The sequence below is a fragment of the Cupressus sempervirens genome, chromosome 3 (genome assembly GCF_028749045.1).
Source record: "Cupressus sempervirens isolate cs-2001-9-10 chromosome 3, ASM2874904v1, whole genome shotgun sequence".
NCBI classification, from domain to species: domain Eukaryota; kingdom Viridiplantae; phylum Streptophyta; class Pinopsida; order Cupressales; family Cupressaceae; genus Cupressus; species Cupressus sempervirens.
In genome coordinates this window covers 197773565-198061922 of record NC_143120.1, presented here as the reverse complement: position 1 = coordinate 198061922, position 288358 = coordinate 197773565, and the positions used below count along the sequence as shown (strand labels likewise).

Genomic DNA, 288358 nt, shown 5'->3' with positions numbered 1-288358 from the left:
CATAATGGAGGACTATATTGATGACATTCTAGGAAAATCTAAGACATTTGATTCCCACATTGATGTACTCACCACCATTTTTGAAAGGTTGGAGAAATATAAAGTGTGCCTTAATCCAAAGAAGTGTGTATTTGGGGTCAAAGCAAGCAATTGTTACGCTACATTGTGTTAAGAAGAGGTATTGAGGTAGATCTTACCAAAGCAAAAGCCATCATGGAAATGCCTCCACCTATCACATTGAAACAACTCTGCAGTTTTCAGGGAAAGTTACAATCCATTAGACAATTTGTGCCCCAATTGGTAGATAAGGTCCATCCACTTCAACATTTTCTTCACAAAGACACTAAGTTTCAATGAGATTACCTATGTCAGAAAGCATTTGAACAAGTTAAGGTATACTTGGCTAATCCTCCAGTTCTAGTCCCTCCAATTGTAGGATGACCATTGATTCTATAAATTTCAGCCACTTCAATTGCCTTAGGTGCCCTTTTGGAACAACTAAATGACAATGGTAATGAGCAAGCTATATACTATCTCAATGAGACATTATTTTGCTATGAGTTGAATTAAACTGCTATTGAGAAAGCTTGTTTGGAAGTAGTCTTTTGCACGCAGAAACTACGCCATTATATGTTGAATCACACTACACATCTCATTGCCAAGATAGATCCACTCAAATATTTTCTATCAAAAGCCTCCCTCACTAGTCAAGCTACAAAATGGGTCTTGATTTTAAGTGAATTTGACATTGTCTATAAGGATCGCAAGGCCATTAAGGGACAAGTAATTATAGACCAGCTTGCTGAAGCTCCTCTTCAAGGAGACCATCCCATTATAGTAGAATATCTAGATGATACAATTATGAATATTACCCCTAGTACACAATGGAAGCTTATTTTGATGGTTTCTTCACACAAAAGGGATTGGGGGTAGGAATTTTGTTTGTTACACCGCAAGGAGACCTCATTCCTAGGTCTTATAAAATTTCATTCCCTTTCACAAATAATATAGCTGAGTATGAAGGATTAGTCACAGGGATGTGTCAAACTATCAAATGGAATATCAAAAGCCTTCTTGTCTTTGGAGACTCGCAATCGGTTATTAAACAAGTCACAAATGAATACCACACAAAGGATGAAAAGTTGTTCCATATTGTTGGATAGTTGAAGATCTTAAACAACACTTCATAGAGATAATCTTTTAGCAAATACCAAGGACTAATAACAAAGCAACAGATGCTATAGCTACCATTGCCTCCATGATTTCTATTCTTTAATATAGTCCTAAGTGTGAGTTTCTTGTTGAGAATCTTTTCCTTCTTGCTAATGAGCAACTCGATTTAGAGCTGGTGTGTGAGATTGTCAGTCTTGAGTCTCCATGGTACACTGACATTTTTTCCTATCTTCATCACAAAATGATTCCCATCACCCTTTCCCCGAATCAAAGAAAAACATTCATCTATTGCACTACCCAATATACTATCCTAGGTGATACACTTTTTTAAAAACACTTTGATGGAACCCTCCTCTGATGTCTCAAGTTAGACAAAGCCAAAATGGCATTAGAAGAGGTCCACTAAGGAATTTTTGGTGCCCATTCTAGTGGCCTTATGTTAGCAAAAAAACCCCTTAGAATGGGTTACTATTGGCCTACTATGGAAGTGTATGCTTACCATTTTATGAAAACATGTGTCCCTTGTCAATAGCATGGCAATTTGATACACGCTCCCACTGAAGACCTTCAACCCACCATCACACCATGGCCCTTTTCCTAATGAGGATTCAACCTTGTTGGTCAAGTATACCCAAATTCTACAAATGGCCACAAGTATATTATTGCCGCCACTGAGTACTTCATAAAGTGGGTCAAAGCTATCCCATTAACCTACACCATCAAAAAATAGGTTTCAAAGTTCATCTTTAACTACATTATCTATCATTTCAATATACCTCAAGACACATTGACTAATAATGGAACACCTTCCAAAAATTAGGAAGTTGCCACATTGTGTAGGAAATTCAGAATCACCTAGCATTTTTCCACCAAATATTACCCCCAAGGAAATGGCCATTCTGAAGCTACCAATAAAACCATTTTGAAAATCCTAAAGAAAACTATTGACATAGTTCATTGTGACTAGTACCTCCAAATTGCTCCCACCCTTTGGGCCTACCACACCTCCATCTGTACCCCCACAAGAGCCACTTCATTTTCCCTTGTTTATGGTTCTAAAGTGGTCTTACCATCGAAATCGAGTTCCCTTCCCTCAGAATCTCTCTCAAGAATTTAATGTCTGAAGAAGAATACAGAGCTACTCACTTGCAAGAGTGGCAACTCCTAGATGAAAGATGTCTCAATGCCCTAAACCACCTCCACTTTATCAAAATTTCCTTCAACTTCAATTTCACAAAAAAGTTAGGCCTCAGGAATTTGAGGTGGGTGACTTAGTTTTGCAACATAACATGAAGAACCTCTAGAACCATGAGAGGAAAGGAAATTTTGAACCTAATTGGCTTGGTCCATTTACCATTACAACTAAATATGGTTCTGAGGCATATTAGATTGCCACTTCAGAGGGAGATCCACTCCCTGAACCTATAAATATCCAACACCTCAAGCGGTTCTATGCTTGAGTCTTGCAATTCCTGTACAGTGTTGTTATAGTTCCACAAAATACAAAAAAGCTAGAAAATTAGAAAACTCCAAAAACATTCATAAAATGTTCTTGAAGAAAAGACTAGACAGAAGAAATGTTCCTATATATATATATATATATATATATATATATATATATATATATATTTGTCCATTATCTATAAGGCTCATCTCACTTCACCCCTTTTCCACCATTTCATCCCACCTTTGTGCAGAAGTCCTATCTGACTTGTGCTTTTCATGCATCTAATAAAAGACCTCTTGTCTATGAGGCATTCATTCACTTCCATCTTTCAAAAGACCTCTAGTTTGTGAGGCATTTTTTTGTTGAGTGTTGACCCTACAAACCCATTACACTGAGCTTTTTTCCACGACAATGATTGCAACAGAACCTAAAAAAAATCATCGTTTGAGACTTAATGATTTGGTGTTCTTTTCACAGCCCTTGCCCAACTTTTGTAATGACATTATGAAAACATATAGGATGAATCCTTCCTATGCATGGTATAACAATTTTCACATTCTAAGACTTAACGTTCTTAGCACGAACTGTGGACTAATTGACTACTTGGTCATGAGGTCTCCTTTGGTTGATTTAATTTTGTGTGTTAGTGGTGGCTTTTTAGGGTGTACCTTGATTTTCCATACTCTAGTATCACCTGAATGGCTTCAACTGACTACACATGTCATTTGTGGCACTAGTACATTTGGACCTAATTTTCAACCAAGGTTCGTTGCTATTTTTCTTGTCAAAATTTTGACCAAATTGCAGGTTAGTGAAAATTTTGATGAATAAATTCATTGAAATTTTGACCAACCTACAATTTATTTGTCAAAATGTTGACCAACCTACAATTTGGTCAAAATTTTAACAAGAAAAATAGCGACAAACCTTGGTCGAAATCCAACCAAAATTGGTCAAAATTTGGGTTCAAATTTACTAGTGTGGTATGATCTATTTTTGATGCTTTAGTACATGTATGTCAATTTTGAGTTATGATTATGCATTATTCACTAGGGGCAATGGGTTAGCACACTTCTCACCAAAGACCCCTAAAAAGGATTTGGGTGTGCCTAAACCTCTCTAAATATGTATATGTCATTTTTTCCATCATAGTTATGTAGACTACATCTATCGTCCTAAAGTATCTATTGTGTTGAGAGTCTAGTTCACACAAAGGAAATTTTTCATCCATGCTTCTATAGCATTTGGTGCATCACTCCTTTGCAAAATCAAACTAGGGTGTGCTCTCCCCTATAAACACAACTGAATCCCTTGGTATCATGTAGTTAGGATTCAAGTAGTATAGGGTTTCATTGTGCCCTACTTGAGAGAAGGGTTCTATTTATTTCCCCCCTCCTATGTTATGCTACTTGGTTCCTACAAGTGAGGAGTTTTAACACATGTCCATTCATTAGGTTCATTCATATTACATTTTTACGTTTTGAGTTCAGTCATTTCACTTTGCATTCATTAGTGTCTTTTTCTGTTACTAACATTTTAGGATACATTCATTGTCACATTAGTTAGGCATTTTTAGATTTCATCATTAGTTCATTACATTAATTCATAGGTGCACACATTATAATCATCATATTTAGTGGCATATACATCATAATACATCTCACAAATCATATAGTACATCCATACATGTAATATAACAGAATGTATATGTCTCATATTTTCCGTAGAACCTGCATCATTCACACATTAGGCATCATATATAAATCATAGGCAACATAGCATCACACACATCTTGCATCACAATGTCAGTATCCACATCATAGAAATCACATGCATAAGCAATAATCATCCATATACACCTGGGCCCATCGAATCATGTCATATATATATATATATATATAGATATATCAAAAGAATAATCAATGTCTATGTACAGTCTATATACAAAATAATCATTTAGTATCATCATGCATAAATGCATCATCAAAAACTCACTGCATCTACACCTCTATGTCAAAATTGCTCACTATAAGAGTCATGTTGTTGGCTGTGAGAGCCTTGTCCCTCCTATATCCCATCCTTATGGAGGCCTATGCTATCCAACTAACTTCTCTAACCTCTCTCAGCCCCTTTTGGTCCATGAATTGGACACCTCGTGATAATTTGGCTGTCGTTGATCGTCAAGCATGACATCATGATATAGGGACCTATAGTAGGCCACCTCTCACACAACCTATTTCTCCACTCAAAAGGCTTCCATAGCCTCCTACATCATAGCCATGGCTACCCCAAGTTGTACTACCTATCAGGCTACATCACACTATTGGTAGTACTCATCCAACTATGCCTAGTGCATCTCCTACTCTACTTGTAGTGTGGCCACCTCCTACCATAGAGTCTTTATCTCATCCAACTCGTCCACCTCCTCTTACATCCCAAAATTGTTGAACTCTCCAACATCTATCCTCACTTGTGGGGCTACCAAGGCCTCCTAGGCACTATCTATCCTAGCTCACTAGGCCTGTACCTCTACCTTTAATGCTACCAAGGCCTGCTGGGCACTATCTGCCCACACCCACTCCACCTGTATCTCACCCTGGAGATGGAAAACCTCTATCTAGAGACTATCTCACTCTAGCCTAACCATATCTACATCCTATGCCCCTAGTGGTCTTTGTACCTATGGCCCATGTGGCCCCGATGACCCTAGTGGTGCCTATACCTATGGCCCCTATACTTGTGGATCTTACGGTGGCTCCACTAGTGCTAGTACCCTCTTTTACTAGGATATGCACCCCTGCAAACCTTGTTCTGCCACCTATACTGGTAGTGGCACCACTGCTACCTGTCCACCATCCCTTTCTCCATCCCCCTCACCCTATGCCTTCTTTGTTGGTGGTGGTTGATGAGCCACCCACTGCTGTGTATAGGCCGATGTCATCCCTGCATCCCCTCGGTCTTTTTTGTGCACCTAAGGCACTGGCTGCATCCCCTACCATGATATCCTAGCCAACCTTAGAGTGGTCCCATAACCCCATAGTCTGTTGTACTCCTAGGATACCACTGGGTATACACAATTATCTAGAACTGCATCCTATGTCCTCCCAAACTACTACTGCACCCTAGAGGGCATATATCTTATCATGACGTACATGGTCCACCTGATCAACCAATAGTATGTCTGTGTATATTAGAGCTATCTCTAATCCTCACTATCATTCTCTCCTCTAGCTACTAATACACTACCCCATCACTCCACACCATCATATCGTGTCCAATCGAACATAATGATATCATCTAGGCATCTCCTCCAAAATTTGACTGACTCAGTGGAGCTATATTGGATCAGCAGCCTATAATGACATGCAAATGGCTTGCTAGGTTGTCAAGTCTCTCATCTTATAATGGGGCATGTGACACCTATATGCTCCCATGACTACACCATAAGTAGTGTCAATCCTAGACCTATAGTCCACTGTGTCTTGTAGGCACACATGTGTAGGTCATGGTATAGCTCAGCTAAGATGGTCTGACCCCAACAAAAGACCGCGCCATCATCCTATAATAATGTACTCAGCACCTGTGTCCACCCAATCAAAAATCCATGCCCAACGTGGTCTAGTATCATCCTCCATATAAGTGAAGTGAGGTACAAGGCAAGTCATGGTTGTCTCTACTCCAATGCCTCCCTCCATGTTAACCATGACTTCTATATAGGCAACCTCTATTGTCGTCACCTAAAGCATTCTCAAAGATAGGGATCAATGCCCTCTAGCACATACTTAGGGTACATCCCACAAATTAGAACTTGTAGAATTTTCCACACATCAAGCAAGGTAACTTTCGCCTCTTTAGTAGGTAGATGGAAACTAGACATCGATGTATGCCACCACTCTATCAATGCTAACAACTGTGTTAAATGTGCTCTCACATCTAACCACTCATGGACATCCTCCAACCCACACAATCTCACATGTCCCCACTCTACCTCTGTCAATCTATCCCTTAGTGCCATAGTCACCAGATAGTGCTCTCACGATAGAAATATCACTATCTCCATCTGCAGCATAGACATGCACATGGTTAGTATATCTCTTATCTTATACTTACCTTAGAATGGAGCATCCTACTTTATTTCCCCCTAGTCATGCCTTCCCCCCTCTTTCTACTAATTTTTCCCCCTTGGTGAAAATGCGAATCAACATAGATTCCAATCAACAAGACCCTGATCTATGGGGATGTTGATCCATGTAGACGTGGATCAGTGTAGATGACAAACTATGGAGATGCCAATTTGGCCTCTGTGGTGGTTGTGAGACACCGAATTTCCCATTAGTGCCTACTCAACTATCATCTATGGAGATGACAACCCAGAGATTATTGTCTCTACTTCAACTTTGTTCTCTTTTCCCCCTTTTTTTCATCTATGAAGATGACAAGATGCATCATGTCATCTATGCAGAGGTCTCGATCCTCATTTTGTCATTTGCATAGATGACAGGGTAGAGATTGCCATCTCTGCCCTGATCAAGTTTTTTCCCCTTATAAATGCATCATTAATGCTAAATGTAAAGGTTTAATTAAATTTAACAAAAGCCAGATAGTTGACTTACCAGTGATCCCATCTTGGTTTGTCTTTGGTGCTTTTGAATGCACTCTCCAAGCTGTAATCTCTCGAATGGATCCATTTTTCACTATGGTTCTCTGCTCTCTAGGTGTGCAAATGACTCTTCCTTGAGCCCCTTGGAGGCTTATATAGGCCCTCCAAGAACCCTTTCTGAGCTTGTACCCTTTCCTAGGCCATGTTGACCCCTATTTATCCCCAAGTCATGCAAAATGTTCATCTATTCCTTTTTCCTACCCTTTCTTTTCTTCTAAAGACCTTTTCACGAAAATTGCCCAAAATTCATTTTTTATGCTATTTTCACGAGGGGGCACCTCCTCCCCTATTGTCACTTCGACACCACTCCTAGGACTCCTATCCTTTCTGGGGAAACCTATATTTTCTTTTCTTTGATATAATGTCACCCAGACATCACATCAAAGAGGGGCAAAATATAGACACTTAAAATTGTCCTAAACACTATATTAATTTATTTAATATCTCCTGTGATATTATAATTAATTATTCATTAATTAATTATATTTTTCATATTCTTCTACTTATTTAATTAAATTTATTTAATTAAATAACTTCATTTCCCTAATGTATTTAAACGTAATTTAAATACTTCCCCCTAATGTATTAAATTCATTTAATGCATAAGTACTCCATAAATCCCCTTTTAAATAAATTCTATTTATTTAATTCCCTCCATTTCATTAAATTCTATAATCCTATGATTAATTTAAATCTTATTTAATTTAATCCTAATCCTATCCTAAAACCTAGTATACACCCATCACTCTCATCCTTCTAAGCCTACCCACTACTTAATCCCACTTATTTACCTTAAAAACCTTTTTAAACACCTTTTAGTCCTTAAGTGTTTGCTCACATAGGTGTAAGAAGCTCTTGATCCAATAAACCTTCCACTTCATTTATGCCTCTTACATCTCTTACACATTTGTCCCCCACTCCTTCCCCCAAGGTTGCTTACACATGTGTGAGCACACCTTGAGCCTGTCAAACATTAAAGGCTCTTTTTTACTTTTGCATGGCTTTTCCTTTAGCCCATGTGTCTCCCTTGTGGCACCTATGTGGATGCCACATAAATGCCACCTCCCAAAGCCTCTCTCAAACCTATAAATAGAGCCCTTGTCTCAAGCATTTTTCATCTCCCTCATTTGCATTGTCATCATGCTAGTTTAGTGTTAGAGCTCTTTAGTGATTTTTGTGATTTACATATTTGCTACTAACCCTTTTGGTAAATTTTATATTTATTGCATTTATGCTTGCATCTCATTCTAGATTATCATTGCTAAGTTTGGTTCTTTACATTTTCCATCTTACATCTTAGAATCCTTTGAGGATTGGCTCACTCATAGCTATTTCTTGAAGACATTCTCCATTCATTTAGTCTTGGATTCACTCATCTCATTTTGCATATCATTTATCATTCAAGGGATTCAATAGTTGTGTTTTGGGAGAACACATCTACATCCCTCACACTTAAGAACACCAACAAGGCCTCTTATGGGCTCCCGTGTTGAGCTACTTTGAGGTTGTGTGAGGACTCTAATTTGTTGGTTTCATAGTTTGTTTTAAAACTCAAGTAGACTTAGTGGTTTTTCAATCTTATTTGAATCTTAAATGCACATGCTACTAATGTTTGCTTGTTTACACATGCTCCCGACAGGTTAGGTTTTTGCATGCATAGTCTCTATATCCCCTTCCTAAATTTTATCAGAAATATATACTAATTGGTCCAAAATTGAAAGCTAACCATCTACGTCATTTATTCCAAATGCATCCACAAAAATTGTCTCTAACAGTTTGTAGTAGCTATTTCTTATTTTTCTCTCTCTTCATTAGTTCTTGTTTTTCCTTATGTCTCAACAAGGTTTAAAGTTCCTACAACTATTCAAGTATTAAATTATTTAAGTCATACATAGATAAATTTATTACCTCATAAAGACTTACTAACTCATCACACATTTCATTTATCTGAGTCAAAACTTGAGATCTAGGAGTTGTATCACTAGGTAGTGATAGTTGCAATTATTTTCCCTTCTCACTTGATCTCATTTTTTGTTGCTTCCTCTCCTAAGTAGGTATCACCTATTATTCAGGTGTTCTCTCCAATGATATTGTAAGCTTTACACTTGGTAACTGTACAAGATTTAATGAAGTCTCTTTCTCCTTTGATGTTACCTATTTTGTTGTCATCCCTATGCTTTTATACTCTTCTTTCCTCTCTTGTTTCTTAGGAATATGCATACAAGTTAATTGTGTAAACACAATTATTACCTTGCCCTATTTCTTGGTACTTGTATTCTCTATTAGTGATTGAACTTCTACTTTTCCAACCTATGCAATCTCAATCTTTGAATTATTTACCACTTGTAAAAAAATTGGATTTGAACAAGGTAGAGTTGTGTCTAACATGAGTTTCTCCATATCTTCCTTGGTAACCACATTGAGGTTCTATGGAGGGGTGTTAGATATATCTTTGACAATAAAAACCTCATGTTGTTTACGTTGAGCCTTCTATGGGCTCTACTATTGGAGTAATCACTCCAAATAATTCTTTCCATACTTGATGTTGTCATTCTCAACATCATGAGCATTATTGTTCAAAAAAAATTATGCCCTATCTCTTGGCATAAACTTCTTCACTGAAGCTTTAAGGGCTATAGAAGTATGTGTTGTTGAAATACTTGTAGAATAACTGAGACGGGGGGGGGGATGAATCACTTATCTAAGGTCTAGATGTATAAAGAAAACTTTTCATAGGTTAGTGAACCCATAAAAGATTTATCTTCATGCATGCATCCATAAGATTATGCAATCCTTTAAAACTTGTAAGTTACTATCAAATCAACTTGCAAAAATATAAACATGAAACATAATAGATTCATCAATACACTTGACACAATGATTTATGTAGAAACCCAATTTGGGAAAAAATACCAGTAACATGCTACTCTTTTTCACTCTTCTAAAGTGATGCCCTGTGAAAGGCCAACCCTATTAAAGGTTACAATACACACTATTAAATGTGACCCTATAAAAGTATTTTAGTCACCCTGTTAGGAGTGAGCCTTATTAAAGGATTGTAGACCATTCACTTGGAATGTCACCTGATTAAAGGATTTACAAATGATTGTGAGGTCAACCTTAATCCAAAGGATTTATCCTAAACTGATACAATTGTTAGAGATTAATAGTAAGACTTGATCTATTAACAACTTACAACTTTATTTGCAAATTAAAGATCACTATTTTAGTCCTCCATTCTACTTAGCCTTCATACTTTTAAGCTCTAATAGCTTGTTCATCCTTCAAGCATTAATATCCTTAAGCCTTCTTACTGTTGAGATAATGGGTGTTGCACACATTGCATAATATTGTTATATTTTATTATTTTATTTTATCATGTGATGTTCCACCTAGATGGATGTGCAACATGTAAAGATTCCCATGAAATATTCTTGATGAGTTGTATTGTAGCATTGTGAAAATATTACATGTAATTATTTAATATTGGGGAAAAGAATTAAATGCCCAATATTAAATGTGGGGTCAGTGTGTTAGGTAGCACATGATTTATGTAATAGCACTTAGTGGTTTTGTGGGACTTGCTATTATATAAGCAACCACAAGGGTAGTTGTTGTAGAGAAAGAGTAAGAAAGGCAAGAGTTGAGCAGGACAAGGCTTGACAGGTTAGCCAAGGGAGCATTTGTGAAGGTTGGAAGCATGGCATGGGATGTGTGGATTCATGCTTGTTCACATAGTTTTCTCAGTTGTGGCTATGGCCATGAAGACTTCCATGGTTGTATGGCAATGGTATTTTTTGTTGAATAATACATGGTGATGGATGCTTTTGGAGGCTAGGTTTTTCCCTCAATAAGGGTTTCCCAAGGTATATCTTGTGTCACAATTTTGTGGGTATTTTGTCTATTCTCTTGTATGTGGATTTTAATTCCGTATTTATTTCAGAACTATTATGGGTTATGTGGAAACGGTTATATTCTTTATTACCAAGTTTCCTTACACTTACTTAACATGCCAATGCAGTATCTTCTATTAGGTTACTTGATGAAGCAAAACCCTTGACTATTTGTCATCCTTAGGTTCTCACACATGACAACCTTTTCTTCTAACCAACCATTCCTATAAATAGGAAATTAAGATCTTTTACTACTCATCCTCCATCATCCAATTTAGGGTTAGGAAAGATTAGGTAGGACACATTGAATCTATCCCACATTCCATATCTCTTCTAGAAACTTCTCCTTGAATCCTCTTTGAATTCACCTCAAAATGGTTTACCTTGAATTTTGTACCACTAGCTCATTAATCTTATCTTCCACCTAGTTCACACAATCCAAGAAACCAAACTTGTGAGCTCAAATTCATTGATTTCATGATCTTTTAAATAATGCAACTACTCAGCATTATTTGGCTTTTGATGCTTCACACACACAATATTGCTCCACATCCTCTGTGAATTTACTTGGCACAAACTAAAGTTTACTAGTGCTCAACATCAACTAAACTTTACTTGGCATCCACTATTCTACTCACCATACACTAGAATAAACTTTTACTCAGCTCCAACTAATTTTCAACTTAGCTTGCATTGAATTTTCTCAATACCTACTCTCCACTTAGTTAAGCTTAGAAGACAACCTTTTTATAACTTGTTCTTCTAAACTTTTTTAGTGTACCCAACCTTTGTAACCTTAATTAGATTATTAATACATCATTTTATCACTATCTTAACTAATTCTTGTACTTCATTACATAATCATAACTCAATCTTTCCTCTTGGTGCCATTGTTACATCTATTGATCAAATCCTCTTCATCAATCAACTAAGTGATAGTACTTAAGTCATATAAGCAGTTGTCTTACTAGAAAATAGTAGATTTGACATTAGTGACAAAAAAAATTATTAGAATATGCAATCTTCTTCAATAATCTCCTTCTTGTAATCTAATTAGAACAATCTCCCTCAACAATGATCTTTTTCAATCTGATCTCAACATGTGTCTTTCCCAAATTTGGTATATCTTTTACCAATGTAGTTTCTCTTATTTTCTTCTCTGTGGATAGTGCCCACTTCCATTTGGAATCTATCCATTTGTACAAACCCACTGGGAATCCATCTCCCAATTCTAAGGGTGTATACCTAAATTTTTTCATCATATCTATCATTGATTCTTCAAGCTTAACTTGATCGTCATTATTCAAAGAATCATAGTTAATATCTTTAAATCCTACAAAGATTCTTGATTCTCCAACCTTTTCACATACCTAATCTATAGTCAATGGAGGGAGTCTCTTTACAATTATCAATTTTCTAGGTTCATCTGATTCAGTCTCTTCATCATCTTCCTTCTCTTATTCAACGATCAATTTTCTCCTCAATGTCTCTTGTATACTCTTTTGTGTTGAGCTGGCCAATTTCTTCTTTGATGGACTGCCTTTTTCTTTCATAGCTAGGGGCTAAGCTATCTTTGATGTTGTTATGATTTTTAGTTTTAGCTTCTAAGGTATGAAAGACTTCTTCACCTCTCTACTAAGATCAGCTTTAACTTTAAGATCAACAATTATTACCTTTCTCTTCTTTGTTGCCTTAAGCTCGACAGTAGCCAATTCTTTTCCTTTTCTTTCTTTGACTTTAGTATGTTTCTCTAATCCTTCCCCTTCTTAATTATTATTTTCCTCTCCATTCTTTCTCTTTCTTTTCTTCTCGGCCTTGGGAGTGCTAGATTATGCATTTAACTCTACCATTATTGTTTCATATGCGTCGAATTACTCAGCATTCACATCAACATCTTCTATCAAAAGTGTAGTCACTTCTATTGTGACCCCATCAACATTCACTTCATACGGCATAGGTGTTAGCCATGAAATTCCTAGTATTATTGTTTCAGCATGTACAAAATCTATGTCTACTACAAAATATACTTCATTGTGATACTTATCAACAACTAAATTAGGTATTCTCATTCTATTTTTCATTTTGTTTTTGAACTCTCAAAATTAATTATATATTATAGCTTCAAAATTTTCTCCTAAGCTATTAATCAAGTTATTCAACTACTCTATCGTAGGTCAATTTCTATCCCATTCTATTGTTCCAATTGTAGGAAATAAATTTTGTACATAGAGGAATATGCATACTAGCAAAGATATGAACTTACATGATGAATTCTTTTCTTTTCTAATTGCCTCTAGGTTCTCTGATAATTGATGTGGTTGTAGTTCGACAAGGTCATAAGTATGATCCCTTTTGACAATTTTATACCCCAAATCTACTGCAATGCATGACATGATGTTCAAACTACTATACTAGTAGAACTTGTGTGCAATCACATAAATTGGAGATTCAATTACAAGATCTTATATCCCATAAATTGGCATCCCTCTACCACTCCACTTTTCTTTGGTAAACTTCCCAATTTCATTTTTTGCTTTACTCCTTATGCTCTTGGGTTAAACCAAGGTAGGGTAACTAATTACTTGGTGTATTATATCATTTTTGATCTTGATAGGTCCACCTTCTAATCATACCTTTATTTTGTGGATGCGAATGAGCACAAACTTTATCCATTCTACCTTGAAAACCTTAGGGAACCGTAGGGCATGGGTAAGCCTTTTCTCAACAACTATTTGGTTCTTGTATTTCAGGGTTCTATTGCTACATAGCTTCTCATAAGCTACTCTTATTTCAAAGTCTCCAATTTCTCCTACTTTTCATAGGTAACAGGATCTTACATCGTAAATAGCCAAAAATTTGGATGCAATTGATGATAGAGCACCAATATCATCTTCAATATTCTCAATAATTATACTACCCCTAAATTTTGGTGGACATTGGTCATTCCTTACAATCTAAGTATTGCCATCCTTCAACATTTCTCTTGTTGATGCCATTATAACCAAGGTTTTAAAAAATAAATTCTTCTATAATATCTTCTAAAAATAATTTACTCAACACTAAAAGTAACACTTACTAATGTGAATAAATTTGTCAATGCTTCTCTATAATTTTCTTGCTTCATCACAAAAATTTCCTTAATTAACTTTAAATCACTTGAGAGATCTAAAATCATTTGGTAAATGAAAATGTAAACACAAATTTGATATATACCTTCAAATTTCCATTCTAGGTTTGCAATAAATGTTCCTCGTACTTGGTTGGTGTATGAAAACTAGTTCAATCCTCATACTTGCTCAACCAAGGTTGCCTTACTCGGCCAACACTAATTCATTCGATCAATACATCAACTTTCTTGATCACACTGTCTATACTGAAAAATCTTGGTCAATATAGACTATACCACTGATGCTCAGTACTCTATGTAGAAAATTATTTTCTTTTTCTAGCCCTCTTATGGATCTATTCTAAATACACTTTTACTTAAGTAGATATAAAATTTTCATGAATTTATGTTAGGAACTGATGTGAAATATATAATTCAATATAGAGAACCTACATACCTCCTTTATTTAGATGGATGTGGTGTGATCATCTAATCAATTAGATTGAGTGATTTCTTCTTTGTCTCCTCCACTACTTCCAGCTCTCACTATCTCTATCCATGTTTTCTTTCCTTCAAGTTTGTAATTTCAATTATTTGGTTTTGGTACTCTAGTTCTACAATATCTACTGATATGTCCAAACTTAAGACAAATGAAACATATTATTTCTCCATTCAATCACTTCTTGTAATTTCCTCTAAAATGTGTCTTGATGCAATTCTCTGGATTGTGTCTATACTCTTCACAATAGGGACAATTATACCATGCCTTTCTTTGATGCATGTGTTTGTTTCTTAGGTGTCCATTTGAATGTTGACTTGAATCTACTCTCATGAGATCTATTTCCATATTTTTGATAGTTATAGTAGTGTCCTTTGAATGTAATGAATCAGTCATTTTTCTTTCATCTACACTCATGTGCTTGATGTGCTACCTTCTTACATTTAAAACAATTAGGTTTAGAAGTTTGCATACCAGTCTTGCTTCTACAAATGTTTGCAATGTGTCCAAGTTTATCACAATGAGGACATGTAGGTTTTCCCTTGGATTTAGCATTCCTTTTTTCTCCACTCTTTTATGATTCTCCTTCTTTAGTAGATGAAGAGTGCTTGTTGTATCCCAATCCAAAGGTGTCTTTTGTTCTAGGTGATCTCATCAATTCTTCAAAGTGTTTGACAACTTCATTTGGTCTATTCATTCTTTCCATAAGTTCCTTTTCATGCCTCAACTCACTTCTCAGATGCTCATTTTGTGACCTTAGGCTTGTGATATCCAAGTCCTTTCTATTTGCTTCTTGATTAGAAACTATCAATATATTTATCATATCTAGCTAATTATTTGTAAGCTTATGTACTTCAAATGATCTCTCTTCAAGTCTTATTATCATCTTTATTTTGTCTTCTTTGTCTTTATTTCTTTTTTCTATTACTTCACATAGTAATACTGATTGGGTTCCTATTCTATCTTGAGATTTTTAATTTTTTTGGTTATGACATCGTTCTTTTCTAGTAGCTCTGTTACTACTTCACTATGAAAAAAGTCTTTCCATTTTCAAGTAGTCCTTCTGTGTCAACTTCCTTCCATTCAGTATCATTTTGCTAAATTACCATCTCTTTCCCTTTTGTCAATGATTTCTTTAACACTTCTCTTTCACCTTCAAGTTGTTTCAATATGATATGGATTTCAATCATATGGTTCTCAATGATTTTTTCCAACATGTATTCCTTCATTTTCATGATTTAATCCTCTTAAGTTGTTAGGTTTATTTCAAGATAATTGCACTCTAATACAAATTATTTGGAAATAATATGCAAAAGTTTAACAACCTTTTGGATAATCAGAAAACCTAGGAATTAACTAGAGACCATGATGGGTATTCTAAAATATAAACCTAAAGGACCAACTAACAAAACTTTGATGTCTTCTCCACTTTGAATTCTATAAGATTCAGACAATTATACTTAGGAATTCACTCATTAGTTCTTTTAAACTCTAAAAGCAGCATGAATTCCAAAATAACGAATGATATAGCCCTAATTCCACTAATTCTATGATAGCAAAAAAATGATAAATGCCTATCTTATCAAACCCTAGAAATCCATGAATCAACTATAGGTTGATGCTTTATAACTTCAATAAAAGAAAAATAAAATATTAATTTATATGAATATCTACATAGTATAAGATATTCCAACAAGATCAACTTCAAAGGATGACTAGTGCCTTGTCTATTGGGCTATAAACTCACAAGAATTAGACATTTACTTCAAGATCTTATCTTAACACTTTGTGCAAAGATAACCAGTATTCATTTCCAAATCTTATAAAAATCTTCAATGAAAACCATAAAGTTCTTTCAATTTACATTAAGCATTTGCATCACCCATTAGATTATTAGCAAAAGAAAATTGAAATATAATTCAAAATTAATTGCAATTGAAATTTAATAAAATTTTCCATTAAATCTAAGAGCACAGAATAGAAATAAAGAAAGAGACAAGGTTTATGATAAATAGTTATCTTTCTACATTTGTACTAACTTATTTGAAATTGTATACAATTCAATGACCATCCCTATCAGGAAAACAACTCAAATAGACTAGCAACTATTAACTTTCTATTCAATTTTTGAAACAAAATTACGATATGCACATTGCATGGACTGACACAAAAATGAACAAAAATCTATTAAGATTATAAATTTTGGACCCTCATCCACATCTTGGAAATCCTTTTATAGAATAAGGATTACAACAAGATTTAGATGGGAGGACACATGTTCAAAATCCAGTTACAAAATTATTTTCATATGAGACAAAATTATTACAAAAAGAATATTGGAGATAGTCAAACTTTGAGCAATTTTCAATTATGATGTTCAAGATCAACTCTATAATTTGTAATAAAAGCACAACCACAATAGGTAAACCGCAAAGATAAAGTGTCTCTATTAGATAGTTGTCCTCCCTCTTGGTGTTCATTGAATTTTCTTTGCATGTTTAGTCGCTATCTCTAGATGGAATTGTTGACATTACGGTCAAGTTTATTTATTAGTGACACACGCACTTAATCAAATGGTTAGCAACTACCAAACTTATCTTGTAGTCTATAGTATTAACCAAGTAATTCATGTTGAGATCTGATTGAAAATATCATTACTAAAAGAGATTATTGAAAGAGGGAGATTGTTGAAGCAAAAAATGTGTTTCAGTCATTGTTTTGTCACTGATGTCAAACCTGGTATTTTATAGGTAAGACAATTGCTTATAAGATTCAAGTGCTTTCACTTAGTTAATTGATTAAGATGACTTGATCAATAAGATGTAATAATAGAACCTAAAGGAAAGGTCGAGTTATGATTATATAATGAAGTACAAGTATTAGTTAAGACAATGATGACGTGATGTATTGTGTTGGCATTATGATTATTTTGTCATTAGTGACAACACTTAGTCAATTTTGTATGCTTATCGAGCATCAAGTGGTTACCTTGTAAGCATTCACAGTTCAATAGTTTACACTAAGTAGACAGTGGCTACCAAGCAAATACAAACAATGTGAAGTCTAGCAATGTCTACCAAGCTTCTCAATATCTACTGTGCTTCACAGTGTCTACCAAATAGATAATTTGTGCCATGAAAGATTTAGTGCAAACTGAGTGATGAAAGATTCAGTGTTTATCGAGTGAAGCAAGGTAAACTCAGTGTATAGTATCTACCGAGTGACACTACATCTACTAAGTCACCAGTGGTTACCGAGTTCAGAACTACATTGAGTGATTAGTATGGACTGAGCCTTCACTTCTACCAAGTGCATGATGATGTCGAGTAATGCAATGGACACTAAATATCAAAAGGTCACCGAGTCAGTTTAGTGAACCCAAGTTATTTACTGTTGGACCGACTTTGAAATGTATTTGTTTACTTATATTTTGGCCAACCTTGTAATTTTGTAAATTTGAAAGGTATATATGTAAGATTTATTGTAAGATATCAAGTATGTATGTGTGAATGTATGTATGATGCATGGAATGAGAAGGAATTGTGAAGTAATGTGAAGTATATGTGAAAGATCATCAGTAACAGTTCAAGGTACACAACAAGGTCAATTAAGAGACTAAAAAGATATATCCATCACATGAGGTGATCAGTGCATAAGGGATCTTATCAACAATCAGTTGCAAATAGATCCACTACTTCATCCTAACAAGGGAATCAAATTTTTCAAATCCTCTAACAAGGTAGACTTAACAGTCTTTGTACAAATCTCCTAACAGAGTGCATACTTTATTGTATGTTTGCAAATCCTCTAACAAGGTGGACCTAGCAGTTCTTTGTGCTCCTAATAGGGAAGATCACTAGAAGTGGTCAATGTAAGCCTTAACCAACCAACTTTATACTATAGTATTGAAGTTTTGTGGGTATCATCCCCACCCCAATTTTACTTTCTATTTGGAAGGTTTCTAGGTAACCAAATATTGTGTTCACTTGTGTAATGATTTTTTTATGTTTCAGAATTATGCATGTAGTAGTATAGATGGATGTGTGGTAAATTAATAAAAAAATTTAAGGTTACTAATTCACCCCTCCCCTCTTAGTAACTTGACATATCCTGAATATTTCCAATAGTATTGATAATCTACTTGAGGTTACAAAGGTTGGTTAGACTTAGAAACTTTAGAAGAACAAGTTGCACAAAGACTGTCTACCAAGCTTGACCGAGTTGATAGTAGGTGTCGAGCAATGTAGTATGTGTTGAGCATTAGTAAACTTTAGTTGATGTCAAGTGAATTCATAGTTGATGTCAAACAACATAGTATGTGCTAAGCATCAGAAGATTAATAATGCCAAGTTATTGAATTATTAAAAAGATCTAAGATTTGCCAAATCTGAGCTGACAAGTTTGTTTTATTGAAGTCTGTGAACCAAGTGGAAGATAAGGTTGATGAGTTGGTGACACAGAATTTGAGGTAAACCATTTCTAGATGAATTCAAATGGATTCTAGGAGAAGTCTATAGAAGAAAGATGGAATATGAGGTGGATACATTGTATCCTACCTAAACCATCCAAACGATAAAATGGATGATGGAAAATAAAAAAGTATCTTAATTTTCTATTTATAAGAATGTCTGGTCATGAAGTAGAGAAGAGGAGAAGGTTAGAGAAGACAAGGAAAAGAATAGAGAAAAGAAGGACAATAGGAAGTCAAGGACTTTACATCATCAAGTGACCTAAAAGGTGACTGCATTGGCGTGCTAAGCAAGAAGGCTCAAGGAGATATATATGCTTGAAGGATGAATAAGCTGTCAGAACTACAAAGTATGAAAGCCAAACAAAATTGAGGACTAGATAGTGATTTATAATCTACAAAAAAAGTTGTAAGTTGTATCAGATCAAAACTCTATTGTGTTAGTCTTAGACTGGTTTTGACAATTGAGTGTCAACACACTTAAACAATTTTCAAGATGATGCTAAGTATAATACAAAAGCCAAGCTATAGTATGTGTTGAGCTAGAGAATTCAATAGGTGTCAAGTGAACTTCAGGTGCCGAGTGAAGTTCAAGTGTCGAGTCACTATAGATGTCAAGTCACTATAGGTGTTGAGCAGGGTATAGATGCTGAGTGAAATAGAAATGCTATAAGAGCTGAGTGAGATAGAATTCCCATATGTGTTGAGCATCAAAAACTAGTAACTACCAAGTAACACAAAATCAACATATGAATTTGTGCCTTTACAAACTAAGATGTAAACCATTTTTGGAACTGAGATAGGATGAATCTCGAAGGATCCTAAAGATAAGAATGAATCTTTTCCATTACCTATGTAATCAACATGCAACCAATAAGAAAAATGGAGAAGGCATGTAACCAATAGGAAAAGTGCAAGAAATGAGTGGGAAATGAAGATTAAATATTGATCATAGATTCATACCTAACCCTAATTCTTTGAAATCTTTAAAAGGAGGATGAAACCCCATTATATATGTGTGTGAGAAGTGTGTGGGTGAATTATAGTGAAGTGTAGAAGGGTGAAAAGACTTAGAGAAGAGAAAAGTAGTATTGTAGAATCTAGTCGATCAAGAACAGAGTATCAACATTACAAAGAGTGATATATCAGATCATATCAAGTAAGAATCAGAGTAGATAGAGTTGAATAAGGATTTGGAATCAACAATTGAGGATTGCAAGTTATCAGGTCAAGGTATTCTACCATACTTTCTAACCATTGTATTGTAAGAATGGAAATCCTATGTTGATAGGTTGGCTTAGCAGCCATATTGTAGGTCCTTAATAAGATTGTAAATCCTTTAACAGGGTAGCATTCCAAGTGAATGTTTGTAGATCCTTTTACCAAGTCACTTTTAACATGGTGTAAAGTCTTTAATAGGATAGGCCTTTCAAAGGGTAGAACATTGAAAGTGGTCAAACTTTGTAAGCTTGAACAATTACATATTGCTGTAGTGATACTTTGTGGGTGTCATCCCCACCCCAGTTTTACCTTCTCATTTTTGAGGGTTTTTGGGTTACCAAATCTTGTGTGTTAACTATTTTCATGCATGGTTTTACTTTTATGTTTATTAGATGAATTAGATGCATCTGAATGATTTCAGCTAAAAGGTTTCAAAATGGTTGAAGTTAGTTACTTCTGATTCACCTCCCCCCCCCCCCTCTCAGAAGTAAATCTTCCCACTTGTAAATTCCACCAATTGGTATCAGAGCTAAGTTCTCACAAGAAGGAACCTTACAACTTGGAGAAAAGATCTGGAAATGGAAGTCTACAAACTTGGGAAGATTATAGAGAACCAGGCAATTGATATACAACTTGCTTTACATGCTTTGGAAGAAGCTAGAGAAGAACTAAGAAAATACTTAAAGAGAAGAAGAGAGATTTTCATAGCTGAGAATGATACAAAATATAAGGATATTGACACCTCAAATATATTTTCAAATGGAAATTACAAAGAATTTGATGCAGCAATAGCAGACCTAATGGAGAAGAATAGAGCTCAAGCAGAAGAAATCAAAACACTCAAGCTTGAACAAGAATCACAAGCCATGATGCTTTGTGAAGTGACTGAATAGAAGAAAAGATCCATTGAAGACAAGGATGTGCTAGAAGAAGACAAGAGGAACCTTGCCAATATAATAGAAGAAAAATCAATTGAGCTTGCAAGAATTTCAAACATGCAACTAGACACCCTAAGTCAAATGATGAATGCACATCATAAACTAAATGTCAAGGATATTGAGATCTCTACATTGAAGATGAAAAATGAACAACTGCAAAATGACCTAAAAAGAGAGAAGGAGATTGTAGAGAACTTCAAAAAACCTAATGAGGCCATAAGTACTTTGATTTGCTACTAAAATCACCAAGGGATAGCAATGATACTTCAAGACTAGGATACATCAGCACTAAATAAGGAAAGCCATCCAAGATTGTAGAAGAAAGGAGTAACAAAGGTAAGAACACTAAACCTACTTGTCATTTCTATGGTAAAAAGGGACATACCTCTAATGTATGCAGGAGCAAGAATGCCCATCAACATGACAAGCCTAAGAATGCAAGTCATTGTCATAAGTGCAAAATGCAAGGACATCAAGCACATAATTGTAGGACTAGGACTATCAAAACACCAAAATTTGAAGGTCACTACAACAATTGCAAGAAGTATGGACATAGAACTTTTGAGTGTAGATCAAAGCCTATGTGAACACCAAATCAAGCAGCAAGGGAAGGTAACCATGGACATCACTATAATAGGGACTACAACACCAGGTATAGTTGTCATTACTATTAGGAATATGGACACATTCCTAAAAATTGCATAAGGACACATTTCAAAGGGAACTATAGCAAATGGTTGAGCCAAACCACATGTTTCAGTTGCTTGAAGACTAGTCATATCAAAAGGAATTGCCCAGCAAGGTCAAAGGCACCTAACTCAAAGAACAACAAAGGTAAAGAGAAGGTAGATGTTGAATACATCAAAGGAGAAATGAATAAGACATGGAAGAGGAAAAATTGGTGTAGCACATCAAATGAAGGGATCACTTCACCTAATAGGTCAAGTGGTCACACTTCATCAAACTAAACAAAAGAGGAGGCATAAGGGACTGATTTACAAACCTTTATCATACATCAGTTCCTAAACAAGTAAGTATTGAAAAGAAGAAATTGGCATGAACAGAGATGCAAAATTAAAATTTCAAGATTTTATAAGAGTTGTCGAGTTGCCCTCAGAAGTCAAGTAAAATTCTAGTACATGCTGAGTTGATTGTCAAAATAGTAGGAGCTGAATGATTAGTTGCAGTCGAGTTGGTAGTGGAAGCCGAGTAAAGAAGAAATCTTAGTTGCGGTCGAGTAAAGGAATACTCTCATGGAAGCCAAGTGATGTAAAGGTAATGGAAGCTGAGTAATGTAGAATCCTTTAGAAGCTAAGTGGACAACTATAAATGCACTAAGCATTAAATGCAATATCACATTTTCAATCATTTTTCTTCATCCCAAACAAAGAGAAAAGACAAAGAAGAGTGTAGAATAATTTCATAGCAGAGAATCCAACATATAAGCACATTTCAATAACATTTCAGCATGATTTCATCAATTTCAAGGAATTTATGTTTGTGCTAAGCTATGCAGTCTCATATTTTCTTTGCGTACAAACCCTAGATTGCAAAAATGGCTTCTAGTTCTAGGAAAACTCAGGAAAAGGAATCATTTGAAGTCTAGCTAGTGTCAAATGAGGTAAAACAACCTAATTTTTTCCCAATACTAGAAGTAGCATATAAAAATGACCTAGCTGGAGCCCTATCTATCATACATCATAAGGTAGTCATGGTTCAAGATGTTACAAGATGCTATAATTGTAAGATTGGAGCCATAGGAGACATGGAGATGAGGGAAGCTTATAAAAAACTATGTGAGAATGTAGTGTTGAAGGAAGAATACCAAATTGTTGAGAAGAAGGGTTTGACGCATGCCCTAGAATTCCCTATAGTGTTCAAGATTGAATGGATAAGAATAGTGCTTAGCCGAATACATGATGGAAACTCATGGTTGGAGAATGGCCCAGTGAAAATCACAAAAAGAATTATACATAGAGTGATAGGGTACCCAACCCTAGATCAGCCAAAAACCCTTAGGAGTGATTCTAAGGAGGCAATTGAGAAGAATATTAGTGCCAAGTAGAAGAAGAGAGGGATGACAATTGACACCATTCAAGACCCTCTTGTTAATTTTGCTATTAGGGTTATTGCACACAAATTCTACCAATTCAGTAGACTTAACAGTGTGCCTTGCATTGTAGTGGATGTAAGCTACAAATTGGTGAAAAAGGATCATACCTATGATCTTGCAAAACTACAACTACAAAAGATTAATGAGAATCTAGCAGCTATAAGAAGAACAAAGGGAGCCCAATGCAAATTTGGTGCTATTTTGATTTGTATATTCTTTTATGTTCAAAATGAATTTCCTTCTTTTGAAAAATTTTCATGAAAAACAAAAAGGTCTATCATAGCTTAGGTTAATGAATATATAGAGCAAATGGGAGCTAATTTTGAGACCTTAATGACTAGCTATTTTGAAGATTTCAAAAAGTCAATGAAGAAAAGGCTAAGAATACCAGTTTCCTTAGTAGAGAAACATGTAAATGATGTATGCTTTGTTGTAGACATTGACTATACATACATTCAAGCTACCATACCAAGAGTGAGATGGTTAATACCTCTTGGTTATGAAATAAATATAGATGAAGCATCAACATCAATAACTGCATTACTACCAGAGGAAATAGAAGGATGCACCATATTTTGGAACCTATGATGTGGTGAGATCAAAAGTGGATATGGAGTTGAAGACTACCTCCACATTGAAAAAGAAGGATAAACTTTTTAAGAAGCTATAGGCCAAATTTGGTGAGGGCATTGTAGAAGCAGCAGAGGAAGAAGGTGAAGAAGCTAAGGATGATGAAGAGGAACAAGGTTAGGGACCACTTACCTTAACCCAAGGTATGGGAGAGGATGCTGAAGAGGATGAAGGTGTTGAGCAAGAAACACCCAAGGCTAATCCAAAGAAAAGGAAAGCTCAAAAATAGCCATCTACACAACCCAGGGTAAAGAAGAAAGCTACAAAGCTAAGCCCAACCAAGCCAACTACAAGGGCAAATAATAGGGCTACAACTCAGGTGGAATAAGAATAGGAGAAGTAGAAGGCTATAGAGAAAGGAGGGCCTACAAAGTAGAAGAAAAGAAGAAAGTACGTTGCACCTCCTGAATCAAACAAAGAAAGGACAGAGTCTGATGAACATCAATTCAAATTGGTAAGATGTTCTACCAAATCTAAATTGGAAAGTGTTTGCAATAATATTAGAGATAATGTAGATCTAACTAGTCTAAAGACCATTGGTTTCAATAAGTTGTCAAAGGAACAACAAAACATAGTGGAAGAGTCTATCTACACTATGTTGGCTAAGTTCAAGACCACCCCACTTGAACTAAACAATTCAATGCCTAAGGAGCTAAGCTCCATTGTTGAAAATAAATGGCATTACTGTCTCAAGATGGAGAAAGAAATAAGGGAGTCAACATTGGCTTGTGTAATGCCAGACCTTACAAAAGGTCAAATAACTAAGGCTAGTAAGAAACATGGGAGCAAATTTGCACCCAAATATAAAGCCTTTAGAATTTTGCAAAATTAGATTGAAGATGTTGTGCAAAAGTCCACACAAATGTGGATACTAATTTATGGATTGACAACTGTAAAGGAAGGGCAGGAAGACCAATTTAAGGGGAGAAATGATGAAGAAGAAGAGGAAAATCAGAAAGATGAAGAAGGAGAGAAAGAGAAAGAAGAATAAATAGTGGAGAAAACTCAAGGTGAAGAGGCAATAGCTGAAGAGCAGCAACTAGAATAGAGTGTCCAAGACACCCAACTGTCACCACCAAGTCTTCCACATACAACACTTGCAAAAATAGTAATTGTAAAGGATGTTCTTGACACCTTAGGTTAGAACATTAATCCATTAACTGCAGAGGATCTCAAAAAGATCCTTCACCAAACCACAATTCAATCACAACTATGTACATATCCAGTTTTGGTGAGTGTGGAAGAATTACAAAAGTCTATAGCAAAAATCACAAGGAAGAAGGAAAACACATAAGAGCCACCTTCACAACCTCCCACAACTATAGAAAATCAACACAAAGAGCAAGAAGCACAAGGTCAAACTGCTAAGGTTGATAATACAGTCATAGAAACAACAACTGCGAAGGAGCCAACAAAGGAACAAACATGACAAGATGTTCCTACAACACAAATCCAAGGTGTATCTCCTCAAATCATCATTATTGATCAAGGCAGTAGAGAAGAGGAGAAGGAAGAGGAGAAAACCCCCAAGGAGTAGGAGGCAATATAGACATTGGCAAACTTGCCTACCTTAGGGACTCCTACCAAAACGTTGTGCACTAATGTACAACCATTGCAGATTTTAGCACCAGGTTCAAGGTTGCAAGTGTACTTCACTATGGAGACCCTGTACTTGATGAGGAAATAGTCATACCCAATTATGACTCAAGGATAGTAAATTTAGCATAGATAAGTGAACTGCAAGAGGCATTGGAGAGAAGGAAGAAACAAGAGATACTCAGAAATAAGTATAGATAGAAGCAAGCACTTGTGGAAATCAAAGACATATTTCTTGATGTATTCAGCTTGCAAGCACCTGATGAAACCCAGCCCATCATGGAGCTATTGTCCAACATTTTGGACCAGGTATAGAATGAAGACCTTGATACTAATGTTAAATTATTAGAATGGTTAGAAAAGAAATTTCAAATGAAAGTCAATAAAAAGATATCTAGTGAAATAGCACTTTCACAAGTAGAATTGGCTAAGAAGGTTGAAAAAGTGAAGACAATACTTGAGAATATCTTCTCATTGTACTCAAAATTGTGTGATTCATCACTTTTCACACAAGAAACTAGCCAAAGGATACTGAGCTTGGAATGAAATCTCAAGATTTCTAACACACAGCTACCCAAAGATGTAGTTCAGAGTGAGAAGCATTTTATAGCTATGCTTTGCACACAGAAAGAGTTAGCTGTATTGACAAAAGAAGAGGCCAATGTCAAGGCTAGATTGATACAAATTTAAACTTCCATTACCCCACATTTAGAAGTACTCCATAAAGAAATGGCCTATGCAGAAAATTTTCTAAAGAAAGATCCTAATCTTTCTACTCTAGAAGGCCTTGTACATCTTGCAGTAGAGACAACCATCTAGCACAAATCATTGGAAATTGCTTTAGAAAATTGGGATGCTTCTCTAAAGATGATTATGGAGGTAAATAAAACATTTTTGGCTAAATATTCTATTCATTCTTAGGACCCTTTGACATAAGTGTCAAAAAGGGGGAGATATAATATTTTGGGGAAGATATTATGTGAAATAAGGGGGAGATGTAAATAAGAGTTGTTACATAATACATTCTTTGATGGAAGTAATAAAGAATATCCAAAGGGGGAGATATTTAGATTCAAATTTTGAGGAAGTAATAAGGAAATAAAGCAAAAAGAATAGATACAAAATATAAGCATAAGCAGATACAGGGTACGCAAAAATAGAGGCAAAAGAATGATAAGGTAGACAAGGAAAAGAGTATCAGATACGTCAACATGAGACAAATGCAGCACATGAGTTTTGGTTACAAAATTGGCACATAAGCTCAAGGGGAGTTACAAAACTTTTGAGGTATACAGTCTTCTACAAAATTTTGAACAAGTTTTTGAAGTCTTGTACATATGCCAAATAGAATATGTAGTATACGCATAGAGATAATATTCACAATGTTTAAATTAAGTGTTTTTGCCACTCATGTCAAAGGGGGAGATTGTTAGTCTCAGATTGGTTTTGACAATTAAGTGTCAACACACTTAACCAATTCTTAAGATGATGTCGAGTATAACATAGAAGCCAAGCTACAGAATGTGTCAAGCCAGAGAATTCAATAGGTTTCGAGTGAACTTCAGGTGCCAAGCAAAGTTCACCCTAAAATTTATCATGGTATCCAATTTTTTCGTGAAAAGAGTAATGATAGATAATGGATCAGCCTTGAACATTTTCACCCTAAAATTCATAAAACAAGCTGGGTATACTGAGGCAGATATGATCAGTGAGGTTATCACCATCAAAGCTTATGACAACTTGGAAAAGACCACAGAAGGGACTATTTTGCTACCAATCAAGGTTGGGCCAGTCATTCAAGAGATAGTTTTCCATGTTGTTGATCTAAACCTACCATTTAACATCCTCCTCGGTCGCCCATGGATTCATGCTATGAAGGCCGTTCCATCCACCTACCATCAGTGCATCAAATTTCTGCATCAAGGCACTGAGGTAACCATCCATGCCGATCCAGAACCCTTTGCTTACTGCAATGCGATTGAAGCTTCATATACAAACCATTGCCCTAGAATAGACATTGGCACAGCCATCGCCAGCTCATCCCACACTTGTAATGACGCAGAAACCATCCTTGCCTCCACCCTATCTACTGTAAAGATCAACAACAAAGGATGTGGAGAATATAGTCTATCAGATGCATTTGCTGTCAGAGCAATCCCACTTGATCCACATACCCATGGACGGCCAACATATCATAAAGCTAAGGAGATTCCACCTCCTCGATACAAACAGTTTGGCCCAACCACCTTTGTGTCCTCAAAAACCCCTCTTCATGAGGAGCTCACTCCAGATATCAACAATTGGCTACATAAGGATGCACCTCCAAGAAATCAAACACGCCTTGATCACTTCAGCCAGAAGTATCCCCAACAACATAAGCTCGTCACTGAAAAATGGAACTATCAAGGAGGTGGACTAGGACCAGAAGAAAGGGGCATGCAATGTCCCATCGAAGCACATGATTGGGAAATAAAGTCAGGTCTTGGCTTTGGCATACCCACAACTGGGGGCACCAACGAGAACGGTCATGCTTTTTCGAACATCCACCATGACCTTGTCGAAATTGAAGACATTCTTGAGGAAGTTGAAAAGAGAGCCTACGACGATATCCCAGACCAAATCTTCCTAGGAGACTCTGTTCTCTGAGAACTATCCATCCATCTCATTGACCTACCACTTGCTCATCCACAACTCATAGATTGGGACCAACCAAGTGTCATACATATTGATGAGTTCGCATCAGAGGAAGCGCTTCTAAGATTCATGGGAGCCGAAACTCCTCATAAGAAGACAAAGCCAAATTCTGCCTACATCTACAAGCTAGATCCCAAGGGGTATTTTGGAGAAAATCCCCAACCTAGTTTCGATACACCCAAAACTGGAACTAAGGTAAAATCGGGACTAGCTAAGGCAGCAAAGCGAACCCCTCAGCAAGAAAATCCAGAGCCACAAGCAGAACATGAGGATTTAGTATTGCCTCCTCAAGATAATCGACCAGAGGTGTCTTCTATTCTAATAGAGGATACTAGAGAAGTCAACATTGGTTCTTCAGAGATCCCTAGAATTGTTCACATTGCTACATCCCTATCACAAGACCAAGATGACCTCCTCTTTGAGGTTTTACGAGAGAACATTGGCCGATTTGCATGGTCATATCAGGACATGCCAGGACTTGATCCAAAGCTTGTAGTTCATCATCTTGCAGTTGATCCAAAGATCAAGCCTGTCAGACAAAAGCTTAGAAAAATGCACCCCAAGGTGGCATTACTAGTCAAAGCTGAACTAGAAAGAATGTTAGCTGCTAAGGTTATCCGACCTATTGACTACTCAGAATGGATCTCCAACATGGTCCCTGTCACTAAGCCTTCCGGTGACATCAGAATCTGCACTGATTTTAGAGATCTTAACAAAGCTTGTCCAAAGGATGATTTTCCCTTGCCCAACATAGATATGATTGTAGATCTCACAGCTGGACATGAAATTCTGTCCCTTATGGATGGATTTTCTGGGTATAATCAGATCAAGATTGCAGAAGAGGACTAGCATAAGACAGCATTCACTACCCCTTGGGGAACCTTTTGCTACACCATGATGCCTTTTGGCCTAAAGAATGCTGGGGCTACCTATCAAAGAGCTATGACAGCCATTTTCCATGATCTTATCCATAGCATTTTGGAAGATTATGTGGACGATATCCTAGTCAAATCTCACACCTTCATGGATCATCTTGCTGACCTGGAAAAAGTCTTTGATAGGTTGGCCCAATATCATCTCATGCTAAATCCCAAGAAGTGTGTCTTTGGGGTCACATCTGGCAAGCTTCTAGGCTTCATAGTTTCTAAACGAGGTATAGAGATCGACCCCAAAAAGGTCAAGGCTATCTTAGACATGCCTCCTCCCCAGACACTGCGACAGCTTCGCTCTCTTCAGGGGAAACTTCAATCTGTTCGGTGCTTCATCTCCCAACTTGCAGATAAGTGTACACCATTTTCACACTTGCTAAAGAAGAATGAGAACTTCAAGTGGGATCTTTTATGTCAGCACAGCTTCGATCAGCTCAAGCAGTATCTCACCAATCCCCCTATCTTGGTTCCACCAGTTCCTGGTCGTCCCTTGATCTTGTATTTATCAGCAACACCTACTGCTCTAGGGGCACTTCTAGCACAACATGATGATTATAGCAGAGAGAGACCCATCTACTATATCAGTAGAACCCTAGTTGGTTATGAAATCAATTACACTCCTATGGAAAAAGCTTGTTTGGCAGTTGTTTTCTCAACTCAAGAGCTTCGCCACTACATGCTAAGTCATACCATCCAACTAGTCTCCAAGATTGACCCTCTCAAGTATATGCTCTCCAGAACAGCACTTACAGGCCGTTTGGCCAAATGGGTTATGCTACTAAGTGAGTTTGACATCCAGTATGTGGACAAAAAGGCAATCAAAGGGCAAGCTATAGTAGATCACCTAGCTGATGCACCTCTATTAGATGCATATCCTTTGCTCACAGAATTTCCAGATGAGCATATCTGCCTAATTGAAGAACAGCCCCCATGGAAGCTTTATTTTGATGGCTCATACACCTCTCATGGATCAGGGGCAGGAATATTATTAGTTACACCTCAAGGAGATTACATTCCAAAAGCCTTCAAGCTACAATTCCCTAGCACCAACAATATAGCAGAATATGAAGCTCTTGTAGCAGGATTAAAGATAGCTGCAGAATGGAATATCACTGAGTTAGAAATCTTTGGTGATTCCCAGCTCATCATCAAACAAGTCTTAAATGAATATCAAACCAAAGATGAAAAGCTATTACCCTACAAAGAGCTAGTTGATCAGCTGACCCAGCATTTTACAAAGCTTCAGTTTACACAAGTACCTCGAATGCAGAATAAGGCAGCAGATGCCATGGCCACTATCGGCTCGCCCTTGGAAATTCCCCAAGATGCTACGCAATATGAATTTTTAGTTGAGCAGCTCCTCACACCCGCTTATGCGAATGAGGATTCAAACCGTGTTTGTATCTTGGTTGGTCCCCAATCCCCTTGGTACCATGAAATTCACACTTACCTTAATGATGGTATCATATCCCCTCACCTCACACGCACCCAACGCCAGAACCTCATCCGAAAATCATCCCGCTATGTTATCATAGCCAATACCCTATATCGTCGAGGTTATCACGATACTCTCTCTCGATGTTTAGATGAAAATGAGGCTGTGATGGCATTAAAAGAAGTACATTCCAGACTTTGCGGTGCCCACACGAGTGGTATTGTCCTAGCACGAAAAATCCTTAGAGCAGGCTACTATTGGCCTACCATTGAAGAAGACTCTTGTGAATTTGTCAGAAAGTGTCTCCCATGTCAGCAGCATGCAAATCTTGTGCACGCTCCAGCACAGGATCTACAGCCTATTGCACCACCTTGGCCTTTCGCTTGTTGGGGCCTTGATCTAGTTGGAACTATCACCCCTCTCTCATCTGATGGACATAAATGGATAATAATAGCTACAGACTATTTCACTAAGTGGGTGGAAGCAGTCCCCCTAGTCTCAGCTACAGGAGTTCAAGTCTCCAAGTTCATCTTGTACCACATTGTTTTCCACTTCGGCATCCCATCCACCATCTTCACTGACCACGGAGGTAACTTTGAAAATCTCAACATGGAAGAATTATGCACTTCCCTCCACATCCATCACCGCTTTTCTAGCCCATATTTCCCACAAGGTAACGGCCAGGCAGAGGCAACTAATAAAACCCTCCTCAAAATCCTAAGAAAGTTGTCAATGATTCCGGCCGTGATTGGCACCTTCAAATAAATCCGGCTCTATGGGCCTATCGAACTTCCTTCCATACATCCACAGGCACAACTCCATACTCCCTAGTCTATGGTGCCAAAGCGGTATTACCTATAGAAGTTGAACTTCCCTCACTATGCATATCTTTGCGAGGGCAAATCTCAGATGAAGAATATAGAGTAGCTCGACTCACCCAGCTAGATCTCTTAGACGAGAAGAGACAACAAGCCTATGACCATCTCACAGTCTATCAAACTCGTCTCAAAAGGAATTTCAACAAGAAGGTGCTCCCACGACACTTTCAGCCAGGTGACATGGTCCTCAAAGAAAATATGAAAGTCTAAGCAGATCGAGAAAAGAAAGGCAAGTTTGAACCTACATGGCTTGGTCCCTATGTGGTTACTGCCTCCTTTGGCTTCGGAGCCTATCAATTATCTACACCAGAAGGAGAAATCTTGAATGATCCCACTAACATCATTCATCTCAAGAAGTTCTATGCTTGAAGATCCTTGGTATACCCAGCTTTTGAAAAATACAAAAAAAAAAAAATAGTAAAGAGAAATAAGCGTCCAATGGTGAAAACTTGGCAATTCAAGCGCCTTGGATAGGTACCTTGGTGAAAACCTGGTAATTCAGGCGCCTTGTGTGCTAAAGACTAATCCATTATCTATCACTATCCTATCCCTCATCCATCCACCCACCATCCCATAAAACACCTGCTTGTTCCCTTGGTGTTCCAATCAAATATCCAAAATCTGATGGAGCTTGTCAATACCTCCTATACAGCTTGTAAATCTTGTACCAAAGCTTGTATTATACCTTGTAAATCTTGTACCAAAGCTTGTATTATACCTTGTAAATCTTGTACCATACCTTGTATATATTCGAATCTTGTCCAAAGCTTGTACCATATTCCATCTTGTAAATGATCTTGTATCCTAGCCTGTATCCTATCACATGCACACACAGAATCCCATTTTCCTTAAGCTTTTCACAAACCATCTACCTATCCACCTATCAACTATTATAGACATCCCATCCTTCACAAAAATTTCCATCTCACAAAGAAACCAAAACATGAACAAACTTGTACATTTGTAACATATCTTGGTCTGTCAACTTATACATCCTCTTTAGCTTAGTATCATTGTATCTATCCAGCTTTCATGTTAGTTCATCCTTGGTCAACATCTTGCACACATCGCACACCTTGGTTAGATATTCCAATGCATCCTTTAGCTAGATCTCCTATCACCAAAGTGGTATCCTTCTTAGTACAACTTGCCAGACGCATCACTCATCCAGATCCATCAGCTTAGGTGCTCTCTGATAGATCCTTGCAGGATATAGCTTTCCTCATGTCTGATCTTGGTCCATTAGTACCTCGTCCTACCCATCTCGTTGGCAAACAGTTCTCTTTTGGATTTTCTCTTTCTTTTGATTTGGGATCTTCCCTTTTGGGTCTTGAAATATCTTTTCCAAGCAATCTCCTTGTTCCCTCCTCAAGGTTGCCATGATCTCCCATATCATGGTATGCTGTGAATGGGGCAATTAGAGCATAAGGTCTTGATTAGGTCTTTTGCTTGTTTTCTTTTTCTGCTTGTGGGTTACCTAGTGTCATTTCCGTGCTGCTTCCTCTGGGATTCATGTGTGATACTGGGGCAATCCTTGTGTGTTTTTTTTGAGTCAGTTCGTCAGTCCTTTGGACGGTTGGTGAAAAGGCCTTGATGTTCTTGGTAACCTTGGCAATTAACCAATAGTCCTATAGAAAATCTAGTGCTCAACTACATGGTGGTACTTCTCTTTGAAGTATCCCCCCGCTCAAAAAGCTTCAATGGTTTTCCTTCATCTCCATTATCCCTCATCCATATCCTACATCTGTCGCTCCTACCCCAGCTTATGCATCAGTATCTCTTTGAATCACAACTCATGCTTAGCTTTAGGGATCCACCAATAAAATCAATCCACCAAGCCTCATCTTTCGAGATCCACAATCCTAGTCCTAGGGATCTCTGAAACCCATCTTCCGCTAGTTTGACTCTTTGAAATCTTGTTGCATCAGCTTTATCATTCTATCATCCATCTCCCTACCATGGATTTCTTTTTATAGCGCTCCGCTCCTCCATCTCCCCCCCCCAATCCTGGAAAGTCTTAAGCTTGCTTTACTATTATGCCTCTAATAGCCCTTTATCATTCTCCCATAGTGAGAGTTTGAGCTAATTTAGCCTCTTCTCTTTGCCAACCTGCGTCTCAACTCATTTCAATTTCTTGTACTTTTCAAGAAGTCATCGAGCCTCATTTCTCTCCCCGCCGCCTTCTTGAGGGGGCATCATCTAAGTCTAGTCTCTCCTCTTCTTATCCGAGACTAGGGAAACCTTGTTGCTAAAACATATTCCTCGTGTCATCTTCATTCGAACTTCTTTGAAATAGTGTTGTCTCAACACTATGTCAAAGAGGGGCAAAATGTAGACACCTAAATTTGATTACACTGCTTTGGTAATCTAATTTAGCCATCTCTAAAGGCATCATTAATTAAATTCTTATTTAATTAATCCTTTGCCATCCCTAGTTGATTAATTTAATTAATCATCTATAGTCCTAATTGATAAATCAAATAATCTATTATTTATCAATTAAATCCTTTTCTCCTATCTAATTCCAAAAATCCCCATTTATTAAATAAATCTATTTGATAAATGAAATCCTCAAATTCAAAAACCCCTAAACTATCTCTAATCCTCCATTTAGCCTAATCCACCCCATCCACCCATACTAACCAAGCTTAGCCACTAAGTCACCCACCCTCATTAATTCCATCCACTTGCACATCTCTAACATCCCTAATCTAATCCTAAACCCAAGCCTAATCCACCCCATAATATTGTCACATTCATTAAACAAGTTTAAGACTTTCCTAATCCAAACCAAAGTCTCTCCTCAAAAAACCCAACCACTAAGTCATGAGTGCTCTTACAAAACATAAAAGACTCTTACAAGCCCACTCATGACTCTTACACCCATCTTCCACACTCTTCCCTCTTCCACACTCATTCCTCTTACATCCCTCTTACATACTCAACCCCACTCATCATGCCTTTAACCAACCCTTTACCCTACCCTCTCACACTCATCCTCCTTGTGACAAGTGTCACCTTCCCATTGGTGCTAAACAAGCACAATCCATGTGCTCTCCTTTGATTGCATCCTAGCCCTCCTTAAGCCTTCATCCATCCTTGCATCTAAGCCCTCCATCCCTCTACCCCTTAGCCTATAAATTGAATCCCATCCCAAGCCATTTCATCAACAATCTTTGAGCTAAAGTTACCATGCCCTTTTGAGAGCCAAAAGACATACCCATACCCTTATAATGCCAAATTGAGAGCTCACAAAGCTACCAATTTGCCATTACCCATCTCCATTGAAGCAGATTTTGAGCATCTTGAGCATACATCCACAGCAAAAGGACACATCGACAGAATCAAGAAAGCATAGAGTGCTTTTTCTTGTGAGGTTTGCACTTCTTATTTTCTTTCTTTGTCTAAGCATATATGTGAATTTAGTTTCTGGTTTGTGAATGTTTACTTTATTTGTTAATGTTCTTTGCACACTGATTCTGGTTCTACACCTTAAGCTATTTAGAATTTGATGATATCAAAGGATGCAACACTGCAAAGAAAATGTGTATGCCTTGCACACCATCTATGGAGGAGACAAAAATGTTCAAAGAACCAAATTTGAGAGCCTCAGAGGTCAATTTGATGACATGAGAATGGAAGAAGGTGAGAATATTCCTCAATATGTTGCTAGGATAAAAGAAGTTGTTAGTGCAATAAGAGGAGCTATTGGTCATATAGATGATGATATTGTTTTAAGCAAAGTCTTGATAACACTATTGCTTGTCTATGCTATTAGAGTTTCCATAATCTGAGAATTGAGATGTATTCTAGGAAATAATCTAACTGTTAAAGATCTGGTAGGTAGACTCACTACTTTTGAGCTAACTTTGACAATTACAAACTAGAGAGTCTTGAATCTGCTTTCAAGGCTAAGTTGTTATTGAAAGATTTTAATGAGAAGAAGCAGAAGAAGAAAAGAAAGATAAAACATGTACCTAGTGATAGTGATACAAATGAAAAAGATGTTTAACAAATGGAAGCACTATTGGCAAGAAGATTCCATAGAAGAAAAGGCAAGTTCAAATGTAAGTTACCTATCATTTTTTATAATTGCAATGAAATTGGTCATATTGCTACTACAAGTCTAGAGTAGAAAAACTATAGAGGAAGTGATAAAAACAAAGGTAGAAGAAATAAAGACAACAAGGATTGCAAAGACAAAGGAAAGAAGTGCTACATTGCTAAAGAGGATGATTTTGATGAACATGATGATGAAGTAGTTTATGTTGCAATGAAAGACAAATTTGATGAAGATGAGGCAACTACACTTGTGACTTGTGTAAAAAAAAATGATAGATGGATCATTGATAGTGGATGCTCACATCAAATGATAGGAGATAAAAGTAAGTTTGTTACCTTAAACTATTATGATAGAAATAGTGTAAGATTTGGTAATGATGCTCCATGTTTAATAAAAGGAAAAGTTTCCATCAAACTAAAAGGAAAAGTTTCCATCAAACTAATAGATAAAATCTCATGTGACAATGCTTACTATGTTGAAGGACTAAATTATAATCTATTGAGTGTGTTACAATTAAATAATTTAGGTTGTAAGGTTGAATTCAGAAACAATACTGATAAGATATATGACACAAATGGGAAATTGATTGGAAAAGGTGATCAAACTAGAAGTAATCCATTTTACCTTGATATAGAGGATGCTACTTGTCTTGTTGTGAAATTTGATATGTATGGCTATGGCACAAAAGGTTATGTAATGCTAACTTTGATAACTTGATTAGTATTAGTAACATGAAGAAAGTTAGAGGTTTTCCCAAGTTGAAAAATCCTGATAATGTGATATGAAAACAATATCAGCTAGGCAAAATGACAAAGTCAAGTTTCAAAAGAAAAACTTATACCTCTAAAGAGATACTAGAGATTGTTCATACTGACTTGTGTGGACCAATTGAAGTGCAAAGCTATAAGAGAGAAAACTACATAATGTTATTTGTAGATTATTATTCTAGAATGATGACATTCATGTTTCTAAAACAAAAATTTGATGCTTTTCAAATGTTTAAGTGGTTCTTGGAAAGAGTTGAGAAAGAAATAGGTAAAAGTCTGAAATGTTTGAGATCAGACAGAGGAGAAGAATTCACATCAAACAAGTTTGAAATGTTTTGTAATGATGAGGAATCAAAAGATAGACATCTGCACCTAGAAACCCTCCACAAAATGGAATTGCTAAAAGAAGAAACAGATCAATAATGGACTATGCCAGGACACTTATGATGGAAAAGAATGTTGCTCTGAAATATTGGAGAGAAGTTATAAGCACAACTATCTATACCCTAAACCGTGTATAAATCAAGAAAGGTACTCATTCAATAGCTTTCAAACTATGGTATGGATACTCACCCAATGTAAAATACTTTAAGGTATTTGGGAGAAATGTTACATTCTTAAAGATGTTAGAAATGATAAACTTGATGCAAAAAGTGAAGAAGGTATTTCCTTGGCTACTCCACAAGAAGTAAAGAGTACAAGTGTTTGAATACTAACACTAACAAAATTGTGGAAAGTGCAAATGTGAATTTTGATGAATATACAAAAGTACATGATGCTAAACCTATGAAAAAGCTAGAAGAATACAAATCATTTATATACTTTTATGAAGGAATGCCTATTGAAGAAGAAGCTGCAAATCAAGTTGGAAACCAACAACAAGTTTCACTAATTGTCGAGTCACATCCTATGAATGCCAAATTAAATTCAAAAACTAAGTTGTATTTAGAAGCTGAGTTACAGAATGGAGGAGTTGTACATTCTTTTTCTAAGGTTAGTATACATGAAAGAGATGTTGAGATACCTAATAGAAATACACATAGTGACTCTGAAGCTGAAAGACAAAATGAAGAAACAAGAATTGAACCAAGATTGTCCAAATATGTCATAAGACATCATCCTACTTATCAAATCATTGGAAATAAAGATGCTAGACCAATGACAAGAAATAGATTGAGAAGTGAATCATGTTTGTTGAGCATGAAAGAACCCAAGATAGTAAAAGATGCATTAGAAGATGTAGACTGGTGCAAAGCCATGGAAGAAGGGATTGAGCAAATAGAGAAGAACAAAACATGGAGTCTAGTTCCTAGACTAGAAGACAAAAATGTGATTGGCACCAAGTGGGTATTTAGAAATAAGCTAGATGAAAATGGTAAAATCACAAGGAACAAAGCAAGACTGGTTTGCAAAGGATATGCATAAGAGGAAGGAAGTGACTATGGAGAGACATTTTTCCCTGTTGCAAGATTGGAAGGAGTAAGAACTCTACTTTCTTGTGTTGTATACAAAGGATTCAAAGTCCATTAGATGGATGTTAAATCTACATTATTGATGATAACAATAAGAATATGGTATGTAAACTGCACAAAGCTCTTTATGGTTTGAAACAAACACCAAGAGCATGGTATGAAAGACTTCATAAGTATCTTGTGAAGATTGGATTTGAAAGAATTGATGATAACAACAATCTATGCATAAAGACAGAAAAAGGTAAAGGTATTATGTATCTAAAATTTTTGTTGATGATATAATATTTGGAGGACAAGATTCTTTATGTAAGGATTTTGCAAATCAAATGAAAGATGAATTTGAAATGTCAATGTTTGGAGAGATCAAATTCTTTGTGGGATTACAAGTATATTAGTTGAAGTATGGTATATTTATCACTTAGTCAAAGTGCATTAAGAAAATATTGAAAATTTTTGGACTAGAAGATTCAAAACTAGTAAGTACACCTATGGTGACAGGACACAAACTATCAAAGAATGATAATTTTGCTAAACTGAATCAAACACTGTATAGGTCTATGATTGGCAAGCTAGAACATGTTTTACATAGTAGACCTGATATTGCATTATCTGTAGGGATAGTTGCAATATTCTTTGCAAACCCTAGGGAGAATCATTTAATGGCTGTGAAAAGAATAATGAGATACTTGAAAGGAACAAAAGAGTTTGGCCTATACTACAAGAAGAATGAGAAGTTTGATTTTAGATCCTACATTGATGCTGACTGGGATGGCAACATAGATGACAATAAGATCACTAGTGAAGGAGAACTTTTTTTAGGCAAGAGACTAGTTACATGGACTAGGAAGAAACAAAGTTATACCTCACAATCTACCATTGAAGCTGAATATGTTGTTGGTGCTATAAACTACACAAACATTGTATGGATCAAGAAGCTAATCAAAGGAATGAAGGAAGAAATAACAAAACTAGTGATACTTTATTGTGATAACACAAGTGCTATTAATATATCAAAGAATCTAGTGATGCATACTAAGAAAAAGCACATTGCAATCAAGTATCGTTACTTGAGAGAGCTAGTTCAAGATAAAGAGGTGAAGATGGAGTATGTTAACACAAAGGAACAAATTGTTGATATCTTCACAAAACCATTACCTAAGGATGCACATGCATATCTAAGAGGTAAATTAGGGATGATACCCCTATCAAAGGCTACCTAAATAACATGAGGAATGCCCTGCATCAAACAAGTTGATTTCCAAATGTCACAAATTGATGCAAAGGATCTTAATTTAGGTGCTACCTAAAGTAATCAAACTACTGAAACTCCAAAGTAGTCACAAGCAAGGTGGTAGAGGGAGAAACTAATGATACTACAAAATTCTATATCTACATGTTAAGATGAAAAGATGATATGTCTTTGGCATTATTTTCAAAGAGGGAGAAAGAGCATTAAACTAATCATCATTAGAGGGAGTTATAGAGTTATTCCACTAGTCAGAAGGGAGAAAGTATATCAGAGGAAGATATCAAGAGATTTCTATCTTGGAGTTAATTTCTAATGTTGCTAAAGAAGGAGAACTCTTATCTACCTAGTAGGAGGGAGTTGCAAGAAGAAACTCAAAGGGAGTCATAAGAAAGAATTTTGTAACCTAATCAAAAGATGGAAGTTGCTAATAGAGGGATAAATTTTGATACAAGTTTTCTTTTTGGTATTTCGTTGCTATTTTAACTTAGTTAGTTTGGTTGAACAAAATTTTTTACCACTCAAGTGACTTGGTTATTCAGTTTAGTTTGCCATCAATGCCAAAGAGGGAGATTGTTGAGATCTAATTGAAAAGATCATTGCTGAAAGAGATTATTGAAAGAGGGAGATTGTTGAAGTATAAAATACGTTTCAATCATTTTTTTTTCATTGATGTCCAACCTTCTATTTTACAAGTAAGACAATTGCTTATATGATTCAAGTACTATCACTTAGTTGATTGATGAAGAGGATTTGATCAATAATATGTAACAATAGAACCTAGAGGAAAGGTCGAGTTATGATTATGTAATGAAGTACAAGGATTGGTTAACACAATGATGAGATGATGTATTGATAATCTACTTGCAATTACAATGGTTGGTTACACTTAGAAACTTTAGAAGAACAAGTTGCACAAAGACTGTCTGCCAAGCTCGATCGAGTCCATAGTAGGTGTTGAGCAACACAATATTTGTTGAGCATTAGTAAACTTTAGTTGATGCCAAGTGAATTCACAATTGATGCCAAGAAACATAGTATGTGTTGAGCATCAGAAGATTAATAATGCCGAGTTGTTGCATTATTAAAAAGATCTAAGATTATTCAAATCTGAGCTAATAAGTTTGTTTTCTTGAAGTTTGTGAACTAGGTGGAAGATAAGGTTGATGAGTTGGTGGCACATAATTTGAGGCAAACTATTTCTAGGTGAATTCAAATGGATTCTAGGAGAAGTCTCTAGAAGAAAGGTGGAATATGAGGTAGATACATTGTATCCTACCTAATTTGTCCAAACCCTAAAATAGACAATGGAAAATGTCAAAGTATCTTAATTTCTTATTTATAAGAATGTTTAGTCATGAAGTAGAGAAGAGGAGAAGTTCAGAGAAGACAAGGAAAACAATAGCGAAAGAAGGATGACAGGAAGTCAAGGACTCTACTTCATCAAGTAACCTAAAAGGTGATTGCAGTGGCATGCTAAGTAAGAAGGCTCAAGAAGATATATATGCTTGAAGGGTGAACAAGCTATCAAAACTACAAAGTATGAAAGCCAAGAAAAATTGAGGACTGAATAGTGATCTATAATCTACAAGAGAAGTTGTAAGTTGTATTAGATCAAATCTCTATTGTTACTCTCTAACAACTGTATCAATTTAGGGTAAATCCTCTGGATTAAGGTTGACCTAATAGTCATTTGAAAATCTTTTAACTGGGTGGCATTCCAAGTGAATGGCCTAAAGTCCTCTAACAAGACTCACTTATGACAAGGTGATTGAAATCCCTTAATCGGATCACATTTAATAGTGTGTTTTGTAACCTTTAACAGGGTTGGCCTTTTACAAGGCATCACTTCAAAAGAGTGAAAAGGAGTAGCATGTTACTGGAGGTTTTCCCCAAATTGGGTTTCCACATTAAATCATTGTCTCAAGTGTGTTAATGAATCTTTTTTGTTTCATGATTTAATAGTAACCTACAAGTTTTAGTGATAAGCTTGGATGCATGCATAGATATGAATGTTTTATGAGTTTGCTAAGCCAAGTGAAAAGTTTTATTTATACATCTATACCTTGAATAACTGATTCACCCCCCATCTAAGTTATTCTAAAATAATTCTAACAATTCAAAGCTATATTGAGTTTCATAGTGTTTACCAAGTTTATCATTGCTAAACAAGTTTTCTAGTGATTACCGAGTTTGTAGCTTCAGCAATGTGAATCTATTGTTGACTAAGTTGTATAGTGTCAACCAAGTGATTTAGCTTATACTAAGCTCATAGTGATAGCGTTGACCAAGCTATATAGTGTCAACCAAGTGATTTGGTTTAAATGTCAAGTTTTGTAATGTTCACCAAGTCATTAGTGTAGATTGATTTTAAACTACTTGGATATGATTAATATGAGCTAAGATTCTACGTCTATTCAGTGCATGACGATGCCAAGCATTGACAATGGTTGTTGAGTTTCAAAACCTCACCGAGATTGTCTTTAGAACCCAATTACCTACAAATGGGTTGACTTTGTGTATTTTGGTGAAACTTGTATTACAGTCAACTTTGATGAATTGTAAAATGGATTGGTATATATGTAATATATTGTATCACATCTACTAAATGTAAGACATGAATATAGAAATATATATAAGAGAAAAAGTGTGAAGCAAGAAGGCTACAAGTAGTATAATGAGCATAAAAGATTTATCTATCATAGCAAGGTGATCATTAAACTCCAAAGGAATCTCATTTAGCAAATCAAATTGTAGATCAAAGATCAACCATTGGTTCATCCTAATAGGTGGAACAGTTAAATCATTTCATAAGGTAGACTTAACAGTCTTTTGTAAATCTCTTTACCAAGTGCATACTTCAATGTATGCTTGTAAATCCTTGCAAGGTGGACCTAGCAGTCCTTATTGCTCCTAATAGGGTAGATCATCAAAAGTGATCATTGTAAGCCTTAACAAGCCAACTTTATACTCCAGTACTAAAGCTTGTGGGTATCATCCCCACCCCAGTTTTACTTTCTATTTGGAAGGTTTTTGGGTTACCATATTGTGTGTCAAAGTGTTATGAATGTTTTAATGTTTTTAGTTTTTCATGCATGCAATTAGATGAGATTACATATGAAGGATTAATTGGTGAATTAAGGTTGAGTTTTATTGGTTATTGATTCACCCCTCCCCTCTCAGTAACCTAGCCTATCTTATATTTTCAGCAATTAGTATCAAAGCTTCGTGGTTCTCAAATATGGATTTTAACAACTTGAACAAAGATTAGAGGAAATGGAGGTATTGAAACTTGATAAGGATATTGACAATGAAAAGCTAGATTTTAAATTGGCTATTGGGTAACTTAAGAAAGCAAAAGAGAAACTCTCTTAATCCCTAAAATGAAGAAAAGATCTTGTAGTATAGATGAATGACAAACTCTACACTAAAGAAGAATCGAAGATATCTATTTAGAAAGTAATCTAGATGAAGCTAATGAAGCAATCAAAGAACTATTAGAAAATAATGATATACTTTAAGAAGAAGTAAGGAAGTTGAAAAGAGAACAATAAATTTAGTCAATAAGATTATGTGAAGTCATGGAAGAGAAAAACAAGATAAAAGAAGAGTTAGAAGGAAAGAACAATGAAATTTAGCATCTATCCCTTCAACAGGAAAACTTCATTGATAAGCTTACTAATGCCAATGAAGAAATCATGAAAGGAAACCCAATGAGAGGATGATGAAATCTTAAGTAGGCATGGATCAATTATATGAGCGAATCCAATATAGATAGAAATTCAAAGCAGGAATTGGATATATAGAAGAAGGTGAATCATCCAAGAAAGGAGCTTAAAAGAATCAAAGACCTACTTGCAATCACTATGGTAAACTAGGTCATATATCAAACAAATATTGGAGTAATAGTAAAGCTAAATTCAATGGAAAATGCTATAATTGCAATAAGCATGGGCAAAAATCTTCTAAATGCAAAACTAAGATATTGAATCCAATAGAATAGATTTAAATACTATATCTGGTTGGGATTAAAATATATGGTGCATGTTATTACTATGTAGAATTTGGACACATTGGAATAAAATATGTAAAACATCACATGAGGATAAGAGAATCCACTAGAAGATGTTTCATTTGTATAGAATTTGGCCATCTTTCCAAGAACTATATGAACACTGGAAGAATTAGAGATGAAAATAAAGCCAAAGCTCATAACATTAGAAAGAAGATGAGATAGACGTGGATTCCAAAATGTTCTCAGAATGAAGTCCAAGAAATGAAGCACATGTCACTCAAGAATTGGGTGACTCAAAAATTTCTACTTGATCTCCCACAAGGATAACTAGAACCAATTTTCTAAATAAGACATCTCACATCAATTCCAGTCAATAAAAAGGAAGATCCATATTAGTATTCAAGATGAAAAAGAATCACTGAGTGTCTAAGGAAATTCTAGACCTTATCGAGCTAGGTTAGGTAGCAATACCCTACTGAGAAAGGTCAAGAGTAACTAAGTTATTGTGTGGACACTAAGTCATAAATGGCTCTATCAAAAAATTAATTCAAATTGAGTGGAAGATAGCCTATCATCAAACAATTAAATGTACCAAGCATTTGTAGCAATTGGAAAGAAGAATTTGTTAAAAAGGGTGAAATTGAATTCATTTGTCACCATGAATTTTCAAGAGCTATATGCGAAGAGCGATTTCTGTGCATCCAAGCAATCTATGCAAGTTTTTGTTAAAGTTTTTTTTGTTTTCGTAAACCCTACTGAGAAGTGGCATCCTCTAGTAGCAAAACTAGGAAGGGGTCTGAAATGTTGGTTCAAGGAGTTAAGTGGAAAGCACCAGACTTCAAGTTGAGTCTGGCAATTGTGGAAACTCTTGATCCTACCGAAGCTCAACCATAGATTCCACCAAAGGTACTACTGGTTAATGACATTTGCTCACATTTTTGTTGTTTAATTTAAGACATAGGAACCCTAGAAATGGATCAAGCTTTGGAAAAGTTGTGTGTGAATGTTTCATTAAAACCCAAGCATCCACACTTGGAAGCCAAGGGTTTAACCCACATTCCAAAAATGCCCCAAGAATTTCAGATAAAATTGATAAGGTTTATCCTTATCCATGTGCACAATGGGTAGTTATGGTTGGAGCAACCTATCTTGATAATAAAGAAAATGATTTATCAAATCACAGGGCTCCTGATATTGACCAAGGTAAAGACTACCAAAACCTTAAGTTGGGTAGAAGGAAAAGAAAACTCTTTTTGAATGGGATGGAAGAGGTATGAATATCAGTTGTGTAGCTGACATGGAGCTGAAGTTTGGAATTCATGTAATTGCACACAAAATATATAGCTCTAGTCATCTCAATAGTGTATCATGTGAGGTAGTGGATCTTGCTTTCAAAGTTGCGAAGAACAACATGTCCTTCAACCTTATCGAGATGATGTTGAACCAATTCAACAAAAACATGGAAAGCATCAAAACTTTGAAGAACCCATGTAAGTTTGGTTCACTTTTAACCTTTATTCTTCTTTGTACAAAAAATTTTCCCTTCAAAAGGTATAGTTGTATGGAGAAAAGATGTAATATACTATATCAAATCAATGATTATATAGTAGAGATGGGTAAAAATTATGTCAGTGTCATGGACAATTATTTTGATTTATTCAAGCATAAGATGAATAAAAGATTCATAATTCCAAAGAAACTTGTAGAAGATTACAAGGATCATGTTTTTTTTATAGTAGATTGTGACAAAGTGTACATATAAGCAGTCAAACCTAGAGTGGTATGGGTCAAGCCTCTAGGCTATGAGGTTAATATTGATGATACCAGGGACATTATTAAGGCATTGTTGAATGAACCTGTGGATCCCAAGGCCACATATTTTGGTACATATGATGAAGCCAAAGCTAGAATTGAACTAGAGATAAACATTCCTCAAGCTATCAGCAAAGGAAAGAAAAGGATAGCAAAACTAAGACAAACTAGTTCTACTCTCCTATTGATAGAAGGTAAAGGAGATGATGTGATTGATGATGATGTAGAAGATGAGACAGATGAAGCAAAATTAGAAGAAGAACTAATCAAGAGGAAAGGTAAGGTTATCATAACCAACCTACCAAGTTATCTACTATAGTATTCACAAGAAGAACATCTAGAAAGAAATTGAAATTGGGTGAAGAAGTAGAGGATATTAGTTTCAAACAACCCCCACCTACATTTCAAGAGAAATTGAAAGAGATTGAATATGGAGTTGGCATGGAAAATTTTAAATCATTGAGGTATGAGACCAAAAATGCAGAGGAAAAGAAGCAAGTTGAAGACATGATTATGTCTAAGCTAGGAAAATAGAAATATTCACCTGACCAACTTGCACAATAGATTCCCAATAAACTGATGGAAATAATCAAGCCAAGATGGGAACATGCCAAGAAAACTATAAAGGACATACATGAGTAGACTCTGGGAAAACTCATGTTGAGCTTCAATGGAAAATAAGTGACATCAAACATGTGGTGAGGAATGTCATTAAAACATGGAATAATATCTTCAATCTTCATCAAAAGAGTGATTTTGTTGTTCATGTTAGTGATAAAGATGATGATGAAGATGAAAAGGAAGAAGAGGACAATGATAAGGATGGAGAAACAATTGATGAAAATAAAGATGATGAGGAGCAAGAACAAGAGGCCACCGAGGAGAATCTCCCTAAGATTTAGAGCATTGAGGAAACTGACCCTGAAAAGATTGTAGCAGTAATTATAGCTTCACTTCCTCACTCTGCTAGCAAAGCTTTACAACCATCAAGCTTAGAGAAATATCTTGCCAAGTTGGTTGTGAAAAACATTTAAAATCTAAGCACTCAACCAATCCCTACACCTATTTAGCTCAATACTTCATTGACTGAAGTAACTAGCACTTCATCTACCAAGTAGTCAGTGCTTCCTCATTCATCAATTTTGACTACTTAGAAATATATATTTATACAATTAGCGAAATATCTACTTTTCTTTCCAATTCTTCCATTTCCACTATTGCTACTATTCCAAGTATGCAAATAGTTAGTACAAAGATAGTTGAGAGCAAGCCTCAACTGAGTACTAAATTTTCTAGCAAAGGCATAGACAAGGATGAAGACATTTATCTTGATGAGTATCTAATTATTCCAAATTGGGATATCTCTACTCTGAATCCTAATTAAATGCATATAGTAGGAGAGATTTTGTAGAAGAAAGCTAAGCAACAAAGGCTTAGAGAGGAGAGAAATAGAGAACATCAAGTGCTAGAAGATGCAAAGAACATTCTTGTAGATGCACTCAGCACTAAGGTTGATATTTCTCAACCTATTTGGGCTCAATTAGCAGAAGTGGTTTAGAAATTTAATGAAGATCTAAATGGGAAAGAGAAATTGTTGCAAAGAGTAGAGAAGAAATTTGAAAATAAAGCATTGGAGGTAGTTGCACATAAGATTGCAATATACCAAGTAGACTTGTCCACTATTCTTAGCTCATTGGAAACCTCTACCAAAAATTTCACTTCTCTATTCGATAAACTATGTGATACATCCATATATACATAGGAAATCAAAGATAAACTCTCTAAGATAGATGAAAATTTGAATGCAAGTGCACACCAACTGTCACTTGATCTGAGCTACAGTTGTACTCATTACACAAAGATTAGATTCCTAACTAATATACAAGCAAAATTACAGAGGGAAGAAGCTAGGATAAGGGCCACACTTGTAGATATACAAGGCATGATTCTTCCTAACATGGATAGATTGAAGAAACACATTGCACATGAAAAACCTTTCATCCATGATAAGAACTTCTCCATAGCTGATCACATGATGGAATTATCAGCAAAAGTTCAAATTGCATTGCATGCAAGCAAGGTGTTGCAATAAAATTGGGACAAGACAATGTCATTGATTTTAAAGGTACACTCTAATTTCTTGTCACATTTTGGATTAACCATATAGCATACACCTTTGGCATTTATGTCAAAAAGGGGAAGAATATGTAAAAAGAGGAGAATGCGTGATGATGCAAAAAAAGGGAGGAAGATGAGATGTATAATATGTAAAGTATGTTGACTATATATTTATGGGGGAGCATCGTAATATTATGCATATGCATGTATAGATATTTAGATAAACATCTCTTACAAAAGAAATTTTGAAAAATCTCAAAATAGAGTATATTGCTAAGTTGAAGACACGAGATGGAGACTAAAGATTATTTTGAACTTTTTGAATTTAGTTTTGATTAATAAGTGTTTTTGTCACTAATGCCAAAGGGGGAGATTGTTGACATTACAGTCAAGTTTTTTTATTAGTGATACACACACTTAATCAGATGGTTAGTAGCTACCGAGTTTATCTTGCAGTCTACAGTATTAACCAACTAATTCAAAGCTATACTGAGTTTCATATTGTTTATTGAGTTTCTTAGTACAAACTAAGTTTTCTAGTGCTTACTGAGTTCATAGCTTCAACAACATAAATCTAGTGTTGACCAAGCTATACAGTGTCAAACAAGTGATTCATTTATATCAATCTCACAGTGGTAGTGTTGACTAAGCTATATAGTGTCAACCAAGTCATTCAGTTTATATGTCAAGTTTCACAGTGTTCACCAAGTCACCAGTGCAGATAGAGTTTAGACCAATTGGAAGTGATTAGTATGAGCCAAGCTTCTATGTCTACTAAGTGCATTATCATGCTAAGCATTGACAATGGTTTTCAAGTGTCACAACCTCACCGAGCTTGTCTTCAAAACTTGAGTACCTGCAAATGGGTTGACTTTGTGTATTTTGGTGAAACTTGTATTGTAGCCAAATTTGATGAATTATAAAATGGATTGGTATATATGTAATATATTGTATCACATCCAATGAGTGTAAGGCATGAATATAGAAATATATATATATAAGAGAAAAAGTGTGAAGTAAGGAGGCTACAAGTAGTATAAGGAGAAGAAGAGATTTATCTATCATAGCAAGGTGATCATTACACTCCAAAGGAAACTCATTCAACAAATCAAGTTGCAAATCGAAGATCAGTCACTGGTTCATCCTAATAGGTGGAACAGTTAAATCCTTTCACAAGGTAGAGTTAATAGTCTTTTGTAAATCTCTTTACCGAGTGCATACTTCATTATATGTTTGTAAATCCTTTTGCAAGGTGGATCGAGTAGTCCTTGTTGATCCTAACAGGGCAGATCATCAAAAGTGATCATTGTAAGACTTAATAGGCCAACTTTATACTACAATACTAAAGCTTGTGGGTATCATCCACACCCTAGTTTTACTTTCTATTTGGAAGGTTTATGGGTTACCATATTGTGTGTCAAAGTGTTACGAACATTTTAATTCTTTCAGTCTTTCATGCATACAATTAGATCATATTATATATGAAGGATTAATTGGTGAATTAAGGTTGAGTTTTATTGGTTACTGATTCGCCCCTTCCTTCTGAGTAACCTATCCTATCTTATATTTCCAACAAGAATAGCCTTTATGCTAGTAATCACCTCCCAAGTGATAATATTTGATTCTTCATCTAGCCAAGTCACTTCCATAACGATATTCAATTCATTAAGGAACTTATTCCACTTTGCATCAATTAAAGCACTAACATCTACAACTATCTTGTTCATGTATGTCTCCAGCTTATATAAAAGATCAACAATGTCAAAAATTGTTGTAATATTTGTTTCTCCATTGTTGTAGGCAATAAATCTCTCATGCTTCAATATGCTTTGTCTCTTATTTCAGCAAGCACTTGGGATATTATGGCATCAAAATTGTCTAGGCATTTATTGTATCTATCCAAGTATCTCTCCTCATGGTAAAAAACCCTTAAATGAGGGATCAGTTATTTTCATTTCACCTTCCACCCTCATGATCTCTTTCCATCTCGGAGTCTTGTTTCTACAATCCTCTATCTCTAGGTAGTTCATAATTGCATCTTCCTCATAATAGGCTTTTCTTCTTGCACTACTACATTTGAGCCTGAATTCTAATGACAAGTCATCACAATTATGACTTCCACTCATTTCCTAAGTGACAATACCACAAATTGGCTCTCGTTGGATGGGCATCAAACTTTTTTTATTGTAAATTGTGAGAGAAAGGGTGTCTGTCATAATTGTGATTGATAAAGCTATCATAAGTTGGAAGAAGGAAAGGGAAAGAGTTCATCTTCAGTTCGTCACAATTGTCATAGTAAACCATCGCAAAGATGATTTCTTAGGCCTTTAATCTATCATCCTAATTGTGACGATTGTGCAATGGCGATGCTATGGGAGTGATGGTTATCCATCGAAATAGTCTATCGTAATTGTGGTAGGTATGTGATAGCAATGTTGTAGGAGCAATGGATATCCATTGGAATAAGTCATCACAATTGCAACGATATGCTAAATTATAAAAATAAAATTGGTGGCAAGCATTGAATAAGTATTCCCAGATTCCCCATGAGGACATCACAAAGAGGCTCAAAGTTAGCTATGATGCTCTAGGGAAGCAAGAGAAGAAGATGTTCTTGGATTTTTTAGTGAAATTATTTAAAGTTTTTATTTGTTTAAAGAAAACAACTTTAAAAGTATATAGTAAATGTGTCAACTACTACTTGCATGGCTACGTAAGCTCATTCTTGGTCAAATATTAAAATATTTTTAAATTAGGTGTATACTTTTGCCAAATAAAATACATATAATGTGTTTCCAATTAATAGAATTCATGTTTCTTTGAAAACAACTCAAAATCCAAGGGAATTAGGTATTGACTTTTTAAAATTACTAGCCTACATATTACACAAATTACAACCAATTCATAAAACTATGTGTTAATTATTAAAACCATATTTAAGATTGAAAAGGTAGATTAGAAAAGTACATATATTCCTATAGTTTAGATGGTAAAACCAAAACACCTTTAGAAAAATCATTAATTGTCAACAATACAAAATAACAACATAAAAGGATTGGAATATTGTTCATAAATCCAATGTACATATGGGATACATTTCTCAATAAGATATTTTAATTTGCTTAATCCACTAGAGAATATTATTAATCTTCCAAAAGAGGATGTGCCAAAAAGGGAAGTGATTAATAGGCAACAATCAAAGCTGGTATTAGAGGAAAATGACCACAAGACTCTAAACCAAGCGAGTGAGAAAAATTGTTGCATCGAAAAATAATGTTGTGACTAGTCATGTAAGTATTTAACTTGAAGTATTACATAGATTAGGAGGATATTGGTTTTCCTACAAATCCAAGTCGAACCTCAGCATTTATCAAGATGACAACAAACTTAAAATATCTTTAAAATATACTAAAGAGGTCTTTGATTTCCATCTCCACCAAAAAAATCAATGCATCTAGAATGTTGCACATCTAAATGAAGTATGGAAGCTAGCAAGAGGGAGAGAATATCAAAACCTTGAGAGGTAATTATGATTTTGGGTCAAATGTTAGCAGCTTGGGATAGATAACATTTGTGTAAATTCTAACCAACCATTTAAAATCCAAAGAAATTACAAAATTAACAATTTTCCTAAATTATATATTCATGTAGTAAAGGAAACCTAAAAGAATTAACTTGACAATTTAACTTAAGAAAGTTAAATAGAAATTGAGTTAAAATGGGGAAAGTAAAAAAAATTGAGAGAGGCAATAAGGAATACTTAAAAAGGGAGGAATACAATTCAATAGAGAAAAAATACCAAACAGATAAATTAAAAAATTAGAAAAGGAGAAGAAACAAAAAAATGAATGAAAAAATGATATAATAAGAACATAATTAACAAAAAGAGAGATTGAAATGGAAAAATGAGTTTGAGAGGCACATACATCTAAGAAACATATTGAGCCATTTTCTTAAATAAAACATGTTTTCTAAAGAGACATTAATTGTGTTCAACAACTAAGAAGAATTATTTACTTGAACTCAAGTAGAAATCCAATTTTCCCTACAACAACAAAGGAAGATCTTATAAGTGTAAAAGCTACACAAAGAACCAAAACAACACCAAACTCCATGACATCATGAGGATTCTCATTTCTCTATGGGTTTTAGAAAAATAGGTAATTAGCTATGTTTAAGAATAAACTAATAGTACTATTTTTTCTAGTTGGTTATTTGTTAAAGCCCATAGAAAAGTATGTATATTTATATCTTTTTTATGTGTTTCATTTCCTTTAGTGAGTTAGAAATTTGATTTTCATTTGATAATATTATGTTTTAGTTTGAATGATAAGATAGAAAGTCATCTTTCATATTATCTATTGGCAGACATGTTTCCCATCTTCTTCAATCAAAAAATTATTAACTATATTTTCCTTTAATATAGTTTTAAAAATTCAATATATATTCTCTAAAGGTGGAATAACCTATACAAGGAAAAAAGAATTTAAAAGAAAAAAGGAAAAGGAAAAAAAATTCTTTGACTCAAAAGAATCTACTAAAAAAATAAGCATTACAAAAATTTAAAAACTCTCAAAACTATGAAATAAAGATGTTTGAATCAAATGCTAGAGAATTAGCATATTCAGTATTAATTGCATAATGTAATCTACATTGTTGAACATCATAGTGTTACTACAACTGATATTGATACCCAAACTAGTGTTGATGATGAACAAGGTTAGTTAACCAAGCACTAAAACAAATGTAGGGGAATTGGATCAGTTGTTATATTGGCATTGATGTCAAGCCTATTGACTTACTAATTTATGTAACTTGTCAAATCATCTAAAGAATGTGGTGTTGAGAAAGAAATGATTGATAGAAGATAGAAGATGAAATCAAGAAGTGATGTTGATTTTTTGAGCTTTAATGGACAATTAATGACAATATTTAAAAAGGTAATATTGATTTGATTGTTTTAAATAATTTGATGAAGCATTAGAATGTTGCACAAGTTAGTTATATTGGTTGGTAAGAAGTTGAGAAGCAAAGCGGTAAGGAATAAGCATGTGCTACTAAGATAGAAATGGTGTTTGGCAAGAAAAGGAATAGTTTGGTGAAGCTTATCAAATATATGATAAAGAACCAAGTTTGTGGTAGTGTAATTAAGAAAGCAAGTGTTACTGAGAAAATAGTGTCAACCGAGTGAACAATGTTAACCAAGAAGATAAGGTTATTTGGTGAAATAATAATACAAATTAATGAAGGAGAATAATTTTGATAAAATCAATTGACAAAAGACATTGAGTAACAATATGGATTAATCTAGAATATTCTAAGGAAGATAATAAATTTTCTAGTGAAATCTATAGATAAAATTGGTTAGGTAAGATTAAATGAAGAAGATTCAAGGAAAGGTTCATGATCTAATAAAAGTTCAAGTTCCAAGGTAAATTACAGTTGGCACGATGCATAAAATGTTTATTTGAGAAATAGATACATTGAATGTAAGCTCATATGTGATCAAACAGATGAGAGGAAATTAGGAAAAACTAATGAATATGATTAAGTGGCAAAACAATGCCTATATAAAGGATGATAAAAAAGTTAAAGTTGTTGATAACCAAACAAATATAGAAGGGTGCACTGAGTAGAAGGAAAGTGAAAATCAAGTAAAGGAAAGTGAATTGGATGGAGTGTGTGCATTTATCAGCCAATGAGAAAAATTCTAAATAAGTCAAGAGGCAAAAAGGAGAGCTAAATAGGCAAAGGTAGTTTCTATTCCTACATATCATTTTACTATTACTTTCTAACCATTGTAGCATAAAATTACTTAATCAAGTGGATTCAATAGTCCTATTTGTAAATCCTTTGTAAAGTGACATTCTAAAAAATGTACTAAATCCTTTAATAAGGCCAATCATTGAGGAATGATAGATCTAATTGATCTTTGGTGAAAATTCCTTAACTAGGTTGGCTCTTAACCGAGCTTACTTCAAAAGAATGAATTTCTTTGTGGATGAAACTTTTTATGGTATTTTTAACCAAATTGGGCTTCCACGTTAAATAATGGTGCTAATGTGTGATTGGTTGTGTTGCATGCTATTTCATGTTTTTATGTGCATAATATTATAAATTATTGTCGGTTAATTGAATGTTGAATCTAATTAGGAAGGATAATTTGTTGATAATCTTAAGAGGTGAATATTATTATAAATGGTCCTAGATAATGAACTCACCCACACCTTGGTTATCCAATAATTGGTATTAGGGCATTTCATTCTTAAGGATAAAAGTTTAAAATAATTGAGCTAAAGATTTGAATATGTATAAGAAAGAGATATGCAAGATAAACAAGGATCACTTTCCTATTAAATAACTGAGGGCCCATTTGGTTACTAGTATAGGAATTGGGAATTTAGAATTGGGAATGGAGATTGAGAATGGGAATGGAAAATTGTAATTCCAGAACCATTTGATTCACCTGGAATTTGATTGAAAATATGTTATCTCTTGTTTGGTTGTTCTGGAATTAGAATAGAGAATAAGAGATTTGTGGCTCTAATACTTAAGCCAATCTGAAGATGAGCACCTCAAGAGTTTTGAGAAGGCTGGGAATTCTCCTCTTTCCATCTTATGATTTATTGGAAAGATTCAATGAGCCCCATAGCCGACTCTTCTCTTAGCCAAGGTTTGAGTTTGTATTGGTGCAATGACAAATGAAATTGTATGGGACATTACTTCTCATAATTTTTTGTCTATAGGGTGAATTGATTTCTTTTTAATCTTTTCCCTATGTTGGGGGATAAGATGCAAATTTTTCATAAATTTAGGCACAAAGTTTGTGCGATTGCTACACCTTTACTTCAATCGTATTTCTCAATTTCTTCTCACCATCCTTTCTTCTCGCTTTGTAAAAGTACAATCTGGATGCCTATGATCAAATCAACCCACACAATCATTATGGTTTATAAGTGAGTAATTTATAAGGGAGAAAGTTTATGGGAAGTTAAAATAGGAAAGATCATCATTTCCTTGGTGTTCATATGTATGGTGGCATTGTCCACAATAGCTTGGCTCCTAGTTTCCCACTAGAGGAAGAATGACATGCAACAATAATATCATTTGTGAGTCTCACTATAATTTATCTTGTAACTTGTCTAAGCACAAATCTAAAAAGATTATGCAATTTGGAAAAATGAGACTAGGAATAGGAATAGCTATTCCAATAACATGTTTTTTTTGGAATGGACATATGCTCATTTTAGGGGCAAAATGGGAATATGTATTCCTATTCCCTATTTTAATTTGATGCACCAAATGGAAAATATAAAACATATTCCTAATTTTCTATCCCTGTTCTAGCAACCAAATGGGTCTTGAGAGTTGGGGGGGGGGGGGGGGTGTGTTGAATCAATTATAACCAATTATCCTATAGGTCTTAAAATAAATATGTCAACTTAAACACTTTGAAATTTCAAGTTAATCACTCAATAACAACAACAAACATCATACTTCAAACTGATTTTTATCTTTTCATCAAACTAACAACTTAACAAACTTCATTGTTCCTTAATATACCAACTTTTAAAGTTATTCCATTTTATAGACTGAGTTGCAACAATAAACATAAAACTTGAAACTCAATTTGCAACACAAAAGGATTCACACATTTTGACACAAGTATTTAATATGGAAACCTTGTAAAGAGAAGAACCACCTAAAACAAGAAATCCAAATAGTTTCACTCTTCTAAAGTGAGCTCTACTAGGAGCCAATCTTGTAAATAGTTATATATACATCATTACATGTGACCTTGTTAATGGGTTTTCACCAAAGATCATCTAGACCTTATCACCCCTTGACATTTGTAAAGAGTGGCCTTCAATAAAGGATAAATTATAAAATATTACTATTGAATGCTACCATACAAGATTGCACAAGACTGTTAGGTCTAACTCAGTTAAGATATTTAGCTATTACAATGATTAGAATACAACAATGAATTGATCTATTAGGTTTAGTACTACTTTGCTTGTTCAAATCTTTATTTTTCTCTTCCTTGATTATTCCACATACTCACACAATCACTTAGCACTTCCTCTTACTTGATCTTCATAATGTAGCTCGCTTTGTTATCCTTCTACATTCTTCTTTCCTTCTTTTGGATTCCAACTCAATCAATGATGATCAACAAGAATGAACATCTTATTCTTCCTTTAAATAGAAAAATTTTGGCCTTGAAAAAAATCTCATCCTTTGATTTTGTTGTTTAATTACAACCATCATATTTTAGTTTAGATTCATTGAATCTAGACACTCAGTTAATATCTCTTTACATTGAACTTTGTGGTTTCTTTGAAAATAGTGAATCTCACCCATTAGATCTTCTATGAATTTCTCCATCCATTGATCTTGTAACTAAATTTGTCTTTGACTTCAAAACATCTTGCATATTCTTCATTTCCATCAAGAGTCGGCCTCATATCTCATCTTCTTAAAATAATTCTTTCTCTCATACTTGGTTAACACTAGATCCTTTCTTAGTCAATACTACACTTGGTTAACATTAGAATTTCTCGATTAACGCTAGACTTCATCACTTCTTTATCAGGTGTTCGGTGACAATTGTAGTAGCTTGGTTAATATTGTGTTGCTTCATTAACCATGTAAAATATCTTACTTATACATGATCTCATAACTTCATTTAAAACAATCAAACCAACATTATACTGTCATAGTCCAACTCATTTAAGTTCCTACTCAATACCATACTCTTATCAACACTTTCTTCATCATACTTTCTTCAAATCTTCTTCATCAATCAAATGATATGCCACCCAACAGAACTAGCATAATGTCTTATCAAGTAAGGCTTGACATCAATGACAATATAACAACTTATATGACTCTTTCGCATACAATTAATAACATTATCAATTGGGGATAACAATCTCCCCCTTTGTCATTGATGGAAAAACATAAACATAAAATTTTACATTACATAACATTACAAAATAAGATAATCAAATGTACGCATTAACAATAACACAAAACTTTAGCTTTCTAACTTCATTCAAGTTCTCTGTTATCTTCAAGATCTTTGTATCAGATTCCTTGATCTATAGCAATATACTCCCCCTTGGGATATGCTTCATTGTTTAGCAACATCTTCAACAACTTCTACTATTGATAATTATACTTCTTCATTTATTTTGTGTCTACATTGATAGTTCCCTCTCCTTTATTAGGTCATCTCCCCCTTATAGATTCTCTCCCCATTTCATAATATTACCAAAGGTAACTATAATTTCTAATAAGAAACTCATAAAACCTTGGATTTATACCTTGTATCTTGCATGTACTATTACATTTGTTTCATTCCAATCACTTTCACAACTTCAATACTTCTCCTAAAGTGTGAGCTTTTGCATCAACTCCACCAAGATATCAACTTTAATCCATGAATTAATGCAATATGCTTCCTTGATTTGTGAGTATTGGATATGGGAGGCAGCCCTAGTTTATCTCTTAGATACTCAAAAGAATCCTTAGGCAATGAATTTGTAAATATGTCCACAATTTTCTCCTTAGAGTTCTCATACTCTAGTCTCACTTGTTTTTCTTTTACTTGCTTCATCAATTAGTGATACTTGATAGATATATGTTTGGTTTTTTCTTGCATCATAGGATTCTTTGATATATTGATGACACTTGTATTATCACATTAGAGAGTAACAGGCTTGGTAACTTATTATTGGATTCCTTCCAATAATTACTTAATCCAAATAATATTTAAACAGTTAATTGTAGTAGCAACATACTCAACTTCAGCTATAGGTTGTGATATGCAATTCTATTTCTTATGCAACCATGTAATCATTCTTTCTCCTTAAAAAAAGCTCCACCACTAGTTCTTTTTCTGTCATCAACATTTCTAGCCTAGTTAGCATCAATATAAACTCTAATCTCAAAATCACCTTCTTGTGTGTACCACAATCCATAGTCTTTTGTCCCTTTCAGGTATCTAAATATTCTCTTAACTATAGTCATATGTGTTTCCTTAGGGTTAAAGGAAAACCTTCTAATTATCCCAACTGCATTTGCAATATCAAGTCTACCAAGCACAACATATTGTAACTTTCCAATAATTGATCTGTATAGTGTCTCATTCACTTCAGTGGTACAATCCTCTTTAGATAATTTTCAACAAGTGACCATACTTGTACCAACTATTTTTGGTTCATCCATGCAAAATTTCTTCAAGATCTACTTAATATATTTAGATTGAGTCACGTATATGCCACCTTTTGTTTGATAAACTTGTAAGCCAATGGTAAATTTGATCTCACCAAACATAAACATTTCAAATTCTTTTCTCATCTGATTAGAAAATGATTTGCATAGAAGGTCATTCCCACCAAATATAATGTCATCAACTTCACTTTCAGATGCAAGTTAGTGTTTTCACTTGTTCTAACAAAACCTATCTTGATCAACTATGAATGAAACCTTTCATACCATGTTCTCGGTGCATGCTTCAATCCATATAATGCTTTATACAATTTATATACCAAATGCCTTTGAGTTGGTTCTACAAATCTGTTAGGTTGTTCAATGTATACCTCTTCTTTAGGTATTCCACTCAGAAATGTAGACTTCACATCCATTTGATATAATTTGAATTTCTTGTAAGATGCTTAAGCCAAAAATGTTCTAACTCTTTCCAATCTAGCTACAAGTGCAAAAATCCCACCATAATCAATTCTTTCTTCTTGGGAATAACCTTTTTAGGAGAATCTAGCTTTTTTCCTCACAACTTCACATTTCTCATTCATTTTGTTCCTGAAAAATCCACTTGGGTTCAATTACATTCTTTACTTTGGGACAAAGAAAAAGTGTCCATGTATTGTTTTTCTCAATTAGATGTATTTCTTCATTCATTACATTGATCTAGTCATCATTATCAAGCTCATCCTTTATAGCTCTAGGCTCAAATTCAACAATCAAACATGTATTATCCTTCAATTTACTATTGAAATTCTTTAAAATAACTAAGAGGGGGGGTAAATTAGGTATCTAAGGTCCAGATGTACAAATAAAAAATTTCACAACTTATTGAATCCATATCCATAAAATATTATTATGCATGCATCCATTAGATCATACAACTCTTAAACTCTATAGGTTACTATCAAAATAACTTTGCAGAAACATAAACATGAAACATAACAAATTCAATAACACATTTGACAGATGGATTTTACATTGAAACCCAATTTCATAAAAATCATGAGTAACATGCTACTAATTCTCACTCTTTTGAAGTAATGCCTTTTGAAAGGCCAACCTTGTTAAAGGCTACAATACACACTATTAAATGTGACCTAGTTAGAGTATTTCAATCACCCTATTAGGATTTTGCCTTGTTAGAGGACTTTAGAACATTCACTTGGAATGTCACCTGGTTAAAGGATTTATAAATATTAGGTCAACCTTAATCCAAAGGATTTACCTTAGACTAATACAATGGTTAGAAAGTAATAGTAAGGCTTGATTTGATAACAAATTACAATTCACTTGCAGATTATAGATCTATATTTTAGTCCTCCATTCTACTTGACTTTCACACACTTTAACTCTAATAGCTTGTTTACCCTTCAATCATTCATACTCTTAAGCCTTCTTGCTTTGCATGCCAATTGCACTCTCTTCTATTCGACCATTGAATGAAGCAAATACCCTATACTCCTTGTCTTCCTTAGGTTCTCGCATGGGACAACCTTTTCTTCTAACCATCTCTCTCTATAAATAAAGATTTAAGATCTTTTTTTGCTTCACCACATTCATCCATTTTAGGGTTAGGTAGGATTAGGTAGGATACAATGAATCTGCCCACTTTTTCATTTGGTACCTCTAGAAACTTCTTCCTCAATCTTCCTTGAATTTTCCTCAAAATGATTTACCTTGAATAATGTGCCACCAATTTATCATAGTTATCTTCTACGTGCTTCCCACAATTCAAGAAAATAAAATAGTCAACTTAGATTTGTCAAATCTATGATTTAACATGAATACTTGCACTCGACATCAATATGTTGTCACTCAACTTCTATTGTATTATTTTACTCAGCAAACACTAAAGTTTACTAGTGCTCAACATCAACTAAAATTTACTCGACTTCCACTATTTTACTTAGCATACACTAAATCTCTACTTTTCTCGGCTCCAATTGATTTTCTACTTGACTTGCAATAACTTGTCTCAGCACCTACTATGCAATCAGTAGGGTTTGGCAGATTCAACTCTTCTTACTTGTTCTTCTAGACTTAACTGTCATCAATATGTCATCACTGTCTTAACTAATCTTTGTAATCCTTTTTCAATACAATCTACCATCACTATCTTATTTCTCCTTCTTTAGTAAACACCAAGTACACTATCTCCCTCTGAGTAGATATTTCATATTTCTTTCTCCTTCTAAAGTATTTCTCCTTCTTTCTCACTTTGTTTGGTATTCTATTATATCTACATCTTTGACAACAATGCCAAGTACTTGTCATCTCATCATGTAGATGTTAGTAATTTCAGGTTCTCCCTCTATCACCTTACTTGTGACTATCAGTCTTTTATTTAGTTCCTTCATTACTTTAGGTAGCTCCTAAAGTAAGATCCACTACATCAAGTTGTAAGATACAACATTCAGGTCCAGTTGATGCAGGGCACTACTTAAGCTTCTCAAGCAATTTTGGAAAGAGGTATCACCCCTAGTTTACCTCATAGATACTCAAGGGGATCCTTAGATAAATATTTTGTGAAGATATCAGCTATTTGCGATTTTCTATTCACATATTCCATCCTCGCTTCTTTGTCTTGAACTAACTCTTTCAAGTAATGATACTTGGTTGCAATGTTCTTAGTCTTTGTGTGCATCATAGGGTTCTTTGATATATGTATAGCACTTGTATTATCACAATAAAGTACCATAGGTTCAGTGATTTCCTCCTCCATACCTTTGAGTAGTTGCTTGATCCATACAATGTTTGTACAATTTATTGCAACAACCACATATTTAGCCTCAGTAATAGATTGAGATATACAATTTTATTTCTTGCTAGTCTAGATTACCAACCTCTTTCCTAAGAAAAATGCTCCTCCATTAATGCTCTTTCTGTCATCAATGTTTCCAACCCAATCAGCATTAGTGTAGGCTCTCAAGTCAATTTTTTTCATTTTTCTTATAGTATAGACCATAGTCTTCTATTCCTTTTAGATATCTCATAATTCTCTTAAAAACCATCAAATTGTTCTCCTTAGGATTAGCAGAGAATATTGTAACTATTCCAACAGATAATGCAATGTCAGGTCCTCTATGTACTAAATATTATAGTTTTCCAATTATAGACCTGTACAATTTTTGATTCACATCACCTGAATCATCATTCTTTGACAACTTGTGTCCTATCATCATAGGTGTACTAACTAGTTTGGAATCTTCCAATCCAAAAGTTTTCAATATTTCCTTCACATACTTAGACTAAGTGGTGTATATACCATATTGTATCTAATATGCTTGCAAACCAAAAGAGAACTTGATCTCTCCAAATCTAGACATCTCAAATTCTTTCTTCATTTGATCTACAAATGCTTTACATAATCCTTCTAAGCTCCAAATATGATATCATTAAAAAAAAAAAGCTAGTAAAATACCTTTTCCTTTTTCTATCTTCAAGTATAGACTGATGTTATCATCAGTCCTCTCAAATCTAATCTTCACAAGATAAGTATGAAGTCTTTCATACCATTCTTTTGGGGCTTGCTTTAAATCATATAAAGCTTTGTGTAGTCTACATACCATGTTATTTTTGTTAGCATCAAGAAATCCTTGTGGTTGTTCTATATAAACCTCTTCTTCTAATATACCATTTAGAAATGCAAATTTAACATCCATTTGATAAACTTTGAAACCATTGTATGCAGAGTAAGCAAGAAGAGTTCTTACTCCTTCCAATCTTGCAACAGGGGAAAATGTTTCTCCATAGTATATCCCTTCTTCTTGTGCATACCCCTTTCAAAGTAATCATTCCTTATTCATTGTGACTTCACCATTTTCATCTAACTTGTTTCTAAACACCCACTTGGTTCCAATCACATTCTTATCTTTTGGTTTGGGAACTAGAGTCCATGTCTTATTCTTTTCAATCTATTCAATCTCTTCTTTCATGGCTTTACTCTAGTCCTCATTTACTAAGGCATCTTTCACTATCTTAGGTTCATGCATGCTTAGCAAACATGTATCACTTCTCAGCCTATTCCTTGTCATTGGTCTAGCATCTTTGTCTCCAATAAATTTTTCAATAGGGTGATGTCTTTTGACATACTTTGACAATCTTGGTCCTTCTCTACTTTCCTCATTAGGTTTGTCAACTTCTAAATCATTATGTACTTCTCTATTAGGTAATTCAAAATCTCTTTTATGTACACTAATCTCAGAATCAGAATGTATCCTAGCTTCAATCTACAATGTGACTCCTAATTGAAACTTAGTTCCTGAATACAACTCGACATTCATTGTATGTGACCACATTGCAATTATAATATAGGATAGATAACTTACCTTTGAATTTTCCTTTACCTCTGTGAAATCTCTTTTCTAATAGTCCTTCAAGTTGTTCTACATCCTCCTCATCTATGTCACTATCACTAGAAATATATTTGACCTTTTTCTTCTTCTCTTTAGGTTTCTTTAATGACATCCTAGCTTTGAAAGTAGATTCAACATTGTCAGATTTGAAGCTATCAAAAATTAGAGAGCTCAAAGGTAGTAAGTCTACCTACCAAACCTTCAAGAGTCAGATTAGAACTTGCTATAAATCTCAGTTCTTGTATGGAAGAAACTCTAATAGCATAGATGGGTGGCAGTGTTCTCAGAACTTTGCTTGATAAAATATCATCATCTATCTTACCAGTAGCCCCTCTTATAGCATTAACAACATCTTTTATTTTAGACTCACCTTCTTGCATTCTCATATCATTGAACTTACCTCTAAGACTTTCAATTTTGGCTCTCAAAACATTTGCATTTCCTCCATAAATGGTGTGAAGAGCATCCCACATCTTCTTAGCACTATCACAACCCTTAATATCATCAAACTCAGCATAACTTAGGGTAGAGACAATCTCCAACCTTTCCTGATTGTGTTCTTTCTTCTTCTTTAGATCATCAACAATTAGGGCTCTAGTAGGATCAACATTCTCATTGGAGATAGTAGACTATGCATGGTCTCCAAGACCTCCTAGGTGTAGCTTCATTAGACTTTTCTATGCAAAAAATGTTCTCCTTGTTAAGCTTGGATACCTCTCTTTTTGACATCTTGATCTTTTGCTTCTAGTACCTTCAAACTAGTCCTCTTAAGCAGATAACTCTAATACCAATTATTAGAATTCTTTAGAATAACTAAGATGTGGGGTGAATCAGTTATCCAAGGTCCAAATATACAAATAAATAAAAAATCACATCTTAGTGAATCCATATCCATAAAATATTATTATGCATGCATCCATTAGATTATACAATTCTTAAACTTTGTAGGTAACTGTCAAAAAACTTTGCAAAAATGTAAATATGAAACATAAAAGATTCAATAACACATTCAACACATAGATTTTACATGGAAACCCAATTTGGGAAAAACCACCAATAACATGCTACTAATTCTCACTCTTCTAAAGTGATGCCCTGTAAAAGGCCAACCCTATTAAAGGTTACAATACACACTATAAAATGTGACCTAGTTAGAGGATTTTAATCACCTTGTTAGGAGTGAACCTTATTAGAGGACTTTAGACCATTCACTTGGAATGTCACCTAGTTAAAGGATTTACAAATGACTATTAGGTCAACCTTAATCCAAAGGATTTATCCTAGACTAATACAATGATTAGAAAGTAACAGTAATGCTTGATTTGATAACAAATTACAATTCACTTGCAAATTGCAAATCTTTGTTTCAGTCCTCCATTTTGCTTGAGTTTCACATACTTCGGCTCTAATAGCTAGTTTTCTCTTCAAGCATTCATACTCTTAAGCCTTCTTTCTTTGGATACCAATTGCAATCTCTTCTATTCGGCCACTAAATGAAGCAAATACCTTAGATTCCTCATCTTTCTTAAGTTCTCACACATGACAACCTTTTTTTTAAACCAACTCTCTCTATAAATAGAGATTTAAGATCTTTTCCTTCTTGACCATAATCACCCATTTTAGGGTTAGGTAGGATTAGGTAGGATACAATGAATCTACCTACTTTTCCATTTGGTTCCTCTAGAAACTCCTTCCTCAATTTTCTTTGAATTTGCCTCAAAATGATTTACCTTGAATTTTGTGCAACCAACTCATCATAGTTATCTTCCACACACTTCACACAATTTAAGAAAATAAAATAGTCAGCTTAGATTCGTCAAATCCATAATTTAGCATGAATATTGGCACTCAACATCAATATATTGTCACTTGGCTTCAACTAATTAACATGGAAAACACTAAAGTTTACTAGTGCTCGACATCAACTAAACTTTACTCAGCTTCCATTATTTCACTCAACATACACTGAATCTTTACTTTTCTTGGCTCCAACTAATTTTGTGCTTGGCTTGCACTAACTTTTCTCGGCATCTATTGTGCACTAGGTCAAGCTTAGCAGATTCAATTCTTCTTGTGTGTTCTTATGGACTTAATCAATGTATCCATTTTTTGTAGCCTTAAGTAGATAATCAATACACTATGTCAACACTGTCTTAACTAATCTTTGTACTCATTTTTCATACCATAACTGAATATTTCCTCTAAGTTCTCTTGTTATCATATTTGATCAAATCCTCTTCATCAATCAAAAAAATAATAGTACTCAAATCAACTAATAGTTGTCTTACCAACAAGTATTAGGTTTGACATCAGTGAAAAAATAATGATTGAAACACATTCTCATACTTGTATCAATCTTTACTCAACATTTACTTCTTATCATGATTCAAGCACTCTTGTCTCCAATGATTTGATCTGGTGAATGATTACTTCTCACATATTTTTCTATGATAGGTTCAACTCTATGATCTCTAACATTATCTTCACTTAGTTGGGGCTCAACATTGTACTTGGGTTGTTCTATTTGTGGCTTGGGTAATGTAAGTTATTTCTCAATAGCTTTTTATTGTTTCTCGGTGTACCATTGTAATGACTTGGTTTCATGCTTAGGTATAGTAAGAGGACCATATTCATACACATTTACAATTTTTTTGTAATCACTAAGTTCCTTCATTCTCTCCTCGTCATTCTTTTTTTGCAAATTAATCAATTCTCACATTTGCACTTTGAATCATAGTGTTAGTCACCTTATTCAAACATTTGTAAGCCATGTTCCTAGTGGAGAAACCTAGGAATATACCTTTATCTCCTTTAGAATCAAAATTTCTATTCCTTATATCTTTATGAATATAACACCTACTTCCAAATATTTTTAAATAACTTACATTCAGTGTACCAAAGTTCATATGGTGTTGTGTTTTTTCCTTTCTTCAACTAAACTTGGTTGAGGGTATAAACATAAGTCCTTATGGTTTCTCTCTAGAACATTTATGAAACTCCTTTTCCAATTAATAGTGTTCTAGCACAATTAATAGTTGATATATTTAGATTCTCTCTACAATCCTAATCTATTGTGGTGTCCTTGGTGCAAATAGTTGTCTCTTAATTCTATGGTCAACACAAAAGTTAGTGAATTCATTAGACATAGACTCTCCACCTCTATCAGATCTCAAGAATTTTAGTTACTTACCTATTTCCTTTTCAACTCTAGCCTTATACCACTTGAACATTTGAAAAGAATCATATTTTTCCTTCATAAACATTTCAATCATCATTCTTGGATAGTCATCAATAAACAATATGAAATATATATCTCCATAATAGCTCTAAACTTTCATTGGACCACATAAATAAGTATGAACTAGCTCTAGAATATCATTAGATGAATGTGTCTTACTTGAAAAACTAGGTTTAGTCATTTTACCAAGTTGACATTGTTTGCACATAGCATTATTAGGTTTATGCAAACTCAGTAAGCCTCTCACTTTATTCCTTCTACTCACTTTGACAATATGCTCAAAATTTGCATGACATGGTCTCTTATGCCATAGCCACACATATTCAATCCTAGAAAATAAACATGTACTGATAGTAGGATCTAGGTAAAATAAGTTAGCTCTTCTTTGTTCTCCAATATCATCATATATCATTATTTTTATTTTCTAGAATTACAATCCATGACCTATGTTATTTAGTTGTGCAACACTCAATAGATTATATTTTCCAGTCCTTGAACCCAATATGCATCATCAAATCTAATTCTTTCATTTATCATGAATGGACCTATATCTTTCACAAGACATGGAGCATCATTTCCAAACTTAAGGGTAAAAGCACAAATTTGTGTCAACTTTTATAAGGAAAAAGGAATATCTGAGAACATAAACTATTCAACTTTAATGACATGAAAATGGTATTTGTGTTTAGAATTTTAAGATGATGTAAACTGATGAAATGTGTGAAATTAGATGAATTTTATGCCTTTAATTTTTCTAATTTTTTTTACTAAGAATTTATTCATCTTTTTAAATTTTGGAGTCATTTTTTTAACTATAAAAAATATAGTGTGTAGTTCTCGTCAAACAAGTTTATGCAAATATATTTATTTTTCTCTAATTTGAAAATATGTTATAGATGACATGTATACCTGGGGAACAAAAAAAAATTATTGGTTTGTGATGTATATTTTATTTGTTATAAGTACTCGAGATTGACCTTATCAAAAACCAATAGTTTTTTCCTCCCATCAAAACTTCCTTATCAAATCTACACCTTTTTGAAACAACCATTACATATTCTTAAAGATGACTCTCTCCTCTAAGGCTCAATATAATTTTTAAATTTTTTAGATATGATTTACTAATTTTTTTCCTTTTTTGAGGGAGCATCTTCTCAAATGTTAAAATACCTAATTATAATATTTTGAAATTACAACATATTATAACTAATCAAAACACTATGAAATTTATATAATGATGATATTGACTCCGAAATATATAAAATGATATTTTTAGTTTTTGGAAAAAGTTGAGTTTTTTTAGAGAAATGAGATTTGGCTAGAACAAGTACAGAGGTCCTAAGAGGTGACATTGATTTGTGCTTTAACCCTTAATAGTTCCACCCTCATGTTTCTCAAAGTTATTAAACCTAATTAATATCACCATTCATATGATGTGAACATCCACAATCAATAATCCATGTTCCATTCTTACTAACATGAGAAATAAGGGATTTTCTTGTCTCATACCTTTCCTCATTAGGATCTTCTTTAAAAATAACATGTACAACTTCCTCACCCTGGTTATCATCTTTTGTATATGACTCAGTGAGCTCCTCTTAAAAAATGTAGCATGACTTCTTTCCTTTTTCCTTGTAGTCCTTGTGATCCTTATTCTTTCTATATTTTTTCGCCTTCTTGTCTTTCTTATCATTCATGTACTTGTTAGGACATCTAACAGAAAAGTGACCAACTTCACTACATTTAAAACATATCAAAGGTAGTTTATCTTTGAATCTTCCTTTACCTCTTAGTAGCCTCATTGTAAGAAATGCTTCAATCTCTTTCATCTCCTTTTCATCTGAATCTGTATCACTCTCATTTCCCACTTCTCTTTTTTTCTTTGAACTTTCAATGGTTAGTGAAGACATAAATGCATTCTCAACCTTGGTTATATTTTTATCATAGTTATTTAACTCAAATTCAATCAATCTACCAACTAAACCATCAAGAGTGATTATTATTAGGAAGAGCTCTTACTTCTTGAATAGAAGATACTCTTATAGTATAGATAGGAAATAATGTTCTAAAAATTTACTCACAACTAATGAATCACTGATGAATCCTCCAGCAGATTTGATAGCACTCACAACTTCTTTGATTTGGTTAACATTATAAACAAACTTTTCTCCATCTTTTATTCTCGTATCATCATATTTACCTCTAAAACTTTTTCTTGATCTCTTAACACATTTTGTTCTCCTCCATGTACAAGTATCATCTTTTCCCTCATTTCTTTAGCATTTGCATAGTCTTTGACATCATGAAATTCAACATCATTTAGTTCAGAAGCAATCTCAATCATCACAATTTTATGTTATTTCTTCTAGTTCATCTCATCAACTATCATTGGTCCATTGGAAGGGGTTTACTCATTCTCTATAAATTTTAACTCATCATCTCCAATTCTAGATATATGAAACTTCATGCTTCTCTGCCATGATGAAAAGTTCTTCTTGTTTCTTTTTGGTACCTCTCTCATAAGTATTTGGATCTCTAGATTAAGTCCCTTTAAAATTTTCCTTCAATAAATTAGTTTTGATACTAGTTTCTAGATAAGGGGGGGTGGAATGAATTGCTTATAGCTAGTTATCCTTCATGCCTTAAAACACTTTTGTACACACTTCAAGATTTTAAACTTTCAGTTTAATCACTCATTAACAACATCAAACAACATACTTCAAACTAATTTTATCTTTGCATCAAACTAACAACTTAACATACTTCATTGTTCCTTAGTTTATAAAGTATCAAAGTTATCTTCTAGATTTTTTACCAAGTTGCATCAATAAATATAAAACTTGAAAATCAACTAGCAACACAAAAGAATTCACACATTTTTCACAAGTATTTAACATGAGAACCCTGTAAAGTTAAAACCACCTAGGACTAGCAACCCAAATATTTTCTTTCTTCTAATGTGATCTCTGCTAGGAGCCAACCCTTGTATATATGCATCATTACATGTGACCTTATTAGAGGGTTTTCACCAAATATCATCTACACCTTAATTATGGCTCCTTGACATTTCTAAAGAGTGGTCTTCTTTAAAGGACTTACAAAATATTGCTTTTTAGTGTTTCCAAATTGGGTTTTACAAGACTTTTAGGTTCACTTGCTTAAGACATTTAATTTTTACAATGATTAGAACGTGACAATGAATTGATTTGTTAGGTATAGCACTACCTTTCTTGTTCATATCTATGTTTTTCTCTTCCCCGGCTGGTCTACACACTCACACAATCACTTAGCACTCCCTCTTGCCTGATCTTCACAATACGATTGACTCAGTTATTCTTCAACCTTCTTTTGGCTTTCAATCAATCAATAATTATCATAAGTAATAAACATCATGTTCATCCTTTAAATAGAAATATTTTGGCCTTGACAATCAATCTCATCCTTTGATTTTATCTCTTAATTACAACCCTAAGATCTTAGTTCATATTCAACAAATCTAGATGCTCAATTAATACTGCTTTACCTTGAACTTTGTATTTACTTAGAAATTAGAAAACCTCATTCATTAGATCTTCTATGAATTTCTTCAATCATTGATCTTGTAACCAACTTCATCTTTGAATTTGGAACTTCTCAAACATTCTTCATTTCCATCGAGAGTTGGCCTCATATCTCATTTTCTTGAAATAATTCTTTCTTCCATGCTTAGTTGACACTAAATCCTTTCTCAATCAATACTACACTTGGTTAACATTAGAATTGCTTGGTTAACACTAGACTTCATCACTTCTTCATCAGATGCTCGGTGACAACTGTAGAAGCTTGATTAATATTGTTTTCCTTTATTCACTGTGTAAATTTACTTTCTTATACATGATCTCATAACTTTATGTAAAACAATCAAATCAATATTATGTTGTCATATTCTAACTCATTTAAGTGTCCATTAAATACTATTATCAATGCTTGCTTCATCATACTTTCCTCAAATACTCTTCATCAATCAAATGATATGGAACTCAATTGAATTAGCATAATGTCTTACCAACTAGGATTTGACATCAATGAAAACATAACAACTGCTATGACTCTTTTACATACTATTAACAAAATTGTCAATTGGGGGCTAACATTCCCTACATGGCAAAGCAAGATGAGCATGTATCTATTTGAAATATGAGGCCTTGAATTATAATACTTGTATAATTACTATACTTCACCACCACTTTGACCTATGAAAGTTGAGAAGATGAAGGAAAAGCTATAACACAACACCTTAATGTTTTAGTGGAATCTTCTATGACTGATGCTAAATATGATGGTATCAAGAAATGTGCTACAACAAAGGAGATTTGGGACAAACATTCACTTTTATATAGAGGTGATTAGAATGTACTGAGCATGAAGGCTAAGAGTCTCAGAGGAAAATTTGATGAGATGAGAATGCAAGAAGGTGAGAATATTGTAAAATACAGTAACATAATCAAGGAGATAGTTAGTGCTATCAAAGGAGTTAGTCCAATCATAAGTGAAGAAGATGTGGTAAGAAAAATTATGAGAACTCTCCTACCTATATATGTTATTAGATTCTCTACTATTCAAGAATCAACATCCATACCTGGTAACTTTGTTACCCTTGATGCTTTAACCAGTAGGTCGACTGCATTTGAGCTCAATAATTTTGATAATAGTGTATCAAAGATAGAAACTTCTTTCAAGAAATCTCCAACCATTGGTAGTTCAAAGGAAGAAAGATGAAGAGTTTACCATAGTTTAGGTGGAAGTGGCTATGATAGCATAGTATCAAAGGAGAAAGAACAAGAAAAACTAGAAGCATTGTTGCAAAGAGGTTATCGAGGGGAAAAGGAAAGTATAAAGGTAAAGTTCCTTTCAAATGTTTCAATTGCAACAAAATTGGTCATATTGCATAAAATATCCTAATAATGATAGGAATGATAAGAAGGATAAGGAGTACCAATTCAAAAAGTTCAAAAATAACACAGGTAAAGTAAAGAAATTATGTTACCTAACTGAGGAAAGCCAAACCAACTAGGAATCTGGTGGCTTAGAAGAAGGTGAGAAAGTTTTTTATGTTTCTATGAAGGATGATTTAGAAGAAATGTGTGAAGATGGAAAATTCCTTATTTCTCAAGTTGATAAGACTAATACATGGATTATCGATAGTGTTTGTTCACATCATACGACTGGTGTTGTTGAAAAGTTTGAAAACATGGGAGCATATGATAAAGGATGTGTTAGACTTAGTAATGATGTTCCATATTTTGTCAAAGGAAAAGGATCTATTATGCTGAATGAAAAGGTTCAGTGTAATAATTCTTATTGGGTTCAAGGACTAAAATATTATTTGTTGAGTGTGACAAAATTGAACAACAGATGTCATTGATTAGAATTTCAAGACCGAAAGGTGATAATCTATTATGTTGCAAGAGAATTGATTAGTACTAGTGAATAACATAAATATAGCTTATTCTATCTAAAATATACAAAAAAATACATTTCTTATTGCAAGAACTGAAGCAAGAAGTGGAGATCTTGGTTATGGCATAATAGGTTATGTCATGTAAACTTTTATGACTTGATCAAGATTAGCAAGAGGGAAAGAGTGAGAAGTTTACCAAGAGTAAGCAAGCCAGAAAAATTTATGTGTAAGGAATATAAGATCGATTAAAAAAAAATTCAATTTTCTCAAGAAAAAATTACTCATTTAATGATATACTAGAGTTGGTTCATTTTGATCTAAATGGTCCTATGAGAGTGCAAAGCTATTATGGTGATCGGTTTTTCATTTCTTTTGTTGATGAATACTCTAGGATGGTGTATGTAATGTTTTTGAAAGAAAAATTTGATCTATTTATAATGTTTAAATGGTACAAGGATAGATTTGAGAAGGAAACATGTAAGCAGATGAAGTGTTCAAGATCCAATAGAAGAGGTAAATTTATTTCTAATGAATTTACTATTTTCTATAATAAAAATGGAACCAAAAGAAAACTCTATGCTCTGAGAACTACACAACAGAATGGCATAACTGAACATTGCTAATGAAGAAGGATGTTGCACAAACATTTTGGACAAAAGCCATTAGTATTGTTGTTTACATGCTCAACTAAGTACAGCTCAAGAAATGTACAAACAAGACACCTTATTAACTTTGGTATGGGAATAAACCTAATGTTAGCTACTTTAAAATCTTTGGAAGTAGATGTTACATATTGAAAGATGCTAGGAATGGAAAGTTTGATTCAAACAGATATGAGGAAATATTTCTAGGATAATCCACATAGAGAAAAGCTTATAAATATTTGAAATATAAAGATTGTGGAAATTGTAAATGTAAGGGTTGATGAGTTTGAATATAATAATGAAGAGGATTGAAAAAAGGAACCAAAATATTATCAACAATTTGTGTATGTTCAAGAAGGAGTTCTTGACACTTTACCCAAGCTACAACAAGTAGAAACTGAGGAGCCAATTTAACCCCCACTGAGTGAAGAAAATGTTGAACAACAAAGAACAAATCCTATCATAGCAAAGTACGTTAGAAAAACTCATTCATCAAATCAAATAGTTAGAAATAAAGATGTAGGAGTCATGACAAGAAGTAAGTTAAGAGACAATGCATGTTTGATTTCTAAATTTAAGCCTAGATCAAACAAAGATGCACTAGATAATGAAAATTGAATTAATGCAATAACGAAAGAGATTGATCATATTGAAAATAAAAAAACTTGGTCATTGGTACCAAGACCTAAGGATAGAAATATTATTAGAACAGGTCAATTTTTAGGAATAAGGTGAATGAGAATGGAGATGTGACAAGGAACAAAGAAAGACTATTATGTAAAGGATATGATTAGGAAGAAGATATTGATTATGTTGAGAGATTTGCTCCCATGCTAGACTAGAAGGTGTGAGAATTATACTTGCATATGCATCTTATAAAGGATTCAAAGAATATCAAATGGATGTAAAGTCTGCATTCTTGAATGGCAGACTGGACGTACACATTGAACAACTAGAAGGATTTGTTGACAAAGATAGGAGAAATATGGTATGTAAACTAGGCAAGGAATTGTATGGTTTGAAACAGGCATCTTGAGCATGGTATGAAAGACTCCACTCATATCTAATGAGAATAGGATTCATTATAACTAGTGAGAATAGTAACTTGTACTTGAAAAGTAAATCAAAGGATAAGATATTTATCACTGAAATATGTGTTGATATCATATTTGGAGGAGATGAGCTAATGTGTAAATCATTTTTTGATGAAATGTGAAAGGAATTTAGAATGTTAATGATAGGTGAGATAAAATTATGAGTTAGATTATGAGTTAAAAAAACCAAAAATGGGATATACATAACACAACCAAAGTATATTAAAGAGATCTTGAAACTTTTTGTGATGGAAGACTCAAGACCAATTGGTACACCAATGATAACTGGATGCAAATTATGAAAGGAAGATGTCTCTACTGAGGTGAAAGAGACCCTATATAGATCGATGACCAATTAGCTACTAGCTAGTACATAGTAGACCTGATATTGCTCATGTTGAAGGTATTGTGGCAAGATGTTCTTCTAATCCTAAAGAGACACATTTGACTATTGTGAAGGAAATCTTTAAATAACTGAAAGGAACCAAGTACTATGGCTTATGGTATAAAAATAATGGATATTTTGATTTTAAAGTGTATACTAATGTTGATTAGGAAGTAATGTAGATGAAAAAAAAAAAAGCACAAGTGGTTGAGCTTTCATCTTAGGAGAAAGATTGATGTCATGGGTAAGCAAAAAGAAGAGTTGCATTTCACAATCTATAGTTCAGGATGAATATGTAACTATTGCAATCAATTATTCAAACATTGTGTGAATCAAATAGTTACTTGAAGAGAATACAAGAGGAATTAAATGGTCTTGTGATAATCTATTATGACAATTTGAGTGCTATAAACATTTCAAAGAACCTTTTGATCAATTCCAAGACAAAGCATATATCAATCAAGTATCACTATTTGAGAGAAAAAGTATAGGAGAAACAAGTAAAGATGAAATATGTGAAATCAAAAGAGAATATTATTGATATATTTACAAATTCATTACCTAAGGATAATTTTGAGTACTTGAGAGGTAAACTAGGGGTCATTCCCCTATCTAATGTTTATTAAAGATAGATGCATGGTGTATCAATTTGTGCTTTATCATATTATCTCTCTATGAGTTGATGTCGATGTTCACTCTTTAGGAGAATCCCGAAGTTGTGAAAGAAGATGAAAGGTATGAGGAAATAGAAATTATTAATATAAGAAAGGTACAAAGGATAACTCCAAAGAAAATCAAAAAATTTGTAGATACCTTTGACATTGTTGTCAAAGGGGGAGAATGAATTTGGGAGAGACATAAATAAGGGAGAGAAATAGAAATATCAAAGGGGGAGAAAAGCATAGAAAGGAGAAAGAGAAAAATGTAAAGGAAAAGATACTATAGATGACTAAGGGGGAGAGAATTGACAAAAAGGAGAGAATGAAGAAAAGAAGAAAGGGAGAAGTAATAGTAAAGAAGTATCAAACAAAGATTGCATTAGATTAAGACTAGTAAACTTCATGGCATTGGATCATATATTTTATATGTGTTTCCATCAATGCCAAAAGGGGAGATTGTAATTACACCTGATATTGATACCCAAAATTGATGTTGATGATGGACAAGGTTAGTTAATCAAGCACTGAATGGAATATAGGAGAATTGGATCAGTTTTTATATTGTCATTGGTATCAAGCCTATTGACATATTCATTTATGTCCAAATTGTCTTAACAATGTAGTATTGAGAAAAGAAATTGTGTAAAAGATGGAAGATGAAATGAAGAACTGATGTTAAGTGTTTGAGCTTAAATGGGCAATTGATGAATCAATATTTGACAAGGTAATATTGTTTTAATTATTTTGCATAGTTTGATGAATTTTTATAATGTTACACAAGTTAGTTATATTGGTTGGTAATAAAGGATTGAAGTTGAGAAGTTAAAAGACAAGGAATAAGTGTGTTCTACCAAGATAGAAATGACATTTGGTAACAAAAGGAACAAATTGGTGAAGATTGTTGAATATATGATAAAGAATCAAGTTTGTGACAGTTTTACCAAACAAGAGAGTGCTACCAAGAAAATAGTGTTAGTATATAAGGTTGTCAGGTGAAACAAGGACACAGGTCAGTGAATAAGAAATTTTTTGATAAAATTGATTGAGGGACGTCATCAAGTAAGAATCTTGAATAATCTAGATGATTATAAGGAATATAGGAAGTTTGATAGTGAAATATATGGATAAATTAGTTAGGTAAGATCAAATGGAAAAGATTTAAGGAAAGATTCGTGATCTAAAAAATGTTCAAGTTCCAAGGTAAATTATAGCTGGCATGATGCATAAAATATTTTATCAAGAAATAGATACAATGAATGTAAGCTGAGATGTGATTGAATGGATGAGAGGAAAGGAAAACCCTAATCAATATGATTAAGTGACAAAACAACACCTATATAAAGGATGATAAAGAATGTTAAAGTTGATCATAACCAAACAAATACAAAAGGTTATACCGAGAAGAATAGAGGAAAAGGAAAGTGTGAAGAAAGTGAAGGAAAGTGAATTGGAAGAAGTGTGTGCATTGATCAGCCAACAAGGAAGAGTGTGAAGAATTCAAGGAGCAAAAAGAAGATCTAAATAGGAAAAGGTAGTTTTTATTTCTAAATATCATTCCACTTTTATTTTTGTCATGTCCCCTTTTCAAATAATAAAAAAAAAAAATCTTTGCTAAGGCAGGCAGGCCCAAGAAAGTGAAGTTTCGGAAAAAGGGGGTTAATCTTTGGAAACCGTTGGACTAATAAATGAAAATTATTATTAAAATATGTTTCATTAACCTCTCTTGGACGTGAGTTACAGTTATGCCCTCTTTTAAGGGGTTTTGGAGGCATTTTGGGCACATTCCAGAACTTGATTTTGCTCATTCTTTGTTATTCTTCAGAGGCTGCCAAACCTGTGGAGAAGGAGACCCAAGAACGGGAGTTTGCAGGTTTCCAAGAAGGCTAAGGACGGGAGTTTGAAGCCATTCCATGTGCCTGCTCATGCAGAGTTTGCCTTTGTGCTAAACAGTGCAGATTTGTGAGTTTCCAGGTGTATTTTTGTAAGAGTTTGGTGTTTCCGGTTGAGTATTTCATATCAGTTTGGGTTGCTGTTGTATATCAGACTTTTAAATGTTAAAATAGAGCTGAAAATATGTATTTGGATATGATTATACTTCTATGATAGATTATTAAGTTTTTGTGGTGATTTCGGACTATTTTGTGCTATTTTCGGGAGCTCGATGAGCATTGTTTTTGTCCTCCATTTGGGAGCTATGGTGCGCATGTTATACAGATCTGGAAATTAAATTTTATAGGTTGTTATGCTGCTCAAATTTCTGTCAAAATATCTACTTTCAGATTTATTAATAACAGGTGAAGCTGTGAAGTTTTTTGGCACTATTTTCGGCATACCCGATTTGGGGTTTCTTGAGAAATTTGGTGGATCTTCATGATATTAGCTGTTTGATCTTGAAAATCTGATTAGAGGTTGGAAATATAATGTAAAATCAGAAAAGGGGACATTTCAGTGGTATCAGAGCCATGATCTTGCCAGCCTGAGGGTTTGTAGAAGTTGCAGGTCAGTTTTGACAACTACCCAGATCTTGCATGTCAGTTTTGACAACTACCCAGATTTTGCATGTCATAATTTATGGTTGCATGTTTCTTCTAATCAGCTGCATGTTAAAATTTATGGTTACATTCTACTTCTAATCATTTTCATGTTAGTTCTTGGTGAATTTGGTGGTTGTAGAAGTTTGCATGTCAGTTTTGACAACTACCCAGATCTTGCATATCAGTTCTGACAACTACCCAAATCTTGCATGTTAGTTTTGACAACTACCCAGATCTTGCATGTCAGTTTTGATAACTACCCAAATCTTGCATGTCAAAATTTATGGTTGCATTCTACTTCTAATCATATGCATGTTAGTTCTTGGTGAATTTGGTGGTTGCATGTTGCTTCCAATCAACTGCATGTCAAAATTTATGGTTGCATGCAACTAAGTGAAAGAGAAAAAAGATATTTGCAGCGAGAAAAGAATAAAGAAATTTTGATCAAACCTCCAGTTGAAAGTAAAAGTACAAAATCCAAGGAAGGGAAAAGTATGGCTGATCCAGATGAGATGGCAAAGAAATTCTTCCAAGACATCCAAAATCCTCAGAAGCAAACAGTGGATAGTTTGGCAGAAACTAGAGAGGCTTTGCGAATATTGACAAAAAAACTACAAGGAGTTGCATCTATTAATGAGAAAGGGAGCACTTCAGAGGAGCCAAGAAATCTGAAATCCACACCATCTAAATCAACCAAAACTATTTTCTTGCCTGCAGATGAGCCACCAGTACCAAATCCAGCCATTAATCCTATGGAAGAGGTTACAGGTAACTTGATTACATTAAGAGCTACTTATAATGGCTTAGATGATGACTTTCGTAGTTCAATTCTTTTTAGAGAATATGTGGATATGATGAACACTTTGATGCCCAAGAAAGAGTACAGAAGGGAGCATGACATAAGTGGAAGAGAGCTCAAAAATAAAATAAGCAAGTTTATAGCACCTACTTTTGATGGAACAAATAAAATTTCAGCTAGAGCATGGCTACAAAAATTACAGACCTTCTTCACACTTAACCCCATGAAGGAGAGTGATGTTGTTCAAATTGCAAGTCTACACTTGGAAGATGCAACTTATGATTGGTGGTATCATGGAATGACTACTCAAGGTCATGATCAGGTAACTACATTTGATGATTTTAGTCAAAGAGTGATAGATAGATTTGACCTCAAGGATGATGATTATGAGGATGTTGTTGTGCATGATGGTGAGATACCTGGTGTAGATGAGCAGACATTGAGCATTCATGACTTTTCTGAGAGAGAGTACCAGGCACAGTTAGATGCTTCGTCACATGAGGTTGAGGCTAGTAGTACTTCACATGATTTATCCCGCCAACTGAAATTGTGTGAAGACAGTATTGTCACTACATTATCTCATCATGACATGTATGTGGAGTTAGTTGGTATTGGTCATATTACTCAAGTCAGGATTTTGCTTGAGTTACCAGCTAATTCTAGTTTACAGATATGGACTCGAGATTCTTATATTGGCATTTGGGGTTCAGTTGACTGTAAATCATTAACACTTTTTGGTAGCAGTGATTGTTTGGGTGCTACCATGGATTAGATTAGCAGATTGCACGGTGTTGTCTTTTCTTGTGCCAAGAGCTTATCTGATGTTTGTATTAACTTTTATACACCGGTGTTGGGCTTTGTTCATATATCTAGTCGACCATACTTGCTGGAATGTGTTGATGATATTTCATATTTGGCAGTGTGTACAGATGAGTCCCAGGATCATATTGGCATTGATGACATCCAGGAGGATGTAGTGGGCAGTTTTGAAGACTTAGTTTCCTTGGGTACAGAGGAGTTGGACAGCAATTCTAATGTTTTTGATACTCTGTATGTTTATATGAGATTTAGATTTAATTCACAGGGTATGGATTGTAATACTCTAGAGACTAGTGACTTTGAGGATACTCCTTTAGACAGTGCATCAGAGGAGGTTTGTAGGAGACAGTCAAGCCAGTGCCATCATGTCCCTAATCAGTTAAGAGTTAGTGACCGAGACATTGCTATCGCTTGCCAGCATTTTGATGCTGCTCGTCAGTTGTTAGCAGTTTATGGATGGGGTTCTCCTACTAGTGATGAGCAGGAAGGCAATTATCTTTCCTTGACAGAGATCCACTCTTTATGGGAGGCTATTCAGATTTTGAGACAGAATTATATGCAGTTGGTAGCTGACAGAGATTATCTTATGGAGTGGGGCAGTACAGCATATGATGCATTGTTGGCCAAGGAAGATGAGGTGAGTGATCTTACTGAGAAACTTGAGGTGACTTCTGAGATTCTTGAGAGTACACAGTTGGCTTTCAAGGAGTCACAGTTTCATTTGGCTAAGGCGACGATGGAGTTAGAGTGGCTATAGTCTTTACCTGATTCTATACAGTCACAAGCTATGGTGTTTGGTGATCCGAGGATGTCCATGGCCGAGATTTTCAGAGACAGTGGAGATGGGGATGCATCCATCCTTGATACTAACATTGGCATATCAGGTTCATTCCCACTAGAGGCAGGTTCAGTTGAGTTGGGTTTTGTAGCAGATTGTTGTATGCCTGACATGGTGGTGGCCTCTAGTACTGATGACAGAGACTAGAGATGTATCAAAGAGCATGTGTGATGTTGGTGAGTCGATAGTTGGCATGGTTCCTACTAGTAATACTACTCCCTTGGTGATATCTTCAGAGATAGTAGTCAATTCCAACATGGTTAATGATCAATTGCAGTTAGTTTCATCTCGATTACAGTTTGAGCCACTGACTGAGATTGGCACATTCTATCGGCATTACACTGTGAGGTACGCTCATCAATTTACCTTTGATGACCATGTTAATGAGATTATGATTCAGAGATGTACTTTGGTTCCTAGTGCTTATCATCAGTTATGGAATAGTTTGATGCCTCGAGATGAGAGTTGTGATGGGCACGACATGGTGATAGGTCCTACAGTTGATAGCTTGATAATACATGACTTAGAGCAGGAGTTTTGGAGTGATGCTTCAACAGGGTATGTACACCAGTTAGCAATTGATCCTTGTGTTGAGGAGTTGATGGTAGGAAAATTTGGTTTGGGTTCCATTTCTTGTTGTTCATCTTGTGATGGCTTTTCACCATCAGGGGTGCATGGGAGTTATGGTTATGAGACAGTGGCCGATGATCTACAGAGTTGTGTTGATTGCAGGAGTTGTATAGAGTGTGGATTCTCCATACTTGGTATAGTTTCATATGAAAGCATTCATCATTGTTGCAGAGTTGGATTGTACATTTCGTATAGGCCAGTGGGATGCGTTGATGGTATTTATTGTGTTGGCAGTTTGATTTGTCCACTTTACTTGGGTTCTGATGTTCTAAGAGTTTGTGTCTCATGGGTTTTTGACTATGGTGGTGGTGATTTTGGAGTTTGGTTGAGCTATAATTGTCAGTTTGATTATGGATTCCTCTTGGTCATATTGCAGAGGATATTGCAGGAGCCTGTGTTAATTGGTAGTAGTATAGTTCATGACTACATTTGGGATCCAGGTGGATTGATTGGTTTATCGTTCAGCCATTGCTTGAGGAAAAGCAATGTTTGGGGAGGGGAGGACTTGTCATGTCCCCTTTTCAAATAATAAAAAAATAATAATCTTTGCTAAGGCAGGCAGGCCCAAGAAAGTGAAGTTTCGAAAAAAGGAGGTTAATCTTTGGAAACCGTTGGACTAATAAATGAAAATTATTATTAAAATATGTTTCATTAACCTCTCTTGGACGTGAGTTACAGTTATGCCCTCTTTTAAGGGGTTTTGGAGGCATTTTGGGCACATTCCAAAACTTGATTTTGCTCATTCTTTGTTATTCTTCAGAGGCTGCCAAACCTGTGGAGAAGGAGACCCAAGAATGGGAGTTTGCAAGTTTCCAAGAAGGCTAAGGACGGGAGTTTGAAGCCATTCCATGTGCATGCTCATGCAGAGTTTGCCTTTGTGCTAAACAGTGCAGATTTGTGAGTTTCCAGGTGTATTTTTGTAAGAGTTTGGTGTTTCCGGTTGAGTATTTCATATCAGTTTGGGTTGCTGCTGTATATCAGACTTTTAAATGTTAAAATAAAGCTGAAAATATGTATTTGGATATGATTATACTTCTATGATAGATTATTAAGTTTTTGTGGTGATTTCGGGCTATTTTGTGCTATTTTCGGGAGCTCGATGAGCATTGTTTTTGTCCTCCATTTGGGAGCTATGGTGCGCATGTTATACAGATCTGGAAATTAAATTTTATAGGCTATTATGCTGCTCAAATTTCCGTAAAAATATCTACTTTCAGATTTATTAATAACAGGTGAAGCTGTGAAGTTTCTTGGCACTATTTTCGGCATACCCGATTTGGGGTTTCTTGAGAAATTTGGTGGATCTTCGTGATATTAGCTGTTTGATCTTGAAAATCTGATTAGAGGTTGGAAATATAATGTAAAATCAGAAAAGGGGACATTTCAATTTTCTAACCATTGTAGTAGAAAATCTCTTAACCAAGTGGATTTAACAGTTTTATTTGTAAATCCTTTATAAGGTGACATTCTAATGAATTTACTAAGTCCTTTAATAAGGCCACTCATTAAGGAGTGTCAGATCTAAATTGATCTTTGGTAAAAATCCCTTAATAGGGTCATATTTAGTAAATGTGTTTGCAACCTTTAACAAGGTTGGCTCTTAACCGAGCTCACTTCTGAAGAGTGTATTTCTTTGTGGGTGACAATTCCCTGTGTACATCATGAGGAAATGATGACTTCCAAATGATTATCACTTGTATTTGGTGTAGTTATTAAAAGATGACAACTTTACAATAACTTGTACCATGATATACATTTTTTGTAAATGTTGAAATAAATCATGAAAAGGCTTTATCTTATAAATCAACAACTAGGTGTTAGATGTCATTAATTTGACTATCTACAAGTTGTTTGTATAGATATATTTTAGGTACTTGTTGATTATCCTGCCTTGATATTCTGATAAGTCATTGCCACATTGAGTATTTGGTGAATATCATTTGATTGGTGTTCTAATAGGCCAATATTCATGTGATCTAATATGATATCAAATACTCATGTTATCTAATAAGATATTAAAAGTGTATTTGGTGAATGTCATGTGTTAACATTCTGATAGGCTAGTTACCATATGATATCATCTAATGGAAGTCTTGTGATCAAAGACTTCCTTGTTGTGTGACTTCCTTATATTACCAATGGTGTAATATATGTCTTGTGTCTTTCCTCCCTAGCTAAGAGGGGGTGTTGATGTCTGGGAGCTTCAAGTGACTAAATTTTGTGCTATACATTTTGACTAAGTGTTGAACTTTAATCACATGAATATGTATTTTGTGAGACCTACAACTATGTGCTTAGATGTTATTAAATTGACTATCTTTGAGTTGTTTGTATAACAACATATTAGAGAGTTTGGTAAGTATGCATTTTGTGAGACTTATGACTAAGAGCTTAGACATTATTTATAATGTCTTTGAGTTATTTGTATAAATGCATACTAGTGTTTTACCAAGAGCTTAGATATCATTAAATTGAATGTCTATGGGTTGAGTAAAATAGTGATAGATCATTATCCTTTATCAAATTCTATTTATCCTTCTTGATTAAGAGGGAGCGTTAAAGTTTAAATAGTCAGTTTGGATGTTCTTATATTCTTGTGTGTGTGTGTGCACGCGTGCGCTTGTGTGCATGTGTGTGTGTGTGTGTGTGTGTGTGTGTGTGTGTGTGTGTGTTTATAAGATAATTTAATATAATAAATAATACATATAAGTATGGTTATATTTATTATAATTATTAATTATCAAATAGACATGTCCCATATATTCATGGCTTATGCTTATTTATATGAGGAGAGATGTCTTTGGATTTATATACAAACTATATGAAAGTGCTTAGCACATTTGCAGCGATCCCCAAAAAATTAATAAAAAATGTAATACAACAATTCATTTTGTATATTTAAATAGACTAATGCATAATTGATTTCATATGTGTGCATATATTTTGATATATTGTTTTTTATAACCCTTGACGACTTCTTGGGTGCCCAAGTTTTTTGTGGGTTTTCTAAGCTTCACATAGAAGCCTTCATTGAAATGCCAAGTTAATTGGTGGACTTGCATGCTAAGCAATTCTACCTATCAACAAGGGCCCTACAAAACACAACCACATTCTTACCATCTAGTTGAATATTGAGTTTTTTTTTTAAATGTTCCCTATATTTTTTCTTTTGGAGGATATCACTTGTAAAAAGATAAAGAATCCTCTTAAAACTAGGGATCTAGACATTTTTTAATACCTAAGATCAAGTTTGAGTACGGATATAGATAGGGGTACACATGTATGGAAAGAAAAATAGGACTAGATTGATTGTTTAATGCCTAAGTTGTCAATTAAAGTACAAGCACGAGTATGGAGTTGTATCACATGTACAAGAAAAAAAAGTCTTATGTATGAGTACAAGTACATCCTTGCATTATAAATTAATATATATGTGCAAAAATTGAAATAATAAACATTAAAAAAAATGATAAAAAAAAGTACAAAGAAATACCTCATTATATTCATAATTTGCAAAACTAAAAATACTCTCATTTAAGTCTCACCTTGTCATATTACATAATAAAAATAACAATTACAATGGGTATTTAATATTTATATTTTGTTCATCAAATATATCATATAAAATCTTGGATACATGTTGTATTTGCTTCTAAATATTTAAAAGAGATCCATTTGGTATAATTATATAGAGTTTAAGGAAAATTTAAAAATAATACATATTTTATATTAGATGCATGCACATATTATGATATACTTTCTTGGGTATGACACTTGAGAACTTCTTAGTTTTTCATGTGTCTCAATTTTGTTATGGGTCCTCTAGGATTCTCGTGGAAGATTTCATTGAAATGTCAATTAAATGTTTTTTTGGTGAATTGAGTTAAACGTGTGTGTGTGTGCACACACACACACACGCACGCACATGCACACACATGATCTCTTTAAGGACATATAGTATCAAAATAAGTAACCTACTTAAATTGGGATTTAGATTCATTTTTTAATACCTAAGTTGACAATTTAAGTAGAGTATGAATATATCCATAGATGTGTGAAAAAAATTAATTGGATATAGATACGCCCTTACATACACTATATTATAAATGTATATATGCGTATAAGCATCAAAGTAAGAAGTGAAAAAAGAGTAATACAAATTAATAATTGTCAAAACAATTATAAATAAAATATCTCATCTATCATATTCATAATTTGCAAAAATGAAAATGCTTAGGTCTCAAAATGTCATTTACATAAAGATCAGATAAATTTATTAATGTCCAACAAGAGACCAACGAGGGTCTAAGGGACTGGAAACAATACAAAGGGAAAATGCCAATAGTGGGAGGGCAAATGCCAATAGCGGGAGCACCAAATGGTGTCCACAAAAAGAACGTGAAAGCAAAACAAAAAAAGAACCAAGAAAAAGGAATAACAATAGCTAAGAACTCCTCACAGGCGAGAAGTAGTCTAGAATGAAAAGATGGACATTAGGGCAATCAGGTACTCTAGAAGGTCACCTCTAAGGTCTACTAGAGGGACGTTGTCGAGTGTAATCTCTCTGAAGTCTCACAGATCTGGTGTGAATCGAGATAGTGTAGAGAGGTCGCTTCAATACTCAGCTAGGAATTATAGGACTAAAGACAGAGGTGATGAGCTATGCAGGGGTCGATATCGAGCAAGGTTGGAGCTGTATAGTGTGACCACAAAGTTGCATGATCTTCTAAAGATAGAGTGTAGGACAGTGCTGGTCAATATATCTGAAGAATGAGGGAAGAGACTGACACTCTCTGTGTTAGAATCTGAAAAGATTAATAACTCAGAAAACTAGTGCAAAGAATAAATATCTAAACTATGAATGCAAATGATACAAAATCAAAATAGCAACATAGAGTTAGTCTCCAAGAGAGTAATGCAAATGCTAGAAGCAAAATAGCATTAAGAGGATGCAAAAAACAAGAGATGCAAATACAAGCCAGGTAGCATGCTTATATAGGCTAGGAAGAGGGAGGAGGTGGCAACACCAACCAATGAGGAGCAACCATCTATCAGACTAAAGATAGCAAAGTATCTTCCCAAGATAGCTAATGGATGCTCACATGTAGGAAGGTGACACCTCACAACCATTCACCTAATAAGACATGCTTTATTAACCTAAGTGAGATTATTAAAAGTGTAGGAAAAACCTAGTAATATAGGAAAAATAAAAAACCTACACTAACACTCTGAACAGATAGTAGAATCTCCCTTGGATCTCACAGTAAATGGGACAACAAAAAATAAAGTGAGACTAGATCTCAACCTCCCTGAGGTGACAAAGCCGACAGATCCTGTCCTCCCTACCAATCCAATGATCAGTCTAAATACGTAGTCGATGAGAACCCACCCTAAAAGATCCCAAGGAGATGCGAAGAGTGTGAGTCCAATGACAAGTGAGGTACCAAGGATGTAAGATGATCCCCTCCTAGATGTCAACAAAGAAGGCCATGTGTGGATGGAGCCCACCTGGGGGATTCCTTCAGGTCGTGATAACATACTATTTGTAGATGTCAAGCCTAACATGTTCATTCAACTCCAGCTAAGGTGGAAGAAAATGGGCTGGAGTGTTTAGAAAAAACTGGAAGGGGAGAAGACAATCCAACCTAACACCAATCAGGCCCAAGAGAGAAGAGACCTAAGTGTACCAACAACGAGAGCTATGACAAGAGCCTAAACCCACAACCTCCATAGAGGAACAATAAGCCAAGTAGGAATATATGTAACGATCATTGAAGGAATCAACAAAGCTCCAAAGCCAATGAAAGAGCCAAACTAAATCAAAGATGGCAATCTAAAAGGGTGAGCAGCAAACTCAGCCAAAACGATGCTATGTGGTGTGAAAATTCAAAATGGACAATAAAAATTCATATTTACTTCATAAAAAACATCATGCAATCTTGGGTACTTCATATTTTACTTTTAAATGTTTAAAAGCTTAATACTTAATTTTAAGTTCTATATAGATATTTGGTGAGAATTTAAAAGCAATACATATCTAATAACATATGCATTCAAATATTTAAGTATATTTGCTTCGATAGAATCCTCAAGTACTCCCTAGTGCCCTAGTTTGCTTTAGTCCACTGCAACAAAGAGAGATTGTACCAATGCCAAGAACTAAGCTCTACCAACAATACATAATTTACCATACTACCTAGCCCTTACACCTAAAAACACACATAATTGTTGCATATTAGAAATGAAACCTATTCAATGATCATTCATCAGGTCTAAAAGTTCACTTGGCTAGATATGTACAATAAAAGTAATTGGTGTGCCTATATTTAATGCCATGCTAATAGTTAAAGGACTATCATAATTCATAAATTTTCATGAGTAATAAATTCCACTAAAATATAAAATCGAGTCTTGCTATTAAAAAAATACTAATTGATTGGAAAAGATTTTAAAAAGGTGAAAAATCATGAGTTCATGAAGTTCAACTCATCTAGACACGTTAGAAATATTATACTAGTCAAGGTCAAGCATTACTTAGCTCTAATAAATGATTACTATGATTAGCTAGGGCAATAACAAGAGTAGAATACACAACAAATGCCCACAACTTTTAGTAGCAAAACACACCGATCATGTTAGAATGATGTCGTTGAACCAAAACCTAGACTGTTATGGACTCCATGAACGAAAGAACCCAACCCAATGCTAAACTACTTCTAATTTCCATAAAATTAAAGGTGTTTCAAAACGATTATGATTAGGAAAATGATGGAAAATTACCACTTATTATGCCCAACTTTTATCTTTTTTGTATGTTAATAAAAGATTGAGTCAACAATGAATATAAGAGGAAGCTCGCAACTATCAATTTTGATGAAATATTTCTCTGTGTGAATTGAATAGAAATAGGCACTTCATATTATCAAATTATCAACTAGTCATTGGTAACATAGTATATAAGAAGTAAAAAGAAAATATTTACACTTCATTTAAGTGTATTCTACAAATTTAAATATGCACAACCTTATATTATTATATAATTAATAGATTTAAATGTATTCTACCATGTTACATAGAAATGTCCGTTGGATATTCTATTTTTGTCCCCAAAATGGGGGCAAGGGGGATGAGAAGGAAACATCCTTCAACCATCCCTGATTACAAAAGATAGCAAGAACATGTAAGAAACGAATCGGGGACAATTACCATCCTCAAAGCATCTCCATAATTTGTGTATAATCTAACAATAAAATTAAAGAAACACTTTTTAAACTATTAAAAAAGTTCAAACAAATCCATAATGTAGAGAGCCCACAAGACTTGAATCTTCCCACGTACAATAAAATGTTGATAGTTAAATTTGCAATGAAATATGTTTCAAATTATAAATCTAATATTTGATTTGAAGTTTTTAACAAGTGCCACGTAGTGGCATGTACTTGTTGTAATAGTAAATTGTAAAATAAATAGTAAGATAAAATTGATAATAGAAGCATATTATGTAAAATAAATAGAAAAATAAGACTAATAATAGAAGCAAATTATTTACTATTAATAGTAGCTAGAAGCAAATTCTGTAATACAAATAGATTACTAATATAAGCTAATTATTTACCATTAATAGTAACAACCTTTGTACTCAGACATTGCACATTAACGAGACATAACTAAGGTTAAATTAATTGTATAAATAGAATTATAGTGTAACATAATTTCTTAAATTTGAAGAATTTTAATTTTTTTTTAAATAAATAAATTTATGCTCCAACCTATAATAATAATATTGAAATTGAATATACTTCTAATTCTGATAACATTAGCTTACAAAAATATCTAAATAAATATATTTTAAAGTCTTAATGTTGAAAGTTATAATTAGTTATGCATATTTATATTTATATTATAAACTCTAATACTTTTAATATTAACCAATGTTAAAAATTAAAAATATAATTATGTTAGTATTTAAATACATTATAATATCTTGTCATTAAAAATGACTATCATAACATAACATGAAATATTCTACAATAATTTTCTATTGAAATAGTACATACTAAGCTTTTACTAATTACACATTGATTATAAATAGTTCACAAACTCAAAAATTATTAAGTAAACCTTATTTCCACATTAAAAAAATGACTTGTTCGAAGAACAATAAACATTGGCATGTGTAAATGTTTTGAAAATTTAAGTTGTCCTAAAATATAGCCAAAAATGGTGCAATGTGGGGAGAAAGCAACTAGTGTTTCTGAAAAAATCGTCCTTATAACACCAATTTCTTTGAGCCAATCATATTTTAAATAAGTTAAAAATATATATATACATATAAATTCAAACTTTATAAAAAACTATAATAAATTTAATAATAAAAATAATAAAGTATTTTGATTGGTCCAAACTAATACTATAATTGCGTCAACTGAATGCAATAGTATTGCCTACAGCAAGTACAATAATTATAATAAACATATGTTAGATAAATTATATTAAATAAAATATTTATAATTATAAATTTAACTTGATAATTTTTAAATATTTAATTACTGGAATAAAAACAATTCAAAATATTGCTTAAATTTATATATGTATAAACTTTAAAGCAATTGAATTTAAAATTTAAATATGTCTATTTCTACCATATGTTTTGACTTGAATAATTTTGAACTTTCGGATATACGATAGCTAGAATGAAGCTTCGTTTCACATGTTGTACCTTTAAACTGTTACATTTTGATGTTTGAAACTTCTCAATGTATGTTTGAAACATTCCATTTTAGATATTTATATTAATAGATCACAATTTTGATATTTGAAACTACCGTAATAACTCCTATTATCATTTATGTTTTATGTTGTTATACTACTATTGATAATTTATTTGCATGCTGTCTTGTTAATATTCAGTTATTTGTATACTGCTATCCCCTATTTCCCTATTTTTAGAACTTTAAGGCCCCGTTTGGTTGGGGAAGATGATTTTTGGACATAACCAGGTTATCTTATAACCAGATTTTCGAAAATCTGGTTTTGTGGTTTGGAAAGCCAATGGTCCGTTTGGTTGACACGGAAGATGAATATACTGTGGACCCCACAATATTATTAAAAAAACTGTCATAAAATTCAAAACCTGGTTTTAATTTCGAATTCCACCTTTTTGTTGGAAGAAACTTCTTCCAATTTTTGTCCAAAATTGGAAGATGAAATTGAAAACCAGGTTATAATTTTAACCAACCAAACACCAAAATTTTTTTGCAAAACCTGGTTTTGCCTCTGATAACCTGGTTTTGGCCCTCATCTTCCAGCAACCAAACGGGGCCTAAAAGAAATATCCTGAATACACGTCCCCTCGAGACCCCCATCCCCATCCCTGAAACACAGTGGAACATAGGTATTTTGCTGTCAGGACATGGTATCAACGAAAGGCTCTTTAGCTGCCACCCCTCAAACCCATTGGTTAAACAGATGAGCCTGACAAAAGAGGGCAATGGTCAGAGCCCCAAAGGATCCATGCTATTCCGGACAGAAGTATGAGTGGCATGAGTGTGAGGGTCTGAATAACTGCCATGATATCCTGGCAGTCGTAAATTCCAAAGCCAGAAAAAACAGAAGTATCTTTCATAACATAAACTAAATTGTACAGCTAGCATGCATAATGCCGTAGCTTCAAAATTATGTTGAAACAGCAATTTCCAGAAACAACAATCAACTTCTGACTGTTAGAATCATCCCACATTGAAATTTAAAACCAAACACGGGAGAAAATTTCACTACTGCTTGTACTTTCTGAAATTTAAGCACAATGCGAAGTGCAGCACCTCTCAGGTTATGAAGTCTAAATCCGATAAAGACGAACAGTAAACTGCATTTCTTATTGCATTTAAGCTAATAGAAAATACTTCCAGACATTTCAAATTAAGCATTATACCGCGCAGTTTCCAAAATGTTACTTCTGGTATACAAAATGTTAACTTTCTGGCAAACAAAAGCACGTGTCCGCTGCAATGGTATCGTGAGTCACGACGACAACATAGAGCTTGAATAGAGTCGAAAGAATAATTCAAACGACAAAACTATAAAGATAATCTATCTGCAAATACGAATATTTTAAATCACGGCATTTAGAAAACCCCTCTCATTAGCCGTGATATATAGCACCTATCGGAAATTGAACAAAAGCACATCAATATGCAGTTCTTGAAAAACATAGAAAATGCACCCCGTGCCATTTATGCAACTCTGATAGTTTACTTTAAATAGCAATTAATGAATCAGTCAAAATGAGCCTGTAACAAAGACAACATGGCGATACCATGAAATATACCCCAACGCAAACACAGTGAAGGATTTAAGCTTCAGCAGTCTATCTAATATCGCATGATATGCTGCAGAACTTTAGGTTTGAATTCATGACCATCTACAGGTGTGGAAAATCTCTGCTCTCATTGCATCAATGGGTCCGTGATTATGAGTGTAACGCTCTGGACCATAATAAACTCCTGACCTCTCCAGAAGTGCAAGGGCTTCAGACCTCCCATATCGTGATGCATATAATCTTAGATATTCAAAGTCCTACATAAAGTTTGAAAATCAGTCCAATAACATATTTGAAATTTAAGAACCAACAAAATCTTAATGTGCAGCCCTGCTCACTTCCCCACACAATAGCATCGAACGAGTAATTTGTTCATGAAGAAAATCTTCAGATAAACAAACATTGTAATATAGTAAAATATAGCATCCTTTTAAGGAATCTAGAGGATGATTGCACTATGCACGAGTCACAATTGCTGATATGGGTAGATTGGAAAGTCAAATTGAAAACATTTTTAATTCTCACAGAGGTGCAGACTTGAAAAGAGAAATTTCCCCAACACATTCACAGTTCTAAGACACAGTGACGGGAAGGGTGAATAAAGAGATGAGCCTATACCTGCAAACCACTCAGAATGCGTTCCAATCTAGCAGAAGCCACAGGCTCACTAGAGGAAGAAAACACCTCACCAGGATAGAACAGTACACCATCACCTGGAGGCAACCCTCGACGAAACTTTATCTGCAGTGAAGTCAAATCATGAGTAGCTAGCACTTGCAAGGTAGACATAAGCTCATTATCTTACAAATCTGTACTGGAATTCTCACATATTTAGAAATTTTAATTTCTAAACTTTTACCAAAATGAATAATTACCTCTGCGCTAGAGACAATCGCTTTCTCATAGCAGTTTGCTCCCCAGTATAAAAAACCTGTGCCCCCTTCCTTCCAGACACGCCACATCACCGCACGGTGCTGTGTACCTCTTAGCCCTAAGTGCCAATTTGGATGAGGATCGGAAGGCCCCATGCACACGTAAGTCCACCACTCCTGCGAAAATAATCACAAATGGTTCACAATAGCAATAGCTTTGGCATATTAGTCATAATACAGCTAGCACTTGATAAAAAAATTTTAAAAATCTTGTACTGACAAAAACCACAATTCCATCCAGACACGGTGTTTACGAATTGTTCAAAGACAAAAGGCACTATCGCAAATTGGCTATTTTTTATGCCGGACTGACATCATAAATGCTTTCAAATTTTTGAGCACCCAAAGCAGCCATACTTTTTGTGATACCCCTTCGATGAATTAGCAAGATTAAATAATGAATAATACTTAATAAAATTGAATATAAATAATAATAATAATAAAATATAGAGGTTAATGAAGTTTAATGAAAGATCAAGAAACACAGTAATGAAGAGTTGCGACTCCCTCAAAATTCAACATTGAATGTAAAGGAAGAGTTCATATGAAAGGAAAAAAGAGTGATTTTGATGCTTAAAATACCTAAGTTGCCGGATTCGTCCCCTGCTGCTCGGATTCGGGTCCGGGTCGCATGGGTCCAGATTTGCCCACGGGTCTGCTGCAGGCCCGGGCAGGGTCCTTAGTTTGGACTGTGGGTTCGCCCAGGTCCTTGTTGGAGTGAACCCATAGCGAACCCAACAGGACCCGGGGCTAAAACAACTTTAAAGAGTGTGTTTTTTCATTTTTTCTTCTGATGTACCTCTAAAAGAAACTTAATAAAATATATTTCACTCATCTAATCTCTTATATTGAGGAGGAGGATAATATAGCAGCATATGGGACTAGTGGAACCGGTTTGGGTTCCAATGATGAGGCTCTAGATATAGTTGCAGTTGGGGATGAAGCCATTGACCCCTCATTTTATGATGATCCATTTGACCCTTGAAGGGCATTTGATACGATGATTATTGATAAACTACTAAACACTTGTCATCTATCATGATGTTTCAAACTTTATTATTTGATGAACTAGTCAATGTTTTGCAATTTAGTAATTCAATGTATAATTTTCTTTACAATCATGAAGATCAATTAATGAGCAAGTATTTAATGTTTATCGTTGACATTTGGCATTGATCAACGATCAAGCAACAATTATTCATACTGCGAAATGACTTTGTTTTGCAACTATGCATGTTTCTCATGTGTGTTTATACACACACACACACACAGACACACTCACGAACCCACCCACGAACCCAAATGGGAAAAAAAAAATTCGCCCGAACCCACAAACCTGAACCTCGAACCCAAATCCGTCCCCAAACCCGAATCGGCAACTTCGTAAAATACTTTACATAATCAGAACCAGAAGCTGATAGGTCGAATTCTAATGGATTGTGAACATCTGATTACATTAAAAGGGAGAAGGTTTTATTTGAAATGGGACATATACAAGTAAGGAAAATTGGAAAATGAAATATGGAATAATAAGGTTGGATTTGGAGAAGAATCAAAAAAGTAAACCTGAATTAGAAATAAAAAACAGCAGTCAAGATTAGTTGAGCAATTAAGAAAGTGGAAGAGACACCAATCTTGTAAAGATATATTAAGAAGTTGCCAAGTTCATTTGAGGGAAGCAAGAGCTTATATCACACCGCAAATGAGAAGATAAAGGAAAGATCAGCAAAGAAAGGTTGGCATAACTGTAAGAAAAGTAAATAGCAAAATTGTAAGAAGAATATATGCAGATGTAAAAGAGGAATATATGCAGATATAAAAGACTATGCTGATGCAAATTGAGAAGTATATGCAGACATAAAGGAGAAGTATTAAGAAAAGACAGTTTGAAAACATGAATCAAAAAAGAATTAAAAGACTGCTGATGCAAATTGAGAAGTATATGCAGACATAAAAGAGAAGTATTAAGAAAAGACAGTTTGAAAACGTGAATCAAAAAAGAATTAATGGATGAAGAAACAATTAAAGAAAGGAGCATGTGAATCCTTCTGTTGAATTCTAATGGATTGTGAACATCTGATTACATTAAACGGGAGAAGGGTTTATTTGAAATGGGACATATATAAGTAAGGAAAATTGGAAAATGAACTACGGAATAATAAGGTTGGATTTGGTAATAATTAGGTTGGATTTGGAGAAGAATCAAAAAGTAAACCTGAATTAGAAATAAAAAACAGCAGTCAAGATTAGTTGAGCAATTAATGAAAGTGGAACAGACACCACTCTTATAAAGATAAATTAAGAAGTTGCCAAGTTCATTTGAGGGAAGCAAGAGCTTATATCACACCACAAATGAGAAGATAAAGAAAAGATCAGCAAAGAAAGGTTGGCATAACTGTAAGAAAAGTAAATAGCCAAATTGTAAGAAGAATATATGCAGATGTAAGAGAGGATTATATGCAGATATAAAAGACTGCTGATGCAAATTGATAAGTATATGCAGACATAAAGAAGAAGTATTAAGAAAAGACAGTTTGAAAATGTGAATCAACAAAGAATTAAAAGACTCTGCTGATGCAAATTGAGAAGTATATGCAGACATAGAAGATAAGTATTACGAAAAGACAGTTTGAAAACGTGAATGAAAAAAGAATTAATGGATGAAGAAACAAATAAAGAAAGGAGTATGTGAATCAAGGAAGGATTAATAAAGGAATGGGAAGTAAACAAGGGAGCGACTATTTCAAAGGGCAGAAATTAATAAGATAGCACAGTTATATCCTGATAGCAATATCACAATTTGACTTGCTGTGGAAATTATCTCCTACTTATCAATTGATGAGCTTAAGGGGCTTTCCAATGAATGGTTCATAAGGCACAACACTTGGTGAAAGTTTTGCAAATGGGGTTGCAAGCTTTGGGTTTAACCATGGAGGAAACTCCATAGTTAAGCGCGCCCAAGCTGGAGTAGTACTGGGATGGGTGACCTCCCGGGAAGTCCCAATGCTTCACCCCTGTGAGCATCACCTAGATCCAATGAGTGCTAAGTGTTCCATTTATTCTCATGAGAGATGGATTCATGTTGAATCACTACTCATGAAACATGGGTCAATGAGTTTGACTCAAAATCACACAGTTAAATCCTGATAGCAATATCACAATTAATAAGATGTTTGGGTTTTCACCTGAGTGTCCAACATTGAGGTTAGTAAATGGTAGAAAGGTCAATCGGAGTGACCTTGCATTTTTTTGGTGATGGTTCAAGATGAAAACAAACACCCAATTGCATTTGAGAGAAGGTAGTTGAGGGGAGGTGAGAGGAGCTATTCCATCTATGATAGGGAAATGTTAGCCATTATGCATACAGTATCAAAATTTAGAGACTACCAAAACTGATCATAATAGCCTCTAGTACTTCATAAATCAGAAGGATCTCAATGATAAGGACCAAGAATCAGTTTGAAAGCTCCACGCCTATGATTTTCACTATGAATATTAAAAACGGAAAAAGAATATAGTGGCTGATGCGTTGTCAAGAAGGCCACATTTGAGGTCACTTACAAAGATCAAAGCAAATTGGAAAGAGCAAATACATCTTGAATATGCCAAGAACACTTTTGTCATTGTGGATGGTTCCTTTCATGATGACAAGGTAAGGGATAATCTCATATTTTACAAGCAGAGATTGTTGCTAATTCCTGAATCTAAGCTTATACTGAAGGATCTTAAAGTGTTTCATGTCTCCTACGGCTGGCCACCAAGATTTTATAAGATATACAGGCAGATACATGAGAGATTATCAAGAAAGGAGATCAAAGATTGAATTCTTAAGTATGTTCACGAGTGCCAAGTTTGCCAACAAAATCAAAGATGTGCTTATTCAGCTGGTCTCTTGCAGCCCCTACTCAGAGATGGGAAAGCATCTCAATGGATTTTATTAAGAGATTTCCAAAGGTGCAAGGGAAAGATTGGATATGTGTGGTAGTGGACAAATTGATTAAGTTTGCTCATTTTTAATGTCATTTCAGCAAGATTTACAACAGTATAGGTGGCGGGTTTTCTTTTCAGAGAGCTGTTTAAACTTAATGGTTAACCTAACAACATTATCAGTGAAATTGACAGAAAATTGGTGAGCTTCTTTTGCTAGGTTTTGTTTGAGCTATGCAGAACAAAGTTGACTATTAGCATTATCTACACCAACAAACTAATGCACTGAGATTGCCAACAAATGGATGAAAAGGTTACATGCATGACTATGTTTTAGATCATCAGAAGGTATTGGTTAAGTGGTTGCATTTGGGGGAGGATTACTATAACTCCACCTACCAAATGACTATGCGGATGCCTCCTTTCATGGCATTGTATGTTTGTGAAATTCGCAAATTCATTGATTTACATTTTGGAGACTGCAAAGCACCGAGAGCCATTATTACAAAAGAATTAGGATATCATGAGGAATAACATCCAATATACTCAAAATCAGCAGAAGATATGTGCTGATCAGCATCATACTAAGCATGTATTTGAGGTAGGACACATGGTTTAGTTGATATTGCAGCCCTACAAACAGCCCCCTCTCAAGAAGTGTGGGTCAGAGAAACTGAAGTCTTGTTTCTATGGACTGTTTCAAGTCACCAAAAGGATTGGGGAGATGGTTTATGAACTTGAGCTACCTGAGAGTAGCAAGATGCATAAAAGTTTCCACATACCATGCCTTAAAAAAGTACCTGGGCACAATTTGATCCTTCTATAGAGTCGCCATCCTTTGGATGACAACAGCAAATTCATGTCAATGGTAAAGTCAGAAATTGATTTCAGTGAGTGTAGTCTTCAAAAGAGAGTTATCAAATATTACTTGGAATTAGGATATCATGAGGAATAACATCCAATATGCTCAAAATCAGCAGAAGATATGTGCTGATCAGCATCATACTAAGCGTGTATTTGAGGTAGGACACATGGTTTAGTTAATATTGCAGCCCTACAAACAGCCCCCTCTCAAGAAGCATGGATCAGAGAAACTGAAGTCTCGTTTCTATGGACTGTTTCAAACTTTCAAGTCACCAAAAGGATTGGGGAGGTGGTTTATGAACTTGAGCTACCTGAGAGTAGCAAGATGCATAAAAGTTTCCACATACCACGCCTTAAAAAGGTACTTGGTCACAATTTGATCCTTATATAGAGTTGCCCTCCTTTGGATGACAACAGAAAATTCATGTCGATGGTAAAGTCAGAAATTGATTTCAATGAATGTAGTCTTCGAAAGAGAGTTATCAAATATTACTTGGTGAAGTGAATAAACTTACCAGTGCAAGATGCAACTTAAGAGAATGAACAAATTTTGCATCATCCAGACTTGCAATTGTAATTTGGCTTCCTGTTAGCCTATTCTCAGGGGTCATGTAGGCTGAGGAGAGTTGATCAGGGGACTCGGTGTATTGTGGAAAGCTCAAGAGTCAATGATCTCAGGGTGTTTCTATTTCTGGCATATGCTATTTTAAGTTAGTGTTATTTTGGGCACTTGGTCTCAGGTTCAAAGTGAAGTGTGTATATTTTGATTACTTGGTTTCATAAGGGGAAAAGAACAATATTTTATTATTATCACTTACTTATTTTAAAATATTTTAAGCACTTGGTCTCAGCTTCAAAGTGAAGTGTGTATAATTTGATTACTTGGTTTCATAAGGGGAAAAGAACAATATTTTATTATTATCACTTAATTATTTTAAAAGGAAGCTTTACAAACCTAAGTGATAAATGTTTCTTAGTGATGCCTAGGAAAGGGAAGAATACTATGTTGATAAAGGGGCCCCAGAAGTGGACGCTAAGGTGAGGGGAAGATTTAAATGGTTTTATAATGAAAAGTGAGGGAACTATAATAATTTGAATCTGCGGTGCCCTAACTTTCTCCCTCCAACTCTATAAATATGAGTTGCAGTTCTCATTCTTGTATTCAGACATTGGCAACAAAAGGAAATGTTGCTGGAATGAACTTGGAAAGTTCTCATGCTACTGCTGAGGGAAAAAAACCCTCTTTGATGTTGCTGGATTCAGCTGTGAAGAATCCACCCAAGCTGGTTGTGGCATATAGATTGAGATTCAGTTGTTTTGCCTTGCAGTTTGATGATTTGGGTTTGAAGATAATAATTTATGAAGCACCTTGATGTATTTTTAAGCTTTTGTTGAATGGTATATTTTCACTATGTTGGGGGACTCAAAAATTGCAAGCACATTTTGAGTACCCATTTTGTAAAACTTTGCTAAATGAGCCCCTATAAATGATTTTTGTGCCTATGTGTTGGGTTGTCATTTTGAATCAGGATATGCTTCAAGTTCTTATTGCCTTTCATTTAGTATATCCATCCACCTCAGGTCATTAGTTTGAAGTTTTGAATCATTTTGTGAGGTGTTGTTCAGAGCATTTTGAGAAATTTGAATTTTTGCCTCGAGTGTATAACTGAATGAACAGGCCTACTTTGCATAAGTATATCTCAGACCCTATTGAGTTTCATGACTTATCTCTTTGGAGATGTTTACCTTGGATATCAAATATCCAACATTTCAAATTTTAAGTCTCCATGATGAGTTCTGATAGGGTTTTCAATTGCTCAAAGTCTAGTGTTTCATGTTGGTCTGTTGTTTGCACTATGTCACAAATCTGAATAAACCACTTTGAAGGTTAATATCTTGTGCCCAGTTGGATCTATTGTTGAAATTCCTTCAATGGTGTGTTGTAGACATGAGACACATTCTTGGTATCCATTTTGAGCCCCTCATGAGTCCATTTGATAGGTTTCCTATGGCCTTTTAAAATGAAATTTATCCTGATATAGTGCTGCCATATTTTGCAGAATTTTAACACTCTTCATAAATTTTTATCTCACATGCTATTGACCTGCAACTAAAACCAATGATAATCCATGATTTTCTACCATTTGTCCAAATTTGAGCCCCTCAGCTCTCCATTTGATAACCTTTTGAAGCTCATACATTATGCATTCTTTTTAAGGTTTCCAAAACCAATGCTTTTAATTGTGCAGAAATGGCTAAATGGGCAACTTTGAAAGTGAATAATTTTTCCCCCAAATATCCAAAATAACATCCATTTGTAGTTGTGGATTCTCCATTTAAAAGACAATCACCATGCAATGCATCAACTTCAGAGAATGCAGTTTGGTCACTTTTTGAAGTCATTTCCAGAGGCTACTTAACTGTTTTCAGCATTATAAAAGTATTGTTCAAGGCATAGATGGAAGACTCGCCGGTTACTCGGCGAGTTTTTAAAACTCGCCGAGTATTTTGGGACGGCGAGTAAATCGCCCAAAAACTCGCCTGCCAAAAAACTCGGCGTGAGTCCAAAAACTCGCCGAGTAATCGGCGAGTTTTAGTCAAAAACTCGGCGAGTTATGTAAAAAAACTCGCGGTTCAGGGAACCCGCGGCCAATGACGCCTAAATAGGTCAAAATGCATTGTTTTTTGCATTGTTTCTTTCATTTGTGTGGAGCAAAGAAGGTTTTAGCTGATTGCAAGTGATTAAAGGCAAATTGGAGTGGATTTTGGAGGATTCTAACCAAATTTAGAAGAGAACTTTCTTTCCAGGTATGTTCATCTTATCATTGTTTGAAAACATTTTATAGTTTTAAGCAAAGCTTTTATTGTTTTTGTTGTTGTTTGTAAATGATTTCAAATCATTTGAAAATTGAAACCCTAGTTGTTCTAAACTTCTAGCTTCTAAGTTCTAACTCTAAGTTCTAACTTTGTTTATTCGTTTTTCTATAAATTTAATTATTTATGTGTAGGGCAGCGGACAAGCATTAAGAAAACATGACAAACCTGCAAGAAGAGTGGCCACAAACACCATGCCCATCTGGATATATAGGCACTCGGCCTAAAAATGCAAGAGATAAGGCATGGCGATATGCCTATGAAGCTCCAAGTCCAAATGATATTGGGAAGGTGATATGCATTTCCTGTGAGAAATTTATTTCTGGAGGCATAAACCGCCTCAAATACCACCTTGCAGGCATAAAGAAACATGACTCAAATCCTTGTCTCAAGGTAACTGATGAAGAAAAAAGATTCATCCATGCCCTACTTGTAGCTGCTGAAGAGGAAAAATTGAATAGGGAGAGGGCAAAATTATCTATGAGGGAAGCCATAGCTAAATCTGAAGGAGCTCCTTTTGATATGCAAGAGGAAGAAGCAGCACTTGAGAACATACCAAGATCTCTTCGTGGCCCACGGATCCGCAAACAAAATTTCTCTTTTACCGGTTCCACTTCTTCTACATCTCCTACTTCATCATCACCATCCGGATCCCCATCAGGGATAGGTGGTTATTTTGTGCCCAGGAACACACCTGGAGCACAGCCATCATTAGAGGGCACTGCATGGTTTAAGGAGGTGCATGAGCAAACTGATATTGCAGCAGCTGATTTTTGGTTTTTCAACAATATCTCAATGAATGTCGCTGATAGCCCCTATTGGGTCAATATGGTGAATGCAATGACAATATCAGGCAAAGGGTACAAGCCGCCTAATCGCAAGGATGAGTGGAAGGTTAGTCTTTTACTATTTAGTAATTGTAAATAATTGAGATTCACTTTAGTTCATTGTTATATTTTAAATCTTAATTGTTATAACTTATTTCCTAATTTTTTACTAACACTTACACTTTATTTAATATTACACTTAAATTTTGTAGGTTGCTTGACAAAGCGGTTGGTAGGGCAAGATTGTTGATAGAAGACCAAAAGAAAGAGTGGAAGAAGTATGGCTGCACCATTTTATCTGATGGGTGGACAGATGGAAGAAGAACCATTATTAACTTCTTGATTGCTTGCAAAGATAATGTGGTGCTTTGGAAATCTGTCGATGCCTCCAACAAAGTGAAAAATGCAGCCACATTGGCTTTAATGTTGGAGAATGTTGTCATGGAGGTGGGAATAGAGAATGTGGTGCAAATAATCACAGATAATGCAGCAGCATATGTGGCAGCAGGTAGATTTAATTTTTTATATTTGAATCAATATGAATCATGAATGTAATGCTATGGTATTATTCAATTTAGATTTGATGTAATTTGTAAATACTAAATATGGAAAGTTTGTTACTGATTATTGATTTTTTGCTAATCTTTTAGGTAGAATCCTCCAAGAGAGGCATCCCACACTTTTTTGGTCACCTTGTGCAGCACATGTCCTTGACCTTCTTTTGGAGGACATAGGAAAACTTGATTGGGTGAGTCCAGTTGTGGAAGATGCTAGGCGAGTCACGAAATATATCTATAATCACCCATGGGTTCTCAGTTTGATGAGAAAAGCCACTAAAGGCAAAGATTTGATGAGACCTGCTATGACAAGGTTTGCAACGGTCTTCTTGACGTTGCAAAGTATTCTTGACCACATATTGGCTTTGAAGCAAATGTTTGTGTGTGCTGATTGGGTTGCTTCACCTTACTCAAAGAAGCCCAAAGGAGAAGCTATGGCACGAATAGTCTTTGATGATAGCTTTTTTGCAAAGGCTAAGGAGATTGTGGAGGTAACTTCATTATATTTTTAGTTTATTCAAGTTTCATTTTCAATTCATAACTTACTATGTTATTAACTAATTTGTATTTTTCGAATTTCAAATGTAGATGTCTCTGCCCTTGGTTGTAGTCTTGCGCACATGTGATGGGCAGCAATCCCCAATGGGAGGTCTTTATGAGGCCATGGATAGGGCGAAAGAGGCTGTTAGAAGTTACTATCACGGGGACAGTCTCAGATTTGACCCCATTTGGGAAATAATTGATAGGAGGTGGAACAATATGCTCCACCAACCTATTCATGCAGCAGGCTACTTCCTCAATCCCAAATTCAGGTACTGTGATAATTGATTGTCCTTGAAGTTGGGATTTTAATAAGTCTTTATTTTACTTTACTTCTTAAGGTTGTGTAGTAAGACTTGATATCATTTTCTATTTGTTTTAGGGCTGATGATTCCTACTCAGATCCTAATGGAGAGGTCATGGAAGGTCTCTCTAAATGCATTGAGAGAATGATATCAAGTGAAGAGGAGAGAGACCTTATTGTGACCGAACAACAAATCTATGTGGAATCAAGGGGTCCTTTGTTCTCTTCTATGCTAGCAAAGAGAGCAAGATCTACTCAAGCACCAGGTAAAGCGTCAAACTTTAAAACTTTTGCTAATTGATAAGTTGTGCTTCTGATTTTGTTTTTTATTGCTTTATAACTTTTTAAATTTTGTTTTGCAGATGCTTGGTGGGCAAGTTGGGGTGGCAATACCCCCAATTTAAGGAAATTTGCTCTCAGGTTCCTATCCCAACCTTGTAGCTCATCCCATTGTGAGCGCAATTGGAGCTTATTTGAGTCCATCCATACAAAGAAAAGAAACAGAATGACTCAAAAACGGCTTAATGACCTTGTTTATGTGCACTATAATCTTAAGTTGCGCATAAAAAAGTCACAGCTCTTAGAACTACCTGGTCCGCTTGATCTAGATGAGATAGATCCTTATTCCGATTGGACAGCACAGGAGCCAAGTCCATTTTTTACACCAGATGAGATCGCTGATTTGGAGAGGCAGGCCATGGAGGGGGAGGTTGACACTGATTTTCAGTTCACTATGGATGACATTGAGGATGAGGACGAGGATGATGATGATTCAGGTGAGGATCAGACATTACCATTAGGTGGAGATGCATCCTCTTCTAGGACGCCGAGCCAGTCAGTAGGACGTCGAGCGAGGGGGCACAGCCACAGAGTTCACAGTCACGCAGCGCACGCCCTATCCCAGTGCGTGGCACTTCTTCTAGGACTAGACCCCCTCGCTTTCCTGCTAGTGCAATTGGAAAGAGGAAGATGTGATTGGCATTGTCACATTGTATTGATGTATTTAGACTTTTAGTATTTACTTCTGATTTGATAGATTGAAACTATTTAGTAATTTACTATTTTGCTTCCTACCATGAGCATTCTGCATGAGAATGCAATTTTGTACGCATTATGCATTTATATATATCTAAACTTTGTTTCTTTCTTTTGTATTGTCTTTAATTAACTTATTAGATGCATCTTCTCATTAAATTTTGCAAAATAAATGTATTTTTAATTAAATTTCAGCGGTTTTTTAGGTTCCCGAGTTTTTCCCGAGTTTTTTTTTTAAATCGCCGAGTTTTTCCCGATTAAACTTTTGGGGGGCTTGGCGAGTTTTTGCATTTGGCGAGTTTTCCAACTATGGTTCAAGGGATTTATCCCACATTCATCAAGTTGAGTGTTTTATTAGTGTTTATAAGTGCAAGTGAAAACATACCAAATGTCATATCTTAAGGGCTTTTGACAGTGAAGACGTGCACATGGAGCCCAATTGACTGGGGGGTTATGTAAAGAAATTTTGACCAACCACAACTTGACACTTGGCAGATGACTGGAGATGACTTGGCATGATGTGGACAAATCCCAATGTGACACATGGTGCTATCTAATGATGACATGGAACACCAAGTGCTCATTCTTGAGTGGAGAAGTCACGTCAACGGGGGACATAGCAGGTTACCAAGGTGGAGATGTCGTGACAGCAGAATGTTGTAATAGTGAAGTCATGTCAAAGGGGGACATTGCAGGTTACCAAGGTGGGGATAACGTGATGGCGGGTAAGTCGTGTCAAAGCGGGACATCGCAGGTTACCAAGGTGGAGATGGCACGATGGCGGAGATGTCGCGATGGTGGAGAAGTCGTGTCAAAACAGGACATCATAGGTTACCAAGGCGGAGATGTCGCGATGGCAGAGAAGTCGCGTCAAAGCGGGACATCGCAGGTTACCAAGGCGGAGATGTTGCGACAATGAGGATGTCGCGTCAAAGCAGGCCATCGCAAGTTACCAAGGCAAAGATGTCACAACAGCGAAGATGTAGCAACTGCAGAGATGTCACGATGGCTGAGAAGTCATGTCAAAGCAGGACATCACACATTAGCAATGTGGAGATCTCACGACTGTGGAGAAGTCACACAGGTGGAGAAGTTGCACAAATGGAATTTACTGGTTTGACCAGATGAATAATATAAAGAGAAATTGAATTTCAAAGATAAATAAATAATTGATTTCCTCTCATTTAAATAAACTTGCAATCTATTTTAAAGTTTCAACTATATGATAAGTTGAAATATTTTAAAATATTTCAAACCCTGCTCATTGTCAATAGCTTGAAACTTTCAATCGAATGTAAAGGGCACCATTTTTGAAGGGGCAGGTATCATATACCGTTGGAAAGGGGACAGAATGAGGAATCCATTTTTGCAAGTTAAATGTATGCAGGTTTTATCATGCACAAGTTATTCACAAATTTGTAAAACTGAGGCTTTCTCAAAGATACTATCCTTTTCTTCCATGGTGGCTTCAAATTCAGTCTTAGAGCTAACAGTTAAGTGGATTTTCCCCAAATTTGGCAGAGATGTCCCTAGTGGTGTTATTTTTCTATTAGAACCATTTAGTGATGATTTTGGCACATGTTTTAGTGGCAGATCTTGCAATATTTAGCAGTTTGTTTTCCTTCATCATTGAGCAATTTCAAGCTTGTTTTTTCAACAGCAATGATGAAGATTTGATATGCAGTTGGAAGAGGAGAGACGAGAGATGATTTGCAACAGCAGTTAGAAGAATGTCAGGTGGACATTTAGCACTTTCAGATCAGATCTGAGATTCTTCTCCTTCCTATATCTTTCTTTCATGGAAGGATCTGATGAGTATGAAAGTTAGTTTGAACATCAATGTCTGATTCACAAAGTGAATGGATAGATTACCAATATCTTGATGTATGTTGTGATTTATGGAGTACCCAATGGATAAGGCATTCATCAGTCATAGGATCTGCATGTTTCTTGTTGTTTCATAAGTGGGTTATGCTGATATCAATTTATAATCAATATTCTTTTTCAAATATTCCCTTTTGTGTTGAAGAGCTGAAATGATAACCCTCACATAGCTTTTGATTCTCATAGGTCCTGTTATTAGCTATTTCACACCTTTCTTAGTGCATCAGTAAAGAAGATTAAAGGGTTTTATCTGCTTTGTCTAGATTCAGATCTATATTTTGCACTAGGCATATAGGCGAATCTAAGGTATACCCACCTATGTTTTGCAAAGCTTGAAGTGAAGAAGGAATTTAGCCTTATGGTTGGCCCCGATGTCTGAATAGGCGTGTCGAATATGGGAAGTAGCTACACCCTAGATGGATTTGTTCTTATCATTGGGATGTTCAAAACCTATTAAATTAGGAGCCAACACACTACATTTAAACAGGTTCCTACCATACGAATCTTTAGGTTTACATTCAGCCCAAAATTGGCCCTTAGACTATGGAATAGATGTTTAAGAAGAAAATATATTAATTTCATCTATGTAAAGAATCAACTCAATCAAACCATAAGCAAGCCCTCCATAATAACTTGAAATGTATCTACAAAGAAACAAGAATGCATCTTAACTAAAAAACAAACCATTGAAATTGTACCTCATGTTTCTCAGGTTGTAATTCTGCTGTGATATCCTTCACCAAATCCTCACGATTTCCTAGAACCCACTCACTGCAAACATGGATAAAAATAAGACAATCAGCACAGCTAAGAAAGAAAACATAATTGATGATTGCAAAGACTTCAATCATTAAGAATCTCCATTGCAAATGTGATGGAATATCTATTCCACGATTATATAAATAGAAAAAATGTGGTTCCCGACTGAACAAACATAAAATCAGCACATTTCTACTCTAAAGTTCTAAACAGAACAAATTAATTTTACATCATGTCACAAATAAGATACAATGCATTCTGCCTTTGATATCTCCATAATGTGAGAAAGAAAGAGGGGTAAACATGCAAATTGGCACAGGCAAATAAATAGTAAGAGCATCTTCAAGAATTTCAAGCCAACTTACACAGTGACACATGCACTGATGTGATGTAAGCAAAACTTCCACCACCTATAACTATCTTTGTTAAAGTGGCCAGTATTGGAACTATAGCTTTCTTGCTTCCTATTAGCAATATTATTATTCTACAGGGATTCTCCCTTGAAAAAATCAAGCAATTGATATAAAATAGCTTGAGATCGGAGCTTAAACACATATTTTCCAACTTCTCCAAATCAAGAAATTTCCAAAAAGGATAAATTCTGAGACCACCATCTGAAACATACATGAAATAAAAAAATGGATGATGCTAACATTGCAATTATGCATTACTTTGAGTAAATTACTAACTTCCCTTCTAGTCAAGGAACTATGTCCCACACAACATTCCCCATTATGGAAGCATACTCCGTCACGACATCATGGCATCTTAGTAAACCTACTAACATGATGCTTCCTTAAAGCTCAAAAGCTTTGCATTGATGATCGAAGACACTAGTCCACATAATTTGAAATTTTTATGGGAGGATGACCAACTCAAATTGAGCCCTTGGGAGTTCCAACTTGCTCCAATGCCTCCTGTAGAGTCTAGGTGAAGCACAGGATTTCTTGATGAACTAAATGGAAGAGAGACAACCTTCAAAAGCTTGGTGATCTTTGCAAATCAATTTTTAAGACAACAAATTCTTATACCTCATTAGTCACTACTAGAGGTTCCTTAGATTAAGAGAATTATGCATCCTTGTCAAACATGACATCTCTTCTCAAAACTACCTTTTGCTAAAACAGAAAGTATAATATTTAAGCTTGTTTAAGCTTTTGGGCTCTCACTATAATCCTCATAGCCAATATGAATGTAAACAACACAACCAAATACACACAAATATGTTACTTGAGCCTCCATGCTAGTGAATGCCTCCTTTAGTGCTTTTACACTTAGTTACCGGATTCGCCTGGAAAAGGCCGGATCCGGGCTCGGGTCCGATTCGGATCCGGATCCACGTATGGATCCGTGAGGATCCGGGCAGGATTCGTAATCCTGCCTGTGGATCCGTAAGGATCCGCGGGCCGCGGATCCTTACGGATCCACAGGCAGGATTACGAATCCTGCCCGGATCCTCGAGGATCCACGCACGGATCTGCGTGAATCCGCGGCAATGAAGGAGGAGAATGCAAAAACGTGGGCCCATTATCATTTTTTAATTTATTTTTTTGCCCTAAAGGCCCTAAACCCTAAAAACGACCCTCTAAATCACAATGCAAGTTCATTTGCTCTCTATTTTGCTCTCTCATACTTGCTAGTTTGAAGTGAAGAGCTTGGATTCGAAGGAGATCGGTTGTGGAGCTTCAAATACCTTGCAAGAAGTGTGTAAGGTATGCATTTCAACCATATTCTTGAATTCTTTCATAGATTATTGATTTATTTTTAGTTTTCCAAATTTTCAAGTTTTTGTGCAAGTGTGAAGTATGGTTTTCTTTCACTTTTTCTAGATTGCAAGAATAGAACAATGAGTAGTCAAGGCTCAGTGGGTGGGGGTGGGGCTGCATCACCAAGCTCCAAAATTGATAAGGGGTCTCCTTTATGGAGACACACAACAAGAGTTGCACAATGTCCTCGGGGTGGGGCATACATATGGAAATGTAATTTTTGCAACATACAACATAGAAGCTCCTATTCCCGAGTGAAACTACATTTTTTGGGCCCTGCGGGTGAAGGAATTCACATGTGTCAAAGTAGTGATAAGAAGGGATTACCAGCTGCACAAATAACAGCATTAGCAAAAGAGCAAGATGATGCTGATAGAGCAGTTGCAAAAGCAAAACGTGGTGCTTCCCAAAAAACAAATATACCAACACCATCATTTGATCAAACAAACACAAGAACACATCCTTTTTTGCCTATGCCAACTACAAATGATGAAGATGAAGACCCATCTCCACTCACCCGCAAGAGAGGCCCACTAGATAGGGCATTCCAAATTGAAAAGAGAGACATTGCAGATCACAAAATTGGACGTTGTTTAATTGCAAATGGTGTTTCATTTAATTTTGCTAGATCACCTTATTTTAGAGAGATGGTGGAAGCAATAAATGATGCACCCCATGGTTACAAACCGCCTGGTTATGAGAAGTTGCGCACTGCCATATTACATGATGAGAGGAAAAATGTAGAGGCTCAACTTCAACCAATAAGAGATTTTTGGGTTCAATCGGGTGTGTCTATTATTTCGGATGGTTGGAAAGATTGTAGAAACCGTCCATTGATCAATGTTATTGCTGTATGCCCTAAGGGGGCAATGTTCTTGAAGGCAGTTGATTGTGAAGGGCAAGTGAAAGATGCAGAATTTATTTCACGCATTCTCATTGATGCCATAGAGTCAGTGGGTCCTGATAATGTTGTTCAAGTGGTCACGGACAATGCAAAAGTTTGCAAGGTTGCAGGGATAATTGTAGAGTCTAGATATGATCATATCTTTTGGACACCATGCACCGTCCACTCTCTCAATTTAGTGATGAAAGCAATTGGCATCGAAATAGATTGGGTGAAAAGGATATATGAGGAAGCTGAAGAGATTCAAATGTTTGTGACAAATCACCACATGTCACAAGCAATTTTTAGGAGTTTCTCGGACTTGGAGTTATTGAAGGTAAATTTTTATATTTAATATATAATTGAATATTATTGGATTCCACAATTATTAATTTTTGTTGTTGTTTACATTAACATGTTTTAATTTTTAAATGTTTTACTAACTTGAGTTTAACATGTTCTTAGGTTGCTGAAACCCGCTTTGCCTCTCACACAATCGTCTTGAGACGACTTGTGAAGGTAAAAGAAGCATTGAAGCATATGGTCATTAGCCCCCAATGGGGCATTTGGAAGAATTCCAATCCAGCAAGGGCTTTAAATGTGAGAAGAATGATACTAGATGAGGATTGGTGGGGTCTTGTGAGTTATGTGTTGGAAATCACCGATCCAATAATGGCAATGCTTCGCTTCGCAGATAGTGATGAGCCATGCCTTGGGGATATTTATGATTCCATGGATAGTATGCTGGAAAAAATTAAAATGGTAAGTTTTACGCTCTTTTACAACAATTTTTTATTTGAGAGATATCTAGATTCTAAAGTTTAAATTGACATATTCGCTAATTATAATTATTATTCATATTTCATATCTTAGGTCATACAGAGGAGGGAGAATGATCCTGAGGACACCCTTTACAAGAAGGTGGAAAAAATTGTTCATCATCGATGGAACAAGATGACCACACCTTTGCACCTCCTTGCATATGCTTTATCCCCGAGGTACTGTAGTTCTTATCAAATGTTTGTGCTTATTTTATCCAATGTTTGTGCTATTGATATTTGATAGTGTTCAATTGTCTTTTGTTATCCCCAGGTACTATAGTGCAGATGTACTTCGCCTTCCAGGTAGAGTGCCACCATTTAGAGATGCAGAGGTTGCAGATGGGTATAAGAGGGCACTAGCTAAGATATTCCAAGATCCAGAGATTGGGGCAATTGTGAGGAGTGAATTTGCTGCTTTCAACTCAGGTGAGGATTTCGACCCTATTGCCATAACAGACCAAAGCAGGATGGGTGCCATCAAATGGTGGTACCTTCATGGGCAAGCCTTCACGTACCTCCAACCTCTTGCCATAAAGGTCCTATCCCAAGTAAGTTTGTAAAATTAAGCTTAAGGTTAACATTCTCAATTCCTTGAATTTATTATTTAATTTATTTATCTTGATTGTTGTATTGATAATTTTTAATTTCTCTTTAGGTTGCCAGCTCTTCTGCCGCTGAGCGGAATTGGAGTACTTACTCCTTTATCCACTCAATCAAACGCAACCGGTTGGCTCCAAAAAAATCAGAAGACCTTGTGTTCATTCACAACAATTTGCGCTTGTTGTCACGGAAGGATCCTAAGTACAAGAAGGGGCCCGAAAAGCTTTGGGATGTAGCACCCGAGACTCCTGATTTAGATATGACCATCCGAGATCTTGCTAGATCCACTTTGATTGATGTGGATGATGAGGAGGAGGATTATGAGTTAACAATCCCCTCTACTACTAGTGGTTTGGGTTCCTCTACTAATACAGATGCAGCACTTGCAGCTCACCAGTACCCCTCTGATGCGGATTTTCTTGAAAATCCATTTGATGATTAAATAAAAAACTTTAGTGTTGACTCTTGACTCTTTTATGAGTAAATCATGTTATAAACTTTAAGTTTAATGATCTATATTTTGAATGTTACAAGCTTTCACTTTCAGTAATTCAATGTGAATGTGTTGATTTTCTTTATAATCGTGAAAATAGATTAATTATCAATGTCATTGATCAAGTATACTAGATTCATACTATGAAATGATTTAGTTTTAGAATTATGTATATTTCTCTTTTTTTTAGTATATATAATGCATATATATAATTATATATATATGCACGAATCCTCCACGAATCATAATTGGGAAAAAAAAAAAATCCCGAATCCACGGATCCGATTCACGTGCCCGAATCGGATTCGTGTCACAAATCGGCAACTAAGCTTTTACACTTTGTGAGGGCTTCTATTAAGAATACAAATTGTTATAAAATATTTTTCTGCCTAAAGCAACATGGGCAGACCTGAATTATGTATTGTAGATTTGGTTGTCTCTATGATGGACTTGTTCTTCCTCTCGACAACCCCATTTTGCTTAGGGATGTAAGGCATTGATCAAAAAAATTCAAACGCCTTTATACCTCCTTAGTCACTACTAGAGGTTCCTCGGATTCAAAGAACCATGTATCCTTGTCAAACATGACATCTCTGCTCACAACTACCTTTTGCCAAGATGGTGAGGACACCTATTTAGAATATACATAGTTGTTAGACATTCTTTTGTCTAGAACAACATGGGTAGACTCGGATCATGTATTTTAGATTTGGTTGTCTCTATGATGGACTTGTTCTTCCTCTTGGTAATCCCATTTTTCTTAGGGTTGTAAGTCATTGTTCACTCTTGTTTGATTCATATCTCCCTTCAAAAAAAATTCCAATGCCTTTGAGGTATACTTCCCTCCAATCAAACCTAATACATTAATTTTCTTTTTTGCCTAATTTTGTACAAAAGCTTTGGATTCTTGAAACTTTCCAAAAACCTCATCCTTAATCTTTGTGAAGTAAAACCAAGAGTTTTTTGAGTAATCATCAATAAAAGATACTTAGTCGATGTTGCCCAATAAGGAAGTTGAAATGGATCCAAATACATTTGAGAGACCTAAAGAAGCTCTCTCAACCATGCTTTTTGTTAGAAAAAATTACTTCACATGCTTGTCGACTGCACAACCCTTACATATTCTTCTTTTCATTTTTGAAGTCATGCAATCCCTACACCATAAAATCCATGATTGGCAACACTTTGTAGTGCAACTGGCCTATAGTATTGTGCCAGAGCTTTAAAACATTGACAATATTATGATTAGAGCTCTCAAAAGATCTCTTGCAACCTATATCAACCAACAATTGATCAAGATTTGACCATCTCTTCTAGATGATAACCATCTTATCATTAAACTTAGACATATATCTATCAAGGCTATTACCAAAATAAGACTTTAGTTTATCCTAATATGAACAAAATGCCAATAAACTAGGATATTGAATGATGACATACATAATTAGATAGTCCACCCTTACAACTAGATACATGGAATCATCACCAAATTCTACTTATTTGATTTCCACCTAATCCAGATGTTTGTTTAAGGTCCTCTTATTAGACATATATTTGGTGGCTCCAAACATACTAGGCAATCAAATACATGATCTTAGATGACAAGGATGAGACCTATTGATGTGAGTTTTTTTCACTACAACATGCACGATTGAATACACACCAAATCTCCAACTCTTTCTTGAATAAGGATGCTCATATGCTAAACATATATACAAATTGTGTGATCAAATAAGAGAATTTATTATGCTCTTTGACTCAGTTATAATGATGTGATGTTGTAGCTTCAGTCGAATTGAATTAATTTAGAGATAACCCTTCTATGGTTATTGGCTATACATTAGTGCAATAGGTTAATCATCAATTAGACCAACTCACGTATAGCTTCTTATATATATATATAATATATATATATATATATGTGTGTGTGTGTGTGTGTATGTGTGTGTGTGTGTGTGTGTGTGTGTGTGTGTGTGTATGTATATATATATATATATATATATATATATATATATAATTGGTGATTAACCTATTGCACTAATGTATAGCCAATAACCATATATATATATATATAAGAAGCTAATATATTGCCTAATGGTTATTAACTCACTAATTACCATAGAGACATGACTCTTCCTGAGACATGTCTCCTCTACTCATATTTATATCATTAAAATCGACACTTGGAACACAGAAATAATGCAGTGTTATTACATTTGCAGTGATCCTTTCCCTTACTAATATGTCGGGTATCACACAAGGTCTTACATTGTCCAATCAATGGATATCAACTTGACTTTAACTTCTCACCAAACAAAAGGCTTGCAAAGGTAAAGGATTTAAAGAATCTAATCTAACTCTATGAATGTAAGATAATGTTGATGATGAAGTGATCCTCTAACAATTCCTTGTTTTACCATGTCAGCTAGGCATAGGAGGGTGTTACATTTTAAGACTGTGAGAATGGTTTTCACATTGTCGATACTCATCCAAATACCCTATGTGTAATGTCCCCTCCAAGATTGTTTAAGAATTTGGAGATGATTTCTTTAGATTCAATTGGGAGATGAATGTAAATGAGATCAAATTTCTTATACAAATCTTAAGTATGATAAATGATCTATTTAATAATTGCTATTAAATATTTGGGGAAACTGTCGTTATCATATTTTCTCTCCCTTTTGAGAGTGAAGCCTTTTTCATCATATAGTAGCCAATTGTGTAGAGGTGTTCTCTGGCTGAAGAGACATGTCTCTCAGCTATTTACATAGTTCAAATAAGTCAGTTGCACCTTTTCATAACTATTACTCATTATCACATCTCTTAATTTTATGATTATCTAGTTGTTTTTTCCTTTAATATTATGCCAATCACATGTAACACAATTGAATTAATGTAATGCACGCAGCCTTAACATTTTCTAACATTGATGCTTCAAAGTCCTTTACATGGTGATCCATATCACTCATTCTAGCATCTACTACTATGCCACAACATTTCTAATAAAGATCACTAACCTCTAGTTGATAAGTTGGTCACATCACTGCTTGACAATATGATGTATCTATCAACAAGGTTTACATTATATAAGCTTAACCACCAATATGTAAAGATGGTGTACCACTGATATTCCAGATAAATGGTACTCAATTTAGTTGCCTTCCAAAATATTACTGCCCAGATGTAAGAAACAGCACAGGACAGTAACTTTTCCACAAATATCAAGCATTATTAATATTCAAAGTGAGATCCTTGTTCTCGAATTTTCTCTAACCCTACACTGATTCACGACATTGGAATAACAAGTAACCCCCAATGGTAGTCTTTTGGGGTATGCCTGTAATATCCCCCTTCCCCACCTTCTTGATGATTGAAATAGGAACATTTTCTCATAGGGTCTCCCTTAAATGAAAGATCACTTGGTGAATGTTCATGTCTCCCCACTCGAAATATTATCACTTTCTGATAATTGTAATCAATCTTTACTCCTATACAACAGTGATAATCAATTATGATTAATTTCTTTACTTAGATGGTGCCACATCTCCATATAGATATTATAATTATTTCTGAATTTACTTTTTTACTTCAATATTATTTATAATTTAAATATATATATATATATATATATTGATGGGTAATAGGCCAAAGCCAAGATTAATTATTGTTATTTATTGTGATTAATTATTATTTGTTATGTTCAAATAGACTTGAACTCAAGACCTCCTAGATAAGAGGCTCACAATTTAACCATTGTGTTTTAGGCTCTTGCCTATTTATTTATTTATATATTATAATACCATTATTGATTAATTAATTGATAAAGTTATTTATTTATTATGTTAAATAAATTATATACATCAACATATTATATGATTGCATTAATAATAGATTATATTATATTATCAATAATAATAATAAATATCTTATCAATAGAAGGCCTAAGCCCTGTACATATTTTATTAATCATAAAATGTTTTTACATTTTTCTCCATTCAAAACAGGCACTAGTAGGAAAGAACGGAGACAATAAAACCTCCAATCTTGCTTAAGGCCTTTCGTCTACATATAATTTACAATAGATTATACTACTTTTATTTATTTAATTATTTATTTTAATTTTATCATTTTTATATTAGATTTAATTTTTATAGCATAATCATAATTTTATTATTTAATTATTAAATCCTTATGCAAAAAGGGGGCATTACACTATGAAGGCACAATCTAAATGAACATTTCCAATAGAAGTTAAAACACTTGCAATTTAGACCGAAACTAATCTTTCACTGTTACGTACAAATAACCAGTACCAAAAGGTATGGATACTTGCTCCACCATTAACCACCCTTCAACAATATCTTCCATTCACCTACTACTTAACATGAAATGAAGAAACTGTGCAATACTAAAAAGAAACACAAGTAATCCTCTGTAAAGAGCAATAAGAATTAGCAATTACTTTGATAGCATTATGGCAACAATTTCAACAAGTCTCTCTCTACTCTCCCCTATCTCTAATGGGTTACAAATGAGAAGGCCTTGGCCTTTTATAGTAGTTCCTAGTACAATGAGTGGCCAAGATTAATCAACCACAACCCCAATCAAGGTTTCATAATCTCCACAAACAATTATTAAATGCCCACACAATTACACAAGAGAACCATTTCGTGGGCCAATAAGAAAATTACATTGCTTTTCAAAAGCCAATGAGAAAATAGGTCAGGTAGAATCTTGTCGTAAAAGACAACTTGTAGAAGCATTCTACTAATGAACCAATAAGAGGATGCCATTTGTATTTATATTCTTCTCTCTTGGCATATTCAATGAATCCAGACATCATATGATGAAGCTCCACCGTTAGGACACTTGGCGTGTTCTAACTAGTTGAAGATGCACAAGCACCACCTCAACATTTTTCTCTCATAAATACCCCTTGATGATGAGGCTGCCCAAGTTATTTCCTCTTCATAAATATAGTCTACTCTTTGAAATCTTCTCATTGCCTTGGCTTGTTCTCAAGTTCTTGATGCCTTGATCTTGCACTTGTCATTATTGTCATGCTTTCAACCTATACTTGAGTTTGCACTTTGTTTTGGAACACCTTTGCTTATGTTTGAACGCATAGCCTGCTAGTGCATGAAGTCTTCATATCGTACTTAGCTTCAAATTCTTGTTAGTCTTTCCATCCTTAAATCTTGAACCATCTTGTCTATCTTGAATCCTTGCAGTGGAAGCCACCCTTCATCCATGATCTCGCCATTATCCTTTTGCCTTCGAGCATCTTCAACCTATATGCATCATCCTCCATTAAATATTAAATTTGAAATTTCTTCTCTAGATTGGAAATTTATTGCCAAGAAATAAAATTCAAAACCATCATATTTCTACCTTCCTTATGAGCAACTTTCTAAACAAATACAGGCTTTCTCCTTTCATCTTAAAATCTGATATATATTAACAATTTACCAATTTAAAAACTTTTATCCAAACAATTAACTTCAAATGTTGAAATGAACAATTATGCACATGAACACAATAACACAGATTTTACGTGAAAACACAATGTGGGAGAAAACCACAACAATAAATGCTTTTATATGAACTTCATTCTTTTACAATGTATTGTAGACTCCAACCTACTAGAGGCTATGACCTCTTAAGTTTAAGAGCACCAACTCACTAGAAGTCCCAACTCCCACACTTTGGCTCCAACATACTAGAAGCACCAACTCCCGCTTCTGTCTTCGCCAACACCAGTGCACTGCACACAAAATTCTTTGCCACTTTATCAATGTTGCTTTCTCAACTTATGATAGATACTTCTTGTAATGTTCCCATCATAAAATAAATAATTAATCAAACCATTGTTTATGGGCCAATTGATTTAGTATCTCTCGGACCCATTTTTATTTAATTGTTTAATAGGTGTGCCCGTCGGCTATTTGTTTGTAAATCCTCGGGAGCTCCTTCGAAGAGTATTTAAGCACGGCATGCAGGTAGTAGTTGGTATGCGTCTTGGCTTATTTCTTTATACTATGAATTCCTGTTGGGATTCACTACTTTCGCCATTTCGGAAATGAAAGATCTTCCCTACTTAGCTATTCCGGTTTCAATGAGAATCAATCCTCACCCTATTCTATCTTCGTATTACTTGCTTGGATACCATCTTTGTTGCAAATTCATCTATATATCCCTAGAATTGGATTGAAACATTTGTACTGGCATTAATTGAAGTATTTGGCACATGTATGGTTATGGCATCTAGTTCATAACTCAATCTACACACATTGTACAACCCCTGCAAATCTCGTGGCCTAAACAACACATAATGTACAGCCGGGTCATCTCCACCTACCATACGGCCGCCCCTTCCACATATCGTACGACATTCTACTCCACCCTCCACACCATATGACTTCCATATCACCCGTACCGACATACATAGTGCATTTATTCTTCGTACTTGCCCCTATCGTATGGTCAAACATTACAAGCTATTTGTACTTCATACACAGTAGTTGCTCCTCCAAAGCACCGTAATGAAATGTCCCTTTTCTGATTTTATATGATATTCAAGCCTCTAATCAAATCTTTAAGATCAAACAACCAATCTTTCAAAGATCCACCAATTTCTCAATAAACCTCAAATTGGGTATGCCGGAAATAGTGCACAAAACTTCACAGCTTCACATATTATTAGTAAATCTGAAAGTGGACATTTTTATAGAAATTTCAGGAGCATAACAGCTTACAAAATGACATTTTCAGATCTGTATAACATTTACATAACAGCTCCCAAACAGAGAATAAAAACAATGCTCATTGGGCTCCCGAAAACAACATAGAATAGCTCGAAAACACCACAAAAACACTAATAATCTATCACAGAAGTATAATCACAACCAAATACATATATTCAGCTCTATTTTACCATCTAAAAGTCTGAAATACAGCAGCAACCCAAACTGATATGAAATACTCAACTGGAAACACCAAACTCTTACAAAAAACACACCCGAAAAACCACAAATCTGCACTGTTCAGCACAAAGGCAAACTCTGCATGAGCATGCACATGGAATGGCTTCAAACTCCTGTCCTCAGCCTTCCTGGAAACCTGCAAACTCCCGTTCTTGGGTCTCCTTCTCCACAGGTTTGGCAGCCTCTGAAGAATAACAAAGCAATGCGCAAAAATCAAGTTCTAGAATGAGCCCAAAATGCCTCCAAACTCCTCAAAAGAGGTCATAACCCTAACTCATGTCCAAGAGGGGTTAATAAAACATATTTGAATAATAATTTTCATTTATTAGTCCATTAGCTTCCAAAGATTATCCCCTTTTTCGGAAACTTCACCTTTTTGGGCCTGCCTGCCTTAGACAAGATTATTATTTTTAATTATTTGAAAAGGGGACATGACACGTAATCTTCCCGTAGACAGTACACTACACTTCTTAGGCCACTGTACGACAATTGACACATAGATGGAACATTACGGTATCAAAGCCAAAGATCTTGTCAGCTTGTGGACAGTGAATGAAAGTTTATAGCCAGAAGAGGAGAACTCATTCAGTTGATAGAATGGCAGATCAAGAACCCACTCCTGCTGAACTCATGGCGCTGCTAAGGGATCTTTTGAGGAATCAGGCTCAAATCAATGATACTCAGTGACTTATGGAAGAAACTCTCAGGAAATTGGCAGACAACAACATATCTGGTGAACAAAATGGTCACAATGTGAACTCGGTGTTGGGTAACGCAAACCCTCATCCGGCACGCTCTCGACCTTCCATGACAACTTTCCCTCCACAGAGGGAGGTACCATACAGAGGAAAGCAGCCAACCTCTGAGGAAGTTCAAGAATAGTTGAAAGAAGGTTGGAAGAATGCAAATTTAGAAGAGGATATATCCTACAAAGATTACGCATAATTAAGAATGAGATATTTAGGAGGCAGAAACTGACGATTTTTTAACAACAATCTCAGAAGGAAGTTGAGTGAAGTCAATTTGTCACCATTTGACAGACCGGGATCCATATCTGCTCAAGCATGGGTAACGAAAGCTTACTTCCAGCTTAATCCAATGCACAAAAGAAAAAGCAATTAAATTTGCACCACTCCACTTAGAGGGAGTGGTGCATGAATGGTGGCATCATGGCACTATCACACTTGGGCATGACCAAGTAAATACGTATGCAAAATTCACTGAAAGATTGATAGATCGATTCAATGGTAAAGATCCGAAACTTAACTCTAAAGAGTTGGCACAATTGAGGCAAACTGGATCGGTCGACTAGTACATCACAAAATTTTAGACTCTATTGTGGTTACGGGCATTTTCGAAAGGAGACAGATGGTTATTTTCATGGACGGACTGACAGAACCACTGAGGGGTTGGGTAAAAGGTTTCAATTCTGCCACCCTTTCGGGGGCTATTAAAAAGGACCGAAGCATGGCATCATTATTGACATCATCCTCTTGAGGTTACTCCCACTCCAAACTGCCAATATTCCCACAGGACAAAGATATAAAATCTCTGCTAAAGAAGCCTTCATTGGACAAAGCTACCAGACAGGAGCTCTGAAGGAATAACTTATGTTTCAATTGTAAGGAGCCATGGGAACCTAGGCATAGATGTCTCAGCAAAAGGAAAATACACTACATCGAAGTTGTGTCTGATGATGAGTACGATCAGGATAATCTATCCACAGAGGACAATCACCTCCAAGAGGACTCCAAAATGGTTAATTTGAACCGTACGGAGAGGATCACCACATTGGTATGACATGGAGGAACCATCGCCTTAGCCAGAAGCCTGAGATGTATTGTATTTCGTGTACAAGGGACCCTTCAAGGACAGAGGGTCATTTTGATGCTCGATAGCAGAGGCACTCTAAACTTCAAAACTCATCTTTGGTGAAAAGAAGAGATCTACCTACTCAGACACACACAAGATTCCAAGTCAAGGTCGCCAAAGGAACACTTTTTCGTTGTACGTACCTTGTTCCCCAACAGAGTATCACCATAGCTAACCACACTGTGACAGAAGATTTCTCCATAGACGACCTAGATCATATGGAGGTTATTTTGGGCATATAGTGGATGGAGACACTCGATGAATACAAACAGAGTTTCAAGCAGATGGACTTCACTTTTGTTGTCAATGGGAAGAAGGTTGTTCTCTGTGGGATGGCCATTGAGGGACCGAAGGAAGTTTCGGCATGGCGGATGGAGGTCTGATGACATTGCATGGATAGCACATTGTTTCATTTTGGAAAAACCAATAAAAGGACAACAGACCCCCACCAGAATGATGGTCTTTAAAATATCTTGATTATTTTTCAACATGATGACATTGCATGGACTGCACATTGTTTCGTTTCGGCAAAACCAATAAAAGGACAACAAACCCCCACCGGAATGGTCTTTAAAATATCTTGAGTACCCATGATGAAGGTTTTATAGACATTCCTCCTAGCATACTCCCCCATTGCAGGTTCGAGCATATCATCGAGCTAAAAGCTGGCCAAACCAGTCATCACTACGCCATACTGCCACCCCCAAAAAATTCAAAGATGAAATCGAGAAGACGATTCAGGAGCTGCTCAAGAAAGGATGGATCCATCCTAGCTCTAGCCCTTTTGCATCATCATTAGTATTGGTAAAAAAGAAGGATGGGACGATGCACACGTGTGTAGACTACTGTGCATTGAATAAGAAGACAATAAAAAAACAGATACCCTATTCCCAGGATCGATGAATTGTTGGATGAGTTATGTCCCCTCTTAAGTCTGCCTAACAGAGTTATGTGAGTTAGCATATCATGGGGGTCTCATAGGCTAGCATATGGATAGAGACTCATACAGGATATTCAGCGACTAGGCTTGACTTTACAGGTAGTTGGGAGCCAGTTAGGTGCAGTTCCTTGATTTTAGGGGGTATCCCTACATTTTAGGAGGATGTTGCAATTTCCAGATGTGAGGTTCCACGAGAGCATTCCATGGTTTCAATTTCATGACAAGGTGTGTTCCCTAGTTTCTAGGAGCATCCCTAGATTATAGGGAAGGGACTGCCAGTTGACCCATCTCGTCCGATATCGGTCATAGACAGGTGATATGGTCAGTTTCATGTTTATTTGGTTGGTTTGGGCTTTTAGAGGCAAAATGGGGAATATTTTAATATATTTAAATATTTCCTAAGTTAGCATTTAAATAATTTATAATAAGGCTATTTATATAGTCATTTCGGAGTAATAAGGGGAATATGGCTTCGTTTGGTCAAATGTGCCCTTGTGTTATAGCTCATTTGAAAGGTCTTGAATTATTCTAAACTATTTTCACTATCCGGAGACTTCTTGGCATTTTGAGTTATGACATTTTTAGAAAGTAATGTTTTTCCTATAGCCCAAATGCCTTTATTTAGGAAAATGTTATTTTATTATAAATTGCAAGTAATGCTCATTTAGGGTTCGATTTGCACTTGGGAAGAGTTATAAGGAGATGAAGACCTAATTGTGGAGTATCTTTTTGACATTGAAGCTTATGATATTTGGAATTGCTCTGAGAGAGCGATTTTGTGGCCTAGTACAAAACTCTCTAGATTGTAGGGACCATAGTTTTAAAAATCTATGATAAATCGCTAATATCGCAAGACATTGCGAACAAAACTACCAGCCAATATAATCGCCAAATAAATTGCTGACGAGATTTTGAAAAAATCGCACTGCATTTGGGATGAAAAGATCACGGTTTTTACAATTTTTGGGTCAAAAAACCGTTGATTAAGTCAACTTGAAAAACAATAAAGTTTTCTAAAAAATGTTTACAGTTTTTTCATTTTCCCGTAGGCTGCGATGGCTTCTGACGAAAGGTGCTATTACTAAGGACTATTAAGGCACACAAATTCAAAATGCTAAGAAAATGTAGAAGCATAGATTCAGATAAGAACTATTTCAATGATACGCTTCAAAGATGCCATCACATGGAGTGTTGATTGTAAGATACACAAATAATGGTTTTGCTCTTCAATAGGTTATAGAAAACATTTTTGGAAATTTAATGTAAATTTGTCTAAGAATGTCAAATCTCATCCCCAATGAATGACTTGGAAAGTCAACGCATAGTAATCAGAACTCCTCATATACACATCACTATTATGCTCCTGTATACACATCAACATCACTATATTTTTTTTTATAGAGTTATAAGTTGTAAATTTATATAAGTTATAAATTGATGATGTGAGTTTATAAAGAAGTTTATAATATACAAATTTAATTTATTTGAATTGGTTTTATAAATTTATAAGTATAATACAAATTTATAATACTATATATCAATACTAAAGTAGTATAATATTGTATATTAATAACTCACTGTATATTTATTCTTAATGCTAATATGCATATGCATTGTTTGTTGACAACATTTATAAGTTTATAGTGTTTATATATTATAAACTCATTATAGAGAACAAATATATTTATTTAGTCTTCATAATTATTTATTAATATATATCTATAAAAATTGTATATTTTCAAATGTTTGATAAAAGTGTCGATTTATTACCGATCTTTTTGCCGAGTTTTTGACGATTCTAAGTTTTTCAAAAAAATTTAGCTAGCCGAGATATGGCCGAAACCGAGTTTTTCAACTATGGTTGGGATGCAAGCCTCAACAAGTCCTTGGGTGATTGAATTCCAAGAATATTGGGAACAATGAGATTAGAGGAGCAATCGATTTCTTCCTAGACAGATTTGCATTTGTGGAAGACCCACTTTCAGCTGGGCAGCCATTATTTGCAGCAGAGGCGTCTATAGTTGAGGCACGTTGGTTTGTGTTTGGGCATCATTCTACATTATCAGGCCCCGTCATTGATTGGAAAGTGCATACAAGGGTTTGAGAATTGCAAAGTATCATCATTTTCAATTGTAAAATCCTTTCTCAAATGGCGTCAACTCCATTTGTGGACAACAACAATCAACATTGGCAATCTTTCTATTTGAATGCAAAAATTTGACTATTATGCTTGGTAAGGTTTGAGGCATTTCTAGATTGTCAAGTATTTTCAATAATGAATGTTGTTTATTATATGTAGTTCAGATTTGTTTGTTAGTTATCTTTTATTTTTGCATATATCTTCAAAACTCCAAAAACAATTGAAACACAAGCAAGAAAACAAAAAAAATCAGAATTGAGCAAAGTCTTCCAGAGATGCCAAATGCTAGCCAAAGACTCAAATTATGAAACAAACAGCAAATTCCAACACCTTTGGTATCGGGGATCTTTCAGTGACACATCCAGAGAGGGCATTGGTGCGGTATTAATGCAAGACAGACACCCTATAGCCTATGAGAGTCGGAATCTTACACAAGCAAAGCGTCTATATTCCATTTATGACAAAGATGTTGGCCATCATGCATGCACAAACTAAGTTTCGACAGTATTTGGTAGGTGCCAAGTTTGTCCTCTGTACGATCATAATAGCTTGAGATATTTTCAAAGCAACAAGATCTGAACGAGAGGCAACAAAAATGGGTAAATAAGATTCAGGCTTTTGATTTCGACATTGAATATGTGAAGGGAAAGAACAATGTGGTTGCAGATGCCTCATCAAGAAAACCCACCATCTGCTGGTTGTCTCAAATTTTAGCTGACTAGAAAGCACACTTATTAGTCGAATATTCCAAAAACACATTTGCATGCAAGCTAATGGACGGCGACACTCAAGATCACCGATACAAAGTGGTGGATGACATCATTTACTATAAGGATCGGATATACTTAGTGTCCAAATCCAAACTGAAGCAGAGAATTTTGAAGGAAATACATGCCTCGCCCTTGGCCGGACACCCAAGTTTTCCCAAAACCTACAGACAACTTAGGGAGATGTTTTCATGGAAAGGACTTAAAGGAGATGTGTTGTAGAACGTACAGGAATGTGCAGTCTATCAGTAACACAAATCCAAACACACTTTACCTGTTGGGTTACTGCAACCCTTGCCTATACCATAACAAAAGTCGTATAGTATCTCTATGGACTTCATCACCGGACTTCCTAAAGAAAACAAGAAGGATTGTATCTTTGTGGTGGTTGACAGAGTCACGAAGTATGCACACTTCTTCACCATCTCCTCAAATTTCCAGGCCCGGCAAGTAGCCGACTTATTTTTAAGAGAAGTTTTTCATCTGCACGATTATGTTGAAACATTGTTAGTAACAGGGATGGTTGGTTTCTCAGTATTTTCTAGACATAATTGTTTCGGTTGGCAGGAACAAAATTGTGGCCAAGTACTAGCTACCATCCTTAGATAGACAAACAGACGAAGATTGTGAACAAGTGGCTAGAAGGGTACCTCCAAAACTACATTTCAGAAAAACAACGGGCATGGGTCAAATGGATGCATTTGGGGAAATACTATTACAATACCACTTATCACATGTCCATTGGGATGGCACCCTTTAAAGGACTATACGGGTATGAACCCCTTTCATTTATCGACATGGTACTAGGTGACAATCGTGCACCAAGGGCGAGAGACTAGCTTCAAGAAGGGCAAGACATCCTGAGATTCTTTAAGGAGAACTTACAAAGGGTGCAAAATCAACAAAAGATCTACACCGACAGACACCGAATCAAAAGAAGTGGGAGACTTGGTCTATCTCAAGCTCCAGCCATATAGGCAATCTTCATTGAAGGCAAAAGAGACAAAAATTGAAACCATATGTTCCTTATAATGTAGCTCGCCGCATTGATGAAGTTGCCTATGAACAGGAAATTCCAAAAGGGAACCGCAATCATAACGTGTTTCTTGTCTCCTACCTGAAGAAAGTTGTGGGACAAAACATCGCAGTAACCACAGAACTTTCACCACTCAATGAAGAAGGGAAGTTTGTTTTACAACCGGCCAAGATCACTAATGTATGGGAGAAGACTCTGCGGAACCATACCTTGAGGGAATACTTGGTACGCTGGAAACACTTGCTGTTGGACGAGGTGACTTTGGAAGGTGAACACATTTTGTAGCATCTGACATTACATTTGCTCGAGGAAAAGAAAATTTTGGGACACGAGGACTGTAATGTTCCCATCAATAAAATGAATAATTAATCAAACCATTGTTTATGGGCCGCTAATTGATTTAGTATATCTCGGACCCATTTTTATTTAATTGTTCTGTAGGTGTGGTCGTCAACTATTTTTTGTAAACCCTCGGGGGTTCCTCTGAAGGGTATTTAAGCACAACATGTAGGTAGTAGTCGGTATGCATCTTTGGTTTATTTCTTTATATTGGAATTCCCGTTGGGATCATTATTTTCGCCATTTCGGAAGTGAAAGATCTTCCCTACTTGGCTATTCAGGTTTCGGTGGGATTTAACCCTCACCCTATTCTATCTCTATATTACTTGCTCAGATACCATCTTTGTTGCAGATTCATCTATATATCCCTGGAATTGGATTGAAAAATTTGTACTGGCATTAATTGAAGTATTTGGTGAATGTATGGTTCTGGCATCTAGTTCATAATTCAATCTGCACACACCACACGGCTAAGACAAATCTTGTGGCCCAAACAGCACATACCGTACGGCTGGGTCATCTCCACCTACCATGGGCTGCCCCTTCCACATACCGTACTTCATTCTACTCCACCTTCCACACCGTACGGCTTCCATATCACCCGTACGGACATCCAAAGTGCATTTATTTCTTCGTACTTGCCCCTACCGTACGATCAAACATTACAAGCTATCTGTACTCTTCTCCCAAACCATACACCATGCTTCTTAGGCCACCATACAACAACTAAGACATATACGGAACATTACACTTCTATTTGCACAACTTCTCTTCTTTAATCTAACATTTATGAATTCTATTAATTTCCATTCTTTATAAACATTCTTCTCTAATTGTAACTCACACTATGATTCACATTTCCGAAAATCAGATTCTAAAATATTTTCTTTGATTCACATACTCTCAAATATATATATAACTCAAACTTTTGCATCTTATTATATATCTTCCCTTTTACTTCTCATAATCTCATCGCACTTTTTATTTCAAAACATATTTCACATTTATATTTCACTCATTTGTGGGTATGACTGTTCAATGAAGAGTTGTATCTCCTTTTTAAAATAAATTACACCTTGTCCTCTAAATAGTAACGCACCTCTTCCATTTATCTTTCTTTAACTTTGATTATCTATCACTGTCGACACATAGTGAACATTAAAGAAGTTTATGGATATGCCTTATTCCATTTTGTCGTGCCACATATTAAGTCTTCATGTGTGTCAACATCCAAATGTTCATTGGCTTCATTGTTGACATTTATTTGTGCTTTCTTCCATCATTTAATATTATCGAGCTCTTCTTCAATACGATATCCAAGACCGACACCATACAATACCTTTGATGCTTCTAAGACCCCATTGTATATTATATTGATTGATATGTGTGGACTTCCTATTTTCTTTAATAATTGTGTTCATTGTGCTTTCCTGTCCTTGCAAATCAGGCCTTCAAAAATTTGGAAACTTCTAAACCATGTACTATTTTTATCGTTGCTATGTATCTGCGGGTACGTTGATTGCAAAAGACTCTCAATCATATATAGGAAACAAAATAAATTCATCATTTCGCTCCTTGAAATTTTCGTAGACTTTTGTGTCATTTCTTCATTCTTTAATAGGCACAATTATATCTTTATATTTCATGCCATGTATTTATGCATCTATGTAATTTGTGTTGCTATGGGGTTTTCTAATGTCAATGTTATTGTTTGTTTACATACTCTGTTCAACTGATATGAAGAATTTCTTCAAAATTAATCATCGCTGAGGATGCTTTATTGTCACCATTTTATTCCTTTTCTAAAATGGACATGTATCTGATTTGGCACCTCCTATGGATGTGTTCAGATATAATTTTGTTTTGTCATCCTCTAGCTTAATCCCAGAGATTTGCCACTGATAACATTTGTTCAACAATATAGGAGTCTTTAACATTTTATTCATCGTGACTCTATTGGTTATGATATTGTGACATTATTTTAGGTATTAATAAATGTCTTCCACTTCTGAATGTATTTTCCTTCGAGAGTTCGATCACGACACACTTTATTTTAATTACCATAGTCTTCATAGTTACTGTTGCACCCATATCCAGATTTGGCCTAGACGTTGTCCATCTAAGAATTCATCGCAATCAATGTTAATATTCCACTCTTTAATACTCCTATTATTCAACTCATGACTTCCACTTAGTATCGTTTCCTTATTTCCACCTTTACTTCTGTATACTCATCGCTTATTTGAGACTCGTGATCATATGTTCTTTCAATTCCAACACCAACACTGCCCATTATATTTGTTCAACCCGATGGAATACTTATTAATTTGATTGGTGATACTTTCTCTCCATAACTTCTGAGCATCGTTCTTTGCAGTTAACTCATGTTTTAGAACCATCGTTGTAATAACCCTGTTAGGTTATGCTTCTAGCAATACTACTTATTCTGACATTTGACATTTCAACAAACACTTGGTAGACAACTCGATTATCATAGAATATATGGTATTTAGAATTCCAAAACACAGTATCGGAAAATGCAACAATTGTTCACAAATTCAATTAACCTTAGCCTTATACATTGCTCAAATAAATATCAAGCACTAGTATATAAATCTGCCATGTGAATTTGCACATTTAAATCTAAAACAACAAATGGCTCACAACAAATTCTGAATTCATTCATCAACTTACCATGCTTCAGAAAATTCCCGCTTGCAATCAAATAAAAATTTTATCACCAGCAAAACCACAAATGTCCAGCCTTGAGAAATCCAAATCAGAAATTACCAGAAATCAAAGATATAAATTACCAAACTCTCCAAGATATAATTCCCCTCTCAACCACAGTCAATACAGTAAGAGAAGACACTGAATTATTCCAACCAACAATCGCTCCTCAGCCACGGGAAATACAGTACGAGTAGCCACCATGAAAAACTCATAATTCACAAGAAACCAATCGCCACTATACTTCAGCAATGGAGCAAAAACCTCAACTCAAACCCTTATACCTCAGCAAGGAATTTGAATATCAGATCCTTAGAAAAGCCACAAAGGAAAATAAAATATCCAAGCATGCTTTTCTCAACAAATGGGGTTGTATTTATAACCTCCAAATTCCCTTTTTATTGTCAAAATGTAACTTCACTCAGGAAACTTCACCACACAACATTAATTAGAGACTTCCATTAAATTCTCTCACTTGGCTTAACTAATTAATAAATGGCACTTTCCACTGATAACCTTCAACTTAAGTGAAATTATAAAGTTAAATTATAACTTTATAATAAGTCATTTAATTATTTAATAATAATTTGGCCACTAAAAATATAATAACTCTCAAAATACTCATCATTTTGATATGTCGTCTGAAATAGGAGTCATACATATTATTTCTCCATGTAACCAAATGCATTTTCCAAAAATAGAAAAGGTCCATCTCAATCAACACCAACTTACCACAAATAGTACGTACACAAAACTAAGCTCAAACAAAGTTCAATCTGAGCCAAATGAAGCTCAACCTGTAGCTTACTGAATTGTGGAGAAGACAAGACCCTCTCAAGCCAAGCCACTGCCTCAAAAGACCCTCTATCCACAATAATTAGCCCACGAGGATCACAATAATAGGCTAATCCCTGGAACTCTGATACTGACAAAAATGGGGACATTACGATCGTGTGTAAAATTAAACCATCAAATTGTCGTAGATAAAGGTTCATAGGTACAGATTTATATTTTCCTGTGTTTGTATGACTCCGATCTTTCATCTTGTGACTCTGAGCATTTTCAGTTTAACGTTGCTGCTGTATATTACTTCATTGCTAATTCATACTGTGTACATGTGCCTTCTATTTCAAAATGCCGTTGTTGTTGATGTGCCATAAAAGCTCCATAGTCAATTCATCCTGACTGGAAATGTGTCGCTGTTGTATACCCTGCATCTGGGACTAACTCAATTAGTTTAATAATAATTCATATCCATATTCTCTTCTGTCACTGCCTATACTAGAGACTTTATTTTTTATAGACATTGCATCTTCATTGGCCACTATGGTCTTCATGCTGTTTATCATTCTTTATTAGTTTATCTATGTATTTGTTGTCTTTCTTATTACTGTGACTGCTCTTTTTACTCAACAAATAAAGTTGCTCATTGTAGTCAATACTTGCTTCATTATTATTGCCATTTCGTATTCTCATTTTATTATCATTTGATACTTGCTTGGAGGTTGAAGAATACATTTATGTTTCATATCTATCATTTCATTTGACATTAATGACAATTTCTAACAATTGTCCAAAGGCATTTTGACATGAATGAAAATATTTCCATCAGGACCCAAACCATCGATTATGAGGCCACACATTAGAAAGTCGCCTGATTTATTTAACATACCCAGACTTAGACCCAGGCCTATTGAAATTGAGGCCATACGTTTGAATCAAAGCCCATGTGTTGAGCATTACAGGCCTACATATTTTATCTTATAGGCTTACCTTATCAAGTTTAAGGGCAGATCTAGGCCTTTTCTCTAGAAATTTGAGAACACATGCGGGGAATAAGGGCCACATTAAGGCCTATACCTCTGGTTTAGTGGGGCTGCATGTTTGAACCTAAGCCCATTCTTACAAAATGGGGCCAGATGTATGCTTTGAGGCCCACATGTTTGAAAGTAAGGCCTTTGGTGTCTAGATTCAAAGCTTGTTCGATCAACCTTATAGCCCCCATTATTGGTTTTGGATTCCCTTATGATTAAAATCCATTCCTCCATTTCAAATCATTTCCTTCTTTCATTAACTCATACCCTGTATATTCAAATCAATCCCCTCATTAAATTACATTTTTCTCTCTTCATATAATTCACACCATTGCAATTTGACTCAATCTCGATTTACAAAGTTGATTCTCCAATAAACTTCACAATTTCAAAGCAATTTTGTTAAACTCGATGAGAGCTTGGCTGGATTTATGGTTGAAATCTTGAAGTTGAAACTAGTACTTGGGCAAAACTGCCATACACCAGGTGGAAACCACTAGTAGGTTAGACAAAGGTTTAAATCCCAAAAGTGGAAACTACTATACACTTAGGCAAAACCATCAAACATCAAGTGGAAACCATTAGAAAATTATGCAAAATCTCTATGCATCGAGTGGGAACTAATAATGGCTTGAGCAAAATTTGAGATCTTTGGGTGGAAATGCAAGGCCACTTAGGCAAAACACACAATCACTTGGTGGAAATTCACATCAAGTTAGGCAAGGCGCAACCGATGTGCACTGGAAATCAAAGGTAACGTAGACAAGTGGATACAGCTCGAAGTTGAAATCAACATGGACTTAGGCAATTCCATGTGGTGTGCAATGGAAATCGCCGTGGACTTGGGCAAACTTTAAGCACAGTGTCGAAATTTTATTCAAATTAGGCAAAAAAACATTTCAATTACATAAAATTCTCACAAACAGCATTTTAAATATATTCAATATTTGCCACCAATTTTTTATATTTCCACCAATAGAAAATCCACATGATCAAAAAGTACCATTTACGATTTTTCTCCATTAAGCCCGATTTCACTAAATCTAATTCAAATGTTGTCCAACTTCCTTACTTGCTATGACTAATTCCCAGTCTCACTCTCACTTAGATTATGGCAATGTTGACAACCCACCTTGATGCCAACACCTACAACAAACTAAACCAACAGCTACAACGAAAAGATGGGGCCCTAGAGTAATGGTGTGAAAACTTGACAACAAGACCACAGAGGATTGTCTCCATCTTGTATGAAAGCTCATCCACTTAAAATGATACTTCTTTTTGTTGTTACCTTCCCTTTTTCCTAGGATAGTAAGAAGCATTATGTGCCAACATTCGACACTTGAAGCACTTAATGCGGCAAAACAAATTTCTATGGTCAAAGGAGCTTCAATCCTCTTTCTTCTCTCCTTGATCCTTCTTGAATATTCCTTTCTTGTTAACCTTCTTCATCTTCCTAATGAGCACAAGCTTGTGCTCCTACATTCATGCAATAGTTTATAGTTCTGTACCCTTCTAAGTGGAGTTAGGTAACCTCTCAAAAGTGGGAAAAGTGGGAAGCTAAATCCAAGCATGAAACACCATAAGCAAAAGCTTACCAAGAAGAAGAGAACCAATTTAATGTGATTGCTATTAGCTCTTCAACATTGATTCCCCTCCAACTTTTACTAGTTGTTTATTGGGTTCAATTATCTTCACCAAGTAGGTAGTTATACTCTGTTCATTCATCCAAGTGACTCTAAAGCTTATTTTATGCATTTTTCAATTAACGCTCACTCTAAAATAGAGAGGGTAGAGCATCAAACATGTCCTTTCTAGGGGTCTTTTGGTGATGTGAGTAATCAAAAGACCCTTTATAGAATCAAGGATTACACATTTAGTTTTGGTCATTTTCTTTTTTTTGATATGCCAACATGGAATCAATAGACTATAACTTGATGCTACAAGCTTGTTAAAGAACTATTGTTGATGCTCAAGACTTGAATTCCAATTTCAGAGAACTTTAACCTCTATGATGCCTAAGGTTGAAGAGGATTGATTATTAACCTCCAAGAAGACTTGCTATATAGTACGCTACTACTATCATGTAGTTCCCTCTATAAATAGCAGAAAAGTCCTCAAAAATCTCAAATCCCTCAGCCTTAACAAGGACCCTAAAAGTTATCCCAATCTTACAATTCTTTGAGGACGTCTCTATGTCTAAGAGCTATAACTTGCAAGGCACCAAAGCCAAATCATCCCTTTATAATAAGTACATGGATGTCAAATCCAAGGGGATCAACTTTAAAGAAGCCATCTGGGATGAAACTAAACATATTTCTTAAAAGTTGACGTTCATTAGGGGCAAGCTAACATCAACCATGTCAAAGAAAAGAGTTTTTATTTTAATTAATTCCTTTGATACTATTTCTAGAAAGGTCTACAAAGCCACAACTCCCTCTCATGAATTTAAAGGCCGTGGATGATCTTAAAATCATCATTATGCAGCTTTAAGAAAAACTAAGTGTTAATGGTCATGCTTTGAACGAAACTTTTAAGTTGTACAAGGCTATCCTTCTCAAGATAGCGCCTAATATTGAGGATTTCAAATTTTAAGATTGCTAAATTGTAGATGTCTCGGGCTCCTAAAGTTAATTATCATTAATGTCTCTTAAATTTTTAATTTAAATAAATGTTATTTTTTCTTGAAAAAGGGTATTGTAATGTCCCCGTCATAAAATAAATAATAAATTAAAACTTTTTTAATGGGGCGATTGATTTAGCATATCTCGGACCAATTTGTATTTTAATTGTTTTCGTATGAGTTTGTCGTGTTTGTTGCCGACACTTAGTTTCTCCCTCGATGGGGTATTTATGTCCATCAAGTTGAGTTGTTTTGGTATGTGATTTGGATTATTTTCTTTGTAATGTGAATTCCTATTGGAGTTCTCTGTTATTCCCCATTTCGGAAGTGAGAAATCTTCCCTACTTGGCTATTTCAGTTTCGATGGGATTCAACCCTCACCCTATTCTGCCTGGGTATTACTTGGCTCAAATCTAGCAAATTAGAGCATCATTCTTGTTTGCAAGTATCATTGTTTCTAGAATATATATATTTATATAGTTCGCATGTGATAATGTACGCTCTATGCTTATATTGAAATCTATGTGATTGATAAACAACTGCATTATCTCATTAAAGGAAGTCTCTCGGTTCAAACACTCTCTAGCCATCCTTCGTACCCACTATCTTCATTCCTCTGTATGGCCCTGGGAATTACCCTTCCACACACCTCATCCCATACTACCTTGCACAAACTATACAATTGCTCTTCTTCACCGTGTAGTTGCCACCGTATGGCCTTTCTATTTATTGTATCCATGTCTTGCTATCATACGCTCTTCATTTCACCTGTATGACACTACCCTCCACACACACAATCAACTCCTTATTTACCTATGATCAAACATAGACTACCTCTTGTATTATACAGCTTGATTGTTTGTCTTCAGACAAGCTCTCCATCTTGCCTCCGTACAACATTCACCTCTTGCAACTATGTGGACATTGCTGTCATACGAGCATAATTGCCAACGTACAGGCATCTATTACTGTCATATGGGCATCTATCCTACTCTACAAACTTATGTTATCATCTTACAAACACATCTTCATTGTACACACACTACTTTTCTTTGAAGATGTAAGACTTCCTACAATGAGGACATCGAAAATATTACAGTGGTATCAGAGCGAGTAATCCTACCAGCTTGTGGATAGTGAATGAAAATTTATAGCCGGAAATGAAGGAGATCCCACTCAATTGATAGAATGGAAGATTTGCAAGAACCCACTCTTGCTACACTCTCACTGAAGTCATAGCATTATTAAGAGATTTTTCAAGGAATTAGGTGCAAATTAATGAGACTAGGCAGCTAATAAAAGAAACCTTGCGGAAACTAGTTGAAAGTGAAGTATCTGATGAACAAAATGGTCACAGTGACAATAATTTTTTTGGAAAGGCAAATACTCATCCAACACACTCACGACCTTCTATGTCGTCTTTCCCTCCAAGAGCTAAAGCACCGCATAAAGGAAGGGAACCAGCCTTTGAGGAAATTCAAGAAAAATTGAAAGAAAATTGGAAGAATGCAAGCTTGGAAGGGGACATGTCCTACAAAGATTACATGGAACTAAGAAGGCAATATTCTCAGAGAAAAAATCGAGGATATTTTAATCATGATCTCAAATGGAAATTGAGTAGCCATTCGACGGATCCGGATCAATATTTGCATAGGCATGGGTAATGAAGGTTGATACCTACTTCTAGCTCAACCCAATGCCAAAAGAGGAGGCAATTAAATTCGCAACACTCCACTTGGAGGGAGTGACCCATGCATGGTGGCATCACGGCACAATTACGTTGTGACATGACCAAGTAAATACTTATGCAGAATTCGCTAAAAGGTTGATAGATCAGTTTGATGGCAAAGATCCAAAACTCAATTTTAAGGAACTACCACACTTATAGAAAACAAGATTGATTGACCATTACATCATGGAATTCCAGAAACTCTCTGTATTGGTTACAGATATTTCTAAAAGAAGGCAAATTGTATTATTCATGGACAGATTGATAGAGCCACTGAGGGGTATGGCATCATCATTGGCATCTTCCTCTAAAGATTACTACCACTCCAAACCGCCATTAGTTCCAGGGGACAAACACCCTGATGGAGCCTAATTTTTATGCTTCCAATTGTACACATTTTCATTAGGGACTAGTCGTCAAATAACCGCAGATATGAAAGAATCTCAAAATTGCAGATCAAAGAACATAAAACATGATTATCAAAGACAAAGAATACCTTGAAAGCATCTAACGGAAAAAGACCGTTCTCCTGCATCTCCGATAAGGATATAGTATGCTTGCTGACACAAGTGTCCTAGAATAACTTCAAATTATATTCTCAATGTGTATGCATGATATACCCATCAAATTTACAACACAGATTCACAAGTACAGGCCATGAACTTAATCAAAGACATATATGATGAAAGGAAAAAGTTACATGCCATCATAATATATTTTGGAACGTTAATGGTAGAGCCCGATAAGTTGGACAAAAATATTTTAGACTATGCCAACTCGACCATTGAATCTAGCGGAAGAATGAGTCATCAGATGCTCTGAGCGATGAAGGTTTATTCAAACGATATGTGTCCCGCTGAGTATGTGCCGAAAACATTAAACTGCTTCATTAAGAGTTGATGAATGCTACGATGACCATCTAAGTGGAGTAACAAAACGAAGATGGATACTAAATGTATGTGCCAGTAATAAGGTCACATAAAGTTTGAAAGAGATATGATGGACAATGACAGATGTGGGGTTCATTCGCATCATCATTCATAAATATTTGTGTGGCAAATATTATTTCTTCTATCATGTTGTGTGTATCGCAAGGAGGAATTTATAGTTCAGACATTACTCATATTGTGCAATGGCATGCCCCTAATCATACCGTTACTCCAAAAGGAAATTACTAATTATTGGATTTCATTCCTAATACCGGGCTTTATTACAAATAATTTTGAGAACTCACCGATCAGCTATCGGTTATGAAAAGTTATGATTGTTTTCGAAAAGGCATAGTGCCTTTTCGTTGTCTATAAATATGTAATGTAAAAATTCAACAAGGACACAATTGATTCATTCAGAAAAAATTTATTGCATTCCTAAGAGGGATAGATTTTTTTTTAAATTCCTTTGTTGGAAGAGATCAAACCTGAACTAAGCTATTGGATGTTCAAATATTGAGCACGCATTGCAATATTCTCTGGGATTTAATTGTGTTGAGTTGAACATCTGCATTGGAGTGTCCTCAAACACAACTTTCTTCACAGTATAATCATTGAGAATTTTATTTGCTTTAGAATACCAATATTATATAGTTTGTCCTTTATGATTTATTTAATTTTTATAAATAATTTATTATTGGGATAGGTGGATTAAATTATTTGTTGCTATTTAAACTCGAAAATACAAATATTGTGGAATATTATAATTGTTTTCGTATTTGTATCTATTTTGTCGTTTTAATGGTTAAAACATTATAGACTGGTTTTAATATGCACAAAACAAAATAACTTGACATATCCCAATAATTGAATTATTTATAGATTTAATATTATAACGTCATAAAGTTGTATATAGAAAAACTTATAAATATGACTTTATCGCCCATTTGAATTTCAGCATTGATCTTTAATCACTCATTTTTCTCTATCTATTTGCTAGCAATACTTTGATCTTTTTCTATTAAAGTTTAATATTTTATTTGTTTTAGTAATTCAACCTTAATCGTATTTCAGCATTCACAACTCTATTAAAATAATTAAATTTTGAAGAATAATATTTACCAGTCGCAATCAAGAAGCCTTCCTTAAAATCTTGCCATTTGAGGAAGTTGTTCTTGCATTACATCTATTCAGTATAAAATATCTTGGATCCAAGTTTTGCTATCCAAGATTAGGTGTACAGGCCTTGGTTCAGCAGAGCCAAAAGTGTGGAGGATTTAAATCAATTGATTGATCTTGTCAAGTTGGCTAGAATCGATTAGACCCAACATCAAGCAGGCAAGGTTCATAGGTTTCTAATCAACGATTTTGATAACCAACACACCCGTCGAAGAAGCCTTCATTAAACGAAGCTGCCAGACAAGAACTCCAATGGAAAAACTTATGCTTCACCTATAAGGAGCGGTGGGAACATGGGCATGGATGCCTCAATAAAGGAAAAATACAATACATCAAAGTCGTATTTGATGATGAGGATGATTAGGAAGATTTGTCCACAAAGGGTGGCCACCATCAAGAGGACTCCAAGGGGATCAGCCTAAACCATATGGAGAAGATCGCTACATTGGTACGACACAGAGTAACTATCACCCGACCAACAACCCCAGATGTATAGTATTAAAGGTACGAGGAACCCTTCAAGGAAAGAGTCATTGTGATATTGGACAGCGGACCCACTCTAAATTTTATAAACTCATCACTTGTTAAACAAAGAGGTTTACCTAGAATGGCACGCGTCAGTTTCTAAGTCAAGGTCATTGGAGGAATGCTCTTACCATGCCCGCACCTTGTTCCCTAGCTCAGTATCACCATAGCTAACCGTAAAATGACAGAGGATTTCTTTATAGTGCATCTAGATTATATGGATGTCATTTTGGGCATACAGTGGATGGAAACATTGGATGAATACACTCAAAGTTTCAAACGGATGGATTACACTTTTGTTGTCAATGGAAAGAAGGTTGTTCTCAGAGGTATGGCAAATGAGGGACCAAAGGAAGTATCCGCACAACAGATGGAGGCCATCTTGGTATGATTACGTTGCGTCAACTAGTGTACCATCGAGATGATGAGCTTCAAGTCATTTTGACCAAACAAGATACAGTTTTTGCAAACAATCCCCCTTGCATACCTTCCCATCGAGGTTTTGAACATACCATCGAATTGGAAGCAAGTGTAAACCAGTTATCACCACACCATACCGCCATCTCGAAAAATTCAAAGATGAGATCGAGAAAACAATTTTGGAGCTTCTTGACAAAGGATGGATTCGCCCCAGGTCCATTTCCTTTGCATCATCAGTAGTCCTAATGAAAAAGGATGGAACATTACGCATGTGCTTGGACTACCATGTGTTGAACAAGAAGACAATAAAAAACAAATACCCTATTCCAAGATCGATGAACTGCTTCATGAGTTGCATGGCGTGGTTTATTTTTCTAAAATAGATCTTTGATCTGGATACCATCAGATCTGCATGCACGAAAAAGATGTTGAAAAGACAACTCTCCATGGTCACTATGAACATTATGAGTTCCTAGTCATACCATTTGGATTAACGAATGCACCAGCTACATTTCAGTCTTGCATGAATCGCATCTTCAATAACAATAGTGTAAGTTCTTGCTAGTTTTTTAGATGACATTGTTATTTACAAGTAAAACATGGGAAGAACATTTAAATCAATTGGATGAAAAGTACTTGGAATCATGGAAGCACAATCATTATTCACCAAACAATCAAAGTGTTAATTCGTGATGAAAGATATTATACTTGGGACATGTTGTCAATAAATATAAAGTACACGTCTACTAGGAGAAGATTCACGCTATCCTTGATTGGCCTCTGCCAAAATCACTCTTAGAGTTATGAGATTTCTTTGGGTTGTGCAATTACTACAAGAGGTTTGTAAAATCCTTCTCTCAACTCAGTGCACCATTAACAAATTTAACTAAGAAGGCATCATTTCAGTGGAATGAAAAGGCAAAACACACTTTTGGTAAGTTAAAAGAACCAGTAGGTACTTGCCCAATTCTTGCTTTACCTAACTCCAGTCAACCTTTCATTCTGGAGTGCAATGCTTCCAAAGAGGACATCGGCGTTGTATTGCTACAGGAAAGGCACTCGATAGCCTATGCAAGTCGGAAACTTAACAAGGTGAACACTTATATTCCATCTATGATAAAGAGATGTTGGCCATTATGCACGCTCTAACCAAGATTTGGCAATATCTCATGTGTGCCAAGTTCATCGTTTGTACTGATCATAATAGCTTGAGAAATTTTTTGGAACAAAGGGATCTAAGCAAGACAACAAAAATGGGTAAGTAAGATTCAAGCTTTCGATTTTGATATTAAATATGTGAAGGGAAAGAATAATGTCGTAGTTGATGCTTATGTAGAGAAAACCAGCCATCCGTTCATTGGCCTAGATCTCAAGAGATTGGAAGGCACACTTATTGGTGGAATACTCCAAACACACATTTGCATATATGCTAAACGATGGCAACATTTAGGACAATCGATTTAAGGTGGTTGATGACATCATCTCCTACAAGGAACGGATTTACTTGGTGCCTAAGTCCAAACTAAAACAAAGAAACCAGAAGGAAATGCATGCCTCACCATTGGTCGGACGCCTAGGATTTCTTAAGACCTATAGACAGCTCATGGAGAGGTTCTCATGGAAAAGGACTTAAGGATAATGTCTTCTGTGGGGATGTGCAATATGCCAGCAAAACAAATCTGAACACAACTTATTGGTGGGCTTGTTACAACCCTTGTTGATACCAAAACAAAAATGGGATAGCATCTGGATGGATTTCATCACCGGGCTTCTAAAGGTAAATGGAAAGGATTGTGCTTTCGTGGTGGTTGACAAAGTGACAAAGTACGCACACTTGTTTGTCGTTCCCACCGAGTTCCAGGCTGCCCAAGTAGTAGACTTATTCTTCAAGGAAACCTTCCGCCTATACGGATTTCCACAAAACATTGTAAGCGAAAGGGACAATCATTTCCTCAGCACCTTTTGGACAAAACTATTTTGTCTAGCAAGAATAGAATTGTCACCAAGTACCAGTTATCATCCCCAAATTGACGGGCAAACAGAAATTGTGAACAAGTGGTTGGAAGGATACCTCTGCAACTATGTTTTGGCACAAAAAAGGGCATGGGTTAAATGGCTAAATCTTGGAGAATATTGTTATAACACCACTTACCACATATCCATCAAGATGGTGTCTTTCAAGGCCCTCTACAAATATGAACCCCCCCATTTGTATATATGGTTCTGGGTGAAAGTCGCACGTCGAAGGAAAAGGATTGGTTGCAATAAGAGCAAGACATCTTGAGGGTCTTAAAGGAAAACCTCCATCAGGCACAAAATCAATAGAAGATGTATGTAGACAGCCATCGAAGTGAGATAAGCTTTAAGGTAGGTGATCTAGTATATCTTCGTCTTCAACCACACAGGAAGTCATCTTTGAAGCTAAGTGGCAAAGGAAAACTAAGGCCACAATTCTACGATTCGTACCACATAACTCAACATATAGGGGAAAGTGCCTATGAGCTTGACCTACCAGAAGGAAGTCAAATCCACATCTTCCACATATCTTGCCTGAAGAAGGTCGTAGGCCAGAACATTCTTGTATTCACCCTTGACTAATGAAGGGATATTGGAGTGTGTCTTCCTTGACGTACAGGGGAGAAAATTGAGGAATCACACCAACTAGCAATATTTGATAGAGCACTTTCTGCTCAACGATGCCACATGGGAAGGTGAACAAGTTCTCCAACATCCAACACTGTGTTTTCTTTAGGGAAAGCAAATTTTGGGATAGGAACATTGTAATGTCCCCGTTATAAAATAAATAATAAATTAAAAAACTTTGTTTGTGGGCCGATTGATTTAAGATATCTCGGACCCATTTTTATTTTAAATGTTTCCATAAGAGTTTGCCATGTCTTCTATCGGTACATAGTTTCTCCCTCAATAAGGTATTTGTGTCTGTCAGGTTGAGTTGCTTTCATATGCAATTTGGATTATTTTCTTTGTACTGCGAATTCATGTTGGAGTTCTCCATTGTTCACCATTTTGGGAGTGAGAGATCTTCCCAATTTGGCTATTCCGGATCCAACCCTCACCCTATTCATCTGTGTACTACTTGGCTCGGATCAGGAAAATCGGAGCATCATTCTTGTTTGCAAATATCATTGTTTTTGGAATATATATTTATATAGTTTGCATATGACAGTGTACACTCTATGCTTACATTGATATCTATGTAACTGATGAACAACTGCATAATCTCATTGAAAGAAGTCCATTGGTTCATACACCCTCCAGCCATCCCTCATACCCACTCTCTTCATTTCTTTGTACGGTCTAGGGAATCACCCTTCAGCAAACGTCATCCCATACGGCCTTCCACAAACTGTATGGACTGCTCTTCCTCACAATGTGCTTGCCACTGTAGGGCCTTTCTACTTCACTATACCCCTGTCTTGCTACTATACGGTCTTCATTTCGCTTGTACAACACTACCCATCCACATGCATAGTCAACTCCTTATTTACTGTACGGTCAAACAGAGACTACCTCTTGTACCGTACAGCATGAATGCTTGTCACCGTACGAGCTCTCCATCTTGCCTTTGTACAACATTTACCTCTTGCAATCGTGCAGACATTGTTGTCGTACAAGCATCTATTACTATCATATAAGCATCTATCCTACCGTACAAACTTTTTGTTTCCATCTTACAAAGGCATCTTCATCGTATGCGCACTAGTCTACTTCGAAGATGGAAGACTCTTCCTACAAAGACGACATCAAGAACATTACAATTATGCTAACTTTTATGAGCTTTGCAATTTTTTGATCAAAGTTTACATTTTTTAATTTCAAACAATTTGGTGGGCTCACTATTAAACTGCACCTTTCCATTGAAAGACAACGATGTCATGTTATTCTAGCTTCAAAGTGCTATAAACCCCCTATTTATGAACTTGCTCCAAATGGCTCTCAACAATTCTTTTAGTATTTCAAACAACCTATCAAGGCACTTTATTTCCTTCAGACTTGATATTTCCCAATGGCCGATATCATGTCCCAAACAATATCCTTTCGAAGCTCTAGACACCAACTGAACTCCTTTGGTTGACAAATGAACCATGCACCATGAACCATCAATGTTATCACTTCCTTGTGCCCCAAACATCACCCGAGCTCTTCCACTTAACCAACTCCAAACAACTTTACTTTTTTCCAAAAAAGGGTGTACTTAATATCTAAGTAGACGTTTATAAGGCATATCACAAGATTTCGATTCGAAACACTGATTTTTTACTCAAACTTGGACTCAACATCCAAACTTGGCAAAAATTGGCAAGCATTGGCAAATTGAAAAACCCAAGAAATGAAAAGATTTTTAAGGTTCTAAAACTTTTTTTCATGCACCATTTAATTAATTTTTTATCAAACACAATAATTGAGATAAATAAAAGCAACTTTGCACACATACACTAGTTTATATTGAACACACAAGCATAAATGTGAGTTTTTGAAGGAAATAAGTTAAACTAAATAACCCATTAGAAATATAAATAATGTCATTGTCAAACATCTACAATATTCATGGAATATGGAATCCATGGAATCAAAAATCAAAACATATAACAAAATAAAAGCTAGAGCTTAAAAGACTAAGGCTCAAAGTAGCCTATATTAATGACCAATTGACCTCGAAATCTTTGTTCCTGTATGCTTAAGATAGGTTATGGAAGATTATGTAGCCATCTTCTCTTCTTGTGTATGAGGCTTAAGCTTAGTGAAATCCACATCCTCATCCTCATCATATTCCTCACTCTCGACTTCAAGGTCCTCCAATAGGTCCCCCCTTGCTCTAGACTCCTCTACCATCGATACTGCCTTTGCCTCTTGATCCAACTAATCAACCCAGTCCAAGTCTTCATCATTGAAGACGGCATCATCAACCTTAATATTTTTCTCTAATCCCTTATTTCCTTTATTTATTATATTTGGAAATGAAAGAATGTTGCTTTTTGCATTTAGGGGAGACCTAAGAACATCAAAAGTCAAAGCAAAACAATTTTTAAAAAATGTTTTTTCCACTTTATAAAACTTGTCCGCTACAACGTTCATCCAAACTCAGTCTGACTCAAATGAGCGAGTCCAAAGGCAAAAAGACCAGCTTTGTTGGACTCAATCCAAGAATCACAAAGTCATGTAGGCATAAGGTACACATTTTCTTCATGCATTTTTTGTTTTTTATTAAAAATAATTAAGAGATACTTCAATGACACTATATATAACAAAATGTCAGCATCCTTGCACTGGCCTCATAACTAGAAGTAGCAGAGTAAAAAACCACTCAAGATGAAGTTGCACAAGCCAAATTAACCCATATATAGCATCACTAGTTGGCATGTGCGAGGGTCAATAATGCTTCAAAAGATTGACAAATTGCTTCTCTTTTTAGGCATGGACTCACACCACTAGTCATACAAGATCTGGGTATCCAAACATCCTTCCCACTACCTCCCCACTTCTTTTCTCTCATGGCTCCTCAATTCAAAGAGAAAAGGCTAAACTTCGAAAGGATCTAGAAACTATTCAAAATGAGTAAGTGCAGCATCGACACATATTGCTCAAGTTGATCAGATCAAGGGAGACTTCTTGACTATGTGAAAATCTTCAGCTATCTGTGTGTTGCTTTTGCATGAGCAATTTTGTGAAATGGGAACTCTTGAGATTTGATGCAATCATCCTATAGACTTCAAAAATGATCTTCAGATTATAGAAAAATACCTTTGAAACCCCTCAAAGCTCTATGACCAACTTTGTGAGACTTCACGACATAGTTTCTTTCTAGGCCACCATTATTTGTCTATGCTTAATTTATATGTTGGTGAACTATAGTTGACAAGGTTTGTTCTGTTCATAATTGACACAAATGTGGGAAACGGGTGGATAAATATCATGTAGCACATCAATCCCTTAACCTCCATGTGTTATAAATATTTGTAACATCCCCTTTTCTAGAATAGAATTTAATAACAAATAATATAAATATATAATAAGATTAAACTATAATAAATAAATAATAACATTAAAACAATAATATATAAATTATAGTAATATAAACATAAATAAATCTATTATTAATAATATAATTTAATAAAATGCCCTTCTAAAGTATATATTGTAATTCATCTTAACATCTAGTACTACATATGAATAACAAACATATCTAATACAATATAAATAAAATATAAAACATATAAAAGATACATAAATATCAAATATCAAATACTATTTAGTTTTGACACAGACAGAACTGAGTAGTGTGACCATTAATAAAGATGATATGCAAGAGATGGCAGTCACGTAGGCATATGAGGGATTACGGGAAAGATACAATACATTGTCCACAATAAGAATTAGAATCCCAAAAATTAAGAAGACCTGTACAAAGTAAAATTGTTGATCATGAATATTATCGTGGAAGCAATGGGTTAAGAAGTTGTCGACATCATACAGATCTAATATCCTTGGAACCACAAACATGTTTATGAGTAGGGCACATACAAATTGCTATGAAATGTTGATAATGTTAAATAATAACTATGAATCAATTAAAAACTAAACAAACCAAATATGATGGATGAATAAAAAATTGACTAAGTGATAACGTAAGGAAAAATGGGTTGCTAATAAGCTTATACACAAAGATGTATCTCTTAGAATGGAACCATTCCCATCGAGCAAAATATAAGAGTCAGATTCTTGTTGGATAAGGGATAGGAAGGAGGTATCAAAGGAAAAATACATAATGGTGAAATAAAGGAAAGATGGAAGCGGCTGACTGCATGCAGCATCAACGGTCAATGAGGTTATATTTTGTCACAGAATAGATAGAAACTGATACAGCATATGTTTATGTGTGTTGCCAACATTTGTTCCACTGGATGATGGTGAAATGTTGTGGATAGAATGGAAGGTATCAACATAATAGGAAGGGACAATTAAATACAGGGATCGTAGAAGAAGACAGTCGACAAACCAGCATACAGGATAATGGAAAGAACCAATCAAGAGATATATATATATGTACAGTCAGCAAATTGTACTGTACAGGAATAGAAGGCTCATATCTAGAAATAAACATTCCAAATCCACACCACTGGCTGGAAATAAGAGAGCTGGGAGAGGTCCATTATATCAGAATGGACAGGTTGTCTCATGAAAATATTTTGCTAGACCTATCATATCAATCTGGTAGGTCTCAGTTACATGCCCAGGAAGCACTCCTAGTTAGCAGTTGCTTATATATTACAAACAATAAGTTGTCAGTAAAAACTAATACAACAGATTCAAAAGCATTGGTAATGAATAATAACAATGTAAATACTACTGAGAAACCGTTTTGGTGAAATAAACAAAAGAATGATTCAATGATTATAAGTCAATTGAACATGGTCAGTCGGTTTTAGTCCAGACTGAGCAAAACAATACCAATGCAATACACGCAATTAAGGTCTGTACAAGAAATCTGCTTATTGTACAACACAAGTGGCACCGTGTAAAATATTGAATGTTCTCATACCAGAATTCTCATACACAACTAATTTAGCATTTAGAGACATATATTGAGACCCGTTAATGAGCACTTGTTATAGTGACTTGATGAAGTTTTCAAGCATTCAATTATCCATCTAGGAATGCAATAACATAATCTTTTGTGGTATATACTTAAGGGTACATCAGGCAAAGGAATAAATCACAATGGAAATCAAAGCTATCAATTCATAAAATTTATAAAAGAATTGAGCTTTTAACTCGGAACAAGTATAAAGAATTCTTGTTGTCCTTTAATTCCAAGATATGCTGACTAGGGACATTATATTATCCCAAGACCACTTGGTTTGCCAAGGATCTCAAAGCACTGATTTCACCACCCTACCTGCACAATTTATTCAAAAACTTTGATACAGCCATAGATGGAAAACTTGCTGAGTACCCGGCGAGTTTTTAAAACTCGTCGAGTTTCCTAGCTCGGCGAGTTTTTCACCAGTTAACTCGCCGATTTAAAAACTCGGCATTTTGGTAAAAACTCGCCGAGTAATCGGCGAGTAATCAGCAAAAACTCGGCGAGTTTTTATTAAAAACTCGCGATTTACTGGTGAAGGTTTTGCCGCGGCCTGTGATGGGTTAAAGTGGCAGTGAGTGTGTTTTTTCTCATTCTTTCTTGTATTTGCATTGTTTAGCGCCTTGAGGAGTGAAGAGAAGAAGGTTTGGAGGCATTCTTGGCTGATTGCAAGTGATTCAAGGTGGATTTGAGTGGATTGTAGAGGATTCTAACCGATTTTAGAAAACAAATTTCTTTCCTGGTATGTTCATCTTATCACAGTTTGAAAACTTTTTATAGTTTTATAACAAATGTTCTTTTGTATTTGTTGTTGTTTGTAAATGTTTTCAAATCATTTAAAATCTTTTTGAATCATTTGAAACCCTAGCTTCTAAGGATATGGTTGAAGTTTGAATCATTTTGAATCATTTGAAACCCTATAGCTTCTAAGGATATGGTTGAAGTTTGTTGTTTGCTAAGGATATGGTTCAAGTTTGAAGTTTGAATCGTTTCAAACCCTAGCTTCTAAGCTCTAACTTTGTTTATTCATTTTTCAATAAATTTATGTGTAGGGCAGCAGTCAAGCATTAAAAAAAATGACAAATCCGCAAGAAGAGTGGCCACAAACACCATGCCCTTTTGGATATATAGGCACTCGGCCTAAAAATGAAAGAGATAAGACATGGCAGTTTTCCTATGAAGCTCCAAATGATGTTGGGAAAGTGATATGCATTCCATGTGAGAGAATTATTTCTAGAGGCATAAACCGCCTCAAATACCACCTTGCAGGCATAAAGAAACATGATTCAAATCCTTGTCTCAAGGTAACAGATGAAGAAAAAAGATTCATCAATGCCCTACTTGCAGCTACTGAATAGAAAAAATTGAATAGGGGGAGGGCAAAATTAGCTATGAGGGCAGCCATAGCTGAATCTGAAGGAGCTTCTTTTGATATGCAAGAGGAAGAAGAAGCACTTGAGAACATACCAGGATCTCTTCGTGGCCCACAAATCCGCAAACAAAATTTCTCTTTTATCGGTTCCACTTCTTCTACATCTCCTACTTCTTCATCACCATCCGGATCCCCATCAGGGATAGGGGGTTATTTTGTGCCCAGGAACACACCTCGAGCACAGCCATCATTAGAGGGCACTGCATGGTTTAAGGAGGTGCATGAGCAAACTGATATTGCAACATTTGATTTTTGGTTTTTCAACAATATCTCAATGAATGCCGCTAATAGTCCCTATTGGGTCAATATGGTCAATGCAATAACAATATCAGGCAAAGGGTACAAGCCGCCTAATCGCAAGGACATGAGTGGAAGGTTAGTATTTTACTATTTAAATTTTAGTAATTATAAATAATTGTGATTCACTTTAGTTCATTGTTATATTTTAAATCTTAATTGTTATAACTTATTTCCTATTTTTTACTAACACTTACACTTTATTTAATATTACACCTAAATTTTGTAGGTTGCTTGACAAAGCGGTTGGTAGGGCAACATTATTGATAGAAGACCAAAAGAAAGAGTGGAAGAAATATAGCTGCACCATTTTATCTGATGGGTGGACAGATGGAAGAAGTAGAACCATTATTAATTTCTTGGTTGCTTGCAAATATGATGTGGTGTTTTGGAAATCTGTCGATGCCTCCAACAAAGTGAAAAATGCAGCCACATTGGCTTTAATGTTGGAGAATGTTGTCATGGAGGTGGGAATAGAGAATGTGGTGCAAATAATCACGGATAATGCAGCAGCATATGTGGCAGCAGGTAAATTTAAATTTTTTTTATTCGAATCAATATGAATCATAAATGTAATGCTATGGTATTATTCAATTTATATTTGATGCAATTTGTAAATACTAAATATGGAAAGTTTGTTACTGATTATTGATTTTTTGCTAATCTTTTAGGTAGAATCCTCCAAGAGAGGCATCCCACACCTTTTTGGTCACCTTGTGCAGCACATGTCCTTAACCTTCTTTTGGAGGACATAGGAAAACTTGATTGGGTGAGTCCAGTTGTGGAAGATGCTAGGCGAGTCATGAAATATATCTATAATCATCCATAGGTTCTCAGTTTGATGAGAAAAGCCACTAAAGGCAAAGATTTGATGAGACCTGCTATGACAAGGTTTGCAACGGTCTTCTTGACGTTGCAAAGTATTATTGAACACATATTGGCTTTGAAGCAAATGTTTGTGTGTGCTGATTGGGTTGCTTCACCTTACTCAAAGAAGCCCGAAGGAGAGGTTGTGGCACGGATGGTCTTTGATGATAACTTTTTTGCGAAGGCTAAGGAGATTGTGGAGGTAACTTCAAAAATCAAAACATTATATTTTTAGTTTATTCAAGTTTCATTATCAATTCATAACTTACTATGTTATTAACTAATTTGTATTTTCCAAATTTCAAATGTAGATGTCTCTGCCCCTGGTTCTAGTCTTGCGCATATGTGATGGGCAGCAATCGCCAATGGGAGGTCTTTATGAGGCCATGGATAGGGCGAAAGAGGCTATTAGAAGTTACTATCATGGGGACAGTCTCAGATTTGACCCCATTTGGGAAATAATTGATAGGAGGTGGAACAATATGCTCCACCAACCTATTCATGCAGAAGGCTACTTCCTCAATCCCAAATTTAGGTACTATGAATCATGATAATTGATTGTCCTTAAGTTGGGATTTCACTAAGACTTTATTTTACTTTTTAAGGTTGTGTAGTAAGACTTGATATCATTTTCTATTTGTTTTAGGGCTGATGATTCCTACTCAGATCCTAATGGAGAGGTCATGGAAGGTCTCTCTAAATGCATTGAGAGAATGATATCAAGTGAAGAGGAGAGAGACCTTATTGTGACCGAACAACAAATCTATGTGGAATCAAGGGGTCCTTTGTTCTCTTCTATGCTAGCAAAGAGAGCAAGATTTACTCAAGCACTAGGTAAAGCATCATACTTTAAAACTTTTGCTAATTGATAAGTTGTGCTTTTGATTTTTTTTTTTATTGCTTTATAACTTCTTTTATTTTGTTTTGCAAATGCTTGGTGGGCAAGTTGGGGTGGCAATACCCCCAATTTAAGGAAATTTGCTCTCAGAGTCCTATCCCAACCTTGTAGCTCATCCCATTGTGAGCGCAATTGGAGCTTATTTGAGTCCATCCACACAAAGAAAAGAAACAAAATGACTCAAAAACGGCTTAATGACCTTGTTTATGTGCACTATAATTTTAAGTTGCGCATAAAAAAGGCACAGCTCTTAGAACTAGCTGGTCCACTTGATCTAGATGAGATAGATCCTTATTTTGATTGGACAGCACAGGAGCCAGGTCCATTGTTAGCACCAGATGAGATCGCTGATTTGGAGAGGCAAGCCATGGAGGGGGAGGCCGATGCTAATTTTTAGTTCACTATGGATGACATTGAGGATGAGGACGAGGACGAGAATGATTCAGGCGAGGATCAGGCATTACCATTAGGAGGAGATGCATCCTCTTATAGGACGTCGAGCCAGTCAGTAGGGACGTCGAGCGAGGGGGCACAGCCACAGAGTTCACAGTCACACAGCTCACGCCCTATCCCAGTGCGGGGCACTTCTTCTAGGACTAGACCCCCTTGCTTTCCTGCTAGTGCAAGTGGAAAGAGGAAGATGTGATTGAGTCATTGACATTGTATTGATGTATTTAGACTTTTAGCATTTACTTCTAGTTTGACAAATTGAAACTATTTACTATTTTGCTTCCTACCATGAGCATTCCACATAAGAATGCAATTTTGTACGCACTATGCATTTATATATATCTAAACTCTGTTTGTTTCTTTTGTATTGTCTTTAATTAACTTATTAGATGCATCTTCTCATTAAATTTTGCAAAATATATGTATTTTTAATTAAATTTCAGCGGTTTTTTAGGTTCCCAAGTTTGTCCCGAGTTTTTTTTTTAAATCGCCGAGTTTTTCCCGATTAAACTTTTGGGGGGCTTGGTGAGTTTTTGCCTTTGCCGAGTTTTCCAACTATGGATACAGCATTGCTGCATGTCAAAACCATGAGGATACTCTTCCTCTAGACATCACCAATACTTGTGTTAGCAAGTGAGCAAGCCTACCTGAACCACTCCTCCAGTGTGAACCTACCTTTCCAACCAACCCTTGGAGCCTTGTCAAGGCATGGAATCTTTTTTTCTTTATCCATCCAAGTGCAAAACTAAAATATTATAGGCATGTACTTGTAATGTCCCCAACTAGGAAGCCGTCAATTTTTAAATTTTAATGATTGTCCTACATTACTATGCATCTAAATTATATTTATTTTAAGAAATCATGAATAGCTCATAATAAATTTAACAATTAACACATTTAAGCTCACTTCCTTCTCTCTTATACATCCCAGCCTTCAGGAGGATGGGACTTTCCATGTCACCAAGTGCTTGACACCAATCTAAAAAGAGGCTTCCTCAAGGCATTTGGACTGCATAGTCATACCCATTTCAGGATTTTTCCCAAAGGCATTGGAAATACATATAGTTACCCATATTGGAATTTGCCTATCTTGTGATGATTTGCTCCGCCTCTACTGAATTTACAGAAATCCATTTTTTTGAGGAGCTAAAGTATTAAGGAATAGGTTATAAATATTCTAATTCCTTTCCATATAAATCTAATCATTATTATGATGTGCATATCTTGAGATAATCCTCATTCTAATAGACTAAACAATACACACGCACACACACATCTATATAGTATTAACATCCTATGCATTATCCCTATATATATGAATATGAAATATAGTTTAATTTTATACATATATAAGTTCCATATCTATTTTAATTTTGATATTATACAACCTATAATCCTGAGAATCAATTATTGAATAGTTTCATATTTATGATCATTGAATTCCCTAAGTCCATATATATTACTCATCATATATTTATTCAGACATATATGTGTCAACTACAAGCACATACCTTGCTTGGTCGTCATTTCATGGAGACTAGCTATCCAGGCACTGGCCATATTCAACTCTGCTGAAATCTGTCTTTCCTCTGTGTTGCCGTTGTCTCCACTACAACATTGTTTACTTGTCCTTACTAATTGGATGCAAGAAATCCCTTGTTGTCTCCTGTCTTATTTACAGCTTGGATTCCAATTCTACTTCTCCATTCAGACCTGGCGATCTATTCATTGCCACTGTACTGCTTCCATGCTGAATATATAATACATACAGTGACTGATATTTATCGATGCCCTTCTTGAAAGAAATTGATCCCATCTTAATAATTGCAAGACCAGTTACATCCCACAATGGCAAGTCATATTTCTTCATAACAAATCAGTTTTATTATATACAAATGCTAATAGAAATATCACTGCCAACCACAATGCTGGTCGCTAATGAAAGCTCACCAAATAAGGACCATTTATAATGTTTTGTTCTTAATCAACTTACTCTCTTAAATCAAGATTCAATACTATGTTAAGTGTGTTCAATTTGCATTAGTTTGAATATTCTATTAGTTGTTTTATCTATTGATTTGTTAATAAATATAATAATATATTTATTTTCACTTCTTAACAATGAATTTTTGCTCATTTTACTAGTAACAACAACCATTTAATTATAATCATAATTATTTATTATTCAAATAATTAACATTATTTATTCATTTAAATAGCTTTTTACTTTTATTATTAACATATAGTTATAGATAGTATATTGTTATTTACTACTAGAAGCTATTTGAAAAGTGGGATATTACAATTTTGCCCTTCCCCAAAATTGCTTGTCCTCAACAAATTATATGTTTTCCCTTTATGATTTAATTGTAAAATTTATCTCAATACAGGTTACCTCTCATCTTCTAGAGAAATAATCTTAGACCATCAGTTGAATTTGCCAAAACTATGTTTGTATGATGACTTGCTTCCATTTCATCTCTCTCAAGTTATTCCATTATTCTCGATAAACAAAATAGAATATTCACTTGATAACATGTGAATATGTGACGACACAAAATATACACAAAGCACACACACTAATGCAACATGGAGCATACAAGAGTAAACATAAAGTACACACAAATAGCTCTTCTAAACTATAATACATTTATTGATTCCTTATATTACAATTTAACTGTGGAGATTTCTAGCTCTAGGATACGACATCATCATGGTTCCTCCATAAAGCTCCATTTATCTATTATCTCTTTTCCTCTTGATTGACTGCTCTTAATATTTGTTCCATCATACCTTGTTTTCTTTCTTGGGTTTCCTTTCATTTCTTTGTTGACTATTGCCTCTATTTTGTAAACCTCTCCTTATCTCCACATTTATGCTGCGGTTCACATTTCTTTTAACATCTAAAGCACCACTTTTTCCCCTCGTATTCTCTTCTATGCTGAATGTGCCCTTGCCCCAGACGTTCTTGGCATTCGAAACATAATTATTTTCATGCCTATCTTCCTCATGAAAAGTTTTTATATGTTCATTTGTGACTTTGACATTTGTAGATGATGTTTCGAAACTTAAGGCTATTTCAATAGCATCATCTAGGGTAGTTGGTTTCAAAGCAGCCACCGATCCCTTTATTGATTCTTTTATCCCATCCAAGAACTAAAAATAAATTTTTCCTCATCTAGCCCTACGACTTGTTGAAATTCTTTCAAACCTACAAATATATTCATCCACTGTCCCTATTTTCTTTTATTGGGTCAATTCTTTGAAATCCTTTTTGGGACATTTATAGTTAAACTTTTCAATCAATTTTCGTGATGACTATCAATATGAAGTTATGTTTTCGTATCCTTGGGTGTGGACACCATGGTGTCATCAATCATGGGTTGTGTCTTCCAAGTATAATACAGAAAATTGAATTGCTTCTTAATTTGTCATGGGATTAAGGATCAAGTGTTTAACTTTTGCAACTATCCATGGGCTGTGATTTTGTCAGATCCATCAAAAAGGTCCATCAAAATGTCGCATGGTGACCTTGTTTTCCTTGTGTTTCAAGTCCTTATCTAGTTGTTTCCTTGCTCTCCTAGGAGCTTCTAATTTCTTTGCTTCACAATAATCTCTAAAAGATACACTTTTTATTTCGAGAGTTAATTTTGAGTAAGCCTACGGATATATTAATCCACTATCCTTGTTTTCTTTTGTTGGGTCAATTCTTTGACATCCTTTTGGCGATATTTATGGTCAAACTTTTAATCAATTTTTGTGAGAATTATTCACATGAGGTTATGTTTTTGTATTCTTGGGTCCAAGTATAGGGTGAAAAATAGAATTGCATCTTAATTTATCATGGGATTGAGGATCAAGAGTTTAATTTTCGCTAACATCCATAGGTTGTGATTTTGCCAAATCCATCAAAATTTGGAATGGTCACCTTTTTGTCTTTTGTTTCAAGTCCTCATTAGGTTGTTCCCTTGCTCTCTGAGGAGCTTCGAATTTCTTTGCTTCACAATAATCTCTAAAAGATACACTTCTTATTTCAAGACTTAATTTTGAGTCAGCTTCTTCTAATTCCTTTGTGCTGCTAGGGAGGTGATTGTTTTCCTCTTCCTCCCTCAATAAATTCCTTCACGGTAGGAAGGATAGGTTTTCAATTCTTGGTGTGGATGTCCTATTGTTATTTTCTGAATGGTTTATATTAATGTCCTTCCCACTATGATGTGACCCTATGTTCCCCCAAGTTTCCGGTATGGGGACGGCGGGGCACGACGGGACGGGTTTTTGGGACGGCAAATTTTTTGGGCGATTTTGGGGACAGGGATGGCTATATATATAGGAAAATTTTAAAATATAGTATATACATTGAAATTTGTAAATATACATGTCAGTCATATGAAACTAAGCACAAAGCATGTCATTTAAACATTATAGAACCATAACATACAACATTTGAATGCCATCTATGAAATAATATCCGATTTTAGTATTTTACTATTTAGTATTTTAGTATCCAATTCTCAAAATGCATATCAATACAATATCAGAGAACATTGAACAATGAACATTAAGTTATTAACCATTGTCAATATCATAAGACTCGTAATGATAAGCATGATAAATCATAAATCTGAAAATCAAAATCAAAATATGCCCAAAGCTATAGGCTTCCATAAAGTAATAAGTATCATATAATCAATGTATCATAATCATGTTCATGTTCAACATAAAAAGCAAAACATAGAAAATGAAGCAGACTGCTGCTCTTATTCTGCCTCTACTAATCATGGCATCAAAATCAAAATCTTCCTCACTGTCATCCTCCACAGGAAGCGTAGTCTCATCTAATGGAACCCCAACCAGTCCTGGTGCTATGTCATCCTCATCTATCTGGGCCACATCCTCAGGCTCAACATCCCATCGCAAAGCTGGTGTCTACCTATACTCTGGAGTCTGGCAATCGGCAAGTCGAAGAGCATGATGCACTGTCACTAGCTTCTCCGCTCTTTTAGAGGTAAGTCTATTCCTCTTGATAGAGTGGATATATGAATATGTGGACCAGTTCCTCTCTGCAGCTGAAGAACTAGCAACCTGTGAAAGGAGGTGACCGGCAAGAATCTTTAACTCAGGTGTATCTCTCCCATGCCAAGTCCACCATCCAATAGGATCCCTCTGTGCCAAAACAACTCTATCCAACCTTGCTTGTGGCTTACCCAAGTTTGGGCCACGAAGGTTGCTGAAGTCAAGGAACTGTGCACGAAGAGTAGAGGCATCTTGAGCTGAATACATCTTATCAATTGCTTTTGTGAAGCCATCCAAAACCTCAGGATCATCACATGGGATAGCTGCCCCTAAAATCATCAAGACAAACATGACAATCCCACACTCTAGTCCCTCCCGAATTCTTTTTATCTTTTGGCCTAGGTGTGACATATTGGAGAAGAGGTTTTTTCCTATTGAAAGGACTCTTTGCAAAATTCTTCATAATGTCGGAACGGCATTTAAACAAATCAGCTTTAGGATTGGGTTTTTGCCTAGTGTCACTACTAACAACATCAACGTCTACATTTTCTTCTTCACTACTACTACTTGTACTCCCACTGCTGCTCATTGTGTTTAAATATGCAATTGAATAGATATATGAGCTGAAACAATGAAAAAAAAAAAAAAATCAGACTTTGCAAGCTACAAATTTATTAAAAAAATGATAGATGAAAGCACAAAGAGTTTTATACTTACTTGGTGGACAAAATAGAAGATCAAACCCTTGGTCAAGCTCTTGAAAGCAAAACTATTACCTCCTCTACTTGCAAAATGAAAACTTCAGCTGGCTGCAACATAAAATGAAAACCAAAGAATGGTTAAAACAATTTAAATGTGTTGAGTTATATACATTTTAGGGTTTTTGGAGGAGTGGGGTCCACTATCCGACCAAAAAAGACACAACAAATGTTTTTTTATGTTTTTTTTTTAAATGTTTTGAGCTTGCAAAAAATGGGGACGGCCGGCCGTACCCAGTACAGTCGGGGGACGACTAGACGTCCCCTTTCCATACCGGGGACGGTTGGCTGTCCCCCTTTTGTCCCCCCCACGTCCCCAAGTTTCGGGGACATCCCCTGCAAAAAAAGGGAATTTGGGGACGGCTGGGGGACATCCCATACCCGTCCCCCCGTCCCCGAAACGGGGGGTTTTAGGCCGGGTACGCGTCCCCGGGGAACATAGATGTGACCTAAGATCGTTGATTGAAGTTCATGTTTTTCAAGGCTTACATGAGAATTTGAGCTCTTTCATTTTCATCTATTAATGTTTTGGTTGTTATTTCCATGAATGATCTCATCTATTCAACAATTGGCTGAACCATTGTATTGTTGGATTTTGAGTTAGGTTTGGTTACTAGTTTCTTCCTTTCCCTTTTCAAAGCCCTTTGAGCCCTTTGGCTAGTTTGCATTAGAAATTTTCTACAAGATGGCAACAAAGAAGCTCTGATACCACTTATAATGTCCCCAGTTGGAGATTGTCAATTCTCAATGATTATCATTCATTATTATGCATCTAAATTGAATTTATTCTGAGAAACAATGAATAACTAATAATTTATTTAACAATTACCACATTTAAGCTCAGTTCCTTCTTCTATTAAACATACCAACCTTAAGGGGGATGGGAATTTCAATGTGACCAGGAGCTTCACACTAATCTACAAGGAGACTTTCTCAATGCACTAGGACTGCATATTCATACCCATTGCAGGATTTTCTCTCAAGGCATCGGAAATACATATCCTTTCCCATCTTGGAATTCGCCTATCTTGTGAGGATTTACTCCACCTCTCTCAAATGGATACAAAACTATCCTCTTAAAGGGGCTATAGTAAGTGATGACGAAATAGGCTACAAATATTCTAATTCCTTTGATATTACAAATATATATTTGTATGATCCATATAAATCTAATCATTATTACTATGTGCATATCTTGAAATAACCCGCATTCAAGTATCATCATCTCAAAAGACCCATTCAATGGATGTAAAAGACCAGATCTAATTAAGTCTTACCCCCATCATATATACAATTACAAAATGGGGGTAAAGACACAATCCTGCTATAAACTATTGTTGTTAAATATACATATTTCATGTCTTCAAATAACACACATCAGATATCAACATATAGAGTGTCTACTAAAAATCAAGAGCTTGTAATACAAAGAGTCAGCTGTGCTAACCATCATTGCACCTATTTGCATCTTCATTAGTAACAGAATTTCCATGAGAAGGACAGATAGAGGTATCCCATCTAGGCACACCATGTTTCTCTACATACCCAAAAGGTTCATCAAAATTATCAATATTCGATCTTCCTTGATCATCGCCAATACTAAAATCCTTCATAATTTGGTTGAGATTGTCAAGTTCACCAAATTCCAACATAGATTTATACTGGTTTGGATACTGGGCAGCTTTAACATCATCTTTAAAAATTAACTTAGATCCTTCTCGAACTAGCATCATGAATTTGCTTTTAGAAAAATAGAGAGTAAAAGAAACCTAAGACAATATAGAAAAGTGAATGAGTTTAAGATTAAGCTCAGTAAGCCTTTGGACCTCCTTTTGAAAAACCTCTCCATTTCTTTCTCTCCAAAGAAACCATAAAATCTCACTAGATAATATAGACCTAAGTTGCCGGTTCGCGGTTCGGTTCCGGGTTCGGGTTCGAGAACCGGTTCGCTGGTTCGACAAAATTTTGAAAAGGGGTTTGGGTTCGTTTGGGTTCGTTAGTGCAAAAACATGTAAAAAAATTTTTTTTTTTTTAAATATATATATATATATATATATACATCTTTATGAAGCATGAGTTAGAATTAGAATGTAGCATAGTAGCATAAACACATTTGAACAACAAAAAACTTTACAACAGCATAAACAATATAGTAGCAAACCACAGCGATCATTGGAACCCCTAGCGACTAGATCTCTTCCCTTTCATTTAAAAAATTCATAACTGTATCTGATTAGTTTATGCAGATCAACAGTAAGTTTTAATAAAAATTTCTTCTTTTCATAAATTTATTTACCAAACTCTTATTATGATTAACATAATCGATTGAACGTGGTTAAAAACTAATTAGATCTAGCTTGCAGAAGGTAAATCCCTTTGACCAGCTGAATATTCTTCAATCTCTTTGGGCACAATCTCCCAAGCACTGATCAACAACAGTAAACTGGAAAAAGACCATTCATGAAGGTCTCTGGATAACACAGTCTGACGTCCCAGATTCAATATTGTTTAATACAATTTTTAATATACCTAGAGGAGAAATAATCAGCCAAACAGTGATAGACAATGTGGTAAGTAGCTGCCCCACCTGACCATATTCATGTGACCTAACTTTCTTCTGCAGGGCAACATTTCCCAATAAAACGTTGTTTATTGTTTAGTGTTTGAAAAATTCATATTGCTACTCAAATAGGCCCTGAAATTCCTCGAAATTGGTCATGGTGGTCGCCACATGTTGAGCATCTTCTCTTGTGGGTGTCTCAAATTTAGTAGCATTTTGATTCAAATAGAAAGTGTTTTACAGCTAGGGATTACTCAACACTAAAAAACTCTGGCATTGTAATGCCTACCAACCCGGACCCAAGATGTATCAACATAAATTAAATTAAAACATGCTATAATGTGGAAAATTTATATGTGGTTCTCCTGGGTTCGAACCCTGGTCCGAAATTTTATATGTGGTTCTCTTGGGTTCGAACCCTGGTTCGAACCAAATCGAACCAGGCCTCCAAAAACGAACCCAGGTCGAACCGGACCAGAACCACGAACCGGTTCGAACCGGTACGTGGTCCGGAGGGGGGGGGGAGGTACCCGTGCAACTTAGATATAGACCAAAGTCTATTGAGTTTCAAATCAAAATAATTGACATAGACAACTAGGATTTCACTCAAAGAAATACCAAGACAACAATTCCAAGTAGTTGGGGATCCTAGGAAAATAGACCAAACTCCCTAGGAAAAGCAACATTCAAAAAAAAGATGTTCAAATATTTCATCAACAGAGCAAAAACCACACTTAATAGATTCAAGGCCCACAGAATTTAACACAGACCCAACAGTCATTTCTTTAAGCAAGAGTAACCATCTAAAACATAACTTTCTAAGTTTAGGAAAGAAAGCACCTCACATGAGACCATGCCTTCTATAATAAAGCAAAAATATTAGAACCAAAAAAATTCATTTACACTCACCCATGATAATGTCACAGAAGGGAATATTCTTCCACTACTTCCCCTTTTTTTAAAAAGATCTTTCAATATCATTCTTGATAAGAACCATTTTGCAAGGGCAATACCATGGGATTTGATATCCCTCAATACTACACCACACATTCTTTTTGGCCTACATTACCAGTTTCATCTAACATAATGTCTTATCTTGTTACTGGAACCATCAGACCACAAGAAACCCCTCAAAAAAACTTAATCTTATCTATTTTAATTTCATTATTATACAAATGCTATCTTGAGAGTTAGTTATTAAATAGTTTCATATTTATGATCATTGAATTCCCTTAGTCTATCTATTTATATATACTGCTCATCATATATTTATTCAGACATATGTATGTGTAACTACATGCACATACCTTGCTTGGTCGTTGCTATGTGGAGACTAGCTATGCAGCAATGATTATACTCAACTATGTTGACTTATGTCTCTCCTTTGTGTTGTCATTGTCTTCAGATGTTTATTTATCCTTACTGATTGGATGCAAGAAATCCCTTGTTGTCTCCTATCTTATTTACAGTGTGGATTCCATTTCTACTTCCCCATTCAAACATGGTGATTTGTTCACTGCCACTGTACTAAATCCAACTCTGAATAAATACTACAGACGTAGACTGATATTCATCGATGCTCTTCTTCAAAGAAATTGATTCCCATCTGATAATTTGAAAAACCAAACGATTAGTTGCATCCCACAGTGGCAAGTCATACTTTTTCATAACAAGTCAGTTATATTATATACGAATGCTAATAGAATATCGCACCAAATAAGTATCCTTTATAATATTTTGTTCTTAATCAACTTACTCTCTTAAATCAATACTATGTTAGTTTATTATATTTGTATTAGTTTGAATGTTATGTTAGTTGTTTTATTTGTATATTTGTTAACAAATATATTTATTATCACTTATTAACAATTAATCCTGATTATTTTACTAGTAGTAGTAACATTAATCATTCAATTATACTTATAATTATCTAGATTTAAATAATTAACATATATTTATAATTAGAATTATTTATCATTTAGATTATTTTTTACTATTAACATATGGTTCTAGGTTGTATATTATTATTTACTATTAAAAGCCATTTAACAAGAGGTATATTACGGTACTTTCAGCCACCACTATTCCTTATACCAATACCTCTCGTTACTTCACCTACTTAGGTACTCAAGTACCACCAACTATAAAAGGGGCCATTGGTCTCCTGAACTAGTCAGTTTCTATTTTCTCAAGTTTGAAACAAATAATTCCCCTATATAATTTACCTCTTTAAGCCCATTTAGATGCCAACAAGAAAGAAATTCCTTACATTGTAAGAGCTCCAGAACACTCTCCAAGGACAAGCCCGCAAATTCATCCAAAGGTAAATTCTTTCTTTAGTTGTTTCCAAAGGTACAATCTTTTTTTAGTAATTGTTTCATTCTCGTAATCTACTTGCATTTGTTTCAATGATGTTGCATTCCAATTGATCTAATCAAATATAGTTCCCCGCCATTAATCCTTTTCGAATAATACTGTGGGTTGTGGCATTGTCCATTTTATTCAGCTCTACAAACATTCTCATAAATTGTATAAAAAAATCGATAAATTGTTTGATTATTGCCATTTAACTCTACAAAAATTCTCATAAATCATTTTAAAAGATCAAAAAAATTGTTTATCATTCGCTTTCATAATATTTTCAGATGTAGCCATATTCACTACAACCAACTCACCATTAACATTTATAAAACAATAATTTAAAAAATGCCGATACAAAGGACACTAGGAGTGGGACTTCTTTCATTATTCTTCCTCTAACCTCCTTAAATTGAAAAAAATTTAATCCTTGTATCTCCTCTAGAATTTGAGAGGAACATCCAATTAATGTCAATTTTGAAACCCTAGAAAAATGCTTTGTACATAGTTTGTGGGCAAAACTTTTCCTCTCAACTTCTTCTCCAAGTTCTCTTTTCCTTTGAGAGTTCTTTCTTTTTGCAAATAATGCCACGAATCATATGACCCTTCAATTTGGTGCATGCAAATGTAACCTTCTTTTCCTCAGTCATTGGCTTCCACTCAAAGAAATTATATATATTATACCAATCTATCAACTCTTCTAGTTTGAAACTACCTGCATAATCAAAAACACCAATTTTAGTTCCATCATTTTCATTTCTCCTTTCCAATCCTTTTGAGAATCCTTCTTCCAAGGTCAGACTCTAACTATTCTTCTTCTTCATAATATCCATGTTGATATAGGCCTCTCGATCTTATTTCTTCATCAAAATATATCTACCCTTATTCTGTGATTGCTATCATGTCTGCAAGCTCTGCTACTTGTCAGTGGATTTTTGCATATCTCTATGCATCTGGGCAGGACATCCTCTCTTCCTCTCCTAGCCATCTTCCTGCTCTGATACCAAATGATGCAGTCAAATTCACTACAACAATTCACCATTAACATTTAGAAAAATAAAATTAAAATAACACCAATAAGAAGAACTCAAGAAATGGGATTAATGACTTTCATTATTCTTCCTCCAACTTCCTTAGAGTTGAAACAAGACAACTCCTTATATCTCATCTAGAATTCCCTAAAAATCTCCCTTAATAGAAACTTTCTATTTTCTATCTATCAAACTTCTAAAATTACATATAACTTAGAACATCTCAGGAAATTACTAATAACTCAAAAACAAATTCTAATCTCCTATAATTAAAAGTTAAAACTAAAGAAATCACTAAAATCTCAAAAAAAAACTATTAAAAATCTCAAAAAGCCATAGAATCTCAATACTTGCTAATTTATTTTGAGAACATGTACAGAAATTATTAAAATCTCAATAACTTAAAAAAATCTTGAATTTGATTTCAAATCTATTTTGATACCTGCAAGTACGTGGTAGCACAGTCACTACATTCAGCATTGATTTCTACAATGGTGTGATAATGTAGGTTTTTGTTCACAGAACAATCAAATGGGTAGGATGGGCAACTCATTGAGCATTACTTTTAACATCAACAAACAGTCCAAATCCCCCAAATATCACTTTACTGCAGATGGCTACAGACACCACTGGATTGATGAATTGAGTGATTCGGATTTTAGCCACAATAATGACCCTACTAAAAGATACCCAAATTTTCTCTAATGGAGCAAGATAGTCATTTGTTAAAACTAGCATTCAATGCTAAGAATTTCGATTTTATATACTATATAAAAATTATTCCACACAATATATCAGATCACCTACTATATCATAAATTAAGTAAATAGGTATTTCGTTCTGTTAAGTGTTAGGCAACCAAAAATTTTACAATAACATAACTAAAAACATGCATATAAATTAACAAAAATTTAATGACCTTGTACAAAAGATTTGTGTGTGGGGTCGTAAAAAACTTGGAACTTTCACAAACGCCTCAAAAGTCCCTGGAGCAAGAGGAGTATCACTTGGTCCTGCACAAGTATCATAAATTAAAAGAAGAAATTATGCATTTATTTATAATTGTTTGCATTGAATCAACAAGTTGAATTTATTTCAGTAAAAATAAAACATGAAATTGTAATTGGATACATTGAATCTACAAATTAAAAGAAAATATATTTATCAAAGCATATACTGCTAGATCAATATATTCGTAGAAACTACAATGGTAGTCCCAGTGTAGTGCACTAACACTGGAGAACCTTCTGTCCAATAGGCCCAGGTTCAAATCTGGGCAGGCAATATAACATATAAAAATTATGCACAAACCTGGTGGAAGTCTAGGCAAGATCTACCAGTTTGGTTGGACCTCTACTGCTAATATAATTGCCCCAGCTCTTCATTCGCACTTGACTGGTGCATATTGCATACAGAATCTGGTTAACCATAGATAATAGGGTATTTCCAAGTTGAAGCCCTAACCGCTGAGCCTCTATAACCCCCCCACCCAGGGATATACTAGTAGTTGTCAGATTCAAATTGCGACCCAAAATGTGATCATATTTCACCATGCACCTTTCTAGGTAAGGTAGGAATGCTGATAGGGGCACCTTGAACCACCCACAAAATCTAAGGAACAATTTGCAAAGGAAAATAGCATGGGGCCAAGAACTGGGGTGGAATGTATCCCTACAAAGCAATTTTCAATTCCAAGAAAATATAAGGAAAAGTCACTTCACTAATTTCAACTCTCCTTCTTCAACTCTTGAAGGAGCTTACCTGTCTAACACATCTACACAAGCAATATACAGCTGAGCAAAAATCCAAAACATCTATAATAAGACACTACCAACATGCCATATGAATCTACGTATGAATAAAATTCTAGAACTCTTTTGAGGGATTTAGTTTTTACATGTGTTGCCATTTCTGATTTGTTAACTTCATCTCTGTTGTTGATGATTGACAAAAGATACATGTCCAAAGACTAATCAAGGTTAGAAACAAACAATTTGCAAAACCAGATTCATCCACACATTGGGAATTTTCTAAGAATATCATAAATCACCCCTGTATAACTACCATTGAAGCAATAGCCAAGAAAATCTACAACTCTCTTAAGTGAAAGATAAAATGAAAGAGAGCCGGAGCTGGAACATCATCCCAAATTATTTACAGGGAAAAAGATAAAAGCCATAGAACCACATGGTTATGATGAATTTGATAGAGGCAAAATCCAAAAAGTCCTATGGGTTTACCTGAATTTTGGCTCAACCCCTTCATTTGCTATGCTTTTCTATTTATTTGGCTTCAGTTGAGTTTCAACTTGCAACTTCTTCTGGAGCTTCCAATAGCTCCTTGTATCTTTTGTTGGATGTAACTTAGGTTCCAGTGACCTATGTTGATCATCTATTACCATTAATTTTTAAACTTTTTTCCAATCAGAGGATGCCAGCAAACATATCTAGGGGCACTCCCAGATGCAAGAACAGAGTAACAACTACATGACTAACACAGGATTAATTTATATTAATGCAAGATCATGCTGTAATATCCCCATCATAAAGTAAATAGAATATTTTTAAAAATTCTGTATGTGGAACTGATCGATTTAGTATATTTCAGGGCCCATTTTTATTTTAGTTTATTCGTAGGTGTCTGTTGTGTCATGTATCAACACTTAGTTTCTCCCTTGGGAACTTCCTCTGCTGGGGTACATATGTCCATTGTGTTGGATTGTCATAGGCATGTGCCTTGAATTATGTTATTATAGTGTGAATTCCAGTTGGAATTCTGCTTGGTTTCGAGTTTAATTAATCTCTCACTCTATTCTGCTTATTGGTTCTGGGTCTGGCAAATCTGCTACTTTGATGTACGTCTGAGAAGTCTATTTTAATCTTTGGCATAAGAACTAATTGTGGCATCATTCATACTTGGTACTATTCTCTGGGGTTCTGTGGGATCTAATTTGTTCAGCCTGTCACCCTACACAACATTCGCAACAAAAGCATTGAAGTCTGAAAGGTCTTGCAGTGACTGGACTCCTTGGATACCACTTGCCATCCACTCTGTAAAACATGATTTTCTCATTCCTCCACAATGATGACCTCAACCATACACCGTATGAATCCTAAGTTTCCTACAGACCTACCTCCTTTTCCACCATACAACACCCTCCATTCCCCCCTCCCACAGTACACACTCTACCTGACCGTATACACTCTACCTGACCGTATGACTACCCAAACCGTACATGTTCTACCCACAACATCTGTCATATGACCCACTCACTCATATTCGTACGTCATCCATTGGTGTGCACCCAACCTTGTCATACTCCTAGTCTTTCCATACCACAACATGCCATTCCAAATTGTTGGGGAAATTTTGAATGCCACGTTACTCGAGAATGTTATAGTGGTATCACCACCAATGATCCTGCCAGCCTCTAGACAGTGAATGAAAGTTTATACCTGCAAATGAAGGCAGTACCACTCGGTAGAATGAGAGATTTGCAAGATCCCACTGCCAAAGTCATGTCACTACTAAGAGAGCTCACCAAGAATCAAATTCAGATTAACGACACTCGACAGCTCATGGAGGAAGCGCTATGAAAATTGTGTGAAGGCAAAATATCCAAAGAACACAATGGACACACCAATGACTCTATAACAGGAACGGTAAATCCTCATCGCATGCATTCTCAACTCTCCATGCCAACCTTCCCTCCACAAATGGAGGCACCTCACAAAGGAAGGGAACCAACTTTTATAAAACTGCAAGAAGAATTATAGGAAGATTGGAAGAATGTAAATATGGAAGGGGAAATATCTTACAAAGATTATGCCGAATTAAGAATGAGGTACTTAGGTGGTGGCAACCGTGGTTATTTCAATGATGATCTCAAGAGGAAGTTAAGCAAGGTAAATCTGTCGCCTTTTGATGGACTCTCTGCACACGCATGGGAGATGAATGTTGATACCTACTTCCATCTCAATCTGATGCCCAAGAGGAAGTAATTAAATTCGCCGCACTCCACCTAGAAGGAGTGGCGCATGAATGGTGGCATTAGGATATGGTTACTCTTGGACATGACCAAGTAAATACTTATGCCAAGTTTACATAAAGGCATATAGATTGGTTTCATGGAAAAGTTCTAGAACTCAATTTTAAAGAATTGGCACAACTGAGGCAATCCGGATCAGTTCACAATTACACCACCCAGTTTCAGAGACTCTATACTAGTTTCTGACATCTCAGAGAGACAATGGATTGTGCTATTCATAGATGGCCTAACAGAACCACTTTCATAGATGGCCTAACAAAACCACCGAAGGAATGGGTAGAGTGCTTCAATCCCAACACCCTCTTCGAGGCAATCAAGAAGGCTCGAAGTATGGCATCATCATCAAGTTCATATCCTCGAAGTTATTTACACACCAAACCCCCATTGAAGACAAAAAAAACTCCATGCAAAGAAACCTTTCCTGGATGAAGTTACCAAATAGGAACTTAGGAGAAAGCTTTGTTTCAACTATAAGGAATCATCGAAACCTAGGCACAAATGCTTGGGAAAAGGTGAAATATAGTACATTGAGGTCGTGTCAGGCAATGAGGAAGAACAAGAGGATTTGACACTCGAAGGGGATAGCTGACAGGAGGTTTCCAATGAGGTCATCTTAAACCGTACAAAGAGGATTGTCACATTGGTGCAATGTGGAGGCACCATCGCTCTTGTCAATAGCCTAAGGTGCACGATTTTCAATGCACAGGGAACCCTCCAAGGAAAGAGGATCATAGTAATACTGGACAGCAAAGGTACACTTAATTTCATTAAAATCATCACTCGTAAAGCGAAGAGGTTTACCCACAAAGGCACAAGTGGGATTCCAAGTCAAGGTGGCAAGAGAAACACTCTTATCATGCACCCACCTAGTCCCAACAACTAGGCACTAGCATGGGAAACTACACCATGTCAGAGGATTTCTTTATTGTGGATTTGAATGACATGGAAGTCATTCTAGGCATCAAGTGGATGGAAACTCTGGATGAGTACACACAGAGCTTCAAGGGAATGGATTTCTCCTTCATTGTTGATGGAAAGAAGGTTGTCCTAAGAGGGGTGGAGAATGATGGGCCAAACGAGGTTTCACCATGATGGGTGGTGGCTATCTTCTGACATGAAAATGTTTCCTTGGCAGCACATTGCATCATTTCAACAAAACCTATAAGGGGCAACAGGTGTACTACCAAGATGATGAGCTTCAAGTCATTTTGGACAAACATGATAGGGGTTTTGTCGACATTCCACCTAGCATACCTTTGCACCAGGGTTTTGAGCATACTATCGAATCACCATATCGTATCATCATCCCAAGAAGTTTAAAGATAAGATTAAAAATACAATTCAGGAGCTGCTCGACAAGGCATGGATCCGACCTAATTCTAGCACCTTTGCATCATCAATGGTAATAGCAAAAAAGGATGGAACACTATGCATGTGAGTAGACTATTGTGCATAGAATCAAGAAGATGCCCTATTCCCAGGATGGATCAACTGCTACATGAGTTGCATGGTGCATTCTATGTTTCCAAAATAGACTTCTAATCTGGATATCATCAAATTCATATGAGAGAATAGGATGAGAAAAATACAGCTTTCCAATGTCACTATGGACATTATGAGTTTCTTTTTATAGCAAGAAATTAGATTGTATTGTGCAAGAATAACCACCACCGATAGTCAAAGTACAATCTGAGGACAAGCAAATAGTTTCAAAATTGATGTAGGATCTCCTTTACGAAGACATCCACAAAAATATCACAGGTTTTAGGAGGTGGCTCATATCTTTGGAAGTGTAATTATTGTCAAAGTAACCAAGGCAAATCATCCAATAGCTCATATTCCTAGGTCAAACTTCAATTGATGGGCCCATTGGCCAACCAATAGCAATATGCAAAGATAATTATGGGAAGGGGATGTCTAATGCACCAATAGCTTCATATGTAAAAGAGCAAGAAGCTACTAATAAATTGGTTAAAAGATCAAAACAAAGTTTTTCAACCTTCATCTAGAAAGGAAAAAATGCAGTTACCCACTAAACCAATTTTATTCTCCAATTGTCCATTCTTGCAAGTACCTATACAGGGAGAGGAAGAAGAAGTAGAAATTACAACCCACAAAAGAGGTCCATAGGACACCACATTAAAAATGGAGGCAAGAGAGCTTGCTAATCAAGCTATTGCATGTTGCCTCTATGTTAATGGTCTTTTCGACATATAATAGATACATATACACATTCAAAACCCCCAAAAAAACTTCATACATCTGTGCACCCAATTCTCACATCCACAACCATATCCGCACTCTAATCGGAAGTTATATATATTGTAGCATGTGTAGAAGTGTCAAACCAATACCTAAAATATTTAAAAGGCTGCTATAACCCTATATTCAAGCACTAACTTGTCTTGTCCGCTTGAAAAATGATAAGATCATATAAAATAGAGCTTTCTTGGATTAGATATTAAACAAGCAATAATTCACCTTAGTTTTATCTACCTCGTGTGGTAAGAGAATTTGAAAAACATCAAAAAGAAAAAATTGATTAAACTCGATTTCAGAGATTTCTAGCATCTTTAAATAATCTCTACATTTCATAAAGACAAGCTACCAAAAGAAAACTATACATCAAAAACTGAAAAAATACCAAAGGTATTGACCAAAAATAAAGGAAGTCCAATCATATACAAATCTACAACTTCCAGGCAAGAAAATTAATACTCAACCAATATTGTTAGAAATGCAAGATAAACCTAGAAGTTGATTCTAACTTCCTGGCCTCAGATGCGGAGGCAGAGGCGATCGAGTGTGAATGTCAAAGGGGAGGAGAGCAGAAGCCATCTAGATGCACCTCCCAGGTATCTGAAGGCATGTGGAAGTCATATATGGTATCCAAAGGCATTTAGAAGCCATATATGACTTCCACACACCTCTAGATGCCTGGGAGGCATTTCAGGGTGGCTTCCACGGGCATCTAGGTGCCTCCAATAGAATCCATGTGCCCAGATGCTTGAAAAGGCTTTTATTTTTATTTTTGCCGCTCAAAACATTCATTAGCACATGGGGAAAAGACTTTTTTGCTCCTAAACCACAAAACCACCCTAGAAGAGGATATCCAACCACTCTTCATCTCATTTTGTTTGCAACTAGACTCTTTTCTCATTTGGTCTCCTTGGGCATTCTGAAGGCAACGTGATTATTTTCGATGAGGACCATTCAAAGTGAAAGGGATAGCTTCTACAAACGAGTTTTAAGCTTCTAAGGTAAGCATTTGATCCCATTATTCAATTCTTTAATGATTTCTTTCAAGTTTGTGAAGAAATTTTTCTAATTTTTTTTAGAAGAAATAAAGAAACAAGTTTGGCTATCTAATTTAGGAGTTTTATATCGATGTTCATAGATTTTTTCTAATTTAAATTTATTCAAGTTTTTATATGGTTTATAATCTTATTGAATATTTGAATTTCAATTTGAATGTGTTGGTAAAGTTACAAGTATCATACTATCAAATGTTTTTTGTATATTTCTTTGCATATACATAATGTATATTTTAGTATATAAATGTATGTATGTATGTATATGCGTCCATATGCATCTGCATCCCCCAAAAAAGGATCACGCATCCACACACCCACTTCCCACATCCAAATCGATAACCAAGAAGACAAATGATGGCCAAAGACTTAATACAAGAGACAGAAACTATTAAAACTGTAAATACAGAGAATTAGTAAGATTAAAATTGCACTACAAAGTCTTGAAGAGAGTAACACAAAAGATCAAGAAGCTAAATGGCACTCGAAAAGCATATCAACAAGAAGCCGCAAGATCTATTCTTGCACCAAAAAGCTCTAATAATAAGTTAAAGTTTGCATTCACCCACTAAAAGTCAAACCTAAGACTTCTCATTTGCCATTGAAGTACACTACCAATCACCTACTGGCACTCTTGGCATCTAGTCCATCTTTGGTTCAAGCATGGTACATTTTCTAACAACCCCCCTCACATCACATTGCAAATATAAGGGAGCCTAACTTCATCTAGATTTGCTAACCTAGGCTCTAATACCATGTTAGAATGTGCAAACCAAATGATAGCCCAAAATCTAATTCAAGAAATAGAAAATATTAAAAACCATAAATATGGATGATTAATAAAATAAAAATAGCATTACAAGGTTGGTCTCCAAAAGAGCAGTGCAAATGCTCAATAAGCCAAAATGCATTAGGAAAGCATAATAGCATAAAGGCTACAAGATCAATCCTTGCACCAAAAAGTTCTCATACCATGCTAAAGTTTTCATGGATCAGCTAGGAGTCAAATCTAGGATCTCCCATTTGCTACTGGGGTACTCTATTGTCGAGCTATCAGCCTTCTTGGTACTCTAATTTCACATCAAGTGTACCTTATTTTCCCCCAATTGACAATTTTAGTGCTTGAGGAGGAACTTTCAGAGTGGCAAGGATATTTCCTAGCTTCCTCTAGCACAAAAGGGAAGCGATTGAGTTGGATAGTTAATACAGCATTTCACATATGAAAATATTAGGTATACCATATACTCAGACAGAATGTGAGGACGAATTAGAGTACCTGTATTTCCTATAAGAATGTGTTTAGGTAAATCTGCAAAGTAGCCAGCTTGATTGTCTTGAGTTACAACTTGTACTAGATTAATCCTATAGCTATGTGTTTCGTATGCCCCTTCTCATACACTATACCGTAAAATTTATCACATAACAAAACAATCTCAATCTCATAAGTTCATGATGTTGGCATAATGCTCTTTGAAAATGATATTCATCGGAATCCTAGGAACTGGTCCACAATTACTATAGGAGGCTAATGCATGGAAGCATACACAACATCTATGAGATGCCACATAATATCAAACCTCCTCCATTTTTAGCATTTACAACTTACAACTTGAAAGTCCACAAAATAAATCTCCATAGTTTGGAGCAAATTGATTCTCTAAAATCATATGACCCAATGAGATCAAAGTTCCATGTAGATGGGTGGAATACTTGTGAACAAACAACTTTACACATTTAAATCTTGGCATCCCTTACTCTTACTCTCAAATAAAAACGTGGAATTGATTATAACAAAAGCATTTATCAAAAAAGAAAAGAAAAACAAAAAAAAGTAGGGATAGGCATGTTAAAAGTAAAGTCCACCGAGATAACTGGGGGTTGACTCAATTATACAATTAAAATTGCTCTCAATATCTTTATTAATTCTAAAACATGTAAACAGAAGATGCAACAACCATAGAAAGATAACCATGCACAATAACACCATATTTCTTAACTAGGGAAACCCTTAATCAAAGGGTAAACCTCAGTGGGGATGGTACCCACAAAATAATGTACACAAAAGTTCCTTGTTAGAGGATAGACCCTGTTAAGATTCAATGAAATACAATTAGTCGATATGAGTCCCTATTAAGAGACTTTCAATCCATTTTAGGAAATTCCAACCCTATTAGGAGTTGTGCCAACCCTGTTAGAAGATTAAAACCCTATTAGGAGTTATGCCAACCCTATTAGGAGTTGGAAGGAAGACCTCTGAACCCATTGTCCAAATAGCCTTTGTGCTATTCTTTCTGAGTAATACAATGTGAAACAACAACTGTCCAACCAGTAACTTGTCTCGCCATATACAATTCATTCAAAGCTCATTGTGCCTCTACCGCACCAAACGTTTCTCTAATCTTCACGACTTTACATACAAGCTCGCACAATAGATATTATAAAGATATAATGTCACTAATTACAGAATATCCGCACTGGATACTTATCCACAAACAAGTGATTGAGTCGGCCTTGAGGCTTTCCCAATTTACAATACAAATATAGGACCATCTTAAGATATTACAATATGCATTACATTACAATTTTACATTTTATCCAAGATTATACACAAACTGTCGACTCATTGTCTTCATAGCTTTTCATTTGATGATCTCCAGATTATGCCCTATAAACCAAGGCATCTCTAAAATGTCTTCAAACTCTATCTCATTCAGCATAAGCCAATTCCATCTTTGTGAGAAGAAAGAATCAAAACAACCTACTTTCCAGAAATGTTGTCTAAAAACTTCCTTCAATAAAATCCGCATAATTTTGTCCAATCTTCATATTTTCATACGTTCTCTTAATAGCAATTAGACATATTGTAGAGCATAACCTAATGAGCAAATAAGCTGATCTTCAGTCCTCAAACCGCGTCAAACGCTTCTACCTCTATAACTCCAACTTCACTAAATAATCAATATGTTGACATTAATGACAAACACTATCATGAATGCAACACATAAGCTTTGAATCATGTCTCTAACAATGCTAATATACTCTTCATAGGAATATCATCAGCATTCATGCTAAAAATCTCCCCCCCTTTGGCATTGATGGAAACATAAATGAAAGACATCTAAGTTCCAAGAATACCAAATATACTTCTATACTCCCCCATTCATGTTGCTCATGAATGTCATCTGTCATCAAGTAACAAACATGCATAAGCAAGGTGTTAATCTCCTCATAGGAATATCATCAATGCAACACATAAGCTCTGAATCATGTCTCCAACAATGCTAATATACTCGTCATAGGAATATCATCAACATTCATGTTAACAATCTCCCCCTTTGACATTGATGGCAACATAAATGAAAAACATCTAAGTTCCAAGAATACCAGATATACTTCTTTACTCCCCCATTCATGTTGCTCATGAATGTCATCTATCAGCAACCAACATGCATAAGCAAGGTGTAAATCTCCTTCATACATCGACATCTTTCATAAATCCTCTTCATCAATCAACAAATCCTCTTCACTAGTCAAATATACATCTTTCCAAAAGATGTATCAAGTATAATATACATATCTCCCCCCAAACATACATATCAAAGGATTTTTTTTATGTACATATTTCTCCCTCATTGACATCAATGCTAAAGATATCATTATGTCAACTCTCAAAGTTCAATCATTTCCAAAACAACCTGTTCAAGCTCCAATGTCAAAAGACACTATAGAACCAAGAGTCCTCAATGACTCAACTCAAGCACAAATACTCCCCCATAGAGTATGCATCAAGCATCTAGTCCAAATAAAGAACTAGTGCTTTGCCACCAGCTGGATTAATGCAATCTCTGCATCAACTACTCAAAAGTAGGTTGGGGCATAAGCCCAAGCACACCTCTCAAATACTCAAATGTGTCCTTAGCCAGAGGTTTTGTGAATGTATCTTCTATCTGCTCCTTTGTGCTAGCATAGTCCAATCTGATCTCTATTTTTCCAATTTTCTCTCATAAATTTATACTTAACAGATATATGCTTTGTCTTTGAATGTAATATTGTATTCTTTGACATACTTACGGTACTTTTGTTATCACAATGTATGATAACAGGTTCAGTGAACTCTATCACAATGTCTTTCAACATTTGTGTCATCCAAATAATCTGATTATAATTGTTTGTTGCTGCTACATGCTCTACTTCTGATGTACTCTGTAAAATACAATCTTGTTTCTTGCTTAGCCAAAAAACCAATCTTCTTCCCAGGAAGAATGCTTCACCACTGATGCTCGTTTTGTCATCTACACTTCCTGCCCAATCAGCATCAGTGTATGCACATAAAGTGAAATCATGTGATTCGTCATACCATAATCCATAATCAGGTGTGCCTTTCAAATATCTTAAAATTATTTTTATTGTTGCATAATGTTTCTCTTTAGGATTTGCCTGAAATCTTGTCACAATACCAACTAAATTAGCTATATCAGGTCTAGTGTGTGTCAAATACTGCACTCTGCCCAATCATAGATCTGTACTTTTTATGATCAACAATACGGAATTCATCTTTGCTAGATAACTTACATCCAGTTACCATAAGTGTTCCAATAGGTTTACAACTTTTCAGCAAATCATTAAGATGCTTCGTTTGTGATATAAAAATGTCATCATTGTTGTGTACAATCTGCAATCCCAAGAACTATTTCATCTCTCCAATCATACTCATCTCACATTCTTTCTTCATTTCTTCTGATATACCTCACTTGCTTCATCATTATCTCCAAAATTCATATCATCGACAAATACTACAACAATCAGTAATCCTTTATCATTCTTTCTCAGATACAAGTTACTGTCAGCATTACCTTTCACAAATCCCAAACTTGTCAAGTATTTATCCAATCTTGCATACTAGGCTATAGGCACTTGTTTCAATCCATACAATGTCAATTTGCAATCCATAACATCTTTCTCTGTCAAGGAAAAAACATCGAATTGTTCAATGTATAGTTCTCCATTTAGAAAAGCTGGTTTGACATCCATCTGATAAATTTAAAAGTTTTTGTTAGTTGCATATGCCAAAAACATTCTTTCTACCTCTAGTCTAGCAACAAGTGCAAAAGTTTCTTCAAAAACAATTCCTTCTTGCTTTGAATAACCTTTACATACCAATCTTTCCTTGTTTCTTACAACTTCACCTTGTTCATTCATCTTGTTTCTAAATAACCATTTACTTCCAATAACATTCTTATCTTTAGGTCTAGGAACCAATTCCCAAGTCTTGTTCTTTTCAATCTGATCTAAATTCTATTTTCATAGCTTTTTATGCAATAATCATCTTTACAAGCTTTATCGGCATTCTTAAGTTCAACTTGAGAAATTAAACATAGTTCTTCATGTATCTTGTTCCTTGTCATAACTCCTTTGTCTTTGCTTCCAATGATTTGTTCAATAGGATGATTCTTTGCCACATTCCTGTTAGGTGTCATTTGTTTAATTCTAACTTCTGCTCTAGATTCTAATCTAGGCTCTTCTCTTTGTTCTTCTCTTAATTTAGTCTGCAAATCAATGTCAATTTCGTAAAATAATTCCTACTCAACATTATGCCTATTAGTTCTAGAATTAGTTTCCTCATCAGAATTCTAATAAAGTATCGTTTCTTGAATTCTAAACTTTTCATCAACTCTCACATTTGCACTCTCAACAATAGTCTTTGATCTCTAATTAAAACATCTATATGTTCTAATTTTCAATATATATCCAAGAAACATACCTTCATCACTTCTAGAATCAAACTTTCCAATGTCATCATCTCTCTTAATATAGCATTTACTTCAAAGTACTTCACAGTAGGTGCATGTCCAAACCAAAGTTCATAAAGGTCTTACTAGTCCCTTGTATTTACTGCTTCTCTCCAAAAGATATGCAATACATTGCTTTCCAGCATCATTGCTCTTCTTGCTACAGTCACTAATCTGTTTCTCCATTCTGCTATCCCATTATGCTCAAAAGTCTTAGGGGTTGAAAGTTGTCTCTTTATACCATTGTCTCCACAAACATTGTTAAGCATTTAATCTTCAAACCAGATTCATTCTCAACTCTACTCTTAAATTTTGTTTAACATTTATTTGATGTGCCAATATGTTCTATGTTTGAGCCATGCATTATGGAGCATTTTTTTTTATTTTTTTTGAAGTATTGGATTCTTTAGTCAAATGAGTATTGTTGAACATGTGTGAAAGGTAAAGTAAGGAAAATGTTTGTATAACCAAATTCATTCTCAACTCTACTCTTAAATATCTTGAATTTATCAAAATTTTCAAAATTTTCTCTAAGAAATGCAACCCACATAATTCTAGTGAAATCATCAACAAGAATCATAAAATACATTTCACCATAAAATGCTCTAGTCTTTGTAGGACTACTCAAATCTATGTGCACAATCTCCAATTTCACTTAAGTAGTAGACTTTTTGCTTGGAAAAAAACTTTTCTTTTCTTTTGGCATCTCACATTCTTTACACATCATGTTAGTAAGTTTCACAATCTTATGCATGTCTCTAACTTCAAAAGTAGTACTAACCTTCACAATGTCATCAAAGTTGATATGACAAAATCTCTTATTCCATAACCGTCATCCACCTTAGCAATTAAACATGTCAATTTAGTAGGACTCGACTAAAATACATTACCAGTACCAATCAATGTGTCATTCTTATCCTCAATAATGCAAGTCTTCTCTGTGAACTGCATATGATATCTCTTATCAATAAGTTGTCCAACACTCAAAAGATTATGTTTCGAATCATCCACAAAGTAATCATCTTCAATGTAAGTATTTCCATCAAGTGTAATAGGTCCTTTCCTTCTTATGTGACATGTTGCCTTATTTCCAACTCTAACTATTCCACCATCATAACTATTGAATTCAACAAATTTGTTCATATCTCCTATCATATGATGGGAACAACCACTATCTATAATCCAAATAGGCTTTTGTTTTAAACTTGTAATACTAATGCTCTTTCCTCTTTTATTTCTTTTTTTTTAGGACTCTCTTCCTTAATAGCAATAAATCCATTTTCATCATCTTCCTCACTATCACAATAATTCACCATCTTCATTAACATAAAAGCAATTGTTAGATACTCTTGACTTGTAGGGATTTTTCTTTAACTTATTTTCTCTTTTTTTAGAGGAATAATGACCAAATTCTTTACATGTCCAACAAACAAAAAATTTGTTACCTTTAGGTTCTCTCTTCATAAGCAAAGCAAATCCTTCATCAATCTTTTTGTCTTCTTCATCTCTTGTTCGGCTGCTACTAGCATAGTCTCCACTTGTAGTAGCACTTCTTGTCAACATAGGTTTGTTTCTCTATACCCTGAAAACTCTCTCCACTCTAAGCAATTCTCCACTTTGTTTCATCTACATCTCGGACGTCTCCAACCTTGCAAGAAGAGAATCTCTTTTAAAGTTAGGTGTGCAAGGAATAACATGTTCAATCATGTGTGATGTCTGTTTGTATGCAGGTGTCAAGGTCTTCAATATTTTCCATACAACTTCATCTTCTGATTTTTCTCCTCCACAATTATTTATTCCTGTGACAATCTTTGATATTCTAGAAAAATATCCTACTATAGTTTCATCTTCCAACATCTTAGAATCTTGAAATAAACATATCCAACTGTATAGTCTAGCTTTCTTAGCATGTTTATCACCCTCAAATGTAATTTGTAAAGCATTCCAAATCTCATGAGCAAGTCTTAAAGATTTTACCTCTCCATATTCAGTTTCAGGAAGAGCTGATAGAAGTGCTTCTCTAACAAGCATATTCTGCATGAATAGATTTTTCTCTACTTCCTGACAACCCTCAAGCTTGTCTTCTTCAATCATTGTATTAGACTTTATAGTGACCAACCAAAATTTCGAACTCATGCATAGCAGGTGTGTCTTCATCTATTCTTTCAAGCTGTCATAGTTAACTCCATCAAACTTTGGACTATATTTCCTAAAATGTGCCACACATCTCCTTAAGCAGATTAGTTTTTCCTTCAAGAACCTGATGATCTGATACCAATTGTTAGAAAGTAAAAAGTCCACCAAGATAACTGAGAAGGGGAGGACGGGGGTGAATTAGTTATGCAATTAAACCAACTGTCAATATTTTTATTAATTTTGAAACATGTAAACAATACATGCAGCAATCATGCACAATAACACCAGATTTGTTTAAGGAAACCCTTGATCAAAGGGAAAACCCCAGTGGGGATGGTACCCACAAAATGATGTACTACTATAAAAGTTCCTTGTTAGATGATAGTACCTGTTAGGAGTCGATGAAATACAATCAGTACATATGATTCCTTGTTAAGAGACTTTGAATCCCTGTTAGGAGATTCCAACCCTATTAGGAGTTGTGCTAAGCCTGTAATGAGTTGAAAGGAAGCCCACTAAACCCACTGTCCAAATAGCCTCACTACTATTCCTTCCGAATAGTAAAATGTGAAACAACAATTGTCCAACCAACAACTTGTCTTGCCAAATACAGTTTCGTTTAAGCTCATTGTGCCTCTACCACACTGAACTCTTCTCTGATCTTCACAACTTCGCATACCAAGCTCGCACAATAGATATTACAAAGATATGATCTCACTGATTACAATATATCGGCACTAGATACCTACCCACAAGGAAATGACATTTCCTTTATAGCAAGTCCTAAAACAAGTTATTGAGTCAGCCTTGAGGCTTTCCCAATTTACAATAATAATATAGGCCCATCTTAAGATATTGCAATACACATTACATCACAATTTTACACTTTATCCAAGATTATACACAAATTGTCAACTCGTTGTCTTCATAACTTTCCATTCGATGATCTCCAGATTATGCCCTCTACACCAAGGCATCTCTAACATGTCTTCAACCTCTGTCTCAAAATGCATAAGCCAATTCCATCTTTGTGAGAAGATAGAATCAAAACAACAGCACCCGCTTTCCAAAAATGTTGTCTGAAAGCGTCTTTCAATAAAATTTGCATAACTTTGTTCTGTTTTCATATTTTCATACGCGTTTTTAATTGTAGCACTTAAACATATTGTAGAACATAACCTCATGTGCGCATTAGATGATCTTCAATCCTCAAACCATGCCAAACGCTTCTACCTCAATTACTCTACCAATCTGCACTGAATAACCAGTATGTTCAACGACAAATACTGTCATGAATGCAACACATAAGCTCTGAATCATGTCTCCAATAATGCTAATATACTCCCCCATAGGAAGAGCATTCATGCTTACTAGGCATTGTATGGTAGATTCCTCAAGGTTGAAGCTAAAATAGGCATTCATCACTTTAATATGGTAGCAAGGTTGCTTATATTACTTATTTCATTATTCTATTTTTAAAATGAGGAAGAAATAATGGACACATTTTTAGAGCTCTAATATAGCTTGAGTGTTGGAAAGACTTACAAATTTATTTCCGCTATAGTTTTTTCATAAGAATCTTGTGGTACCTATTCCTATGGATATGCATGCTTCCCACCTATGAGTGGATAGATTCTAGGATGATGTAGAAGTTTTCTAGATGTTTCAAACTTTCAATGGAGACTTTTCTCCTACTTCTAGTTTGGAAATTAATGGAGCTCACCATTTTCTTGCAGACTATGCTCAAAGACTTCGGAGAATTGGAGATTGTATCTTCTATTATGGTAAAGTAATGAATGTGTTATTTAACAGAGATTATAGATGATCTATATATACAAGTATACAAAAGAATGTTTCTATAACAAACAAAGAGAGAATCTGAAACATTCTGAAGAGAGAAAGTTTAAATATTGAACATAGAGAGGATATGGAAACATAGAATACGAGTGACCATTAGAAATAGAAGTAAATCTATGGAAGAGAGAAACAAAAATAGAGAGATTTAACTCTAATACCCTCCCTTAATGGTCAATCTAATTTGAAAATAAAGCAAAAATTGCAAGGCAATCCGCTCTGTATGTTCTACAAAATTGGTTTGTGGTAGCATTGATTGTGGTAAGGATGTGTCAATACCCAGAACAAGCACCTCAATGCGACAATACTCAAAGATCGGCACTATTCTCCACTTCCAGGTATAGTAGTTCTTTCCGTTGAAACATTGACTATCTTCCAAGAAAAGATTGGTGACAAATGCCATGACACGTTTTTTATGCAAGAAAACATGAATATCTAAAAAGGCATGAACTTCGAAACATATTAATAGAAGACCTAGAGAAAATGAAAAAGGCATCCAAGAGAGCTTGAAGAACCCAGAAAGAATTAGACATTAGATTCTGAATCTACTAGCTCAAAAATTAAGGCCCAGAAAACAATGCCCCCCAAAAAACAAAGCCTAACCCAACTAAGATATGCAAAAACCCACCAAAAATTTATAAAAAGTTTTTAATACCAACACAAAAAAAGAGAGTTTTAAAAGAAACCCTAGCCGTTTTTGAAAAAACCAAAAAAAATGTAGGTTTGATTGTAAAAAATGGTGGAAATGAAATTGTTATCCGCAAATCAAACACAAAGGGTTGAAGAGAAACCCTAGATGACACAATAGAAAATATGCAAAAGAAATAGAGGTTCTAATGCCCCAAAAAGCAACAGTGATTTAGCAAAAAATAAAGCTCATAAAAATTGTCAAATGTGCCCAGAAATACCAAAAAGCCAGCCATTTTTTACAAGAAGTTGGTTGTGTGGGCAAGGGAAAGGCAGATGACGCACGAATTGCAGAAAAAAAAGCCACCCAAAGAATTAAAATATACAAAAACCCTATACAAATTTTACAAAAATATCCCTACAAACAAACTTTTGAACACACCTAGGCAAAGGATGTTGGAAATCTTGAATCTAGAATTTATTGAAAAAATTAAAGATTTTCAAAACCTATTTTGAAAAATAACTCGAAAAATTTCAATAATGAAATTATTATTTTCAAAAAAAAAAAAGCTCTGATACCATATTATGGTAAAATAATGAATGTGTCATTAAATTAAACAGAAATCATAAATGATCTATATATACAAGTATACATAAAAATGTTTCTATAACGAACAAAGAGAAAGAAATAGAAACATTCTAAAAAGAGAAAAAGAAAGTTTCCACATTGAACAGAGAAAGAATATGGAAACATAGATGAAGAGTGTCTATTAGAAATAGAAGTAAATCTACGGAAGAGAGAGAAATGGAAAAAGAGATTTAACTCTAATGTCTTCTTTATTTAGTTGGTCTTAGGAAGCAAGACAAGTTATTCCTTGATTTAACTTGTTTATTTTTACTCTCTTTCCCCATGTGAGAATTTGATAAAAAAATAAGAACTTGATGCCATGAGTTTGTACATTATTTACTTTGTTTAAGCACTTGAGGTCCTTCATAATCTTTGTATCCTTGTATAGCTTGAAATATTCAAGTGTTACTCATTGTTTCTGAAACATATTTTGCCTTGTTTTGGCCTTATGTGAAATGTGTGTCTATATATATATATAAACCCTTGTTCATTTAAGCATTGGATATGTGCTTGTGTAATGTCCCTTGTTAGGACTTACATAATTTATTTCAATTCCTTAAGCTGAACTTTTTGCAGACCAAATATCTCATTTTCTTTTGTATATGTTTTTGGGTGATTGATATTTCTTAATATACCTTAATATCCAAAAAGATGTTTTTATCGTTATATTATTTGTTAATATTAACTTATTATTATTTTGTTATTTATTATTAATTATTTTATTAATATTAATATTAGATACAAGTCATTTTATGTTATGATTATGGATCTTATTTTGACGGGGATAAGCTTAATACATGGTTGGTTAAGAGAAGGCTTTTGTGAGCTTTGCAGATTTTAGTATTCAGACTAAATAGTTTTTGAGGCATCTTGATGAAAACCTCATGTGGTTCGTTTGTGTGATTGTCAGCAATCTGTGAGTGGCGCTAAGAGTGATTTCTTTGTGAGAAGCCATGCGATACTTGTGAGAGAAAAATGAACATGAACCATTTGTTGCCTGTAATAGACATTTGCAAGGATTCTTGAGTCTTGTATAAGACCTTTGTGTGCGCTTGTAAAAATCCATAGCCCACCTCCATAGTTCAGGGGTTGCCTAAAGTAGCATAGACATCTATTGCACTTAATCATGGTATTAGTGGTAGGGTGTTGAGTTCATCCTCTATTGAACAAATGTGTAAATTGAAAGTAACCATTCCCTCTAGGCTTGTAAATAAACTTGAAACATATCAACTCATGTTTTATGGGATTACATACATGGATTTATATGTAAACATCTAATAGCATTCATGTTATGTGTTTTGAATCAAAAAACAATATTTTTATTGTAAAAATAAATATGAGCACATGGGAAAAATTGAAAACATTGATTTCCTTATTTTATAGCTTGGGTGTGTAGTTGATAGCATTTAGAATTCAATGGTATAATGTTTCTATTCACAATTGAAATAGTTAAAAATTACATGAAAATTTGGGTTTCCAAAGACTTTAGTTTGTTAAAATGTTTTTTGTTACAGTTGCAATCAGGCTTGTAAAATTACTTCCTTACAAGAATCTTACCGAAATTGTATTGGTGTCTTATTTATGTTGCAGGCGAGCATTCCCCTTCTGCATTGGGAGAAAAATTGGAAGAAAGCATCTTTGCGTACTTGCTGCTTTCTGCTAGTGTCATTTTTGCTTGTCTACCAGAAGATTGCTCCCCTTTTTTATCAGGAAAGCACCTTATTGCCCCTTTGACAACGGAAAAGGCCATTGCTAAATGATAAAATAGCGACAGCGAAGTGGAGAAATTCCAAAGGTTCAAAGGTGAAAATTAATCCTGGGACTTGTTTAGTGACTTTTGTCTTGTCTTCCCCCAAAATATTCAATTGTAATTCTTTAATTAATTTCAATGTGTTATTGGTTACAAAATGTATTCTTGTATGAGAAGAAACATTCACTTGTTTTCACTAAATGAGACAGAGAACATCCCTAGTGTCCCATCTCTCATGAAAGTGAAATTGGAAAAAATATATTTGTCATCTCATTCAGTTTTTATGTATGTTCTTGAAATTCCATCTCTCGTGAAAGTGAAATTGGAAAAAAAAATTGTCATCTCATTCAGTTTTTATGTATGTTCTTGAGATTAAATGAATTTAGTTATATATGTTTTGTGAGCTAGAATGGATTGCATAACGGTATAAATGCTTTGTGAAATGATCTCTCTCTCTCTCTCTCTCTCTCTCTCTCTCTCTCTCTCTCCTAGTTCTGTGTCTTATGCATGATAGCTATTGATCTCTCTCTTCTTATCATTGGAATGGCAGTTCTTACTATTGTATCCATGTTAGAATTGTGAAATGACACATTTCTCATGCCTGTGGTTATGAAAGTATCATCTCGGTCTCACTTGAATTCTCCTAATGTTATTGAAAGAATTGATGTGATTTATGGTATTCTTGCTAAGGTGTCCTTCTTCTTATTCAATCCAGCTCATCTCTCACCCCAATTAATGAATGCAAGTTAACAACTGTTTGGAGTATCTTTGCAAGTTTCTTCTGTGATATCTGTTACTGTCACATATGTTGCATACTGTTAAAGTTCACTAGATCTCTAAAAGATCTTGAACAATAATCTTACTAGCTTATTGTTTCCTTTGCAGATTATAATCAGAATGAAGATAAATATATATTTCACAATATAGAGATCAAACTCTAGAGATGGCTCTGCACTTTCAATATTTGTAATTGCCTTCTAGACCGATTAGTCTGAATATACATATGCACAATTATGAGACATGTCAATGAATAGTCATGCCTCCACATGAGTGGAAACATGCCTACTCATTGACATGTCATTTCACAAGTAATAAACCTTTAATTTCCTTAATAATGCCAATTCAATTTAACACTAATGCATATGGTCATTGGTAATCAGGACATATACATAATCAGAATCGGGTGTTATGAATAATTTTTTATCATTAATTGAATATCGATGCATATGAATGGAAAATACAAATCGGTCTATTCAATCAAAATAGATCGATCATATTAGATTTATACTTGAAAGTAATTTTTAGATTATCGGGTGGTAAACAAATTATTGTAATGAATATAATGATTTTGTATTTGATATGTATGTATATGCATCAATATACAAACAATGTATACTAATGCATATACACACATATAATCTATGAATCATTGTATTGATTGTATCATCCACTATTTATCTGACTGAAGCTATTATTTTAACACTCCCTCTTAGCTAGGGAAGTCAAAAAATTTATCCAAGTATAAATTAAGACAATATCACTTTACTTGTGATATCAGAGGATATAATATGTTTAAGAATATCAAGTCACGTGACGTTATTCATAACACAAACATCCATATTATGGTATGTGCACTAACATCAAGTCTCATGATGTCTACCATAATAAATCATGGTATATCCATGGATAGAATATCCACCATGGTTATCTCTTAAGGATCATAATGATCTTCAAATGATATCAAATCTCATGATATCTATCAACATGTCTAGAAGATATTAACTATCATGACATGATATGAAGTCACACGATATCCATCATGATAGTGATATACATCATTGTAAAGTCATCACCTTACAATGTCAATTGCAAGTGTTCATTATTTGAAAAGTTGTCATCTTTCAATAATGTTCACAGGGGCCCCTAAAGTCATGGAGTCACACACACAACAAAAAAAGAGTTTACACATTAAACATACTTTATATTATATTAGTACAAGTAAATAATAATTTGAGAGTCAATCTCAAGTTTGACTTACATTTTCAAACATACCAAGCTCATTCCGAAAGTGTTCAACTTTCACCCTGTAGAGAGGATCAGTAAGAATGTCTATTGTTTGGTCGCTTGTACTAATATACCCCCAACTGAATCACATTCCTTTCTACCATGTCTCTTACATGGCAATAAGGAATCTCAATGTGCTTTGATCTATCATGGAATACTAGATTCACTAAAAAATTGATACAACTCAAATTATCACCGTAGATAATAGTGGGAATCAAGGGCTCACCAAATAATCCCACGAGCAATTTGTGGAGCCATATTGTTTCTCTTGCTCCCATAGAGGTTGCAATGTACTTGGCTTCCATAGAGTTTTCTACAAGTAATGATTGTTTCCTATCAATCCATGAGATCATTGTCCATCCTAAACTGAAACAACATCCTGATGTATTTTTCTAATATGTTACGCTTCCATCCCAATTTAAATCAGAGTATCCATGTAGATCTAGGTCTATTGTTTTGTATTTAAGACCATATCCGATTATACCATGAAGGTATCTCAGAATATGCTTTGCAGCAACAAGATGTGTCTCCTTTGGTTCACACATAAACTGACCTACAACATTCATTGCATAACATATATTGGGTCTTTTGTTGACCAAATACATCAATGATTCAATTATCTCTCTATAGAGAGTGGTATCTAAAAATTCTGATTCTATTGTTGCTTCCTTCAATTTGTGGAAATTGGTTTCCAAAGGTGTAGATGTGGGTCTACAGCTCAACATTACAAACCTCTTCAAAATGTCAATGGTATGTTAAATATATTAGCTTTGTGAAAATTGAATTTAAAACATCTTGCTAATAAATCAAATTATGTATGATTTTATTATAATTCATTGTCACATAGATATTGTAAAGTTCTGCAATTCTTGAGTCTTAAATCAGACTTATAGTTCAGTTTTGAGTTTGCTGATGATGATCTTATAAACAATATGTATATTCCGATTTCTTGAGGCAGATATTACTAATGTTTACTGCAGGTCCAGTCCTCTATGCTTGAACTTGTGCGATTGTAAATATCTCTGCTTTGTATATGTGGGAAGGAGAATGCTTGGAAGATCAGACTGCTGTGTATTGTGTGTCCACCAAACTACATTCTCAACCCACATATATATCCTTCTAGAGGGTATGTCCCTCAAGGGACATAACCCTTGGCATTTTAACAAACAAATTTGTCACCCCTAAGCCGGCAATCTTAGGAGATAAATTAGTTATGACTAACTAAGTTTAACCAAAAACAAAATAAGATATTTGCCTATAAATTGCCGACACCTTTAGAGAAAATATAAATTAATTTGAATGCCATTCATAAGGAATATATGAATAGAAGAGAAGGTACGGTCTATACCATCAGACCTGTAGGTTATCTAGGTTAGATTCTTAACACTCCCTCTTAACCTAATAATCCTACAGAGAGATATCATTTCTAGCAACATCAATACAGATGTTTAAGCAAGAATTAATACTCTATATTTGTCTGTCTCTTCTTAGTATGTGGTATCATAGAACACATGATACAAAGTCATATTACTAAAATTGTGATATGACAAATCACTGCTACTAGTGATAAGACACATGTTGTGACTCATAGAAACTGGTATTTCTATACCACAACGAGATCCTGAGCTTAAGATCTACCAGAATACATGATAAACTTGGAGAATTCTAAAATTCTTCCTTTATCCAATTTGTGACCCATGAACATAGCAATGTCAATGTCACAAGACAATCTAAAACTCATCTGGATCTTACAATAAAACCTATTGTTTAGTACATTATCTAAGAGATCGTCATCTCTCATAATGCCTTTTACACAAGTATTCATTATTTCAGAGATCGTCAACTCTTTAAATAATGATTATACATGGCAGAGCCCATAACAATCAATAGCCTGACAAAAATTAAATTATTTTATTAATGATCAGAAGAGTACAAATGGATTACAACTCAACCATACCAAGTCTCCTCCTGAAATGTTCTATCTTTACTCTAGATAGAGGTTTGGTGAGTATGTCTGTTGTCTGATCTGCAGTACAAATGTATTCCAATTTTACAGAATTCCTATCTACCATATCTCTCACATAATGGTAAGGAATTTCAATATGCTTGGATCTGTCACGGAAAACTGGATTCACCAAGAGATTGATGGAACTCTGATTATCACAATGAATAATCCTAGGATTCAAGGCTTGCCCAAATAACCCCACAAGTAACTTCCTCGGCCATATTGCTTCTCGAGAGGTCATCGCTGCTGCAATGTATTCTGCTTCTATGGAAGTCTGAGCTACTGAAGACTGCTTTCTGCATATCCATGAAATCATAGCCGACCTTAAACTGAAACAGCATCCTAAAGTGCTTTCCCTGTCTTTAACACTTCCACCCCAATCTGAATCGGTGAACCCATGCAAATTTAAAGCAACTTTCTCATATTTGAGTCCATAATTAAGAGTGCCTTGTATCTCATAATGTGTTTAATAGCAACTAGGTGAATCTCCTTAGGTTCACACATAAACTGACTTAAAGCATGAACAGCATAGCAAATATCGGGTCTTGTATTTACTTGGTACATAAGAGACCCAATCATCTATCTATAGAGAGTAGAATCTATCGGAGGTGATTCTGCAGTTGCTTCTTTAAGTTAATGCAAATTGGTCTCCACTGGAGAAGACATAGACTTGCAATTCCACATTCCAAATTTCTTCAAGATATCTAAAGTGTACTTTCCTTGATTCAATATGATACTATCAGATTATTGTCGTACTTCCAATCCTAAGAAGTAATAGAGAAGCCCTAAGTCTTTCATCTCGAATTCTCTAGTTAGATCTTTTTTGCACTGATCTATAAGATGATCATCACTTGTGATTAATGAATCATCAACATAAAATATCAGTCTTACGATATCATCTTTATCTCTTTTATAGTATAAGTTTGGATCGGCTTCATTCTTGCAGAATCCTAAGCTGGTGAGATATTTATCAATCCTTTCATACCAGGCCCTAGGAGCCTGTTTAAGCCTGCAAACAAAGGCGTTAGGATCATTGGTTTCAAATCCTTCTGGTTGCTCCAGATAGACTTCTTCTAAAATCTTTCCATTTATAAATGTTGTCTTTACATCCATCTGATGTACCTTCCATCCCTTAGATGCAGCAATTGCTAAGACTACTCGTATAGAAGTATATTTGGCAACAAGAGCAAAGGTTTCTTCATAATCAATCCCTTCTTTCTAAGAAAAACCTCTAGCTACAAATCTAGATTTATATTTCTCAATACTCCCATCAGCAGCATGCTTTATTTTGAATATCCATTTAGAAGAAACAACAGATTTTCCTTTTGGTCTTGGAACTATTTCCCAAACATCATTATTCATAATTGATTGATATTCTTCTGTCATAGCTTCTTTCCAGGCTGGATGTTTAATAGCATCAATAGGATTGGTTGGCTCTGTTTTGGATAAATCAATCATATTTGTTGTATGACTAGAGAATCTTTTAGGTCTTTTACTTTCTCTGACTGATCCTTAAGGAGTGGCAAAGTCTTGAGCTGCTTCAATTGTTTTTATGGCCCAAAGTGGTCTTTTCTTTGAACTTTCCTCAAGGTTTATATTTTCATCTTTGACCTCTTCTAAGTTCTCCCTCTAGGATTTAGATTCACTTACTCTTTCAGAACTTGATAAAGGAGAAGGTTCATTGGAACTTATGGCTCTTTTGAAAGCAAGATCTTCCTCAAAGATTACATCTCTGCTAAGTTCAATAGTTTTCTGTTCAAGTATGAAAATTCTATATGCTTTAGAAGTTTCACTATACCCTACAAAGATTCCTTTCCTCCCAGAGGGTTCTAATTTGGTCCTCTTTTCTTTTGGAACATGAATGTATACAGGACATCCAAAAATTCTGAGATGACTTATATTGGGTTTTACTTTAGTAAATACTTCTTCAGGGGTTTTATTTTTAAGATATTCAAAAATCATAGCCCTAGTAGCTTCTATAATTGTCCCATTCTTTCTTTCAACTACCCCGTTTTGTTTTGGGTTATAAGGAACAGTGTACTCCCTCTTGATCCCTGATTCTTTACAAAACATTTTAAACAAATCTGAGGTGTATTCTACTCCATTATCTATTCTAAGGATTTTAATTTTATGTTCTGAAAATTTTTCAGTCAATGCTTTTAATTCTTTAAACCTATGTAGGATTTCTTCTGATTCCTTGCATTTTAAAAAATAAATCCATGTTTTCCTAGAGAAGTCATCTAGAACAAGATATAATATCATAATCCTCCAAGAGAGGGAATGGACATAGGTCCACATAAATCTGAATGAATTAACTCTAGTACATTATTTGTTTTCCTAGTACTATCATGAAAGGGATTTCTAGTATTTTTAACTAGAGCACACCCTTTGCAAATACTAGGGTGGTCTTTATTTAATTTTGGTAATCCAGTAACCATCTTTTCCATAGTTGATAAGGTTTTACAGTTTAGATGCCCTAATCTTCTGTGCCATATCTCGTTTGAATCTTCAGCTTCGTGAACTAGGGCTTGAATGGATCGACTGGGTTTTGTATTCAATTCATACAAATATCCCTTTCTTTCACCAATTAGTTTAGCTTTCTTAATGGAAGAGTTCTTAGCCCAAGTTAATACTTTGCCATCCACGAATGCAACATTGTGTCCATCATCTTCTAATGCTATAATTAAGATTAGGTTTCTTTTAATCCCTGGTACATAGAGTACATCTTTAAGAAGAAGAGTATTTCCTGTTTTTAGTTTCAAAGTGCAGCTACCAATTCCTTCAACTGAGTGTGCAGAGTTATCACCAATAGTAGATTCAGCGTTAACTTTCTCTGATAAGGAATCTAGAGTTTCTTTGTATCCCGTTATATGTCTGGAAGATCCACTATCAATTACCCATGCCTTATTTGAGATTTCATTTGATAGAGAGGAATACAAAACACAATTCTCAAGATCATAAGTCTCTTCTTCGCTAATGACATTTGTACAATTTGTCTGTTGTTTGGAATTTTCTAGACACTTAGATCTATAGTGTCCAAATTTTTCAAATTTGAAACACTTTATTTTAGATAAATCTTTCTTGGGCTTTCCATTCTTCTGATTTCCCCTTTTCTTCTTGAAGTGTTTTTTCTTGCCTTTATACGAGTTTGCATTAAGAACGTGAAGTTCTTCATCTTCTACTCTTGGTTTTCCTCCTTTCTTTAGTTTTCTTGACTCTTTCTAAAGACAATCATTCTTGAGTCTGTTAAAGTCCGGAAGCTAATCTCTAGCATTTATTCCTTGTGCGAATGTTTCTCATGATTCTGGCAATCCATCTATGCCCAGGAGTGTTAGTTCGGTGTCATTAATGATGGTTCCTATGCTTGATAATTCATCTCTAATGCCAGCAACTCTTAGGAAATAAGAGTTTATCGATTCTCCTTTCTTTATTTGGATGTGATTCAGTTGTCTTTTCAATGCAAGAACCCTAGTTGCATTGCTTACTTCATATGCATTCCATAACGCATTCATCATATCGTAGGCAGTTTGGTGTTTTGTAAGCATAGGTACGATATCATTTTTAACTCCATCCAGGATGATTTGAATGGCTTTTCTATTTCCATTGGTCCATATGGATTTGTGAGGTTCAACTGGGGGCTGCTTTGATGCACCATCAACAAATTGTTTAACATTGTTCTCCTCAAGAATCATCAAGATTCTGAATTTCCAGGCTTCAAAGTGTTCCTTCCCATCAAATCTGTCCTCGGGTCTGATTGTATATGCCATTGAAAAATGGGAGAAAACTACTGAATATATATGAGGTCTGATTACTGAAATTTTGCAGAGCCCTAAATCTGATAACGTGGCTTTGATACCATGTAAAGTTCTGCAATTCTTGAGTCTTGAATCAGACTTATAGTTCAGTTTTGAGTTTGCTGATGATGATCTTATAAACAATATGCATATTCAGATTTCTTGAGGCAGATATTACTTGTGTTTACTGCAGGTCCAGTCCTCTATGCTCGAACTTGTGTGATTGTAAATATCTCTGCTATGTATATGTGGGAAGGAGAATGCTTGGAAGATCAGACTGCTGTGTATTGTGTGTCCACCAAAGTACATTCTCAACCCATATATATATCCTCCTAGAGGGTATGTCCCTCAAGGGACATAACCCTTAGCATTTTAACAAACAAATTCGTCATCCCTAAGCCGGCGATCTTAGGAGATAAATTAGTTATGACTAATTAAGTTTAGCCAAAAACAAAATAAGATATTTGCCTATAAATCGCCAGCACCGTTAGAGAAAATATAAATTAATTTGAATGCCATTCATAAGGAATATATGAATAGAAGAGCAGGTACGGTCTATACCATCAGACCTGTAGGTTATCTAGGTTAGATTCTTACATATATATACATACATAATATTATTTCAATGCATTCATTCTTTGGCTTTAATGCTATATATATCCTCATTTATATCATTAAATGTGATCAGCACTTTATTCAATCCAAGTCTGTTGGCAACAACAATCTAAATCATGCATTAAGGATCCTAACTAACCGACGGGACTGTCGGTGTTTAAAGTACCGATGGGACATGCCTTTCAGCATTGTCCCGTGCAAGATATATATAACGTGTTTTGAGTGGAATCGATATCAATCACCAAGGCATCATCAGTCCTCTCACAGCACATTAATAATATATTATTAATTTCACTCTCAAGTATATTATTATTTGACATAAACATTATCTTATATTAATAAATTGAAATTTCAATTATTAATATAAAGATAATATTTAAATATTTAAAAGATCCACTTCATTACTTCAAGTCTTGCAATCTATTATTCTGAAATTGAGATTTACACCAAGAAGAAGAAGCCTCTAAATTTAACATGGTATACTTTTCTTCATTAAGAGTGATACCATTTGATTTTTGCTAGAATACTAATCCAAGTAATGTAAAATGCCCAAGACCTTCATGTCAAATTTTGAGGCTAGATCCCACTTACACTGAGAGATTAGGTGATCTTCTCCTATGATTAGCAAGTCATCAACATATAAAATAAGTATTAACATATTTGCATTAATTACCTTATAGTAGAGGTTTGGATTTGCATCATTCCTGGAAAGCCCTAGTCCCACAAGATAGTGATCAATGCTCTAATAGCAAGCTCAGGTGAGCTGTTTGAGTCCATATAAAGCCTTCTTTAATTTGCATACATGTGATTCAGCATTATGTATGACAAAGCCTTCAAGTTGGTTCTAAATAGACTTCTTCAATCATCCTATTCAAAATTGTCGTTTTCACATTCATTTGATGGATATTCCATCCTTTACATGTTGCAATAGCTATCACTCCTTTGACTAAGGGGTAACGGCCAATAGGTGCAAAGGTCTCTTCATAATCAATACCTTCTTTTTGTGAGAAAACTCTAGCAACAAAACGAGCTTTGTGTTTCTCAATTTTGTCATCTACAACATGTTTGATTTTGAAGAGCCATTTTGAAGAAACAACAGATTTCTCTTTTGGTCTTGGTACCATGTCCCATACATCATTCTTTACAATGGATTAATACTCTTATGTCACAAGCATCTATTTTGGATGTAAACAGTTGTCCTAGAGGCTTTGGACCAAAATGAAGTTTCTATGTTTTGATCGTACAACATGTCTCTAGCAACTTCTACAATGGTCCTATTCTTTCTTTAGGCAACTCTATTTTGTTGTGGATTGTAAGGTAAAGTAAAATCCCTCTTAATCCCAATATTCACACAAAATTCTTTAAAAAAATTTAAAGGATATTTTCTTCCCAACCATGTTTTCTGCAAGAGCTTTGAATTCCTTGAACCTTATAAGGATTTTCTCAAACTCTTTACATTAAAGAAAGTATATCCAAGACTTTCTAGAGAAATCATCTACAAAGATTATATACTATAAGAATCCTCCCATGGAGGGTATAGACATGGGTCCACATAAGTCAAAATGAACTAATTCTAGTACATTTTTAGTTTTATTAAATCTATTTTGAAAAATCTCCTTTGTATTATTTCCCAAAGCACAACCTTTGCATGCTCCTTTATGGGATTGATTTAGTTTGGGCAACCCAGCCACCATTTTCTTTATTGAAGGAAAATGAGGATGCCCTAGTATTTCATTTAATTAGGGCTTGATTTGAATTAGTGCAAAGTTTGTAAAGACATCCTTGTCTTATTCCATGAGTACGTGCCTTCTTTGTAGTGAAGTTCTTTGGCCATCCCAAAAATATTCCATTCATAAAGGTTACTCTATACCCTTTGTCTTCAAGTGCAGAAATGAAGATTAGGTTTCTTTTTATCCCAGTTACAAATAATAATCTCGTGCGTTGAAGGGATATGCCTGATTTCAAATTGATGGTGCAAGTTCCAATCCCCTTTACTGGATAGTCAGAATCATCCCCAATAGTTACTACTTCGTCAGATTCTTCTACCATAATGTCTAGTTCTCTGAATCTTGTAATATGTCATGAGGATCCACTATCAATCAACCAGGGGTTGAGTTTCTTTGAAACTTGGCTGGATAAGGCTGAACAGAAAACAAGTTTCTCTTAATCATGATCTATGTTAGCTTTTCCAACTTCAGCAAAAGAGGCTTGTTATTTTGTTCTATCGAGGCATATGACCGAATAATGCCCATATTGATAACATCTTAAACATTGTATTTGAGATATATCCTTCCTCTTCTTAGAAGGTCCTTTTTCATATATGAGTGTTAGTGATTAATACATGAATATCCTCATTTATGGGATTTTGGTTCTTTCCTCTAGTCATCAATATAGATTCTTCTTGTAAGCAATCCATTTACAATCTATCAAATTTAGAGAGTTTTGACCGTGCACTTCTTCCCTAAATAAATGATTCCCATGATGTTGGGAGGCCACTTAGAGCTATTAATGTTAACTCTTTACAATCAATATGATTTCCAACAGCTGAAAATTGATCTCTCAATTTAGTGATTCTCATAAAGTATGTAGTGACAAAGTCTCCCTTATTCATTTTCACATGGTGAAGTTGTCTTTGTGTTGTTTATTTCATATATGTATTTTCAAGAGATTTGAGCACTTGATAAGCAATATTAAATTTTGACAACATAGGAACTATATGATCCCTAACTGCATCCACAATTATTTCCATAGCCTTTTCATTGTTCTTGATCCATTGAGTTTTCTCAGGATCACTCTCTGGCTCAGACGTGTTTCTTTCCACAAATGAATCTATTTCATTTTCTTTCAATATTATCGTAACTCTAATCTTCCATTATACAAAGTTAGGCTCCTCCAAGAAACCCTCAAATCTGATTACAATTGACATTATGAAGAAAGGTATGTGTTTTACTTTAAAGATAAAGTTTATATTTTTGAGCAATCTGAACTCTCAAATCTAATTAGATCTTCCTCATGTTAGGATTAAAAAGACAGAAATAATAATTACATGCAAATATAACCAATATCAAAAAATAATAAACCACACACAAGAGAACACAAGACATAAAGATTTAACGTGGTTCACCCAATCCCTAGGCTACATCCACCAACAACGAGTCCAATTTTCTTATTATCCAATGATACAACCTGATTACAATATGTAATCCCTTACGGCTCAATGTCGCCACAAGAAGCTACAACCTCATCATGCAATATAAACTCCCTAACCCTAAGCCATTTTATACAAGCATTTTGCCACTTACAAAATTAGGGCTTAAATAAGTCATCCAAAAGAAAAATAGCAATCGACACCTTTTACAATAATAAAGTCAGTTAAGCTTTCACGGGCACTACCCTTGAAAACCCCTACAAGAGCATCGGATAGGTAGCGTAACTGGGCTCTACCCCAGACACTACAAGGGACGCTAACCCTTGACCTTGTCTTGGGGGTGCTACCCCAAACCCCCGCAGTAAAATCTGAAGGGAAACTACATCGAATAAAGTGGAGAAAATTTAACCTCAGAGTCCAATTAGGCTCCACATAAGAACAATCTCCCACTTGAAAACTAATCAAACTCCAAAACAATAACCTCCCACTTGAAGATTGATTATAAGACGGCTAAACTTGTAGCTCCCACTAGAATGTAAAACCACCTCGAACTTTGTTGTTTTTTTATTTTGTTCAGTCTACAAGACCAACCAAAGCTAAAGACGAGTTCAGTTTCTCCCTTGTCACCGCCTTTGTAAACATATATGTTGGATTATCATTTGTATGTATATTTTACAGCTATAACTGTCCATCATCCAAAATTGACTAAATGAAATGGTACTGCAATTGCTTTATCTTTGAATGTAGAACAGAATTCTTTGCAAGATGAATGGCACTCTGGCTATCTATAAATAAAAAATTGTCCATCTGTGGGTGCCCTAAACGCTTTCATGAAGAATTGAAGCCATATCATCTCATTAGTTGCCTTTGTAGCAGCAACATACGCTGCCTCTGTAGTGGATAAAAGAATTCATATTTTGTAACCAAGAAATCGAACTCACTGTTGTCCCACCAATAGTAAATAAAAATACTGTAGTACTCTGCCTGGTATCTAGATCCCATACCAAATATGAGTTACGTAACCTTGTAAATCAGTAGTAGAACTCCAAAATATAATTATTTACTAGATGTTCCTCTCAAATCTCTAAAAATCCATTTGACTACATTCTAATGCTTAATCCCAAGATGACTCATATAACTACTAACAACTCACACTACATGTGCAATATCTGCTTAGTACATCTCACGTCATACATTAAACTCCCTACAGCTGAAGCATAAGGTACCTTGGACATCTTATCCTCGTCTTCTTGTGTTTATAGACACATCTCCTTAGTCAATTTCAAATGACCAGACAAAAGTGTGCTAACAGCTTTGGCATTCTCCATAGAGAAACATTCTAATACCTCCTCAATATAATCAGCTTTAAGATAAAGCCAACGTCATGTTCTTCCTATCATTGCAAATTTTCATAACAAGGATTTGTTTTGTTGCCCCCAAATTCTAGCAAATGAATATTCTAACTATTGTTTTAACCCTTTAATATGATCCATGTTAGACCTAGGTACAAGCATATCATCAACATATAAACATAAAATAATGAAGCTATCATCATCTAACCTCTTAAAATAAACACAATGATTTGAATGGCACCAACTATATCCATGTCAAATTTATGATACCATTCCCAAGTTGCTTACTTCAAGCCATATAAACTTTCTTCAATCTACACACTAAATTACCCTTACGTTTGACCTCAAATCCCTGTGGTTGTTCCATATATATTTCTTCATCCAAATCACCATGAAGAAAAGTTGTTTTAACATCAAGCTGCTCCAAATGCAAATCTTCAATAGCCACAATACTTAAAACAGTGCAAATAGAAGTTATTTCAACAACAAAAGAAAACATTTCATCAAAATCAATGCCCTTTTTCAGTGCAAATCTTTTTACAACTAACTTGGCTTTAAATTTTTTCTTACCTCCATCCTCTTCTTTAAACCTGTACACTCATTTAGTCTGTAAAGCCCTTTTACCTGCAGGTAACTGACATAAATCTGAAGTCCAATTTTTCAACAAGTACTCCATTTCTTTTGTCATTGCAAACTCCCACTAAATCTTTGTATCCACCTACAAAGCTTCATCATAACATTCATGTTTGCGAGCATCTCTTAATAAAATATAGTACAAAAAAAGAGAAAAAATTTCTTTTTGGAGGTCTACTTAGCCTTGTTGACCATCAAATTTGTGGTATTTGTTGTTGCTATTGTTATAGAGCATAAGGAACTACTGGAACATCATCTTTTGGAGTATCATTCAATACTACATAATCATTTTCTTTCTTCTCGTGCTATTGCAACAGATCTTTGTACAACACTTTCTCATTGAATATGACATCCCTACATCTTGCAATTTTATGATTTTCAAAATCTCAAAGCCTAAAACCAAATTCATCAATGTCATATCCAACAAATATACATTTCTTTGGTTTAGCTTCCAATTTGGTTCTATTTTTAGAATCTATATGTGCAAATGTTTCACAACCAAAGATTTTGAGAAAAGAATAATTCACCTTCTTATCAGTTCATGCATCCTCTGGAATACCACAGTCCAAAGGAGTATAGGTACCTCCACTACTCAAATATACAGCAGTATTGACAGCCTCCACTCACATGTTTAAGGGCAAACCAGCATGCAACCTCATGCTCCTTACACACTCCATTATTGTCTTGTTCATGCGTTCAGCCACTCCATTTTCTTGTGGAGTCCTTGGAACAATTTTTTACCTACAAATACCATTAGTGGAACAATGATTTTCAAATACATTACTACAATACTCACCACCATTATCAAATCTAAGGCATTTTTGCCTTTTACCAATCTCATTTTCAACCAAGCTTTTCCATTTCTTAATAGTTACAAATACATCACATTTCTGTCTAAGGAAATAAACCCATACATTCCTAACTGCATCATTAATAAATGTAACATAATAATGTGGGCCACCGAGGGAAGATACCTGAGCTAGTCCCCATACATCTGTGCACACAAGCTCTAATTTCTCATTTTTATTTTTCTTTCCACTTCACAAAACTAACTCTCTTTTTTTCCATACACAACTTTCACACAAATCCATACTGATGCATTTCAGACCTGGTTAAAATTTCTTCAAATGAAGTAATTTCATACCTTTCTCACTCATTTGCCCTAGTCTGTTGTGTCATAGTGTTGTTCTAGAATCTACAGCAATTGTTTGTTCTCCCTTCTCAACTGTAGCAACTATTCTTTAACATTCATTTTTCTACGAATCAACTAAAGTCGAAGGAAGAGTATGACCTATAAAAAGATGCAAGGTGCCTACTTTCACACCTTTTGCTACTACTAAGGAACCTTTTGAAACTTTCCAACATTTCTCATTAAAAGTAATTGTGCAACCCTCATCACCCAATTGCCCTACTGAAATTAAATTCCTACTCAATCTTGGAACATGTCTTACCTCTTGTAGCAGTCAATGATTCCCATTCTACAACTTAATCTTAACTTTCCCCTTTCCAACAATCTGACTAGGTTCATTCTCCAAAATAAACTCACTAGAAATCCCATTGGACATGATCAAGAAAATAACCGCTATGGGGAGTAGCATGAAATGAAGCCCATGAGTCTAAAACACATGAATCATCAACATTTTCTAAAAGAAGCAAAGCATCCTCTTCAAGTTTATTACTTAGCACATTTGCCTCCTTGTTCCCTTCTTGTTTGTATCCTTCATTGTTCTTTTGAGACCAGCAATCTTTCTTCTTATTCTCCTGTTTCCCACAGTACCAACCATCTCTTGGTCCTCTAGATTGAGACCTCTTTCCCTTTGATTTTCCTCTTGATTCCCACGATTTCCAGAATTGTTTCCTCTCTTATTCATTCTACCTCTACTTTGTGTGTTCAACACTTCTTGATGTAGATCCATCTGAGCTTTTCATACGAGTTTCCTCACTCAAAATAAGCTTTTCATACTAGTTTCCTCACTCAAAATAAGCTTTTCATATGAGTTCACTCACTCAAAATAACACCAATTATATCATCAAATTTTAGGGTATTAGATCCAAAATGGAATCACTCACAAGCATTACCAAGTCATTCCAACTTCTTTCAATCAACAAACACAAAATCAAGAAAGCCCTAATTTCCTCATCAAAAATAAAATTTACAGAAGGTAATTGACTGGTAACCGTATTAAACTCATTTAAATGATCAGCCATTGATCCACCTTCTGCCATCTTCTGTAATATCCCTCCTAATTGTCTTAATCAAGACAATTAATAAAATGCATATATTAATTATCTTATATAAGTGTCATAAGATACAAACTAATATAAAATAATTAATTAACTAAGTTTGCAAAATTATGTTCCTTCTTTAATTTAAGGTTGGAAGTTGTTCAATTATCGGATTTTCCACCCCATCCCATGTTTTAAATAAGACAAGGATCGTAAGGAACAAGGGGAATGGAAAGTAAACGTCGAAGACTCAATAAGTAATCAATATCGGAGATATCATTTGGGAATTCAATCTCCTTTCGTTAGAGCGTATGCAATTTGGCCTAGTGGAGGATATTAGCGAGTTTAATTGAGTTTGTCTTTTCTGAACAAAGAAATACGATAGATGGAGGGATTTTCCACCCCATCCCATGTTTTAAATAAGACAAGGATCGTAAGGAACAAGGGGAATGGAAAGTAGACGTCGAAGACTCAATAAGTAATCAATATCGGAGATATCATTTGGGAATTCAATCTCCTTTCGTCAGAGCGTATTTAATTTGGCCTAGTGGAGGATATTAGCAAGTTTAATTGAGTTTGTCTTTTCTGAACAAAGAAATACGATAGATAGATGGAACAACTCTAAGTAATGATAAACTTAGACGTAGTCAATTGTCAATCTCATCCATTCGCAGAGCTCTTATCGGACACAGATGTTGGTATTTCATTCATAGCCGAGTAATACCTGTTTGAACACACTCATGTATAAATAAACATCTACAACATAATAAAGTGAAGGAAAGCAATACAATCAGGACAAGATACTTATCAAGTATTCTATTGCCGTGAGATAGGAATGGCAAGTATAAACAAATTCCTTGTGCCATCGATACAGTGCGATAGGTTTTTGGCGGTCTAAGAGATACAGCAGGGTTGTCATGAAACAACTTAAAAAGACTATATTCCTTCAGTGAACAGATTCCCAACAAGAAAGTAGATTCCTCTAGAGCAAGTTAGAGATACCCAATTGGTGCAGAAGCACCCAAGGATTGCTTGATCAATCCAGGTTTTTGTTTTGTGTTTACGCCTTTAGAGCATTTTGATTGTATTTTACATAAGGTCATGTGGACCATGGTAGAAGTATTGTAGGTTGTGAATTGAAGAGTCCTGGGACACTTGTAAGTGCAATTAAGGATCGGCAAGATGTGAAAGCCCTTGATTGCACAAGGATGATGATGACAACAACATGAGGTCAGTAGGGTCTAGGATGGGTTAGGATGAGGTTTTTACCTTAGTTGAGGTCTTTAGTTAAGTTTGGGAAGCATTGGAGTTCATTTGGATAATTCAGCTCATTTCGTCAAAGGAATTGGAAATTGCACCCTAAAACTGAAGTCGAATAGTGCTCTACAACTCAAAGGAGTACTCTATTTACTAGGAATCTAATCTTTGTTACAGTACTTCAAGATGATGGACATAATGTTGCATTCATGGATGGTAAAGTAATGACCTGGTCCAAGAACTCCTCATTTAAGAAATCAAAATTGATTGGTCAAAGAAAAGGATACTTATATGAATTAAATATAGAACCTAGTCGACCTATTCAAGCCTTAATTCATGAAGTTGCTGATATAAACGAAATATGGCACAAAAGGTTAGGACATCTAAATTTCAAAACCTTATCGACTATGGAAAAGATGGTTACTGGTTTACCTAAGCTGAATAGAGATCATTCAAGTATATGTAAAGGATGTGCTTTGGATAAGAACACCAAAAGTCCATTTCATGATAGCATTAGCAAACTAACAATGTTATGGAATTAGTCCACTCATATTTATGTGAACCTATGTCTATTTCTTCTCTTGGAGGATTCTGGTACTATATACTTTTTATAGATGACTTCTCTAGGAAAACTTGGATTTACTTCTTAAAAGGTAAATAATCAAAAAAAATCCTTAAGAGATTTAAAGAATTCAAAACCTTAACTGAAAACTTATCAGGACACAAAATAAAACTCTTAGGACTAATAATGAAGGGGAATATACTTCAGATTTGTTTAAAGAGTTTTGTAAAGAGGCAAGAATTAAGAGGGAGCGTAGTGTTCCTTATAACCCGCAACAAAATGAGGTAGCAGAAAGAAAAAAATAGAACAATTATAAAAGCAGCAAGAGCTATGATATTTGATCAAAATTTAGAATATTATCAAATCAGCCTCTTGTACTATAGTCTATATTCAAAACAGGAGTCCTCATTCCTACCTTAAAGATAAAACCCCTGAAGAAGTCTTTACTAAGGTTAAACCTAATTTAAGCCATCTTAGAATATTTGGATGCCCAGTATATATACATGTTCCAAAAGAAAAGAGAACTAAGTTAGAACCCTTAGGAAAGAAAGGCATTTTTGTTGGGTATAGTAAAACATCTAAAACATATAGGATTTTCATACCTGGTCAGAAAAATATTGAACTTAGTAGAGATGTAATAATTGAAGAAGATTTAGCATTCAAAAGAGCCCTAAGTTCTGAAGATCCCTCTCCCTCACGTAGCTCTAAAGAAAATACTGAATCCGAGTTTCAGAGGTAGAACATTGAAGAAATTGAAGATGAAATTCAAAATCTCAATCTTAAGGAAATTCAAAATCCGAAGAAAGACCACTTTGGGCCATTAAGACAGTAGAGGAAGCATAAGACTTCGCTACACCATCTGGAACCTTCAAAGGAAGCAAAAAACCCAAAAGATTTTCTAGTTATGCAGCAAACATGAGTGATTTATCTAAATCAAAACCAACCATTGTTCCAGATGATATTAAACATATGGCTTGGAAGGATGCCATGACGGAAGAATACCAATCCATTATTAAGAATGATGTTTGGGAAATTGTTGCATGACCTGAAGGAAAGTCCGTTGTTTCTTCTAAGTGGATATTTAAAATCAAGCATGCTACTGACAGTAGCATTGAAAAATATAAAGCCAAATTTATAGCAAGAGGATTCTCTTAGAAAGAGGGAATTGATTGTGAAGAAATCTTTGCTCTTGTTGCTAGATACACCTTTGTAAGAGTATTCCTAGCTATTGCAGCATCGAAGGGATGGAAAGTACCTCAAAGGGATGTAAAAACAGCATTTCTAAATGGAAAGATTACAAAAGAGGTATATTTGGAGCAACCTGAAGGATTTGAAACTCATAACCCTAAAGTTTTTGTTTGCAGCTCAAGAAAGCTCTCTATGGGCTTAAATAGGCTCCAAAAGCTTGGTATGAAAGAATTGATAAGTATCTCACCAACTTAGGATTCTCAAAGAACGAAGCTGATCCTAATATATATTATAAAAGGGATAAAGATGGTATGGTAATTTTGATACTGTATGTTGATGATTTACTAATAATAGGTGATGCTCATCTTATAGATCAATGCAAGAAAGATCTAATCAGAGAATTTGAGATAAAAGATTTAGGACTCCTTGATTACTTCCTATGACTTGAAGTATGGCAGAATTTTGACAGCATCATACTTAACCAAGGAAAGTATACATTAGACATCTTGAAGAGATTTGGAATGTGAAGCTGCAGGCCTATGTCTTTTCCAATGGAGACTAATCTACATAAACTTAAGGAAGCAGCAGCAGAATCACCTTCCATAGATTCTCCTCTTTACAGACAAATGATTGGGTCTCTTATGTACTTGGTAAATACATGACCTGATATTTGCTATGCTTTTAATGCCTTAAGTCAGTTTATGTGTGAGCCAAAGGAGATTCACCTAGTCGCAGTTAAACACATTATGAGATACTTACAAGGCACTCTTACCCTTGGGCTCAAATATGAGAAAGTTGACTTGGACTTGCATGAATTCACAGACTCGGATTGGGGTGGAAGTGCTAATGATAGAATAAGCACTTCAGGATGTTGTTTCAGTTTAGGATCAGCCATGATATCATGGATATGCAAAAAACAGTCATCAGTAGCATAGAGTTCCACAGAAGCTGATTACATTGCAACAGCAATGGCTTCTCGAGAAGCAGTTTGGCTTAAAAAGTTACTTGTGGGATTATTTGGTCAACCCATGAATCCTATTATTATTCATTGTGATAATCAAAGTTCCATTAAGCTTTCTGTGAATCCAGTTTTCCATGACAGGTCCAAGCATATTGAAATTCCTTACCATTACGTAAGAGATATGGTAGACAAGTAACACTATAAAATTACAGTACATTTGTACTGTAGATCAGACAATAGATATTCTTACCAAACCTCTCTCTCGAGTGAAGATAGATCGCTTCAAGAAAAGACTTGGTAGAGTTGAATTATAAAGAGGTGACCTTCTCTGAAATAATGAACACTTGTATTAAAGACATTATGAGAGATGACGATCTCTTAGATAATGTGTTGAACAGTAGAGAACGACTATCAGATCTAGATCAGTTTAAGATATATTGTGATGTAAACATTTCTATGTCTATGAGTGACAATTTGGACAAATGAAGAATTTAATTATTCTCTAGAGTTTATCCTATGTTCTGGTAGATCTTAACTCAGGATCATGTTGTGATATAGGAATGCCAGTACCTATGAGTCACAACTTGGATAAATGAAGAATTTAACTATTCTTCGGATTTTATCCTGTATATTGTATGCTTTGCAATACTATTATCACTAGTGCTCGTGATAATCCATATTACAAGTTCGATAATATAATTATCATATGTATCATGATACTACATGCATGGAAGAATCAAATAGATAAAGAGTACAATTCTATGTTTAATCTATGTTGCTAGATATGTTTCTCTCATTTATATTATCAAGTTAGGAGGGAGTGTTAAATCCTTATAACTAGATAAAAGAAATGTTCTAATATTCTTGATCAGTCTGATCCGATATGCATAAATGGTTCTTTGTATTTGCCTTATTATTAATACTTCTCCAAGCATCATGATCGACGACTTATGCGGTATACTTGTTTGCCTCTTAACAAACTATTGTAGTTGATTTTTGTTAACTGTTAGTTAACTATTTATAATCGCCGATTTGTTATGAGGAAGAGATCAATTCATGGAGGGCCGACCTAGAAGGGAAATGTCTTTTGGAAAGACAAGACCCTTGGGTTATATATGAATAGGAACATGTTTGTGGATAGAAGACACACAATTATTACCAAAGTCTGTTCTTCTAGCAATCTACTCCAAAGGATTTATATCAGAGATAAAATTATAATTTCCAGAATTCATTTCAAATTTACTGAACAATAACATTTAGACAAGACTTGCAGGAGATCGATTTTTCAGCAAGACCTAAATCATTATTTGATAATTGGGTATCAGAAATTGTAGAAACTTTACAGAAATAATGTCGCTTTGCCACTTGTTAGGATTAAAAAGACAGAAATAACAATTACATGCAAATATAACCAATATCAGAAAATAATAAACCACAAAAAAGAGAACACAAACACAAAGATTTAACGTGGTTCATCCAATCCCTGGGCTACATCCACCAACAGTGAGTCCAATTTTCTTATTATCCAGTGATACAACCTCATTACAATCTATAATCGGTTACATCTCAATGCCACTGCAACAAGCTACAACCTCATCATGCATTATGAAATCCCTAATCCTAAGTCATTTTATACAAGTTTTTTGCCACTTACAAAATTAGGGCTGGAATAAGTCGTCCCGTAGAAAAATAGCAGCCGACGTCTTTTACAATAATAAAGTCAGTTGAGCTTTTGGGGGCATTGCCCCTTGATAGGGAACACACCTGGGGCAGAGCCCCCAGGACCCCAAAAGGGGCACTTCCCCCAAACCTCGTAACAAAATGTGTAGGAAAACTGCGCCAAATAAAGTGGGAAAAATTAACCGTTGAATCTGATTAGGCTCCTGATAACAACAATCTCCCACTTGGAGACTAATCAAACTCCAAAACAATACCTTGGCAAGGCTCTGATACCATATTAAAGTTGACTAGATTTATAGCAGATTAGAATATGTGAATCTTTTAATTTTGTTGAACAACAATCTTACTAACTTATTGTTCCTTTTGCAGATTATAATCGGAATGAAGATAAGTATATATTTCACAATATTGAAATGAGAGTGAACTAAAACGATAAATTCTCAATATTGAATTTGCAACAATCGGTCTGATTATATTTATATATATATGCACAATTATGAGACATGCCAATGAATAGTCATATGTCTCCCCCTATTCATTGACATGTCATTTTTAACCTTTAATTTCCTTAATAGTGTCAATTCAATTTAACACTGCATTCATAACTAATGCATATGGTTATTGGTAATCAGAACATATACATAATCAGACTTTGGTGTTATGAATAATATTTTCTCATTGATATTCTCTCATTGATTGAATATCAATTCATATGAATGGCAAATACAAATCGATCAAAACATATCAATCATATCAGACTTATACCTGGAAGTAATTTTTTAGATTATCGTGGGTGGTAGACAACTATTGTAATCAATATAATGATTTGGTATTTGATTTGTATGTATATGCATCAATATACACAATGTATATTGATGCATATACATTCATATAATCTATGAATCATTGTATTGATTTTATAATCCATTATCTATCTGACTGAAGCTATTATTTTAACACATACATTTTTCTGTAAATTTAGTTGTTGATAAATCTATAATTGTACAAGTTGTGCTTATCCTTTGGGAATGTGTTATATTGAGAATTTGAGATGCTTACGACTTCTTCCATGTCAAGTCTTCCTCCTTATTTAATTTGACTTGTCTCTTCACGCCAGCCACTGAAATCAAAGAAAAGAACTGTTTGGTGTCTCCTCAATGTACTTTTCCACTATGGTGTGTGTTAATGTCGCAAATGCTGTCTAACTTTTTATAAAACAGCGTTGGTAATTTCTCTTTATTTGTGTCTAATGCTGATCTTTCTTTGTGAGCGTGTTGTTCTAAGATTCTTATGACTTCTTCATTCTCAAGTTTTCCTTTTTACTGAATCTGATTCATCTCTTCACACACTAATATGTATGTTAATGTCGCATGTGTTGTGTACCATTTAAAGTAGATTGAGTTGGTGATGGCTCTCTAGTGGTGCGTGTTATGCTTTTTCTTTGTGAGTGTGGTGTACTAATGCTTCCCATGGTGCAGGAGCACAAAGAGACCTAAAACAATACCATGGACCACATGAAAAATCCCAGAAGTTTGAAGACAAATAGAGTCATGATGATTATTATCTCATTGTAATAATACCAAATAGATCGTTTAGTGATGTATTAGTAGCCAAGTAGTCAAATTGTGTAGATGGGTTTCAAATTATCCAAGAAGCCCATTTGAGTCATTTTGAGGTTATGGGATTCAATACTCATTTATGTTTGTAAGAGTCCTGAAAAAGAGCATTTAACGGTGTTATAAGGGCAATTTATAGCAGTAGGTTTATAGTTGACAACATCAAACGATGTGGTTAGTTCAGTTTGGTATTTGGAATTAATTATTGGTTTAGCAAAAAAGTCGATTCTAAACCATTTCATACAAACCTTTAAATGTATGATCAATCAACAGAGATTCATGATTGGGCATGAGATAGTTAATGTATCCGGCGGAATCAAATACAATACTATAAATCATTATAATCAATATACACCCTGACGCTTATAGTTGTACTTTGGTTATTGATTATGTGATGTCTATGCTATTTTTGTTTGTTTCATTCACTGTATCGGTGTAGGCATCTCGTGAAGTACATGGCATTGTATTCAGTTGCTTCATTACAGAGTCTCCCTGTTGATTGAACTAGGAAATATTCGGCTTAAACACTATAGCATTCTATATAAAAAGACGAAGCAAGACACTGATATCAATAAAACGATAAGCATTACATGTTTTTTTGAAATTGCAAGAAGTCATGCTCCATAACTTGGACGAGATATGATATGGAAGAGTCACAGGTGTACACTGTCATAGTCTTTTGAAGTAGATTGAAACTAGGGCTAGGTTCATTTCTTTGTTTGGCAGACGAATATAGGCACATACATTGCTCCAGTAAGAAGGACTAAGGAGTCGTCTCTCAAGCCATAGAAAAGAAACCCGAATTGATTGATTCTTGTTCATGCCTTAACTATGTAAGAAATTGTGAATACCGCGAGCGTTGGGAAAAAAGGGAGTAGAGGGTTCTATTGGGTGGTGGACTGTCCAAGTTCAAAGGATGGAGCATTTGATGATCACCAATTCAGGAATATCAACATACCCATACGGTTAATTGAGGAGAATCATGCAAATCAGAGAAATGCATTAGAGGTGTTGGCATAAGTCAGAAGTCAAGTATTGGGGAAGGCTGCAGGTCTAAGGTAAGAAAATTCAATTAGTTGTTGCTACAGAATATACACTGCTCCAGGGAAGAAAGTTTATTGACAATAGAGAAAAGCATCTGTTAGTAGCCCAATTGAGGAATCAGTTGTGAATTGCATAACTATATTGATAGTCAGAATAGAAGTGATAATACTATGTCAAGTGGGATATTTTGAATCATGAATGTTTCAATGAAATGAGTTATGTAATCCAGATCATAATCTGCATATGGTTTGTGTGGGTTATCTGAAGGTTTGATAAGAGCCATCATATTTATTTATCATACAATAAAAGGATGACTTTTGGGTTAAATGTGTTGAATTTCTGAAGAAAGTAATATCTTCCCAAAGAAGCTGTGAATGCTCCACATCATACCACTTCTTACTTGTCAAGGCATTGTGTCACCTGCATGTATGTTTAAGAGCATGTGCTAGTGTTGTCGTGGAGATGGTTTATCTGTTGTATTGCTGAGCACCAAAAAACAATGTTTGGTATGATTTATCTGCCAATATCCTATTTAGAATTTGGGAATTACATATTTACCTTGCTAACTTACCACAATAATAAGTCGTTAAAACACGGGCATCTGGAGCAAGTGCTCTTATTTCACTGGACATGTTGCGAATCATGTCGTACTGCTCCGAGTTTAGAGGCTGACAGAATGCAGCACCAAATTGAGTTTTAGATTAATCATCATGATGAAGAGAGTTCAAAAGCTAAAAGTATCAGAAACATGATAATATTAATTATTTTAGCAAGGTGTTAATGACAATGATATCATATGCTGAATTTGATAGTTTGCAATTGCCATACATACCTCATCCCATAGATAGAAGTATCCTTTTTTCCAATGAGGTCTTGTCTTTAGAATTTCAACTTCTTTCCTCAATACATCTTTTGCTTCATGGGTACTGTGATAAATTATAATAGACCAAGAAAACACTTCCATTAGGAATTCAAAATGGCATCATTCCATAAAAGTTGACCAAGGAATTTTGCAGTAAAATTACCTTGATAGAACCGGTGCATATGGTACTGCATAAACTGCTAACCTTGGATCAGAATAATATTCTTCTGCTTTTGGATGATCAGCTACAAAATCCAAAAAAGGAGGTTATATTACGAAACATAAAACAATGCTGCTTTAAACTTATATTTCCATAAATAATTAGTAACAAATCATAGAATCATGAACACTGTATATTACCAGGCCATGGACAAGTGTATGTCAAAACACGCATGTTGTCACCCCACCTGCAGAAATAGGGACTTATCCTGTACTGCAGCAGCCACTTGTAATGCATGTCTAATGAACCATACCAGGCTTCACTTCCATGTTCCAAGCTAAAACGATCTTCAATCACTGTCTCAGATATCTGCATTTATCTAGTCAAAGAACTTTTGCAATTGCAGATCCTTCTGTTATAAAATTTTCACATATTAATAATTAAGATGTTACATTTAAGATCAAGTATTTGCTTTGTGTAACAAACCACTTATGTTGCTGACTATGACAACAGTTACTGCAACAGGTGAAATTCCTCAGCCGACATGATTTTCCCAAACAAGTTAGCCACGACCCACATCCAAGAAGTTCAAGAAAAAGCAGAACAATGAGGAAATTTCTCCTTTTTTGTAACATGGTAATTTATCAATCATTTTGATTGTCATACAAGAATTGCAAGTGCAATGACACATTACCAACTGCAGATATAATGGGTAAAACCGCGTTATCCTTAAGATCAACCTATTAAATGATAGTCATAACAACCCCATCTGATGAAAAGTGCTCAGGATTGTTCCTCTTGCTGCAAAACATCTCAAAATGTGAAATCTGATTTCTTCATAATTCCGTACTTCATGTGTAGCCTTAAAACCCAAAAGGTGTATAAAACTACAAAGGATATGCAAACAAATGAAGGCCCTCAAAGAATTTAGCAAGGGTAAGTATTAATAAGCTTATGGAAACTAGTATCAATTTACGGAAGGCAACAAATATATCACTGTAAAATTTTGATCAAATAACCAAGACGCTGATGTATCAATCTATTGATGGAAGAGTCAAAATCTAAAGAAATGAGTAAGCATATATGTAAATTTAAGCCTAAAAACTACATATGAAACAACTAAAACAGAGAACCAGAACTGCATAGAAAATCCCATCAGTCTAGTTACAATTTCAATTAAATGTAATCCAAAAACTCAAGAGACTTCACATGACCAAAAAATATTTAGCAGTTCATAAATAAACAGACTACCGCATATGATATTAATGGAAAGCCTTTATAACTCGATGAAGGGCTACTCAACCCAACAGCAACAACACATTAACAACAGAGGAAATATAAGAAAAAATAAATACTTGATAAGTAGATTGAGTTCAACCATGGAGGAAACACCGTAGTTAAGCACACTCGAGCTGGAGTAGTACTGGGATGGGTGACTTCCCGGGAAGTCCCGATGCTTCACCTCTATGAGCATCAGCTAGATCCAATGAGTGCTAAGTGTTCCATTTATTGTCATGAAAGATGGATTCATGTGAATCACTATTCATAAAACATAAGTCAATGAATTTGACTCAAAAACTACACAGTTAAATTCTGATAGCAATATCACTACTTGATTTTTATTACTCCAATGGAATTAAAAAGTGCAATATTTCAAACTCTAGAAAAATAATGGCCAATTTGGCTTTACAAATATGCAAGCTGGAGCTACAAGCCTTCCCACTTATGCTCGGGGTTACAGGATTCAACTTTGAATGCCTAAACCCCTATTTATAGTTTTCTTATACCTCTCGCAGTTCTCAAGCCCCATCTAAGGGAGCAACACATGGCAATCAAGAGATGCAACACACAGCCAATAGATGAACTTTCAACTTCCTTGGGTGGCCACCTAAAGAGATGTCTTTCCAATTTTCCCAAGTAGGTACCTAAAAAGGTGTCTTTTCCCATCATTATGTAACCATTCCATAATATGAGTGCATGCTCTACCCTTTCCTTATTCTCACATCAAGAAGGGTCAGTGGGTGTCTGCACTTTGAATTGGCTTTCATTGCCAACGAATTGTATCTTTCTGATTAGTGATCTGCATTTTCAAGATGGACTTGAAGGTGTTTGTTGAGGAATCAGTAATCACTACTGCATATTGGAGATAGGTTGAACGGCTATCTTCAGTTTCTGGATTTTCTGCAAGAATTCATCAGTATTAATGTCATTTAGGAGTGCTCATTAAGGCTGTGATCAGAATTGCTACAGCAGCGTCTGGGATTTCATTTGTTGCAATGAATTACATAGGCAGAATTACATTTCACTGGGATGTGGTTGACCATCAGGAGGCAGCATAGATCAAACAGAGGATCCAATAGTTAACAAGATTAAACAGCTGCATACCAGGTTCTTTAAATAAATAAAGTTATTGCATATGTGCATGTGCATTTGGGAATACTTACAATTTGATTAATACCAAATAAAGTTGGGAGTGAATTGTTATCATTTCTTCCATTCAAGTTTTTCATTTCATTCTATTTGAAAATACGCAAAAAATAAAATATATATTCTCAAACACAAAAAAATTATTAAACTTACAAAAAAAAACAAAAAGACGTCTTCAGCGTGGACTCAGAGTGAGCTAGCAGGGCTCATTACAGTGAAATTCTTGTGCCACGCCCCATAAAAAGAGATCCTATATCAGTTTTGAATTTATCGTTTCCTTCCCCACCCACTAAACTTTGATTAATGGGCCATTCTTGCAATCTGATTTCTTGTTCTTATAAGAAATTAAATAAATTTAAATTAGAGAAAAACTAAGAAATACAACCATACAAGTGCAAAATAAAGATACAAAAACATTATGAGAGAGAGCTGAACTTGTTTCTTTATTTCTTAAAAAAGAAATTGGAAAAAAACTATGCCACATGGAAACACAATTCTTGTCCCTAGGGGACTCGATTCCATCCCTGGAACGTTTCGAGGACAGTGGGGCGAAAAAAGTAATGTCCCCTAGCTGTCCCTAATTTTAAAAAACAGCAAGAATCCATAGGAAGCGTCCTCAAACATCTGGGGACAGCGATCCATCCCCAAAAAGCCTAGCGGACACCCGAGGGCCGAAACATCCCCAATCCATCCCTGAAACAAACGAAACATCTCCAATCCATCCTAGAAACAAAAAAGCATCCCCAAAATATTCAGATCATTTTTGGCATTAAAATTAAATAAAAAGTCTTTTTTTTTAATTCTTTTTGCCAATTGACAGTGTGGGGCGGCACAAGGTTCAAATTCGTGCCCATGTACAATAAAATTTGTGATTAAATATTGAGCAGTTAAAATTCAGGATTAAATATGTTTAAAATTTTATATACTAAACTATAATTATTAGAATATAGTAAAATTATACCCATGAATGGGTGTTTTGGGGTTAACCCCATCCTGCCCCACCCCTTACCCCTTGCTTGAGGTGGCCAACTAGAAACGACCCCAAGAAGGGTGGTGGAATTGTAACTTTGATGGAGCTTCTAAAGGAAACCTAGACCCTTTTGAAGTAGGTCTCATAATCAAAGATTCCAAGGGGGATCTTATTGCCTATGGAGGCAAAGATCTTTTAGATGGAACAAATAATGTGGCAAACGCTAAAGCAGCTCTCTTGGGAATCCGAGCTTTCAACAAAATGACATGTTGAAGGTGAGTCACAAATAGTTGTTAATATCATTATTAAAGATAACATGGAGGCATGGGATTTCCAAAGCTATATCTCCAGAATCAATGATGAGTTAACATCCTTTGAGGATTACAAAATTTCATTGATAAAAAGAAATGGGAACAGAGAGGCTGACACAATGTCAAATTGGGCTTTAAACCTTAACCTTCTTGAGAATTATTTTGTTGTCAGATGGGAGGAATAAAAGCAGCCCAACAATTATTCTCCTACTCTTTTAGCTGGTCACCTCCCCCCCCCCCACAATTAATGTGGCATGCAACTGATGGAGTAGAAGGGTTTTCATTCTTCAATAAGTACTACAATGGATGTGACAAGTCTTAATTACACTCCATCGATAACCACCTTAAGAAATCGAGGTGTGTGCCATCAAACTTATAAGCTTTGTAAGTTGCAAAGAAATTGCAAAGAAAACCAAAGTGTGAGCTGCAAAAAATAGAAGCCTCTTTCACTCTCCAATGTAGGAAACAATAGAATCTGTTCCATGGACACAGCAGTAGAATTTGTTTCAATAAAATGTTCAAATTTACCCACCATAGATTTCCAAATGTGGTCCACTGGCTAGTTGGAGAGATGTTCTACCAATTGGAAAGGTCATTTATTCCATTATTATGATATGGGCTCTGCAATTGGGAGAAGGTAAAGACATTGTTAGGTTTATGATGATTAAGTTGGTTTCTGCGGAAGCCTCGGAGCAAGGATCTATGGAATTGTCGCACATGTCCTCAGATGAAGCCAAGTTGAGCTTCCCTCTTTCTCTATTGCTTTAAGGGTGGGATTGTTTGGGCTGGTGTCTCACGTTCAGTTTCTTTGTTGTTTCTTTGATGCTTTCAAATTACTCTGGTGTTTAGGTTACTTTGGTGTCTAGGTTACTTTGGAAATGCAAGAATGGTCTAGTTTTCCTTGGAGGCTACTCTTTAAACATTTCAAGGAGGCAAGGAAAAGGTTTGGTTTTCCCTAAAACTACAGGTCATGCAATAGATAGTTGATGTTGACATTACACTGATGAAGGCTCATGTAGATTGGTCTACAGACGATGAGGAACAGCTGCAAGAGCTTAGGAGGGCAAGGAAGCAAACAGATAAAGATGAGGAAGACTGGTCTGAAACCGTATTAATGCAATGCTCAGAGCAAGGATCCATGAGATTGTTGCACATGCCCTCAAATGAAGCCGAGTTGAGCTTCCCTCTATCTCTATTGCTTTGGGGGTAGGTTTGTGTTGGTTAGTATCTCATGTTCAGTTTCTTTGTTGTTTCTTTGATGTTTTCAAATTACTCTGGTGTTTAGGTTACTTTGGCATCTAGGTTACTTTAGAAATGCAAGAATGGTCTAGTTTTCCTTGGAGACTACTCTTTATGACAGCATGCTCTACTGCCAATTTTGTTCAAAACATTGAAGGTGCTACAGTTTTTTACAGAGGACTACTTAGAAGCAGGTTGAGCACCCTCTCTTTGGGTTATGCATAATGGTGATTTGAAAATCATCCATGACAGTTAAAAACTGTTGTAAATCACAGGTCTGCAGATTTTTGTTTCATTGACAGAATAGTAACTATCAAGGATTTCTCAATTCTCTTGCTCTGGTGTTTTGATGTCTCGGTGTTTCACTGAACACCCATTTTTGGGATCTTGATGTGAATGGTGTAATTTTGTAACTCTCTGTAATGACAGTGACTAAGCTCTTGAAACGAATCTGCAAGGAAGATTAGTTGGGTTTTTGGATGGATTGATCAACATAATGACTCCATTGCAAGAAGTTCAAAGTTAGTTTCAATGTACTTACTTTATGTAATGTCTATTTGTATTTCGATAAAATCAAATCTATTATAGAGAAGAAAAAAACTAAAATTATAAATCTAATATTCAATTTATTTATTTTTATATTCATCAATATAAACCTAGGTTAACATATTCGCTGGTCTGACCCTCACTTCAAAATCGCTATTTACCTGTCGTATTTGCTGAAAAAATTGTCGGGCGGGACCCTGGATGAATGTCCAACGAATTGGAGTGAATTTAAAAATCACCCAACAAGTTTGTCTTGTTTGATCGACTTTGTGGTGACTTTTTGACCCCTAAAACTGACATGACTTTGTCTTTGAGGTGACATAGAATTTCTAAACCTAAAAACATTGTCACATTCACTTCATACCCGACACTTCATTCTTAACGTGGAGTTTTTATTACCCGATAGCTTTTGGGAGAACAGAAGTGGCAAAAACGATGCCATCTCTAGAAGCTTTGGAGGCAAAAACAATGGCATCTGCAAGAGCTTTGGAGGCAAGAACAACAGGCATACACCACACCCAAGCAAGGTTACCCTTTTTTCTTCTCAACAGAGATTTTAGGTCCCAACGTTTCTTCTGGTTTTTTTTTTTTTCTTCCCAACAGAAGTTACGGCTTTGCACCATTCCATTCACAATAGAACAAAGTCAACATTCAGAGTTAAATTCATAGGCACATTAAAAGTCAACAGACCATTCATGCCAAAGGCTTTGTACATAGGTACCTATACTTTCAATTTCAAAGTTTATTATTTGTCATTCAAGAGTTTAACTGTAATGAAATTTTGTTTATTAAGAAGATCCAAGAACCGCCATATCATACTGATAGGATATCATATTGTAGTTTTTTTATGGCTAGTGGGGTCCTCAAATATTTTGGCCATTATTGAGACTTATGAGAGCCCCGTGGCCCTCTTCCAAGATATCTTGGTTATCAGTGGTTGTCAATTTGCAGAGATGAGGTCCGAACTTCTGGTGGGGTCCATGGGTCTAGGGTGTGGCTTGCTTGATAAGTGATGATATTTTCAGCTTCACTTCAGTTATTCACTAAGACGCCTCTGCCAGATTTATGTGGTTTCGGATTGGTCGGCGGAAATACCGACAGAAAGATTTTTATTGTTGTCTGTTATTTTCCACCGACCTCTCCTTATGCCATTAATGACCAGCAGAATGGAGATCTTTTCTGCGACCTTCAGGAGAGTATTTCACAGTTTGCGACTTTGGGTGATATTATTATTCTTGGAGACTTCAAAGCTCAAACCAGGGATATTCAGACTCCTTTGCATGATCGTGGTTCTGATTCGAACTGCACTTTTGAGCTAGACCCAACTAATATGGGACTTCAGCGCACCCTGAAGGATGTTCTTGGACCGCTCTCAAGTTATGGCCGTCAAGTCCTCCAACTCTGTGAGTCTTCTGGGTTGTTGATTCTGAACGGTTTATCCTTCCTAGATCGGACCTCTTTACCTGTTGGCTGCACTGTGGTGGTTCGAGTGTTGTTGACTATGTCATTTCCTCTCCTTCATTTCTTCCTTTCGCAATTTCACCATTTCATGTCTCCCCTTGGCTGATCATGCTCTTCTTAGCATTTTTGCTTACATTTCACCCCACCAATCGCGCTCTTTCCAACCTTCTCACTACCCGACTAATACCATCTCCTTTCCTACTTGCTTTCATTACCTCGAGAGCGATGGTGAGCTCTTTACTTTCCACCTTAGGAGACTTCTGACACCTACTAGTTTTGGTAAGTCGCTTGCGGCCTCTAACATGTTTGATTCACTTGCCTCTGCCATCTGGGATTCTCCTCTTCTTTCTATTCCTTACCGCTCCCCTCCCTCTCTTAGAGCTAAGCATCGGAATACTTGTCCTATGAATAAATGGTTTGATAGTGATTGCAAAGCTTTCCATCGCTCTATCCACCCTGCCTTCAAAACTCAGTCTCTTGCCTTCACCCATCTGCGCCTTTCGTACCTCCATTTTCTTCGCCACAAGAAGCTTCTTTTGCTTCTTCTTAGTGTAGAACCCTTTGCTCCACGCTTATTCAAAATCCCTAGATCTTTTGTCATACCCTTTTTCCTCAGTGCTCCCCCCCGTCCTCCACTCTCAACTGCCATTCTCTGACCTCCCATATCATTACGATTTACGACATTCCTGGGCAGCCACCTCTTCACTCCACTCCACCTCCATACTATCATTTGTTCGCCTACTCCAATATTATTGAGGCCATCAAATCGTTGAGATGCAGTAGAGCAGCGGATGAAGATAGTTTCTAGGCAGAAATTTTCAAGCTTGGTGCTTCGGTTCTCAGATCTTACCTTCCTACACTCTTTAATAGAGTGATTTGCACTGGGTTTCCTGAATCCTTGTCTAGACATGTGGTTTACCCTATTCATAAATCTGGGCCTACTTCCGAACCAAGTACTTTTGCCAAACTTTATGCCACTGGTCTAAATACCATGTTATCTAGTGAGCTTGATAGAAGAGGTTGTAGAGGTAAAGGGCAGGCTGGTTTTCGGGCAAACTATCAAACTATGGATCATGTTTTCACAATGCGGGCTATCATTGAGGAGGCTAGGCACCACTCTCAAAAGGTCTATTGTTCTTTTGTGGACTTCCGTAAGGCTTTCGATTCTATACCTAGGTTGACCTTATTTTAGAGACTTCATGAGATTGGGATCTTAGATATGTTGCAAACTGCTATTATGAGGCTTTATGAGAAGGTAATCGGTAGGCTTAGGACTCCGGAAGGCTTTTCTGTTCTGATTCAAAGCACCATTGGGGTGAAACAGGGTTGTCCTCTTTCTCCTACTCTCTTTGGCTTATATATTGATGAGTTGGAGGATTTCCTTGTGAACTCCTCTCAACCGGATGATGGGCACTATTTGCATCAGGTTTTGATCTCCATACTCCTTTTTGTTGATGATGTGGTTCTCTTGGCCTCTTCTCCCGACAGCACAGAGACTCCTTGATGGTCTAGCTTCTTTTTATGATCAGCGGCAACTTGTAGTCAATTTGTCTACTCGGGTTATGGTCTTTAACTATTTAAAGACCTCTCATCTTCATTTCTTCTTTTAGGGTCACGAGGTTGAGATTACCCCCTCTTATATGTATCTCGGTGTGAAGTTCTCAGGGCCACGCTTTAGCTTGAGACCAGCTATTCAGTCCAGAGTTAGTAAGGGTGTTCGTTCCCTAGCTTTATTGGAAAGACAATGCTTCACGCATCACTTCCTGGATATTTTGTCCAAGTTGTCCCTTTTGACTGCTTCGTCCGTCCGACTGTTCTCTATGGCTCGACTGATTGGGGGGCCTTCTCTTATTGCTTTTGATTGGGCTTCTATTGAGCGGGTTTAGACGTTGATGTTACGGCATACCATAAGATGTCACAGACTCACCCCTCACAGCATTGTCTTAGCTGAGTTTGGAGCTCATCCTCTCAAACTTGCCACCATTTTTGACTTGATTTGGTTTCTTCATTAGCTTCGTGGTTTTATGGATTCAAGTGTTGACCGGCACAGATACTTTCATCTGGCATATTGTTCTTCTGTTGAGATTATGAGATCCAACACTTCTACTAGGTCTCATTGTTGGTACGACCAGGCCATTTCTTTGTTGGGTTTGATTGGTATTGAGATAGATCGTCTTCCTCCTTACCAATTTTAACTTAATGCTCTTGCTAATCTTCTCCCCTTACATGAATGAGTTCAATGAGCATGTCAAACAGGATATTTATAGAGAGTACATTATCACTTCCTGGAGTAATCCCTTGGGAGGGCTGCGACCTAAGATGGCCTTCTATGTTGAGCATTTTCTTGAGATTCAGGATGGTATTATTGTTCGCCCTACTTATCTCTATCGGCGTTGGAATCATGCCTTACGGTTTTCTTTAGGCTCTTTCAAAGTTGGCTCTCACTGCCTTAGGGCTCAAATTGATCACCATATAGATCCGGCTGATTGGATAAGTTAGTTGTGTACTTTGGCAGAGGTTGAGACTGAGATCCACTTCATTTTTCAATGTCCTCTTTACAATGAGATCAAAGGGAGATTTTACTACCTTTTTAGAGACTGTTCTTTTTCAATGTTCTTTAGCTATATTGATCAGCGGTGTCTTGCACTTTATCTTCAAGAGGCCACCCACCTTCGGAAGATTACCCTACAGTCTTTTATACCTCAGGGGCATACTTCAGACTAGCTCATTACTGCCTTTTTCTCTTCCTTGTCTCCTTCACGAGGTTTGAAAAGGCCTTCTAGTACTTCTCATTCCCGATCAGTTAGACACTGCACCAGTCTCTTCAAGCAGCGACAATCCTACAACAGTTCTACATGGCATTCTAAGACTTTGGATCGTTCGCAGGTTTACCCCTTTATTACTGATTTCTTTGTGACAAGGAAGGACCTTTAGTCCTTACCTTGTCTTCTCTCTTGCTTTGTTTATTGCTTTTGTTGCTTCTCAGTCACCGTTTGGTGATTCTACTTTGGCCAACTCTTCTGTTTGTATGCTCAGTCCTATAAACCTTAATGGTTTTTGGTGGACATTAATATTATTGATCAGCGGTGTCTTGCACTTTATCTTCAAAAGGCCACCCACCTTCGGAAAATTACCCTACAGTCTTTTATACCTCAGGGGCATACTTCAGACTAGCTCAGAGGTTTTTGGTGGACATTAATATTATTGATCAGCGGTGTCTTGCACTTTATCTTCAAGAGGCCACCCACCTTCGGAAGATTACCCTACAGTCTTTTATAACTCAGGGGCATACTTCAGACTACTTTGGCCAACTCTTCTGTTTGTATGCTCAGTCCCATAAACCTTAATGGTTTTTGGTGGACATTAATATTATTGATCAACGGTGTCTTGCACTTTATCTTCAAGAGGCCACCCACCTTCGGAAGATTACCCTACAGTCTTTTATGCGGGAAGAAGCGAGCTTAGAGGCCGGGGTTTCTCTTCTGCCGGCAGTTGCTTCTACTGCGGGAGCAGGGTGAGCTAACAACGAGAAAGGCACCAGAAGCAAAGGCATAGGTACCTGAAGCAGAACCAGTTGATCAGACAATTTGAATTTAGGGGAAGAAAGAGTTCAAATATCAAGCAAACGAGGCACTAGGCAGACAACAGACACAGTGGGACCAAGGCATCACACCAAAGCATCATAGTGGGACCAGGGCAGCAAACACAATACCAGACAGGGTTCAGATCCTAGGTAGGCCCGTTTCCAAGGGTAAAACGAAGACTGGGGCCCAGCCCACAGCAAGATAGTGGCAGGCCTTAAGCCAGGGGTTTCAAGGTGCACTTTCTGGTATTGTTTTATATATTTGCTCTTGTTAGCTTTTGTTTCGCCCTTCTTTCTTTTGATCAATGGAAAAACAAATTGAGGATACACAAATGAGAAAACAAACGGGGGATATGCAAACCATGGAAAAACAAACCATCTCATTGGTAAAAAACGGTCAAGAAATTATGGTACACTTTGAAACTAACCATTTAGGGCAAGTCAAAATGGCATCACTTGGCAAGACAGGAAAATACATCTGGGTCAATGTTAAACAGTTCAAGGGCATTTTAAAACGTAGACTTGCTCATATGAAAGGGTCACATGAAAAGCAGAAACACGGGCAGAGATTGCATAAACAAGTCAAAATGTGCCCTCCTCCACACTTAAGTGGTGACAGTCATCTGTATGGTAGCAATAACTTCGGTGAGTCTGTCAATTACAGCCCTACCTCCACACCTCTTGCTTGGTGCCCAGATCTTTATGTGCAAGAACTTTTGAGGGCCAAGAGGAGGTTGGAGCTCCTAGAGGCTAAGGAGCAAGAAAGTTACCGCAATATACAGGTGCTAATTGCAGCAAATAAAACTCTTGCAAACAATAACAACACTTTAAAAGCTCAAATCTCAACACTGCAAGAAACACTTTTAGCCGGGAAGCTTGAATGGCAGAATATGAAGGATAAATGGAAAAACCTGAATGTGACATTGGAAACAAACAAGGTCACAGCAAATACCGAGTCATCTCATAATAAGGAGAAAACGATTCTTCACACTAGTTCGCCAGGAAAGGCGGATGGTGAAGAGAAGAGAAGAAGTTTTGCAGAAGTCACCAAAACTTGGGACAAAAACAGCAAACACCCTGATATGGCAAGAGAAGAGGCAAAGATTCGTGTGAACGCGCAAGACAGAGAGGTCAAGGAAAGGCAGCTTAGGGCATCCAATATAATTATCAAGGGGATAAAAGACTATGGGGAAGGCGAACATACCCTTGACCTAATGAGGGATTTCCTACAAGATGTGTTGTTGTGGCAAGGACAAATCTACCAAGCTTGGAGGGTTGGCAAACCACACGCTGAGAGAAATAGGCCAATCAAGGTAGTCATGCTCAGCATTAGCGACAAACAAAATCTACTTAACAAAAAACAGCTCTTCAGGGGTTCTCGCTTCGTTTTAGAGGAGGATTTAACTATGAGACAGCAAGTAGAAAGAAGGATGGAAATGGAAAAAATCAGAACAGCTAGAAATGAAGACAAAAGAGCTTGGATGTTCAAGGGAAAAGCAGTTATTGCTCATTTTGGCCACCGCTACAATGAAGGGCAGCAAGAAGGCAACAAAGGTGAAACAACAAACACCTTAACAGGCAGCGATACAACAAGATCCATAATCACACCTAGCGATAATAACTCAACTTCGAGTCTTTCACATCAAAATAAATAGCAATCAAGCTTAACCCAGGCGTCCTTAAGTTTAGTTTGTTGGAATTGCAGAGGTTATCCGTGGAGACGTGGGCCTGGGTTAGGGCCTATTGCGGAAGGCAAAGACATTATTTGTCTCATAGAGGCACATGAGCATGAGGGATGTAAGACCCCATTGTTTGAAGGCTACTAGAAGATGGCAGTGTGGAATGAGGCAGCGCGAAATGGTAAAGGTCATGGAGGTATAATGGTTCTAGTAAAAGAAAGAGAAGGTCGTGTCATTCAGCTGGAAAAGACTGATTCTAATAAACAATTTATATGGCTCAAAATCGTGGAAAATAACACTCTTCTCAGGATTGCAGCTTGTTACTTTGCTCCACAAGTATCTAAAATTTATAAAAAAGTGTGGTTTAGATCACAATGACCCTTATGCTACGTTAAAGAAAGATGTTGCTGTTTTTTCACAACGTGGGGATGTCCTTCTTGTTGGAGATTTCAATGCTAGGACAGCAAATTGGCAAGCAAGTATTTTCAGCTCCGAAGTAAATGATAACCCTATTTGGCTCACAGAAGAGAGAAATCATCAATGGGATAGAATATCCGAAGATGCTAAAGGCTGCAATCATTTTGGGGAAGAATTGATCACTTTGTGTGGCACATTTGATCTAATAATCTGTAATGGTTTGGCTAGATGGGCTAAGTCGGGCAATTTCACTTGCAACACATACAACGGGGCAAGTGTGGTAGATTATGTAATTTGTTCGCAGCATTTGTATAACAATATTAAAGAAGTTGAAATTGGAGAGCACATTTGGGATCTCAAATCAGATCATAGACCGCTGTACGTAAATTTGTATTGGGCAAAGGATAGGAGGATTGGGGCAAAAATCCAAGGCCCTCAACACCCACCTTCTTAGGGCAGAATTTTGTTAACTTCAGAAAATAGTAACACTTTCAGGGCTACTCTTGAGGAACTTTGTATGGGACACCCTATGTATAAGCATGGTGTTAACAGTCATGATTTATCAAATCTGCTTCACGAGGCTCTTTCAAAATGCAAGAGAGCAAAAAATAGAAAATCTGAAACTAATTGTTTTCCAGCCAATGCATGGTTTGATAAGGAATGCAAGAGGGCTAGGAGAAATCTAAGGGAGTCAAATAAAACTAACCTTGACATTAAGACCTACAAACAGATCCTAAAGAAGAAAAAAATCGATTTTATGTTCACAAGGAGAGAGGAGCTAATTTTCTTGGGTAGAAATAACCCCAAACGTTTTTGGAAAGAACTCCAACCAAGGAGGAAGCAAACTGAAAATAATATTACTGCCACCCAATGGTTTGATTATGCTAAGAAACTTTATGAACAAGAGGGTGGAGTGGGACAGCCACCTTTTGTCAATGATACCACAAATATTTTTACTGTGCAAGAGATAGAGATAGGGATTAAGAAGTTGGGTGGAGGCAAAGCAAAAGACCTTGTTGCGCTTCAAGCTGAATATTTGAAGTGGGGTATGAAAACTCTTGCACCGCACATCACTGAAATCTTCAACAAAATCTGCCAGGAAGGGTTTCCGAAAGATTGGACAATCAGCCTTGCAATACCACTTTTTAAGAGTGGTGATATTAACAATCCCTCCAACTACAGGACTATAATGATCAATCCCCTCTTTGCTAAACTTTTTGGCAGTATGATAGAAACTAGGATCAGCAAATGGGCAAAAGAAAATCATAAACGTGCTAAAGGGCAAGCTGGTTTTAGGCCAAAGCACTCGACAGTGGATCACTGTGTCACTCTGAGACACATTATTGAAAAAGAGTGGGAGAAAAAGGAAGAGGTTTTTTGTTGCTTTGTTGACTTCAAAAAGGCTTTTGATACCGTTTCGAGAGACAAGCTTTGGTTGAGGATGGAAGAATTGGGGATTCCTAGGCATCTCAGAGCTGCTGCTCATAGGATGTACGAAGAGGTGAAAGTCAAAATCAGAACTTCAGATGGCATTTCAGAATGTTTTAGGAGCGATATCGAGGTCAAACAGGGCTGCCCTTTATCCCCTACTTTATTTGGTTTATATATTGACAAACTGGAAGAGTGGTTAAACACGCAAAAGCGTGAAGGCATTCAGCTAGGGGAATTTGTTATAAAGCTACTCCTATATGCGGACGACCTCATTTGAATTGCCAAATCTGCTTGTGGTTTGCAAGACCATCTATCTTCTCTTGAGCGCTTTTGTAGAATGGTGGGGATGCAGGTCAATACCAGCAAAACCAAGGTTATGATTTTCTCTAATAATAAAAAACAGCATCAACATGAATTTTATTACAATGGAAGTGTTCTCAAAGAAGTTGCGGAATATAAATACATTGGCATCGATTTCAACAAAAAACTAAGCTGGTCTAGCTGCAGGTATAAAAGGACATTAGGTGGATGGAAGGCTTTCTACACTCTTCAGAATAGGTGCCGTGAAGCGGAGTTGTGGGATTGGAAAACTATTCAAACCTTGTTCGGTCTTCTTGTGCTGCCAGTTGTTCTTTATGGATGTGAATTATGGGCCAACAGCACTACTATAGCACAATGGAAACAAATCGAAGGAATCCAAAAGCACTTGATTACAAGCAAGTTTAAAATTAAAAGCACTGTTCCATATGACATCATGCTAAGTGAAATGGGGGCTGCGCCTATCGAGGCACTTGCTATGGTTCGCCTTTTAAGCTATCTAAAAAGAATCGAAAAAATGGAAGAGGATAGATGGCCGAAAGTTGTCTTTAGGGACATACTATGTAAGCGAAAAAGGACATGGATGCAACAAAACATCAAGTGGATGAGTAAATGGAATATTCATTTCAATATGTGCCCCACAAATAATAAAGAAATAAAGGTCTTTGTTATGGAGAAATTCTACAAGAGAAATTGGGGAAGCGAGATTGGGAGGAAGAAACTATATTATATAAATGAGTTCAACCCCACTTGTGATCAACTCGAAAAAGCGTACATAGGAGCCAACATTTCTTGGAGAGCTAAAATTCTTATTGCTCAGCTGAGAACCAACTCTCACCAACTTCGTTGTGAGACCGGGCGTTGGAAGAGGCCAAGGAGGCTTGGGAAAAGAAAATTTGCAGATTTTGCAATTCTGGGAAAGTGGAAACTGAACAGCACTTTATTCTAGAATGTGAGGCCTACAAGGATAGCAGGGATAAGTTTGCGGATACTATATGTGACAGTTCTTGGCATAACCTGTTCAACGAAGAGTACATTGAGCAATTGGGGAGGCTCATCATTAGTCTACACAAGAGGTGAACAGCGCTACTTAAGTCTGCTTGAGTTGTCTTGCTGTCCCATAGGCTATTTTTAGCCTCGTGGACGTTAAAATTTTATCTATCTATCTTATCTATGGAATTTCAACTCTAATACACTGAATCGAAAAAGAAATAATACTATAATAATATGAGTATAATGAATCTATTGTAATTGAGTTCTATCTTAGTAATTTTATTATTGTTTTCATTTTTTATTTTTTTGTTGTCTATTGCTTGTAGATTCTATCATTCTAAGAATGGTTGAAGATGGTTTTGGCACCAGAATATTCTCGTTCCTTGCATAAGGATTTGTCCCGTTCGTTTGACCAAATTACCAACTGATAGAGACAAATTGTAGCGGTGGTACAATGCAGGAAGTTGTTGTACAATTCAGAGCATGTATCACACCGAATTGGGAGGGAAAACAGAGGCCGTACAATGTAGTTGATGTTAGTACGGTATGGAGGATTAGCTAACAGATAGGCCATACGACAAGCCATATGTGGGGCAGAAAATGGCAAGTCCATAACAGGGGGGGCGTACAGTATTTGGGTGGTCGTATGGTAGGCTTGGAAAAGGGTGTACGACATGGGAAAAGCAAGTCATACGGTGAGGGGAAACAGGGCCGTATAAATAGAGAAACAAGGTCATACGGATAGGTAATGTTGTGATACAGAAGATGCGCTTCGTGCTGTGGAGAGTGGATGGTGTACGGATGAAGGGGGGAATGCAAAGTCATGCAACCATAAACTTATAGACCCGAATTCATGAAATAGAGCCAAACAAGAATGGAGATTGAACGCGTCTAATCCTTCAATTAATATTTGCCACAAGATGGTTCTCCGATTTGCCAGATCTGAGCGAAGTATTACAGGTGACGGAATAAGGTGAGGGTTGAACCCCACCAAAATTGGAATAGCCAAGTAGGGAAGATCTTTCACTTCCGAAATGAACAACAAAGAATCCCAATAGGAATTCATAGTACAAAGAAATCATCCAAATAGCATATCAACTACTACCTACATACAGTGCTTAAATACTTGTCGAGAAACCTTTCCAAGGGTGTACAAAGATAGCCAACGGCCACACATACCTATGGAAACAATTAAATAAAATGGGTCTAAGCTATACTAAATCAATCTGCCCATTAACAAAGGTTTGATTAAATATTTATTTAAATACGAGAACAATACAATTATTTAAATACGAGAACAATACAATGAGGTGGCTCATGTAGAGGTTGCCATGTAGTCCATCAAGGATTCATGAACCGAAACAAGTGTCACAATAGTATCGGATGGATGGAAAGATGCAAGGAACCGTCCTTTGGTGAACGTTATTGCAATGTCTACTAGAGGTGCAATGTTCTTGAGCAAACATTCTCATCCAAGCCATTGAGCAAGTTGGCCCTCAGAATGTTGTTCAAATAATAACTGACAATGCCAAGAATTGTAGGGCTGTTGACTTATTGGTTGAGTGGCACGAAAACATTTTTTTGGACACATTGTGCAGTGCACTTACTCAACCTAATGCTACAAAAGTTTGGCACTAAGGTTGAGGGGATAAAAAAAAAATGTATGAAGAGGCACAAGATATCCAAATGTTTGTCACAAACCACCATATAACGCAAGCCATATTTACACAATTTTCGAAATTGAATCTCTTGAAGGTAAGTTCAATTGTTTAAAAGTTAAACATGTTCAGAAATCTAGTTACATTAGTTTAGTAGACTTTTTATGTTTTTAAATTTAAATAGATTACCTGATTTTAAATTTTTAATCTAATATTGTTTTAATCTTAAAATAGGTTGTTAAGACCTGCTTTGCCTCCAACACTGTTGTTTGAGACACCTTGTCAAAGTTAAAGAGGTATTGTCTAGAATGGTAACCAGTGCTAATTGGAGCATATGGAGGCAATCTAATACTGAAAAGGCAACTTCCATTAAGGCAAGAATATTGCAAGACTCTTGGTGGGATTGTGTTGAGTACCTTCTAAAGTTCTCTGAGCCCATATTAGGCATGATCCAATACATTGAAATGGATAGACCTTGCTTCGGTGAGGTATAGGATGGCATTGACTCCATGATTGAGGATATTAGAACCATCATAAATGAGAAAGAGTGAGATCTTGATGAAAAGTTCTTCAAGGAGCTACAAGTAATCATAGTAGAGAAATGAACAAATGACTACCCCTTTGAATCTACTTGCCTTCGCATTGAGCCCTAGGTTCTATAGCCAAGTTGTCCTCAAGGAGAGTACCACTAGAGTTGGCCCATACAGAGATCCTAAAGTTGCTCAAGGGTAGAAGGCAGCCCTTCTAAGACTCTTTCCCGAGCACCTACGACCTGCAGTGAGGTTTGAATTTATGAGTTTCGTGAGCACCGATGTTTGTGGTCTTGATGCTCTTGAAGACAAGAACAATGTTGATGCTCATAAATGGTGGTACTTCCATGGACAAATGTACCAACACTTGCAGTCCATTGCCATCAAAATTTTATCACAGGTAAGTTCTTTTATCTTAAGATTCTAATTTGTAATTTCTTGTTCATAATATTCAAAACTCTTCACTCTATAATTTCAAATTTGTAAATCTTGATAGGTTGCTAGTTCATCATCATCTGAGAGGAATTAAAGCACATACTCCTTCATCCACTCAATAAAACGCAACAAATTAAACTCCAAGAAGGAAAATAACTTGGTCTTTGTGCATTCAAACTTGAGGCTCACAACTCACAAAGAGAATACCTAGAAAAAAGGGGAGGCAAAACAATGGGATTTTGAACCAGAGTCTACACAGTTGAAGCCCACTTTGATGCACTTGTAATTGATGATGGTGAACATGATGATGAGATACATAGTGATGTTGAAGCTGATCCTAAGGCTACAACTATGCCTACTGATGCTAGTGGCACTAATTGTGCTTGTAATCTGCAACTTCCTAATGATGATGAATTCTTTGATGATTTTTTATCACATGACTGAGAGTGAGTACTGATTAGTAATGTTGACATTACTGTTTTTGAATTGAAACACTGACATAGTGGTGTATTTTCACATTTTGTTATGCTATTCAAACTAAATCATGAATATATATGGTGGTGTATGTTGCTAAATTGCTTTAATATTAGCATAGTGGTGCATAAACTTATTTGTCACAGCATGCATATATATATATATATATATATATATATATATATATATATATATATATATATATTACGAACATACCCAAAACAAACCCGAACCTGGCCCAAAAAATCGGGCGAATGTCAAACACGCATATGAACCAGAATCCGAACCAGCAACTTAGTTATAAACATATGTTAAAAAATGATATTAATTAAAAATATATTATAATTATAAATTCAATTCGGAAGATTTCAAATATTTAATTTAGAATAAAAACAATTTGAGTGATATTGTTTATATATATATATAGCTCAAGGCCATTGAATTTTAAAAAACATTAATTAGATGATCTATTTCTGCCACAGAGAGCTAGTGACTCAGTTGATTCTGAGCCTTTAGATATTTGATAGCTACAATGAGGCTTAGTTTTAAAGGTTGTGCCTATAGCCAATTGTACTTTGATGTTTGGGACTTATAGTTACATTTTTAAGACATTTTGACTTGTCTATTTATATTGATAGACTGGTTTTGATGTTTGAGACAATTGTTATAATGTTGACATATCGATTTATAGTACTACTATTATCATTTATGTTGTTATACTATTGTTGTAACTTGTGAATCAGTGATTTATTTGCATATTGTATAGTTAATAATCAACTATTGACATATCTCTCTCTTTCCCCCTCTCTCTATATATAATATCTTAATATATTTTGAAAAAATCACCCCCACACACAACGATATATATATATATAACTGTCCCTTGCTGCCCCCTATTTTTGGCTCTCTATGAAACATCCAGAAAATGCATCACCCACACACACACAAAGATATATACATAAATAAATTATATATTACTGTCCCTTGCTGCCCCACATTTTTGGCTCTATATGAAACATCTCGAAAACGCATCCCTGTCGCCCCGCTCCCTGTCCCCGAAATGTCATGGAACATTGTAAAAAATTCATCAAAATCTAAAAAAGCATCATTAAAAGATTCAAGAATAATGTCAAATGCTTATTCTTAAATGCTTAATCTCCTTAGTGGGAGTCATTTGGCACCCCATAAACGATCCCCTTTGAAGATAATCACCTACCCTTCAAAATGTCAAATTGAAAGACTAATGAGAAGAGAGCAAAATAGAAAATAAAATGATATTACTGTGAATGGCCTCATAGTGGTCGTTTTAGGGTTTTAAAATTTTTAAAATAAAAAAAAACACTCTAAGATGTGTTTCTTTTAGTCAAAAAGATGATTAATTGGGCTGATGCACCCAAATGCTATCCAGATATGTCCCAAGTACTCATCCACAGCTTGTGGATGCGGACAGATGTACTTGATGCACATCCAAGTGTATCCACAAACTGTGGATATGCACACGGAGAGCATCTGTAAGCATCCCCTACTGCATCTGACTCCAAACACAACCGCAGCAGGATGTCGGGGCAGGGCATCTGCATCCGATATCACAAGTTTTTTGCAGTAAGTTACAAACGATAATCTCACCAATGAATATTTACCAAGTGTGAGACTGAGAACACGAAGGACCTACTGAAATAGGCAAAGCATTTGTAAAAAACCATACTCTGGTGATGAAAAATATTCTGAGTAGTTTGAGGTTAGGAGAATGTTTCACCTCTAAGCAGAAGTTCCATTACTTGAACAAGATAAAACTTTTCAATGAAAAATTAAGTCAAGGGACATTTTTACGTATTATCCATAGAAACAAAGCCAGTGATCAACCTATAATGCCAGCTAAATCATCTCAAACAATTCTCAGATGGAAAAGAAGAAAGAAACTGAAAATTATTGGTCATGAAAGATACGCCAAAGACTGCAGGCAGAGACGGAGTCACTGGGAGGACAAAGTCCCAAACAGTAACACTAAGTTTCAGTCGAATGGAAAAACCATCCTGATTGTCCTCATCCATGTCCATACTCCCATTTTCCCCTGAAACTGAAAGTGAAAACGATGGATTTTGGAGCAATCTTTGCAATGCTGCAGTGACAGCTCTTAATCCTTCTAACTGCAACCAAAATAGCACAATGCAATGGTGATTAATTTCAGGATATCCCAAAAGTATCTTCTTGAGAAGTGTCAAGGAAATAAGACTGTCCTATCAATTTACCATTTCATTCGTTGGTTTTCCTTGTGAAGACTCAGCTATTGCTAGAGTATTCTCCAGCTCTCTTCTAATTTCACACTTATCAGATTCAACCACGCCATCCTCCGGAGAACTGCAAGGATGAATATTCATGCTCAATGATAAGGGCTAAAGATCACTAGACAATTTTTAAGCTTCCAAGTAGATAACATATTGTATTAGACACTTTTAACCTATACAAGGCATACACTAACAATCTTGACCACTAGCCTTGTATTGACAAAACCACCTACAATACCAACTGACCTCTAGAAGGCAATTGAACAAGCTAGAGTATTACTCTGCGTCAGCCTTCACAGAGTTGATGACTATTTCTCCCTCGTAAAGTCCAGGAGGTTGTTCTGAAGGAATATCAACAGAAACCCATATGGCAGACGTTTCTCTGCAAGCAATAAAACATATATCAGGGACAAACAGAAACTGCAAGATTGGTCAATTTTACACACCAATTAGAGAACTTTTAAACATCAATATTCCAAATCAGTTCTGGCTGAAATATCTACCCAGGAAGCAAGCTAATCCGTGCATTGGGTAAATTCATGGGTACAAGTGCATCAGGTACACCAAGAATTGGAACCACACGCCTCAATGTCAAGCATCTTCCAACTTCTAGCCTGTTTAAATCATGTAACAAGTGCCATTTCATACAGAATGAATTTTACTGAACTTAGGACCACTAATGAGATTGAAGAAACACAACATTGAATTGCAATTGGATTGCTTGCCTTTCACCAGAACTGGAACACAAGTCTGTACAATGAACTTGAACATGCCCAGCAGCACCTCCACTAGACCATGAAATTTTTGGACGCAAGGCAATCTGTGCACTTTCCCTCTCATTTCTTGCTACAAGCATGGAAATCTGCAGGATGACGGATTCAATCAAGGATTTAAAGTTTCAAAACTCAAGTCTAGTGTTACATATTGAGAAAATAACAGAATGAAATGAAAGACATACATCAAACTAGTGAGAAGGTTTTTCACATAATACAAATTATTGAACTCTCATATTGTCAAATTCAATACTGAAAATCACAGCCTAATATCGAAAATGTATCAACATGGTAAAATTCAATAATGAGAATCTACAATCACATATACACTTATAAAGAAGCTGGGATTTTAGTCAAACATGATATAGCCAGGTGGCACGGCTTTCTCTGAGTCCTGCAGTGGTTTTGAGGAAAATGAATGTAGATCAGGAAAGTTTTAGCACAGAGAGGAAGTAAAGGTGTGACAAAAAAGATAATAAGAGCAGTGATAAAAATGGCAGGGAAGCAAAAATCGGTTTCAATACAAAAGTTTGAATCCAATAATCAAACTGATGCAAGAGGTGAAGGCAACATCCACGGGATTGTTTCTGGGGGCTGACATGCAAATTGAGAGACAAGCAACTGCCTGTGAAAATTATCTGTGAATAATCCCTGCAAAACTGGAAAACATACATACAGAGGTTATGGGATAAACATTGCACCCATATGGAGTATTTCATGATTATTCAATTCTTGAACTGATGCAAGAGGTGAAGGCAACATCCACGGGATTGTTTCTGGGGGCTGACATGCAAATTGAGAGGTGAGAAACTGCCTATGAAAATTATGTATGAATGATCCATGCAAAACTGGAAAACATACATACAGAGGTTATGGGATAAATATTGCACCCATATGGAGTATTTCATGATTATTGTTGCTAAGTGTTCCATTTATTCTCATGAGAGATGGATTCATGTGTGTGTCACTACTCATGAAACATGGGTCAATGAGTTTGACTCAAAAACTACACTGTTAAATCCTGATAACAATATCACAATAGGATTTCCTCCAAGGGGAGAATATCTCAATATTTCCGCATCTTGCAAAATATCCACAAACGAAGTTCTACTAAAAGGAGAAATTGTGAGAATTGAAGTTTGAACAAGGCATGGAATTTGATGGATAAATTCAAGTATGAAGGGGGGAGAAATTGAAAGTTTCAACATTTAACTCAAGGTCAGAAATCTCCAAATCTTAGGATTTCCACCCCTTGAAAAAACTAAGTTTTCAAAATCTCCATCCAAGATTGAAGGCAGCCTTAAGGTGGAATTCAAGAACCAAGTTGATAGGGAGCGACAAAATTGAAGGTGAAATAATGAAATCAGCGAAAAAGCCTTAAGATAAATGATGAAAATCGGAGATGAATGCAGATGAAAATCAGATGTTGAGGAGTTTTAATCAAATAAAAATCCAAATCAGATTGAAAATCATGATGAGTAAACCATTAAAACTACCTTCGAACATGAGTTTAAACTTCGATTGACTACATCGAACATGCAAAATTCAAGGTCAGACAGTTCCAAACTTAGAATTTCTGCCCTTGCAAAACCCCATGAATCCAAAAAACCCACCCAGGTATAATGGAGATCTCGTGAAGGTTATGAACTTAAGATGATAGAGAGGATGAAAAAAAAATGTTTGAGGGACAAGTTTGATGAGATTTGAAAGAAAATATCAAGTTTTTTGAGCAAAAATGGAGTCAAATCAGATTGAAAATGAGATTTTACCAGCTCCAAGTGCAAATTACAGACCACAAATCACCATTGGTGAGCATAGAACAATGTTAGAAAAAGTAGAAGGGGAGCTTGAAGTTGATGAAAAATCAAGTTTGATCCTGACATTGGGCCAAGATTTCCAATCTTACCATCTTAAAAAACCCACCACAACCTTGCTATTTCATAAGTTCTCATTAAGGTTTCAAAACATCATCCCCATTCTAAGACGGAATTTCTCCAAATTTGAGATTGGAATACCAAGATCTTATGATTTCTGCCATGTCTCCAATGGTGATACAATAGGTTATAAGGTGAAAACCAAAGTCGGCTTCTTCTATGAAAGTTTGAAATGAAATGTTGATATCAACCCTTCAGAAAGTTGACAGAAAATTACAAATGATGGCCAATATATGATCTATAATTGAGGCGGAAGTCTCCCAAATTCAAGATCAGAAATCCTAAGATCTTAGGATTTCCACAATGGTCTAGAGAGCGTTATAAGTTTGGATATGAAAACCAATCACATAATATTGCCTTTCCTATTAAATAGAGATCAAATAGCATGAAAAGTACTCTGTTCCTAGGGAAAAATTCTTCAAAACTTGAGGTTTCTAATCTCCAAAACTCAAATCTCCGACATGAGGGTTTTGTGTTGAACTGTATAAGCGATGATGTACCAAGGGAAAATGTCAACTCTATATTTTACAGCGGAATTTTCTCAACCGTGAGATTACCAATCCTAACTTTTCAAAATTTCCATCCAGACCATGATATGAGTTGCACCCGATGAGAAAATTGATTGGAGTTGTTGAAAATCAAAATGATGCAAAAGAAAATCAATTTCACTCGAAGAATATAAAGCTGAATTGATCCAAATCGATGTAAGCAATTCAGATTGCTAATTTGACAAATTCAAGTCAAAAGAACACAACGGCCTCATAGGAAGAACTCAAATGCTTAAATAAATTAATATGATAGCCCAAAACAGGCAAGTCATCCTAGACCAAGAGCCACCTCCTTTCACCCCAAGCACATGTATACAGGAGAAAGCTCATTTCATTTTTTCATATCAGTTCTCCCAATATCAAGTGCAAATTGACCACCTGAAAAGGGCCGGAATCTTAATGATTACAAGGTCAATTTTGGAGGACGGATTTGAAAGATAAATCACTGATTTTGCAAGTAATGAGCATTGAAGGGTGCTAAAGAAGAGAATTTGGGTTAAAACAAAGAGGAATCAGACCCTTGAAAGTTAGAATTTGAAGAAGAATCAAGAGGAATTCACATTAAGTGCCCAGGTTTTAAGAAATCGGCAAGCAAGATAACTCTTTTATGTGATTTACCGATGAAATATGGCTCTGAACCAAAGAAAATTCATGATCAAAGTGCAATTTGCCTTCGTATTTGATGTTCAAGTTGGTTTAGTAGAGAAAAAAGTTGACGTAAAGCAAATCCAAATGCACTTTCATATCATGTAAGCTTTTAGATTTCCTTAAGATTGCTTATATTATCATTTTGTGAGCTTAAAAAAAATTCCTTTGTTGTTTACAAGGTAAATATAGAGAAAGGAGATGTTTAAAAGACGAAGAGTTGTAGCAAGAGCAAGTTCAAGACTTCGAACAAGGAGGTGGTTTGAGAACAAGAACAAAGCAAGGATGCTCAAGGACAAGAAAGATAATACTCAAAGTTGAAAGTGCAAATTCAAGATCAAGATGGAGTTCAGAAACAAACAACAAGGAGAAGAACAAATTTGCAAGCATACAAGTGAAAGAAATCATCACCAACTTAGATTTCCTTCAACGCATTCCATTGAGATAGCCAATTGGAGTCAAAACACATTGTTTAGCATATGAGGATCATTATTCAACGGAGAGTTGGAGATTTGATGTTTTATTAGGAATACTAATTATTTGATTCTAAATGTTGTAGTCGAACAAAACTCACATCAACAGAAATTGGCACTGGTAGAATGGCATGAACTAAGTTCATTCATGAATACATGAACCAAAATGAGCTTTCAAAGTTATATTTGAAATAGAGGCTCTCTCTTAAGATTGAAAAGTCCAAAAACAAAGTGAAAAAGTTGAAAATTTGAAAAATTAGAAAATCAAGAGGAAAGGTTTCTCAATGAACACGTAGTATTATTGTGATAGTCAAAATGATGCTCTTCCAATTTGGTTTGAATTGAACAAGCAGTGACATCCACAATGATTATCTCAACTTGCATCATCAGGACAATAAAGAATACGTGGCATTGATGAGCATGAGGAGATGCATTGTTTGGTATTTCTTTTGAGGATAGAATTAGCATTGCAACAAAAAAAAAAATTTCTAGATATGCGTAAACCAGTAGTACTTGTGAGATGAGATAAGATAAATTTATTAATCTCCAACAAGAGATCGTACAGGAAAAGAACAGAAAACAAAAGCAAAAGAACAAAGCCAAGAAAAGACTAAGTACTCCTCACAGGCGAGAAATAATCCATAATCGAAAAGTACATTTTGAGGCGGAGGTGTGTCCCAGTATCATGTCCCCATATTTATAATACTTTTATAATAAACAAATTAATAATAGAACAAATAATTTTTATAAAGAAATTATTATATGATATTTTATTATATATTATTAACATAAGGAAAATAAAATCATAGAATTTGATTATCTATTAATTAGTAAAAAATAAATTAAATGATATAATATAATAAATAAATCAATAATAATAGAGATAAATAAATAAAATATAATTATTAGTAAATAATAATCAAATAGATAATTATTAATGAAAATAATTTATATACTTCCGGCATTATATATTTTATTATAAATGCAAATACTATATTACACATAATCATTAGATATATTATGAAATATAATATAAATGTTATAATTAATCACAAGACATATATATGGAAAGTTGAGATATACAATAATTATATTAATAATTAAAAGTGGAAAATAATATTATAAACTCATCAACATTATATAACTTAAGAATAATGATTAAGAAGAAAATGACTTAAGGAGATAAATTAAAAGTTCTATGGATAGACATGTCTTTTCCAAACAACTACTTTACCAATCGGCCTTCAAATATATAATGTGAGTATCGATGGGAAGAAGAAAAAAAGGCAGGGAGGGAGCAGATGAGAGAGGAACTCATCGATGCAGAGAAGAGGTACGGAATGGAACAAGAAGGCAGTCTGTATGGAGTTGAAATTCAATGGGAACCATGACAGGAGGAGGAGTCTTATAGCTTTCAGGCATCAGAGGAAAAAGGACGACAATCAAAGGAGAAAAGGAACCATTCAGTTTAAACGTAAGATATATGTAGATTCAGGCATCCATTAGAGATCATACAGAATGGAAGATTCACATACACAGGGACATTACACAGCATGTGGTTCCTTGCATATAATTACTCACTTTTGGATTTTGTGTATGCGATCTGAGAATATAATAATATTACCTGATCTATATATATGGATTGTAAGCAGCAGTAGGCATCAATAGTGATGGAATTATTGGCATTAATGTCAAAAGTCAAAAATGTGAAGGAGATGCACAGGTATATTTTAGTCCATAAAAATCTAATAGAATCGAGAGTCTAAGAAATATAAGTGACAAACCACATAATTAAGGCCACCATGTATTTGTGATCAAATAAACAATAACCAGCTGCGGGAAGAATATATAGTGTGAAATGAATGATATATAACGAAGAATATATGAAGCAAACATGATTTCTATGTTACCATTGAAATACCAAACAAAAGTTTACAGCAGCACTAAGAAAGGAGCCATGTCAATAATTAAATAGTGATAAAGTAACTAAGACGATACCAAAGTTAATACAGATTCTGAAGTATGCAAGCACAGTTGACAGATTGAAGAGTAATCATTTGGGAAGTCACAGTGCAGTGAATGCTCAAGATATCTATGCAAAGATATAAATCCAACATAACTATCAACAGCATATCACAAAGACATCAGTATTATACAATGAAGACAATACAACAGCGAATTCCTTATCATCTGAAAATTACAGAGCACTGGTTCTTCTTTGAAAAGAATTGATGATATCCATTACAATATCCAGTCAACGCATCAATATCTGGAGAATACAAGCTCTATCCAGTGAATAAAAGATACAATAAAAATTTAGAGAATACACATCACACTAAGATTATATCAATAGGGAATCGAATAATATAAAATTTCTAAATTCAATTGAATATTAATAAAGGCCTATTGTTATATACCAAATCCAATATCTATGACAGACATGTACGTTGGGAACAATAGAGTCAAATAATCAAATCAACATATTATAAACATCCACGTATTATAAATATCGGACATTGCAGCGCATCACTGGCCATAATTTTATCAGAGTGGCAGGGTTCATATTCTACATTTAATAGTTTAATTGCCAGTTTGGAATGAGTTAGTGTGAGGGAATGAAGTGATTGTTCCAATATTTGAGTATATCTAGCCAGGGACATTGCACCCGGACCATCTTGAGGCGCCATTGGAAGTAGGGCAGTGCTACTGAGTGTACCTTCTGCAGGGCCTCACGGACCTGTTGTGACCCAAGCATGGCCAATGGACTGCTTCGTCCTCTATGTAGGAGATCCCGGAGAGGAGGAGGAGGTGATGAGCTGATCACAAATTTGCACCGATTGTATCTAAAGCTATAAAGAATGATCACCTAGCCACAAGGCCTCTAAAAGGTAAAGGGCAAGACACCGTTGATCGGTGTACAAGCAGTGAAATCTCCCTCTAAGCTCATAGAAGATGGGGCAACAAAACACAGAATGGATCTCAATCTCCGCTTCCAGACAGAGGCAAGAAATCTTGTCCTCTCTATCAATCTGATGGTTGGTCTGAATATGAAACCGAAAGGAAAGGAAAACGAAGGCAGCAAGTTTGGAAAGAAACATATATGAAGAAGGTACTTGGCATCATCGTTGGTGTATACAAAAATGTCACATTTAAAATCTACTAGTTCATCTGGTCAAGATACATTCAACCTAGTCAAGTTCCAAAAGGGGTGGTACAAGGAATCATCAAAGGAAGTGGTTGAGATTTATGACAAAGACAATCAAAAGGAAGATGAACTTTCACGCATTACATCACAAGAGGAAGAAATTGAAAAGAAAATCAAGGGAGCAATAGGATTCATCCAAGGGAAGGAAAGGATATAAAAAAGGATAACCATTTAGAAAATCATGAGAATGAAGAAGTAGAAGATCATCATAATGTTGAAGAGGTGGAAACCCTTGGTGAACTTTCATCCATACTTCAAAAGCACGTCCTCAAGAATGAGTTGCAAGAAATTTTAGCGAACCTTGGAAACGAAGGTAATAAGGTGGACAGACTGAATGGAGAACTTCAAGTTATCACAAATGAATCCAAATGCAAAAGGAAATTTCACAAGGCAACACAAGATAATATTACCACCATATTCTTTGGGGGGGGGGGCGGGGGAAGTTGGTGGTGGTGTTGGAGGAGGGTTGAAGGATCTCAAAGAAGAAATATAAAAGGAACCAATGCCAACAACATTTCAAGGACATGTTGTTGCAAGAGGCGTGATTCACCATCAATTGTGACTACCAGAGGTATTGCCACTTGGGATTGTATTTAATGATCAACTTGTGAAGATATTTGAAGATTCACTTATCAAAGAATCCTTAATTTTTTAATGCACCATGCTTGATGAAATTACACATGAAGAATCGCAAGATGTTCCGAAAGAAAAAGCGACTAACAATCTCATGTCACATGCTGAAATTTTGAGCACTCTAAGGTAGTTTAGTTTGAGGGATCTTAGTGAGTGAGAAAGGTGATGTATCATAAAAACACACATTGTTTTCCCACCAGACTTGTTCGGTTAATTCCCTAGATATCTCTCTATGAGGTTCTCATGAATTGGAGTTTGTCATCAATAGCTTTATCATGCAAAAAGGATTTGTCCTGAATTTGGAATGAATTCATACATTGTGTTTTGAGTACTCGAGTCTTTTGATTACAACATTTCACTCCCACTTAAGTGCTTTGAATCATTAGAGTTTTCAAGGAGGAATTGTAGCTAATGAAAGATATTACACCTTTCCAACGGATGTGGCTTCTCCAAACTCATGTATGAGCTTCACTACTCATGAGCCAAAACAAAGTATCATTATGAATCAAAGCAAATCAAAAAAAGAAATATGTGATAGGAAGGTTGGTTTGGGCAATGGGTATACTCCTTGTTAATCTTAGATGTAGCTCCCTAACCTTTAATGTCAAAAGTTATAAAAGCATGAAGGAGAAGAGAGTTGGTCCGAGCAATGGGTATGCTCCAAATTGGTCATGGATTCAGCTCTCAAAGCCAAATAATTCAATATGTTATAAAATAGAAAATGATAGTTCAATGCAATTTGGCCCTACAAGTGTGCAGATATTTCTACCAATGCTACTCAATATAAATACACTTGCATATACATATGTAATCAAGGATGAAGGCTCTTAGCTCAATTTGTGGTTTCTTCCATTTCCTAGTCACTTGACATAGGTTAAATGGAAATAGATGTAATTTTCTAAGTTATAACCTTGTTATATCCTTGAAATGTTCAGGAGCATTTCTTTGAGTGGGGTGCTACATAGTGTGATATTTTCGAACTATCCCCCCGTTGCCAATAGGGAACCCTTTTTTTGCTTCCGACTGGTAGGTATAGGTAGTAGAGCAGGTTAGCAACAATTTGGGAGCCTCTCAAAATTGAATTTTTGAAAATTGAGAAATAGTAAAATTGGTTTTTTGAGAGCTGCAAGTATAAGTCAATTGTTGAGTCAAGTTAGTCATTGGTGTTAAAAAAGAGGAGCAAGGTTGTGTCTAAAACTCGCTTGATCAAATGGGAAGGCTATTCCACCATACTAGATAAAAAGGTAGAATCCAACACCTTAAGTGGCAACCTACCAAATGGAAAGGTGGAATCAACTTCCTTATGTGGCAACCTTCAAATATCAAAGATTCAAAACCAATGTATAATTTGGCCTTGTTGTTTGCATTAAATCACTATAACGGGAAACAAATGTCAAAATGTTACTTCTTTAAGTTTATTAAATAAAAGGGACATATCTTTGGTTGGGTGCTAGATGTTGTGAGACATTCACACCATCGCCCCATTGTTAATGGGGACCCCTTTTTTGCTTCCCCTTGGTAGGTATAGGTACGGAAGCCTCTCAAAATTGAAGTGTTAGAAATTGAGAAATAGCGAAATTGGTCAAGTCTAAGAGCTATAGGTAAGAGTCATGTTGTGTCAAGCTAGTCATTGGCATTATAAAAGGGAGGCAAGGTTATGTCTAAAACTCACTTGGTTAGATAGGAAGGTTGTTCCACCTTGCCAAATAAAAAGGTGGAATCCACCCCTTAACTAGCAACCTGTCAAATAAAAAGATGGAATCCACTTCCTTAAGTGACAACCTTTAAATATCAAAACCGATGTATAATGTTGCCTTGTTGTCTAGGTTAAATTGCCATAAAAGAAAACAAAGGTCAAATTGTTACTTCTTTAACTTCATCAGATATATAGGTGGAATCTACTTCCTTAAGTGGCAACTTGACGGATAAAAAGGTGGAATGCACTCCCTTAACTGGCAAATTGACAAAAAGAAAGCTGGAATCCAATCCCTTATGTCGAAACTTGACACATAACAAGGTGGAATCCACTTCCTTAAGTGGTAACTTGACAGATAAAAAGGTGGAATCCAATCCCTTAAGTGGCAACTTGACAGATAAAAAGGTGGAATCCAATCCTTTAAGTGGCAACTTGATGAATAAAAAAGTGGAATCCACTCCCTTAAGTAGCAACTTGACGGATAAAAAGGTGACATATAAAAAGGTGGAATCCACTCCCTTAAGTAGCAACTTGACGGATAAAAAGGTGACATATAAAAAGGTGGAATCCACTTTCTTAAGTAGTAACGGAGTAAAATGCATTTATTTGATAATTGGACAAAGGAGATCAATCTAGCCAATGAATTCAATTTAGAAAGGTAAAAAACGATCATCAAGGAAGGCATGCAAAAATGCAACCAATCAGAAGCCGATGAAGTGCACTTCGAACAACCTTGATGGGCAAAGCGTGACCCACATTCTGAACAAAAATAGACCCAACCTTGAGTTTACAGTCTCTACAATTAATTTGCGAAGCCTTCTGGGGAATCAGCAGGACCCGATATCAAACAAATGGCTCTAGGTCTAAAAAATATTAAGCCTAGCATGAAACGTGTAGGCTCAAATCTCCAAGGCTGCAAACCCTATAGTCAAACTTATGGGCCTAATCTAATTAAGATCATACCTTAATTTGATATATTAGGCCCTAAGTGGAAGCCTGTGGACTCAGATTATTAGATCGGGCCTAAATCCAAGCATGAAAGGCCTAAATAAGAGACTTCAAAACAAATATGTGGGCCTAGATTTAAATGAGCTAGGCCCCAAAAACATAATGTGTGGGCTCATAGCTCAAACTATAAGCCGTATACATCAACCATATGGCCTTGAACATCTAAGCCAATCCTTAAACTCAAGCAATAGAGCCACACATCTGGGCGCAGGGCAGTGAGTTCAGAGCTATTGATGAAATGTGTGGCCCCAAAATTTAAGTGTCCATTTCTCAAACATTTGGACTTTTAAGCAAAACGTATGTGCCCCTATCTCCAATGTATGGGTACAAACTCCCTAGATCAGACCTAAATTAGGCCCCTACAGAAAACATGAGGCCTCATTAGCATAACAAGTTTGTGTTAATAAAATAGGCCTCCATTTCAAATGTAAAAATTGTAAGCCCAAAGGATTAGACCTCAATCTGTAAGCCCAAAGGATGAGACCTCAATCTGTAAGCCCAAAAAGAAAGCCCTAGATCTTAAACATATAGGCCCAGAATGGGTAACGTGTGGCTTTTGATTCCAAGTGTATGGACTCTCTAAGATGAAACATAAGGGCTTGTGTAATGTCCCAAAGGTGAATTCAGCCTAAAGGCAATCTTTGCCTAAATGGGATCTCTGTCCAAAGGCAATCTCGATCCAAAGGGAATCTCAGCCCAAAGGGAATCTTGACCCGAAGGCAATGACTTCTCGAAGGAGATCTCAGCGATCTTGGCCCGAAGGCAATCTCGTCCCGAAGGGGATCTCTATTCGGAGGCAATCTTGATCCGAAGACAATCTCAGCACGAAGGGGATCTCGGCCCGAAGGGGACAACTTCTCGAAGGGCATCTTGGCGATCTCAACCCATAGGCAATCTCGACTTGAAGGGGAACTCTGTCTAGAAATAATCTCAATCTGAAAGCAATCTCGGCCCGATGAGGGATCTCGACCGAAAGGGATCTTAACCCGAAGGCAATGTCTTCCTGAAGGGGATCTCGCCGAAGGGGATCTCTGTCCGAAGGTAATCTCGATCTGAATGCAATCTCAAGCTGAAGGGGATCTCGACCCAAAGGGGATCTCAACCCGAAGGCAATTGCTCTGATACCATTGTAATGTTTCATTCGGCTTCACATTGCTTAGTACTCGAACTTCGAAGTAAGTTTCAAAAACCACGAAATTGGTCATACGGTAATGTTCAATTTGGTCGTACAGTGGGATCAGGAAGTCAGAATAAGTTGGCTGTACAACCTGAGAGGGATGTTTGTACAATATGGGATGGGTTGGTCGTACAGTGATGCAGAAGGTTGTACAACATGTGAATGTTGTTGACTGTACAGTAGGGTGATCCTATAAGGTGTATCAAGGGGGTACTAAGTAGTGAAGAGAGAGTGGCATACAGTGTTGGGTGAGGCCGTACGGAAGTGACTCTGGTAGTTTAATGAAGTATGTGAAGTCATATGGTCCCTTTACACCAACAAGTTCGCCAATACTGATTTTATGCACAAATGATTCCAAATGATCAAAGATATTAAATATGTTCTCCAGATTGCAAGAACAAATGGATGCCAACAAAATTAAGGAAGTTCCACAAACAATATTTATAAATGCGAATGAAGATGGTGTGCCGATTTGTCAAATCCAAGCAAAGTAATACAGAGAATCGGAATAGCTTGAGGGTTGAATCCCACTGAAACCGCACTAGCCAAGTAGGGAAGATCTTTCACTTCCAAAATGGCAAAGAACACAGAACTCCAACAAGAACTCGTAGTTCAAAGTAAATAATCCAAATCGCATACCAACTACTACCTACATGCCGTGCTTAAATACCCTTCGGAGGAACTCCCAAGGGTTTACAAAGATCACCTACAAAAAGAATTAAAATAAAAATGGGTTCGAGATATACTAAATCAATCGGAACCACAAATACAAATATTATATTTATTAATTAAAGTAACTAATTAAAAGTCCTTTTATTATATTATTTAAATTCTAGGACCAATTAATTAATTAGTTTAATTAATTATTACATTAAAATTTGGGGACATGACAGCTTGGGCTCAAAACTCCATCAAGCAGACCCAAATCTGGATATAAGCTCGATTAATAAGACCTTGCAACCAAATGTATTGCTCTAATGTCAAATTGGCAAGATCTAAATCAGGATATAATTTCAAGAAACCAGACCCCTAAACAACAAATGTGGGCCTCAAGAGCAGAAGTACGGCCTCAAACTGTACCATGGGAGCTGTTAAAATCAGTATGCAGGCCCTTCATCCAGTGTATAGGAGGCCTAAATTCAAAATGTATGGCCCTCTTTCCAAACAATAGGCCCTATTTGGTCAAACGTGTATCCTTAGATCTATAACATATGGCCTCCAAATTCATTTATAAGATCAACAAGGCAGCTCAAAACTCTCAAACAGGGGGCCTTAAAATCAATATCCATGGCTTCAAATTTAATACAAAGCCTCATAAATTTAAAGAAGAAACCTCAAATGTGGTCTGACAAGCCTAAAACTTAACCAAAAAAGGCCAAAATTTAATGATCACATGTACATGGGGAGGATTTTGATACAATGCAAGGATGATAAATTCAAATGCAAGAGGATTAAATTTAATGAGAAGGCCATACATTCAATGCAAATGAAGATCTATGATCAATATTTCCCAAAGTAACGAGAATCGGAATCGTATCGGCCGAATCGAATCGTGAATCGAGGGTGAATCGCCGGTGAATCGGCGATGAATCGGCAAATTTGAAAAAACCTTTTAGATGTAGAGATTTTAACAATTTAAGACTTATTTCATGCACCCTTTATTGAATATAACTTAAACATACTATAACATCATCAAATAGAAGTTGAAACTTAACATATATAAACATGGAAGTTTGTGTTTACCACATGGGGTAAAGAGTTTTTATAAGACACCTTCACATCCAACACCTACTCCAAGTGCTTCAAAGCATATCACCCCTCTCGAAAGGCTTGCTCTATTGTTCTCTCCACCACAGACACTCCATGCCTGCAACAGCTTCAGGTCTCATCAACTGGTGAGACTTCCCACGACTGATAACCGCAGCGACTGGGGGTCTAGGGGGCAACGCCCCCAGCGGGGTCCTGGGGCAGCGCCCCGGGTGCGCTCCCTGACACAATATAGGGCGGGGTCGAGGGGCAGCGCCCCCGTTGCCAAAACCAAATTTGCACTCTGAAACCCACACAAAACTATATGGAACACAGTGTTTTTGTGATTTTTTTCTGATCCCACACTCTTTCTGGGAACCGCTGATGTTTTACTACCTGATTATGTCTTTCCCTTCCCTTGGGCATCATCCGTTATGCATTCTAAACATTTTTTATTTGTCGTCGTTTTTTTTTTTTTTTTTTTTTTTTTAATAACCTATGGTTCTTCTTTTCTCTTCTCCTCTCTTCTAGTCATGCTTAACAATTAGAAGGCCCTTTAGGGTTATAACAAAGAGGAAAGGTAAAAAAGAAAGCAAAAAACATAAGTGATTTTTTTATTATTTCCAACTAAACATGAATGCTGTTGCCAGCCAATTTTGGGGATTTCTAATGGCGATTCAGGCGATTTTTTGAGTGAATCGCCGATACATGCGATTCAAGCGATTCACCCGATGAAATCGCTGATCACGATTTCCGACTCCAAAAAAATCGGGGTGCATGAATCTGATCGCTGAATCGGCGATTCACGCGATTTCAGCGCGATTCTCGTTACTCTGATATTTCCATTTAATACTTGAGGCAGAAGTTCACTTTTTGTAGCCTTGAAAGATTATAGAGATCATCTATATAAACAAGACCACTTCAACACTTCAAACAAAATCATTTCAAAACTCTGATTGCAAGTATATCAAGAAAAATTTGAATGAGCAAAAAGGGCAGATTGAAGAAGTTCTTGATCATTTTGTTGCAGGGATACATATAGATGCTGACAGATCAATCTTCTTCAAGCTTTTATGCCAAGAGAGGGTTGACAATAGCATTTACCTGCAAATAAGTTCTGATTCCGGTCATCTCCAGCAAATTCAAGATCTAAAATCAAGAGAGATCAACACAAGACTTGGATTTATTCCTTTCTACAATACTGTTACTGTTAGAGACAGAGATCTAAATCATGTATCAGAACTCTATAGTTCTGTATCAGGCATTATTTCACAGATCTCAGTCACTTTTTCTCACAAACAGCTGACTGAAAGTGAGTTACCAAGATTAAGTGATGTGTAAGCTTAACAATTAATTGAATTGCAAGTATTTCATGTCATCACAGACCTAGATTTGCTATTTCAGAACCTTGATTTAAAGCTTTATTAGTCTGATTTTAACATACCAGCACCTGGCAACTTCAAGATGTAATTTACTATCTTGCAAGTTTGATAGAACGAAAGGTCTCGTATCGCAGGTTGAATCGTGGAGATCGGCGAGAGGAGATTTTCAAGATCAAGATTAAGCCAACAAAATGCAAATCCATATCCAAATTCAAGAAAAACAAATCAAGAAGATGTCAAAAATGCAAGAATGCAAGAACAAGTCAATGCAATGAGAAGATTTCTAAGGATAAAAGAAGTTTATGAAGAGGTGAAAGTATATTTATTAAGCTGATAGGATAAGCATGCTGAGGTGGCACCCATTTCTTTAACCATTCAAATTATACTAAGTGTCTTAGTGAGAGAGCTCAATAGTACCATGTCCAGATTCATTGAACTTGCAAAAGGGGGAAAGTCAAAAATGACTACTACAAGTTTCTATGCAACCTCTCTTCTCATTGGCCCATAAAGCATTGTAATTTTCTTATTGGTCCACAAGGTGGTGCTCTTTTGTAATTGGGTGGGAATTTAATATTTGTTAGAAAGGTTATGAAACCCCAATTAGGGTTGTGTTGGACTAAGCTTGGCCCTTTAATTTCAAATCAATCTTGGCCACTTATTGTATTTGGGACTACAATAAAAGGTCAAGGACTTCTCATTTGTAATTCATTAGAGATAGGGTAGAGTAGAGAGAGATTTGTTGAAGTTGTTTCCATAATGCTATCAAAGTAATTGCTAATTTATTCTTGGTCTTCATGATGGAACACTTGTCATGCTTCGGAGTATTGCATGGTTTTTTTAGTTCTTCATTTAGAATAAGGATTTTATTTCATGTTGAATAGAAGAAGTAGTAGTTGAATGGAAGACATTCTTGAATGATAATTATTGGTGGAGCTAGTGTCCACACCTTTTGGTACTTGTTGATTGTAACAGTGCAGGGTTAGTCTACACCTAAATTGCGAGTGTTTAACTTTTATTGGGAATGTTCATTTAGATTGTGCCTTCATAGGGTATTTGAATATTGACAATGTGAAAATTATTCCCACATCCTTAGAAGATAACACCATTGTTGTCGGTAAAATCTATATTGTAGCCGATGGGTAGAATTGTATCCAAATGGGCACGTGATGGTTGAGTCACCCCTTCGGGAAGGTATATGTACATTGTCCGGAATGGACTTTGGAAGCATCATCATTGTAATCAATCATATCGAATATTGCAGTATCTTCTGTATACATGCAAATAATAAAAGAAATACTTTGTGTTACATGTTCTTGTCTATTGTCTGCATGCATTAATAAACTGTTTACCCTGTACAGTAAACATTTGGCGCCGTTGCCTATAAGGACCGGGTGCTATGAATGCCAAACATATTGAATAAAGATAGAAATAAGAATCCAAAAGATAACGGCATAAGTGTGGCATAAGAAGTATTAAACCACACACAACAAAGCGACCGAAGGCACAAACTCCAACAATTCGCTGAAGGGTATGGCAATGGTGGCACAGGTCGTGACCATAGTACCACAGGAGCACTAACGAACGGAGTGCAGTCACCAAGTCTATCAAGGGAGAGGTTGATAGAAGAAGCCCAAGATAGGCAAAGGGTGATCGAGGGAACAAAGGAAGAATTGGCAAACTGGTATACGCCAAGGGGGAATCCGAACAGAAGGGAAAGGACCAACGCGGCTCGAAGTGTCGAAGGAATACGAGCATGGGGTGAACTCTTCGTCCCTAATACACCTGACAAGAAAATACAAATTGGTCGAAACAACCAAGTTCTTGAAGAGCCTTCACGCCACTTGAGAACGTAGGTGTCCGTAACACGGGTGTTCAGAACGGTACGGGAGTAGAGAAAAACGCGAGTGCAGACAACAACACACAACAAAAGAAAAAAAGCGTACCAATGGCCGGTCCAAAAGAGAAGTTACCAAAGTTCGACAAGGATGGCACGGGTGACCCCAATCAGACACTGCAAAACTTGCAAAATGATTTGGACAGCAAATGGAGAAAACGACCATGACGAATGGGCAAGGCAATTTCCAGCCACCTTCTGAGGTGTAGCAATCGATTGGTTTTCTGACACCGATCTAGCAAAGCTAACGACATGGGAAAACATAAAGAAGGAACTAATTACAAAGTTTCAACTGCAATGAGACAACAATGAGATAATAGCAGAAATCTACACCACAAAACAAGGAAAAAATGAAATAGTCCATGTATATGCTAGAAAGCTAAAAGAATTAGTAAATAAAATGGAAAGTAAGCCAGCAGACAGGCTGAAAAAGATATGGTTCATATAAACAGTACGCACGGAGTTAAAAAGGAAAATGAAGATTGTACCGTCATCGTCGTACACTGAAGTGTACAACCAAGCGATGGACTTAGAGAGTGAATAGAAAACAAAAACAAAAAAGAAGAAAAGCAGATCATCCGACTCGGATGAATCCTCTTCTGAGGATAGCAATAGTGATGAAAAGGGCAATAAGAAGGTTTGGGCACTCCAGAAGGATATGATCAAGATGATGAAAAAGTTTAAGAATATGCAAAAAAGGAATAACCAAACCAAAGAAAACAAGCTATGGTGCACAGAATGCAAGACAAAAAGTCACACTAAGGGATCCTGTCCGAAGAATCAGTTCTGTAATATCTGCCAAATTGCAGGACATTCCACAAAGGAATGCTCGTTCAATATGAAAACAAGAGGGCATCAACAAGTGCTCCTGACACAGGAAGCATCCACATCCGGAGAGAACGGAAACACAAACAATGACGGTGCCACCTTATGTGAGTATAGAAACAACAGAAGGGGACAAAACAACAACAATAATAACAATAATAATGGGGCCGCAATCAAATTCAATATGATGCAAACAGCCAACCGATGGTTCAATGTCAGGCATGCAACTTGTGGGGCCACTTTGCACGAAACTATACAATGACGAACACACCACAGTTGTTATGCTAATGGTGTGGTCCTAGAGACCATGAAGATGCCAAGTGTCCGAAATCGAAATCAGGAGTGAATTTGATCGGCATCGAATCGAGAACGGACAAAGAGGAAGTCTGGCAATTACATGTAAACAAGCAAAGCTATACCTAGACCTGACAGAAGAAAAGAAGACACTGGAAGAAGCATGGGCAAAAATTGAGAAGGGGATGCAGACAGAGAAATCACAAACGAAAAAGGGGGATACTACGAGTACCTCAATGAGGAACTACGCAGAACAAAGCATCATAAGGTGGATATTACAAACTGAAGTACTAGTAAAATTAAATGATCTGATCCTCACAATGCCCCAACTACGAACGACACTCACAAACATGGCTCCGACTGCTAAACTACCAGAAGAACATAGGAAGGAGAAGGAAAGCAGAACAAGTGCAGCAGACTCAATACCACTAGCCCTCACATCAGGAAGGCATCCAACGATCGTAGAAATGGGTATATTGGGAAGGATCCTCTCAGACACAATTGTGGATGGAGGTTTGGGGGTAAATGTCCTACCAGAAGATACCTAGAAGAAGTTGGGACAGCCGTCGTTGTGGTCACCCACATTCCAATTGCTAATTGCTAACCAACACGGCATTAAGCCTCTAAGGATCCTGATGGCACAACCAGTAACGATTGGAACACAGTCGTTCCTACTCGATTTTGTAGTCATCCTGCTAAAAAGAAGGGGATATGATGCCATTCTTGGACGAGGATGGCTCGTACAAGCAAAGGTTAAACATGACAGGAAGAAAAATACACTATCAATGGAGAGCAAAGGACGGAGATTTATTATTGATTTGCACACACAAATGGTGGGAGAAGAAGTTGGATCATCTGATTCAGAAGGAGAGGACAAAGGTAAGAAGCAAATGGAATCGGATGGAGTCCTACAGTTGGAAGGTGGATCGAAGGACAACAATCTGGATTCCGTGAACGGTCTATTTCACTGGCAAATGGAGGATTATGAACTCTTCCAAAGCTGCAACATACTAATGATAAAAGAAGAATGCAACAGAGATGGATTTCCAAAAGAATTTAGAGAAATAAAAGAAGGGAACACACAGCTGGATGAAACACCTGCACATATGTTCAATAAGGAAAAGCCAATAAAATATGAAGAGGCCACAATACAAACTATGAATCTGGGAGATGATACCAAACCAAAGAACATACTAGTGGGAGATAACTAGACTCCAGTATTAAAAACAACTGCATTAAACATAGTACAGCTTTATAGGAAAGCAAAGCAAGTACACGGACAAGCATCAAAAGGAATTATGGCCGTACAGGCATGCGTGGAGGAGAGTAGAAGAGAGTACATTCGCCATAAAACAAGGTCGTACAACCTATCAAGAGTGTAAGCAAGAAAGCAAGGCAATAAGGAAAAAAATAAACACTATACGACCTAGGAAGGACATCGTACAACCAAGCAAAATACGGCAGGAAATCACAGGTGATCCACCGTACGGCCAAACAGGAGAAGATATTGTACATGACACATTGTACGGCTCAAGAGGGGAATAAGTATCACCATACGGGTAATAACCAACTAGTGAATTGGGTCATGCGGACTCAAGGAGAACACAAGTTAATGCACCATACGGCTTTAAGGAAATCACAAAGACTGTACGGCAATTTGCATGTTTTGGAAAGATTGTACCAAAACCCAGAGAGAGCTTTGACCCACGCGGAGAAGAGAAGAATACACCATACGGCTGAAAATTTGCAGGAAGAGACCTGAAGGTGCACCATACAGCTGAAAAGAGTAACACAATTGCCATACGGAAGTCTATACGGTTTGGGAAGAGCACAGTACGACCAACTACAAAAGACAAACATTGTCGTACGGCTTGGTACGGTGAGCATAAACCAAGCGTGAGCATACCATACTGTTCGTACGGACGAGCAAGAAGAAGAAAAGGTCAGTATGAAGGAGAGGTTATAGTACTGTACGGTTTGGAAGGATACTGTACGCCATACGACATAAAAGCAAGGCAGGAGGAGAAGTAGGTAAGCCATACGACCAACAGAGGAAAAGGTACAGCCATCAACTAAAGGATTGAAGTCACCGTACGGACATGAGAAGGCAATAAAATGTGTCGTACAGCCTTGAGGAAAGCACAAATTGGACAGACACAGTACGCTACGATAAAGCAGGAAGTGAGAAGCAAATTAGGTCGTACGATCATACGAACGAAGGAGAACACATGCTAAGGTGTCATACAGACGTACGGGTTTAAGGAGTGAACCGTACGACTAGGCAAAGGAGTACAAATCGCACAACTGGTGCATTGACATACCATACGACACAAGGATAGTGACATACTTTGCCGTACGAAATACACTACACACTACAGAAACATTGCATCATGAAGCCGTATGCCGTACAGAGCTAAGTTGTGATATAATAAAACTAAAAAGGATCAGAGAAGCCACACTAACAAAGGTACAGTAATAAAGTTACCCTTCGGAGGCCGTACCAGAGCATTCAAAACGAAGGAGCCATACTCTTCAGGAAGCAGTAGCCGTATAAATAAATAAAAAAATGACGACAATAAAAAAATGTTCACAATGAATAACGTATGATACCAAAGGGAAGGGAAAGACACAAACGGTTAGTAAAACATAAGCTATTGGCTAAAAGAGTATGGAATTGGAAGAAAATCACAAAAATGTTGTGTTCCATGGACTTTTATGTGGGTTTGAGAGTGCTAATTTGGTCTTGGCGATAGGGGCGCTGCCCCTCGACCCCACCCTGTATCACGACAAGAAGCGCGCCTAGGGCTCTGCCCCAGGACCTCGCAAGGGTGCTGCCCCTCGACCTTGCTAGGGGCGATGCCCCCTAGACCCCCAATCAGTTTAGTTATCAGTCGTGGGAAGTGTGACCAATTGATGAGACCTAGAGTTGTTGCAAGCATGGAGCGTTTGCCTACCAGAGGTGGAGAAAGCACTAGAGCAATCCTTTCGAAAGGGGTGATATGCTTTGAGGCACTCCGAGTAGGTGTTGGACGTGAGGCTATCTTGGCGGATGCATAAAGAGCTTGGGAGGAGCTGACCATCCAATTGGAGACAGTAAGAGCGACACTTGGCTCAGTGTACACAAGCGTTGGAAGTAGAGAAGGCGGCACAGGTGGCTATCAAGGTCAAATTGGCTAAGGTGACATTATTGTGTTAGCGAAGGTTACAGATACAACGTGTTTTGGAGACTAGTTTGGTGCAAGCACGAGATGAATGTGAAAATGGTGTGACGGAAAACGATCTATCTTGTTATAGATGCATATTACACCCTTCGAAGGAGCTAGGCGGATCAAGTAGCAGCTGAGAGGGCTCGAGAGGAATCAACTGCCAAGTTAGCCATGGAGAGGGTAGCCTGGGAATCCAAGAGGGCAGCCTTGTTAGACAGAACTTGGCAACGGATAAGGAACAGATAGAAACAAAGGAGAGAGTAACAAATGAGAAGGAGAAAGAGTTGTGAAAGATTGTTGGTATGATGCAATCAGCTTTGTAGCTTCAGATGGAGGCAGAGGCAGAACTAAAAGTCAGGAAGTTGCAGGTCTACAAGCGGGCGGAGCTGAACGAGTTGAGGGAGCGGATGACCACTATGTCAGGGATGCATCCCTCTGTTTAGTATCTATACATTGACGTAATTAGTTGTTTATTTTTGAGTTTTGTTGTATTGTCATCCGAAGACGACTTTTCTTTTGAGGGGGATGATGTTGTCGGTAAAATTTATATTGTAGCCGACGGGTAGAATTGTATCCGAACGGGCACGTGACGGTTGAGTCACCCCTTCGGAAAGGTATATGTACACCGTCCAAAATGGACTTGGAAGCATCATCATTGTAATCAATCATATCGAATATTGTAGTATCTTCTATATACTTGCAAATAATAAAAGGAATACTTCTGTGTTACATGTTCTTATCTATTGTCTGCATGCATTAATAAACCGTTTACCCTGTAAAGTAAACAACCATCCTATGCCTAGCTAACACAATGAAGCAAGGACTGGTTAGAGGCTCACCCCATCATCAATTTCGTCTTACATGTTTAGAGTTAAATTAGTCATCTCAACCCTCACCCTTTGTAGTTTTTTTAGTTAGAAGAAGTTAAGCAAGTATCCATTGAATGAACATAGTAGGTCCCTTCGTGAAAACCAACATATCAAATCAAAAAATTGAGTAAAAGTAAACAATAAGAAGCAAGCTTTGTGTTGTCTCATTTAATCACACAATTCATGTACATTGTTTAGGATATGAACATCTATATTCAACAAAAGAGTTGGATATTCAGTGTTTAATTTGGTATACTAAGTATTCGATTATGCATGTTGTAGTGGAACAAAACTCACATCAACGAGACCTTGAGATTTAGTTTCTGTTGTGTTCATAATCTCAAAATCTATGTTTTTGTCTTACATTCATTCAACTTGTTTCAAAAACTGTTTTTTAATTTTGCAGGGTTTGTAATATTATAATAAGTTTTTTTCTCACTTGCATAATGGGACGAATACCTCCCTGAATTGTAGCAAGGGTGTGCTTTCCTTATGTTGAGACTCGAGAGTTAAAAGAATGGCATACATCTAGAGTGATGTGTGTATTAAGAATGGAGCATATTCACCTCATTTTTATTTGAAAAGCAAGAATATGGATATAGAAATAGTTAAGTACTCATACATGGAATAACTTCTTGTGATCACTGCAGGCATAAGGCATGCACACCCATTAGGTAATCATGCTAAACACATCTGAAACATGAAGCAAACATAAATTCACCAAAAATGTAAAGCATATCCACAAATACGCATGACCCATACACATAAGGCGTAAAATATACACTTAAGGCATGAAGCAACCACTAAAGCATGAAGTGTATACATTTATACACATGAGGCATGAATCATACACATGAATACACAAACATTATTCAATTAAGTCATAAGGCATACATGTGAACACACGTAGCGCACACAATATTAAGTGTTATTATGAATACACATATGAATCATATATGTAAGGCACAAGTCATACTATGAATACACAGAAGCATGAATCATACAGGAGAATATATGAATAGATATGAGTACATGTAAGGCATGAAGCCATATAAATGCACGCAAAGTGAGAAGTATATATACAAAGCAATGAATACACGTCAAAGATGTAAAGCATGAAGCGATACACTTAAATATACACCAAACATGTAAAGCATAAAGCACTACACAAATATATGTAAGGCAAAAAGAAAGGAATGAATACACATCAGGCGTGAAGAAAGCAAAAGTACACGTTAGGCATGACGTAGGGCTCACGTGAGGAATGTTCTCATGGAGTAAACATTAAGGCAAACACAAGTATAAATATGAAGAATAAACATATATAATACATTCAGAGCAAGCATGTTTGTATTAGACACAAGGAACAAACATATCAAAGGACAACAGGGGTCTGCTCAATTATATTCTTTACCCTGATCAGATGGCAATTAAGGTAGGTTTGTCCCAAGGATAGCAAGATCATGCTCTATTACCACTTGTAATGTCCCCTCCCTAGTTTCCCCTAAACTCACAATAGCACAAAATTAAGGTTCAAATTTACCACATATAGGGTTTCTTCAATTATGTGCTTTGTAACTTGAAATCTTGCAACACTGTTAGGGTTCATTTTTAATCAATATGTCATAATTAAATTTCTTTAATTTAGAAATAACATATATGACGGACATAAATCAAATCAATGATAACTAGAACTAACTTTGGGTGATTTGATGAGATGTCCCAAAAACCTCCTACCTAAGGCCCAAGAGTGGATTTATCATGCCCTTGGCCCAATGTGGCCCATGCCATACATATGAGGTCGGGTCCTATCATTATTATCTTTCATCTCTCTTGTCGCTCCCAACTTGACTTCAAAGGATCAAACACCCATTTACCATGGTAGGGATTGTGAGGATCATTCACAATAGGGTGTCTCATAAGCCTATCCTTCTTAAGCCCAAAGGCAGTCCTCTTTGTCCCCATGGAAACTCCCTAGTCACAACCATGAGATGTGTGCTTAAGAGGTGGCCTCATCACCATCCTTGCACCTATGACCTCTTTATTCCCTTACCATGGCTAAGTATACCAAAATGAAATCATTTATAATTGTTACCATAGCTTTCTAGATGCGATTATATGTGTTTTGTGATGCTCAAAGCACATACGCAATTGAATCCAGAAACCTATGATAACAATTATGATGGATTGTGGAAATTTGATCTCTCTAATCATTCATAATATTTCACACCAATTCTATATTACAACACTTATGAGTTATCAAAAAATTGCATATTGAACCACTTATATACACACACATATATATAATGTATATCTAAATAATATCATATCATTGAAATACATACAAAATATAACTAAAGAACAGTTAGTACACTTACTATATAATACTTGGATCATGCAATACTCATATCAATGAATCGTTGTAGTGATATTATTGTAAGAATCTGTTCGCAATGTCTAAGCTTCTTCATCCATGATGCACCTTCTATTCCTATCCATGATGCCGTTGGAATAAAATGCAATGCCTTCTTATAAGGCATAATGATAAGAAACATATCTTAACATCAACCTCTTTCCCCTGTGTTATATGCACCATTTCATGTTAATTGTTAACCTTGTATACCTAATCAGTTTGTATACACTAAACATAGTATCCTTTTATTATTGTTAAGTAACAAATATTATTCTTTCCTTCACCAATATTATATAAGTTGTTGACTAGCTCATGTATCATTCATAATTAGTATTTTTTCCATACTAGTGTGTAAAATAGATCACTAATAACCCAAAGTCACACTCAACTAATGCACTCTCTCGCTAGTCTTTGTTGTTGTCCATGTTCCTTATTAGCGATATTGGACGAAATTGTTGTTTCTCTCATCTTTGTGAAATCGCCAACAAATAAAGATAATATCATTTGACTAAATGATCATTATTTCAATTGCTTCGAACAGATACTATCACTTATTCAAGGGTACCATGCTATACAATGCCTGTTGACTTTATTGGGTGCATAATCTTGAGGTTATGTCATCATTGTCTTCATCCCATCTAGGGAGCCAACCCACTTCATAGCAACCTCTAAAATGTCCTTTTAGTAATTGTCCTTACTTACCAAATATGCTTATTGATGATCCTTACTAAGCAATCTCTGTTTGTATTGTTTTTACCATCGAATTTAATATATTTTCTTTATTTGCCCATTCATTTTGTCTGCCCCAAATTGTATAGGAAAACCCAAAAATTTCAATTGATTCTCTATGATTTGCCACAAATTATAAGTAGTGATAATGCTCAATATGGATGCTCTTCACATATAGTTAATAGTGTGCACTCATAATCTTACTCAATGGTTCTTTGTGTTTGATCTGCCTTTCAAACTTATCTCACTCTACATATATTAGTCTCTATCATTGATATCATATTTGAGATCATTTGATACAATTTTCTCCTAAGTCACAGGATTCGGCGAATCCCAAGCATGAGATTCGGATTTTGCCGAATATTAATTTTTCCCAAAATATTCGATGAAAATCGTCAGTGTTCGCGGGCAAAAATTGGGATTTTTTTTTAATTGTTATAAACATTTAAAAACTACTATTCTAGGCATTTGGCAACATATTTTAGGGTTTTGGAACCATTTTTTTCAGCCCTAAAACGCACAGAATTCTGAAAACAAAGGATTCAACAAAGGTTTTAACAATGGTTTGTACAGTCATGTAGGGATGGAGTGTGCACATGCGAAATTTCCAGCTCTTGTAGACGATTGTGCATAGGCTCCTGCAGACGACAACAATTTTCCTTTTGCCTGCAATTTTCCAGCTCCCGTGTCTGCAAATTCCTCGAATGTCTTCTTAAATTTATTTCATGTAATTATATAGTTAAGTTTATTTCATGTAATAATATAAAGTAAGTCTTTGTTAAATTTATTTTAATGTAAAAGTCTTGGTTAAATTTATTTAATAATGTTCTGTAATAAAGTATTTATTAGGTTGATTTCATTGTAATGTATAAATGTATTGTTTGTTTTATTAAATTTATTAAGTACAAATGAAATAATATTCACTAATCTTAGGTTTATTTCGTTATAATGTAATAATGCATATATTATATTTATTCATTTCAAATTAATTTTTGTTTTATTAAATTTGTTAAGTATAAATGAAATGTTTTAAAAATATATTATTTTTGAAGTAATACAGTTGATTCTTTAAATTTTAAAATGTTTGAGTAAATAGGTCATTAGAAATGTATTTAATCAATCTATTAAATTAATGTGAAATGAAATTTTTATTTTATACTTAATATATACTATGTTTTATACTCTATAAATGTGTCATCATGTTTATAAAGTTTTTAAATCTATGGCAATTTTAATTATTTTGATAATATATGGGATATATTAAATATATTTAAGAAATAATTAAAATTATATAAGATGAATTTAATTCGAATTTTTTTCCGAATTTTTTCTCTTGTCGAACTTCATTCGAATTTTATAGTCGTCGAACTCAAATTCGAATTCGAACCTTGTGACTTAGATTTTCTCTCTCCAAAGACTCCACCAAATTGGAGTGTTTGGTCACCATGATATGAAAAGGATGGGGACATTGACTTAAAATCCTTCTCATCTTCTCATTCCTTTAGAGTACCTCTCTACTTAGTAGCCATTCACTTGTGATGTGAATATCAGGATTTAACTGTGTGATTTTGAGTCAAACTCGATGACCCATGTTTCATGAGTAGTGATTCAACATGAATCCATCTCTCATGAGAATAAATGGAACACTTAGCACTCATTGGATCTAGGTGATGTTCACAGGGGTGAAGCACCGGGACTTCCCGGGAGGTCACCCATCCCAGTACTACTCCAGCCTGAGCGCGCTTAACTACGGAGTTTCCTCCACAGTTAAACCCAAAGCTTGCAACCCCATTTGCAAAACCTTCACCAAGTGTTGTGCCTTATGAACCATTCATTAGAAAGCCCCTTAAGCTCATCAATTGATAACTAGGAGATGATTTCCACAGCTAGTCAAATTGTGATGTGAATATCAGGATTTAACTGTGTGATTTTGAGTCAAACTCGATGACCCATGTTTCATGAGTAGTGATTCAACATGAATCCATCTCTCATGAGAATAAATGGAACACTTAGCACTCATTGGATCTAGGTGATGCTCACAGATGTGAAGCACCGGGACTTCCCGAGAGGTCACCCATCCCAGTACTACTCCAGCCTGAGCGCGCTTAACTACGGAGTTTCCTCCACAGTTAAACCCAAAGCTTGCAACCCCGTTTGCAAAACCTTCACCAAGTGTTGTGCCTTATGAACCATTCATTAGAAAGCCCCTTAAGCTCATCAATTGATAAGTAGGAGATGATTTCCACAGCTAGTCAAATTGTGATGTGAATATCAAGATTTAACTGTGTGATTTTGAGTCAAACTCGATGACCCATGTTTCATGAGTAGTGATTCAACATGAATCCATCTCTCATGAGAATAAATGGAACACCTAGCACTCATTGGATCCAGGTGATGCTCACAGGGGTGAAGCACCGAGACTTCCCGGGAGGTCACCCATCCTAGTACTACTCCAGCCTGAGCGCGCTTAACTACGGAGTTTCCTCCACAGTTAAACCCAAAGCTTGCAACCCCATTTGCAAAACCTTCACCAAGTGTTGTGCCTTATGAACCATTCATTAGAAAGCCCCTTAAGCTCATCAATTGATAAGTAGGAGATGATTTCCACAGCTAGTCAAATTGTGATGTGAATATCAGGATTTAACTGTGTGATTTTGAGTCAAACTCGATGACCCATGTTTCATGAGTAGTGATTCAACATGAATCCATGTCTCATGAGAATAAATGGAACACTTAGCACTCATTGGATCTAGGTGATGCTCACAGGGGTGCAGCACCGGGACTTCCCGGGAGGTCACCCATCCCAGTACTACTCCAGCCTGAGCGCGCTTAACTACAGTTAAATCCTGATATTCACATCACAATTTGACTAGCTGTGGAAATCATCTCCTACTTATCAATTGATGAGCTTAAGGGGCTTTCTAATGAATGGTTCATAAGGCACAACACTTGGTGAAGGTTTTGCAAATGGGGTTGCAAGCTTTGGGTTTAACTGTGGAGGAAACTCCGTAGTTAAGCGCGCTCAGGCTGGAGTAGTACTGGGATGGGTGACCTCCCGGGAAGTCCCGGTGCTTCACCCCCATGAGCATCACCTAGATCCAATGAGTGCTAAGTGTTCCATTTATTCTCATGAGAGATGGATTCATGTTGAATCACTACTCATGAAACATGGGTCATCGAGTTTGACTCAAAATCACACAATTAAATCCTGATATTCACATCACAATTTGACTAGCTGTGGAAATCATCTCCTACTTATCAATTGATGAGCTTAAGGGGCTTTCTAATGAATGGTTCATAAGGCACAACACTTGGTGAAGGTTTTGCAAATGGGGTTGCAAGCTTTGGGTTTAACTGTGGAGGAAACTCCGTAGTTAAGCGCGCTCAGGCTGGAGTAGTACTGGGATGGGTGACCTCCCGGGAAGAAGTCCCAATGCTTCACCCCTGTGAGCATCACCTAGATCCAATGAGTGCTAAGTGTTCCATTTATTCTCATGAGAGATGGATTCATGTTGAATCACTACTCATGAAACATGGGTCATCGAGTTTGACTCAAAATCACACAGTTAAATCCTGATATTCACATCACAATTTGACTGGCTGTGGAAATCATCTCCTACTTATCAGCCATTCACTTCTTAGGTTAGTTATTTATAGAAAATCATAAGTCTTCCAAAGTAGGGCAATTTTTTGATGCTTGAATATGTTGGAGATTGTAGCTGTGATAGAGACCTTTATCTCTAGGTTTTAATACCATTATGGTCACCTTCAGCTGAAAAGGACATTTATGATAAATTGTAATCTTAAATATTAAGACGTCATACAACATGCATTGAGGCATGGAAATAGACAGTGTTGTATTTGAAAATAGAGTCATATTTTGGGAAACTCGAGACCTTTGGTTATAATGTGAAGAGTCTATCTATATGTTGTATATAGCGCATCAAGTGAAAGGCATTGTACAATTGAACATTTTACGATTAATAAAGTGATATTATGTTGTGTGGTTGGGTTTTTCCCTTCAATTTTGGAATGCTTTCCCAAGGTAATATTTTGAGTTTCTTGAATCTGTTATTCCTTATTGTTGTTTATCTAATACTTATGGGAAAATCTTAACATGATATTAGAGCTATTTGTGTTATGTGTGCCAAGCTTTGATGTTATTGTGTATATACATATAAGGCTCTGATTCAAGAAAAGTCAATTTGGGAAAAATTTGGGGAGAGAAATTGGTCTACAACTTGGATGTCATCTATGCATCCTCGTACCCTACACCCACTTGCAGAACGAGGGACATCTGTCTTGTTTTTTTCCAATGTTGCGTCTTGGTGCTTTTCCTGGCTTTGTATGTTTTATGTTTTAATTTCGTTTGCTTTCTTTTTGTCTCAATTGTGTGCTTGGCCCGTGTGTTCGATTCAGGGCACTCATTAGTGGGTGTTGCCTAAACTCAGCTTGTGCAAGTCTCAGGCCAGCTTGATTATGGGTGTGTTGTCTAGTGATGCAGATTTCAAAGTTGAGGTAGCCTTCCCGGCAATGATGGATGCAAGGACAAGGTATTGAGAAATGATAAACCATCTTATTAGGTCATGGTGGCTGAGGAGTTGCAGTCCAAAATTTATGAAACTGCAAGTATTGAAGGGATATTTGAAAAGGGAAATGTGGGGAGCAGAGAAGGATCCAACACCAATGGAGGTGGATGTAATGACACCTTTTCCTGAGTAGGTTTGAGAATGGTCCTAGAGTGCAATTGGACCCTTTAGAATTTGGTTCTTGATAGAATTTATCATATTTAAGTTGATTTTACTTAATATCATTAATAATCCTGGATAATGTCAATATTCCCCATATATCAAATCTTGTAATGGATGGTAGATTTACAACTACTCGAGTTTGGACACAATCTAAGTGGGGTTCACTTTCCCCAACGTGAGCGATCTACTCCTCCCCCTGTGCACACTCCCTATCCACTACGCACTAGTATAGGGGTTTTTATAAACTTATCCACAATTTATTAATAGTATTAATTATGATTATAATAAGCTCAAATTATGTTTCTGATTTGTAATAATATTTTTAGAAAATCAAATCTATTTATAAAGATATAAGAAGTAACTCTAATCCCTCTATTAATTCATTTATAAGTGTGTATCAATTCTTTATAATATTAGGGAGTACTCCTTAATGAGTGTCACTATTAAATATTGACTCTTTCACATGCATATAAATTCGGGGCTTAATTATAGTCTTATTCTTAATCTAATAATAATTATAGAGATTATAAACAATGCATAGGAATTATTAATAATTATATTCTCCATACTTATACACATAAAACCATACTTACGCTTTGTTTTGAAATCCAATACTAATGTTTTTAGCAACATATATAATATATAATATCATAGGTTATGGGAGGTAGGCCCTGGTTTCATATGAATCTCATTATGATAGCTTTCTATGTTTCCACGTGGCAAATACAAGGTAGTTCTTTCTTAGATAGGTTTGTTCCTTATTTACTTTGTTCTCCTATTCTATGTGGTATTCATATGGATATTTTTTTATGCTTGCAATATAGTATTTGCCTCAATGAATTGATAGGTCAAGTTTTTAACAATCTCTCTTCTTTACACATGCTTGCCCTTTATGGGAGTTCCATTTGCCGATTGATCGATGGGGCCGCTGGTTTCATTAAAGGTGGCAATCTGATTATCACTCAAGTTTTATGTGGGAGGATTGATGTAACAAAGATAATTTAATAAAGTTGGCCACGTGTGTGGCATTGACATCATTAAATGTATTCATGGGTTTGGCCAATGACAAGGTCACCCTGTTTGGCCAATGACAAGGTCACCCTGTATAATTACTTTCTTCTTTTCTTGCCCAACCAGTTTATATATTTCTTCACTCCTTATCACTTGGTGTCTTTTAGTCTTCGTCCACATAATATATATATATGCACCAAACTCCAATTGAAGTGTCTTTTACATCATTTAATCTATCAAAAGATTATTGTGTTATATTTAAAATGATGTTTATTGATGGAGTTTATAGGACGTCTGTAATATAATTTATTTGAATCAAAAATATACATTATTAATGATGGCTTTAATCTTATAATAATGTCTCTTTATTATTATTATTTTTATTGATTTAGATTATATTTTTTTATACTTATATATTTATAATAATATACTATTATATTAGTGATATAATATATCTAGGGATAGATCATACCACTTTATATCTTATAACCACTATTGATTATCTATCATTATCAGGGCTCATGATAGTGGATAAGGAACTAGTGGCGACGGAGAAGATAACACAGAATCCGGCCTGCAAGGTATGAACTCGAGGCCTGGTGGTAATATGCTCAACCAATGCCGATATGATTGATACTATTAAGATGGAACAAAATAGGTAAAAAAGTGTGGCTTTTTTTTTTGTTTCCATGGATCTTAAGTTCTTATCAGCAAGAAAATTTCTAGATGATTGGTTTAATAACTTTTGGGATAAGAAGTTGAGAATGCTAGTTAACTTCAATGAAATGATTCAAAAAGGTCTCTTTGTCATCTTTTTCCAAAACCACTCCATGCAAGAGAAAGTTTTAAAAAAATGTCTCTAGAATGTTGGGCAAACCCTATTTAGGGCTTTTTCTTGGTCACCAAAAGGTAATTATTACAAATAGTTTTTTGATGTCTCCCCTTTTTGGGTCAAATTGAGAGGGGTTCAACCAGAATTTCGGCCATGTATTCCCCAAATGTTTGGGGTCAACTCTGCAAGTTGAAAACCCGAAGAATACCCTTCCCCACTTCAATGCTAGGGTTCTTTTGGCTTTCAAACCCAATGTGGTTTTCCCTAGTGAAATCTATTTAAAAATTGATAATGAAACCTTTATGTGAGAAATTGTCAAGTTAGGAGACATTGGTTCTTGCTTTCACTGTAGATTAAATGGACACAATAGAAAGGAGTGTCCAGCTTTGAAAAATATACAAAAAGATTTTTACCCTACTTATGGAAGTAATATTAACAATAAATAGGTTAGTGCTAATGTCTCGAACCCTAATGTTAATGCAAAGGGAAAGGTTGGCACTAAAGTGAATAATAATAGTTTTGATAAAGAAACCAGTGATTTTAATCTAGGAAGCTAATCCCCTCTTTGAAGGTGAGTATGAGGTGAGAGACCATTGAAAAGAATATTGAAGAATGCCTCTTGTTAGCCACAATATATTGAAGTCCCAAGGGAAAAGGTTAATGAGGATAATGCCCCTAGGCTCAATGCCCAACAAATTGCCCTCGGGATCTTAAAGGAAAAAGCAGATAGGTTCCAAAATAATAATTTGCATGTGGTAGAGTCTATAGGGGATCAACCTAACAGTATGTCTTCCAAAGAAAACCTTGAACTAGTTGGCCCCCATAAGTAATCAAAATGTTACAGAACTCAAGCAAGGTGGTTTTATTGAAGTTGTTAATAAAAAGAAGAAAAGGAAAACCTATGAGAGGACTAATAGTGCTAAAAATTGTGAATGAGCAAACAAGATTAAAAGCAATGAGATGCCAGAATGTTTTAACATACTATGCACGAGTCAAAACCCCCCATTTTGTTAATTATGATTGTACACATCCATAGTTGGAATGTCAAAGGTCTTGAGACGCCTGATAGAAAATATGTTGTTAAAAATTGGTGTAATAAGCTTACTAGTAAGCACATTATTTGTCTCCAAGAGATTAATCTCACTGGTGTTCAAGATTTTAGTGTCCTCAAAATCTTATGGAATAAAGCTAAGTGTTTATTCACTGGTCATAACAAACGAAAGGTGGTCTTGCCTTTCTAATTGGACAACAATGGACTGATACAATGGTCAACCATGGGATGTCTCCTTGCCACAAAGCTCTTTGGTCTACTTTTAGTTATGAGGACGAAGTGATTGGTATCTGCAATATTTATGCTTCTAATTGTTAAATATGTTTGCTATGTGAGAAATTGAAATTAATTTGTATCTATAGATCTATCATGTGTATCTATATGTTATTACATTATTATCTATTGCTCATTGATTGTATATATATCATATACATATAATATTATATATATAATATCATACATATATACATATATAATATTATACATATATATGTATTTTATATTACTAATCACTGTGGAGGAAACTCCGTAGTTAAGCGCACTCAGGCTGGAGTAGTACTGGGATGGGTGACCTCCCGGGAAGTCCCAGTGCTTCACCCCTGTGAGCATCACCTAGATCCAATGAGTGCCAAGTGTTCCGTTTATCCTCATGAGAGATGGATTCATGTTGAATCACTACTCATGAAACATGGGTCATCGAGTTTGACTCAAAATCACACAGTTAAATCCTGATATTCACATCACAATTTGACTAGCTGTGGAAATCATGTCCTACTTATCAATTACTAATATATGTCAAGCATTTTGTAATAACCTTTGTTATTTATCTTTACCACCTTTATCGAATGATTTGTTATCAGCATTATTGATCCTAGTCTGTCGGCACCGTAAGCACATTATACTTGCCTATTGGACAATCTCGACTAAGGGACCTGTCCTCTTTCGTTGCGCTTCAGAGATACATATATAATGCGATGGATATACTCAATCAATCACCAAGGCAATCAAGTATATTCCCATCGCATATAAGTTATAGTGTATTTTCCAATACATACATAAACAAGATATTAATATATATAATTTTCTTATATTAATTAATTGTAAAATTCAATTATTAATATTAAGATATTATTGTATGATCATATCTACCTTAGGATTCTAAAGTCTTTCAATTCATTATATATATAGAAATTGAGATTTACACCAATTATATATAAAAACTTTACATGGTATCAGAGCCAAATTGGTAGAGAAATCTCAAATTTCATCTCAGTTAAAAAGGGAAGACATAATGACAAACAATGTCAAAGTGGAAGATAGACTTGAAAGTGCATCAAAAGAAATTTCTTGGAAAACTCGTATTATTACAATTCTTGAAGAACTAGAACTAGAAACCTTCATTGAAGAAGATATTCCAATACCTCAAAATGAATCAGAAAGACTCACCTGGAAAAGACGGAACAATAAACCAAGGAAAATTATTGTCAATTCAATAAAGGATCACATTCTTCCTTCTATATCAGATATCAAAAGTGCATATGAGGTATTCAAGACCATAAAAAATACATTTGAGATAAATAACTCAAGTAGAGTGATCACCTTAAAAACTCAACTACTGAATACTAAAATGGAAAAAGGAGATGCTGTTCACTCTTATTTCGAGAAAATTTTTGAAATGAAGAAATACCTATCGGCTATTGGAAACAAAATAGAAGATCAAGAACTTCCATTAATAGCCATTAGAGGACTACCAATGTCTTGGGATACTTTCATTCAAGTGGTAAGTAGACCTTCAATTCCTACTTTTGATCAGCTAAAAAACGAATGCATATCAAAAGAATCAAGGTTAATCTCGAGAGGAATCACATCAAATCAAGAGGGAGAAAATCAAGCTCTCCACACTGTCTCGAATAAACAAAAGAGAAAATTCAATAGAAGGAAATTCAATATGAGAAAAAGAATTTTAGAAATTAGGATTACTCCCAAGTTAAGGGTTACAAGTGTGAGAAGATGGGACACACCTTTAGAAACTGTCTAGAGAGAAAAAATACTAGCCTCCCTAGCTGAAGCAAAAGAAGATGAAAATCAACTATACTATTATGCACTTTCAAGTGAAGTAAATTCAAATAAGGAAGCTTGGATCGTAGATAGTGGTGCATCTCGTCACATCTCTGGATTCAAAAATATGTTTGATACATTTGGAACTTATATTACTTAAGGAGTCACAGTTGGAGACAACTCCACCTATCCTGTTAAAGGTATTGGGACCTGTTCCATCAAATTAAAAGGTGGAGCTACAATTTATCTCAAAGATGTCTTATTTGTACCTAGTATAAAGAGAAATCTAGTTTCAATCTTGAGTCTAACCGATGATGGATATCAAGTCACCTTCAACAAAGACAAAGTACTATACTCGCCTAAAAACTCAAGTCTAAAAAAAGCTATTATCATAAGGTCCAGATTTGGAACATTATATAGTTTAAGCAATATTCAAAAGCAAGCCCTTAGTCATGAAACATCAAATGTTAATGAATTATGGCATAGACAACTTGGACATATTGGGTTCAGCTCACTTCCAAATTTGAAAAAGATCACTTCTGGAACCCCTAAACTAGACTCAACACATATAGGAACTTGCAAAGGGTGTGCTCTAGGGAAAATAATAAAAAGACCATTTACCTCTAGTGAACACAAGTCAAAATCAGTCTTGGAACAAATCCACTCAAACTTATGTGGACCCATGCCCACACCATCTCTAGGGGGATTCCTTTATTATATATCTTTCATTGATGACTTCTCTAGGAAGACTTGGATCTATTTTTTGAAAGCCAAAGAGTCAAATGAAGTACTATCAAAATTCAAAACCTTCAAAGCATTAGTGGAAAATCAGACCGACAAAAGGATTAAAACATTAAGATCAGACAATGGAGGTGAATATACATCTGAAGTTTTCAAAAGTTTTTGCAATTCTATTGGGATTAAGAGGGAGTATACAGTACCTTATAATCCTCAACAAAATGGAGTCGCAGAAAGAAAAAATAGAACCATCATTGAAGCCAAAAAAGCTATGTTACATGATCAAAATATGCATGTTTCATTTTGGGTAGAAACCTCTAAGACTGCAGTATACATTCAAAATAGACGTCCACATTCAATTCTAAAAAATGCCACACCAGAAGAAGTTTTCTCAGGGACACAACCAGATTTAAGTCATCTCATAATATTCAGATATCTAGTATATGTGCACATGCCCAAAGAAAAAACGACTAAACTTGAACCTTCTAGAAAGAGAGGTATATTCTTAGGATACAGTGAAAATTCCAAGGGTTATATAATTTACATTCCCGAACAAGATCAGTTGAAATAAGTAGAGATGTAATTTTTGAAGAACACTCTGCACTAAAACTTTCAACTGGCATAGAAGATGAATCAAACTTAGATGTTGAAGAATCTAGACAAACTGAGACTCAGAGGGAGAACACATCTGAAGGAAGAGAATCAGAGATAGCTAATGAGGAAATTACTAATGAGAAGAAAAGACCATTATGGGAAAGGAAGATGATTGAAGAAAACAATGTAGAACCAGATGAGATCTCAAAAGAAAGCAAGAGCACTCGAAATCAATCATGTTACACTGCTTTGATAACAGAACTAAATAAAACCGAACCTTCAACAACTGAAGAAGCTCTAAATTCACAAGAGTGGAAAGATGCCATGGTGGAAGAATACAATTCCATACTTCAAAACGATGTCTGGGATATTGTACCTAGATCTGAAGACAAATCAGTTGTATCTTCAAAATGGTTATATAAAATCAAATACGCCGCAGATGGAAATATTGAAAAACAAAAAGCTAGATTTGTTGCTCGAGGGTTTTTCTCAGAAAGCTGGCATTGACTATGAAGAAAACTTTGCTCCAATACCCCGTTACACTTTTGTAAGAACAATCATTGCAATTGCAGAATCCAAAGGATGGAAGATTCATCAGATGGATGTAAAAATTGCTTTCCTAAATGGGATCATTAGTGAATAAGTCTACATAGAGCAACAAGAAGGGTTCATTGTGAAAGATAAAAAGTTTTATGTATGTAAACTCAAGAAAGCACTATATGGTCTCAAACAAGCCCCTCGAGCTTGGTACGAAAGGATAGACAACTATTTATCTAAACGATACTCAAAGAATGAAGCCGACTCAAACATATACTTCAAAACCTCAAAGGATGAGATGTTAATACTTGTTCTATATGTTGATGATTTACTAATAACAAGAGATGATAAATTGATTGAAAAATGCAAACAAGACCTAATAGCCGAATTTGAGATGAAAGATCTGGGGTTACTACACTACTTCTTGGGACTCGAAGTTAGTCAAAAAAAGGACTACAATTTCTTACATCAAGGAAAGTATACTCAAAATATTCTGACTAGGTTAGGAATGATGGATAGTAAGCCCTTATCTACTCCAATAGAAACAAACTTACACAAACTGAAAGAAGAAGCTATAAACTCTAAGGACATTGATCTTACTCTCTTTAGACAGATCATTGGATCACTTATGTATCTTGTAAATACCAGACCGGACATATGCTTTGCTACCAATGTCCTGAGTCATTTAATGTGTAAACCTGAGAAGATTCACTTAATGGCTGCCAAACACATCTTAAGATACTTACAAGGAACTATTGGTTTTGGTTTAAAGTATAAAAATGTTGAGATAAATCTTGAAGGATATACTGACTCAAATTGGGCAGGTTGCTCCTTAAATCATAAAAGCACTACAGGTTGTTTTTTCAGTCTTGGGTCAGCAATGATATCTTGGTTCAGTAGAATACAACCAACTGTTGCCTTAAGTTCTATTGAAGCTGAGTATGTAGCTGCCTCCATGGGAGCACATGAAGTTTGGCTAAGAAAACTATTATTTGGGTTATTCGGAAAACCTCTAAATCCTACAATGATTTGTTGCGATAATCAGAGTTGTATCAAACTTTCTGCAAATCCAATTTTCCACAATCGATCGAAGCATATCAAGACTCCTTATCACTATATAAGAGATATGGTTGGCAGAGATGTTATTAAATTAAGTTAAATTAGTACAAATGAGCAAAATGCTGATATTTTTACCAAGCCTCTTGCAAAGTTGAAAACTGTGTACTTCAGAGGTAAACTTGCTATGACATTGTTGTAAATGCATTTATTAAACTATCATATTCATTAATATAAATTTTGCTTGAAAGCTTGTGTTGTGAAAGGTGACGACCTTTCTTGTGTTCTGATCCTATTATAAAGTAACGACTTTATTTATAGTTGATATGTTTTTCAAACAAAAATGTTTGAAGTTAGGGTTATCTTTGTTCTTCGGGCCGGATTTTGCCAAACACATTGATAACCTTCATGGTTCTTCGGGTCGGATTTTGCCGGACACCATGAAAATCCATTGTGTTTTGATTCTTGGGTTAAACCTTACCAAACACTATGATGATAACACTTTATTGTGCAAGTTGTTTTTATTTTCTTCCAATTTCCCTCTTGCTAAAGAGGGAGTGTTAAATATGTTAGCCATGTGAGAAATTGGAATTAATTTGTGTCTATAGATCTATCATGTATATCTATACATTATTACATTATTATCTATTGCTCATTGATTGTATATATATCATATACATATATACATATAATATTATATATATAATATCATACGTATATACATATATATGTATTTTATATTACTAATATAAGTCGAGCATTTTATAATAACCCTTTGTTATTTATCTTTACCACCTTTATCAAATGATTTGTTATCGGCATTATTGATTCTGGTCTGTTGGTGCCGTAAGCACATTATACTTGCCGATTGGACAGTCCCGACTAAGGGACATGTCCTCTTCCGCTGCGCTTCTCTGATATATATATATAATGCGATGGATATACTCGATCAATCACCAAGGCAATCAAGTATATTCCCATCACATATAAGCTATAGTGTATTTTTCAATACATACATAAACAAGATATTAATATATATAATTTTCTTATATTAATTAATTGTAAAACTCAATTATTATTATTAAGATATTATTGTATGATCATATCTACCTTAGGAATCTAAAGTCTTTCAATTCATTATATATAGAAATTGAGATTTACACCAATTATATATAAAAACTTTACGCTAATGACTATAGAGAGAGAGAGAGAGAGCCCTTTTTGGGGATCGTCTCTCTTCTAATCTTCCACAGGCCTCTTGGTCCTTTATTGGTGTCTTTAACATGATTGAAGGGAATCAAGACAAAATAGGGGGCAATAAAATGGAATGGAAAGGGAATGAACTCTTCTTCTAGTCGAAATTTAAAAGAAGATTTTCTTTGATTGACCCTCTTGAGAATATGAAAGGGGTTTTTGATAGCATTTGGTTTACTTGGTGCAGTAATCAAGCCAACAAAAATAGAATTTATTGTAGACTTGATAGAATATACCTGAATGATAGGGATCTTTGCCTTGTCCAGAAACATGGGGTTTCTCCCATTCAGGTCTTCCCTGCTAGCATTTCTGATCATTCACCCATCTCTGTCTGTATTACTTGGAAGGATCTCACTGATGTCGACAGAAAAACTTTTAAGAAGAGATTGTTCAAATTGAATGTTTCGCTTAATAATGATGATGACAACATTGAAGCAATCAAGACCTCCTATCTTTCTAAGTTTTGTAATGCTAAGTGTAATCCAATTCAAAAGTGGGATGGGATGGTTGAGAGCTAGAAAAAAACCTGCCAAACTATTGGAACTAAAGAAGCCAGAGACTGATATTACAAGGAAAAGTTGTACCAGAAAAAACTAAATGAGGTGGTAAGTGAACTTCAGAAAAAGGGTAATAACAGTGGACTGCAGAATGAGCTTATCTATACTAAGGACATGCTTAGAAAAATTCCGAACTATAAAATCCAGGGGAAGAAAATTAGAGCTAAAGCTAATTGGTTAAATGATGGGGATAGAGGTTCCAATTATATTTTCAATATCATAATTGGTTAAAGGAGGGAGGAGATCACTGGTATTCAAGTGAATGGAGAATTCTCTAGCTGTAACTCTAAAATTCTGGAAGCCTTTCTTACCTTTTATAAATATCTTTTTTCATCTGAACATGGTGATGCTAATCATGATATGTTTCAAACATGTGTTATGATCATTCACAATAAGATCAATGATAAACAAGCCAGAAACTTGAGCCAAGAGATATCCATTCAAGAAACTGAAAACACCATTGGTTCCTTGGCTAATGGCAAAACCCCTGGTATGGATGGTATGCGGGCTGAATTTTATTAAAAAAAATAAAGATCAGATTGCAAAAGAACTCTTGTAGGTCTATCATTATGCTTTTGAATTTGGCTCTCTTGGGAGGAATATAAACAAAGGGGTTATTAAGCTCCTCCCCAAAGATGGGAACATGTCTCAAGTGGAAAATTAGAGAACAGTCAATCTCCTTAATCTTTCCTATAAGATTATTGCTAAGCTACTGGCTAGAAGACTTACTGATATCTTGAATGAAATCAATTTTGTTACTTAAACTGGGAAGCCATGCACTGAGCAAAGATGGAGGGACAAAATGATTCTCTTGGACTTTGAAAAAGCTTATGATAGAATTGAATGACCCTTTGTTTTCAAGGGACTTGAAACCTTTGGCTTTCCTAGGTACTTTTGTAAATGGGTGAATATTCATTTCACTGATGCTTCCACTGTTATTGATGTGAATGCGGTATTATTTGATCCTATTCTTTTGGGAAGATCTATTAGACAAGGTTGAGCCTATTCTTTGGAGCAGATCTACTAAACAAGGTTGCCCTCTGGCCCCAGCTCTTTTTGTCATTATTGTTGATGCTCTTTCTTACATTTTGAAAGCTGGAGTATTTGGTCCCCCTATTAAAGGGATAAGTCTTCCTAATCAAGAGGAACTTTGTATTGAACAATTTGCAGATGATAATGCTCTTTTTGTGGAACTCTCAGACAAGAACTTTGATAATGTGCTTACTAGACTGCAATTCTTTTGTGTGACTTCAGGAGCAAAGATTGCACCTCAGAAATCCTCTGTGCTTGGTTGGGTTGATTCTTCTCCCAACTAGATAAAAGAAAGGAATTGGCACTAGTTTGGTCCTAACCATGTGGTCAAATACCTTGGCATTCCCTTTGCTCTTGGTCCTTCTTTGTCAGACAGGTGGAATTGGATTTATAAGAAAATTGAGAGAAAGCATTTCAAATGGAAAACTCGCCTTCTTTCCCTTGCTGGATGAGTCCAGATGGTTCAGAAAGTGCCTCCCATGCTTTATACTATGCTTCTACTTGGTTTTTTGCTAAGGCTCATACCAATAAGCTTGAAAAAGTCCTCAGGGAGATGTTATGGTCTGATGGTTTGGCAAATAAGAAGAGACATTGTGTTAAATGGAAATGGTGTTGTTATCCTAGAAACAAAGGGGGTCTTGGGTTAAAAGACCTAAGATTACAAGGAGTTTCACCCTCAATGCTCTTTATGGGAATGAGCCTTGGAAAGTCCTTATTAGAAACAAGATTTGCAGACCTCAAGTCAAAAGGGGAAAACTTTGGAAGGATACTCCTTTCCACAACATTGTGTTTGGAAATTTTGAATTTAAAATTTTTTCGTTATAGGGTTTTTGCCTCTATTTGGAAGGCATGGTGCCAGGTTAGAACTCTTATCTGCTCTAGACATGTTGTTGGTAAAAACCCTACTTATGCTATTAGAGATAGATCTATTTGGTGGAGCATTTCAGAGATAAGCCCTTGGCTCTTACCCAATGTTGTTCTCCCAAAATTTAGAATAACAAAAGCATATCCCTTGTTCAAGATATTGTGGCTGACAATGGTATTATTCGATGGGATGTTCTTAAGATCAAATTTGGTATTCCTAGACCTCAAAAGAAAACCTATACTCTCATTCAGAAAGCAGTGGACAAGTGGTTTCCTGGTAAACTTATTTCTGTTGATGATTCTTTCAATCACGTTAGATGGAGTAATGGGAATATGTTAAAGGATTTTTCTAGCAAGCAAATTTATGAGATGTTGAATGATGATGATGACATTATTAACCATATCAAGCTGGTCTGAGGCTTTAACTAGCCTTGTAATAGGTGGCTTTCTATTTTTTAGTTTTTCTGGCAGTCTAATGTTGAGCCTATAAAATGTTGCTTTTGATGGATCTTACTTCTTAAAAAGCTTGCTGTCGGGTCTTTTCGGTCTCAAAATGGAAAACAAATTTCTCATTTGTTCTATTTGTCATTGTGCTGAAACTTTTGAACATCTTTTTTTCAATTGTTCTTAGGCTTCCAAGATTTGGGCTTTATTCCTTGGTAATAAATAGGTTTTGGAATGTTCATCCTGGGATATCTTTCTTTAATACCATAACTGGTTTTGTTGAGTCCTTTGACATGCATCTTAACAAATTCTGTTTTATCTTAACTTTTGAGATCCTACGGTTCATTTGGAAGCAAAGGACTGAAGATATTTTTCAATCCAGACCTCGCGTTCTTACTGAGTTTAATCATAAACTCACCTTTTTTCACATAATGTCACAGGTGACTGCTGTTATGGAGGTGCCAAAGGACAGATTTAATTCCTTGATTCAAGAAGGTGCTATGATAGTTTTTCAAAAAGACATCAAGAATTTTTGGTTCAATGAACCTGAAGCCGAAAGTAACATCAATGAAACTGATAGAGAGGGAGTGGAACAGGACTATGTGAGCACTCCCAGTGCTGAGCCGCAAACTGATAACCTGGAAAGCAAAGCCAATAGTGGACCTACACAGGAAGAGCACTCTGATTGGGACTCATATAATCAAGACAGAGTTGTCACCAGCAACAAGGAAGCTGAGTCTGATGGTTGGTCTCTTAATGATGATAATACTAGTTATGAAGAGGGGTGGAACTAAATGTTTTAAAGTTCCTAGTTTTTTCTTTTTGCACTGTTTGTAATCTTGTCTATTTCTCTTAAAATGTAATGGGATATTCCCAAATGTTGATATGGGTATGTACAAACTGTCTGAGGTGATAGGATGGCTGAAAGTCCCCCTATTTTACTGTCTGGGGCTCTTGTAATTGCTGGCTGAATGCTTTTCTGCCCCAGCTCACTCTTCTTTTGATGCTCCCTGTTGATCCTATATACTTAATAGAAAAAAGAAAAGTCAATTTGTGTATTTGATCAGTATATGATCAAGATCCTTGTTATACATACTCATTGTGATAAGTATTTGTTAGATATTTTTTTATCTGCATGTATGATATAGAAGAACAACTGCATTGAATTCTAAATTAAGGATCATCTATTGTTGCGCTAAGATCACAAAGAAATAAGTAATTGTTAAGTCATTGAGAATAGTGTATGCTTTTAGCATTAATCTCTATGATGGGTTGATTTTATGATCTCTCTTTGTTACAAGATGAAGCAATGAGATGAGATTGCTTTGCATTCAAAGGGATAGATTTAGCTTCAGAGGGAGGATACTATCCTGATCTTATTGCATTGATCAAAGCAGTCCTTGATTGATCTATATGATAAGTTGATGTCAATTTAATCTCTATTGGTTACACGATGTAACAACAATGTTTTCTTGTCTTTTGTATTTTCGTCTTTCTGGCTTTTGGCTTTTGGACAGGCTTTCTGTAGTCTGTTTTAGTTTGTTTGTTTTCTGGCCTTTCTGTGGGCCTTTGTTTTGGGCTGGGCCTTCGGGCTTTTTCCAGCTGTTGGACCTCTGTTTTGGCTGGGTTTCTTTTGCTTATTATCAGCCTTGTTTTTTGTAAAACTTATGGGTTTCAGGATCCTTAAAAACCTGTTTATCTTATCAAAAACAACAATGATCTTTAGAGGAAGATGCTCAACTTCATCGAGCATTGTTTTTTGGTTGAGTGGGAGTCTTTATAATATCCTTTTCTTTCTTATACATGCTTTTAATGCTTGTGGTATTTGTAAAATTTGAGATTCGTGTTGGAAAAGAGTTTTCAGCTGTGATTTTACGAGTTAATATTGACATAAAATTAATAATAAATTGTAAGGACAACCTGATAACTCTCACTTATAAGAGATTCATAGTGAATATCATGTAGAGAGAGTCCATGATGTCAACACATTGAGAGATTCTATGATGAGAGTTGGAAGTCATGTTCAAAGAGTCCATAACTGTATCACGTTGAGAGATTCTGTGATAAAATGTTGGTTGTAAACCTCACTAATTTGTCATGTTGAGAGATTCCATGACATCACATTGAGCGAGTCCGTGATGAAAGGTGATTGTCATTTTTGCAAGTTTGTCATGCTGAGAGATTCCATCATGGCATCACGTTGAGTGAGTCTGTGATGAAAGATGAATGTGACTATTGCAAGTTTTTTTCATGTTGAGTGATTCCATGATTATTAGTTATGAGTAAATATTTACATCTATCATGTAGAGTGATTCCATGACTATGAGTGATTGTTACAGGTCTATTGTGTTGAGTGATTTCATGATTATTAACAATGAGTAAATTGTTCTCTTAATGTCATGTTGAGAGATTCCATAACATCATCATGTTGATAAATTGTGATGAGAGCTGGTTGTGCTTCTTGCAGGGTTTTTATGTTGAGTGGTTCCATTAATTTTATAGGATCTATGTGATTGGATTTTATCATTGACATTTTGGTTGAAGCCTTGTGGGATTGTTCAGCTAAAGATCTCTCTCACTAACGAGTTTTGAAGATTGTAGCTGCGATAGAGATCTTTAGCTCTAGGCATTGATACCGTTATTGATCACCTTTAGCTAAAAAGGACATTTATGATAAATAAAAATATTAAATATTAAGACGTGTCATGTGTAGAGGGTCAGAAATATAAAGAATTGGATATGAAAATAAAGTCATATTCTAGGAAACTCAAGAGACCTTCAGTTGTAATGTGAAGAGCCTATCTATGTGTTGTATATATCACATCAAGCGAAAGGCGTTGTACAATTGAACATTTTATGATTAATATAGTGATATTTTGTTGTGTGGCTAGGTTTTTCCGTTCAATTTTGAAAGGGTTTTCCCAAGGTAATTTTTTGAGTTTCTTGTATCATTTTGGTTATTCCGTATTGCTGTTTATCTAATACTTCTGGGCAAATCTTAACAGTATGTATGTTTCATGTTCGGAAATAACAAAGTCTGAATGATGCGTATTTATCATGCATGTTTTAAAATTTAAATGGAATTCTAGTTTATGGTGGTTTGTTGTTTATATGGTGCTACATGATAAATTGTGATCCTAATCTTAGTTCATGCTTCAAGGCTGTAAGTATGTCTGTAGAATTGTTTTTATGTATTTTTTATACTAACGAACCCAAAACCCAAAAAATGTTTAGCAGAACCCCCGATCCTGAACCTGGAACCAAACTCAAACAGGCGATCTAGGTGATAATAAAACCACAGGATTACCAAAGAACATACTTGGAGGAAAGATATATTTACAGTCTATCCATACATTTGTTTGTTATCATACACTTTTATGAGCTATAGAAAAAATTATCACAATTACGTGGATCAATTTATTTGCAATCAGAACACACCATGAGACAGACTACAAAACATTCTAGTTAAGAAAAGTAGCATATCACTCTCATTAAACAATTTTATGAATTACTTTCATCTTCATTCCTATTAACATCTAAAATGGTGAATTCAAATATATTAAAAATATAATTGTGCAGGCTTCTTACAGGTTCAAGTGGTCTTGGAGGTTCTTGATGCCCAACTGTTGCTGTACTTGGCATGCCCCAAACATGCAAAAGATCTTGGGTTGGCAGTCTTGTTGAGTCTATAACTTTGGAAAGAGGAAAAGGACTTTTCAGGCTAACATCATTCCAACCATAGCCTGTCCCACCACCAGCTACACCTTCGACTGGAGGAGGGGCAAGGTATTCAGTATTATTTTGTGTGCCAGCTGGATGAGCTGCCAAGAAACATACACATTATTTAGAATTGCAATATAAAGACACAAATAGATTAGTAAGAATAATGTTAATGTAACAAGAGGTACGATAGTCTGATTAGATATAGCAAATTTCCATGAACATGTTCAAAGGACCTTTTGACCAGATTTTTAATTTAGCTTATCCTAAACCACTCCTAGATTCTCAGTTCTAACTAATTAAGAGCATATTGTACTCCCTAAGAACAGAAAGAATATTAGGGGAGGGTGATACTTGTTGCCCTATCCTTATATTATAATTTCTAAATCTTTGACCACAGCCTTCCCAGCTGCAAAAAATAGGAAAGAATTGACTTTTATTCAATCTCCAATATCAGGTCACTTTCCTGTCTAAAGTTTTTTATAATACTTCAATTGCTGTGAAGTTGTTGTCCACAAAAATGGAGCTTTTAGAAGATCCCACCGAAATATGAGACAAGAGTGCCAAATTTTCATATATTTATTTTCAATACAGATAACACATGCCACAAAAGCATTAATATGTTGTGAAAATTCAATAAGGGCTTTCCATCGTGCAAAAATATACGAGGGCACTTAACTTTGAAAGCAATTCATACAACTCTGTACCAGGATTGAACGAATGAAATTTCCAGTCCATTATAGATTAGCTTGATAGTTTGGGGATTTGACCATGTAAGCAATTTTTTCATAAACTTTAGGCATCATACTCCGTGATCCATCATCATAATGTTACAACTAGACAAGAGAACTGATGGATCATGGATCCTTAAGTATGGTCTGAATCGTTGATGGAAAAAATAATCACTTATATGGTCATATCCAGAAACTATTAAGCTAATCTGCGTCAGGAATCAATCATCAGCATGCAGTTCACCTGGAAATATAACCAATTGACTCTTGCTCAAAAAATTTGGCCAAAGAAATTCTTTGATGCATATAGTTCCAATGAGTTTTTTCTAAGATATAAAAGGTCATGTCAATGTGAGTTTTATGACCACTTCAACATGCAAGATGAAACACTTAGTATACAAGGATGAAACACCAAATATCAAATTCTCTCTTGAATAAGGAAGCTTAGATGCTAAACAATGTCTATGCTTGTGTGATTAACTAAGACAACCTCAAGGTTTCTTCTAATCATGGACTTAAATCACTTTTGTGATGTGATTTGCTGGTAATAACTTGGGGCTTACAGTGTTCATTCAATGGATATCAACTTTGCCAATGTGAATGATATAACAATGCAGGCTCTACAATCACTTCTAATGAAACAATTTGTGAATTGGAAAGTGTTCAGAAAGCAAGGCTGACTCTGGTACTCTACAATGTAAGAGGCCATTGATGATGAGGTGAGACAATAACCAGTCCTTGCTTGCCAAATCAAACATGCTAAGGAGGGTGGTTGCTTCTAAGGATGTGAGGATGATTTAAATATTGTCAATACTCATGAGTGGATAAGTTGTTTCAGTTTAGTTTTCTCTGAAAAGTCAAGTTGTAGATCCGCCTTGAGTCATTTGACTTGAAGTTTTGTTGCTTAATTGTCTAGTTTGCTCCAATTTAGGTGCTCTTGCTTTGGTTAGTTTAGTTTGTGGGATCCCAATTTGTGAGAAAGGCAATATACAGTAAAACACGCTTTGATATTCTCCTGGTAGATATGTTTAGTTTCTTTCTTGGATAGCTCTCTATGAGGTTCTCAGGAATTGGAGACTAAGTCCTAATAACTGTATCATTTGATTAGGATTTGTCATTATATTGAATGGAGTCATTTACTGTGCTTGAATAGTCGACTCTTTTGATTACCATATAATAAATACTAGGTTATTTTCTGTAATGTCCTCACTTAGGAACTATGAAATTTATGACAAATTTGCTCTTCAATCTTGCACAATACAGATACTCAACCCATAATTAATTGCCTTTTGCTTCCTTTGATAAAGGTTGACAAATGAGACCTCATACAAATGTAGAAGTTTAGTCTCTTTTCCCATCATTTCTTCTCCTTATTACTAAGAATGAATTCATTGTCTTTTCAATGCCTCTCTGGTTTAGCATTTTGCTTTCCTAGATTCCTCCCCTAGGACTTTAATCATTTGCTAAATATATAATTGGTCTTTTTTTAATGACTCTTTTGGATATACCCCACATAATTTATATTGTCAGATACATTCTCTATTAATGTTTAGCAACATCATCACAACTATATCTTGACTACTTTATATTGTAGTGGGTGCTAATGATAAGCGGTGACTAAACCCCAGTCCAAAGAATGACTACAACATCTCATTCTAGTGTTCGGCTGCACGCATCAAGCATGGATATTACCAATTGTTTGGCTCCCAACTGTTTTCAACTTTGCCAAAGAATAAATGCTGCAACTTGTTTCTTTCACCCATATTATCATCCATTTCCCCATAGATAGAGATGTTAACTGTGGTTTTAATGCTGGTGTGTAGGATGTCAACTTGTTTACATGTGGTCTTCATATTATTGATTTTTTTTATGTCCTCTGTATGCTCCTCGCTGTTGATTGGTCTTTTATTAAGTGCTATCGGCTATTTTCCTCTATCATTCTGTTAATGACTCTCTTCAAATCCCTATTACTTATTCCGTCTCTGCCTTGTGCTGCCTGTCTTTTTTTATATTCAGCATTATCATTCTTGAATGAGGTGATATTTTGGATTTCTAATTAATAGTCAATCGCTTCTCTGTTCTAATTGTCTGTAGCTTCCTACTGGACACTGAGTAGGATTATATGTATATTGTATTCCTTTGCTGAGTAACATTTTCTTTCCATTTTGTCTCTATCCTCCCGTACTATCTGCCTTCTCACTGTCATGCTAGTTATATATTAGTCCTTACCATTAGGGATGCAACTTAAGAGACACAACCCTTATTTATTTGTATCCCTTCGTAACAAACATAATAGTATCCTACAGTTTATTATGTTAATGTTTAATATAATAATTGTTAATATATTTGATCGCTCTTCATGGAAGAAAAATTCTGATCACATACAGTTCGCACCCAACATCAAAATTTGAATTGTTCCTCATTATTTTGTTCCAAAGTCATCACCTACAGCATATGATGGATGTTTTTGGTCTTCTTTACATTGATTGTTTGGTATTGTCTATATTCTATATTAGTATTGCTATCACTTTGATTAATTTCCATGTCTTGTGGCTTCTTCCTTGTCAACAGTTGTAGATGAGGCTATGCCTATTTTAAAAGGCCAAAGTTGTGGTACCACTGTTGCACTTTTTTTTTTGGGTGTAGTGCAGCTTTATAGTTATCTGTGTTATATTATTTTATGTACTAAGCAGCTAGCATGATTGCTGTTGTTTTTAATATATCTTTGTTCTTGGTTTGTTTTCTTTGTTACCAATTCAGGATACGAATCTGATTTGGGCACGTGAATCGGATTTGTGGATTAGTAATTTTTTATTTTTCCCATTAGGATACAAGAGTACATATATATGTGTATATATCAAAGTAACAAGAATCCGAATCGGATCGGAATCAGCAAGGCCAAATCAAATCATAAATCGGCCATGAATCGGAATCAAATCGGCAACATATCGACAAATTCAAAAAACTCTTGAAATTTAGTCACTTATTTCATAAACCCTTTTATCACTGATTCAATTCACCGATTCACAAAAAACTGTTTGGGTTGAATCAAATCGCATGGATCATCGCGATTCTTCGAACTATGGTGTGTATATATATAACAAGATCCTGCACGAATCCGTCACGAGTCCACATGGATCATATTATATATATAATGTATATCTATATTTATAAATTACATATATATAATTTATAAATATAGATATATATGCATTATATATATACACATTATATATATTTATTCCAAGTTTGGCCTATGGGATTCATGGAGATTCGTGTGGACTCGTGCTGGATTCATGAGGATCCATGTGGACCCGTGACGGATTTGTGCAAGATCCTTGTTTTGGACTATAGATTCATCTGGATTCACGGTCCGCGGATCCAAACGGATCTACAGTCCAAAACAAGGCTCCTACCAAAATCTAGACGGATCCTGGCACGACTCTGGGTCCAGATCGGATCCAAATCCGAATCCAACCTCCTGGGCACGAATCCAATAACTAAGTTTGTTTTAGCTCAAGTTAGTAGGTTATTTTGTTTCCTCTCGATTTGGACTACCTGTTAGATTGTGGTGACTAATTAGGGAAGTACTGTAAACACTCCACAATTCCTCAGCAGAGTTCAGGGCCAAGCTGGGCCTCAAGCAGGGGTTTGGGAGTGGTAGCCCCCAACATAGCCAGGCACCAGCTATCGGGGGTTCAAGGACGGAGCCCCCGAGAAAAAGAAAATTTTGGAGCTATTTTATCCGCATTTCATGGCCAACGTGTTGTAACTAATTTTAACCCTAAAGCGGCAAAAATACTTGTACAAACAGGTTTAGGGTTAGGAATTGTTCCATTGTGGGTGATGCGAAAATTGCTTCTTGTGGCAGTATTGAGCTGTTTTGGAATTACGGATTGTAATCAAGTTGCAGTTATCAGATCATAATAATATTGGACTTGTTGTTTGGTGGACGTAGCCTAGGGTTTGGGTGAACCACATTAAATCTTGGTGTCTTGTGTTCTCTTCTGTGAGATTTATTATTTCCTAATATTGTTTATATTTGTATGTAATTGTTATTTATGTCTGTGGTTAATCCTAACAAGTGGTATCAGAGCAAGGTTGTTTTTCAGTTATCCTCTTTGTCATGCCCAAATTTTGAACAACACACACACACACACATACTACTCAATAATAATAATAAAATTAAAATTTGAAACACTTTAAGAAACCATATCAAATCATTTACAGATTATTGCTACAAATTTTCAAATACATCTAATCATATTCCAAGAAATTTAAAGTGAAATGTATTCACAACTTTGACATGTCTCTTCCAATATTACAATCACATCTGGATCTTACAACAAAAAAAGATTTATATGAAGATCTACATGTGATCTTTTCCAATATAGAACTTTTACAAATATTCATAATAAATCATCTTGAAATCTCCAATACAAAATGAAATCTTCCAAGCTTTTCAACACAAATCCATATGAAACCTTTAGAAAACAACACTAAAAACCATGGAGAGCTCACCTCCCAACCTCGGTCTCTATGAAACCACCCACCGAGCTTGGAGAATCAAGACCAACTGGGTAACAACAATTACATGAACAACATTTGACACCCTTTTTGAGCATACACAACAGGTTACCATAGCAACCAATATAATGGGCGAAGGTGTGCCTATTACCCCGAGGAGAAGCCAAATACATAAAACCAAATCTGCCTTCACAAGGCATACAAAATAATTACAAACTCTCACAAAATTTCTCCCCTTATCACCCCCAAAGTGCATAGAAATGTACTGGCACATGCGTATCCCTCTTCCTTCCAAGGAATAGACTCTGCACTCAAGGGAAAAGCCCAACTAACCCCTTCACCCGAAAGCCACTTCTTCCCTCCCAAGGGTGAGTGATGTCCTTCCACACCCATGACATAATACTCTCAAAATCAAAGATAAAGAAAATAAACAATAGAAATTCACTCACACCCAAGAATACAACTTGGACAATGAACAATACACATATGCATCCATAGCCAAATTTACATAACTTTTCTTCAGAAAAACAATACAATACATAATTCCTAAAACATGGAAAAAACTCCAACCTTTCTCCAAGCTATGGCAAATGAACCAATTTGAGAAGAGACCTCTATCCTTCCTTGATCAAATCTTCGAAAACAGAAAATCTCTAAAACTAGAGAGTAGGTAATGAATAATCTATTTTTGAATTTCCCTTTAATAAGAAACTAAACTCCTTTTTCTCCATCATGAAAGGGAAAACTCACTTTAACTCTACCTAAATTTCCCTATTTGATTGGAACTCCAACTCACTGAAGATAAGGTGAGAAGTTGGGTAAGATTTCTTCCCATTTTCGTAATATCTCAAAAATGAGATTTTAAAAATGTTAGAAAAGTGATTTAAACTAAAGTCAAAATTAAAGCCCTAACATATAGTACTAACATGGAGGTAACTTAATTTTACCAAAAGAACACCCTCAAACTCTAATAAAACCCTCTAAAGTCACCTCAAACTTAAAATCCAAATTTAATCTAATGAAAGCCTTCATTTGATAATTTTATGCAAGGGGATATAACTTAAACATTTCTAGTTGGTTAGAAATAAGATTGGATGTCTTTTGCCAGTATCTAAAGCTGACTTGCCACTTATACACAACAATACAAGTGCCAAGTAACACTATAAAATATACACTTAACATTACGAGTGGCAAACCTAATCTAACACACTCATTCACATTATGTTCATAAAATAAAATACTAAACAATGAGATCTCTTCATTAGGTGTAGCCTTGGCATTCTCAGTAGATACAAAAGTATAGTCTTAGTTCTCCATTTTACCATGGTTATATTTCATGCACACTCAAACCGCATATCATAGTCCAAAATATATAAATCATATGCATATATAAATCCTAAATCCATTTTATATTCGTAATTGAATCAGCACATTAAATATATCTCAATTGAATTTCAAATAACATTTTTCCTTTTCTATAATACTAGCAAAATCAACTAAGCATGATATGACCATTTGCAACATTTCATGATCTTTAAACATATGATCCATCTAATCTTTTGCATTCAAACATAATTTCATACTTAATAAAATAACCAACCAAGTACATGAATGTAAACAATCATCAAGCATCATCAATAAGTTCTAACATCATAAAAATAAAGCATCACATAATATCAAACAGCTTGAAAAAAATCCAAAATAGGTCCAACATATAACAAGGTCTCAAAATATAAAGTCTCTGAAACATAAATAAAATACTATGATGGGCTAGGTTGGGGCCTCATACCTCTGCAGGAAAGTCTCGCAGTTGAGTGAGAGCAATGGCAGATAAGGGTAAGCCAAAGGTTGACCAGTTTAATGGGCAGAATTTTCAGTTATAGAAAATGCAAATGGAAGAGTATCTTTATCAGAAGGATTTATGGAAGCATTTGGAAGGAAAATCCAAGAATCAGAGAACTATGACAAATGAGGACTGGGATCTTTTAGACAAAAAGACACTTGGAAGCATTCGATTATGTTTGGCACCATAAGTGACATGAAAGCCGATAGAAGAGTTGATGAAAACCCTAACGATACTGTATGAAAAGCCCTCTACTTGAAATAAGGTATTTCTCATAAAGCATTTATTTAATATGAAAATGGCAAAAGGTGGATCTGTTACAAATCATTTAAATGAGTTTAATACTGTTACTAGTCAGTTATCTTCTGTGGGTATTAATTTTGATGAAGAAATTAGGGCACTCTTGATTTTGTGTTCTTCGCCTGAAAGATGGAATGGCTTGGTAATGGTTGTGAATAATTCTATCTCTGGATCTAATACCCTACAATATGATGATGTGATCGGTGTTAATTTGAGTGAGGAAACTTGTAGGAAGACATCACGTGGATCTACATCAGAAAGAGCTTTGAACGCACAAAGTAGAGGCAGAATGACTAAGAGAGGAAACAATTCTTGAAATCATGGGAAATCAAGAGGAAAATCAAAGGCGAAGAGGTCTCAAACAAGAGGACCAAATGACTGTTGAAATGTGGGAAACCAGGGCATAAGAAGAAAGATTGTTGGACTCAAAAGAAAAATAAAGGAGAAACGCAAGATGAAGGCAAGGAGGCAAATGTGGTAAATAACAAATTCGAAGAGGATGCTTTGCTTCTTTCTTTAGAAAGAATTGATGATTCATAGGTTTTAGATTCTAGAACTCCATTTCATGCTACACCTCATAGAGGTTATTTCATCAATTATGTCCAAGGAGTTTTGGGCTTGTTTATTTGGGGGATAATGAACCCTATCAGATTGTTGGAAAAGGAAAAGTTAAGATTAAGTTGCAGAATGGGAATCATTGGCTACTAAATGAGTTAAGACATGTTTCAAGGTTGAGTAGGAATTTAATTTCAGCAGGGCAACTCGGTGATAAGAGTTGTGTAGTTATTTTTAATGAGAAAAATTGTAAAGTTTCAAAAGGTTCCCTTGTAGTAGCAAAAGGTGTGAAAGGTACGAACCTTATATCTTTGTACAGGTCATACTGTTCCTTCTACTTTGATTGTTTCAGAGAAAAATGAATGTTTAGGAATAGTTGCTGCCGTTGAGCAGGGAGAACAATTAGCTGTTGTAGATTATGATACAGTGTTGTGGCACAACAAACTTGGGCACATGAGTGAGAAATGTATGAAATTACTTCATTCAAAGAAAGTTTTACCAGGTCTAGAATGTGTTAATATGGATTTTTGTGAAAGTTGTGTATGGAAAACAAAAGAGAGTGAGTTTTGTGAAGACTGAGAAAGAAAATAAAAGTGAGAAATTAGAGCTTGTGCATACATATGTATGGGGACCAGCTCAGGTATCTTCCCTTGGTGGCTCTCATTATTATATTACATTTATTGATGATGCAACTAGAAAAGTATGGATTTATTTCCTTAGACAGAAATCTGATGTATTTCAAATTTTTAAGAAATGGAAATGCTTGGTTGAAAATGAGACTGATAAGAAATTAGAATGTCCCAAATCTGATAATGGTGGTGAATATTGCAATCATGATTGCTCCACTAATGGTATTCGTAGACAAAAAATTGTTCCTAGGACTCCATAGAAAAATGGAGTGGTAAAATGCATGAACAGGACAATAATGGAACATGCAAGGAGCATGAGGTTACATGTTGGGTTGCCCTTAAACATGTGAGCGAAGGCTGTCACTACTGCTGTATATTTCATTAATAGAGGTTCCTCTCCTCCTTTGGGCTATGGTATTCCAGAGGAAGCATAAACTGGTAAGAAGATGAGTTATTCTTTTCTCAAAACCTTTGGTTGTAAAACATTTGCTCATATAAATTCTGAAAATAGAACCAAGCTGGAAGCTAAGTCAAAGAAATGTGTATTTGTTAGATATAGCATTGATGAATTTGGTTATAGGTTTTGGAATTTTGAAAATCGTAAAATTGTAAGAGGCAAGAATGTCATATTCAATGAGAAAGTGTTATACAAAAATCTGTTGCAACAACATGAGAAGAAAGAAGATGATTATGTAGTGTTGGATAATACTCCAAAAGATGAGTTCCAGCAATTCCTCATGATGTGCAACAACCGCAACAACAAATACGACACACCCCAGTGAATGTTAGACAGTCAACAAGGCTACCTCCAAAAAAAATTTCTCCCTCTTTGTATTCTATTTATTTACTGATGCTGGTGAACTGGAATGTTATGATGAAGTTGTGCCGGTGGGTACTAAGGTTCAGTGGGAGTCTACAATGAAAGACGAAATGGACTCCTTGCTGAAAAATAAGACGGGATTTATACAAGTTGCCTGCAGGTAAACGGGCTTTATGAAATAAATGGGTTTACAAGTTAAAAGAAGAGGATGGAGGTAAGAAAAAATTCAAAGCCAGGTTAGTTGTAAAAGGATTTGCAAAGAAAAAGGGCATTGATTTTGATGAGATATTCTCTCCTATTGTAAAAATGACTTCTATTCGCACTGTTTTGAGTATTGTGACTATTGAAGATTTGCATTTGGAGCATTTTGACGTTAAAACAACCTTTCTTCATGGTGATTTGATGAAGAGGTATATATATGGCACAGCCACAGGGATTTGAGGTCAAGGGTAAGAACATAGTGTGCAGATTAGAGAAAAGTTTATATGGCTTGAAGCAAGCACCTCAAAAATGGTATCTGAAATTTGACAGCTTTATGCACAAGCATAGATATACTAGGCGTCATTTAGATCATTGTGTTTATTTTAAGAGTTTGGATGATGACAACTACATTATTTTATGTTTATATGTTGACGATATGCTTATAGCTAGGTCTAACATGAATCACATTAAGGGGCTGAAACGACAATTAGCACATTCATTTGCTATGAAGGATTTGGGGGCAGCAAAACAAGTCCTTGGTATGAAGATTTGCTAAGATAGGAAGAACACGAAATTGACATTATCTCAGGCTAATTATATTGCGAAGGTGTTGCAACGTTTCTCTATGGAGAATACTAAAAAAGTCAGCACACCTTTACCTAGTCATTTGAAGTTGACTAAGGAGATGTGTCCAAAGACACACGAAGAGGAGGATAAGATGTTCAAGGTACCTTATGCTTCAGCTGTAGGAAGCTTGATGTATGCTATGGTATGTACAAGGCCAGTTATTGCACATGCAGTGGAAGTCGTTAGTAAATATATGAGTCATCTAGGGCTTAAGCACTGAAATGCTATCAAATGGATTCTCAGATATTTGAAAGGAACATCCAGTAAGTGTCTACATTTTGGGGGCTCTACTACTAATTTACAGGGATATGTTGACTCAGATTTGGCAAGGGATATTGATACTAGGCGGAGTACTACAGGTTATGTATTTACTGTTGGTGGAGCAGCACTGAGCTGGGTTTCTCACTTGCAAAAGGTTAATGCTTTATCCACTACAGATGCAAAGTATGTTGCTACTACAAAGGCAGCCAAGGAAATGATATAGCTTCAGTTCTTCTTGGAAGAATAGGGACACCCTCAGAGGGATAATTATTTGTTTATAGATAGTCAGAGTGTCATTCATCTTGCGAAGAATTCAGCTCTGCATTCAAAGACAAAACACATTCAGTTGTGGTACCATTTCATTTGATCAGTTTTGGATGATGGACAGTTAAAACTAGACAAGATACATACAAATGACAATCCAACAGATATGTTTACAAAGGTAGAAGAACTCCTCTTCAGCTTCGACTGGTCTTCTAGGCTGAACAGAATAAAAGAACAGCAGAGTCCAGGGAGGTTTGATCCAGTGGGAGCCTCATGGAGTAGCGACATAGCTACAGCATCAGTCTCCAAGTGTGCGATTGTTGCTTAGTGTAGAGCCGGATCAGTCCCCAAGTGGGAGATTGTTAGCTTGTGGTGACTGATTTGGGAAGTATTGTACATACTCCATAATTCCTCAGCGAGGTTCAGGACTGAGCCGAGCCCCGAGCAGGGGTTTGGAGGCAGAACCCCCAATAAAAAGAAAATTTTGGGGCTATTTTATTGGCATTTTATGGTTGACATGTTGTAACTATTTTAACTCTAAAGCGACAAAAATACTTGTATAAAAGGGCTTAGGGTTAGGGATTGTTTCATTGTGGGTGATGTGAAAATTGCTCCTTGCGACGGTATTAGCTGTAAGGGATTACGGATTGTAATCATGTTGTAATCACTAGATCGTAGTAATATTGGACTTGCTGTTTGGTGGACGTAGCCCAAGGTTTGGGTGAACCAAATTAAATTTTGGTGTCTTGTGTTCTCTTATATGTGCTTTATTATTTCCTAATATTATTTATATTTGCATTTAACTGTTATTTCTGTCTGTGGTTGATCCTAACACTGCTAGTCGCCCTTTAGGCATCTTCAGAAAAACTGCATATCTATTTCACTGTATGAATGTGTATCTTGATATGGGAAGAGGCCCCTTAATAGATCCTTGAATTTTTAATAAGGACTCTAACAAGCAATCAGTTATAAATAGTCAACATCTAGGGGAAGGAAAACCAAAGAGTAGAAGGACAAAGAAGTAAACAATACATGGGTGAACAAGAAAGTACTGAATCCAAGTATTATTATAAATACTAAATAGTCATGTTGGGGTTGAAAGGATGGGGGAGTTGGGGGAATAGAAGGTAGCAATTTTTCAAGGTAACAAGGACCTCTACAAGACCGGAGCTCGAAATCAGAACTGCCACACTATTGTAGTGAAGCTCAAAGCAAGAAAAAATATCCTATGACATCACCATTCCGCACCAATAATGGCCCCAGACAATACAAGGTCTAAAAATGTGCATATAAGACTATCTAAAGATAAGATAATCAGCCTATATTAAGGTACTACTCTTCAAACCCCTCCTACAGCAGAAAAATTGCCCTGAGCCAAACAGGAACAACAGAGGAAATGATAAAGATGCAGCCAACAATTTAAGGATTCTTTTTGATGACCAGGTTGAATTCATATTTCATAACATGTACTTTGAGCAGGTGATGGACTTGACTGCTATAATGCTATTGAAGTAGACATTGCAAGTTGTTTAGAGGGTGGATGGGCAGAGGCCTACAAGTTAGATTTCAAGCAATAGAATATCATTTTAGTGCTTTTATTATGGGAAAAGCTGGTGTGAGTATAATTTTATAGTGTGTTTAGCAAGGCAGCACTCTATAAATTAGATTTTATTGTAAGTTTTAAGTACTGAAACACAATGCTAGGGTAAAAGGAAATCAGTAGGGATTGTCTCTAAACATTTGTAAGGTTAATGCCCTGGTTTGACTATTTTTACTCTCTTCCAAATAATACAGCTTATCCAACTAATTCTGTGCAGAATTTGAATAAACTAAGCACTATGAGAAAATATTCACAGGAAGCTTATATGAAATAATATCTATACAGATACCTATATCAATGATAAATTTAAAAAATCTATTCTAAAACGTAATGTAAAATTTTGTCCTAAACAGACTCAAATACACATCATTACTTTATACACAAAAAATTGATGGTAATAACCATATACATTGATGAATGCCTTGATCTAATTTAATCATTAAATGTCTTAGATTTTATGTCAGGCATTTGTATTTGACATAACTCCGCAGCTTTGCCAGATGGAATAAAGAAGACTCGAATGCAGCATATTGAATTGTCAATGCTCAATATTTATGTTGGGGGAGGAAGACCGGTAAAGCTGTATAACAAAAGAGATGACGCTTGTCCAAGCAGAAATCACATAATTCAAACCAAGAAAATTAGAAGACCATTGTAGGAAATGGCAAACAACATGTAAACTCATATAAGTGGTCTATTTTAAAGAAGATTTGCGCCTATGTATTTGTCAAACTAAGCAAAGAACTTTAAAAAAAATCTCCCAGGGATAACAGGAGGTGGTGTTCAGTACTTAATGCATAAAGAAAATTAAGCCAGGAACAGTGGCGTGCCATAGCTCCAAATTGTGTTATCTGGTACGTTCCATGAAGAACGTTTCAGCTACACTGTAGAAAAGTGGATCTTCCCAACGAAAGTAAAGCCCCCTAGTTTTGGAGTGGTGGAACTTAAAAGGGTCCAGAATTGGAAGAAGTCCTAAAGCTGATGACAATATGCCTGTATTAAAAGATTTTTGCAATAAAATACAACAAAAAATTTGGAATGTCCATATCGGAAAATTGATAGATATATAGATAGATACACAAAGATACATATATACATACATATACATGTAATGCATAGATATGTATAATATGTGTATGTATATATATATATATAGATAGAGATAGAGAGAGAAAGTTTTAAAAAAGATTTTTTAACCACTTAAAAGAGAAACTTTTAATGGATAACCCACATAAAACAATTGTTTACAGTCAGTTCAACCGTCAATTTCGGCCCAAGTAGCAGACAATATGCGTTTAATTTCTATTTTAAAAATAGAGCTATCTTCTACCTCAATTTGAGGTAAAACTCTTGTTTACGTGGATCTACAGCCACAGACACTCTAGTAAATTTCAAGAATTCTGAATATAAAAAACAATTGAGGTTTTAAATATGAACTCAATGGCTCTGAAATACAATTGAGCCAATGGAACGCGACTTGAAATAGATTCACGAGGAAGAATAACTTTGGAATCCATTATAGCTTGTAAAAAGTTGATTGATAGATATAAAGGAGTGTATGTGGTGTCCTTATAAAATCGCTCAGCAGCGACCACGAAGATCAGATAGCCCTCATCCATGGATTATCAATTCCTATAATCGCACATGTTTTAAACATAATTTACCAGATTATGCCGTGACAGAAGCCTACATTATCCCGCACCTAATTCTACCAAAGAGAAGTCTTAAACCTTACTGGCAGAAACTACACCAGTACTACCCTCTAAACCATGTGCGGCAAGTCCATCGCCTTAAACTGATGAAATAGAGAAAAAAACAGCAGACCGGAAAGAGTGGGGAACTCCAGATTATACGAGTGAGCGTTCAGAAATATTGTCCAGCGTTCTATCCTCTAGGACACTAAACTGAAATTAGAATTGTTTGTAACGTCAATTACTGAAAATGAACTGACAAGTCATGTCATTGCAGAACAATTCAAGAGCTCACCATTATTTTCCATTGAGTCTAAATACGCCGCTCCGATCTATGCCAGTCTCCTCCAAATTTTTCACAATCTCTGGACCAGGCAAGTAAACTGTGGACGAACAGCAGAATTTCAAATGAATTCCTGATATTGTCGATCGAAAGCGGGAAAGTAAAGGAGAAATCCTGTAACGTGGTGTAATTCTTGAATGCGGTGGCGTCCCTTTTGTTTGTTGTGGGTCTCTTTGCTAAAACCCTTTTGAAGAAATTCCCGACGACTGGCCCACCTGCTGGACAAGTCGGTCTCACATCCTCACCGGATATTGCCGGTTTAGCTTATCTCGTCGCCGACATAACGGCTTTCGGCAACGGAGGTGTGATACGGGTATTGCCTACAGAAGCAGTCGCTGCGCTATCTCGAACAGGTTTGGATTGTTGATTACGACACATAGATACGTGCACTACATGAATTTAATTAATAACAAGTGCTATATAGTGGTATGTATTGGTCGTAAAATAATTGTAATAGAAATAATTGTTGAATATTATAATAATTAATCATAGATAAAAAAAATAGAAGAATAATAATATGTTTTTTCATTATATAATATATAATTTTAATATTATAAAATGAATTATAAAGCAACATATTTTAAAATAAAAATTTATTTTAAATTTAATTTTAATTGAGTTGTGATTTTTTTTTTTTAACTAAGAAAATATTTATAAATGAATTTAAGAAATAGATTATATTTATTAAATGACAAAGTTGAAATAGAGAAATAAAATTTCAAAATATAATATAATTTGTGTCATTGAAAAGAATTAAATAACTTAATTAAAATAAAGCACACATTAATTGAAACATTAATGAAAAAATTAGATAAATAGTTTGTAAAATATTTAAATTTGATCTTAAGATTATATTCCTAAAATCTTGTCAGAAAAAATAAATATGGAGTATGGCTGTGAAAAAAGGGGTCTTATAAGACCAAATTGATTTGGCCAATCATAATTCAAATAAGTCACTTATATAATATTTCTAATTAATAAATATTTATGGAAACTTTAGAAATATGTAATTAAGAAACACATGTTTATTTATGATTGATCGATGAGTGCAAAACTATTGATTAATTGAGTTGAACTGAATACAATAGTACATTGCCTATGGCAAGTACAATAATAGGTTATTTAGAAAATTATTTAATCAGTTTCTATTATGAACTCTTATCATGTTATGTTTGCAATAATGACAATAAGAATGATGTTTGCAACTGAGAATGAAGGAGAAATTAAAGGGAAGGATCGATAAAAAGGAAGAGAAATGTGGAAGGAAAACATAAATACTAGTACTTGGTATTAGAAAGTGTAATGTTTATGTCGATATGATCGTCAAAATTTTGAGTATATTCACCAAAATGAAATATCACAAGGTGGATGTGAAAAGGCAACAACTAGTAGATTTGACATATGTGATATTGGTCCAAGATTGTGCATGCTTAAATTGTCTGAGATTGTGTAGGCATGTGTGACCACACTAGAATTGGTGATGTTAGTGTATCAGGGGAAGGGAGCGTAGGAGTTAAGAGAAGTGTGTGATGTTGGGTGCTTGGTCGGCATGGGGATATGTCTCAACGGGCATTTCAATGGAGTGTGGCAGTTGGAGATGAAATAGAGCACTGTGTGCAGTTGTGAAGATCAAGCAAATAGCGGACGCTGCTAACGATGATAAGAATGAAAAATTGGAAAATTTGCATACTTGGACAATGAGAGATAGAAAATTAGCACAATATGTAATAAATTATTCCAACCACACAAAATGTATAGAAAAAATAGTAAGACATGTTAGTATTAACTCATTAAAATGAAGAAAATGTCATTTCCAATCAAAGAATAGGTAAACAAATATTTTTTAAAGAACTTACTGGCAATTCAAACAAATTATTTTGGCTCAAGCAATTTCTCAAGCTGAAATGGAAGAATATATTTGTACAAATGAAGGAAACAGCTATGTTATTTATTGAAATTGCAAGACGTATCCCTTTTTTAATGTTCCATATCCAAAAGGTGTGATCCTAATCCCATTTTTTATGTATCATGACACCCAAATTTTGGAAATCGTCAAAATAATAAATTCTAAATTTTAATAGTCAAACTTTGGTCAGTAATGTGGTGTAATCCACCTAATAATGACAATTGTATGAGCCTACAATAGTGGTTAACCACTCTTTCTAAAATTAATTTCGTAAGTTTAGATGCATATTTTCAGGTCTTTTTAAGCTTCACACTAATGAAATTTAAGTTGGACCTTTTTCAACCATTATTACACTCCATGTCTTTGAATTTAATGCTGCAATGAATTAGTTAAATTAATTTTATAAGTTTAGTTTCATATTTTAAGCATTTTTATACTCCACGTTGATGGAATTTAAGATGGACCTTTTTAACCATTATCACACTCCATGTTCCCCACTCATATTGTCTCTATATTTAATGCAACAATGAATTAGTTAGTTATTTTCAATAGGAAACAATTATTTTTGATAAAATGCTGAAAATTTTCTAATGGGGTGTCGAAAATCTGACTAGAGACAGAGTGACAAATCTAATAGACAGACAAGAGGTTCATAGAAATGGCCAGAACCAATAGAACATCCTATGGGGAACCACCCTCCAAAGAGATAGTGCCAGAACCTAAAATCGAAAGTTGTGTAGAGTCACCAACTACAATCTATGTACTAACACTTTGAGAAAGTGAGGTAACCAAATCAAGTGAGTGTGTCATATGGTGGGAAGCACCTGAATCAATGATCCAAGTAGTAGAAGAAGACAAAGCTCGTGTAGAAAGAGCATGTCATTTCCCTGAATGAGGAGGTAGTGGCTTCGGAGAAGCAATAGTGTGTTGTTCCATGGCCTCCTCTAAAGCTTCTAGAAATTTCCAACACCTGGAAACTGGATGTCCTTCCTTGTTGCAAAAATTGCAAGGATCACTTATAAACTTCTTAGTATTAGAGGAAAACTCATCGAACTTAGAAGCTTTACCCTTCGAAGTGGATTTCCAAGTATTTGATCTAGGAGATGGCTTGGAGGAACTCTCATTGCTAGCTGAATCTATTTTGGGCTTTAGTTTTGGCTTCGACTTCCTTGTAGATGTTTGAGCAATCAATGTTTGGTTCTTTGATCTTGGTAGAGAGTCCAACTGTGTGAGCTTGGCTTGCTCTCAAGTCAACCAATCCCATAATACCTCAATTGTGGGCATGGTAAATCTAGGATCCAAAGCATCCATAGTGGAATAAAAGGTGGAAGAGAAAATCTTAAAGTTTCCTCGAAGCTTTGACAGAATCAGATAGATGCACTTTGTATCAGTCTTGTTCTTCCCACAACCCTATAACAATTATCTATGTTGTTTAAATCTCATCAAAAAGTCCATAATGGAGGGAAAAGAATTAGGTACAAGTGATGTAAGTTTTGCCTTAATCTGAAGTGCTCTAAACTCGTTGATGATACCAAACAAGTTCTTGAACTTGACCCACATCTCTCGAGGAGTATCACATCCATGAAGATGAAACTGTAAGCTATCAGAAACTCTCAAAGAAATCAAACCCATGGCTTTATCCATCTTATTTCTATGTTACAAGGTCTGATAGGTACTCTGAAAAATTGGCTACACTTCATCTAAACAAGACCACAAACCCCTTGAATGGAGAATTTGTGTCATGGTAATTGTCCATGTGTGATAGTTATGTGGGTTTAGAGAATGTAAATGATAGAAGCAAGAATAAAAAAAACCCTACAATGCAAAAAAAATGAACCCTAGATGCTAGAAGGAATTAGTATACAAGTAAGAGAAAATAATAGCTTCAGTTGAGTTTCATGTTTACCTTTGAAAATTTTTGATGAAAAAAATTTTACAATATGGAAAGAGCTTGAAGAGACCTTTCCATCGGTTGTTCAAGATCGAAAAACAAAGCAAATTTGAACAAGTTATGCCCCACAAAATGCAAAAAAGTTCATCAGACTTCAACAGTAAAAATAGGTACCATACTAGGGGAAAAAAACCGCACTAATGTGTCTGTCTCGAAATCAACTTTTTGATGGTATCTCATTTTCCCAAAAATTGTTATGTATGCTCTAGATATGCGAACAAATTGATAGGTTCCAGAAAGAAAAGAAATGAACTTAAACCCCCTTAGAGCTAAAATATATTAGCCCCCTTTCCCTTTCATATGATCAATCATTGTGCTAAAGGGGCCAAGTCGGCCATGAGTGGCGCAGTGGTAGTGACGACTAGGAGTGGTGGGGTGCAAGCTTTGCTCAGGCATTGGCTTGGCAACATTTTGGGCACAACAAAGTTTGGGTGGCACGCTGTCCATAGAGGAGAAAATGGGTGGCACGAGGGCCGCTGGGCGAAGCCCATGTGGCTGCTTGATGATACCTTTCTTTAACAGGAGGTTCATTTAAA

At 35.5% G+C, this 288358-nt stretch overlaps 3 protein-coding genes across 3 annotated transcripts; 2 read left to right on the top strand and 1 right to left on the bottom strand.

Moving 5' to 3' along the window:
* Window positions 1–88730: 88730 nt before the first annotated feature.
* Window positions 88731–284125, bottom strand: LOC149565501 (alpha-1,6-mannosyl-glycoprotein 2-beta-N-acetylglucosaminyltransferase). Its single transcript, XM_089819033.1, has 16 exons — window positions 283918–284125; window positions 269442–269674; window positions 224350–224486; window positions 224128–224238; window positions 223905–224006; window positions 223589–223697; window positions 223286–223486; window positions 203068–203236; window positions 202871–202952; window positions 202678–202771; window positions 202417–202513; window positions 158477–158570; window positions 103641–103713; window positions 90074–90247; window positions 89817–89939; window positions 88731–89455 (listed from the first exon to the last, which is right to left on the bottom strand). Exons 1-16 carry the CDS (start codon window positions 283928–283930, stop codon window positions 89291–89293), a joined length of 1977 nt encoding a protein of 658 aa, XP_089675159.1. The 5' UTR covers window positions 283931–284125; the 3' UTR covers window positions 88731–89290.
* On the top strand, window positions 98795–101038 carry LOC149565503 (uncharacterized). Its single transcript, XM_089823348.1, has 5 exons — window positions 98795–99130; window positions 99273–99670; window positions 99768–99991; window positions 100102–100289; window positions 100386–101038. The coding sequence occupies exons 1-5, from the start codon at window positions 99046–99048 to the stop codon at window positions 101036–101038; spliced, it is 1548 nt and encodes a 515-aa protein (XP_089679474.1). The 5' UTR covers window positions 98795–99045.
* On the top strand, window positions 106115–107549 carry LOC149565502 (uncharacterized). Its single transcript, XM_089823347.1, has 3 exons — window positions 106115–106687; window positions 106816–107112; window positions 107224–107549. Exons 1-3 carry the CDS (start codon window positions 106115–106117, stop codon window positions 107410–107412), a joined length of 1059 nt encoding a protein of 352 aa, XP_089679473.1. The 3' UTR covers window positions 107413–107549.
* Window positions 284126–288358: the final 4233 nt, after the last annotated feature.

Bases quoted from the DNA above. Each gene is read 5' to 3' on its own strand.
- LOC149565503 (XM_089823348.1), top strand. From the start codon at position 99,046: ATGTTGGAGAATGTTGTCATGGAGGTGGGAATAGAGAATGTGGTGCAA. The intron at 99,671-99,767 runs GTAACTTCATTA...TTTCAAATGTAG, and splicing joins AGGCTAAGGAGATTGTGGAG to ATGTCTCTGCCCTTGGTTGT. The intron at 99,992-100,101 runs GTACTGTGATAA...TATTTGTTTTAG, and splicing joins TTCCTCAATCCCAAATTCAG to GGCTGATGATTCCTACTCAG.
- LOC149565502 (XM_089823347.1), top strand. From the start codon at position 106,115: ATGGTGGAAGCAATAAATGATGCACCCCATGGTTACAAACCGCCTGGT. The intron at 106,688-106,815 runs GTAAATTTTTAT...ACATGTTCTTAG, and splicing joins CGGACTTGGAGTTATTGAAG to GTTGCTGAAACCCGCTTTGC. The intron at 107,113-107,223 runs GTAAGTTTTACG...TTCATATCTTAG, and splicing joins TGCTGGAAAAAATTAAAATG to GTCATACAGAGGAGGGAGAA.
- LOC149565501 (XM_089819033.1), bottom strand. The intron at 203,237-223,285 runs GTATCTTTCATG...AGATAAATGCAG, and splicing joins CTCTGCCTGCAGTCTTTGGC to ATATCTGAGACAGTGATTGA. The intron at 202,953-203,067 runs GTAATATACAGT...TGGATTTTGTAG, and splicing joins ATACACTTGTCCATGGCCTG to CTGATCATCCAAAAGCAGAA.